This window comes from Ranitomeya variabilis, chromosome 3 (genome assembly GCF_051348905.1).
Source record: "Ranitomeya variabilis isolate aRanVar5 chromosome 3, aRanVar5.hap1, whole genome shotgun sequence".
Classification (NCBI taxonomy): domain Eukaryota; kingdom Metazoa; phylum Chordata; class Amphibia; order Anura; family Dendrobatidae; genus Ranitomeya; species Ranitomeya variabilis.
Window position 1 is genome coordinate 537,581,739 of NC_135234.1, and position 217,542 is coordinate 537,799,280.

The following is a 217,542-nucleotide window of genomic DNA, read 5'->3' on the forward strand; positions in this document are numbered from 1 at the left end:
CATGAACTAAGCCTGCCGCGCAACTAGAAATAGCCAGGTAGCATTTCCTATTTATCGCTAGATGCCCAGCTCTGGCCTAAGACCTAAATAGCTAGCAGAGGGAAATATAAGACCTGGCTCACCTCTAGAGAAATATTCCAAAGAAGACAGTAGCCCCCCACATATAATGACGGTGAGTTCAGATGAAACAACAAACGCAGCAGGAAAATAGTCTTAGCAAATTTGAGGTCCGCTTACTAGATAGCAGAAGACAGATAGTATACTTTCATGGTCAGCAGAAAAACACTAACAAAACACCATCCAGAGATTACCTTAAACTCTGGCATTAACTCATAACGCCAGAGTAGCAATCCCTGATCAACGAGAGCTTTCCAGACACAGTAACAAAACTTCAGCTGTGAACTGGAACAAATAGGCAAAACAAAACATGGACAAAAGTCCAACTTATCTAGTAGTTGTCAGAAGCAGGAACAAGCACTGAGAGGCATCAGATAACATTGTTGACCGGCAAGAAACCACCAGAGAAATGAGCTTAAATAGCGACACCCACTACTGATGGAATCAGGTGAAACAGGAAAGAGGATGACAAGTCCAATTCCACAAGCGGCCACCGGGGGAGCCCAGAATCCAAATTCACAACAATGCTCCATAGAGATATTTGCCCCATATAATGCTGCACAAATGCTGATTATGGCCCCATAAGATGCTCCATAGAGATATTTGCCCCATATGCTGTTGCTATGATTAAAAAAAAATGACCTACTCACCTCTCGTTGGTCAGGCCCCCAGCACTTGCAATATTCACCTCTCCTCGTTTCACCGCTGGGCTCCTTCTTCAGCGTCCTCTGCACTGACGTTCAGGCAGAGGGCGCGCACTTAACCACGTCATCGCGCCCTCTGACCTGAGCATCACAGCAGAGGACGCGGAAGACGGAGCCCGGCGGTGGAATGAGGAGAAGTGAATATCGCGCAATGCTGCTCACCCTCCCCATTATACTCACCTGCTCCCGGTGCGGTCCCTGGCAGCTTCCCTGATGGTCTTCTCCAGGCGCTGACAGCTTCTTCCAGCATTGAGCAGTCTCCGGTACCACTCATTACAGTAATGAATATGCGGCTCCACTCAACGCTGGAAGAAGCTGTCAGAGCCCGGAGACCATTGGAGATGCAGGTACCACGCCAGGAACAGGTATGTCACAGCTGCCTCTCTTCCTCCCCCGCCGACCCCCTGGGACAATGACGCGAGTATAAGCCGAGAGGGGCACTTTCAGCCTAAAAAAATGGGCTGAAAATCGCGGCTTATACTCGAATATATACAGTATATTTTTATTTATTTTTCAATTTTTAAAATGACCAATAATATCACCACAGTGACCAGATAATATAACATACAAGGGACAAATACCACGTCACCATGTCCAGACCACATATTACCATCACATGGTGACCAATAATACCACATAAAAGGAACAAATACCACCACACCATGATCAGACCACATATTACCATGACATTGTGACCAATAACAGCACATGCAAGGAACAAATACCACCACACCATGACCGGACAATATATTACCACCACATAGTGACTGAATACTACAATAATGATCATTACTAAAAACAAAAAAACAATACTAATATCAACAAAAGTGCCATTATACACAGGAGATCTGTACTTAGTATGCAATGTCCTGGTACAGATAATACAGTGATTACCGGTGACTTTATACACAGAAGCTCTGTATGTAGTGTATAATGTACAGGTTATACAGTGATCACAGATGACATTGTACACAGGACCTCTGTAAATAGTATACAGTGTATAGTGTCAGTGTAGAGGTAACACAGACTCACCAGTGATGTCTCTAGGTGAAGTCCTTCATCTTCACTTTTCATCTTCATCCAGCACAGACAGCCATCACTTTTTCCAGCAAGGGCTCGCCTCTGCAGGAAATAACAGTTATCTAGAGCAACACTTGCAGAACACATTACTTAATTTTTGCCCAACTTCTACACTACACCAGATGAAGGAAAAAAAGGCGACATAGTGTCACTCTGCACAGTAACAGGACCGCCCCCCATTTAAAACAGAATCCTCAAAAAATAAAATAAATACATCACTGCAGTAATAATATCCCTTAATTAGCCCCTATGATAATATCCCCCATCCTGGCCCCCATGTGTCTCATTCCTGTCTCCAGCCATATGTTCTCCCATCCTGCCCTCATGAGTAACCATTTTGCCCCATGTGATGTCTCATCCTACCCCATCTGTCCCATGATCCTGCCCTATCTGCCCCATTATCTTGCCCCATCTCATGATCCTGCCCCATCTCATGATCCTGCCCCATCTGTCTCCATCGTATACATCCTGCCCCATAATTCTGCACCATGTATCTCCATCCTGCCCCATATTCATGCCCCCGTGTCTCCATCCTGCCCCCTGTGTCTCCATCCTGCCCCCCCTGTGTCTCCATCCTGCTCCCTGTGTCTCCATCCTGCCCCCCGTGTCTCCATCCTGCCCCGTGTCTTCATCATGCCCCTGTGTCTCAATCCTGCCCCCTGTGTTTCTATTCCTGCCCCCTGTGTTTCCATTCCTGCCCACTGTGTTTCCATTCCTGCCTCTGTAACTCCATTCTTCCCCCATGTCTCCATTCTGCCCCTTACATCCCCATCTTGCCCCCTGTTTCCATCCTGCCCCCTTGTGTCTCCATTCTGCCCCCTGTGTCTCCATTCTGCCCCATGTTTCCATTACTGCCCCCTGTGTTTCCATTCCTGCCCACATGTCTCCATTCTGCCCTGGGCCGCTTTCAATAAAAATAAAAAACTTTCTCCTCATTTGGCTGCGCTCCTGCGATGATGCTCCCTCCATGCAGTCCAAGCGTGCACTCGCCGGCAAATGACAATGATGTCATATGCCGGTGACGTGCATGCTGACGTCAGCTGGCAGCTTTTAACTATTGCTATGCAGGCCCGCACAGCAATAGAGTTTAACTGAACCTGCGTCTCGGAGGCAGGTTCAGTTACTGCACCGGCAGAAGCCTGCCGCTTGGGGGGCGATGAGCAGAAGAGACGGTGCCTGATTCAGGCCCCCTCTGTTCATTGGACCCCATATGCCAGTTAGGGCAGTAATGAACTGATGGCGGCCCTGAATACACGCATGTCAGCTCAATCCCGCTTAACAGTGTAATCCACAGACTTTCCTTAAAGAGAACCTGTCATCAGGATTTTGTATCCCAAACTAAATACAAGTATGTTAATGGCCTGTAATGCTGATTAAATTCATAATTTTCTTGTAGAAATTTTACTGTTTTAGAGAAATCCATAGTTGAAATTGTATGGCAGAAACATAGTTTACGCAAAACAGCTGTCGCTCAATTACTCCCTCATGTTTCCTTTTCGTCTCATGCGAAGACCTTAATAAAGTGACATTTCATATACCAGTGGTGAGTGCCGCTCTATTTCATGTTTTCTATCTCCTGTATTACATCACCTCAAACAGTATGATGTCCCCACACTGCCCCCCAAACTCTACGATGTCTTCATATAGCCTCACACACAGCATGATGTCCCAGCTCAGCACTTCAAACAGTGTATGGTCCTACAGTATGTTGTAACCATGTAACGTGGCTCGGGGCGGTAGCCGTGGGCAAGGCAATTGTCTGTGGTGCTCTAGCATGTTATATGAAAGCGGAGGTCCTGGCTGAGTGTGTGGAACTGTGCTATGAGGACAGTGCGCCCTCGCAGGCTGCATGTAACCGTTGTTGCTGATTTGCCAGGACCAGATGTTTCACAGTTCAATAAGGGAGACCACCATTTTAAAATTAACTCTTTACTGAAAGGTAACTTGGTGAGGAGAAAGGTCCACACTTGGGACCGAAATGTTGCACATGTGCCAATAAACTGCACAGTGTTTTTCATTTATTGGTGTGCTGCCTTCATTTTTTTCTTGTTCTAATTTGGTGAGTAGTGATGGGCAAGCACTAAAATGCTCAAGTGCACATTGCTGTAAGTCTATGGGAAACTCGAGCATTTTTATCATGCCCCCTTCCCCCTGGGGGTCTTTAAAAGGACTAGAATTTGCTGAAATCGATGGGAACAGTGCTAAAATGACATGGGGACAGCATGGGGAAGACCCCTGGAAGCATTTCTGACTCCCAGGTCACTGCTGTGAACAATGTTGTCAGAGTCTTATGCCACTTTTACAAACTCACAATACAGCATACAAAAACAAAACCAAAATGGATTTTCCATAGGAAATATGTCAAGGAACATCCTTTCCAGGACTTGTATATAAGGCAAAATAAATAACCAAAAACAAAAATGCTCCTCCACACCTTGGGCTATGTTCACACGTAGCGTTTTTGATGTGTTTTTGAACTTTAGCATTGCTTTCAACCAAGACAAATGCATTCACTGGGAAATGTCATTTTATCATTTTAAAATCTTATCTGGCCATGTTGTGTGTGACACATCATCAGACATATCCTGTTTCATTTATGAAGGAGAGACTCTGAAAGTCACAAAACCTTTTTTATAGGGCCATCAGGTGGCCTTTACTATTCTTAAAGGGCCACTGTCACCCCCTCCAGCCGTTATAAACTAAAAGAGCCACCTTGTGCAGCAGTAATGCTGCATTCTAACAAGGTGGCTCTTTTAGTTTTTGATTCAGTTAATCCCTCAATAAAGCGTTTTAAAGTTTGCCACAAATACCTGACTTTGTACCTGGAGGTGGTCCGAAGCCTCCTCTATGAATCTCACAACTGCCGTCACTCTTCTCTTCAGGGGCGATGGTCGCCGCCCCCTTCGCACTGTTCTTAAAGCCGGCGCCTGCGCTGTGCGTGCCTGCCTGGGGCAGGCACAGTCTTCATTGTCAGTCACAGCTCAGATGCAGGTTGCCGCAATATACACTAATCCTCACCAGCGTTTGTAATGAGGCAGCCGCAAATAACAATGCTGGAAGGCAGGGGAGCGTCCGAGATGGGGGAGCGCCTGAACAGTGCATAATGAATAACACAGTGCGGGGCGGGGATTCAGCAACAGGGTGGCCGCACTGCCCGCACAGGCGCAGTCAGGCACCCTGCATCTGAGCTGTGACTGACAATGAAGACTGCGCCTGCCCCAGGCAGGCACGCACAGCGCAGGCGCCGGATTTAAGAAGAAACAGTGCGCAGGGAGCGGCGACCATCGCCCCTGAAGAGAAGAGTGACGGCAGTTGGGAGATTCATAGAGGAGGCTTCGGACCGCCTCCAGGTACAAAGTCAAGTATTTGTGGCAAACTTTAAAATGCTTTATTGAGGGATTAACTGAATCAAAAACTAAAAGAGCCACCTTGTTAGAATGCAGCATTACTGCTGCACAAGGTGGCTCTTTTAGTTTAGAATGGCTGGAGGGGGTGACAGTGGCCCTTTAAAGAGCCAGCAGTCGGCCCTCACTATTTTTAGAGACCCATCAGCCTGCTATGCAGTTACTGTTATTGGGTATGCAGTGAATGGCAGGGCTGCCCAAAATTTGGACGCACCCCAATACTCCTTTGAAGAGACGTACAGGATGGCTCCTTGAAAGCAATGTTCCCAATATTAGGAAGATGGTACTCCGATACTGTTTGCCTATGCAGTGAATGCAACACCTGTCCCAAATGTGGACGCACCCCAATAACCTTTTGAACAGACATACAGGATGACCCCCTGAAAGCAATCTTCCCATTATTAGGAAGTTGGTACTACCATACTGTTTTGCAGTGTTGAGGCTGAAGACCCGGCATTGGCAAATTGCAGTTTTGAGGCTGAAGAACCGGCATTGGCGAGTTGCAGTGTTGAGGCTGAAGAATCTGCACTGGAGAACTGCAATATTGAAGCTGAAGAACCTGCAGCGAATTGCAGTGTTGAAGCTGAAGAACGTGCACTGGAGAATAGCAATACTGAAGCTGGAGAACCTGCAGTGGAGAATTGCATTGTTGAAGATGAACAACGTACAGTGGAGAACTGCATTGTTGAGGCTAAAGATTCTACAATGGAGAATTGCAATGTTGAGACTTTCCAGACGGTGTTTGAAAGGGTCGCCAAGAGGGAAAAAAAACCTCCAGAGCAGTGGGCACAGGTACTGGTGCCATACTTGACGAGAGAACCCCAGAAAGCATACTATGATTTAGCTTTGCAGGATGCTAAAGAGTATGCAAGCTAAAAACAGAGATTCTTGCACGCTTGGGGGTAACAATCACTATCAGGGCACAGCTGGTTCACCATTGTGCATATCACCGGGACAAACCACCGAGCACCCAAATGTTTGACCTGTTGCACTTGGTCCAGAAGTGGATGCAGCCAGAGTCCTCTATGCCTGCGCAGATGGTAGAATGGGTGGTGATGGACCGGTTTGTGCTCTCCCTGCAGAGGCCCGTACACACTTGGTTTGCCCAGGGTGACCCCTGGAATGCCAATGAACTGGTCAGACTGCTGGAGAGATACCAGGTGATGGTAGGTTCAGTGGAAAAGCAGCCCACTCCATACTGGGTGTCCCAACAGGGGGCGGATGCCCAAAAGGAGGTGGAGCGCCCATACTGTTTGCTCATGCAGTGAATTCAAGAGCTGCCACAAATTTAGACACACCTTAGTACCCCTTGGAAGATACATGGAGGAGGGCCTCATAAAACAATTTTCCCATTATTAGGAAGTGGGTCTCCTATACTGTTTGCCTATGCAGTGAATGCAAAGGCTGACACAAATTTTGAGCCACTCCAATGCCCCTTTGAAGAGACGTAGAGGAGGGCCTCGTGAAAAAAGGTTCCCATTATAAAGGAGCGGGTCTCCTATGCTTGTAATGCCCATGCAGTAAGAGTATGGGCTGACAAACATTTCACCCTTGGGGTATACATCAACATACTGTATAAAAATTTTTGTTGTGGGCATCATAAACACCCTTTCAAACAATTATGTGGGTGTTGCATCACGGACCACGGTCACCCTGGTGATCTAGTGGTGGTGGATGATGATGATGAGGAGAAGGAGGAGTACAACAGCAAATAGCCAAATTCAGGAAGTGGATACGCAGGCGTGGATGTGAAGAGGTGCCTGGGAATAGACCTCCCAAAAAAAGATACTGGATTTCAGTTTGTTACGCTGCTATCATTCAGTGGTGTAGAGAAGTGGAGCCCTTGTTCATTTTTATAAGAGTCAGCCTGTCAGCATTTTCAGTTGACAGGCGAACGCACTTATCAATTATAATTCTACCAGCGGCACTAAAAACGCGCTCTGATAAAACGCTAGCGGCAGAGCAGGCCAGGACTTCCAAGGCTTGATACATGACACATATCCAGCTTGGATCCCCAATAATTCTAAGGCACAGAGGAATCACAGAGGATGTTGGTATGGTCAGCAAGGTACTCCTTCAGCATCTTCCCAAACTTTGCACTCCTTGTGAGAGTACCCAGTGCCTCAGGGTCTGAGAACAGTCTCCCAGAACTTTGACAGTGTTCCCATGCCTCTGCTGGATTGGAGTTCTCTCTCGCCTGTACTCCTTGGTTGTCCATTGATCTGTGACCTCTGCCGCCAGCATTTTCAGATGTGAATTTTTTTAATAATTCCACAACAAGAACCTTCTGGTACTGCCCCATTTTTGTAGACCTGTCTGCCTTGGGAATAAGCGATAGAAAGTTCTCCTTGTACCGTACGTCTAGAAGTGTCACCAACCAGTAATGATTGTCACCCAAAATTTTAAGAACGCGAGGGTCACAGTCAAGGCAGCGTAACATAAACTTGGCCATGAGTGCCAAACTGCTAACAGGCAAGACTTCCATGTCCTCACCAACATGACGATTGACAATGCTCTCCTCCTCGTCCCTGTCCTCAGGCCATCCACGCTGGACAGACGGTATGACAGATGTGCAGGTAGTACCGTCTATATTGCATGAAACTAGCTCTTGTTCTTCCTCCTCCCCTTCCTCATTGTCACCCAATCCACATTGAGATGAGATGAGGCTGGGCTGTGTGTAATTACCCTGTATGGTTCCTTGCTCCATCTCGTCATGCTCTGCCTGCAATGCATCCTCTTTGATTGTGAGCAGAGAGCATTTCAGAACACAGAGAAGCGGATGGTAATGCTAATTATGGCATCATCGCCGCTCACCATCTTGGTGGATGGTACATATATCTGACATCCATGTCCACCCCTGAGGTCTTGTGTGGAGTCTGAACTGATTACTGATGTCCTTGTTGATGCTGGTAGTCAACAACTGCCCTCTTCTGCTCACAAATCCATCCCAGCATCTGCAGTGTAGAGTTCCAACGTGTAAGGATATCACACACCAGTCGGTGAGCTGGAAGCAGCAAACGCTGCTGAAGCATGGCAAGGGCTGTAGCTGACTTTATAAAGTGGGCACACAGGCCTGTGTACTTTGACAAGCAGATCCGGTACGTTTTCAGAAACCACTGAACCACGAGGCCAGGCATGGTACCTGTGTGAGCTTGCCTTGTCTCAGAGCCACCACCAGGTTCCAGCCATTGTCACACATGACCATGCCTGGCTGTAGGTTTAGCGGTGTCAGCCACAGATCTGCCTGCTCTTTCAGAGCTGTCTACAACTCTTCAGCATTGTGCAGTTTGTCACCACAGCATATTAGCTTCACCACAGCCTGTTGCCGCTTGGCTGAGGCAGTGCTGCAGTGCTTCCAGCTTGTGACTGATGTGGTCATTTCAGAGATGGAGGCTGAAGAGGAGGCGCAGGAGCTGTTGACTGTGGTGGCAACCCTGATTGACCTAGGGCCCGCAATCCTTGGTGTTGGGAGGATGTGTTCCATCCCAAGGTCCAACTGGGTCCTGGATTCCACTATGTTAACCCAGTGTGCCATCAGCAAAATGTACCATCCCTGCCCACCAGCACCTGTCCACGTGTGGCAGTTTCCCAGTAACTGCATTGTTGAGGGCACGGCTAATGTTGTGGGACACGTGTTTGGACTTTTTCTGGTGGAGGAGGTGGCTGAGTTCTTCCTGGAAACAGGTTCTCATTGAATGGTTTGAGCAATGATACATTTAACATAGGGTGAATTTTCAGGCTGTTAGGAAGTTTTAAACTGAAAGCAACTGGGTTAACTTGTGCAGAAATTTGAAAAAGTCCTATGAATTTTTGACCCAATTTAGAAGACAGTACATTCGTTTTCAATTTTTTTTTTTTTTTTAAAAAGCTAAACCTTGCCTCCAACCTGAAGGGTAGAAAGGGTTTTGCGATGTTTATCTGCTCTTTCTTTGTATTCTTCTTGAGCCTTTTGTAACATCTTAAGTAGTTCTTTCTGAGCTTTTTGCAACTCTGTAAATATATCAGTAACCGAAGGAACCTAAGTATTAAATTGGAGATTAGGAATAAATACTGGATGCAAGCCATAGTTAGTAAAAAATGGACTTTGGGATGTAGATCTGTGTTTGGAGTTATTATAGGAAAATTATACTGTTGGTAAAAAGTCCACCCAGTCATCCTGTAGGTAAGAAATAAAACCGTGCAGGTATTGTTTGACAGTTTGGTTAGTTATTTCAGTCTGGTCGTTGAATTGTGGGTTGAAGTCAGTAGACAAATTGTCAGTAATTCCTAAAGCCGTACAGAAGCTTTTCCAAAATCTTGATGTAAACTGACCACCTCTAGCAGAAGTTACATTGTCAGGAATTCCATGCAGCCTAAATATCTCTTTGACAATTAATTCTGCAGTATGTTCAGCGATAGGAATCCCTTTAGTTGGCATAAAATGGCCCATCTTTGTGAGCCGATCCACGACAACAAGGATAGGTAATGGTGTCTTGTTCCGTACCCATGTTAAACAGGAGGAAACATATTTTCTCACATCCTACCTGCAATTAGACCACCAAAAAGAACAAAGCAGTAGCTCTTGCGTTTTTATGACTTCATGGTGTCCTACAAGTTTAGAATCATGGACATGTTTGAGGACTTCAAGTCAACCAGATTTGGGAACATATATTTGGTGGTTCTGCATCTAAAACCCCTCCTTAAAAGAAAGATTAATGTCTTTAGAAGGATGGTTAAGAAAAAAGTCAGTTTGGTATCCGTATTTAATCTTTATTAAAAATTATTTGGTGTCCAGTATTCCTTAAAAAATAATTTGGATGTAGAATGGTACAGTCAGTGTTAGATCTCTCCCAAGGTCCAGGCTCCCACCACAGAAATGCTCCTCCAAGGAATCTGAAAATATAAGAATGTCATAGAGATAAACAACAACAAATCAATCCAAGAAATCTCAAAACACAACCTTAATTAAGTGCTGAAACATGGCAGGGATGTTGCTAAGGCTGCAAGGCATAACCGGATACTCAAAATGTCCATATCTTGTCCTAAGGGCGGTTTTCCACTCATCTCCATGGTGAATTCATATGAGATTATAAGCTCCTCTTAGATCAAGATTGGTAAAAAATCTTGGCAGAACACAGTCTCTCCAGCAACTCAGGAATCAAGGGGCGTGGGTAGCGATTTTTAATGGTAATCTTATTTATTTCTCTGCAATCAATACATGGCTGCAGGGTTGAGTCCTTCTTTTCTACAAAAAAAGTGTCCTCCAGCTGGTGAAGAAGGTTACTATACTACGTGGCTGTGCTATATACTACGTGGCTGTGCTATATACTACATGGCTGTGCTATATACTACGTGGCTGTGCTATATGCTACGTGGCTGTGCTATATACTATCAAGCTGTGCTATATACTACTTGGGCTGTGTTATATACTAGTGGCTGTGCTATATACTATGTGGCTGTGTTATATACTACGTGGCTGTGTTATATACTACGTGGCTGTGTTATATACTAAGTGGCTGTGCTATTTGCTACCCATTTTGCACTTTTACAAATGTTCTACGTTACTACTTTCTAATGTTTACTTTAAAAAGTTTTCCATTAGAAAATTGTCATATTCAATGTATGCAGTTTTTTCTTTGCGGCAAGTTTAGCTAACAATAAAATGCCTGCTGGTAACTGAGGAAGAGGGAGTAGGTCACAAAAATTGGTATATAAGGGGTTGACTTATATAAAGCCCCTCCCCTATATTTCTCTGCTGTATCTGTGCATCATGAATCGTGGTATGTGTTAAAGGGGGAACCCACTGAGACTCTTTCGCCCAGCATAGAGCTCCATACAGAATATTGAGTCCCATACATTGCTAAAAATACTCCAAATACTCGCAGTCTTTCCTTTCTTCATTCAGTGAGTCTCTGATCATCTGATCAATTAGGAAGCACAATTTAATAAAGTCCTCTAAATTATCAGAGGTCTCGAGCCTTGCAAGTTCATCCTTTATTAACTCTGATAATCCTTGTTGAAATTGACTCCTCTGGGCAGCTAAATTCCATGTGGTGTCTGCAACCCAGCAGCGAAATTCTAAGGTATATCTAGGTACAGAGCGCCGGCATTGATGTAGGTTATGCAACTTGGTTTCAGCTGTAGCACAGCGATTTGGGTCATCAAGCACTTGACCCATAGCTGTGATGAAGTCATTAAGGAGGTCAGAATTCTTTTCCACATAAAGTGAGGCCCATGAAAGAGCCTCATCAGTCAGCAGATTAATGATGAAAAGAACCTTTTCCTGTCACTGGTAAACGGAGAAGGTTGCATCTGACAATAGATATGGCATTGATTAAGGAATCCATGATAATGCTAATGATCCTCACTGAATTTTTCAGGCATGCGTGCGTTTGATTCCGGGCCTGAGTGGCAAAAATACAGAAGTTTCCTTTGTAACTCAATAATATCTTTTTGCTGACCCAACACCTGCGTTTGCCACTTAGAATTTTTTTCTTGGTATGTGGCATCAAAATTCAGAGGTTAAGCAACTTGTTGCCTCAGGGTGGCTGCAACAGACTCTATTTTGTGCACGAGATTATGGGTTGGAGTAGTGGTATTGCAACCACTAGGGGCAGGACCAGCAGGTATCATAGTCAGGAATTGCTAGAGTTTGATACACAGGAGCAGCAATGTAGTTAAAGGATCAGCAGGTTGTGTAGTTAGAAATAGCCAGGGGTCAGTACACAGTAACAGTAGTATAATTTTGGATGAAGTAGAAGGTGAAAGGAAAGCTTGACTAAGGCTGTGTGCACACGTAGCAGATTTTTCACATTTTTTTCACGGTTTTGCGCTATAAAAACACTATAAAACTGCGAAAAAACGCTCACATTAAGCATCCTATTTAATAGAATGCAATTCGCATTTTTTGTGCACATGCGTTGTTTTCCTGAGCGGAATCGCATTCCAGAAAAAAACGCAACATGTTCATTAAATTTGCGGAATCACGGAGATTCCGCACACCTAGGAATGCATTGATCTGCAGATCATGTGCGGTTGGTACCAAGGGAGGAGGAGAGGAGACTCTCCTCCACGGACTGGGCACCATATAATTGTTAAAAAAAAATAATTACAATAAAAAATAGTGATATACTCACCTTCTGATGGCCCCAGAGTCTCAGCGGTGCACGTGGCCGCTTCCGTTCCTATAGATGCTTTGTGTGAAGGACCTGCGATGACGTCGCGGTCACGTGACCGTGACGTCATCGAAGGTCCTGCACACAAAGCATCTATAGGAACGGAAGCCGCTGAGGAGATCGGGGGCCATCAAAAGGTGAGTATAACCATTTATTTATTTATTTTTTTATTATTTTTAACATTATATCTTTTACTATTGATGCTGCATAGCCAGCATCAATAGTAAAAAAGTTGGTCACACTTGTCAAACACTATGTTTGACAAGTGTGACCAACCTGTCAATCAGTTTTCCAAGCGATGCTACAGATCGCTTGGAAAACGCTAGCATTCTGCAAGCTAATTATGCTTGCAAAACGCTAGTGTTTAGCAGGAATATGCATGCCAATTCTGCATGCAATATACCCACGGCAGGAGTTGCAGAATTGCCGCAGAAATGTCCACGGCAATTCTGCGACGTGTGCACTTAGCCTAAAGGTTGGGAGCTCAATAATCTCACAAAGAAGGGAATGCAATGCCAGGTTTAAATAGGGTGTTCAATCAGGAGTTTACAGGGTGGAGCCAATCAGGAACTTAGTGGAGACAATTGGGAACAACACAGGTACTAGTATTTGGGTTAGCAATGAACTGTCCAATGAGCTGAATAGCTCAGGGGGAAAAGCTGCTGCCTGGTGCCCAAGAGCTGCAGGGTTCGAGTCCTGATGTGAGGAATATTATTGACTGTTTTATATAATTGGTTATTCATACACTATGATCTAGTACCAAATCCGTGCCTTTGTTGTAAGTGTACCTAGAGGGCATACGGATGTTTCACAGTCACAACAATCTGCACAGCTGATCAGCCGGCGCACTCCATGTATCCAAGTTCCCTCTGCAGCTTATTCGGTAAGCGCTATAGCTTGCTGAATAAGGAGGGCCAAACATATTAGCTCATCTCTAGTCTCTGTAGCAATACTTTACAGCCTCTAGCTCTGTATATATTTCAAATTATTCTGTGCATGTTTTAATTGTTCAAATAATATGTAATATTTTATAGGCATATATACTCTCAGGGTTTTTACCCCCTTTTGTGGTACAATACTAATCGTTTTGAGTTTTGCCCAGTGCATATTTTCTCGTGTAATTTGTGGACATTTTGTAAACTAAACATTTAATTTTTGTAAAGGAACATGGCAGGAAGTTGTCAATTCTTCTGGAACGCTACCACTACTATGGATACTGAATGTAATTTTATAGAGTTTTACACATATATGTGCTGACATTTTCTCAGTAACAAGGTGTATTTTGAAATATATTCATCTTGTTGATCTTTCATACTGGCGAAGAAGCTTGCCAAAATGAAGTCATTGCTGGCCAGTTAGCACTGTATGATACTATATCCTGCTTTGCCAGTCATATTTTTAGGGATATGACACAATAAATATTCTGTGAAACACTGATACTAAGCGTCAGTAAGAAAGATAGACTTGCCAGCAGTAAATTCTACAAATTAATAAAATACTGTAGCTAACAAGCTAACACACGTGAGAGTTTTTACTATATGCCAGGGTAATTCTGATAAACATTGCCCACTCCTTTGCCCCCAATACTCAAACTATTTTTTTTTTAATTCATATTACTTCTATGTTCCAAAAACTTACAGCTGAATGAGATCTGCTGGCTTAGTTTTAATATTCTTATTATGTCTGTGTAAAGTACCCAATGAAGGTAGTCATGGGCGAGTTGCTGATCCCGCTCGCCTTGTCACTATACAGACGATATGTGTCTCCATCCCGGTGTGTTTCTATGTGTGGGGTGCATCACACTTACTTCTGGCCTGCAGGCCTCCATTGGTTCCAGGTTTTCCTCTTCTGGAACCTTGGCAGCAATCAATCCAGGGGACACAGGTTTTGTAAAAATAATCAAACTTTTACTGGACAGGTGCCGGTCTATACAAACAGGCATATAGGATAAGGCCCAATGTGTTATCATCTTTCACACAGGTACCGGACACAACTTCAGCCCTGATTCTTGGTGTAGGTAGAGTGTCCCTCTTGTTTTCTTCACTAGCACTAGGAAGTTATCTCCACTGCTAGTGCAGCGCTCCAGAGTCCTGGTCGTTGCAGTACTGACGCTCCACCATTAAGGGGAGTGATGGTACGTCTGATGGCACTAAAGGAGTTCACCTGACCAGGTATCACAGTCACACATTACACTTCACACTCTGGCCACCAGGGGGAGCAAAGGGTTCTATGTATTAGGCCACTCCTCACAATCTGGTAAAACTGGGGGTTGGATAGGAAGTTAGAGAGAAGCTGACTGGGTTTTGCCCAGGCAACATCCTGTGGCAGAGGGTGTTGCAGGGGAAGATTCAGGGGGGTGTCTGTCAGGGGTGGGATCCTGACAGCGGCCTAGCGAAAAGGACAGAACGTTACGGAGCCGCGCCTGCACCCGTTGCGGTGGCATCCTAAGAAAGGACACGAAGCGAGGTTTATTGTGGAGAAGTGAGAAATGAGATCACAGCACAAAGGAGAGTAGAACCAGTGGGAGTCATGCCTTAAGATCGTGGCAACATCCTACTGAGGCGCGTGGCCGGAACGCCGAGGAAGTATTGGGCTCCAAGCATTACTTCAAACAGCGGCAGGACAGTTAACTATAGGTTGGCTGTCTCACCTAAATCACCTAAGCAGACATAGGAGGCAATTGTGGGAGAGGGGCGTCTCTAGGGTCCCAGAATAACTCCAGGCCTACCCGTCATAACGGGTGCCTCCTAGCCAAATCATCTGGGGGACGGAGAGAAAGAACATCAGAAACAACAGTTGTGAGGACTATCCCGTGGTGCTCAGCAGAGAGGTACTACAACACACAGGCGCTAGAAGGTAGGCACTGATTTCCACCTGCAAAGGGAACTCTGGATGTGCCTTCGGACCGGCCGGTCTCAGCCAGCCCTGTTAGCAGTGCTCTGGATTGCGGATCCTGAAGCCTTCAGTAAAGAGACTGCAACCCCGTGTCCTCGTTATTCATTGCACCTTGCACCACGCACCATCATCACATCTTTCATTGGACGCCCCTTAGCAGGGTCACGGACCGGGTCTAGCCACCGTGACAACCCCAGGACCGAGACAGAGAGGCCCGGTACCGAGTACCCCGCGGCCCTGCGTCTGGGGGCGCTCCACTAGCAGGGCACCCAGATTGCAACACTTCCTTTCTCATAGAGTCTGAGTCCATATTTCCCTGTATCTTTACAGGCTGGCGCGTCCAAGGGCCCCAACGTCCATCTCAAGGCTCCCTAGGCTGGCAGACGGAATCATATGCAAGGGGATTTCTGGCAATCCACTTCCCCCAGTATTAGGCCCACGTTGTGCCTAGCAGCCTATTGCTTGACACTGCTGATGACACTTCACACTACTGTCCTGCACTGACCTGTCACTTTCTGAACTTGACACTAACGCTCAATTCCCCCTCCCCAAACTGGATCGGCCATTACCGTTAACCTGGCCTAGGCTAGGCTGCAGCCCCAGTGGTTGCTACCCTTGACAACATGCATGGATATAAAATTATTTTAACCCCTTAGACTGTCAGGGAGCAAACCATCAGCTCCACCACTCCTACATTTGCAAGACCCAGACTCTTCCCTAGTCCTACTCCACTAATCTTAGATTTCCACAGGAATTCTCCATGATCTAAGTTTAGTTTAGTAGAACCATGAAGGAGGGCGATGGGTTTAGCAGCCCAAATATAGAAATTAAAATCTATCCATATTACACCTGATTGAGACTTATTTGTTTTCCTTGAAATTAACAAAATCCTGATAAACACCCCCCTCCTATTCATCATCAAACTACCAAACATCTGTATGCAGACAGACTAGCACTACATTTTGTAAGCCTAAACCCAAGCCAGAGAGAGATGTCTCCTGCTAGACAAGCATAATGTTTAGTATAATGAGGTCACTTTGTTGAGTCAAGTGGGATCACACAATTTGCTCAGTATGTGCCTATTTTCATATTGACCATCATATTTGGGATATCCACTAGCCAGCATGCATTTTTTTAACAAAATGAGGATTAATAGCAGCATAAGGGCGAAGAGAACCATTGCCAAGCATTTCACTCTTGTGTCGAGATCTGATCTTTCATTTGATAAAAGAAAATCTAAAAAATGAATTTCATGTACAAGGGACCTTGTATATCAGTTAAATGTCTTGAACAAATTGTGGACTTGATACTGTCCAAATAGCAGTAGAGAAAACCCTGTTGTACCTATCTAGGTTTGTACAAGATCAATCTTCTTAATTTAATTCTAAGACGATTATAAAGTTGCTTTAGTTACATAGATGCATTGGAAAGATAAAAAAAAATAGTTGTAAACATGTATATACTTTCTAATCTAATGTTCTAATTTTTCCCATACACATCAAAACATTTTATTTAATTATTTTTTTTACATTTTTTTCCCCTGATTTTTTAAATTCAACTCCAAGGGTATATTCATAGGAGGCGAATACGCAGATTTCTTTTGGAGCTGCAGATGGAAATCCTGCGGTATATCACAGTAGAAGCAACATTTGTGGTAGTTCTTCATGTGCAGGTTTAGCAGCAGAATTGGAGAATCTGAATCAAAATTTTATATTGAAAATTTATAACCAAAAATGACTGAATTGTTCGTAATTATTACTGGTTACTAGTTGGTTACACGGTTGCTGTATATAATGCACAATATAAATTACGGCAAAAATGTTCCCCTTTTGTGTGACTATCCCAAAATAGTATAAATAGAATGGAATTGAGAGCTCCCTTGTAAAGTACAACTATACAAACTGTTTGCCAATTGTTCAGACTGTAATGTGGGCTAAATACCAGTGTGAAATTCTACCATGAGGATTGAAGGCTCTAACCCTCTGGAAGTGTGTCGCTTTAACAGTTTATGTACAGCAGCTCCAGTTACAGATGCTCAGCAGACTCTTCAGACACATAAACAGGATGATTTTCTGTCTACGGACCCCAAGGTCAATGACCTTTACAGCACATTCATATTGTGTCAAAATTCCCTCTAATACCAGATCAGCCTGGGATTTTACAGAGCGCTGAAAGGGATAATTGTCCGGAGTGGATTGCGTCTAATTCTGGATGTCTCAGCGTTCTTTATTATTCATCACCTATAGTTAACTATTTCACCACTTATATTTATAGGATACAACAAATTACTCTAAGAATTACTGATTTTTTCACAGTTTATGCTTTATTTTTACGTGACCCTGAAGTTCTAGATGAAAATCATCCAGAGTAAGTTATTGTACTTCAGATTGTATTATTAGATGTTACTAACTAATATCAGACTGTATTCTTTGTCATTGTTGGGTAAATTATCGTCTTGTGCCACATAAAGTTTACATCCAGTTTGATTTAAAGCACCACTGTGGGGTTGTTTCTTTATTTCACCACCGGATAGGTATCAGTAAGGTATGTTCCCTGTGTGTAGTGAAATACTTACCGGTCGACATCTTCTGCTGTTCTTGTCGCCGCCCCAGTCCTCTTTGGCATCACGTTACCGGAGTTGTGCCTAGCTGAATCGCTCCTGTGTTTGCTGCAAGTCTATAAGACTCAGAATGAGGCTCTCATATATTTACTTTAAGAGAAATAGTGACCATTAAAGGGGTGGTCAGAAACTAACATTAAATCCTAAATGTTTGTCTAGTAAATGTAATAAGATATTATACTTTAATTAACCCCTTCATGACCTTAGGCTACTTTCACATTAGCATCGTGTGATGCACGTCGCAATGCGTCGTTTTGGAGAAAAAAGCCCATCCTGCAAAGTTGCCCGCAGGATGCATTTTTTCTCCATACACTTGCATTAGGGATGCATTGCGACGGATTGCCACACATCGCATCCGTCGTGCGACAGATGCGTCGTATTTTGGCGGACCGTCGGCACAAAAAAACATTCCATGTAACTTTTTGTGTGCGTCGTGTCCGCCATTTTCGACCACGCATGTGCGGCCGAAACTCCGCCCCCTCCTCCCCGGGACTCACAAACTGCATCCGCTGCCTACGTTGTGCTACATTAACACACTGTCCTTCGGTACGTCGGGCCGACGGTTTGCGACGGCCCGTATCGACGGACTAGTGTAAAAGTAGCCTTAGACGTATCCATACGTAAAGGTTGGGAAGGACTTCCCAACCTTGGATGTATGAATATGTCCTGGCGATTTTGCGCGCACAGTCTCTGCTCAAGCGTGATCGCCACCGGGAGCTCTCTCTGCCCAGAGCGATGTCAGCACTCTTCCATCGCGAGGGGTCGATCATTGCCATGGTGACCTCTCTGATTCACCAATTTATTATTTTAAAAAATCCTCGTAGCTCTGAAGTAATCCATGGCGCTCCCATGACATCCATCGATTCCCATACTCCAACCTAGGTCACTCCTGGTCATGACTCACGAGCGATAACATCAGTAACTCAGTAGCATCATTGCTCATGAGACATGACCAGGAGTGACCTACGGATGCTGTACAGAATCAGAGCAGCCGGCTCCTGCGAGTCCCGGCGGATCTGAACAGCAGTGACATCTTTAACTACACCACTCATCAGAGTTGCCGAGTCTCATAGAGTCCAGCATGGTGTTTTTTAAAATAATATTTTATAGTGTTTTTTTCTTTTAATTTAGGTTAGTTTTCTTTTACTAGGTTAGTAATGAGAGTGTCTGATAGATGCCTCTCCATTACTAACCTCTGGGCTTTATGCCAGTTAACATTACAAAGCTGACATCAACCCCATAAACCATTATCCTGATTGCCATCGCTCCATGGACAATCGGGAAGAGCCAGGCCAAGCACCAGAATTGGCGCATCTCATGTGATGCACCAATTCTGGGGTGGCTGCGGACTATTTTTATGCTGGGAAGGGCCCAATGACCAGGTACCTTCCCAGCCCGATAATATAAGCCCCCAGCTGTCTGCTTTACCTTGGTTGGTTCTGAAAAATAGGGGGGGGGAACCACAGGTAATTTATTTATTTAATAGCTTTAACAAGGCTAACAACCCATTAGCCCCACAAAAAAGGCACTAAAGGGTGCTAGTTTATTATATGTAGGGGGATTGTGACATTAAATCTATTCTATATACTGTATCTATTCTGTTCTGATGGTTCGGGCCTGCCTTTGAGATGTGTGTAAAAATTGGGTGGCCTACGGATGGTCTGTGTGCCACGTGATTTCTTTCTCACACCCATGGACATGCATTAGCAAGTGCGATACAATTCTTGCATCCAATTGCAGCATGGTGCAATTTTTTTTCTCAGTCCGATTTAAGCTGAGGAAAAACATGCAGATGAGCACTGACTCATTTTATAACATTGCCAGTGTGAGCGAGCCCTTACACAGAATCTATTTAATTTATGGTGTTTCTTTCCTTACCATCTACTGTAAAGTTGTGTTGCCCTGGTTGGTGAAACACAATCCTACCATCAGTTTGGAGACTCGTGAGGTTAAGTCCTGGAGGCATTTTTGTTTTTCCAGTTGTTTATCTAAATTCCTGACATCTATAAGATCTCTTCTTTCAGATTTTATTCAGGATTTTGAGGTTGTTTTTTTTCTGAGACTAAATGTAAAGTTTTTCCCCTGCATAGGTCATATGATTGTGCTATCGAATTTATCACAGGGGGCAAATTTCCTAAATCTCATCTATTTAACCTCTCTCTTTCTTAAACAGATGCCTTTAAAGAGTACATTCAAAATAGTCTCTCAAAGGGTCAAAAAATGCCTTCCACCTCACCAGTCACTGGAATTTTTCTTTGTTAAGAAAAAAGATGGAGGTTTGTATCCTTGTTTGGATTTTAGAGACATTAGTACGAATACTGTACGTAATCCATACATATTACCTTTTATTCCTGATCTGCGGGGGCCAAATGGGTTTCTAAACTGGATCTGAGGGGACATATAACCTTATACGTGTTCATCAAGGTGACAAAAGACTGCCTTCAATACACTCTAGGGTCACTTTGAAAATGTAGTGATGCAATTCAGTTTGACCATTGTTCCAGCAGTGTTTCAGAACTTCATAAATAATATTTTTTTCTTCTTTGGTGGGTAGATTTGTGGTGACATACTTGGATGATATCTTTATTTACTCAGGTTCTCGTGAGGAGCATTGAGAACATGTTTGTCATGAAGAACCTGAAGCCAAGCTAAAGAAGTGTCAATCTGAGGTGCAGCAGATTCAGCTTTTGGGTCATTTAGTTTCTGCTAAAGGTTTTCAGATGGATTCCATTAAGGTACAGGCTGTCCTTGATTGGGTATATCCTGCAGAGGTTTTGCTAATTATTATCGTAAGTTCATTAAGAACTTCTCAGCCATAGTCAAAACTACTGATATGATCAAGAAGGGTACTGAGTTTTCCTCTTGATTTACTGAGGCTGTAGACCGGCAGGGTCAGTTGCAGTTTTTAGTGTGTTACCTATTTTGCCAAGTGAGTTGCTACACTATCATAACACACTCGCACTGTACAGTGATTGTGCATGGCCAACAAACATGTACAGCAGTTATTTCTAAGGGATTAAACCTTGAGCTAAAGGTACCTTCACACTAAACGATATCGCTAGCGATCCGTGACGTTGCAGCGTCCTGGCTAGCGATATCGTTTAGTTTGACACGCAGCAACGATCAGGATCCTGCTGTGATATCGCTGGTCGTTGAACAAAGTTCAGAACTTTATTTGGTCGTCAGACCGGCGTGTATCGTCGTGTTTGACACCAAAAGCAACGATACCAGCGATGTTTTACACTGGTAACCAGGGTAAACATCGGGTTACTAAGCGCAGGGCCGCGCTTAGTAACCCGATGTTTACCCTGGTTACCAGTGTAAAATGTAAAAAAAACAAACTACATACTCACCTTCGCGTCCCCCGGCGTCCGCTTCCCACACTGACTGAGCGCCGTAAAGTGAAAGTGAAAGTACAGCACAGCGGTGACGTCACCGCTCTGCTGTTAGGGCCGGCGCTCAGTCAGTGCAGGAAGCGGACGCCGGGGGACGCGAATGTAAGTATGTACTGTTTGTTTTTTTTACATTTTACGCTGGTAACCAGGGTAAACATCGGGTTACTAAGGCTACGTTCACATTTGCGTTGTGCGCCGCAGCGTCGGCGCCGCAGCGCACAACGCAAACAAAAACGCAGCAAAACGCATGCACAACGCTGCGTTTTGCGCCGCATGCGTCGTTTTTTTCATTGAATTTGGACGCAGCAAAAATGCAACTTGCTGCGTCCTCTGCGCCCCGACGCGGGCGCCGCAGCGACGCATGCGGCGCAAAACGCAAGTGCGCCGCATGTCCATGCGCCCCCATGTTAAATATAGGGGCGCATGACGCATGCGGCGCCGCTGCGGCGCCCGACGCTGCGGCGCTGGCCGCAAATGTGAACGTAGCCTAAGCGCGGCATCGTTGGTCGCTGGAGAGCGGGCTGTGTGACAGCTCTCCAGCGATCAAACAGCGACGCTGCAGCGATCGGCATCGTTGTCGCTATCGCTGCAGCGTCGCTTAATGTGAAGGTACCTTAAGTTTACTCAGACTGCTGACTGTTCATAAATTACACTTTATAAAATGATGATTCCTTTTTTAATTATATTTTGTCCTATAAGTAATTGTAAAAATTTATAACAAAATTGCAACATATTCTCACAACCTATTTCAGTTTTTTTTTATAGGAATTTGTTGTCCTGCAGAACATTTTTTGTTTCTCTTAAACAACAGACTATATGTTGCTATTAGAATCAACATTTCCTTTTACAACATTTAAAGTGTATCTATCATTTACAAAAACTAAATATTTAGAAGCATTGAACATGTCTCCAATTTTCTAATAAATACATTTCTAAAGGTGCGATTGACATGAAACTCTCCTCAGATGTCGGTAACAACCCATTCAATCCACACAGGTATAGAAATCAAACATAGATGTCCATTAGGATCCAATTAAGTTATGTGTATATAATATAGGGGTTGTATAATGATGCAAATAGCTAAGCGTCAGGGTCCTTAGACTCCACACAATCACCCAAAACTCTGCTCTGATGTATTCAGCTCCCATTTGAGCTGCGAGCACACAGCGTTGTATGAGCTGAATAGTAACGCTATGGGCCCGATTCATCAAAGCTTTCATGCCAGAATTCTGTCAATGTCTTGTGCCATTGTAAATTACCTTAATCAACTCAAGTGAGATAACCTTCTGTGACACGTTATCAAGATGGTGCATTAGTTGGCAAGTTAAACTGTTTAGCAACATATTACAGAAAATGAAAAAACCACCAGCACAACCTTCAAATTGAAAATGGCAGAGCATAGAGACAGATGTTCCTTGAGTAGATTAATAATAATAATAATAATTTTATTTATATAGCGCCAACATATTCCGCAGCGCTTTACAAATTATAGAGGGGACTGGTACAGACAATAGACATTACAGCATAACAGAAATCACAGTTCAATATAGATACCAGGAGGAATGAGGGCCCTGCTCGCAAGCTTACAAACTATGAGGAAAATGGGAGACACAGGAGGTGGATGGTAACTTGCTTTAATTATTCGGACCAGCCATAGTGTAAGGATCGGGTGTTCATTTAAAGCTGCATGAACCAGTTAACAGCCTAAGTATGTAGCAGTACAGACACAGAGGGCTATTAACTGCATAAAGTGTATGAGAACATGATGTGAGGAACCTGATTATGTTTGGGGTTTTTTGAATGGCCCACACAGGGATAGTTAGGTTAATGCGTTGAGGCGGTAGGCCAATCTGAACAAATGAGTTTTTAGGGCACGCTTAAAACTGTGGGGATTGGGGATTAATCGTATTAACCTAGGTAGTGCATTCCAAAGAATCGGCGCAGCACGTGTAAAGTCTTGGAGACGGGAGTGGGAGGTTCTGATTATTGAGGATGCTAACCTGAGGTCATTAGCGGAGCGGAGGGCACGGGTAGGGTGGTAGACTGAGACCAGAGAGGAGATGTAGGGTGGTGCTGAGCCATGGAGTGCTTTGTGGATGAGGGTAGTAGCTTTGTACTGGATTTGGTTTGGATGTGACACTTTCCTCACAAAACTATACATGTTAATCTGCTCAATTCCTTCAGCTCTATTGGACTGCATTTTTTATGTGACAGATCCCCTTTAAACTTCAGTGACTAAGTGATTACTATGAATCCATTGCCTTATGTTTCATATTTTATTATTTTAGGGTGATTAATTAGAATTCATTGAAAAGTTCCACAAATGGTATTTTCTAAATGGTAGGTAATATTCTGCATATACAGTGGCATGTAAAAGTTTGGGCACCCCTGGTCAAGATTACTGTTATTGTGAAGAGTTAGGCAAGTTGAAGATGAAATGATTTCTAAAAGGCTTAAAGTTAAAGATAATAATAATAATAATAATGACACATTTCCTTTGTATTTGTGTTGTACATATATATTCGTCTCTTAAATTGTAAAAATTACAAAAATGAAAATGGGCCAATGTAAAAGTTTGCATGGTTAGTACTCAGTAGCAGAAATGAGCGAAACTTTCAAAGTTCGGTTCGGAGAGCGCCCCGATGTTTGAATTCAATGGGAGGCAAAGCCAAACGCATACACAACACCTTCAGGGGAGCAAAAAAAGCTGCAAAAACAGCTCAAATTAGGGGCAGACACCAGGAGAAGTGGCATCAATTGACCCAGAGTACAAATAGTATAAATACGCAGCATGGATGTGTAACACCCCAGGTTACCAGGTGTTACAGTGATGTTGCCTTCCTTTCGGGGAGGGTGATATCATGCTTGGAGGCAGGAAGGATTCTCTTTACCAGGTAAGCACACACATGCAACACATTCTGAATCCAGGCCAGGAGGGGGAGCTCAGGACCCAGATTCAGGGGAGCTTCCCCAGCTTTAAGTTTTCTGGCCTGGAGGAGGAGTTAGCCAGTCTGAGAGAGACACTGAGACTGAAGGAAGTCTGGAACAGAGGACAGACAGCGGAGCTGTGCAGCCAGGACTGAGCTGCAGCACCTGGGAAGGATGAGAACCCAAGGGGTTGTTGTATGCAGTGAAGCAATTGAGGGAAGGAGCACAGGAGTGGAAAAGGGCTCAGAGGGGAACTGTGAGCAGGCACCCTCAGAGCCGAAGCACAAAAACCGGGTACCGGGAGCCTGAGGCTTCTGTGGGACTCTGACACATAGCAGAACTGGAGGGCAGCTTAGAACTGTACGTAATTTGCTCGCACCACACCTGGAGGTGAAGCAGCACCGTAGGAGCCCGGGTCATGATAGAGACCCTGCAAAATGGCTCAAGCTGCTCATCATACAGGTACCTGTCCTAGGTCAGGAGTGAGAGGACTTTGGCAGCAACCTTAAGGCAGCAGGGACCTTGTATACTAGCGCAGTAGGAAGGCTTACGGACCTCACCTGGGAGAGAGATCACCTTTGCCTCCAAGCCGCCCAGACCATATCACCACCTGTGCCTGGTACCCTGGACTGTGGACTACTACCACCAGTAAACCAGGTAAAGACTTTACAACTTGTATCCTCCACTTATTCGTTGGCATACCCCATTCCTGCCACACACCTTGGGAGCCCTGGGCACCCGCTTCACCTGTAGGAAGCATCACCATCTAGCCACCATACCATCACCCCAGAGGACCCCTTTAAGCGGCGTCGGTCCCTACTGACCGAGAACCACAGCTGGCGTCATGAAAATAGACTTTCACAATACCATTTAAAAGACCTTTCCCTTTTAGTTGAGTCCCAGGTGTTATGGACTGGTGATTTAGGAGCGACATGCGACTAGCTCTGAGCAGGTGGTAACTATACTGACCGCAGTTCCTGATCTTAACACAACCCTAGAAGTAGCCGTGGGATGTTCCTGTCTCTCCCTAGACACCTCGTCACAGCCTAAGAGCTAACTACCCCTAAAGGTAGAAACCGGAAAGCTATCTTGCCTCAGAGAAAATCCCCAAAGGATAGGACAGCCCCCCAAAAAAAAATAACTGTGAGTGGAGAGGGAAATGACATACGTAGAATGAAACAAGATGTAGCAAAGGAGGCCACTTCTAGCTAGATAGATAGTACAGGACAGAACACTGTGCGGTCAGTAATAAAAACTAGAAAAAGTCCACCGCAGAGAATTCAAAAATCTCCACACCTGACTAAAGGTGTGGAGGGCAAAATCTGCTGCCCAGAGCTTCCAGCTAGCTGAATAGATCCATACTGATAAGCTGGACAAATGAGAAAAACATAGAATATGCTGAACAATAAAGTCCACAACAAGTGGACTGCAAAAGGACAAGCAAGGACTTATCTTTGCTGAACAGGTCAGAGTGTCAGGGAAATCCAAAAGAGCCGTGACTCCAAGCAGGAACAATTGACAACTGGCATTGATTGAGGGATAAGGCCAGACTAAAATAGCCGAGCCAGAAAGACGATCAGTGGAAGCAGCTGCTGATGCTAAATCCAAGAAGCAGCCATACCACTCAAAACCACCGGAGGGAGCCCAAGAGCAGAACTCACAAAAGTGCCACTTACAGCCACCGGAGGGAGCCCAAGAGCGGAATTCACAACACCCAGGGCCATGGACCGGGTCGCAGCCACTGTGACATCCCCTTTAAGAGTGACCGGATCCGGTGCTGAGTACCCCACTGCCCTGCTAGGGTGACTCAACTAATTTTGGCGTCATGAACAGGATGTACCGACCCATTGGAATGGGTTCGGTGCGCTATGGATTGTAATGGACTGTGTAAAATTGTTAATGGCCGCCATTGCTGCACCACAAGGCGGATAAAGGAGGAAGAAGATGTGGTGCCATGGGTGGAGTTTGAGAACCGTCGTGAAAGCTTGATCCACCCCCTACAGAGACTCTAATGCTAACCAAAGATGTCCGTCACCAGGACGGATCCACCCCCAGAGATGGCCGGCGGGAAAGTGGAAGAGGCACCGCCCATTATAAGAGAGAAACAAGATGGAGAAGGAGAAAGACGCGGGAAAGCGTGGCAGCAGTATGGCTGCACGCTATCTGGAAAATGCATTGGCGGACAGCAGTGAAGAGCCGCTGAAACCTACTGACTCCAACAGAGAGACCCCTGGTCAGCAGCGGCAAGAAACCTCGGACCTGAAGCCTACCCTAGATCCGGAGCTCCTCACCGCGGAGATGGAGGAGCTAACCCGACAACTCCTGCAGACCCAGATGACAGCGGTGGCAGCCTGGAAAGGGTCCCTGATCCGCAGAATGGAAACTGAAACTCACCGGAGCTTATCACCAGCGCTCACAGCCCCATCGGAGCCGGAGGGAGCGACCCTGCTGCAGGAGATGGTGCCGACAGGAGACCCAGAGCCTGCACCTGTAACCCCGAAGGAGCCAGAAAGTAAGGCGCTGCTGGAAAGTAAGAGGAAACTGACGGAGAACTCGGAGCTTGCACCTGTGACGCCAGAAAGCGAGACACCGTGTTAGGGCTAGCGGAACGCACCGAGTAAATATAGATGTTTATTATTATTGGTGTGTTCACAGCCCGGGGTCCACCGTGCAGGAGGAACCTGCTGCTAGTGAATGGTGGCATTATTTGGCGGTATAGACTGGCTGTTACTTTACAGAGTAGCCGTGAAAGGAAAGCACTGTGCCCTGTTAGACTCACAGGAGCACAAGCTAACTGCCAAACTCATAGCAGTCTGTGGTCATGCAAGCACACAATCTCCTCACCGGAGGTGCTGGTATTCTAGGGGCTTATTTCAGCCGGGTCCCTGAATACAATCACACATAATACACTGGCGCAAAGCACATAACTTGGATTGATACTAGCGCATGGCCGTGCGGTCATGCTAACCTTTTATAGCTGCAGCAAGTACAGAACCTTCCCAGAAGGACCAATGGGAGGCTGCCACAGAAGTTGTGCACCTTCAGGACCTTCCTAGAGGACCAATGGGATTAGCTGCAGTATCTAAGCATGTGACCCTTGATCTCCAACGAGAGATCGTACCCTGGGCATGCTCAGAAGGGGAAAAGCAGGACTTAGTCCAAAAAAGTCTGCTCGCCGCTGCCCAGTACTGGCTACAATGGCAGAAGCTGGAAAGGCAGCAGTAACCCTTTGCATAGAGTCAGACTGAGCGAGATGCTGGGACCGACATCTCTGCTGAGCAGACTCCACTGAGGCAGGAGAAGAATGGGAGACCGCAGCGGAGATGGCCCGAGATTCCTCCTGTGTAGAGATGGGAACTCGACCCCTAACATCACCCCCTCTCCCAGGGCCCCCCCCCCTGGACCTCTCTATGCTCAAAGGCAGCAATGAGCTGTGGAGCCTGAATGTGCTCAGAAGGTTCCCAGGACTCATAACCCTTCCAGTCCACCAAATAAATTTTTTTGTCGTGTACCACCTTGCACCCCAAAATAGCATTCACCTCGTAATCGTCCGTAGACGAATCCGATGTCCCGGCAGATGACTCGGAAAACCGGGACATGTATACGGGCTTCAATAGGGACACATGAAAGGTGTCGGTGATACCCAGGCGTGGCGGAAGGGCTAAACGGTAGACCACAGGGTTAACCTGCTCGAGGACCTTGAAAGGGCCCAAGTAGCGACGTGCAAACTTAGTGGACTCAACTCGCAGCCTGATGTTACGGGCAGAGAGCCACACTAAGTCGCCAGGAGCAAAGGTCGGAGCGTGGCGCCGATGTGCATCGGCGGAGGACCTCATTCTCTCCTTGGAGGCCAAAATGGCATCCTGAGTGCGGTCCTGTTAGCCGGAGTATTACCACAGCAGCGCGTGTTACTTCATATAAGCAGCAGAATCCAACGTAAGGCAAACTGTGTTTAATATATGCAGCTTGAACTGGAACAAAATAAGAAAGCTTTGACAGTAACTACCGATATAATCTAGTCCATGTAACACATGTCTCTCTGTGAAGGAAACAGCAGCAGAAAGATGCAATCAGTGAGTGTCCTGTGACCCTTTTTTTTTTTTTTTTATACAAACTTTAACAATCACAGCATAGCTGACAAATGAACACTCATAGACATTCAATGCAGACTACAACAGGAATGGAGTTGTTGCATTTAAACTTATTCCAACACCCCCACTCAACAACTGCTTATCCTGTTAGTCCCATTGCAGTTCTGAATTCTTCAAACTTGGCTCTTGACAATGGCTTTGTCAAAACATCTGCTAACATCTTGTCAGATTCACAGTAAACAAACTTTAGAACTTCACGCTCTACTAAGTCACGCAAGTGATGATGTTTAACATCAATGTGCTTTGTTCTTGCACTTATCCTTTCACTGCTGGCGAGCTTGATACATCCTTGGTTGTCCTCATAGATAACAGTTGGTTCAGCTAGTGGTTTGCCGAATTCTTCCAAAAGTTGCTTCAACCAAATTAACTCTTGACTTGCATGAGCAGCTGATGTATATTCTGCTTCTGTAGAAGACAATGCAACTGACACTTGTTTTCTACTCGACCATGAGATTGAAGTGTGTCCTAACTTGAACAAGTAACCACTTGTTGATCTTCGATCACTTGAGTCTCCAGCCCAATCTGCATCTACATATCCTCTGAGAATTAGATCTCCTGATGCAGAAATCTTTAGACTTAACTCTTGGGTTGCCTTAAGATACTGAAGAAGTCTCTTAATTGCATTCCAATCTCTTTGGCGTGGCTTGCTTACACGTCGGCAGAGAATTCCCACTGTGGCTGAGATATCTGGACGGGTTGTGGTTGCTATGTATAGAAGTGCCCCCACTGCTTGTCTGTAACTGTCATTTGTGGGTAGCAGATCTTCTTCTCCTTCCAATTTTAGGTAAGATGGATCCATTGGAGTTGATATGCCTTTGGCTTCTGACATTCCAAACTGGTTTAGAACTGTGGAGATTTTAGAATTTTGATTAAGAAGAAAACTTCCATCTTCCTCTCTCTGGATTTGGATTCCCAAATAGTATGTCACATCTCCAAGGTCCTTGGTCTCGAAATGCTTGTTCAGAATTTGACCTAGTTTTGAAATTTCTCTCTCTTCTTGATGCGCTATTATTACATCATCCACATATAGAATAACATACATCCAATCTTGTGATACACCTTTTGTATACAAACATGGATCCGCTTGAGACCTTTTAAATCCTTCGTCGATTAACACTTTGTTCATCTTAGTGTTCCATGCTCTTGCTGATTGCTTAAGGCCGTAGAGAGATTTTTGCATTCTGCAAACAAGGTTCTCTTTACCCCTTTTAACATAGCCTTCTGGTTGAGTCATGTACAGCTCTTCTTCAATGTCTCCATGTAGAAAGGCTGTTTTGATGTCAAAATGTCTTACTTTCATCTGCTGAACAGCAGCTATGGATAATAAAGTTCTGAATGTAGTTTGCTTGGCAACTGGAGCAAAAGTAGCATCATAATCTTCACCATATTTTTGTGAATATCCTTTTGCGACCAATCTTGCTTTAAAACGGTGAATATTACCTTCGGAGTCATATTTGTTCTTAAAGACCCACTTACATCCAATTGCTTTCTTGCCTTGAGGTAGCTCTGTGAGCTCCCATGTTTTGAGCTTATGAAGGGATTCCATTTCTTCATCAGCAGCTTTTATCCATTTTTGCTTCTTATGAATAGGCAGTTTTTGCATTTCCTGCCATGACTGTGGCTCTTCTTCTGGAATTGATCTGACCATATAAGAAAGGCGTTTAGCTGGAATTCCTTTATTTGATCTTTCTGATCTTCTGATCTCCTGAGGTTGGCTTGGTTCTTCTGTTTCTTTTTCAGTACTTTCAGAGCATATCCAGACTTCAGTATTTTCTTTGAGATTCTCTTCAATGTCTGGAATCACTGACTGAAATTCTTGTTCCTTAGGTTGAATTATTTGCGTAACCTCATGAAATTTGAGCGATACTGAGTTTTCATCAATCACTACATCTCTGCTGATTGTTACTGTGTTGGTCTGTGGATGCAGGATTCTGTATCCTTTCTGAGTTTCACTGTACCCCACAAGAACTCCTTCCTTTGCATGAGATTCCCACTTAGAACGTTTTTCTTTGGGAACATGCACAAAAGTTTTGCTTCCGAATATCCTGAGATGCTTCAGGTTGGGCTTCTCACAGTTCCATAGCTCATATGGAGTTTTACTTGTAGCTTTACTTGGCAGTCGATTTTGAAGATAGGTAGCAGTCATGATGGCTTCTCCCCAATATGTTGTAGGTAGGTTTCCATCAAATAGCATACTTCTTCCACTTTCACAAAGAGTTCGGTTCTTTCTCTCTGCTGTGCCATTCTGCTCTGGGTTGTATGGAACGGTTGTCTGGAACACGATTCCATTCTTTTTCAGGATGGTTTGCACTTTACCACTTGTATATTCAGTTCCATTATCTGCTCGCAGTACCTTTGGTATTCTTCCAAATTTGTTAAGAACTGCAGCAAGATATTCTTCAAGTTTCTGTGGAACTTCATCTTTACTTTGAAGTAGGTAAGTAACAGTATATCTGGAATAATCATCAATGAATGTGAGAAAATATCTCTTCTTGCTGGGAGTAAGAACACTCATTGGACCACACACATCTGTATGTATCAAATCCAGTATCTGTGCAGATTTAGTAGTGCTTACTTTAGGAAACGATTTTCTGGACATTTTCCCTTTTAGGCAACTTGTGCACTTCATTGTTTGATTACACTGGTTGATTGCAATACCATTTGCAAGTTGAGCTAGTTTCTTTACTGCTTCTGGATCTCTGTGGCCTAGGCGTCTGTGCCACACATGAATACAGTCCTTATGAAAATCTTGTCTAGCACTGTAAACAGTTTCATTGCATTTCAGCTGATAAAGTTCATCTTTGATTTTTCCTTCGGCAAGGGTATGACCCTTCTTTGAAATGATGCATCTGTCATCCTTAAATGTAACTATATTTCCTTGTTGTGCAAGCTTCTTTACAGATAAAAGGTTACTTTCAAGTTTGGGAACATACAGCACGTCTTTAACTGGGATTTTTCTGACTTGTGCTGAGGATTGAACTTGACAATGGAAATAACCATCTCCTATTCCTTCTGATGTCATATAGTGACCATTAGCTAAAATTACCTTTTCAGACTTGCTTTCATCTAGATTAATGAAGAAATCCTTATCACGTGTCATGTGAGCAGTCGCTCCAGAGTCAATACACCAAACATGGTTTGCATATGGGCTTGTGCTGACCCCAAATGCAGTCGCAATACATGCATCTTCCTTCTTTACAGCTGTTTTAACCTTTTGATGACTGTCCTGCTTTTTAAACTGATTCATTCTTGCTTTCCACACTCTGCAGTCTGCTTTAAGGTGACCAGGCTTTTTACAGACAAAACATTCACGAGTTTCCTTTAAATGACTCTGAGCTTTAGAAAAGTACTGTGTCTTTAATGCTGTTTCTGCTTTGCATATATTATTGCTAATAGTCTCTGACTTTCTCTTGTATTCATCTGCAAGTTTCCCTTTCACATATTCTAGTGTGAGTTCATCATCTGGTCTGGCATCTAATGCAGTCACAAGCGTGTCATAACTTTCTGGAAGACCACTTAATAGTAATGCAGCAACATGAAAATCTTTAATTTCTTCACCAATACCCCTTAGGCGCTCCACAATCTCTAGGGTGTTTCTGATATAGTCCTGCATATGCTGGCCATCACTTAATTTAGACTGATACAGCTTTCTCATAAGATATAGCTTATTGCTGAGATTTGACCTTTCATGCACTTTCTGTAATTCTTCCCACATTTTCTTTGCAGTATCACATTTGCATACATGTACAATCTGGTTATCATCTATGCTGAGGGAAATAGTGCTTTGTGCTTTCTGATCAGTCTCTAGCCAATCACCCGGTACTGGGTCAGGCACAGGCTGTTCAATACATTTCCATGTACCCTCTCTTATAAGTAACATCTTTACCTTGAATTTCCAGGAGCTGTAATTGTGATTTGTGAGACTTGGCACTGTGTACTTCACTGCATTCCTTTCTGTAGACATTCTTGTCTCTTGTACCTCTTTTTTTTGTTTGTTACTGGCCCTTTAAGCTGCGCTGTCCGGTGCTCTGTACACTGCGGTACCTTTGCGTTCCGGTGTCCTTGTATTCCGGGGGTTCCTCTGTGCTGTCTGCGCTTGGCTCGCTGCTTATTCCGGTGACTGGGCTTTTTACCATTTACTTTCCGGTGGCTGGGCCCATAACCTGTTAGCCGGAGTATTACCACAGCAGCGCGTGTTACTTCATATAAGCAGCAGAATCCAACGTAAGGCAAACTGTGTTTAATATATGCAGCTTGAACTGGAACAAAATAAGAAAGCTTTGACAGTAACTACCGATATAATCTAGTCCATGTAACACATGTCTCTCTGTGAAGGAAACAGCAGCAGAAAGATGCAATCAGTGAGTGTCCTGTGACCCTTTTTTTTTTTTTTTTATACAAACTTTAACAATCACAGCATAGCTGACAAATGAACACTCATAGACATTCAATGCAGACTACAACAGGAATGGAGTTGTTGCATTTAAACTTATTCCAACAGGTCCCAAATGTCCCATGCCTCCACAGCCCAGTCTGCCACCCTGGAGTCGGCGGAAGACACGGGCATAGGCACAGGTACCCGCGGATGCTGACCATAGTTAAGGAGGAATGGGGTCTGTGTTGTGAATTCTGCTTTTGGGCTCCCTCCGGTGGTTGTAGGTGGTAATGCAGTTGCCCCTGAGTTGCAGTCCTGGTCAGGTGTATCTGCTGATTGCAGTTCTGACTGGGGTATTTAGGCGTGCAGGATTCATTAGTCCTTGCCAGTTGTCCATGGTTGTTGGGAGGTTTTGGTCCTGGTTTGGTTCCTTCTGCCTTCTGCCAAATCAGCAAAGATAAGTGTCTGGTTTTGTTTCTTTGGCACACATGCTGTGTGCTTAATAATTCTGTGCTATTCAGTGTTTTTTTGTCCAGCTTAGATTGTGTCAGTATTTTCTCAGTCTTGTTGGATTCTCTGGAGTGGCAGATATACATTCCATGTCTTTAGTTAGATTGTGGAACTTTTTGTATTATCTGCTGTGGATATTTTTGGAAGGGTTTTAATACTGACCGCTTAGTATTCTGTCCTATCTTTCCCTATTTAGCTAGAGTGGCCTCTTTTGCTGAATCCTGTTTTCTGCCTGTGTGTGTCTTTCCTCTCCTACTCACAGTCAATATTCGTGGGGGGCTGCCTATCCTTTGGGGTTCTGCTCTGAGGCAAGGTAGTATTCCTATTTCTATCTATAGGGGTATTTAGTCCTCCGGCTGTGTCGAGGTGTCTAGGGTTTGTTAGGCACACCCCACGGCTACTTCTAGTTGCGGTGTTAGTTCAGGTTTTGCGGTCAGTACAGTTTCCACCTTCTCCAGAGAAAGTTCATGCGGCTCCAAAGTCACCGGATCATAACAGGTCTGACCAGTGGAGTCGGCTACGGCGTTGTTCAGCGCAAACTCCGCCTACGATAGCAAGGATGCCCAGTCATCCTGCCTGGCTGAGACAAAATGTCGCAGATATGTGACCAAGGTCTGGTTGGCCCTCTCTACCAACCCATTCATCTCAGGATGATATGCAGAAGAGAGATTCAACTCAATGCTGAGAAGACGACAAAGCTCTCTCCAGAACCGAGACGCAAACTGGGGACCCCGGTCACTGACTATTTTGTCCGGCATACCGTGTAGGCGGAAGATGTGTTTTATAAACAACGCTGCCAAGGCCCGTGCAGAAGGTACCCGTGGAAGCGGCACCATGTGCACCATTTTAGAAAAATGATCGGTGATAATCCAAATGATGGTACAGCCACGACACTTGGGCAAGTCCACCACAAAGTCCATCCCAACCATCTCCCAGAGCCTGTCTGCCACCTGCAAGGGATAAAGTAACCCAGCTGGCCGTTGTCGAGGAGACTTATTTTTGGTGCAGGAGACACACGCCCGAATATAATCTCCATCAAGCAAAAAAGGCAGCACACTGCAGCGCTAACACATGCAAACATGAAACACAGAAATTTAACTGCATTACTGCACTAAAAATATGAAAAATGAGAGCGTTTAGCGCATAAAAAAGACCAATTTTATGTGTACCTGGTAGCCACTTTATGGCATCTCTCTTATACCAGGTCCTACGCTTTCCTTCCTCGCTGAGAATAAACGTCTCCATGTAAATGGGTACCTATGAAAACCTCTCATGAGACTACATTCTCTTTCTCTGTGGAGGGGTACTAGACCTGCTGCAATCAAGACACCTGTGACTAAGAGGCGGAGTGCTCGGTCAGAAGGTTAGACAATACATTTGAAAAAACTGACTGTCACATCCAAACATAGATCAAATTTCTGTGTTTCATGTTTGCATGTGTTAGCGCTGCAGTGTGCTGCCTTTTTTGCTTGACTGTATAGGAATTGGTGACTCTAAGGTTCAGCACCTGTTCACACTTGATCTATGTTTGGATGTGACGGTCAGTTTTTTCAAATGTATTGTCTAACCTTCTGACCGAGCACTCCGCCTCCTAGTCACAGGTGTCTTGATTGCAGCAGGTCTAGGACCCCTCCACAGAGAAAGAGAATGTAGTCTCATGAGAGGTTTTCATAGGTACCCATTTACATGGAGACGTTTATTCTCAGCGAGGAAGGAAAGCATAGGACCTGGTATAAGAGAGATGCCGTAAAGTGGCTACCAGGTACACATAAAATTGGCCTTTTTATGCGCTAAACGCTCTCATTTTTAATATTTTTAGTGCAGTAATGCAGTTAAATTTCTGTGTTTCATGTTTGCATGTGTTAGCGCTGCAGTGTGCTGCCTTTTTTGCTTGACTGTATAGGAGTTGGTGACTCTAAGGTTCAGCACCTGTTCACACTTGATCTATGTTTGGATGTGACGGTCAGTTTTTTCAAACAAATATAATCTCCGACATCATGGACCATATGCAGCCACAGTACGTCCTCGCCAGCAGCTCAAATGTCCTCTTTATCCCAAAATGTCCACCCACCCTGGACGAATGAGTCCAAGAGAGAACCTCCGGTCGCAAGTTAATAGGTACAAAAGTCTTTCCCGGAGGCACTGACTCTAGCAAAACCGGAGCTATGGTTCTCAGGCTCTCAGAAGGGACAATAAGCCGAGGCTCCTCTTCCTCCTCCTCAGAAGACACAACGGAGCGAGAGAGTGCGTCAGCACGAATGTTCTTCTCCCCAGCGAGATAATGGAGGGTGAAGTGGAACCGGGAGAAGAACAAGGACCATCTGGCCAGATGAGAATTTAGCCGCTGGGCTGTTTGTAAATAAACCAAATTTTTGTGGTCCGTGAAGACTTGGAAGGGAAAGCGAGCCCCCTCCAAAAGATGTCTCCACTCCGAGAAGGCTAACTTCATTGCTAGCAACTCCCTGTCCCCGATGGAATAATTCCTCTCCGCTGGTGTGAAGGTCTTGCAGAAGAAGAAGCAAGGATGCTTCCGACCTTGACCATTCTTTTGGAAGAGGACTGCTCCAGCACCAACGGATGAGGCATCCACCTCCATTATAAACGGCTTATCAACATCGGGATGATGTAGGATGGGAGCGCTAGCAAAATGAGACTGATGCGTTCCGATATAGGTAGCTACAATAGGTAATGTAATATATGTGTTATGCTTTGGGGAGACAGCAATCATTTGATTAGTAGTGACCTGTATTTATTGTCTTTGACAGCTTTACTATTAAGTGTATCTGGTTCTTGATACAGTCCACTTAAGTAGCATATTCTTAGTATTGTCCTGTAACATTATTATTGTACGCATCCTCTGGCATCTCTGCGTCTGCGCGTTTCCGGGGATGCGCTTGGACGCCTTGGATCATGTGGGGCCCCCGTGGTCTTCTCCGTCCTCCCGCCTCTCCTGGATTGTGCCGACGCTGTGGTTGCTATGATGCTACATGATTGCTTCCGGTTCCCGTTACTTTCCACTTCCGGGGTCGCCTCTTTTTAAACCACCTGCTCACATACTCTGTATGCCCCCTGACGAAGGTTTTATCTCCGAAACGCGAGTTGGGGCGGAGGTGCGTCCCCATGACCTACAGTCCACTCTGCGGTGGGTATTATTTGCTGCGGTTTTACTCAGTGTTATGGCCTAATTATTATGTTGTAGACCATTAGGCTTATGTCGAATCTGTATTCTAACATTGTGTATGGCTATGCCTAAAAGGTCTGTATGACTATGGTCTATAGGGACTTTCCCTGGCCACCGCTTGCAGATTATTTTCTCCACCTGTATGGATCATTTCATATACATATAGTCCTTTCATTTTTTTCATTTTTTCTTGTTATTTTTGCATTTCACTTATTTTTTTTTGTGGACTTTACTAGTATACCATATGGGCATCTGATTAAACTATAGATATTAGGATTGGTTGATATTTGACCCATTGTGGACTCACATTCCTGTGTATGTGCCTCCTGCTAATTTTACAATGTCTTCCTATTTGTCGTCATCTTTTGTATCGCCTCTGTCACACTTGTTTTAAAAATCACTAATAAAGTATCTTTGTTACGATATTTGTTTGACCCTATATCATCTGTTTTCGTGTTGGTACTATGTATCTGATGATGGGTCTCTAAGTCCCTCTTTGACTATTGGTACAGATTTCTGAGTTATTAAGTGTTACCATGTTAGTTGGCCGTATAAGCTGCTATTTAATAGAAGAGAAAACCTTGGAGACCTCCTCAGACCACAATTTGGGATTTGCTCTCTTCTTGGTGAGGGCTACTAAGGGAGCTACCAAAGTTGAGAAGTGGGGAATGAACTGGCGATAGTAATTAATGAACCACATAAAGCGCTGCACCGCTTTAAGAGAATGGGGTTCTTGCCAGTCCATCACAGCCTGTAGTTTGGCAGGATCCATAGCCAATCCCTGGGCGGAGATGATATAGCCCAGGAAAGGTAAAGACTCCTGCTCAAACATACACTTCTCCAACTTTGCATAGAGGGAATTTGCCAGTAAGAGGTCGAAGACTCTGCCAACATCTTTCCGGTGGGAGTCAATATCTGGAGAGAAGATGAGAATATCATCCGGATAGACTACGACCAAGGTGGAGAGCATATCCCCGAAGATATCGTTAAAAAGTCTTGGAAAACGGCTGGGGCATTACAGAGCCCGAAGGGCATCACCAGATACTCATAGTGCCCATCCCTGGTATTAAAAGCCATTTTCCATTCGTCCCCCTTACAGATGCGAATCAGGTTATAAGCACCCCGTAGATCTAATTTGGTAAATACCCTTGCTCCCAGAAGCCTATCAAAGAGCTCAGAAATCAGGGACAACGGTTACTTATTCTTAATGGTGATGGCGTTAAGACCCCTGTAATCTATGCATGGACATAATTCTCCGTTCTTCTTCTGCACGAAGAAGAACCCCGCCCCTGCAGGTGACACTGACTTCCTAATGAACCCTCTTGCCAAATTCTCCTGGATGTATTGGGACATAGCCTCCGTTTCTGGGAGAGAGAGGGGATAGACCCGTCCCCAAGGAGGTTCTGCTCCAGGCATGAGATCATTAGGACAGTCATAGGTGCGGTGAGGTGGAAGGGTCTCCGCAGCCTTTTTGGAGAACACGTCTCCATAGGACCAATAGCACTTGGGAAGGGAAGAAAGATCTGCGGGTATCTCGGTAGTGGAAACCTGAACGCACTCCCTCACAAATCTGCCCTTATATAATTCACTCCAACCCAATATCCTCCCAGAGGTCCCCTCAATATGTGGGGAGTGGAAATGGAGCCAGGGTATTCCCAGCAGAATCTCATCCATTCCCTTGGGAAGGACAAGAAGGGAAATAATCTAGTGGGAAGGGGGCATGGATAACGTGAAAGGGAAAGTCTGGTGTGTGATTTGTGAGGGAAGTGTCGACCCATTCACTACTCTAACAGTCACTGGTTTGGCGAGCATCACCAGAGGTATTGCATGGCGCAGAGCAAAAGCAGAGGACATGAAATTCCCCTCTGCTCCAGAGTCCACACAAAGCTCGACTGTTAGAGTGGATGAGCCTAACATGATTGTCCCTTTAAAGGACAGCTTGGAGGAAAATGCCGCTGTGTCTAGTGAACCTCCGCCAATGGTTACTAGACGCGATCGTTTTCCCGACCGCCATGGACATTTATTGGCATAATGTCCTAGCTGTTGGCAATTTTTACAAACCACGGCTACTCGAGCAGTCCGAGACTTTGGTCCCGCTCGAGAAACCTCCATGGCCTCATGGGAGTCGGACACCTGAACGGAAGATTCTAGAGGTCTGGCGAAGGTGGGAGCCAGCCGAAACCTCTGCCTACACTGGGTCCGCTCTAACCTCCACTCGTTAAAACGGAGGTCGATGCAGGTAGATATTGAAATGAGCTCCTCCAGTGTGGCGGGAATCTACCTGGTGGCCAAGGCGTCCTTCACATGGTCTGCCAATCCTTTCCAGAACACCGGAATAAGGACTTTATCCGGCCTCTCCAGCTCAGAGACCAGAGTCCGGAATTGGACGGTGAACTGGCTGACCATGGACGAACCCTGTGTAATTGCCAACAATTGGAGCGTGGTATCGTGGGTGACATGAGGTCCTAAAAAGACCTGTTTCAGAGCGTCCAGGAAGAGAGGAGCACTCTGCACCACATGATCATCACGCTCCCACAGCGGCGTTGCCCACTCCAGCGCCCTGCCCGACAAAAGGGATAAAATAAATCCCACTTTCGCCCGTTCCGTAGGAAAGCGTGCAGCCAGGAGCTCTAGATGTATGGAGCACTGACTCACGAATCCCTGACATAGCTTACTGTCACCAGCAAACTTGTCTGGAAGCCAGAGACGGGATAAAGTCGGAGCAGGGGTGGCAGAGGACAAACTGGCTGCAGCTACACTCACAGCCTGAACAGCGACTGCGGTAACATCCACAGCTGTGGTTATGCGTTCTAGAGCCGCCAACCTACCCTCCAGCTGCTGGATGTACCACTGTAGACGCTGATCGTCCTCCATTTACTAGCCAGACCCTGGCATTAGTATTCCATTAGGGCTAGCGGAACGCACCAAGTAAATATAGATGTTTATTATTATTGGTGCGTTCACAGCCCGGGGTCCACCATGCAGGAGGAACCTGCTGCTAATGAATGGTGGCACTATTTGGCGGTATAGGCTAGCTCTGTTACTTTAAAGAGTAGCCGTGAAAGGAAAGCACTGTGCCCTGTTAGACTCACAGGAGCACAAGCTAACTGCCAAACTGATAGCAGTCTGTGGTCATGCAAGCACACAATCTCCTCACCGGAGGTGCCGGTATTCTAGGGGCTTATTTCAGTAGGGTCCCTGAATACAATCACTCAATCTCCTCACCGGAGGTGCCGGTATTCTAGGGGCTTATTTCAGCCGGGTTCCTGAATATAATCACACATAACACACTGGCGCAAAGCACATAACTTGGATTGATACTAGCACATGGCCGTGCGGTCATGCGAACCTTTTATAGCTGCAGCAAGTACAGGACCTTCCCAGAAGGACCAATGGGAGGCTGCCACAGAAGTTGAGCACCTTCAGGACCTTCCTAGAGGACCAATGGGATTAGCTGCAGTATCTAAGCTTGTGACACTTGATCTCCACCTAGAGATCTTACCATGGGCATGCTCAGACGGGGAAAAGCAGGACTTAGTTTCAAAAACGTCTGCTCGCCGCTGCCCAGTACTGGCTACAATGGCAGAAGCTGGAATGGCAGCAGTAACCCTTTGCACAGAGTTAGACTGAGCGAGACGCTGGGACCGACGTCTCCGCTGAGCAGACTCCACTGCGGCAGGAGAAGAATGGGAGACCGCAGCGGAGATGGCCCGAAATTCCCCCTGTGTAGAGGCGGGAACTCGACCCCTAACACACCGCAAATGGAGATGACCACACCGCAGCACCAGGCCCTACAACCAGCACATCAGGCCCCAGCGGAGGCGAAACAAGACCCCGGCACTGCTGAGACAGGTATGCAAACTGCCCCGGTAGCTGAAGACACCCTAGTGGGACCCCTAGCAACTTCACAGACTGTATCACCTGGCCAGTCATTAACAGTCACAGTAACCTGGGACCATATGCTTGATATGGGAGATGCACTTACTGAGCCAATGGTACCTGAACCATCACCCTTGAAAGTACGCAGGCCCAAAGAGACTGTTCATTGGAGGCATCCTAAAACAGACTTAATGGGATTCCCAATAGAGGCCCAATCTGCAGTTAATAGTGTTAAAATTACTGAAACTGAAAACTACTGCAGACAGCAGATCCTAAAATTGGCCGCAGAGGAAAAGCAGCGTAGGGCTAGATGGGAAGCTATGGAGGAAAGGAACCTGCTAGCCAAAGCTCAGTCCCATGCAGCTAGACCTACCAATAGTGGACCTATACAGTCAGGAACTGTTGTAACCTTCAACCTGAACAGAGGATGGGGTTTTATTAGAGAACAAAGAGGACATAAGGAACTATTTGTCAACCGCAGAGACGTGGAATCGCATCTCTTAAGGGGACACCCTGACCGTGATTTGTACCCCGGTGACAAATTGACTTTTACCCGGCACCTTGGAGAAAGGGGATACTATGCCCTTCATGTTAAAAGGTGCCCAACACAGCATACTTATACCCATGTAGCCACTGAAAGTTGAACCCAGACCCAGGCTGCACAGACTTCTGATGATGAACAATTTTTAACAGCATCACCAGTTGTGACACACAATAAAAGACTTCCCCAGTCAGGAAGCTGTGCACACCAGGACCTGAACTGGAAGAAAAAGTAAAAGAGACATTCACCTGCGTGAAAGTGAAGTTGTGAATATGTTATGTTAATGTTTTATTTTACAGTTTAAATGGACAACTGTTACCTGAGAACTGTCTTATAAATAGTTTGGCACCTGTTCCGGTGCCCCTCTTTGATATTGCCACACGCTGGTAGCATGAGCAGGACTGTATGTATACCTGTTTTGCTTTTCAGACTTGAAGCAAAACTGCATGGCACAGCGGAGATCAGGACTGGTCAATGCGCCTTGCAATTCAAATGTTTGCACTTTACCTGTGTGCACTTATAATAAATAGTTTTGGTTATGCAACGTTCAAGAACCGTACCTCCCATAAAGGGATGCTTAAGTTTTCACCTGTTAACCTGTTGACATGCATGTTTAAAAAATTGTCTTTAACCTGTATTGCCTGTTTTTCTTTTCCCAGTCCGGGAGTACTGGAGTTAACGGGGAGACTGTAACACCCCAGGTAACTGGTTGTTAGTGATGTTGCCTTCCTTTCGGGGAGGAGATATCATGCTTGGAGGCAGGAAGGATTCTCTTTACCAGGAAAGCACACACATGCAACACATTCTGAATCCAGGCCAGGAGGGGGAGCTCAGGACCCGGATTCAGGGGAGCTTCCCCAGTTTTAAGTGTTCTGGCCTGGAGGAGGAGTTAGCCAGTCTGAGAGATACACTGAGACTGAAGGAAGTCTGGAACAGAGGGCAGACAGTGGAGCCAGGACTGAGCTGCAGCTCCTGGGAAGGAAGAGAACCTGAGGGGTTGTTGTATGCAGTGAAACAATTGAGGGAAGGAGCACAGGAGTTGAAAAGGGCTCAGAGGGGAACTGTAATCGGGCACCCTCAGAGCCGAAGCGCAGAAACCGGGTACCAGGAGCCAGAGGCTTTTGTCGGACTCTTAGACACAGCACAGAACTGGAGTGCTTAGACCTGTATGTAATTTGCCCGCACCACACCTGGAGGTGAAGCAGCACCGTAGGAGCCTGGGTCGTGATAGAGACCCTGTAAAATGGCTCAAGCTGCCCATCATACAGGTACCTGTATTAGGACAGGAGTGAGAGGACTTTGCCAGCAAGCTTCAGGCAGCAGGGACCTTGCATACTAGCGCAATAGGAAGGCTAATGGACCTCACCTGGGAGAGAGATTACCTTTGCCTCCAAGCTGGCTGGACCACATCACCACCTGTGCCTGGTACCCTGGACTGTGGACTACTGCCACAGGTAAACCAGGTAAAGACTTTACAACTTGTGTCCTCCACTTATTCGTCGGCATACTCCACTCCTGCCACACACCTTGGGAGCCCTGGGGACCCCGCTTCACCTGTGGGAAGCATCACCATCTAGCCGCCATACCATCACCCCAGAGGACCCCTTTAAACGGCATCGGTCCCTACTGACCGAGAACCACAGGTGGCATCACGAAAATAGACTTTCACAATACCCTTTAAAAGACCTTTCCCCTTTTAGTTGAGTCCCAGGGCCACGGACCGGGTTGCAGCCACCGTGACATCCCTTTAAGAGTAACCGGACCCGGTGCCGAGTACCCCACTGCCCTGCTAGGGTGACTCAGATGCATGGGACAGGGCTTGGAGCAGCATTTCTAACTGAAACATTGATCAGTAACAGGTGGATGAGTGACTGGTGTAGGTCTGGTGCTCTGAGAGGCCTGCCAAATTCAGACAACACATATGGAGGAGACCCAAATTGGAGTACAAGCATTTAGAAAAATTAGGGGCAGACACCAGGAAAAGTGGCTTCAATTGACCCACAGTAGAAATTTGATAATGGTTTTGTAGACTACTATTAGTAGAAAAAAAATAAGAATAATAACACAGGTAGTCGACTAATCAATTCACCCACAGTATAAATTTGATAATGTCACAGCAGCAGTCAGACATGTTCCATGCATGAGGTATCAGGGTCTGGGCCAGCATTTAGAGCTTTGAATATAAGCTTAAATTAAGACGAGGTGGGTGAGGGACCGGTGTAAGACTGCTGTGCTGGGAGCCCTGATACCTTATGCAGCAGCTCAAATTTCTTTTCTGCTCAGCCACACTCAGGTGGCACAAATATCAGCTTTGTAGACTACTATTGTTATGAACATTTAAGGATAGTAACACTGGTATTTGACTGAAAGGAAGTCCAGGCCTGCCGGTCTGGGAGCCCTACTGCTACAGGCAACACACATGAAGGAGACCTAACTTGGAGTCTCCACATTTAAAAAAATTATTGTCACACACCACTAAAGTGGCATCATTTTCACCAGAGAAAAAATACTATAATAGGCCTCTGACGCCCCATCCACTACAGGCAACCCACCAGATGGAGACCCAACTTGGAATCTCCACATTTAAAAGAAATGTTAGTAACATCATCAGCAGTAGCAGCAGCAGGTACAGAAGCCATGACAAAGGTGTCACAGACTACAATAACGCAACATCAATGCAGCACACTAAAAACTACACCATCTCCTAGTCTGCACAGTCTGCGACTGGGGCGCAAAAGTCATTGGAGATCTATGATTTGTTCATCTTGATGAAAGTTAGGTGATCTACACTTTTAGAGGACAACCAGATGCTCTTATCCATCAGGACTCCACCAGCAGCGCTGAAGACACGTTCTGAGGGAACGCTGGCTACCGGGTATGACAAAACCTCAAAGGTGTGACAAGCGAGCTCAGGCCACTCTTCCATTTATGAAGACTAAAAGGGTCCAAATTCCCCCTGATGGCATTGACATTGAGCTCGAGATACTCCTGCACCATCCTCTCCAGTCGTTCACAACGTGTCAGACTTGTACTCTGTTATACTGGTGCACAGGCTGGTCTAAAAAAATGTGTGAAATAACACACAGAAATTGCTTTTGCCACTTGCAGTGCTGCTGCTGCTAATCTTTTTCCATTGACGACTCGACATTCCTGGGGTTGGAATTCTATAACTGCGATGCACAGTGTGTGCCTCACTGCTGTCTTGGGGAAAATCACTCTTAAGATTGTCTACAAGTGTTTCAATACTCAAGTAAGCATGTGTCCCTTTCCAGGGGGGAAGCATTTGGCAAAATTTACTCTTGTACCGTGGATCTAACAGAGCGGCAACCCAGTAGTCAGCATTATTTCTTTCTTTTATATATATAATTCTTTATTTAAAGACTCACATCGAAATCCAGGTTAACATAATAATTGGAATGAGACAAGTAGACGAATATAAACATTACAACCTAACTCCCAACCAAGGAAATCGTCCATAACAGTCCTTAACATCTGGGGACCCGGAAGTAAAGGTCAATGACCCGACCCAAAGGGTCTTCCATTTTTTAACTTTTAACATACAATATAACAAAAAAAAAAGACAAAGAACTGAAAAAATAATAAAAAAATAAACAAATGGGAAAATGGAAGAAAGGGAGGGAAAATACGAGAGGGTAAGGGGAAGGAGCGCCCACTCGGCCAAGCCCACCACTCTGCCTGTAGTTTTCAGTTAACTTCAGAGGGGTGTTTGCCTCCAGCAATGGATCACAATACTCACTAGAACTTCAAAAATCCATCCATCGAAGCCAAGTAGCCCAAAACTTTGGATGTGAGTCATATATGGATGAGGTGAAGTCCTCCATATACATAATTTCATTGACTTTTGCAATCCACTATGAGATATGGTGGGAGGAGTGGGACTCTTCCATCTCTCCAGGGTGCAAGCCCTTGCCGCCAGGATCAAAAATTTCAACAAGGACAATATATAGATCCGGAGGGGGATTTCATTATGCTGGAGTAGTATTAGAGCCAGAGTCAACGTTTCGGAACAGCTCGTAACAGGACAAATAATTTCCCACACCCTTGTCCAAAAAGGTTGCAATACATCACATTGCCAGAAAATATAAAAAATTGTGCCCTCTGCTCTTCCACACCTCCAGCAGCTGGGGTCAGTCTCTGGAAATATGGTGTGCAGTCTCGAGGGCACTCTGTACCTCCTGGACAGAATCTTATAGCCAACCTCCTGGAACCTAGAGCTAAGGTGCCTAGATACCTAGAGGCACAGTGTACAAGGGAAAAAATTTAAGTTCTCTGATCTTCCGTAAGAGAGATATTTAAATCTCTCTCCCACTGCACAAGGAAAGAAGGGGGCGACCGGCTTCGGGGGTCCATCAACAAAGAGTAGGTTTTAGCTAAGGTGTGTCTGATTGGGCCTGGGCTATTACATAAAAGCTCAAATTGGGTTTTGGGTCGTCTAAATGAACTTTTAGGGGGAAGGCTGCTGAAAAAGTGGGTGAGTTGCAAACACCCTCAACTGCCTAGGGGTATTGGATCTTTTTTAGCGGTAAGGTCACTCAGAGAAGGTCAAGAGGCTCCCTCACCCCAGTCAGCATTATTTCTAATATGGACATCATGTAGCAGAGAGTGCGGCAAGAAGTCACTCGTGTTGGGCACTTCATGAGGTTCAAGTCCATGGTGTGTTGCTGGCGGGGTAACACTCAAGCTTGCTTCCTCTGTCCCCTCCAGCCAACCATGGACAACAAAGAGGGGATTATCCTCTTCATCTCCTGACTGTTGTGCGCCCATCACCTCTTACTCCTCGTCCTCCTCTATTTGTCCCTCTTTCCTGCACCTTCAGTATCAGTTTGTTTGGTACTTTGAGCCCCCCTCGATCCACCCTACCCATAGCACCCACTTGTGTGATGACAGTCCGGAACTTAAAGATGTTGTTATCCCTTTCGCATCATCCTCTGCTTCCACCTCTTCCTCTGGGACAAACACCTCCAGACTATTCAAAATGTTCTCCAGAATATAGATGACCAGAATAGTGATGCTGATGACCGCATCATCAGCACTAACCATCTTAGTAGCCATTTTTAAACTGTGCAGAAAGGTGCAGAGATCCTTCAACTGTGCCCACTATGCAAGCATAATTTGCACCACGTCCATACTACATTGGCCAAGGCTATGTAAAAGGACTTATTGCACCATGGCTCATAGCTGCTGCCACAATCACTGCAACATTTGGAGAGTGGAATTCCCCCATATCGGCACATCACATATCAAACAGGCAACCGGTAGACCAAAAGACCTCTGTAGCGATGCAAGTCGATGACCTCCGAGGTGTGAAAGGCGGAAGTGACAAAACAGCAACCATGCTTTCTGCAGCACTGCCTCCAGGCCGGGATAGTGATGGAGAAAATTGCTGTACCACCAAGTTGAGGACGTGAGCCATGCAAGGCACGTGTGCTAAGTTGCTTCGGTGTAGGGCCGCTATAAGGTTTGCACTGTTATCGCACATGGCCTTCCCTGTCTCCAGGTTCAGTGGAGACAGGTTTGCTCAAACTCGGTGTGGATAGCTGTCCACAACTCTTGAGCTGTGTGACTGTGATCTCCAAGAAATATTAATTTAGACACTGTTTGATTGTGGTGAGCCATGGCTGTGCACTATGGAGGTAGGGGGGATTTTCTCTAACCTGTTGGAATGTGTGTCTCATTAAGGAAGAGGTTGAGGGCTCAGTTGGAGGAGGTAGAAGCAGTGGTTGAAGTGTTAAGCTTTATTAAGAGAAGTAATGGCAACTGGGAAACTGGTTCTGGGGGAAAGCAGCATTTCCGTGGCCAACAGATTGTAGATAGTGGAGTTCAAGCTCTTCGCTTTGGCATGTGTAGGAGGAAACATTCTTTTACGTGACCACAACTGTGGGACCGACTGGACTGTGAGTGCGGTGCAGGTGGAGATGTTATGGTGAATTGAGAAAGAAGTGGTTGAGGATGCAGTTCTTGTTGTGGTTGCATCACTCTGTGTCTATGCGGGAAGATGCAACGTAACCTCCTCGTTGTCCTCCTCCTCCACGTCCTCTGCTGAGATACTCAGCTGCGTGCCTCTGGGTTCACACCAAGTGGGATCTACAACCTCATCATCATCCTCTCTGTTCTCCAACTCCTCGCCTTGAGAGTGACCCTCCTCCTCTTCCCGCTCTGACAGCACAGTGCAGTCTCATCAGGATCACCTCCACTCCCGAGTGTTAACATCACGGAGCGACAACATGCCGGGGACGCGCCACTACAGCTGCAGACACTCGGGTAATTATAGTCATTATATAAAAGATGCCAGATACAATACTGTCTACCCCTTGACGAAGCTGCGAGGACAGCAAAACGCGCGTCGAGGTGCAGCCTTGTGATCATTATCCTGATACTGAGATGGCCGCAGGTAATTGATACATCTATACAACTTAGCATGTCTTATAGACTGAGCCAACTGGCTTAATATATTAACTTCATATTTCGGGCAAGATTTATGGTAGATCAAGTTTTCATGCATATTTATGATAGGTGTTTTTCAGCGGCTTTGTAGATTGACATCTTATGGGACATTTGTTATCTTATTTAACATCTAAATACATTTATGCCGAATAGTATTTCTGTAGATTAGCAGTGTCAGGATATATTAGTCATACTCTCTATTTCCTCTGTTACCAGTCATTATTGTCCATGAGCAACAGCGTTGTTGTTTTCACCCCTGCTGCATACTATATATGTGGCTATTTACATGAGATATATTTATGCTCTATTTACGTTATTTATGGAATTGTCCTGATTACTATCATAATAAAGCTATTTATATGTTTTATACATTTTGATCGTGTCTCTGTTGGTACGATCTGGTGACGAAGGTCTGTATTCTGCTCAGACCCTACTTCGTCCAGCCCCGGATCCAACAGGAAAAATTTTTAGCCATGGGTGCAGATGCTTTATTTCTCTGGATTCTGTGAATATTTGGAACAGTCCTTTGATGCTCATGGAATAGAATGTATGAACAGCGCAGCGGATTCACCCATCTGTGGTTCACTACAGTCAGTTGGCAGGTTAGAGAGTTGTGATGTGGGGGAAGGGGGGAAACAAGGGTAATTGGAGTGCCAACTCTGAGGATTGTATTGTGTGTGATGTTAAGGTAGTGAAAGAGGAGGAAAGGCCACTTGATGCAGTGCTTGTCATCCACTGAAGCACATGCTCTTTCTGGCCCTCATCTACAAGGCATACCGCTGTGTGGCTGCCAAAGAAAGGGAGTCGAGTAGCCCGTCCAGTAACACGTTGTTAGTTGTCTTTGGATAGGAAGAGATTTTGTTTGTTCAGTAGAGCATTCAGTAACATTACCACCTAACCCAAGTACACATCGAACACCAAGCCTATTCCCCTTTCCATCATGACCTCGCTTTTTCACACTCATGCTGGAAGGATCCTTCCCCTCTTTTAACCAACTGCTTCAAAACCCTGGGCCCAGACCTGTCAGTCACCTGTAACGCAATTAAAAATCAGGATTTATTTGTTGAGATAGTGTGCCTGCACCCCAATATTAGTCCAAATGATTTTGATTAGGAAATGTGACCTCTTGACGGAAGCACAGTATTAGCACAAATGATTTTGATTAGGAAATGTAGACTCCTGCCTGCACTACGATATTATCTCAAATTATTATTATTATTATCATCTCATAATTTGATTAGGAAATAGGGCCTGGTGGTTGAACCCCAATATTAGCCCTATGGTTTTGATTAGAAAATAGGGCCTGGTCCCTGCATAATAACATTAGCCCAAACTATTTTGATTAGGAAATGGGGCCCTGCACCTGCACCCCAATATTAGCCCAAGCGATTTTGATTAGGAAATTGGGTCTGGTATCTGCATAGTATCAGCCCAAGTGATTTTGATTATGAAATCGTCCTTGTGCCTGCACCCCATCATTAGCCCAAATGATTTTGATTAGGAAATGGGGCCTGGTGCCTGCACAACAATATTAGCTCAAACAATTTTGAATAGGAAATGGGGCCTGATGCTTGCACCTCAATATTATCCCAAATGATTTTGATTAGGAAATGGGGCCTGGCAACTGCACAACATTATAAACCCAAACAATTTTGATTAGGAAATGTGGCCTAGTGCCTGCACCCCAATATTAGCGCAAGCTATTTTGATTAGGAAATGTGAAATTCTCCTGATTGCAACACAGTATTAGCCCAAACGATATTGATTAGGAAATGGGGCCTAGTGCCTGCTCAGCAGTTTTAGCCCAAGCAAATTTGATTAGGAAATTGGGCCTAGTGTGTTAGGTGTCGAGTTGCCGTCTCTGCACAGGGGGAATCTCGAACCATCTCCGCTGTGGTCTCTCATTCTCCTCCAGCCGCAGTGGAGCCTGCTAAGCAGAGACGTCGGTCCCAGTGTCTGGTTCAAGCTGATACTGCGCGGCTGGTTACTGCTGTCCTTCCAGGCTCAGCCATTGTAATCAGTACTGATCAGCAGCGAGCAGGAGTCCCTAGGACTAAGTCCTGCTTTTCTTCTCCTGAGCATGCCCATTGGAGGTCGGGGGTCACATGCTCAGGTCCTGTAGCAGCACCTATTGGACCACTAGGAAGGTCCCGGAGAGCTTCCACTATAAAAGGTTCACATGGCCGCACGGCCATGCGCTAGTATAAACTTACTAATGTGTGTGTGGATGTATGCCTGTCGATGGATGAAAGCTCCAAATTATTCCCATCCCTAGAGTTGTTGACTGTTCGCGAATGATGGAGTAATCTAGCACCAGACAGTGCTATCCAAGCACAAGAGCATGATCCTTACAATGTCTATCCAGCAGCGACCGCCAGTGCGGCGCCATGCGCAATCAGTGCGCTTTCCTGGCCCTAGACAGGGTGGTTAGTGGCGTCCGCCAGTGCGGCGCTGTACACACTCTCGTGCAGTAAATATTAGTTAGTTTTTCCCTGGCATCGCAGTTGTGGCGCCGAGCACTAGTGGTCTAGTGGGACTCTTCCTCCTGTCCTTGGGGCAGAGTTCTGTGACCTCGCTCTAGTGCTCACTCTGCGGTTCAGCGGCCCTGTGAAGCAACAGGGTTCGTCTTCCTTTTCATACCTGTGTGTGAACATGTTATACCGCCATATTGTGTTCGCCATTACTTAGCAGCAGGTTCTATCTCTGCACGGTGGACCCCGGGCTGCGAACGCACCTCTTATCACTCATTATATTATTTGGTGCTTTCTGCCTGCCCTAACATTGTGCCTGCACCCAATATTAGCTCAATCAATTTTGATTAAGAAATGTGAACTTCTCCTTCCTGCAACAAAGTATTAGCCCAAGCAAATTTGATTAGGAAATGAGGCCCAGTGCCTGCACCCCAATATTAGCCCAAACAATTTTGAATAAGAAATGTGAACTTTTCCTGTCTGCAACACAGTATTAGCCTAAGCGATTTTGATTAGGAAATGGGGCTTGGTACTTGCACAACAATATTAGCCCAAATTATTTTGATTAGGAAACGGGGCCTTGTGACTGCGCCACAATATTAACCCAAATGATTTTAATTAGGAAATGGGGCCTGGTCACTGCACAACAATATTATTCCAAACAATTTTGATTAGGAAATGGGGCCTGGTGCCTACACAACAATATTTACAACCATTTTGATAATGAAATGGGGCCTGGTACCAGCACAACAATATTAGTCCAAACGATTTTAATTAGGAATCCAAACGAGCTACATTCTGCTGAATTTGAGACTGACTTTTTCCAAACAAGTTGTCAGGACTCTGAACATTTTTTACCTTTTGTGCATTACTGCCCTTTTCCAAGATGGCGTCTTTGGTCTCATGTGCACTGTGTCTTCCTGCTATAAAACTCCACCCCAGCCTTCAGTGTGCTAGAGTATTCTGCCTTGCATCCAGCTCCTGACCTCTGATTACTCCCTGGCTATACACCTGCTCCTGTGTACCTGTGTGGTGATCCTGCTACTCTGCTCTGAGTTCCTGCTGCATACACCAGTTTCCAGTAATCCTCCTTCATCTGCTGTTCGTGTTTACTTCCATCTGCATTTGCTGGACATGTAAGCTGTTGCTGCTTTGCAATAACCTGAGACTATTTACCAGGCCTCCCTGGTTGAGCTAAGATATGATTTGAACTGCCTAATAAGCATATCTATCTGTGCCTGGACTAAGACAAGGATTTATTCGTGTCAAGTATCCTCAAGAATAACTGTGCTTCATAGACTTTCTGCTTGATTGCATTTTCCTCTGAAGTTCCCTATAGGCTGCTAAGCTGCGTTTATTATTTGCACCAAGTGTTGTGGACTTGAGTTTCTCTCTGCATCTGTTTGAATCACCGTGCGATAATATAGACTTTACCACTTATAAAACTGTGTCCTGTAGTTGTCTTGTTCCACACAGAGAGTATCCTGAGTTATCCCCTATAATTATTACACAAGTTCATTCATCTCTACTTAGTAGACCCCCTTTTGAAAGTATCATAGCTTGTAAACGCTTTTTGTATGCAGACAAGAGTCTTTAAATTTTTGTTTGAGGGACTTTTAATCTTAATTCTTCCAGTTCTGGGAAATCCCTGGGTCGTTTTGCATGCACTGCTATTTTTAGGTCTAGCCACAGATTTTCAGATCAGGGGACTGTAATGGCTATTGTAAAATGAGCTTGTGCCTTTTGAGGTAGTCTATTGTGGATTTTGACGTTTTTGGAAGTGCGTTGAACAGCAAGGTGGATTGCTGCTGAGGGGAAAGAGAAAGAAAAAAAAAAATCTCTTTGACTCTTCAGCTTAGTGAGTGTGAACGAGCTGAGTGTAACCTGAGCGTAAGTGCGAACGGCGGTAAGTGTGACTTGATAATTCAGTGAATTTGGATTCAGGGAGTTTCCAAGGGAGGAATTACTGAATTGCTGTCTGTATTTTATTGATACTCTGCATTTATTTTTTATTTAACTTTTCTGCCTGGTGCAATCCCCATTAGGAAATGTGCTCCACTATTGCTAATGCCATCCAGTGCACATCTTGCCACATGTATGCAGTCCTTGATCAGCCGGTCGAGGGTGCGTACTGCTGTGCGAGATGTGAGCATGTTGTGCATCTGAAAGCCCAGATTCTGAATCTAAATGTGCAGCTGGCAACACTGAGATCCATAGACAATATGGAGAGGAGTCTTCTGCTCACTGAGCAGACGCTCAATGGGATAGATGAGGGGGGGGATGGTAGGATGGAGCTACAGGACAGTGAAGCAGCAAGCTGGGTGACAGTTAGAAGGCCTGGTAGAGGGAAGAGTGCCAGGGAGGCTAGTCCTGATCTGCCACACCCCAATAAGTTTGCTAAGTTGGCAGATGAGGGGGGTGCCAGTACAGGGGTAGCACTGCTGCAGCCAGGCATGTCCTCTGAAAGCCAGAGGATTATCTGCTCCAGTAAGGAGGGAAATAGGAGAGCAGGGCAGGCCAGACAGGTGCTGGTAGTGGGGGACTCAATTATTAGGGGAACAGATAGGGCAATCTGTCACAAAGACAGGGATCGTCGAACGGTGTGCTGCCTACCTGGCGCTCGAGTCCGACACATCGCTGATCGGGTGGACAGATTACTCGGAGGTGCTATTACCTTTCACAACTGGTTCAGGACCCAACAAGAAGGGGGGGCACTGCTAGACCTAATATTAACCAATAGGCCAGACCACATAGCAAATATAAGGATTGGTCACTTGGGGAATAGTGATCACAAAATAATAAGTTTTCATGTATCCTTTAATAAGATGGGTAGTAGGGGGGTTATAAGGACACTAAACTTCAGGAGGGCAAATTTCCAACGGATGAGAGATGATCTTGGTGCAATTAACTGGGACGATATCCTGAGACATAAAAATATACAAAGAAAATAGGAGACATTTATTAGCATCCTGAATAGGACCTGTGCACAGTATATACCGTATGGGAATAAACATACTAGAAATAGGAAGAAACCCCTATGGCTAAATAGAGCTGTAAGGGGCACAATAAGTGACAAAAAGAAAGCATTTAGAGAATTAAAGGAAGTAGGTAGTGATGAGGCATTAAATAAATACAGAAAATTAAATAAATTCTGTAAAAAGCAAATTAAGGCAGCAAAGATTAAGACAGAGTGACTCATTGCCAGGGAGAGTAAAAATAATCCCAAAATATTCTATAGCTAAATAAATAGTAAGAAACTAAAAAATGATAGTGTTGGCCCACTTAAAAATAGTCTGGGTAAAATGGTGGATGAGGATGAGGAAAAAGCCAATATGCTAAATGACTTTTTTCATCAGTATTTACACAAGAAAATTCCATGACAGACAATATGATCAGTGATAACAAAAATTCTCCATTAAGGGTCACCTGCTTAACCCAGCAAGAAGTACGGCAGTGTCTAAAAATCACTAAAATTGACAAATCTCCGGGCCCGGATGGGATACACCCCCTAGTACTGCAGGAATTAAGTACAGTCATTGATAGACCATTATTTTTTAATCTTTAAGACTCCATAATAACAGGGTCTGTACCACAGGACTGGCGTATGGCAAATGTGGTGCCAATATTCAAAAAGGGGACAAAAACTGAACTTGGAAATTATAGGCCAGTAAGCTTAACCTCTGCTGTGGGTAAAATCCTGGAGGGCATTCTAAGAGGTGCTATGCTGGAGTATCTGAAGAAAAATAACCTCATGACCCAATATCAACATGGGTTTACCAGGGACCGTTCCTAGTAGATCAGATCAGACTAATCTGATCAATTTCTATGAAGAGGTAAGTTCCGGACTGGACCAAGGAAACCCAGTGGACATAGTGTATATGGACTTTTCAAAAGCTTTTGATACGGTGCCACACAAAAGGTTGATACATAAAATAAGAATAATGGGGATAGGAGAAAATATGTGTAAGTGGGTTAAGAGCTGGCTTAGGGATAGGAAGCAAAGGGTGGTTATTAATGGGGCACACTCGGACTGGGTCGCGGTTAGCAGTGGGGTACCACAGGGGTCAGTATTGGGCCCTCTTCTTTTTAACATATTTATTTATGACCTTGTAGGGGGCATACAGAGTAGAATTTCAATATTTGCAGATGACACTAAACTCTGCAGAGTAATCAATACAGAGGAGGACAATTTTATATTACAGCATAATTTATGTAAACTAGAAGCTTGGGTTGATAAATGGCAAATGAGCTTTAATGGGGATAAATGTAAGGTCATGCAAGTGCATGGTAGAAGTAATAAGATGTATAACTATGTGCTTAATTCTAAAACTCTGGGCAAAACTGTCAATGAAAAAGACCTGGGTGTATGGGTGGATGGCAAACTCACATTTAGTGGCCAGTGTCAGGCAGCTGCTACAAAGGCAAATAAAATAATGGGATGCATTAAAAGAGGCACAGATGCTCATGAGAACATAATTTTACCTCTATACAAGTCACTTGTGCGACCACACTTAGAATACTGTGCACAGTTCTGGTCTCCGGTGTATAAGAAAGACATAGCTGAACTAGAGCGGGTGCAGAGAAGAGCGACCAAGGTTATTAGAGGACTGGGGGTTCTGCAATACCAAGATAGATTATTACACTTGGGGCTATTTAGTTTGGAAAAACGAAGGCTAAGGGGTGATCTTATTTTAATGTATAAATGTATGAGGGGACAGTACAAATACCTTTCTGATGATCTTTTTAATCATAGACCTGAGACAGGGACAAGGGGGCATCCTCTAAGTCTGGAGGAAAGAAGGTTTAAGCATAATCACAGATGTGGATTCTTTACTGTAAGAGCAGTGAGACTATGGAATTCTACACTGTATGATGTTGTAATGAGTGATTCATTGCTTAAATTTAAGAGGGGACTGGATGCCTTTCTTGAAAAGTATAATGTTACAGGTTATATATACTAGATTCCTTGATAGGGCGTTGATCCAGGGAACTAGTCTGATTGCCGTATGTGGAGTCAGGAAGGAATTTTTTTCCCCATGGTGGAGTTACTCTTTGCCACATGTTTTTTTTTTGCCTTCCTCTGGATCAACAGGTTAGGGTATGTTAGGTTAGGCTATGGGTTGAACTAGATGGACTTAAAGTCTTCCTTCCTTTTGATTTCCTTCCTTAAGTTATCTGAGCATACAAAACCTCCATGGGTGCCCAAACTTTACCATCGGCCCATTTTACTTTTTGTGATTTTTAAAATGGAAAACAAATGGCAATATATATTTTTTGTGCCTAAAATACAAAGGAAATGTTTCATTTTTAACTTTAGACCTTTTAGACATGATTTAATTTGACACTCGCTTAACTGTTCACAATAGCAGTAATTTTGACCATTGGTAGCCAACCGTTTACTGCCACTGTATGTGTGTAACATGCTCTACACTACAGATACATTCATACATTTCAGCCCTCGGAATATTAGTTTGCCTATGTCTTCTGTTTGCTGAGGTATCATTCTGCCATACTAAGAAATACTAAGCTCTTAATTCTGTTCAGAATTATGCTATTGTTTAGGTAGGAACACAATATGAAAACCTGATAAATATATACATATTTGAGGTCCAAATGTACATGTGGAGCCGCTAGGCTAAATTAAGAAGCAAGGACATAGAAGCTAGCTAATCTGTACCTCCAGTTATAACACCAATGGTTTTTTTAGAGGATCACTCCACACAGCTGAAGGTTTAAGAACAGTGTGTAATACATATCATAGCGCATTGTTATCCTTATACATATGTATCTGGTATCCAGTATGGTGGAATGACAATTGCCAGTTTTAGACTAAAGCTCGAATCTAAGGTAACTGAATGCAAAATGTAGAATTCCACTCTAGATTTGTTTAGTTTATCCTTGGTTTACCGCTGAAGCAGTTTTACATTCTGATCATACAGTAATGATGATCTAGTTTTACATTTCACATTGGACATAAAGACCAACCTGGTGGCCACATTGTTTGTGAATTGAATCAGAGCCAAATTAGCTAAAGGGTTTTAGCCAAAATAGAAAGTCCAGTTGATAGGAGACAACTTGTTAGTTGCTGGTGGTCTGATATCTGTATTCTGCTTTCTCCCGCAGTCCCACAGACAATGAATGAAGTGGAGGTTAAGTATCATGGTTTTCAGGATTACTGTGGGTCCAAGCAGTCAGACCCCCAGCGATCATTAGGTTGTCCCTTTTCCTATGGACAGAAGATCACCTAGTATTTTGGAAATAACTCTTTAATGGAATACTGATCAGTAAGCTGAGACAAGAAACAATTATGGCCTGGATAAATGTTTTTATGGTGTCAAAATTGAAGTGTTTTTAGATGTGTGAGATATTGTTTAAGTAAAGGTGGCACAGTTTGGCAGTGGTATTCATTTTAAATGTAACTACACTTTTAGAAAACCTTTGGCAGGTGATATTTATCTGTCCCCCAAAAATCGTACATGAGATAAGGCTACCGGCATCAGGGGCTTATCTACAGCAATCTGTAATGCTGTATCAAGGACTAGGAAGTGGATCCTCTGGGTCACAACTTCAGAGCCCCCGAGGGCAAGTGAACCAGATGGTGCCACCCCCTGTACAGGGAGTGTTAGGGACAGGCCCAAGGAGGGTGAAGCCGCAACTGCCGGAGCCAAAGGGACGACTGAAGATAGAACAGAGAGAGAACGGAGGACGGAGGGAAGATGGAGCTACTGAAGAGGCTAGAATGGCGGAGGCACTGGACAGATAGAGGTAGTAAGAGACAAAGTACTGAGCAGAAAGATGAGGGCAAACGTAGACGAAAACAACGGAGGCTCAGAACTAGCAGGCACAGCAGGAATACGGAACTGGAAGGCACAGCAGGAATACGGAACTGGAAGGCATGTCAGAAACACGGGACTGGAAGGCACAGCAGGAATACGGAACTGGAAGGCATGGCGGGAACACGGGACTGGAAAGCACGGCAAGAACACGGGACTGGAAGGCACAGCAGGAACACGATACTGGAAGGCACGGCGGGAACACTGAACTGGAAGGCACAGCAGGAACACGATACTGGCAGGAACACGGAGTTGAAAGGCAAAGACAATCTGGAAACAAAGCAAGAGACGCACGGAGCCTAGGAACCTAAGGTGATGCTGGTACTAACCAGCAAACGCAATAGACGCAAAGGCGCCTTACCCGGTCAGATGCAGGAGAGAAATACCCAACAGGCGCCACTATATTAGGGGCGGGGCCAGCGGGTCACGACCTCCCAGAAACCCCGGCGGTGAGAGAAGCACGTCTGCGCATGCACGGACCGCCGAAGGGACGAACACCAGGGAATCCAGACGGAGAGGAGCGAGGAGGAGCGTCCGGAGCACGCCGGCCGGATAGGGAAGTATAGAGTGGTGTAACAGTACCCCCTCTCTTACTCTCCCTCCCTTTAGAACTAGAAAGGAACCTCTTCAAGACTAGAGGAGCATTGATATTCTCAAGAGGCTCCCAAGACCTTTCCTCGGGTCCAAACCCCTTTCCAATCAATCAAATAAAACGTTTTGCCCTTGACAGATTTCTGAGCAAGAATATTCTTAACTTCAAAAGAGGCATCGGAAGAAATAGATTGGTGAGAACGTGACGAAACAGAATGAAAATGATTAAAAATTGCAGGTTTGAGAAGTGATAAATGAAAAGCGTTAGGAATGCGTAGGGAAGCGGGTAATTTCAATTTGTATGCTACGTCATTAATTCGGCTAGAAACCTCAAAGGGACCAATGTAACGCGGACCTAACTTCTGAGAGAGTATAAGTCGGATGTAATGAGAGGAAAGCCAGGACGATAAGGAGGGACATCCAAACGCTTTTTCTCAGCATACCTTTTCATTCCGCTGCTAGCTTTTTCAAGGGCCTCCTTAGTCTCCTACCAAATTTTGGAAAATTCCTGGGACAAGGAATCCGCGGCCGGTACGCCTGAGGTGGGGAGAACAGGGAGAGGAATGCCGGGATGTTGCCCAAAAACAATAAAAAAAGGAGACTTAGATGAAGATTCGCTAGTGTGGTTATTGTAGGCGAATTCTGCCCAGGGAAGAAGAGACACCCAGTCATCATGGTGAGCATTGGTAAAATGACGAAGATAAGATATGAGGACTTAATTTACACGCTCCACTTGACCGTTGGACTGGGGATGATAAGCAGAAGAAAAATCTAGTGATACCTGCATAAGACCACAAAGCGCTCTCCAAAAGCGGGAGGTAAACTGGACTCCTCGGTCGGAGACGATATGTGTTGTGAATTCCGTTCTCGGGCTCCCTCCTGTGGTCATGAGTGGTATTGTGTGAGTTCTGTTCTTGGGCTCCCTCTGGTGGCCTTTAGTGCTTACTGCGGGTCTGTAGCTGGAATCCAGCTGCCTCTTTTTCTGCTAGTCTGGCCTCTATTTAACTCCACCTGGACCTTCACTTTTTGCCTGCTGTCGTATTCAGTACTGGTTCTGATCTCTCTGGACTTTCCTTGTGACCTGTCTCCTCCTGAGAAGCTAAGTCTTGCTAGTTCATGTTTGCTCATTATTTCCTTGAAAATGTTTCTCTGTATATGATGAGTTCTGTCCAGCTTGCTTATATGTAATATGCTCGCTTGCTGGAAGTTCTGGGGTGCAGAGTTGCGCCCCTCACATCGTGAGACGGTGTGGGGGTTCTTGTAATCTCTGCGTGGATTATTTTTGATAGCATTTTATACTGACCGCACAGATCCCTTGCTGTCTTCAGACTATTTAGTGTTAGCGGGCCTCATTTGCTAAAAACCTGTTTTCATTTCTACGTTTGTGTTTTCCCCTTAACTCACCGTTATTATTTGTGGGGGGCTGTCTAAAACTTTGGGGTGATTTCTCTGAGGCAAGTGAGGCTTGCTTTCTCTCTAGGGGTAGCTAGTTTCTCAGGCTGTGACGAGGCGTCTAGGATTTTAGGTAACGCTCCACGGCTGCCTATAGTGTGTATTGATAGAATCAGGGTTGCGGTCAGTATAGCTCCCACATCCCCAGAGCTTGTCCTAAGGATTTCTGTTACTTAGCAGGTCAGTTTGCGATCCTTGCCACCAGGATCATAACAGATATGCTGAGGGAATCTGTGGAGTCGAAAAACTTGAAGTAAAAAGATCTTCGCTAGGTCAGGAGCAGATGGAAGTCCAGGTAGAGAGATGAAGTGGGCCATCTTGGAAAATCTGTCTACCACCACCAAAATTGCAGTGCAATTAGAGGGCTTCGGTAAGTTGGTGACAAAGTCCATAGCAATATGAGTCCAGGGAACAGATGGCACAGGAAGTGGAAGCAGAGCTACTGAAGAGGCTAGAATGGCGGAGGCACTGGACAGATAGAGGTAGTAAGAGACAAAGTACTGAGCGGAAAGATGAGGGCAAACGTAGACGAAAACAACGGAGGCTCAGAACTAGCAGGCACAGCAGGAATACAGGACTGGCCGGAATGGCAGGAACACAGAACTGGAAGGCACAGCAGGAATACGGAACGGGAAGGCACGGCAGGAACACGGGACTGGAAGGCACGTCAGGAACACGGAACTGGAAGGCACAGCAGGAACATGATACTGGCAGGCACGGCAGGAACATGGAACTGGAAGGCAACGACAATCTGGAACAAAGCAAGAGATGCATGGAGCCTAGGAACCTAAGGTGATGCTGGTAATAACCAGCAAACGCAATAGACGCAAAGGCGTCTTACCCGGTCAGATGCAGGAGAGAAATACCTGATGGGCGCCGCCATATTGGGGGCGGGGCCAGCGGGTCACGACCTTCCAGAAACCCCGGCGGTGAGAGAAGCACGTCTGCGCATGCGCGGACCGCCGAAGGGACGAACACCAGGGAATCCAGATGGAGAGGAGCGAGGAGGAGCGTCGGGAGAGCGCCGGCCAGATAGGTAAGTATAGAGTGGTGTAACATGCTGTAGATAAGCCCCCGATGTATTCTGAAAGATGAGAAAAAGAGGTTACATTATACACACCCAGGGGCGGTCCCGCTGCAGTCCGGTCCGATGGGTGTCGCGGTCCAGCGCCTCCCATCTTCATACGATGATGTCCTCTTCTTGTCTTCCTGCTGTGGCTCCGGCGCAGGCATACTTTGTCTGCAGTGCGCAGGCGCCGGACCTCTCTAACCTTTCCCGGCACCTGCGCACTGCAGTACTTTGCTCTGCCCTCAACAGGACAGGCAAAGTACGCCTGCGCCAGAGCCGCGGCAGGAAGACAAAAACAGGACGTCATCATATGAAGATGGGAGGCGTCGGACCGCGACGCCCATCGGACCCGGACAGCAGCGGGACTGCCCCTGGGTGAGTATAATATAACCTGTTTTTCTTACTTTTCAGGTTACATCGGGCGCTTATCTACAGCATTACAGAATGCTGTAGATAAGCCCCTGATGCCGGTGGCCTTATCTCATATACGATTTTTGGGGTGACAGATTCCCTTTAAGTAGTGCCATTTATTCCATAGCGCTTTACAGACATTATCATCAGTCTACCCAGTGGGGCTCACAATCTAAATTCCTTATCGGTATGTCTTTGGAGAGTGGAAGGAGACCAACACAAACACAGCAAGAACAAAAACTTCTTGCAGATGTTGTTATGGTTGGGATTTGAACCCATGACCCCAGTGCTGCAAGGCTACAGTGCTAGCTCTCCTTCCATAGAGAGGAGTCCAGGTTTCAAGACCACTGCTAGTCACTAAGGTGATGGGCAATAGAGTTGAGCGACTTTTACTTTTTTCGGACCGAGTCGGGTTTCGCGAAACCTGACTTTGTCAAAAGTCGGGTCGGGTGAAATCGGCCGATTATTGTGAAAAGTCGGGGGCCGACTGAAACACAAAACCCAATGTAAGTCAATGGGGAATCAAAGTCGGCAGTGAGAGGAGGACAGGAAAACACCTACAGTGCCCATTTTAATGCCAAAAACATCAATTCTTTTTACTTAAGCTTGTCAATCTTAATTTACTTTATAATAATAGTTAGGCATTGAAAACTGGGGGTCATTTGGCTAAAGTTGTGGGGGGGTAGGGTTGGCTCAAGATTTTCGTGGGCCCAGAAAATGCTGAATACGTCACGGTGGTGGAGCAGGGAGAGGTAAGTATTTCAACTTCCAAAGTGCTGTGATCCTGAGCAAGCAGTGGGGGCCCACTCATTGGCATTGGCACTGGCACAGGGCTCCTCCTAGTACGGCGGTGTGTTTGACGGCGGGTGGCGCCTCCCACTGGCAGAGACACTTTTGCGTACTATGAGGGGCCCTGTGCCAGTGACGTCGCCAACAAGTATGTCCCCCCCACCTGATGAAGGAACCTGCACTTTCATCTGCACCTTCCTCTTTGTCCCCGTGTAAGGTGGTATAGTGTGCGGGAAGGGGAACCTGACTTTCAGCAGGGTCAGATTCTGGCTGTGTAGAGTGCAAGGGGAATGTAGTGGTCTGGGTCAATGTACCAGCAGACTCATCTAGCAGTGGCTGGGCAATGGGCAGGATGAGGAGGAAACACAGATATAGGCCCAAATAATAAAGTGGGCTAAATGCAGTTCAAATGTGGTAACAGGACTAAACAGGCGGCATTGCTTTGTTCAGTGGAGGACACTGTAATGAGCGGCAGACAGTTAGTAGGCCCAAATAATAAAGTAGCCTAAATGCAGTTCAAAATTGGTAACAGGACTAAACAGGCGGCATTGCTTTGTTCAGTGGAGGACAACTGTAATGAGTAGCAGACACAGTTAGTAGGCCCAAATAATAAAGTAGGCTAAATGCAGTTCAAAATTGGTAACAGGACTAAACAGGCGGCATTGCTTTGTTCAGTGGAGGACAACTGTAATGAGTGGCAGACACAGTTAGTAGGCCCAAATAATAAAGTGGGCTAAATGCAGTTAAAATGTGGTAACAGGACTAAACAGGCGGCATTGCTTTGTTCAGTGGAGGGCAACTGTAATGAGCGGCAGACACAGTTAGTAGGCCCAAATAATAAAGTAGGCTAAATGCAGTTCAAAATTGGTAACAGGACTAAACAGGCGGCATTGCTTTGTTCAGTGGAGGACAACTGTAATGAGTGGCAGACACAGTAGTAGGCCCAAATAATAAAGTAGGCTAAATACAGTTCAAAATTGGTAACAGGACTAAACAGGTGGCATTGCTTTGTTCAGTGGAGGACAACTGTAATGAGTGGCAGACACAGTTAGTAGGCCCATATAATAAAGTGGGCTAAATACAGTTCAAAATTGGTAACAGGACTAAACAGGTGGCATTGCTTTGTTCAGTGGAGGACAACTGTAATGAGTGGCAGACAGTTAGTAGGCCCAAATAATAAAGTGGGCTAAATGTCGGCAAAAAATTGTTCATAAATAAACAGGTGGCATAGTTAGGTACAGGGGTGGGCTCCTCTGCTGAGTAGCAGACAGTGGTAGTAGGTGCAAAGTATTAACTGGTCTAAATGGAGGCCAGGGCCCCTGTATATTTTAACTATCATCTATCATTTCAACAAATTTGTATTGGCAGTGCCATTGAAGGATTTAACAGCCCAGACTACACAGTGGTGGAGCAGGGAGAGGTAAGTATTGCAAGTGGTAGAGCACTGTTCGAGCTGGGGGGAACACTCTCTCGTGGGCGGCAGTACTGGCACAGGGCCCCTCATATTACGACAGTGTGTCTGACATTGGTTGTGCACCACCACCGTCAGAGACACTTCATTGTACTATGAGGGACCCTGTGCCAGTGCCGTTGCCCAAGAGTGGGCACACCCACCTGTCCAGGCAAACGGCACTCGCACGGGTGCTTGCGCCAGGTGGTGACCACGGCCCTGTGGGGGGAGTCAGCCCATTTAGGGAGGTATAAAAATGGCCTATGGTGGACATTCAGCAGCTGCAAATGGATGAATTGGAGCAGTCAGTAAGAGGAGGCCAAAAGCAAGACATTTTTTCAGGCAAGCTACATGTCAGCAGGGGAAGGTGTGGCCAAATAATTTGAAATCCATGATTGGTTCATTTTAATGAAGATTAGATCATCAACATTTCGGGTACCCAGACGTGTCCTTTTTTCGGTCAGTATTGAACCAGCAGCACTGAAGACTCTATCTGATAGCACACTAGCAGCAGGGCAAGCGAGCTCCTGTAATGCATATTCTGCCAATTCAGGCCAGGTGTCTATTTTAGATGCCCAGTAATCAAAGGGGAATGACCTGTGAGGGAGAACATCGATAAGGGAGGAAAAGTAGTACGTAACCATACTGGAGAAATGCTGTCTCCTGTCACTTTGAATCGATGCAGCAGTACCTGTCGTGTCAGCGGTCATTGCGAAATCACTCCACAACCTGGTCATAAAACCCCTCTGTCCAACGCCACTTCGGATTTGTGCACCTCTAACACCTCTGCCATGTTGCCCCCTACGGCTCGTGTGGGAACCATCACCGCCGCTGTGTGCTGGGAATGCCTGAACCAAACGGTCTACAAGAGTTGCTTGTTTGGTAGCCAATATTTGATGTGGCATGATATTTTGTAATTTTCCTTTATATCGTGGATCCAGGAGGCAGGCCAACCAGTAATCGTCATCGGTCATCATTTTGATAATGCGGGGGTCCCTTTTTAGGATACGCAAGGCATACTCAGCCATGTGGGCCAATGTTCCAGGTGTCAATTCACTGCTTGTGCTGGGTTGAGGAGCACTTTCTTGCAAATCAACATCACTTGTGTCCCGCAAAAACCCTGTACCTGACATTGCAACGCCACCAGTTTCTATTGTCCCCTGAGAAGCATCCTCCTCCCATAAATATTCATCCCCATCATCCTCCTCCTCCTCTTCTTCGTCCGCCACCTCGTCCAGGACAGTTCCCTGAGCAGACAATGGCTGACTGTCATCAAGGCTTCCCTCCTCCCCAGCTGCAGACTCCTGCTCCTTAATGTGCGTCAAACTTTGCATCAGCAGACACATTAGTGGGATGCTCATGCTTTTGATGGCGTCGCCTGCACTTACCAGCTGTGTGCATTCCTCAAAACACTGAAGGACTTGACAGAGGTCTTGTAGCTTCGACCACTGCACACCAGACAACTCCATGTCTGCCATCCAAGTGCCTGCCCGTGTATGTGTATCCTCCCACAAATAAATTACAACATGCCTCTGTTCGCACGGCCTCTGAACCATGTGCAGTGTGGAGTTCCACCTTGTTGCAACGTCGATTATTAGGCGGTGCTGGGGAAGATTCAGCTATCGCCGATGGTTCAGCATATGTAGCGCCCCCACTGCCGCAGGGTCGAGGGGTACCCGGTACCGGGCCTCTGGGTCTCTGCTCTGGGGTTGTCACGGTGGCTAGACCCGGTCCGTGACCCTGCTGAGGGGCGCCCAATGAAAGGTGTGGATGGTGGTGGTAGTGCGGTGCAGTGCTGGTCACAGTAAATAACGAGGACACCAGGTTGCAGTCTCTTTACCTCTTTACTGAAGGCTTCAAGATCCTCAGTCCGGAATACGGTTAACCGGGCTGCGCAAGTCCGGCCGGTCCGATGGCACCTCCAGAGTTCCCTTTGCAGGTGGAAATCTGTGCCTACCTTCTAGCGCTTGTGTGTTGTGGTCCTCCCCTGCTGTGCTTACGGGATAGTCCCCACAACTGTTGTGTCTGTTTCTTGTGTTCCCTCACAACTCGATTCTGATGTTCTTCTTCGTCCCCCCAGATGATATGGCTAGGACGCACCCATATGACGGGTAGGCTCGGAGCTCTTCCTGGACCCTAGTGTCGCCCTTCTCCTGTTGTTGCCCCTGTGTCTTCGTAGGTGATTTGTGTGAGACAGCCCGCCTATAGCTGACTGTCCTGCCGTAGGTTTGAAGTACTGCTTGGAGCCTAGTACTTCCTCGGCGTTCCGGCCACCGGCTACGCGCCTCAGTAGGATGTTGCCTCGTCTTACAGCACGACTCCTACTGGTATTTCTCCTTGTTGCGTTGATCTCGTTTCTCACTCAGCACAATAGACCTCGCTTCTTGTCCTTTCTTAGGGCACCGCCGCTATCTCGTGCAGGCGCGGTCCCGTAACGTTCTCTCTGTTTGCTAGGCCTCTGTCAGGATCCCACCCCTGACAGGGACCCACCTGAGTCTCTCCCCGCAACATCCTCTGCCACAGGGTGTTGCCTGTTCGATTCCCAGTCAGCTTCTCTCTAACTTCCTATCCAACCCCCAGTTTTACCAGATTGTGAGGAGTGGCCTAATACATAGTACCCTTAGCTCCCCCTGGAGGCCAGACTGTGAAGTGTATTGGTGTCTGTGATACCTGGTCAGGTGAACCCCTTCAGTGCCATCAGACGTACCATAGCCCCCCTTAGCGGCGGAGCATCAGTACTGCAACGACCAGGACTCTGGGGCGCTGCACTGCCCCCCGGTTAAATCCAGTACTCCTGGACTGGGAAGAAAACAACAATACATGTCAGCAAAAGACATACAATTTTGAAATGCAATAACAATAAGTAAGTTTGAACAGAGCTTCCCTTTATGGGAGGTGAGGACACTTGAACGTTACAAACATGGTTAAATATTTTAAATAACATACTATAAATAACTTTTTCTTACCCAACCTACTAAGTGCAAATTTTTGAACAATAATTTAACGTTGCCTTTAAGGACGTACACGCTGAATCCACTAAAGACCTTCTTATAGAACATTATAAGGCCAATCAACTTTTTCTTCATTTTCCACCTTTACATCTGCAGGACCGCCTGTCTATCTGCCCCAGGCCTACTGCCTCTCGTTCTGTTACAGGACCGCCCCTTTCCGCCCGGGCCTTCTGCCTTTCTGCTACTATACACAGTATAGAACTTATCTTCCATCTCTCAGTTCAGGATCACCGAGCCATCTCTGTATGGCTCCTGGGAGGACTCACCGATTAACCCATCTGGGTTCACTTCCTGTCCTCATTCTTCTAGCAACATCATTAAACATTTCTTACTATCAACTGTCTGACTACATATAACTTTACATGTAAGCATTATCACTATTTCTCTTAAGGCATCATTATACTTTAAGTGCTATGGATGAACGTTCCCTTTAAGAGGGGACCAAGTCTCTATGAGGTAGTGCAACTTCTCAAGCTGCAAGTCCGTGTGCAGCAAGGACTCCGGTACTGCTTCCAGGAACAGCTTCTTCGCAAAGAGTCCTTTCTTTTATAAAACCAGTAGAGGGCACCTTTAAGAAGGTGCAAACTATTTACAAGGAGTTTGTAATCATGCAGTGTTCATGATCCAGCAGTTCTTTCAACAATGATACAACAGGAAACAAAAACAAAAAGCAGAAGAAGGGATCCCGGGTAAACAAAGGGATCCCTTTAAGAGTTACCCTGATCGGGTTGTAGCAGCAAGAGGACAAACAGTTAACTATTTACATGTTCAGAAGATTAGAACGTTTACTTGAACCACTCAGGGGGCGGCACCGGCGGAGGCAACCCCTTTGGATATTGCCCGCCGCCTGGTACTGCGTAAGGGGGAGCGCCGTCCCATCTGGGGGTCTGCGTGCCCACCGTCTTCCGTTCTGGGGCAGCTGGTGCACTGACCACCGGAGAAGACGCCCCCTTGGCCACGACAGTGGTTGAGGTGACAATGTTGCAGGTCGTGGTTTTAATAATGGTGTACGTCGGAGTGACCTCAGTGGTTTTGGTGATGATCATGGGCTGGTCACAAGGGGGCACCTTTGCCACGGGGGTCAGCTTCACTGGCACCTTAGTCGGGGGTGTCACGAGGTTTTGCTTCTTATGGACATTCAGGGCGAACCACCCCTTTTCCCCAAAGTGCCTGGTATAAGTAACTTCGTCCCCCGGGCAGAGATCCCGGTCTGGGTGGCCCTCTTTGAGATGACTCCACATCCCGCCGGTTGACAAAGACTTCAGCGTACAGGCCCGGCTCTTTTATAAAGCCCCAGCCTCTGCGGAGCTTGAAGGCGACAACGGTGCCCTGCCTGCGCGGGGCCTGGTGAGTGATGGGGTCCTTGCGGGCCCGGTCCTTGACCGCCAAGTCCTTTTGGTGGTAGGCCTCTAGCCCGGCTTGGTACGCCCTTTCCTTCTCCCCCCACTGCTGTTCCAGCTGGACCTGGTATTCCTCACAGCTCAGGGCCTGCACCATCTCCCCTTCCCGTGTCTTCACTCCGGGGAACCCCATGAGGTCGGGTCCTGGGTTCACCCAGCAGCACACTGTACGCTCCGCATGGACCTCACTCAGCAGGGTAATTGGTGGAATCGGGGCTTTCAAGAAGTGTTCCATGCCCGTTGTCTCCTCCCACGGTAACAAGCGCTGGAGTCTATGGGTCCCAGGGAGAGGGGGTGCCGCGACGGGGCCTACCAACAGACCCTCAGCCAGCGGGACAGGGTCGGCGGACTCACCAGTCGGTGCGTGCCCCTCCTCCTCGGTCGGCTCCGCTGGCGGTATGGTCAATGGGAGCGTCGGCTGGGGTTCCGGCAGCAACGCAGGGTCCGATGTTAGAAGGTCCTCCGCTGGCGCCTCCGTCCGCAGCTGGAGGAGTTGTTCGATCAGGCCCTCCATCTCCATTTGCAGGAGGCCGGCCCCAATCGCGGAGAGCTGGCCGCTGGGCTCATCCGGGTGGCTGGGGGAGTCTTCGGCTTCAACCCCGCATTCCTGGTCTGAGCGACTCGTCATGGCGTCCTCCGCATGGGTCGCTTCCTGGTCTTTTCCCGCTCTCTCCTTCGTGGGCGGTTTCGTTTTCTCTGTCTCCGCCCACCATTGAGAATCAGGAGGCGGATCTCGGCTGCTGACGGACACGTCCTCACGGTGCAGAAATATTTAGACTGGGCGGCCATTGTCTTTCGCGCTCTTCAGCCGGTCCACGCCTACTCCACGCCCCTCTTCTTCTCCTGCGCTCTCCTCAGCGCTGTAATGGCGGCGGTTTTTGACGGCAAGTGGCACTGCACAGTCTTTGCAATAAGTCACAGTCCAAGCACAATAAAGCACAGTTCCAAGGCACACATGACCTGATTCTTCAGGCTTAAGTAGATCCTGTTCGTGACACCAAGTTGTAGCGCCCCCACTGCCGCAGGGTCGAGGGGTACCCGGTACCGGGCCTCTGGGTCTCTGCTCTGGGGTTGTCACGGTGGCTAGACCCGGTCCGTGACCCTGCTGAGGGGTGCCCAATGAAAGGTGTGGATGGTGGTGGTAGTGCGGTGCAGTGCTGGTCACAGTAAATAATGAGGACACCAGGTTGCAGTCTCTTTACCTCTTTACTGAAGGCTTCAGGATCCTCAGTCCGGAATACGGTTAACCGGGCTGCGCAAGTCCGGCCGGTCCGATGGCACCTCCAGAGTTCCCTTTGCAGGTGGAAATCTGTGCCTACCTTCTAGCGCTTGTGTGTTGTGGTCCTCCCCTGCTGTGCTTACGGGATAGTCCCCACAACTGTTGTGTCTGTTTCTCGTGTTCCCTCACAACTCGATTCTGATGTTCTTCTTCGTCCCCCCAGATGATATGGCTAGGACGCACCCGTATGACGGGTAGGCTCGGAGCTCTTCCTGGACCCTAGTGTCGCCCTTCTCCTGTTGTTGCCCCCTGTGTCTTCGTAGGTGATTTGTGTGAGACAGCCCGCCTATAGCTGACTGTCCTGCCGTAGGTTTGAAGTACTGCTTGGAGCCTAGTACTTCCTCGGCGTTCCGGCCACCGGCTACGCGCCTCAGTAGAATGTTGCATCGTCTTACAGCACGACTCCTACTGGTATTTCTCCTTGTTGCGTTGATCTCATTTCTCACTCAGCACAATAGACCTCGCTTCTTGTCCTTTCTTAGGGCACCGCCGCTATTTCGTGCAGGCACGGTCCCGTAACGTTCTCTCTGTTCGCTAGGCCTCTGTCAGGATCCCACCCCTGACAGGGACCCCCCTGAGTCTCTCCCCGCAACACCCTCTGCCACAGGGTGTTGCCTGTTCGATTCCCAGTCAGCTTCTCTCTAACTTCCTATCCAACCCCCAGTTTTACCAGATTGTGAGGAGTGGCCTAATACATAGTACCCTTAGCTCCGCCTGGAGGCCAGACTGTGAAGTGTATTGGTGTCTGTGATACCTGGTCAGGTGAACCCCTTCAGTGCCATCAGACGTACCATAGCCCCCCTTAGCGGCGGAGCATCAGTACTGCAACGACCAGGACTCTGGGGCGCTGCACATACGGCTGGAGTGTATGGGCGACCGGCGGATGTGCAAGCAAAGTCTTCGCACCTTCAGGACCAGGGCTGGTAACCCCAGATAACTTTTGAGGAAGCACTGCACCACTAGGTTCAAGGTGTGAGCCAGGCAAGGTTTGTGTTTCAGTTCTGAAAGGGCTATGGCAGCCATAAAATTCCTTCCGTTATCACTGACTACCTTGCCTGCCTCAAGATGTACACTGCCTAGCCATGACTGAGTTTCTTGCTGCAAGTACTCGGCCAGTACTTCCGCGGTGTGTCTGTTGTCGCCCAAACACTTCATTTGTAACACAGCCTGCCGACGCTTACCACTAGCTGTTCGATAATGGGACACCTCGTGTGCAACACTGGCAGCTGGAGTGGTCATGCAACTGCGCTCTGTGGACGAGCTTTCGCTTCTGGAGGAGGAGGAAGGGTGGCGAACGCCTACAGCCAACTGTTTCCTAGACCGTGGGCTAGGCAGAACTGTCCCACTAAGGCTGTCCCCTGTGGACCCAGCATCCACCACATTAACCGAGTGCGCCATGATGGACACGTAACGTCCCTGGCCATGCCTACTGGTCCATGCATCTGTTGTGAGGTGCACCTTTCCACTGACTGATTGCCTCAGTGCATGGACAATGCGGTCTTTGACATGCTGGTGGAGGGCTGGGATGGCTTTTCTCACAAAGAAGTGCCGACTGGGTAGGTCAAAGCGTGGTACTGCGTAGGCCATCAGGTCTTTGAAAGCTTCGCTTTCAACCAACCAGTAGGGCATCATCTCTAACGAGATTAGTATAGCAATGTGGGCATTCAAACCCTGTGTACGCGAATGAGAGGATGAGTATTTTCTTTTCCTAATGAGAGTCTCTTCTAGGGTGAGCTGGACTGGAGAGCTGCATATGGTGGAACTAGCGGTGGTGGTGGTGGTGGACATGGTGGATTGAGAGAGGGTTGGTGATGGTATTCTTGATGTTGGCCTACATACAGTGTTTCCTACAAAAAACCTTGTGATTCCCTGACTGCTTTGGCCTTGCGACGATACCTCCACATTTGCTGCTGGTGGTGTCCTAACCGGTGGGCTTACAGTGAGGGAAGCAATGTAGCGTTGCTGACTACCTTCATTCTGAGCAGGTGCACCAACAGTACAGGACGTTTGGTAGTTAGTCCAGGCTTGCAAGTGCATGCTGGTTAAATGTCTAAGCATGCACGTTGTATTTAAATTTTGAAGATTCTTCCCTCTGCTAAAGGTATTTGAGCATTTCTTAAAGATAACTTTTGACTGATCATTCAGATCTTGGTTAAAAAATTGCCACACTGCACTCTTCCTACTATGGAATACCTTTTCAGGCATTGCACGCTGTGCTACCTTCACCGGATGGCCACGCTGTCCTAAAACTGTTTTTGTTTTTGACAAACGTTTTTGGACTGATACGGGCCTGCCAGATGACAGCTGTTGCGATGTAGCTGGCTGCTGCGGATCATCCTCCTCCGCTTCTGAGCTACTGGCAGCGGCACCCTCTTACCCCAATGGCTGCCAATCTGGGTCAACAACTGGGTCATCTATCACCTCCTCTTCAATGTCATGTGCACCTTCCTCTGTGTCACCGTGTAAGGTGCTATAGCGTTCGGGACTGGGCACCATAGTCTCATCAGGGTCAGATTCAGGCTCAGTACACTGCAAGGGCAATGTGGTGATCTGAGTCAATGGAACAGCATAATAATCTAGCTGTGGCTGTGCATCAGTGCACTCCATGTCCGATTCATCTTGTAATGGGCAGTTAACAATTTCCCTTTCTAACCCAGGCACGGTATGTGTAAAGAGCTCCATGGAGTAACCTGTAGTGTCGCCTGACGCATCCTTCACTTTTGGTTTGGGTGAAGGACACAAGGAAACGTCTTGTTCCTGACTGGGAGCATCCACTGACGACTCGCTGCTTTTATATTTGGAACTTTCTGAAGAGGAGGCGAATGAGCTAGAGGCTGAGTTAGCAAGGAAAGCCAAAACTTTTTCCTGCTGCTCTGGCTTTAAAAGCTGTTTTCCTACTCCCAGATACGGGAGCCTTTGAGGGCTTGTGTAGCCAGACGATGACGCTGGCTCAACACCTCCAGCCTTAGGTGCTATTGTGCTTTTGCCACTACCACCAGATGCACCACCACCACCATCAGTACCAGCTGGCAACGACCGCCCATGGGCTCTTCCACCAGACTTCCTCATTTTTTGGAAAATCTAACCAAAATAACAACCGTTATATGGTACTGTAAAACCAAGGTAGAAGGTGTATATAAACTTGTTGAGAATTTAATTCTCCCTTTTTTTGGGGGGAGACTGAACCAAAACTCAGGCCCAGTGTATAAAACAACACAATGTAAGTGGCAGAAAGTGGCTGGCTGATATACGACAAACTAACAGGTCTGTAGTATATCCACTTTGTGAGAATTTGTATCTCCCTTTTCTTTGGGGAGACTGAACCAAAACTCATACTATACAAAAACTCCGGCACACTACTTGACAATAGAGAAACTTCTCATTCTTCAATTATTTTTTTATTATTGCAAAAAGAATATGGTGAACTAGATGGCAGCCCGATTCTAAAGAATCGGGAGTCTAGAATCCATATATACTTTATTTATTCAAATGTAAGAATAATACAATTAATAAATAATAGTAAGAAAGAACAAAAAATGGCTGCACTCACCAGCTCTTGACAATTCTTGTTATTTAAGGTACAGTTACACAGGATCCATGAACATGCTTATGAGGGGAGGAATGAAAGACATCAGACAACAACTTTGCGTGTTGTGGCAAATGCCACAACAACGGTTCTTTGCTTAAGAACAATAATGTAAATAATAAATAATATGTATCAATAACTATGTATATTGGTATGTTCTATGACATTTTAAAATATTTCATTATTATGTGGAAAAGCTCTTAGTACCCATACTGGCGCATACTTGTGTGCCCATCAGGTATTTTCACAGTAATTTTACATCTGATGGGTTGGTATGAAACGTTTTTAATCATCTCTTGGGCTTAGCTAAGCCTTCATTTTAAATAATTCTAATAAGTACAACAGAAATAAAAGCCTTTTTGTGTATCCAAATTTTTTGTGTTTATTTTTACAGAAGTGTAAAATTTAAGAAATCAACGTTCATAGTACACCGATGGGCTAATATAAGCATGCCCATCAACTACGTCACGGTAGCCTTTGAACTGATGGGTCCTAACTAACTGATTCCTATTTCTTAATACTCAAACCTCTTTCACATCTGCATGTTTCTGATATTTGCAGAAGTAATGTTAAAAACAATACAACTTCCACACTTGGCACCAAAGAACTGACCTACAACACACTTTCAGCAAGTGCCATGCAATGTAGATGAAGCTTGGAGTTAACTTGCAGTAAATGCGGCAAACGCGGCTTCGACAATTGCATTAAATGCAGCCACAACAAAAACACTGGTAAGTGGAGATTTTGTGGCGAAAACTGCAGAAACCACATGTGCCGCACCTGCCGCAAGTGAAGTACAAATTCCGTATACATTGCATGCAACTTACAGCAAGAGTGGCGTGGGTCAGCCCTTAGGCAGGAAGTGCAGAAATAGCCTTTTTTCCACCATAAATTCTCCAAATAGCAGAAAAATGTTGATGTGAAAGCAAAATCTCTATTCTTTCCCTATCTATCTAAATATGTACCTATCTATATATCTATTTCTATGTACAGAACACACCTGGAGATAGAGATGTGTGTGAACAGCCATCCCACCCGTCTCTTACCTGTTCACAAAAACCTCACCCTTTTTAAAAACAAAATGAAATCTCTCAGCAGCTATACTGCTGGAGCTTCAAATACAGGTTCCTATCACCAAATACAGGCATTTGGATGATACACATCTTACATCTTGTACTTAATGTGTGTTCTACTTACCTATAAAAATATGTATTGATATATCATATTTCTAAATTTATGTAGATATGATATAGAGTTATTAACCCTATATGCTAATGAGTACGTATGTTATATACGTATTTCCGATGACATTTTTGATTTTGTTCACAGTTTAAACGTTGTTCATTCGCGGTAGCGGTATCCAAAATATACAGTTGGGCATAAGCTGGAACTTGATCATCACTGGGATGTAGGGTTCCAGTACGATGATATATTTGTCCATGTATATGGAAACAGTAAGGGCCATATCCAGGTGGAGGGGATATATTGGCACCCATGGAGGCGAAAGCAAATGAGCTGTTAATACTACGAATATTTTCCATGAGATTCTTACTGAACTCACTCTCCCCTGTCAGCAATCGTTTAAAGACCTCGGGATATTGGGGTATAGGTATATGCACTTTACTCTTGTGACAACACAGAGTAAAATTTTTATCTGCTGGTATCTCAGCATTAAAATCTAATGCTTGACAATGTTCACATAAATAGTTCATAGGACCACAGGAGTGTTCTACTATGGTACTGTCATCATTAGTAAAACCTGTAGGATGTTGAGGTACAGGTTGTGGTAACGGAGCATTGGAATGTTTCTTTAAGCCAACATATATAAAGCGTGGACCTGGTAGAGGATCTTCACTGTCCACAGATTCAATCACTGAGGAGTTGGAAGGTGTATCGTGGTCAGGGTTTATTAATATGGAGGTGCAAGCGTTTTTTTTGCGCCGTTCATGGCGTGCACCAGCTGCATTTGGTAATGGTTTGTTTGTTGCCTTAGAAGAGTCAGGTGTGAAGCATGTCTTATAAGCAGACTTAACGGTGTACAGGCGACGGCGTTTATCATTTGGAGTGTAAGTAGGACAGTGTTTGCGCTTACGTGCAGATTTACCAACGGTTAAAGGAGCTTGAGGCTGCACACATTCTATGAATGGAGACAAAGAAGCTGTATTGTGGGCAGAATCTATGACTGAGGACGTGGAAATATTATGTTTGCAACGTTGAGAGCGTGCAGCAGCAGCTTTATTACTTAATCGATTAGTTTTGTCCTCAAAAGACTCATTAGTAATGCGTTTATTGCAAGCAGCATTAACAGTGTCCAGGCGCTTCTGTCTGTCCTCTGTAGTCTCGTTAGCACGCTGTTTGTGCTTACGTGCGGCATCGGCGGCTTTTCGCTCTGCGTCATTGGTATACTTATTATCAGACCTGATGTTACGTGCGCCATCAGCAGCTTTGGGCTCTGTGTCATTAGTATACTTAACAGTGTCCAGGCGCTTGCATCTCTCCTCTGTACTCTTGTTAACACGCTGTTTACGCTTACGTGCGGCATCGGCGGCTTTTCGCTCTGCATCATTACCATACTTTATATCAGACCTGATCTTACGTGCGCCATCAGCAGCTTTGGACTCTGTGTCATTACTATACTTAACAGTGTCCAGGCGCTTGCATCTATCCTCTGTACTCTTGTTAGCACGCTGTTTACGCTTACGTGCGGCATCGGCGTCTTTTTGCTCTGCATTATTAGTATACTTTATATCAGACCTAATCTTACGTGCGCCATCAGCAGCTTTGGGCTCTGTGTCATTAGTATCCTTACTATTAGAGCTCATGTTGGCTAAGCTAAACAGCTTTAAGCGTGGTGGTGGCAAACAACAGGTTAATAAGAGGCAGTGTCAGGTAGTAGGAAAATAGCCAGTTAATAATAGGCAATAGTTCTTTGCAGGAATACAGATATTAATAAATAGGCAGTTTATATTGCAGAGAAATTGCTGGGCAATAATGGACAATGTCCTTATGTGGCAAATAATAGAGCAATATACCCAGTGTGGCAAAGAAGAGGTTAATAAACGGCAGTCTCTCAGTATAACAGTCAGTGAATAATAGGCAGTATATGGAGAAAACACCAAACAAAAGTTCAAAATTGGTGTGAAAATGTCACTGAACCACTTCACAACTAAATATATATAGTTTTGGTAAATGGTATTATCATTTTTTTGACGAAATTCAGCAGGAGCTTGAAGAGCGACGTCACTGGGACCGCCTCCACGCAGTAGAAACTTGCTGTGAGGTAAAAATTCAAAAATCACACCAAAATGGCGGGCGGAGTGTGTCACAGTACGGCACATTTCTGATTGGTCGCTCGCGGCAGGCGGCAACCAATCAGAAAAGTGCCGCGCACCCCGAAGGCATATATCTTTGTCCACCCTGAGCGGGTGTAGGACGCTGGTGACGTCACTTATCTCCGGACATTATCTCCGGACAAAGCCACGGAAGTTGGCACAAATTGCCGGAAGTAGTATTCTAGGCAATTATATATTAGATTGTCCTGTCACCAGCCATGTGTACGATTATCGGCCGAAAGCCTCTCTGGAACCAATAATCACCCCATGTAAAGGTATCTTTATAAGTTAAAGATTCAGAATACTATGACTTTTATCATATCCTGAACAGTCAAGTTTTTAATGAACCGTTAAGGTTTTCTGGTTGAAGTAAAAAAAACTCTGAGTGTTTACAGTTTGAAACCATAAAATGTTGAAAAATTATGTCATTCTTGAGTATATCACTCAATGGTGCTCATAAACGTGTCAAATTTGATCTATAATATACTTTAATATACGTTACTTTAATCTTTAATATACTTAAGAACAGGGCCCCAGACATCACACAGGGGGTCTGAAACACCGCACAGTGGTCCAAAATATTGCTGTGCTCTGCCTGGGGCCCCATATGCTGCCTGGGGCCCCTGTGCTCTGCCTGGGGCCCCTGTGCTCTGCCTGGGGCCCCATGTTCTGCCTGGGGCCCCTGTGCTCTGCCTGGGGCCACTGTGCTCTGCCTGGGGGACTGTGCTCTGCCTGGGGCCCCATATGCTGCCTGGGGCCCCTGTGCTCTGCCTGGGGCCCCATATGCTGCCTGGGGCCCCTGTGCTCTGCCTGGGGCCCCATAGGCTGCCTGGGGCCCCTGTGCTCTACCTGGGACCACTGTGCTCTGCCAGGGGCCCCATATGCTGCCTGGGGCCCCTGTGCTCTGCCTGGGGCCCCTGTGCTCTGCCTGGGGACCCATGTTCTGCCTGGGGCCACTGTGCTCTGCCTGGGGCCCCATAGGCTGCCTGGGGCCCCTGTGCGCTGCCTGGGACCACTGTGCTCTGCCTGGGGCCCCATATGCTGCCTGGGGCCCCTGTGCTCTGCCTGTGGCCACTGTGCTCTGCCTGGGGCCCCATATGCTGCCTGGGGCCCCTGTGCTCTGCCTGGGGCCCCATATGCTGCCTGGGGCCCCTGTGCTCTGCCTGGGGCCCCATATGCTGCCTGGGGCCCCTGTGCTCTGCCTGGGGCCACTGTGCTCTGCCTGGGGCCCCATATGCTGCTTGGGGCCCCTGTGCTCTGCCTGGGGCCCCATATGCTGCCTGGGGCCCCTGTGCTCTGCCTGGGGCTCCTGTGCTCTGCCTGGGGCCCCATGTTCTGCCTGGGGCCCCTGTGCTCTGCCTGGGGCCACTGTGCTCTGCCTGGGGCCCCATATGCTGCCTGGGGCCCCTGTGCTCTGCCTGGGGCCCCATATGCTGCCTGGGGCCCCTGTGCTCTGCCTGGGGCCCCATAGGCTGCCTGGGGCCCCTGTTCTCTACCTGGGACCACTGTGCTCTGCCTGGGGCCCCATATGCTGCCTGGGGCCCCTGTGCTCTGCCTGGGGCCCCTGTGCTCTGCCTGGGGCCCCATGTTCTGCCTGGGGCCACTGTGCTCTGCCTGGGGCCCCATAGGCCGCCTGGGGCCCCTGTGCTCTGCCTGGGACCACTGTGCTCTGCCTGGGGCCCCTGTGCTCTGCCTGGGGCCCCTGTGCTCTGCCTGGGGCCACTGTGCTCTGCCTGGGGCCCCATATGCTGCCTTGGGCCCCTGTGCTCTGCCTGGGGCCCCATATGCTACCTGGGGCCCCATATGCTACCTGGGGCCCCTGTGCTCTGCCTGGGGCCCCTGTGCTCTGCCTGGGGCCCCATGTTCTGCCTGGCGCCCCTGTGCTCTGCCTGGGGCCACTGTGCTCTGCCTGGGGCCCCATATGCTGCCTGGGGCCCCATACGCTGCGTGTGGCCCCTGTGCTCTGCCTGGGGCCCCTGTGCTCTGCCTGGGGCCCCATGTTCTGCCTGGGGCCACTGTGCTCTGCCTGGGGCCCCATAAGCTGCCTGGGGCCCCTGTGCTCTGCCTGGGGCCACTGTGCTCTGCCTGGGGCCCCATATGCTGCCTGGGGCCCCTGTGCTCTGCCTGGGGCCCCTGTGCTCTGCCTGGGGCCCCTGTGCTCTGCCTGGGGCCCCTGTGCTCTGCCTGGGGCCCCATGTTCTGCCTGGGGCCCCTGTGCTCTGCCTGGGGCCACTGTGCTCTGCCTGGGGCCCCATATGCTGCCTGGGGCCCCTGTGCTCTGCCTGAGGCCCCATATGCTGCCTGGGGCCCCTGTGCTCTGCCTGGGGCCCCTGTGCTCTGCCTGGGGCCCCATGTTCTGCCTGGGGCCACTGTGCTCTGCCTGGGGCCCCATAGGCTGCCTGGGGCCCCTGTGCTCTGCCTGGGACCACTGTGCTCTGCCTGGGGCCCCATATGCTGCCTGGGGCCCCTGTGCTCTGCCTGGGGCCACTGTGCTCTGCCTGGGGCCCCATATGCTGCCTGGGGCCCCTGTGCTCTGCCTGGGGCCCCATATGCTGCCTGGGGCCCCTGTGCTCTGCCTGGGTGTAGGACACTGGTGGCGTCACTTATCTCCGGACATTAGCTCCGGACATTAGCTCCGGACATTAGCTCCGGACAAAGCCACGGAAGTTGGCACAAATTGCAGGAAGTAGTATTCTAGGCAATTATATATTAGATTTCCAAAAAATTAAGAAAATTAATTCATTTTTAACACAGCAAAAGGGATCTCCCAAATTGTTATTTTCACAATCCGTATGAGGTAATAAATGCTTAGCGTCTAAATTCCTTGTATCTCAACGTTTCGGCTATAAAGCCTTTTTCAAGAGAAATAAGGTCCCTCTGCAATACATGTAAAACATATACGTCAAAATACTAATAAAAGTGAACATAACATAGGACATACAGAATAATACAACATGTTCCCCTTGTTTTCTCTTGTTAGTTTCACAAAATTCACCTTTTAAATGTCATAAGACGGCAATCTCATACTGTATGTACATGTGGGAGAAGCATCGCACAATAAGTTGTTATTAAAAGTCAATTTATCTGTGAACTAGTCGAACTAGTCATCTTTAGGAGAAAAAACTAGGTAGAAATCGCTATCCATGTGACTATATATCAAAGTGTGACTGCATATGATAATGTTGTAACATCTATTTATGTCCAATCTCATGGCAAGCAGACCAATTAAGTACCCCTTTGTGTGGAGACATAAAGTGAAATAATATCCAAAATCTGAAAAAATAAATAATAATAAATAATAAAGATAAATAATAAAGAGGACACAGTCCGCATACTTGCAACTCATAAGAAGCCGGATAGGGAAACCCACTGTGGGAACAGATTACATATTAAGTCCGAATACAATAAATGCAATACAATGTGCCGCGTTTGCAATCATCAGGTCCATTAATTACCTTAATCTTGTGGAGACGCCGTGTACATGCTAAAGCCCGAAGGGGGGAACCGCTAAACTGCAGGCATTGCGTGTCTAATGTGCGGCCGGCATTTTATCCTGTGCCTGTGCCTGTGCGCGTGCTCGTAAGAGTACTTCCGGGTGAGAGTGCAAGTGACGGCCGTGCGACGGAAATACCCGAACAGCCGAAGAAAGCCGAAGGAGTGCGTCTGCGCAGAAGAGCCCGGATCCGGACTCTAATTTCCACCCGAAGGCTGTAACAAGACAGGGAAAGGGGGATAATTAGTTACAAAGTCAATGCAGTAATAATACCATAAAGGTACATCAGCCAACACTTACATACGATGTATTTTGATTATATCATGGAAAGTTTTTTATTATTAAACCGTAGTGGACTATAATAAGATAGACTATATATAAATTATTTATAAAAAAATTAAAGGAACGGGAATCCTATTGGATTCACACGTTGCAGACTCTATCTCCATATGGTCTAAACAGAGAATACGAGGTCTCATATTAATTGGTGTCTTATAGGGTATTTTCTTTTTTTCCTCTTTTTTTCCTCTTTTTTTTCCTCTTTTTCCTCTTCTTGTTATTTATGGCACTTTTCCACTTATTGGATAAATTGCGTGGCATATGAAATGTCCATTGATAGGCTAATGGACGGACTAACCATCCTTACTCACTTTTATATATACTTCACCGCTCTCTATGGACATTCGACCTCCACCATAGTTTATATTATATTATATATAGTCTATCTTATTATAGTCCACTACGGTTTAATAATAAAAAACTTTCCATGATATAATCAAAATACATCGTATGTAAGTGTTGGCTGATGTACCTTTATGGTATTATTACTGCATTGACTTTGTAACTAATTATCCCCCTTTCCCTGTCTTGTTACAGCCTTCGGGTGGAAATTAGAGTCCGGATCCGGGCTCTTCTGCGCAGACGCACTCCTTCGGCTTTCTTCGGCTGTTCGGGTATTTCCGTCGCACGGCCGTCACTTGCACTCTCACCCGGAAGTACTCTTACGAGCACGCGCACAGGCACAGGATAAAATGCCGGCCGCACATTAGACACGCAATGCCTGCAGTTTAGCGGTTCCCCCCTTCGGGCTTTAGCATGTACACGGCGTCTCCACAAGATTAAGGTAATTAATGGACCTGATGATTGCAAACGTGGCACATTGTATTGCATTTATTGTATTCGGACTTAATATGTAATCTGTTCCCACAGTGGGTTTCCCTATCCGGCTTCTTATGAGTTGCAAGTATGCGGACTGTGTCCTCTTTATTATTTATCTTTATTATTTATTATTATTTATTTTTTCAGATTTTGGATATTATTTCACTTTATGTCTCCACACAAAGGGGTACTTAATTGGTCTGCTTGCCATGAGATTGGACATAAATAGATGTTACAACATTATCATATGCAGTCACACTTTGATATATAGTCACATGGATAGCGATTTCTACCTAGTTTTTTCTCCTAAAGATGACTAGTTCGACTAGTTCACAGATAAATTGACTTTTAATAACAACTTATTGTGCGATGCTTCTCCCAAATGTACATACAGTATGAGATTGCCGTCTTATGACATTTAAAAGGTGAATTTTGTGAAACTAACAAGAGAAAACAAGGGGAACATGTTGTATTATTCTGTATGTCCTATGTTATGTTCACTTTTATTAGTATTTTGACGTATATGTTTTACATGTATTGCAGAGGGACCTTATTTCTCTTGAAAAAGGCTTTATAGCCGAAACGTTGAGATACAAGGAATTTAGACGCTAAGCATTTATTACCTCATACGGATTGTGAAAATAACAATTTGGGAGATCCCTTTTGCTGTGTTAAAAATGAATTAATTTTCTTAATTTTTTGGAAATTCACCATATTCTTTTTGCAATAATAAAAAAATAATTGAAGAATGAGAAGTTTCTCTATTGTCAAGTAGTGTGCCGGAGTTTTTGTATAGTATCAATATTTTTTCCTGAGCACCTATATTGAATAAGCATCTATATTCAGTGAGCACCTTCCCTACCAGTATAATCAGTTGAACCAAAACTCAGGCCCAGAGTATAAAACAACACAATGTAAGTGGCAGAAAGTGGCTGGCTGATATGCGACAAACTAACAGGACAGAAGTATATCCACTTTGTGAGGATTTGAATCTCCCCTTTTTTGTTGGGGAGACTGAACCAAAACTCAGGCCCAGTGTATAAAACAGCACAATGTAAGTGGCAGAAAGTGGCTGGAAGATATATGAAAAAATACAAGGACTGTAGTACAATTTCAATCTCCCTACAATGATCTCAGGACAAGTATGGCAGCAATAAAAAGGACTGCTGCACACAAAAGTGCACTGTGGACAAATAAACAAGATAACTGTGCTGAAAGGAGCAACAGGATTTTTGCTTTTAAAAAAGCAGTTGGTTTGCACAGCAGCGTGCAAACAGCAATGCAGCTGTCAGGGAGCCTTATAAGGCATCCTAATAAGCTACAGAGCTGATGCACAAAAATATAGCCTCCACTGTCCCTGCAAAAAAAAGGTGGTGTTGGACAGTGGAAATCGCTACAGCACAAGCGGTTTGGGGGTTAATCTTCCCTTCCTAACTATATCCCTTCTTCTGATGAAGCTGCAGCAACCTCTCCCTATGCTAAGATCGGCAGAAGTAAGATGGCGGTCGGCGTGCACGCCCCTTTATAGCCCCTGTGACGCCACAGAAAGCAAGCCAATCACTGTCATGCCCTTCTCTAAGATGGTGGGGACCGAGACCTATGTCATCACGCTGCCCACGCTCTGCGTCCTCCTTCATTGGCTGAAAAATGGTGGTGAAAGCATCATATGAAACGCGACTTTGGCCCGGAGATCGCCAACCTCATGGCCGATCCCACACTAGGATCGGGTTGGGTTTCATGATTTTTGAATTTGTCCGATCCGTTTCGCTCAACCCTAATGGGCAACTGAGTTAAATGCTGCTGTTCAGTGAGTCTAAATACAGGCTCAATTGCAAATTGCAAATCACTTTATTAGGAGATTTGTCTTCAATTCTTCAAGACAAGTGCATTTAAGATGCTTCCAATCACCTTATTTTCATCACTCTATTTGTCTGCCTTCATCTGCATGAAGACACACGCACTATTGAATTGTATAGAGGCAAAATTATGTTCTTGTCATGATCATCTATTCTTCTTTTAATGTATCCCATGATTTTTGTTTTGTTTTGGCAGAAACTGCCTGACACTTGTCTCTAAATGTGAGGTTGCCATCAATCCATACACAAGTTTTTTCAGTGACAGTTTTACTCAGTGTTCTACAATTTAGTACATAATTATACATTTCATTTCCTATGTCCAAGTGCATGACTTTACATTTATCTACATTAAATTTTAATTGCCAATTCTCAGCTAAAGTCTCCAGCTTACATAAATCTCTCTAATATTAATTTATCCTCCTCTGTGTTGATTACCTTCCAGAGTACAGTAACAACTGAAAATATTAATATTCTACTCTGTACGCACTGTGAAATGCCATTAATTAATATGTTAAAAAGAAGAGGCCCCAATACTAACATCTGTGGTACTCCACAGTTAACTGTAACCCAATCTGAGTGTGTTATATTAATAACCACCCCCTATTTCCTATTCCTGACCCAATTGCTAACCCAGTTCCACATATTTTCCCATAGTCCTTTTTCTCTCATTTTATATACCAATCTTTTATGTGGCACCATATCAAACACATTTGAAATATCCAGATAGACAACATCCACAGGATTTCTCATTCTGGAACTTACCACTTCGTAGATACTGATCAGATTAGTTTGACGGGGCCCATCCCTCAGAAACCCATGTCAATTTTTGGGTCATGTAGTTATTTTTATTGACATACTTTAGGAAAGCCTCAAGGATTTTGCCCACGGTAGAGGTTAAACTTACCGGCCTATAATTTCTAGGCTCAGATTTTGTCCCCTTTTTCAATATTGTCACCTCAATTAATAAACGCCAGTCTTTTGCTACAGACCCTAATATTATAGAATCCTTAAAGGTAATCTGTCAGCAGTTTTTTTTTACTTTGCCATCCAGTCTAAGTAATGATAATGATGTCCTAGTGATAAAACCTTCTGTGGAGAAACGGGGTCAGTGGGTGCTCTCGTCTGCTGGCCCGGCTGTCTTTAGCAAGACTGCATGGACCACGACTCATATCATTGAACAACCGCTCTATTTCCCAGTGGGCAATACACTACACAAACAACACAGGGTTAAGGTAAAACAGTGTAGCAATACTTTATTGAACCACAGCACACAATAGCAAACAGAACAATCCCCCCATGGCTGGAATTGCTTGGTTACATGGGAGCATATAAAAGATCACTGCGTCTCCACGTATTTCAAGTATGACATGATGTCAGAGCTCCCAGGGTCACATGGGCGCATATAAAAGATCACTGCGTCTCCATGTATTTCCAGTATGACATGATGTCAGAGCTCCCAGGGCCGCTATTCCATCTGTGGATGCACGCACAGAGAAGAGGTAACGACAAGCATAGGGAGATGACCAGGAACTGTCCATAGAATCCATACAAGGTCCAAAGCCAGTTGACACGATGTCAGAGCTCCCAGGGTCGCTACTCCATCTGTAGATGCACGCACAGAGAAGGGGTAACGACAAGCATAGGGAGATGACCAAGAACTGTCCATAGAGTCCATACAAGGTCCAAAGCCAGTTGACATGATGTCAGAGCTCCCAGGGTCGCTACTCCATCTGTGGATGCACGCACAGAGAAGGGGTAAAACAAGCTTAGGGAGATGACCAAGAACTGTCCATAGAGTCCATACAAGGTCCAAAGCCAGTTGACACGAGAGTCACCACCTGGCTTATCTGACCATCTCCATGGAACCAGGCGACCAGTGGGTCCCAACCCTGGCTTTCTCCAAACATATACATGGTTCAGAGATGGTCACTGGATCAGATCTGTGTCCTTCCAACCGGAGCCGAAAACCCCTAGGTTGTTTCCTATAGAATCATAGATCAGTGTCCCTCGTGATGGTGCCATGATGAATTGGCTGCAGTCCTTTCTCTTGTCTGTTGGGTGGTTTGCAGAATATCTGGCTGGTAGCTCTGTGTTACTTCAGTCTCCCAGGATGTGATCTCTGAGTCTTTTTATACCCAAGGCATGTAAGCTATTTTTAGAATTACCCAGGGTCTTTCAGTCCAACATCAAGATAAGGTAAACAATGGTGATGGGATTAAGTAGCACTATAAGGGTACTGTCACACAGTACCATTTTGATCGCTACGACGGTACGATTCGTGACGTTCTAGCGATATCGTTACGATATCGCAGTGTCTGACACGCAGCAGCGATCAGGGATCCTGCTGAGAATCGTACGTCGTAGCAGATCATATGGAACTTTCTTTCGTCGCTTGATCACCCGCTGACATCGCTGGATCGTTGTGTGTGACAGCGATCCAGCGATGTGTTCGCTTGTAACCAGGGTAAACATCGGGTAACTAAGCGCAGGGCCGCGCTTAGTAACCCGATGTTTACCCTGGTTACCAGCGTAAACGTAAAAAAAACAAACAGTACATACTTACATTCCGGTGTCTGTCCTCCGGCGTCTCAGCTTCTCTACACTGTGTGAGCGCCGGCCAGCCAGAAAGCGAGCACAGCGGTGACGTCTGACGTCACCGCTCTGCTTTCCGGCTATGGCGCTTACACAGTGGAGAGAAGCAGAACGCCGGGGACAGACACCGGAATGTAAGTATGTACTGTTTGGTTTTTTTACGTTTACGCTGGTAACCACGGTAAACATCGGGTTACTAAGCGCGGCCCTGCGCTTAGTTACCCGATGTTTACCCTGGTTACCGGGGACTTCGGCATCGCTCCAGCGCCGTGATTGCAACGTGTGACCGCAGTCTACGACGCTGGAGCGATACTCATACGATCGCTGCGACGTCACGGATCGTGCCGTCGTAGCGATTAAAATGGTACTGTGTGACAGTACCCTTAGGCCATGTTCACACTTTGCGGGTGACCTCTGCGGGTTCTCCCGCAGCGGATTTGATAAATCTGAAGGGCAAAACCGCTGCGGTTATCCCTGCAGATTTATCGCGGTTTGTTCCGCGGTTTCCGCTGTGGGTTTCCGCCTATACTATTGATGCTGCATATGCAGCAATATGCAGCATCAATAGTAATGTTAAAAATAATAAAAATCGGTTATACTCACCCCCTCTGATGTCCGGATCTCCTCGGCGCTGCACCCGGCGGTCCGGTTCCAAAGATGATGTGCGAGAAGGACCCTTCGTGACGTCACGGTCATGTGACCGCGACGTCACGGTCATGTGACCGCGACGTCACCGCAGGTCCTGTTCGCACAGCAACTCTGACCGGCCGGCCGCGTGCAGCGCTGAGAGGTGAGTATAACCTGTTTTTTTATTTCTATTCTTTTTTTTACCCCAAATATGGTTCCAAGGGCTTGGAGGAGAGTCTCCTCTCCTCCACCCCGGGTACCACCCGCACATTATCCGCTTACTCCCGGCAATGTGGGCACAGCCCCATGCGGGAAGTAAGCGGATCAATGCATTTCTATGGGTGCAGAATCACAGCGATTCTGCACAAAGAAGAGACATGCTGCGGGTTTTAAACCGCTGCGTTTCTGCGCGGTTTTTCTCGCAGCATGTGCACAGCGGTTTGCGGTTTCCATAGGGTTTACATGTAAATGGAAACGCTATGGAAACTGCTGCGGACCCGCAGCATCAAAATCGCCGCGGTTCCGCGGTAAAAACCGCAAAGTGTGAACATGGCCTTAGCATATAAGCACACATCAATAAACAAAGCTTAACACACTCAATGTACAGTCACTATTACAGACTAAAGGTACCTTCACACATAATGATTTCGTTAACGATATCGTTGCAACGTCACGCTTTTGGTGACGTAGCAACGATCCCGCTTAACGATCTCGTTATGTGTGACAGCGACCAACGATCAGGCCCCTGCTGGGAGATCGTTGGTCATAGGGAATGATCAGGACCTTTTTTTGGTCGCTGATCACCCGCTGTCATCGCTGGATCGGCGTGTGTGACGCCGATCCAGCGATGTGTTCACTTGTAACCAGGGTAAATATCGGGTTACTAAGCGCAGGGCCGCGCTTAGTAACCCGATATTTACCCTGGTTACTATTGTAAAAGTTAAAAAAAAAACAATACATACTCACTGACGGCGGGGGACGTGACAGACATCGGAATGTGAGTATGTACTGTTTTTTTTCTTTTACTTTTACAATGGTAACCAGGGTAAATATCGGGTTACTAAGCGCGGCCCTGCACTTAGTAACCCGATGTTTACCCTGGTTACCCGGGGACTTCGGCATCATTGAAGACAGTTTCAACGATGCCGAAGTCGTTCCCCTGATCGTTGGTCGCTGGAGAGAGCTGTCTGTGTGACAGCTCCCCAGCGACCACACAACGACTTACCAAAAATCACGGCCAGGTCGTATCGCTGGTCGTGATCGTTGGTAAGTCGTTTAGTGTAACGGTACCTTTACACAGTATGTTAGATAGTATATCAGTTGGCAAGTCTGTCTTCTTGACCCACCAGACATAAACACTTGAATTCACAAGCCAATATACAGATAAAAAGCCAGTTCTTTTGGTTTTTGCAAAAACATGGTTGTCTGGGAAATTAAGATACAATCTGGTTTCTTCACACCTTCATTGTAAGTTAACAACAGCAAACAACTTGATAAGTGACACATCATTGAATTTATGCTGTGCTCAGATTACACAGCAAAAACCTGCTGACAGATTCTATTTAAATGTTAGAAATAATGGTCGGATTATCAAAGTACTTAATTCCTGCAGCACTCGGGGGTGTATGCATTCTGGCACTGGTGATTGTTAGGGGTCGAGTTCCCGCCTCTGCACAGGGGGAATCTCGGGCCATCTCCGCTGTGGTCTCCCATTCTTCTCCTGCCGCAGTGGAGCCTGCTCAGCGGAGACGTCGGTCCCAGCATCTTGCTCAGTCTGACTATGTGCAAAGGGTTACTGCTGCTTTTCCAGCTTCTGCCATTGAAGCGATTGCTGGGCAGCGGCGAGCAGACGCTTTTGGGACTAAGTCCTGCTTTTCTCCTTCTGAGCATGCCCAGGGTAAGACCTCTCATTGGAGATCGAGGGTCACATGCTTGGATACTGCAGCAAAGCCTGTTGGTTCTCCAGGAAGGTCCTGAAGGTGCTCAGGCTCTGTGGCAGCCTCTCATTGGTCCTTCTAGGAAGGTCTTGTACTTGCTGCAGCTATATAAGGTTCGCATGGCCGCACGGCCATGTGCTAGTATCAATGCATGTTATGAGTTTTGCGCCAATGTGGTCACGCTTGCATGGTTTCAGGGCCCCGGCTGAAATAAGCCACCTAGAATACCGGCTCCTCCGGTGAGGAGATTGTATGTTTGCCTCCTTGACTGCGTGACCACAAGCTTCTATCTGCTCAGCAGTAACTGTGTATTCCTGTGGAGTTTAACAGGACACAGTCCTTTCTTTATAGCGACTCTGTGAAGCAACAGAGATCGCTTCTACCGCCATATAGTGCCGCCGTTTGCCAGCAGTAGGTTATTTTCCTGAACGGTGGACCCCAGGCTGCGAACACACCAAATAACATCTCTATATTTACTCGGTGCATTCAGCCAGCCCTAATAGTGATTTGTCTCCTTTAGTGTTTTTAATGCTACACCGTACTTCCTGCTAGGTTAAGGAGACGTTTAATGGAGATTTAATGTTATCCCTGACCTTTTCAACTGCCATGGCTTGATTTGTTTTTAAACAATTTTTTTTCTATAATTACCGTATTTAATGCCTCGCCACTACCCTCTTACATAGTTACATAGTTACATAGGTTGAAAAAAGACTTTGGTCCATAAAGTTCAACCTTTCTCCCCCAATTATACATTTTATATCACTAAAATATTTATAGCCTACAATTGCTTTAATTTTCTAAATGCATTCTTGGTGTCATTTATTGCCCCTTATTATGGCTCTATTTAGCCATAGTGGTTTTCTGCCTTCCAAAGATCACAATAAGGCTCGGCTCACATTTATACTGTGCTCTGAGCTGAGTACTTACACCCGAGTTTCCATGTAAATCTCTGAAATATTTGATTCAGATAGAACCTCTGGAGAAAGATACCCTATAATGAGGCAGAAGGAGACACTGGACTCTGTCTGGCCTGTGGTCCGGTGGTGTCCATCTTTTTAAGCGTGCATAAAAGCACCGTCGGCCACAATTTTGTGCCCCTCTGAAAAGAACAATGCCGCTGAACAGAGGCCAGAGGAGTCCAGAGCAACTACGCTGCCTCATTGTAGTGAAAGGAATCCTTGGGGATTTCATCTAAATCACATCAATCGGAGATTTAGATGGGAAATCCGGTGTAAGTGCTCAACGTAGAGCACAGGATAAATGTGATCAAAAATGTTAAGTAAAATGTCCCCAACAAAAGCTTTAATCTACAAAAAAAGCAAGTCCCCACTCAGGTTGGACATCTGTTATTGGAAATATAGGGGGCTTGCACATTAATAGAAGCATAAAGGCCCTGAAAAATCTGTATGGCAAAAGAAATCCCCTCTCCCTTCTAAGCTTCACAGTGTTCTTAAACCACATTTAGCGTCCACACTGCGTCATTGTAGTAAAAGGATTCCTTGGGGATTTCATCTGAATCACATCATTCGGAGATTTAGATGGGAAATCTGGTGTAAGTGCTCAGCGTAGAGCACAGGATAAATGTGATCCAAAATGTTATGTAAAATGTCCCCAACAAAAGTTATGTGCACACGTCCGGATTTCTTGCAGAAATTTCCTGAAGAAAACCGGAAATTTTCTGCAAGAAATCCGCATTTTTTTTTTTGCGTTTTTTTTTCGTTTTTTTCGCGTTTTTTTAGCATTCTGCAAGCGTAATTAGCTTGCAGAATGCTAAAGTTTTCCAAGCGATCTGTAGCATCGCTTGGAAAACTAACTGACAGGTTGGTCACACTTGTCAAACATAGCGTTTGACAAGTGTGACCAACTTTTTACTATAGATGCTGCTTTTGCAGCATCTATAGTAAAAGATAGAATGTTTAAAAATAATAAAAAAAAAAAAAAAATATGCTTATACTCACCCACAGACAGCTGATCTCCTCACCGGCGTCCGTTCCGTATAGATGGTGTGTGCGCGCAGGACCTTCCATGATGTCGCGGTCACGTGAGCGGTCACATGACCGCTCACGACCAATCACAAGACAGTGACGTCATCACAGGTCCTTCACCGCACACCAGCTACAGGAACCGAAGCGGCAGCATGCAGCTGAGAGGCGGGAAGACATCGAAGGTGAGTATAGGACTATTTTTTATTTTAATTCTTATTTTTTGACCACTTATATGGTGCCCAGTCCGTGGAGGAGAGTCTCCTCTCCTCCACCCTGGGTACCAACCGCACATAATCTGCTTACTTCCCGCATGGTGGGCACAGCCCCGTGCGGGAAGTAAGCAGATCAATGGACTCCTAGGTGTGCGGAATCCCCTGCAATTCCGCATTTTAATGAACATGTTGCTTTTTTTTCCGCGATGCGATTTTTTCGCGGAAAAAAAGGCTACATTTGCACAAAAAATGCGGAATACACTGAAAATAATGGGAGGCATATGTTAGCGCTTTTTTTTGCGTTTTTTTCGCGTTTTTAGGGTATGTGCACACGTTGCGGATTTCTTGCAGAAATTTCCTGAAGAAAACCGGAAATTTTCTGCAAGAAATCCGCATTTTTTTTTTTTGCGTTTTTTTTCCGTTTTTTTCGCGTTTTTTTAGCATTCTGCAAGCGTAATTAGCTTGCAGAATGCTAAAGTTTTCCAAGCGATCTGTAGCATCGCTTGGAAAACTGACTGACAAGTTGGTCACACTTGTCAAACATACTGTTTGACAAGTGTGACCAACTTTTTACTATAGATGCAGTTTATGCAGCATCTATAGTAAAAGATAGTATGTTTAAAAATAATAAAAAAAATAAAAAAATGCTTATACTCACCGAGACATCTCATAAGCGGCGTCCGTTCGTCTTCCTATAGCTGGTCTGTGCGCACAGGGCCTTCCGTGACGTCACGGTCACGTGAGCGGTCACATGACCGCTCACGACCAATCACAGGACAGTGACGTCATCGGCAAGGTCCTTCGCCGCACACCAGCTACAGGAACCGAACGGCAGCGTGCAGCGGTGAGGCGGGAACACTGCGCGGGACATCGAGGGTGAGTATAGGACTATTTTTTATTTTATTTCTTATTTTTTGACCAGTTATATGGTGCCCAGTGCGTGGAGGAGAGTCTCCTCTCCTCCACCCTGGGTACCAACCGCACATAATCTGCTTACTTCCCGCATGGTGTGCACAGCCCCGTGCGGGAAGTAAGCAGATCAATGGACCCCTAGGTGTGCGGAATCCCTGCAATTCCGCATTTTTAATGAACATGTTTCTTTTTTTTCCGCTATGCGATTTTTTTCGCGGAAAAAATCGCAACATTTGCACAAAAAATGCGGAATACCTTGTAAATAATAGGAGGCATATGTTAGCGTTTTTTTTGCGTTTTTATCACGTTTTTATAGCGAAAAAACGCGAAAAAAACGCTAAAAATCCTGAACGAGTGCACATAGCCTTATAGCGAAAAAACGCGAAAAATACTGAACGTGTGCACATGGCCTTAGGCTATGTGCACACGTCAGGATTTCTGGCAGAAATTTTCCTGACAAAAACCGGACATTTCTACCAGAAATCCGCATGCGTTTTTACCGCGTTTTTACCGCGATTTTAGGCTACGTTCACATTTGCGGCTAGCGCCGCAGCGTCGGGCGCTGCAGCGGCGCCGCATGCATCATGCGCCCCTATATTTAACATGGGGGCGCATGGACATGCGGTGCACTTGCTTTTTGCGCCGCATGCGTCCCTGCGGCGCCCGCGTCGGGGCGCGGAGGACGCAGCAAGTTGCATTTTTGCTGCGTCCAAATTCAATGGAAAAAAGGACGCATGCGGCGCAAAAAGCAGCGTTGTGCATGTGTTCACATTTGCGCTGTGCGTTGCGGCGGCGACGCTGCGGCGCACACCGCAAATGTGAACGTAGCCTTACCGCGTTTTTGATGCGTTTTTTCCCCAATGCATAGAATAGCAGGAAAAACGCGAAAAAAACGCAAAATTAATGAACATGTTGCTTTTTTTTACCGCGATGCGTTTTTTTCGTGGAAAAAAATGCACCATGTGCACAAAACATGCAGAATGCATTCTAAATGATAGGATGCATAATGTATGCGTTTTTAATGAGTTTTTATAGCGTTTTTATCGCGAAAAAACCTGAACGTGTGCACATACCCTGAATCTACAAAAAAAGAAAGTCCCCACTCAGGTCTGTCATCTGGAAATATGGGGGGCTTCCACATTACTAGAAGCATAAAGGCTCTGGAAAAGCACTATGACAAAAGAAATCACCTCTCCCTTCTAAGCTTCACAGCGTGCAGGGCGGCCCGAACGTATAGGCGAACTAGGCGGCCGCTTAGGGTGCCGACCCTAAGGGGGCGCCAGAGAAAAAATAGAAAAAATTATTAAAAATCTTTTCAAAAGGCAAAAGGTGTATGGAGCGGAGCTGAATGTGTACGAGGTGTATGGAGCGGAGCTGAATGTGTACGAGGTGTATGGAGCGGAGCCATGTGTGTATGAGGTGTACGGAGCAGAGCCGTGTGTATGAGGTGTACGGAGCGGAGTCGTGTGTGTATGAGGTGTATGGAGCGGAGCTAAATGTGTACGAGGTGTACAGAGCGGAGCCGCGTGTGTACGAGGTGTATGGAGCGGAGCACGTGTGTACGGAGCGCAGCTACATGTGTACGGAGCGCAGCTACATGTGTAGGAGTAGCTATGTGTGGCCATTATACAGTACGAAGTATCATGTGCGGCCAGTATACAGTATGGAGCATCATGTGTGGTCATTATACAGTATGGAGCATCATGTGTGGCCATTATACAGTATGGAGCATCATGTGTGGCCATTATACAGTATGGAGCACTGTGTGGCCATATTTTTTTGTTTATAATTATTCTTTATGAAAGTGTGATCAGCAGTGCTAAATGGGTGTGATTGGGATGTGGATATGGGTGTGGCTAGTTATGAATGGGTGTGGTCAGAGGCGTGGCCTAAAATTTTCCGCGGCGCCCAAACTTTGTCCCTCTTCCCCATCTTCAAAAGTTGTGAGGTATGTTAAAAGTAGTAGGGGCGCAACAAAATAGTTTTGCCTAGGGCGCCGTAATCTCTCGGGCCGGCCCTGGCAGCGTGCTTAAACCACTTTTAGCATCCACACGTTTGGCATTTCTGTACCAATGAGAGCCTGCCTAATTCACTGGGTCAATTTCTCCAGAAGCCAGGGCCGGCTTTAGCGGCAAGCAGACCAGGCCCCCAGGGGCCCACAGCCAGTGGCTATGGGGCCCGTGAGTCAGGGAGGCCCCCATTTGCCGCCAGCGCTGACTCCCCCCATCGCCTCAGCCGCTGCTGCATTCAACTATGCCAGCATCTATGACGCCAGTACAGTTCAACGCAATGATGGAGGAGAGAGCGTCAGATGATGCTCCCTCTTCCATCATTCTCCTCTGCCTCTGACACTGTGGGTGCGAGATGAAGACACTTCATCGTGCACCCACTGTGTGCCGCCGCTGAGACAGGAGCCGAGCCTGGAGGGGCACGAGGAGAGGTGAGTATTGTGCGTGTTTTTTTAATATATCCATGAAGCTCCTGATGAAGACTTAACAAAACGTGCGTTGGGGCAGCGGGGACGCCAAGGTCACACAAGCTTCACAGCAGTAAGTATTATTCTTTCTAGCTATGTGCATTTTTACGGTTAGGTAATACAGATATCACCGCTAATTTATATTATGGTATTTTTACCAGCAATTAAAATAACATGCACATTACACTGTGTATAACCCTTGGTCTGTGTATCACAGTAGGTCATGTTGTTGGTTAAATAATCCCTCTAATTGCCTGTTTGGCAGTTTGATTACATTTCCAGGCTTCATATATATTACAATTTCTCATGATATTTTGAATCAATCTGCACTGGCACTTTTTTGTCTTGATATTAAACCCTCCTTTTTTGCATTGTCACCTGGAGCAAAATTATCAGTATTATATTCATAGGATGTTATTGTATCCATATTATAATGGTCTTATGGTGAATTCATAGTGTTACCAAGGTGTTGCTTTCTTGTCTGTTGATAATTTCGAAAGAAGGTTGTTTTGCAACCTTCTGTGTAACCTTGGCCCCTGCATTTCTGGTATCTAGCGGACCTTTTTACTCTTTTAATATTGTATACTTTAATAAAGATAGCACTTTTTGGATTATACTCTTGGTGGTGGTTTTCTTCTCCCCAGAGGTTTAGTGTTATTGTAATGTTTTTGAGTTCTCTTGTCCATAACTAATTTATGCGTGGGCATTTTTGTGTTAAATTCGTTTATCTGCAGGTTTTTTTTAAACAATTCTTTAGTTATCAAGTACATATACAAAAAGAAAGAAAATGGAACATACTGATTAGAGGCAATAACATAGTGTGGTTCACTGCATATATTCCATTTAGTATAGTCCTAAAGAAAATAAGAACAATTCAGAGAAACAATACAACACACATATAACAAGTGGCAAAATTATACCAATGAGACTTGCTTACTAAATAGACTCATTAAGTCTTGACAAGATTGAGAATTAAGATTATGGAACCAGTCATGGAACATATAACAGGAACTATGGAGTGGTCATGGCAGCATCGGATCAACAGGAGCGACAGATCCAGAACAGAAGAGCAAAGAAAGCAACTAAGTTAAGGTAAGATAGAAGGTGGACACCACTAATTAACCAAAATTCTCTCAAATTTGTGTATCCAGGGGCCCATATCTTTAAGAAAAGCAGATGACAGTGCAGTTCCCAGGTAGAAAGTTCTTCTAATCTATAAATCAAGCGTACTTTTTCAATCCATTCCTTTAATGAAGGAGGGGTGGTTTGTCTCCAATGCAAAGATATCAGGTGCTTGGCGGCAATGATTAATAAGGGAAGTAAACCATGCCTTCTTGTTCTATAGCTAGTCGAGGAGCAGGGCAAATGTACCCCCAAGGCTGTCAAGTCCGAAGTCAGGATGCGCAATGATTTCAACGTCTTATTAATATCATCCTATAATTGTTTCAAAACAGGACAAAACCAGAATATATGAGCCAAATTTCCTATATTGGATCTGCATCTCCAACAGAGAGTCTCTGACAACCCAAGATGGTATAAGTTCTCCAGGGTTCTATACCAACGGGAAATCTTAGGCTGGAGTCACACTTACCATATATAAAAAAAAAAAATTGGTCCGATTTTGACGGCCGAGAATCGCACAAATGTTTCCGAACAGTGATCTGTATGTAATCTGTTTGCAATGCCAGAATGCGATTTCCTCGCATCTAGTAACAGTGTGACATCCATATGCGATTTTAACATGATCTTTTACATACAGCAGTTTTTTCTATTTAAAAGCTCATGTTAAAATTGCATTGCATACGGATGCCATACGGCTGTCACACTGATGGTCCGTGTGGTGTGCGAGTTTTTCTCGCACCCATAGACTTGCATTGGCATGCTACGATTTCACTCGCACGTATAATACGGCCGAGAAAAAAAATGGATGATGGGAGCTGCCCCATAGATTAACATTGGTCCAAGTGCTATGCAATTTTTCTCGCATAGCACTCATCCATATTCCTCTATAGTGTGACTCCGGCCTTATAGGCGTTCTCCTGCAATACAGTGCATCTGGAGAATCCATGTAAATTATTGAGGATACTTCGGATGTCTTCATCAGGCAACTTGATATTAAGTTCCTTTTCCCAAGATATCAGGTATAAAGGGTTAAATTGAGCTGTTGGAGAGGAATATTATTATATATCTTCGAGATAATTTTAGGGATAGGAAACTTACCATATTTTTCGGACCATAAGATGCACTTTTTTCCCCAAAACCTTTTGGGGAAAATGGGGGTGTGTCTTATAGTCGCAATATACTTACAAATCCTGTGGCTGTGGTGGTGCGGCGGGGCTCTGTGGTGTGGTGGTGGTGGGCTGTGCTCTGGGGCAGTGGCAGCAGCTCTCTGTGCTCTGTGGGGGGCTCCGCCGGCATTTTGTCAAAGCCCAGAGGCCCCCACACATTCGTTGCTGCCATGTTGCGGTGGTGGCCTCCGGGAAAATGGCCGCCGGGCCGGGGGTGGCAAATGCTCAGATTCAGATCTCATCCCAAGATCTCGGGACGAGATCTCGTTGCCGAGATTTGAATCTGAGCATGCGCCGCCCCAGCCCAGCGGCCATCTTCCCGGAGGCTTTGACGAAATGTGTTATGATCTGGTGGCCTAGGAGCAGCATGAGAAGTACTCTGGAGAAGGTGGTACCTGTACTGACCGCAGACCCTGAACTTAACACCGCAAGTAGAAGTAGTCGTGGAATGTACCTAACACTCCCTGGACATCTCGACACAGCCGGAGGACTAATTACCCCTAGAGATAGAAAAGGGAAAACTATCTTGCCTCAGAGAAAAGCCCCAAAGGATAGACAGCCCCCCACAAATATTGACTGTGAGAGGAGAGGAAAATAACATACGCAGACTGAAATCCGAATTTAGCAAAGGGGGCCACTTTTAGCTAAATAGAAAGGCTAGGACAGAGTACTATGCGGTCAGTATTAAAACACTAGAAAATATCCACCACAGAAAATACAAAATCTCCACATTTAACTAAAGATATGGAGGGTATATCTGCATCTCCAGAGATACCAGCTTGGCTGAACAAATCCTTATACAGACCAAGCTGGACAAGACAAAACATGGAGAATAACTTGAACAATCAGGCCCACAGCATGTGGACTGCAAAAAACAAAGCATGAACTTATCTTTGTTGAAATGAACAGCAAGCAAGAGAGACCAGGCAGGGAAGTGAATCCTCCAAGAAACAATGGACAACTGGCACTAACTAAAGGGTCAAGCAAGACTAAATAGCCCAGTCAGAATTGCAATAAGTGGACACACCTGAAGAATGCTGCGATCCAAAGACAGCAGTGCTACCACTTATAACCACCGGAGGGAGCCCAAGAGCAGAATTCACAACAGTACCCCCCCTTGAGGAGGGGTCACCGAACCCTCACCAGAGCCCCCAGGCCGATCAGGATGAGCCAAATGAAAGGCACGAACCAAATCCTCAGCATGAACATCGGAGGCAACAACCCAAGAATTATCCTCCTGGCCATAACCCTTCCATTTGACAAGATACTGAAGCTTCCGCCTCGAAAAACGAGAATCCAAAATCTTCTCAACCACATACTCCAACTCCCCATCAACCAACACTGGGGCAGGAGGATCAACAGAGGGAACAACAGGCACCACATATTTCCGCAACAAAGATCTATGAAAAACATTATGGATGGAAAAAGAGGCTGGAAGGGCCAAACAAAAAGACACCGGATTGACAATCTCAGAAATACTATAAGGACCAAAAAGCCGAGGCTTGAACTTAGGGGAAGAAACCTTCATAGGAACATGACGGGAAGACAACCAGACCAAATCCCCAACCCGAAGCCGGGAACCAACACACCGACGACGGTTAGCAAAACGCTGAGCCTCCTCCTGAGACGACACCAAATTGTCCACAACATGAGCCCAAATCTGCTGCAACCTGTCAACCACAGAGTCCACCCCAGGACAATCAGAAGGCTCAACCTGCCCTGAAGAAAAACGAGGATGAAAACCAGAATTACAAAAGAAGGGTGAAACCAAGGTAGCAGAACTAGCCCGATTATTAAGGGCAAACTCGGCCAATGGCAAGAAAGCCACCCAATCGTCCTGATCAGCAGACACAAAGCATCTCAAATAAGTTTCCAAAGTCTGATTAGTTCGCTTGGTTTGGCCATTTGTCTGAGGATGAAACGCGGAAGAAAAAGACAAATCAATGCCCAGCCTAGCACAAAAGGCTCGCCAAAACCTAGAAACAAACTGAGAACCTCTGTCGGACACAATATTCTCCGGAATGCCATGCAAACGAACCACATGCTGAAAAAACAACGGAACCAAATCAGAAGAGGAAGGCAATTTAGGCAAAGGCACCAAATGAACCATCTTAGAGAACCGGTCACAAACAACCCAGATAACCGACATCCTCTGGGAAACCGGAAGATGTGAAATAAAATCCATAGAAATATGTGTCCAGGGCCTCTCAGGGACCGGCAAAGGCAAAAGCAACCCACTAGCGCGGGAACAGCAAGGCTTGGCCCGCGCACAAGTCCCACAGGACTGCACAAAAGAACGCACATCCCGTGACAAAGAAGGCCACCAAAAGGACCTACCAACCAATTCTCTGGTACCAAAAATCCCAGGATGGCCAGCCAACACAGAACAATGAACCTCAGAAATCACTTTACTAGTCCATCTGTCAGGAACAAACAGTTTCCCCACTGGACAGCGATCAGGTTTATCAGCCTGAAATTCCTGAAGAGCCCGTCGTAAATCAGGGGAGATGGCAGAAAGAATCACCCCTTCCTTCAGAATGCCGACCGACTTAAGGACCCCAGGAGAATCAGGCAAAAAGCTCCTAGAGAGGGCATCCGCCTTAACATTCTTAGAACCCGGAAGGTACGAGACCACAAAATCAAAACGGGAGAAAAACAGGGACCATCGGGCCTGTCTAGGATTCAGCCGTTTGGCAGACTCGAGGTATATCAGATTCTTATGATCAGTCAAGACCACAATACGGTGCTTGGCCCCCTCAAGCCAATGACGCCACTCCTCAAATGCCCACTTCATAGCCAACAACTCACGATTGCCGACATCATAATTGCATTCCGCAGGCGAAAAATTTCGAGAAAAGAAGGCACACGGTTTCAACAAGGAACCATCAGAATTCCTCTGAGACAAAACGGCCCCTGCCCCAATCTCAGAAGCGTCAACCTTAACCTGAAATGGAAGGGAGACATCCGGCTGACGCAACACAGGGGCAGAAGTAAATCGGCGTTTAAGCTCCTGAAAGGTAGAAACAGCCGCAGAGGACCAATTCGCCACATCAGCGCCCTTCTTCGTCAAATCGGTCAGGGGTTTAACCACACTGGAGAAGTTGGCAATGAAACGGCGATAAAAATTAGCAAAGCCCAAAAATTTCTGAAGGCTCTTCACAGAAGTGGGCTGGATCCAATCATGAATGGCCTGAACCTTAACCGGATCCATTTCTATAGATGAGGGAGAAAAAATGATGCCCAAAAAAGAAACCTTCTGTGTTATGACCCCAATGGCGAGGGTCTCAGAGGAACGTGGAAGTCTGCAGAATACAAAAATCCAGCTCATAGGGCAGTGGTAACTGGGTTGACCATATATCTACTCCTAACGCCAACACTAGAAGTAGCCGGGGATCATTCCTACGTTGATTCTAGATGACACGCGCCAGCCGGAGAATCTAGCTACCCCTAGTAGAGGAAAACAAAGACCTTTCTTGCCTCCAGAGAAGGGGACCCCAAAGCTGGATAGAAGCCCCCCACAAATAATGACGGTTAGGTAAGAGGAAATGACAAACACAGAAATGAACCAGGTTTAGCACAGAGAGGCCCACTTACTGATAGCAGAATAAAGAAAGGTAACTTATATGGTCAACAAAAACCCTATCAAAATCCACACTGGAAATTCAAGAACCCCCGAACCGTCTAACGGTCCGGGGGGAGAACACCAGCCCCCTAGAGCTTCCTAGCAAAGGTCAGGATATAGATTTGGAACAAGCTGGACAAAAATACAAAAACAAAACAAATAGCAAAAGCAAAAGGCAGACTTAGCTGATATAACTGGAACCAGGATCAGTAGACAAGAGCACAGCAGACTAGCTCTGATAACTACGTTGCCAGGCATTGAACTGAAGGTCCAGGGAGCTTATATAGCAACACCCCTAACTAACGACCCAGGTGCGGATAAAAGGAATGACAGAAAAACCAGAGTCAAAAAACTAGTAACCACTAGAGGGAGCAAAAAGCAAATTCACAACAGTACCCCCCCCTTAGTGAGGGGTCACCGAACCCTCACCACGACCACCAGGGCGATCAGGATGAGCGGCATGAAAGGCACGAACTAAATCGGCCGCATGAACATCAGAGGCGACCACCCAGGAATTATCCTCCTGACCATAGCCCTTCCACTTGACCAGGTACTGAAGCCTCCGCCTGGAGAGGCGAGAATCCAAGATCTTCTCCACCACGTACTCCAACTCGCCCTCAACCAACACCGGAGCAGGAGGCTCAGCAGAAGGAACTACAGGCACAATGTACCGCCGCAACAAGGACCTATGAAATACATTGTGAATAGCAAACGACACAGGAAGATCCAGACGAAAAGATACAGGATTAAGGATTTCCAATATCTTGTAAGGCCCAATAAAACGAGGTTTAAATTTGGGAGAGGAGACCTTCATAGGAACAAAGCGGGAAGAAAGCCATACCAAATCCCCAACGCGTAGTCGGGGACCCACACCGCGGCGGCGGTTGGCAAAGCGCTGAGCCTTCTCCTGTGACAACTTCAAGTTGTCCACCACATGATTCCAGATCTGCTGCAACCTATCCACCACAGAATCCACCCCAGGACAGTCAGAAGGCTCCACATGACCCGAAGAAAAGCGAGGATGGAAACCAGAGTTGCAGAAAAAAGGCGAAACCAAGGTGGCGGAACTAGCCCGATTATTAAGGGCAAACTCAGCCAACGGCAAGAATGTCACCCAATCGTCCTGATCAGCAGAGACAAAACACCTCAAATAAGCCTCCAAAGTCTGATTGGTTCGCTCCGTCTGTCCATTAGTCTGAGGATGGAAAGCAGACGAAAACGACAAATCAATGCCCATCCTACTACAAAAGGATCGCCAGAACCTGGAAACGAACTGGGATCCTCTGTCTGACACAATATTCTCAGGGATGCCGTGCAAACGAACCACGTTCTGGAAAAACACAGGAACCAGATCGGAAGAGGAAGGCAGCTTAGGCAAAGGAACCAAATGGACCATCTTGGAGAAGCGATCACATATCACCCAGATAACGGACATGCCCTGAGATAGCGGAAGATCAGAAATGAAATCCATGGAGATATGTGTCCAAGGTCTCTTCGGGACAGGCAAGGGCAAGAGCAAACCGCTGGCACGAGAACAGCAAGGCTTAGCTCGAGCACAAGTCCCACAGGACTGCACAAATGACCGCACATCCCTTGACAAGGAAGGCCACCAAAAGGACCTGGCCACCAGATCTCTGGTGCCAAAAATTCCCGGGTGACCTGCCAACACCGAGGAATGAACCTCGGAAATGACTCTGCTGGTCCACTTATCCGGGACAAACAGTCTGTCAGGTGGACAAGACTCAGGCCTATCAGCCTGAAATCTCTGCAACACACGTCGCAGATCCGGAGAAATAGCTGACAAGATAACTCCATCTTTAAGAATACCAACAGGATCAGCGACTCCAGGAGCATCAGGCACAAAGCTCCTAGAAAGAGCATCGGCCTTCACATTCTTTGAACCTGGTAAATACGAGACAACAAAATCAAAGCGGGAGAAAAACAATGACCAGCGGGCCTGTCTCGGATTAAGGCATTTAGCAGACTCGAGATACATCAGATTTTTGTGATCAGTCAAGACCACCACACGATGCTTAGCACCCTCGAGCCAATGACGCCACTCCTCAAATGCCCATTTCATGGCCAACAACTCCCGATTGCCCACATCATAATTTCGCTCGGCAGGCGAAAACTTCCTAGAGAAAAAGGCACAAGGTTTCATAACAGAGCAACCAGGGCCTCTCTACGACAAAACGGCCCCTGCCCCAATCTCCGAAGCATCCACCTCAACCTGAAAGGGAAGTGAGACGTCAGGCTGGCACAAAACCGGCGCCGAAGTAAACCGGCGTTTCAACTCCTGGAAAGCCTCCACGGCAGCAGGAGCCCAGTTAGCTACATCGGATCCCTTCTTGGTCATATCCGTCAAAGGTTTCACAATGCTAGAAAAATTAGCGATAAAACGACGGTAGAAGTTAGCGAAGCCCAAGAACTTCTGAAGACTCTTAACTGACGAGGGCTGAGTCCAATCAAGAATAGCTCGGACCTTGACTGGGTCCATCTCCACAGCAGAAGGGGAAAAAATGAACCCCAAAAAGGGAACCTTCTGTACACCAAAGAGACACTTTGAGCCCTTGACAAACAAAGAATTTTCACGCAAAATTTTAAAGACCAACCTGACCTGCTCCACATGCGAATCCCAATTATCAGAAAAAACCAAAATATCATCCAGATAAACAATCAAAAATTTATCCAGATACTTCCGGAAAATGTCATGCATAAAGGACTGAAAAACTGAAGGCGCATTGGAGAGCCCAAAAGGCATCACCAAGTACTCAAAATGACCTTCGGGCGTATTGAATGCGGTTTTCCATTCATCACCTTGCTTAATGCGCACAAGGTTGTACGCACCACGAAGGTCTATCTTGGTGAACCACTTGGCACCCTTAATCCGGGCAAACAAGTCAGACAACAGCGGTAAAGGATACTGAAATTTGACAGTGATCTTATTTAAAAGCCGATAATCAATACAAGGTCTCAAAGATCCGTCCTTTTTTGCCACAAAAAAGAATCCCGCACCAAGAGGGGAAGAAGACGGACGAATATGTCCTTTCTCCAGAGACTCCTTGATATATGAACGCATAGCGGTATGTTCAGGTACCGACAGATTAAACAGTCTTCCCTTAGGAAATTTACTGCCTGGGATCAAATCTATAGCACAGTCACAGTCCCTATGAGGAGGCAGTGCACTGGACTCAGACTCACTGAAGACATCCTGATAATCAGACAAATACTCCGGAACTTCCGAAGGCGTAGAAGAAGCAATAGACACAGGCAGGGAATCCCCATGAATACCACGACAGCCCCAACTTGAGACTGACATAGCCTTCCAGTCCAGGACTGGATTATGGGTCTGTAACCATGGCAGCCCTAAAACAACCAAATCATGCATTTTATGTAAAACCAGGAAACGTATCACCTCGCGGTGTTCAGGAGTCATGCACATGGTAACCTGTGTCCAATACTGCGGTTTATTTGCTGCCAATGGTGTAGCATCAATACCCCTAAGAGGAATAGGATTTTCTAATGGTTCAAGAGTAAAACCACAGCGCTTAGCAAATGAGAGATCCATGAGACTCAGGGCAGCACCTGAATCTACAAACGCCATGACAGGATAAGATGACAGTGAGCAAATCAAAGTTACAGACAGAATAAATTTAGGTTGCAAATTACCAACGGTGACAGGACTAACAACCTTAGCTATACGTTTAGAGCATGCTGAGATAACATGTGTAGAATCACCACAGTAGTAGCACAAGCCATTCCGGCGTCTATGAATTTTCCGCTCATTTCTAGTCAGGATTCTATCACATTGCATTAAATCAGGTGTCTGTTCAGACAACACCATGAGGGAATTTGCGGTTTTTCTATCACATTGCACCGAATTAGGTGTCTGTTCAGACAACACCATGAGGGAATTTGCGGTTTTGCGCTCCCGCAACCGCCGGTCAATTTGAATAGCCAGTGCCATAGTATCATTCAGACCTGTGGGAATGGGAAAACCCACCATAACATTCTTAATGGCTTCAGAAAGGCCATTTCTAAAATTAGCGGCCAGTGCACACTCGTTCCAATGTGTCAGCACGGACCATTTCCGAAATTTTTGGCAATACACTTCAGCCTCGTCCTGCCCCTGAGACATAGCCAGCAAGGCCTTTTCTGCCTGAATCTCAAGATTGGGTTCCTCATAAAGTAAACCGAGCGCCAGAAAAAACGCATCAAGATCAGCCAATGCCGGATCTCCTGGCGCCAGCGAAAAAGCCCAATCCTGAGGGTCGCCCCGTAAGAACGAAATAACAATCTTTACTTGCTGAGCAGAATCTCCAGATGAACAGGGTCTCAGGGACAAAAACAATTTACAATTATTCACGAAATTCCTAAACTTAAACCTGTCTCCGGAAAACAGTTCAGGAATCGGTATTTTAGGTTCTGACCTAGGATTTCTGATAACATAGTCTTGTATGCCCTGCACACGAGTAGCCAGCTGGTCCACACTTGTAATCAAGGTCTGGACATTCATGTCTGCAGCAAGCATAGCCACTCTGAGGTAAAGGGGAAGAAGAAAAAAAAAAAAAAAAAAACTCAGAATCTTCTTTCTTATAATCCCTCTTCTGCAATGCATTAAACATTTAATACTGGCCTGGCAAACTGTTATGACCCCAATGGCGAGGGTCTCAGAGGAACGTGGAAGTCTGCAGAATACAAAAATCCAGCTCATAGGGCAGTGGTAACTGGGTTGACCATATATCTACTCCTAACGCCAACACTAGAAGTAGCCGGGGATCATTCCTACGTTGATTCTAGATGACACGCGCCAGCCGGAGAATCTAGCTACCCCTAGTAGAGGAAAACAAAGACCTTTCTTGCCTCCAGAGAAGGGGACCCCAAAGCTGGATAGAAGCCCCCCACAAATAATGACGGTTAGGTAAGAGGAAATGACAAACACAGAAATGAACCAGGTTTAGCACAGAGAGGCCCGCTTACTGATAGCAGAATAAAGAAAGGTAACTTATATGGTCAACAAAAACCCTATCAAAATCCACACTGGAAATTCAAGAACCCCCGAACCGTCTAACGGTCCGGGGGGAGAACACCAGCCCCCTAGAGCTTCCTAGCAAAGGTCAGGATATAGATTTGGAACAAGCTGGACAAAAATACAAAAACAAAACAAATAGCAAAAGCAAAAGGCAGACTTAGCTGATATAACTGGAACCAGGATCAGTAGACAAGAGCACAGCAGACTAGCTCTGATAACTACGTTGCCAGGCATTGAACTGAAGGTCCAGGGAGCTTATATAGCAACACCCCTAACTAACGACCCAGGTGCGGATAAAAGGAATGACAGAAAAACCAGAGTCAAAAAACTAGTAACCACTAGAAGGAGCAAAAAGCAAATTCACAACACTTCTGTACTCCAAAGAGGCACTTAGACCCCTTCATGAACAAAGCATTATCACGAAGGATCTGAAACACCATCCTGACTTGTTTCACATGAGACTCCCAATCATCTGAAAAAATCAAAATATCATCCAAATATACAATCATGAATTTATCAAGATAATTCCGAAATATATCATGCATGAAGGACTGAAACACAGATGGGGCATTAGAGAGCCCGAATGGCATCACAAGGTATTCAAAATGGCCTTCGGGCGTATTAAACGCAGTTTTCCATTCGTCACCCTGCTTAATATGAACAAGATTATATGCCCCTCGAAGGTCAATCTTAGTAAACCAACTAGCCCCCTTAATCCTAGCAAACAAATCAGAAAGCAAAGGCAAAGGGTATTGGAATTTGACCGTGATCTTATTCAAGAGGCGATAATCAATACAGGGTCTCAAGGAGCCATCCTTCTTGGCAACAAAAAAAACACCTGCTCCTAATGGTGAAGAAGATGGCCGAATATGCCCCTTCTCCAAAGATTCCTTAACATAACTCCACATGGCGTCATGTTCTGGCACAGACAGGTTAAAAAGTCGGCCCTTATGGAACTTACAACCTGGAATCAAATCGATAGCACAATCACAGTCCCTATGCGGTGGAAGGGAACTGGACTTGGGCTCATCAAATACATCCTGGAAATCTGACAAAAACTCAGGAATTTCAGAAGAGGGGGAGGAGGTAATTGACATCAAAGGAACGTCACCATGAACCCCCTGACAACCCCAACTAGTCACAGACATAGATTTTCAATCTAATACCGGATTATGCACCTGTAACCATGGGAAACCCAGCACAATAGCATCATGCAAATTATGCAACACCAGAAAACGACAATCTTCCTGATGAGCTGGCGCCATACACATGGTCAGCTGTGTCCAAAACTGAGGTTTATTTTTAGCCAGCGGTGTAGCATCAATGCCCCTCAAAGGAATAGGACTCTGCAAAGGGAACCCACAACGTCTGGCAAATTCTAAGTCCATTAAGTTTAAAGCGGCGCCTGAATCCACAAATGCCATGACAGAAAATGACGATAATGAGCAGATCAGGGTCACAGATAACAGAAATTTAGGTTGTACAGTACTGATGGTAACAGAACTAGCGATTCTCTTAGTACGCTTAGGGCAATCAGAAATAACATGAGCAGAATCGCCACAGTAAAAACACAACCTATTCTGACGTCTGAATCCTTGTCATTCAGCTCTAGACACAATCCTATCACACTGCATAGGCTCAGGACTCCGCTGGGAAGACAACGCCACAGCGCACACAACTCTGAGCGCCGATCAATCTGAATGGCCAGAGACATAGAATCACTCAGACCAGCAGGCGTGGGAAACCCCACCATAACATCTTTAACAGATTCCGAAAGACCCTTTCTGAAAATTGCAGCCAAGGCATCCTCATTCCATCTAGTCAGCACAGACCATTTTCTAAATTTCTGGCAATATAATTCTGCCGCTTCTTGACCCTGAGACAGGGCCAACAAGGTCTTCTCAGCATGATCCACTGAATTAGGTTCATCATACAATAACCCTAGCGCTTGAAAAAAGGTGTCTATATTAAGCAAAGCAGGATTTCCAGCTTCCAGGGAGAACGCCCAATCCTGAGGGTCACCGCGCAGCAGAGAAATGACTATTTTAACCTGCTGGATGGGATCACCAGAGGAACGGGGTTTCAGAGCTAAAAACAGTTTACAGTTATTTTTAAAGCTCAAAAATTTGGACCTGTCCCCGAAAAACAAATCAGGAGTTGGAATTCTAGGCTCTAAAACCGGAGTCTGAACGATATAATCGGAAATACCCTGTACTCTAGCAGCAAGCTGGTCCACATGAGAAGCCAATCCCTGAACATCCATACCAGCGCCAAACTCCTGAACCACCCAGAGGTAAAGAGGAAAGAAAAGGCACAACAGACTACAGAAAAAAAAATGGCTCAGCACTTTCCTTTCCTTCTTCTGAGATGCAATTAACTCATTGTTGGCCAGTTGTACTGTTATGATCTGGTGGCCTAGGAGCAGCATGAGAAGTACTCTGGAGAAGGTGGTACCTGTACTGACCGCAGACCCTGAACTTAACACCGCAACTAGAAGTAGCCGTGGAATGTACCTAACACTCCCTGGACATCTCGACACAGCCGGAGGACTAATTACCCCTAGAGATAGAAAAGGGAAAACTATCTTGCCTCAGAGAAAATCCCCAAAGGATAGACAGCCCCCCACAAATATTGACTGTGAGAGGAGAGGAAAATAACATACGCAGACTGAAATCAGAATTTAGCAAAGGAGGCCACTTCTAGCTAAATAGAAAGGATAGGACAGAGTACTATGCGGTCAGTATTAAAACACTAGAAAATATCCACCACAGAAAATACAAAATCTCCACATTTAACTAAAGATATGGAGGGTATATCTGCATCTCCAGAGATACCAGCTTGGCTGAACAAATCCTTATACAGACCAAGCTGGACAAGACAAAACATGGAGAATAACTTGAACAATCAGGCCCACAGCATGTGGACTGCAAAAAACAAAGCATGAACTTATCTTTGTTGAAATGAACAGCAAGCAAGAGAGACCAGGCAGGGAAGTGAATCCTCCAAGAAACAATGGAAAACTGACACTAACTAAAGGGTCAAGCAAGACTAAATAGCCCAGTCAGAATTGCAATAAGTGGACACACCTGATGAATGCTGCGATCCAAAGACAGCAGCGCTACCACTTATAACCACCGGAGGGAGCCCAAGAGCAGAATTCACAACAGAGATGCCAGCGGAGCCCCCCACGGAGCACAGAGAGCCACTACACCGGAGCACAGCCCCTGCCCTGGAGCACAGCCCCAGCACAGCCCCGGTGCTACCCCAACAAGGCCCCAGCACAGAACCCGTGCCCCAGCACAGAACCACCACCCCTGCCCCAGCACAGAGCCACCATCCCTGCCCCAGCACAGAGCCCAAGCCACACCAGCTTAGAATGAGATTTCCCGGAGGCCACCGCACCAGCCTGGACCACCGAACGACCCCTGTGACAAATCCTCCACCTGTGCCGATCCCTTCCCTGGTAATCTGAATTCGGTCTGTAAGACAGACCCCATTTAACACTTTTTTCCCCCTATTTTCCTTCTGCAAAATTGGGGTGCATCTTATGGTCCGGGGCGTCTTATAGTCCGAAAAATGTGGTAAGTTTTGTTAGAAAATCTAGCCATGTCAATTCTTTAGGAGACTCCATCTTTAAATGGAATTGATCTATAATATATTTTATATGCTGGAATTGCAAGGAGTTTGTGGGATGTTTTTTAGCTTCTATTGGCCAGAGGTTGATACACGGTATTTTGTTAGATTTCAATTGAGAAATAGGCAGATTTGGTAAAGAAGATCATAGGTCATATATATCTGTATAATTAGAATCTAATAGATAAGGAATTGAGCTTATGGGGGCCATCTCAGGGAGATAAAGTTTTGGTGATAATCTCTGAACCATTTCTCTTCTAATTTTTAATGTAGTGAGTATTATTTAATCTAGGCTAGGTAGGCTTGAAGGAATACTATAAGACTATAGTTACTTACTGGTGTCTTTAATAAAACTAGGTCTAGCGCTTTTTTGGCGCCAGTTCAATAAAGATAGATTAATTTTAGCCATCTGGCCATATGAATCGCTTTGTGATAAAATGCAAGGTCTGGGATGCCCAAGCCTCCTAATTTCTTGGGGAGGGAAAGTATTTTATGAGTGAGCCTAGCTTATTTATATTTCCATATATAGTTGGAAATAACTTGTTAACAAGAAAGAAAGAAGGAAATAGGTAAACTTATTGGGAGCATATTCATAACATAAATACGGTACATTTCGGAAGGATGTATGACTTGACAATATTCACTCTACCTAGCCATGAAATATATAGTATATCATAGCATTGTAATAGGTTTTTAATATTTTCAATCAAACGGGGGAAATTTTTGTGATGTAAGGTATTAGGGTTATTGGAAATGTATATCCCTAGGTATTTAATTTGTCCATCTACCTGCAGGTTTTGTGCTGGTGTCTTGACCACAAGATGAAATAAGGCCATGTTCACACGTTCAGTATTTGGTCAATATTTTACGTCCGTATTTGAAAGCCAAAACCAGGAGTGGGTGAGAAATGCAGAAGAGGTGACGTGTTTCTATTATATTGTTCCTACGATTGTTCCACTCTTGAATCTGGCTTACAAATACTGATGTGAAATACTGACCAAATACTGAACGTGCGAATGTGGCTTTACAGTGTTCTCTGATTTTTGTGTGTTTGCTGTGCTTCTTTTGTTTTTTTCCCACTTATTTGATACAGTTTTGGTGCAGATGTGATGAAGTTGTGTTTTTAAAGCTTTTTTTGTTCTGCAGAAAAGATTTTCTATTTTATTTTTTTCAGGCTCTACATAGAAGCCTAAATAGGAAAAAAAGCACCAAAACCGCAAAGTTCAGCAACATCTTTAGATGCACTGAGGGGGGAGTTATCAGGAAATAACATCCGCTTTGCTTGGAAATTTTGGATATGTCCACACGTTGTGTAAATGCTGAGTATTTTTTTGCTCTTTTTTTTTTGCACAGAAATTCTGCTGTGTTTATCTATCCAAGCAAAGTGAAGTTATTTCATGAAAACTGCACTCCCTGTGTGTTTAAAGATGCCATTCAAATGTGGGGTTTTAGTACTTTTGTTCTCTAGAGGCTTCTACGTGGAGCCTAAAAAAAAAACATGTAAAAAACTGCAGTTACTTTTCTAAGAGCAGAATCTAAATTTTTCTGGATAAAAATCACATTAAAAACACATCTGCACCAAAATGCATCAAATAAGGGAAAAGGCATACAAATGCAGCAAAAGAGAGACAAGGGTTGGGTGGCACTGTAGAGGCCATAATGCTTAGCCTGGGTATTTAGATACAGGACTGGAGGGGCAAATTGAATTTTTGCCCTTGATGTATGTCTGATAATTCTGCAGAAGGTACTGCAATGAGACCATTCCAATGCCATGCTTCTACTTTTCATGACCAATCTGTAAAAAATGAAAATATAACCTCTATTAATAGTTTCTATTTTGAGAGCTGTTGGTATATGATGACCTGCTGAGGCATCTGCTGTGCTTTGCTTTACATGCAATGCAGCATCTGTATTCCAGTCATCATGGGGGTGAAATATTCAGATCCACTCTAATATTCATATGTACATACAGAGAAATTTAAAGAAGATTGGTAATTTGCAATAATGTGTTTACCTGGTGTAAATGTTGATGTTCTCCTGATTCTGGTTTTGCTTTTCTTGTGTTTCTGCGCCTCTCAATTGCTGAGATATTCTCCCTCTTCCTACTATGTAATGCTAGTCTTTTTATACAAATGGGCATGATACTCAAATGTTCTTGATGGAAGTCTTCCTGAGGACCACACCCATTAGGATAAAAAAAAACTAGAGGTACTGTATATACTGGAAAGACGAGGCCATATGTCTGTCATAGAGAGGCACAGAAACAAAAGAAAAACAACATCAGATTAAGTAGTAAGGCGGCATTTACACCAGGTAAAGCAAATACAAGCCTACGGCAAAAGAGAGGTCTCCATTAAGCAAGTCAAGCATACACAACATTCAGCCATAGCATTAAAATCGCTGAAAGGTTAAATTATTAGCATCATCTTGTGACAATGACACCTGTCAAGGAGTGGGATGGATAAAGCACCAAGAAAACAGTCAGTATATGAAGGTAATGTGTTGAAAGCAAGAAAAATGAGCAAACGGAGGAGTCTACGGTAAGTAATTTTGACAAGGGACAAATTCTATATATCACATACACACTTCTTACTACGCAACGTAATTTATGTTTTCACACCCAATCTCTGCTATAGGCTGCAAAGCAAGCATACATCACACCCCGACACAGTCCGCACACATTGGATACACAACATTCTGCCGCCACTCATCAAACATGTGGGGCGATGAGTCCCCAAAATATATACTACAGTCTGACAATCAAAAAACCACACACTCTCTGGAAGGCTATGGATTCTTTACAGCATAAAAGGACAAAACATATTACAGTTTTAAGCTTTAATATAAAAAAAATACAAAAAGAATTGCAAAAAATGCATAAAAAGAGAAAACTAAAGAGACATAAATTAGTAAAACAGTTATCTAATAAAAAAAAAAGTTGACACAACAGAAATACCTAAACGTTTCCGTCTAAAGTTATTCTTCTGTTTCCTTAAGGGCAGTAGAAAGGGTTTATGGATCACATTCAGTTCCGACAAACCCTCACATGCGAACACTTTTCCATTGTGTAGCCCATCTTTTATATGCCTCGTTGTGGGCTCAAATTTTTAGGACAACTTGGATTGTATTATTGAACTTGCAGGTCTGTAACTGGACCATGGGCTAATTAGGGGTGAGCACATTATATGTCATGTTCTCAATGGCAAGAGAACATAGCATCAGCATATATAGGAACTAGCTCTTGGAAGATGGGAACTGAGCTGACCATGAACTAAACCTAACGCACAACTAGCAGTGGCCGGGTAGCATGCCTATGTTGATTCTAGATGCCCAGCACCAGCCGGAGGACTAAATAATGCTAGCAGAGGAAAATATTAGTCCTAGCTCACCTCTAGAGAAATACCCCGAAAGGAGACAGAGGCCCCCCACATGTATTGGCGATGAATTAAGATGAAATAACAAACGTAGTATGAAAATAGGTTTAGCAAATTTGAGGTCCACTTACTACATAGCAGAAGACAGAAAGGACACTTTCATGGTCAGCTGAAAACCCTATCAAAACACCATCCAGAAATTACTTTAAAACTCTGGCATTAACTCATAACACCAGAGTGGCAATTCCTGTTCACAAGAGCTTTCCAGACACAGTAACGAAACTACAGCTGTGAACTGGAACAAAAATGCAAAAACAAACATGGACAAGAGTCCAACTTATCTAGTAGTTGTCTAGGAGCAGGAACAAGCACAGAGAGGCTTCTGATAACATTGTTGACCGGCAAGCAACTAACAGAGCAGCAAGGTTATATAGCGACTCCCACATCTTGATGGGAACAGGTGAACAGAGAAGATGAAAACACCAGTTCAATTCCACCAGTAGCCACCGGGGAAGCCCAGAATCCAAATTCACAACAGTACCCCCCCCTCAAGGAGGGGGCACCGAACCCTCACCAGAACCACCAGGGCGATCAGGATGGGCCCTATGAAAGGCACGAACCAGATCAGAGGCATGAACATCAGATGCATTCACCCAAGAATTATCCTCCTGGCCGTATCCCTTCCACTTGACCAGATACTGGAGTCTCCGTCTGGAAACACGAGAGTCTAAGATTTTCTCCACAACGTACTCCAACTCACCCTCAACCAACACCGGAGCAGGAGGCTCAACGGAAGGCACAACCGGTACCTCATACCTGCGCAATAATGACCGATGAAAAACGTTATGAATAGAAAAGGATGCAGGGAGGTCCAAACGGAAGGAAACAGGGTTAAGAATCTCCAATATCTTATACGGGCCGATGAACCGAGGCTTAAACTTAGGAGAAGAGACCCTCATAGGGACAAAACGAGAAGACAACCACACCAAATCCCCAACACAAAGCCGAGGACCAACACGACGGTGGCGGTTGGCAAAAAGCTGAGTCTTCTCCTGGGACAACCTCAAATTGTCCACCACCTGCCCCCAGATCTGATGCAATCTCTCCACCACAGCATCCACTCAAGGACAATCCGAAGATTCCACCTGACCAGAGGAAAATCGAGGATGAAACCCCGAATTACAGAAAAACGGGGACACCAAAGTGGCAGAGCTGGCCCGATTATTGAGAGCGAACTCTGCCAATGGCAAAAAAGCAACCCAATCATCCTGGTCAGCAGACACAAAACACCTCAGATATGTCTCCAGGGTCTGATTAGTCCGCTCGGTCTGGCCATTCGTCTGAGGATGGAAAGCGGACGAAAAAGATAAATCTATGCCCATCCTAGCACAGAATGCCCGCCAAAATCTAGACACGAATTGGGTCCCTCTGTCAGAAATGATATTCTCAGGAATACCATGCAAACGAACAACATTTTGAAAAAACAGAGGAACCAACTCGGAAGAAGAAGGCAACTTGGGCAGAGGAACCAAATGGACCATCTTAGAGAAACGGTCACACACCACCCAGATGACAGACATCTTCTGAGAAACAGGCAGATCTGAAATAAAATCCATCGAGATGTGCGTCCAAGGCCTCTTAGGAATAGGCAAGGGCAACAATAATCCACTAGCCCGAGAGCAACAAGGCTTGGCCCGAGCACAAACGTCACAAGACTGCACAAAGCCTCGCACATCTCGTGACAGGGAAGGCCACCAGAAGGACCTTGCCACCAAATCCCTGGTACCAAAAATGCCAGGATGACCTGCCAACGCAGAAGAATGAACCTCAGAGATGACTCTACTGGTCCAATCATCAGGAACAAACAGTTTATCAGGTGGGCAACGATCCGGTCTATCCGCCTGAAACTCCTGCAAGGCCCGCCGCAGGTCTGGAGAAACGGCTGACAATACCACTCCATCCTTAAGGATACCTGTGGGCTCAGAGTTACCAGGCGAGTCAGGCTCAAAACTCCTAGAAAGGGCATCCGCCTTAACATTCTTAGAACCCGGTAGGTATGACACCACAAAATTAAACCGAGAGAAAAATAATGACCAGCGCGCCTGTCTAGGATTCAGGCGCCTGGCGGTCTCAAGATAAATCAAGTTTTTGTGGTCAGTCAATACCACCACCTGATGTCTGGCCCCCTCAAGCCAATGGCGCCACTCCTCAAAAGCCCACTTCATGGCCAAAAGCTCCCGATTCCCAACATCATAATTCCGCTCAGCGGGCGAAAATTTACGGGAAAAGAAGGCACAAGGCCTCATCACGGAGCAGTCAGAACTTTTCTGCGACAACACTGCCCCAGCTCCGATCTCAGAAGCGTCGACCTCAACCTGAAAAGGTAGAGCAACATCAGGCTGACGCAACACAGGGGCAGAGGAAAAACGGCGCTTAAGCTCCCGAAAGGCCTCCACAGCGTCAGGGGACCAATCAGCAACATCAGCACCCTTCTTAGTCAAATCGGTCAATGGCTTAGCAATATCCGAAAAACCAGCAATAAATCGACGATAAAAGTTAGCAAAGCCCAAAAATTTCTGAAGACTCTTAAGAGAAGAGGGCTGCGTCCAATCACAAATAGCTTGAACCTTGACAGGATCCATTTCAATGGAAGAGGGAGAAAAAATATATCCCAAAATGGAAATCCTCTGTACCCCAAAAACACACTTAGAACCCTTCACACACAAAGAATTAGACCGCAAAACCTGGAAAACCCTCCTGACTTGCTGGACATGAGAGTCCCAGTCATCCGAAAAAATCAGAATATCATCCAGATACACAATCATAAATTTATCCAAATAATCGCGAAAAATATCATGCATAAAGGACTGGAAAACTGACGGAGCATTTGAAAGACCAAAAGGCATCACTAAATACTCAAAGTGGCCCTCGGGCGTATTAAATGCGGTTTTCCACTCATCCCCCTGCCTGATTCGCACCAAATTATACGCCCCACGAAGGTCAATCTTAGAGAACCACTTGGCCCCCTTTATGCGAGCAAACAAATCAGTCAGCAACGGCAATGGGTATTGATATTTTACAGTGATTTTATTCAAAAGCCGATAATCGATACATGGTCTCAAAGAGCCGTCTTTTTTTTAACACAAAGAAAAAACCGGCTCCTAAGGGAGATGACGATGGACGAATATGTCCCTTTTCCAAGGACTCCTTTATATATTCTCGCATAGCAGCATGTTCCGGCACAGACAGATTAAATAAACGACCCTTTGGGTATTTACTACCCGGGATTAAATCTATGGCACAATCGCACTCTCGGTGCGGAGGTAATGAACCAAGCTTGGATTCTTCAAAGACGTCACGATAGTCAGACAGGAACTCAGGAATTTCAGAGGGAATAGATGATGAAATGGAAACCACAGGTACATCCCCATGAGCCCCCTTACATCCCCAGCTCAACACAGACATAGCTCTCCAGTCGAGGACTGGGTTGTGAGATTGCAACCAAGGCAATCCTAGCACCAAATCATCATGTAGATTATACAGCACCAGAAAGCGAATAATCTCCTGGTGATCCGGATTAATACGCATAGTTACTTGTGTCCAGTATTGTGGTTTATTATTAGCCAATGGGGTGGAGTCAATCCCCTTCAGAGGAATAAGAGTCTCCAAAGGCTCTAAATCATACCCACAGCGTTTGGCAAAGGACCAATCCATAAGACTCAAAGCGGCGCCAGAGTCGACATAGGCGTCCGTGGTAATAGATGACAAAGAGCAAATCAGGGTCACAGATAGAATAAACTTAGACGGTAAGGTGCAAATGGAAACAGATTTATCAAGCTTTTTAGTGCGCTTAGAGCATGCTGATATAACATGAGTAGAATCACCACAATAGAAACACAACCCATTTTTCCGTCTAAAATTCTGCCGCTCGCTTCGGGACAGAATTCTATCACACTGCATACTCTCTGGCGACTTCTCAGTGGACACCGCCAGATGGTGCACTGGTTTGCGCTCCCGCAAACGCCTATCGATCTGAATAGCCATTGTCATGGACTCATTCAGACCCGCAGGCACAGGGAACCCCACCATAACATCCTTAATGGCATCAGAGAGACCCTCTCTGAAAGTCGCCGCCAGGGCGCACTCATTCCACTGAGTAAGCACAGACCATTTACGGAATCTTTGACAGTAAATTTCCGCTTCATCTTGCCCCTGAGATAGGGACATCAAAGTTTTTTCTGCCTGAAGCTCCAAATGAGGTTCGTCATAAAGCAACCCCAAGGCCAGAAAAAACGCATCCACATTGAGCAACGCAGGATCCCCTGGTGTCAATGAAAAAGCCCAGTCTTGAGGGTCGCCCCGGAGCAAGGAAATCACAATCCTGACCTGCTGTGCAGGGTCTCCGGCAGAGCGAAATTTCAGGGACAAAAATAATTTGCAATTATTTCGAAAATTCTGAAACCCAGATCTATTCCCCGAGAAAAATTCCGGCAAAGGAATTCTCGGCTCAGATACAGGTGCATGACAAACAAAGTCTTGCAAATTTTGTACCTTCGTGGCGAGATTATTCAAACCTGCAGTTACACTCTGAAGATCCATTACAAACAGGTGGACACAGAGCCATTCAAAGATTAGAAGGAGAAAAAAAAAAAAAAAAATTCTCAGCAGACTTCTTATTTCTCTCCTTTCTCAGCCAAGGATTTTAACCCTTTAGTGGCCGGTCAAACTGTCATGTTCTCAATGGCAAGAGAACATAGCATCAGCATATATAGGAACTAGCTCTTGGAAGATGGGAACTGAGCTGACCATGAACTAAACCTAACGCACAACTAGCAGTGGCCGGGTAGCATGCCTACGTTGATTCTAGATGCCCAGCACCAGCCGGAGGACTAAATAATGCTAGCAGAGGAAAATATTAGTCCTAGCTCACCTCTAGAGAAATACCCCGAAAGGAGACAGAGGCCCCCCACATGTATTGGCGATGAATTAAGATGAAATAACAAACGTAGTATGAAAATAGGTTTAGCAAATTTGAGGTCCACTTACTACATAGCAGAAGACAGAAAGGACACTTTCATGGTCAGCTGAAAACCCTATCAAAACACCATCCAGAAATTACTTTAAAACTCTGGCATTAACTCATAACACCAGAGTGGCAATTCCTGTTCACAAGAGCTTTCCAGACACAGTAACGAAACTACAGCTGTGAACTGGAACAAAAATGCAAAAACAAACATGGACAAGAGTCCAACTTATCTAGTAGTTGTCTAGGAGCAGGAACAAGCACAGAGAGGCTTCTGATAACATTGTTGACCGGCAAGCAACTAACAGAGCAGCAAGGTTATATAGCGACTCCCACATCTTGATGGGAACAGGTGAACAGAGAAGATGAAAACACCAGTTCAATTCCACCAGTAGCCACCGGGGAAGCCCAGAATCCAAATTCACAACAATTATATATTAAATACCTTGTTTCTTCCACCTCCACTGCTTATAGTTGTAGGAAATGTCCAGCCTGACCGAGAGTCCTAGCTAGGGTTTTGGTTTCAGGGGTGCAAAACTTCTCAGTGGGCCCCTAACCAGGTAGCCTTGATTACAACTCGGTGATGCACCCTAATAGTGGAGGAGAACTTCAGCAGATGACAGCGATGTTGCAGAAAGTAATCTCTATACAAAGATCAACATGGATATTACCACCATATGGTCAGTGGTAGATTTCAGTCCTACAGAACATATAAGAGATCACAGCACAGCTACAGATAATGACTTACCGCTGATGTTCTTTCTGATGGAGTCTTTCACTTTTCCCGTCTTTTCCATATGGCCCAGACAAACATGACAACTTCTTCCAGAAACGACTCAGCTGCAGAGAATACAACAAAGACATATTTCACTTCTCATATTTCAGCCCAAGACCATCTATTCCCAACCTGCACAAACTCCTCATCCTGCTGATACCCCAATGCTGAGCCACTGCTGCCGTATGTGGCCCTATTACTGCACCTGCTGTGTGGTTCTGTGTGGCTTCTAAATTCTAAAGCAACCCTCTATAATATAGTAATGCCGGGTGCAAGTGCAGCGCCCCAGAGTCCTGGTCGTTGCAGTACTGTGGCTCCGCCACTAAGGGGAGCTATGGTACGTCTGATGGCACTGAAGGAGTTCATCTGATCAGGTATCACAGACACCAATACATTTCACAGTCGGGCCTCCGGGGGGAGCTAAGGGTTCTATTCACTAGGCCACTCCCCACCATAGTGGGTAAACTGGGGGTCAGGCAGGAAGTTAGATCAGAAAGCTGACTGGGTTGGAACCAGGCAACACCTTGTGGCAGAGGGTGTTGCAGGGGAAGATACAGTAGGGTCTCTGTCAGGGGTGGGATCCTGACAGAGGCTTGGCAACTTGAACGAACGTATCGGGACCGTGCCTGCTCAGGATAGCGGCGGTGCCCAAGGAAGGATTAGAAGCGAGATAGATTGTGCTGAGTGAGAAATAGATCAAAGCAAGAGGAGAATATACCAGTAGGAGTCGTGCTGTAAGACCGAGGCAACATCCTACTGAGGCGCACTACCGGTGGCCGGAACGCCGAGGGAGTATTATAACATTCAGCTTCAAGCAATACTCTAAACAGCAGCAGGACAGTCAGTCTAAGGCGGGCTGTCTAACTTAAATCACCTATGCAGTCTTGGGGGTCAACTTGTGGAGAGGGGCGACTCTAGGGTCCCGGAAGAGCTCCGAGCCTACCCGTCATACGGGTGCCGTCCCAACCAGAACATCAGGGAGGGACGGGGGATTAGCAGAACATCATCTAATCGAGTTGTGAGGGAACTTAAGAAACAGACACAACAGTTGTGGGGACTTTCTGTAAGCACAGCAGGGAAGGACCACAACACATAGCGCTAGAAGGAAGGCACAGATTTCCACCTGTAAAGAGAACTCCGGAGGTGCCATTGGACCGGCCGGACTTGCGCAGCCTGGTGAACCATATTCTGGACTGAGGACCCAGAGATCTTCAGTAAAGAGGTAAAGAGACTGCAACCTGGTGTCCTCGTTATTTACTGCACCGCACCACTACAGCATCACTACCATCATCCATATCTATTATTCACTGTACGCCCCTCGGCAGGGTCACGGACCGGGCCTAGCCACCGTGACAACCCCAGAGCAGAGACTCAGAGGCCCGGTACCGGGTACCCCTCGGCCCTGCGGCGGTGGGGGCGCTACACAAGTGCCCTAGAAAACAGTGCCAGTATTTTGCCCCCTAGAAAGTAATAATGCCCTCTGTGTGCCCCTTTGATAGTCACAGTAACCTGAGTTCCCCTATAACAATAAGTGCCCACTTTACATTTAATAATGTCCCGAGTCTCCCCCTGTACAGCTCCCCTATACACAGTATGATGCTCTCTTATACACAGTATAATGCCCTCTCATTGTATAGTACCACCCACACAGTATACTGACCCCTTAGTAATCCCCAAACTGTTTGATGGCTCCAACACTGTATGCTGGCCCCCTCACTGTAATCTCCACACTGTATGATGGCCCCCTAGATAGCCTCCATATAGTATAATGCACCAGATAGTCCTCAATATAGTATAATGCACTCCCCATAGGCCTTCATATAGTATAATGCACTCCCCATAGGCCTACTCTATATTGTGTAATGCACCCCCATAGGCAGACCCTCTAGTATAAGGCAGCATCCCATAGGGAGACCCTGTAGTATAAGGCAGCCCCCCATAGGCAGATCCTGTAGTATAAGACAGCACCCCATAGGCAGACCCTCTGGTATACGGCAGCACCCCATAGGCAGACCCTGTAGTATAAGGCAGCCCCCCATAGGCAGACTCTGTAGTATAAGGCAGCCCTTATAGGCAGACTCTGTAGTATAAGGCAGCCCCATAGGCAGACTTTGTGGTATAATGAAGGCCCCCATAGGCAGACTCTGTAGTATACGGCAGCCCCCATAGGCAGACTCTGTAGTATAAGAAAGCCCCCATAGGCAGACTCTGTAGTATAAGGAGCCCCCATAGGTAGACCCTCTCACCCCCAGTAGCTATGCTACAGGCCTGGCCACAAAGGACCATCTGCCCAACCTTTAAAGCTCGGGCTCAATTTTTAATTATTATGTGAACGGGAGACTTAATCTAATGTTATTTTACTGATGTTATAATTTCTCTTTCATACAATTACGGAATATCTATAGGCAAATTCTGGGTGCCAGTGGTGACCACATAATGCCATGCTGCCTTGGCCTGGTTATTTAGGTAGTGTTAAAAACTGAATTTCTGCCCTGGAATGATGAAAGCTTAGCTATATCTAACCCTGGAGAAGGTTCTGTTATGAGACAGTTCCAATTACACCCATCTACTTTTCATGACCAGTCTGTAAAAAATGAGAATCTATATAACACTATTAGTGGTGTCTATTTTGGGAGTCGCTAGTATATAATGACCTGCGGAATCCAGTCCCAGCATTACACAGTTCTTTGGGCGAGCAGATCCACAACAGGAGAGAAGCCACAACAGTAAGTGGAATATTAATACATTCAGTTGAATTGATTGAGCTTTATTTTTGTATCTCTTTGCAGAAATAATAAGGTAAAATACAAATGTGGTTCTGTTAAAGTGTTACTAATAAGTAATGATTACTTGTGAGCATCTGTTTCCATATACAAGGTAAAATATATATAAAAATGGTATGATTGAATCCTGAACAGATCAATTTGCTTTAGAGAATATCCTTGGATCTGGGGAAAAACAGCCTCATTGCATCTTTTTTAGTAACAAAGAGAATGAGTGTAGACTACACATTAGTCAAGAAAAAGCAATAACAACACATCACATTATTCAGCTTATATGAATTTATATTAAAAAAAATGTAATATCTATTCTAGAACTCATCGGCTTTTCTTTAAATAATTTAGGATTTTCATAGTTTAAACATCCAATTGCTACCGCTTGTCAATTCAGAGGTGAAGCTTACTAAATGTTATCTGATATATGTAGTTAATTGGCAAGACAATAAAACAGTCTACTAGTATAAGATCTCAGGTCTCATTCACACATAAGTATTTTTGATCAGTATTTCATCAGTATTTGTATGCCAAAACCAGAAGTGAAACTCAAAGAGAAAAACAATAATTGAATTTTTCAATATTCTGTTCAGAATATGTTCGCCGGCGAATATTGTATTTGCAAAATTCAACAAATGCCATTGGAGTCAATGGGAGTAGAAATGATAGAATATGTTTGGAACCGATCATCAAATATAAATGTGGGACGACTAGGGTACCAATATGGCACAAATACGACAAATTCAGATTCAGCGACCGATTCCGAACATATTCTCTCAACTCTAATACAGAGCTCTAAATACTCTGCAAAAATGTATTGCACTTATCCTCTGAAGGATAACAGAGTTTAGCAAAGAGAAAGTTGTGAGAGAAGCTCTGTAGCCCATATTTCTGCTACTACAAGAGAAAAACTGGGCCAACTTGTAAAAGAGGCTATTTAAATGTACGAGTACAAATAGTATTTATTACGAAGGTGGATATTTATGGTAAAGTCTTTACCAGGAAAATATTGATGGGCTATCTATAGGATATCAATATCAGATTGGTGAAGGTTCAACAGCAAACACCTTCACTGGTCAGCTGTTAACAGGACTCACAACTGGCGAAAGTCTACAGTGTATGGTGTCAGAATGACAGACTAATACACTGTGTAGTGGGCAGTCTTGTGTACTGCAGCTTAGCTCCTACTAAAGTGAATGGAAACTGAGTTGTGGTACCTAAGAACTGCTATTATACAGTGTATATACAGGTGCTTCTCACTAAATTAGAAGATCAACAAAAAGTTAATTCATGTCAGTTCTTCAATACAAAAAGTGAAACTCATATATTATATAGAGACACTCAGATCTACTTCTCTGGCCCAGATGTCACCTCTCTGCTCTCCAGAATCCCAGAGTGTCTATCAGCCATATCCTCCTTCTACTCCTCTCGCTTCCTCAAGCTCAATGTGGACAAATCTAAACTATTTATCTTTCCTCCATCTCGCATATCTTCCCTACCTGATCTATCTATCAAAATAAATGAAATCACACTTTCCTCTGTCCCCAAAATCCGCTGCCTCGGAGTAACCCTTGACTCTTCCCTGTCCCTCAAACTGCACATCCAAGCTCTCGCCACCTCCTGTCGCCTCCAGCTCAAAAATATTTCCAGAATCCATCCTTTCCACAACCCTCACTCTACCAAAATGCTTGTGCATGCCTTAATCATCTCCCACCTCGACTACTGCAACATCCTCCTCTGTGGCCTACCTTCTAACACTCTCGCACCCCTCCAGTCCATCCTTAACTCTGCTGCCCGACTAATTAATCTCTCTCCTCGCTACACTCCTGCTTCCCCTCTTTGCAAATCCCTTCACTGGCTCCCAATTTCCCAGTGTATCCAGTTTAAACTACTATCACTGACCTACAAAGCCATCCATAACCTTTCTCCTCCATATATTTCCAAACTAATCTCTCAATATCTTACCTCACATAATCTCCGTCCTCCAAAGACCTCCTTCTCTCCTCCACGCTTATTTGCTCCTCACCCAATCGCCTCCAAGACTTCTCCTGAATATCCCCCATCCTCTGAAATTCTGTGCCCCAACACCTCCGGTTATCTACCACATTTGGATCCTTCAAAAGAAACCTGAAAACCCACCTCTTCAAGGAAGCTTACAACCTGTAATGACCACATGGCCACCTCAACACCATCGGAGCTACTGCAACCCTCAACCTACTGTGTCATGATTCTCAATGGCGAGAGAACATAGCCCAGCATATATGAGAACTAGCTCTTGGAAGATGGAAACTATACTGACCATGAACTAAACCTGCCGCACAACTAGAAGTGGCCGGGTAGCATGCCTACGTTTTTTTATCCCTAGATGCCCAGCGCCAGCCGGAGAACTACCTAATCCTAGCAGAGGAAAAGACAGTCCTGGCTCACCTCTAGAGAAATTTTCCCAAAAGGCAGACAGAGGCCCCCACATATATTGGCGGTGATTTTAGATGAAATGACAAACGTAGTATGAAAATAGGTTTAGCAAAATCGAGGTCCGCTTACTAGATAGCATGAATACAGAAAGGGCACTTTCATGGTCAGCAGAAAACCCTATCAAAACACCATCCAGAAATTACTTTAAGACTCTAGCATTAACTCATAACACCAGAGTGGCAATTTCCGCTCACAAGAGCTTTCCAGACACAGTAACGAAACAGCAGCTGTGAACAGGAACAAAATGCAAAAACACACAAGGACAAAAGTCCAACTTAGCTGGGAGTTGTCTAGTAGCAGGAACATGCACAGAAAGGCTACTGATTACATTGTTGACCGGCATGAAACTGACAGAGGAGCAAGGTTATATAGCGACTCCCACATCCTGATAGGAGCAGGTGAACAGAGGGGATGATGCACACAAGTTAAATTCCACAAGTGGCCACCGGGGGAGCCCAGAATCCAATTTCACAACAGTACCCCCCCCTCAAGGAGGGGGCACCGAACCCTCACCAGAACCACCAGGGCGATCAGGACGAGCCCTATGAAAGGCACGGACAAGATCGGAGGCATGAACATCAGAGGCAGTGACCCAAGAATTATCCTCCTGACCGTATCCCTTCCATTTGACCAGATACTGGAGTCTCCGTCTGGAAACACGAGAGTCCAAGATCTTTTCCACAACGTACTCCAACTCACCCTCAACCAACACCGGAGCAGGAGGCTCAACGGAAGGCACAGCTGGTACCTCATACCTGCGCAACAATGACCGATGAAAAACATTATGAATCGAAAAGGATGCAGGGAGGTCCAAACGGAAGGACACAGGGTTAAGAATCTCCAATATCTTGTACGGGCCGATGAACCAAGGCTTAAACTTAGGAGAAGAAACCCTCATAGGGACAAAACGAGAAGACAACCACACCAAGTCCCCAACACAAAGCCGAGGACCAACACGACGACGGCGGTTGGCAAAAAGCTGAGTCTTCTCCTGGGACAACTTCAAATTGTCCACCACCTGCCCCCAAATCTGATGCAACCTCTCCACCACAGCATCCACTCCAGGACAATCCGAAGATTCCACTTGACCGGAGGAAAATCGAGGATGAAACCCCGAATTACAGAAAAACGGGGACACCAAGGTGGCAGAGCTGGCCCGATTATTGAGGGCGAACTCCGCCAAAGGCAAAAAAGCAACCCAATCATCCTGATCCGCAGACACAAAACACCTCAAATATGTCTCCAAGGTCTGATTAGTCCGCTCGGTCTGGCCATTAGTCTGAGGATGGAAAGCAGACGAAAAAGACAAATCTATGCCCATCCTAGCACAGAATGCCCGCCAAAATCTAGACACGAATTGGGTCCCTCTGTCAGAAACGATATTCTCCGGAACACCATGCAAACGAACAACATTTTGAAAAAACAGAGGAACCAACTCGGAAGAAGAAGGCAACTTAGGCAAGGGAACCAGATGGACCATCTTAGAGAAACGGTCACACACCACCCAGATGACAGACATCTTCTGAGAAACAGGCAGATCCGAAATAAAATCCATCGAGATGTGCGTCCAAGGCCTCTTCGGGATAGGCAAGGGTAACAACAATCCACTAGCCCGAGAACAACAAGGCTTGGCCCGAGCACAAACGTCACAAGACTGCACAAAGCCTCGCACATCTCGTGACAGGGAAGGCCACCAGAAGGACCTTGCCACCAAATCCCTGGTACCAAAGATTCCAGGATGACCTGCCAACGCAGAAGAATGAACCTCAGAGATGACTCTACTGGTCCAATCATCAGGAACAAACAGTCTACCAGGTGGGCAACGATCAGGTCTATCCGCCTGAAACTCCTGCAAGGCCCGCCGCAGGTCTGGAGAAACGGCAGACAATATCACTCCATCTTTAAGGATACCTGTGGGCTCAGAATTACCAGGGGAGTCAGGCTCAAAACTCCTAGAAAGGGCATCCGCCTTAACATTCTTAGAACCCGGTAGGTAAGACACCACAAAATTAAACCGAGAGAAAAACAACGACCAGCGCGCTTGTCTAGGATTCAGGCGCCTGGCAGACTCAAGGTAAATTAAATTTTTGTGGTCAGTCAATACCACCACCTGATGTCTGGCCCCCTCAAGCCAGTGACGCCACTCCTCAAAAGCCCACTTCATGGCCAAAAGCTCCCGATTCCCAATATCATAATTCCGCTCGGCGGGCGAAAATTTACGGGAAAAAAAAGCACAAGGTCTCATCACGGAGCAGTCGGAACTTCTCTGCGACAACACCGCCCCAGCTCCGATTTCAGAAGCGTCGACCTCAACCTGAAAAGGAAGAGCAACATCAGGCTGACGCAACACTGGGGCGGAAGAAAAGCGGCGCTTGAGCTCCCGAAAGGCCTCCACAGCATCAGGGGACCAATCAGCAACATCAGCACCCTTCTTAGTCAAATCAGTCAATGGTTTTACAACATCAGAAAAACCAGCAATAAATCGACGATAAAAGTTAGCAAAGCCCAAAAATTTCTGAAGACTCTTAAGAGAAGAGGGTTGCGTCCAATCACCAATAGCCTGAACCTTGACAGGATCCATCTCGATGGAAGAGGGGGAAAAAATGTATCCCAAGAAGGAAATCTTCTGAACCCCAAAAACACACTTAGAACCCTTCACACACAAGGAATTAGACCGCAAAACCTGAAAAACCCTCCTGACCTGCTGGACATGAGAGTCCCAGTCATCCGAAAAAATCAGAATATCATCCAGATACACAATCATAAATTTATCCAAATAATCGCGGAAAATGTCATGCATAAAGGACTGGAAGACTGAAGGGGCATTTGAAAGACCAAAAGGCATCACCAAATACTCAAAATGGCCCTCGGGCGTATTAAATGCGGTTTTCCACTCATCCCCCTGCTTGATTCGCACCAAATTATACGCCCCACGGAGATCAATCTTAGAGAACCACTTGGCCCCCTTTATACGAGCAAACAAATCAGTAAGCAGTGGTAACGGATATTGATATTTAACCGTGATTTTATTCAAAAGTCGATAATCAATACACGGCCTCAAAGAGATGTCTTTCTTAGAGACAAAGAAAAAACCGGCTCCTAAGGGAGATGACGAAGGACGAATATGTCCCTTTTCCAAGGACTCCTTTATATATTCTCGCATAGCAGCGTGTTCAGGCACAGACAGATTAAATAAACGACCCTTAGGGTATTTACTACCCGGAATCAAGTCTATGGCACAATCGCACTCCCGGTGCGGAGGTAGTGAACCAACCTTGAGTTCTTCAAAAACATCACGAAAGTCAGACAAGAATTCAGGAATCTCAGAGGGAATAGATGATGAAATGGAAACCAAAGGTACGTCCCCATGAGTTCCTTTACATCCCCAGCTTAACACAGACATAGCTCTCCAGTCGAGGACTGGGTTATGAGATTGCAGCCATGGCAATCCCAGCACCAAAACATCATGTAGATTATACAGCACCAGAAAGCGAATAACCTCCTGGTGATCCGGATTAACACGCATAGTCACTTGTGTCCAGTATTGTGGTTTATTACTAGCCAATGGGGTGGAGTCAATCCCTTTCAAAGGTATCGGAGCCTCCAATGGCTCCAAATCATACCCACAGCGTTTGGCAAAGGACCAATCCATAAGACTCAAAGCAGCGCCAGAGTCGACATAGGCGTCCGCGGTAATAGATGACAAAGAACAAATCAGGGTCACAGATAGAATAAACTTAGACTGTAAAGTGCTAATTGAAACAGACTTGTCAGGCTTCTTAGTACGCTTAAAGCATGCTGATATAACATGAGTTGAATCACCACAATAGAAGCACAACCCATTTTTTCGTCTAAAATTCTGCCGCTCGCTTCTGGACAGAATTCTATCACATTGCATATTTTCTGGCGTTTTCTCAGTAGATACCGCCAAATGGTGCACAGGTTTGCGCTCCCGCAGACGCCTATCGATCTGAATAGCCATCGTCATGGACTCATTCAGACTCGCAGGCACAGGGAACCCCACCATAACATCCTTAATGGCATCAGAGAGACCTTCTCTGAAAATCGCCGCCAGGGCGCACTCATTCCACTGAGTAAGCACAGACCATTTGCTGAATTTTTGGCAGTATATTTCAGCTTCATCTTGCCCCTGAGACAAGGACATCAAGGCCTTTTCCGCCTGAAGCTCTAAATGAGGTTCCTCATAAAGCAACCCCAAGGCCAGAAAAAACGCATCCACATTGAGCAACGCAGGATCCCCTGGTGCCAATGCAAAAGCCCAGTCTTGAGGGTCGCCCCGGAGCAAGGAAATTACAATCCTGACCTGCTGTGCAGGGTCTCCGGCAGAGCGAGACTTCAGGGACAAAAACAATTTGCAATTATTTTTAAAATTTTGAAAGTGAGATCTATTCCCCGAGAAGAATTCAGGCAAAGGAATTCTAGGCTCAGACATAGGTGCATGAACAACAAAATCTTGCAAATTTTGTACCTTTGTGGCGAGATTATTCAAACCTGTAGCTACACTCTGAAGATCCATTAGAAACAGGTGAACACAGAGCCATTCAAGGATTAGAAGGAGAGGAAGAGAGGAAGGCTGCAGTATAGGCAGACTAGCAAGTGATTCAATTAAGAGCACACTCAGAACTAGAGGGGAAAAAAAAAAAAAAAAAAAAAATTGTAGCAGACTTCTTTTTTCTCTCCTTTCTCAGCCAGTAATTAACCCTTTTTTGGGCCGGTCAAACTGTCATGATTCTCAATGGCGAGAGAACATAGCCCAGCATATATGAGAACTAGCTCTTGGAAGATGGAAACTATACTGACCATGAACTAAACCTGCCGCACAACTAGAAGTGGCCGGGTAGCATGCCTACGTTTTTTTATCCCTAGATGCCCAGCGCCAGCCGGAGAACTACCTAATCCTAGCAGAGGAAAAGACAGTCCTGGCTCACCTCTAGAGAAATTTTCCCAAAAGGCAGACAGAGGCCCCCACATATATTGGCGGTGATTTTAGATGAAATGACAAACGTAGTATGAAAATAGGTTTAGCAAAATCGAGGTCCGCTTACTAGATAGCATGAAGACAGAAAGGGCACTTTCATGGTCAGCAGAAAACCCTATCAAAACACCATCCAGAAATTACTTTAAGACTCTAGCATTAACTCATAACACCAGAGTGGCAATTTCCGCTCACAAGAGCTTTCCAGACACAGTAACGAAACAGCAGCTGTGAACAGGAACAAAATGCAAAAACACACAAGGACAAAAGTCCAACTTAGCTGGGAGTTGTCTAGTAGCAGGAACATGCACAGAAAGGCTACTGATTACATTGTTGACCGGCATGAAACTGACAGAGGAGCAAGGTTATATAGCGACTCCCACATCCTGATAGGAGCAGGTGAACAGAGGGGATGATGCACACAAGTTAAATTCCACAAGTGGCCACCGGGGGAGCCCAGAATCCAATTTCACAACACTACTGTCTCCTTCCCCATAATCCTGTAGAATGTAAGCCCGCAAAGGCAGGGTCCTCTTCCCTCTGTATCAGTCTGTTATTGTTAGTTTTGTTTACTGTAAGTGATATTTGTATTTTGATGTAACCCCTTCTCATGTACAGCACCATGGAATTGATGGTGCTATATAAAAAAATAATAATATAGAGTCATTACAAACAGAGTGATCTATTTCAAGTGTTTATTTCTGTTAATGATTATGGCTTACAGCCAATGAAAACCTAAAAGTCATTATCTCAGTAAATTAGAATAATTAGCAAAAACCACCTGCAAAGGCTTCCTAAGTGTCTAAAAAGGTCCCTTAGTCTGTTTCAGTAGGCTCCACAATCATGAGAAAGACTGCTGACTTAACAGATGTCCAGAAGGCAGTCATTGACAATTTGGGGGAGATTCACAAGGAGTGAAGTCAATGCTTCAAGAGCCATCACACACAGATATATCCAGGACATGGGCTACAAGTCTACAAGTTTCGCATTCCTTGTGTCAAGCCACTCATGATCAATAGACAACGCCAGAAGCGTCTTACCTGGGCTAAAGAGAAAAATAACTGGACTGTTGCTCAGTGGTCCAAGGTGTTGTTTTCAGATGAAAGAAAATTTTGCGTTTCATTTGGAAATCAAGATCTCAGAGTCTGGAGGAAGAGTTCAGAGGCACACAATCCAAGCTGCTTGAGGTCTAGTGTGAAGTTTCCACAATCAGTGATGGTTTGGGGAGCCATGTCATCTGCTGGTGTAGGTCCACTGTGTTTTATCAAGACCAAAGTCAGTGCAGCCGTCTACCAGGAAATTTTAGAGCACTTCATGCTTCCCTCTGCTGACAAGCTTTTTTAAGAATGCAATTTCATTCTCCAGCAGGACTTGGTACCTGACCACGCTGCCAAAAGTACCAATACCTTGTTTAAAAACAACAGTATCACTGTGCTTGATTGGCCAGCAAACTCACCTCACCTTAACCACACAGAGAATCTATGTGGTATTGTCAAGAGGAAGATGAAAGACACCAGACAAAACAATGCAGATAAGCTGAAGACTGCTATCAAACCAAACCTGGCTTCCATAACACCTCAGCAGTGCACAGGCTGATCGCCTCTATGCCACGCTGCATTGATGCAGTAATTGATGCAAAAGGAGCCCCAACCAAGAATTGAGTGCATTTTTACTGAAAATACAATTTCAGTAGGCCAACATTTCAAAATTTTAAATAATTTTTCAAGCTGGTGTTATAAAGCATTCTAATTTACTGAGATAACAACTTTTGGATTTTCATTGGCTGTCAGCCATAAAATCATCAACATTAACAGAAATGAACACTTGAAATAGATCACTCTGTTCGTAATGACTCTATATAATATACGGGTTTCACTTTTTGTATTGAAGAATTGAAATAAAATAACTTTTTGATGATATTCTAATTTAGTGAGAAGCACTTATAGGTGTGGGATCCACACATTGTCTTCCTCAGCTGGTTTGGGACCTGCTAACAGCTAATCAGTGGGGGTGCTTGCAGTCATATAGCTCATCAGTATCATAGTAATGGACAATCCTTTTAAGTGGTAATGTTGATGAGAAACTAAAATTGAAAAGTTAGATAAGCAAAATACTTTTCAGGGAGGTCGTTTCAGGTAACTTTTAAGAATAAACTTTCTAGTATTAAGTGATTTGTATCCTGTATTTTTCATCAGTTTTCCCCTATGTACACTCTAATTTTCACTGATCTATAGTAGCACGTAAATGTTTGTGCACCCCTGGTCAAAATTACTGTTATTGTGAACTGTTAAGAAAGTTGAAGATGAAATGATCTCTAAAAGGGCTAAAGTTATAAATGACACATTTCCTTTGTAATTTAGGCAAAAAATATATATATTGCCATTTTTTACATTTTTTAAAATTACAAAAATAAAAATGGGCCGATACAAAAGTTTGAGCACCCTGCATTGTTAGTACTTAGTAGCATCACCTTTTGGAAGTATCACAGCTTGTAAATACTTTTTGTAGCCAGACAAGAGACTTTCAATTCTTGTTTGAGGGATTTTCATCCATTCTGCCTTGGCATATTCTTCCAGTTTCTGAGATTCCAGTGTCGTCTTGCATGCACTGCTATTTTGAGGTCTAGCCACAGATTTTCAATGATGTTCAGATCAGGGGACTGGGAATGCCATTGTAAAACCTTCAGCTTGCGCCTTTTGAGGTAGTCTTTTGTGGATTTTGACAAGCCGTTCTCTTTTCAACTTCAGCCTTTCTACAGATGGTGTTCTATTTTCAACAAGAATTTGTTGAAATTTCATCAACTCCATTCTTCACTGTACACGTGAAATATTCCCCATGCCATTGGCTGCAGCACAATCCCAAAGCATGACTGATCCACCCCCATGCTAAATGGTTGGCGAGATGTTCTTTTCCTGAAATTCTGTGCCCATTTTTCTCCACACATACCTTTGATCATTGTGGCCAAAGAGTTCTGTTTTAACCTTGCACTTGTTTCTAAAATGCAATTGGTTTGTTTAAATGTTCTTTTGCAGACTCCTGATGCTGAATTGTATGGTAAGAATTTTCTGATGACTCTAGAATGAAGGCAATATCTGTGCTGCTTTCTCTGAACAGTAGAACAATGTACCACAAATTCAAAGTCTGCTAAATCTCTCTGCAGGTCTTTTGCAGTCAAGCAGTGGTTCTGATTTGCCTCTAGCAATCCTAGGAGCAGCTCTCACTGAAATTTTGCTTGGTCTTCCAGAACTTATCTTGACCTTCACTGTTTCTGTTAACTGCCCTTACTTAATTACATTTTCGAACTAAAGAAAGGACAGCTTGAAAATGCTTTGCTATCTAAGAGCATTCTCCTGCTTTGTGGGCCTTCACCATTTTCATTTTCAGAGTACTAGGCAGCGGCTTAGAGTACCCCATGGCTGCTGATTTTTGGCACAACGTTAGGAAGCTGGGTTTTTACAAAGCTGGGAAATTTGCATAACTTGGACTTTCCTAACAATGACACTGAACAAGCCATAACCGTAACAGGCTAATTTATGTCTGAAACCTTGGTCAAAGTTATCTGAGCACACAAATCTCCAGGTGGGCCAAAACTTTTGCATTGGTCCATTTTCCTTTTTGTAATTTTTTAAATGTTAACAAATTACAATATACTGTATATATGTTTTGCCTAAAATACAAAGGAAATGTATCAACTTTATCTTTAGCCCTCTTAGAGATCATTTAATCTTCAACTTGCTTAACTGTTCACAATAACAGTATTTTGACCAGGGGTGCCTAAACTTTTAAATTTCACTGTATAATTTAGTGGGCTAGCTGCTATGATGTCTCCCACACCCAGTTCACAGACACATTAGGGATTTTGCCTTTATTTATGCAGCACATGTTCAGAAGCAGCAGTATGGAGGATTTTATACAGCATAAAATAGCTGTGAAATCAGCTCTGGGGTCAGATAAACACTTACTAGAAAGCAGCATTTCAGGTCCATTTATGCCTGTTCCTCTCTTTGCTTCTTACTCTGATCCTTCCTCTTTCTCCTGTCTCTTTAGACTTCATTAGGCAGCTGTAATCTGATCCCTCAGTGAACTGGGTGTCTGTCTTGCTTTGACCAAGATGAATTTTAGCAATTTTTCAGAATGAATGATGAGTTGAGAAAAAGTGTCTCATAAGTGAAAACTAAGCATATTTCTCTATTACAACGTTACCTATATTTATTTTCATTATGCAAAATCTCTTGACCATTTAAACCATTTAGATATTTTTTTAAAATATCTTATGTATATATTATTTTTGGAAAAAATAATATTTCTGTTTATTTTTGTCACCGGAGCAGATGTAGAATAACTTTTAGTTTTAGTAAGTGTCATATATCATATTCTAAACCTAAGAATGAGATAGTGTAATCATTGTGTAATCATGGCATATACAGTATTTTTAGGTTATTACACATTTTAAAGTTAATGAGACTATATGATGATATCTATCACTATGCTCAAGTAATTGGATAGAGAGAAGGATCTAACCACAAGAGGCTATTCACATTAGCAGTCTAGACATCCACATTCTTAAATATCATCAGGTTACATTACCTTGTTGATCGGCTGGGGTACTGTTATTCTCAGAAGGAAAAGACTGGCAAACACAAATGGAAAAAAAAGTTTGTAGAAGTGTAAAGGCCCCCGTTCACATTTCACTAATGTCGGCTGAACCCGATAATATTGGCGGGTTCAAACAACAGTTTAATGTGTATGGGGTCCGATTCTCCCCCAGATAATGAGGGTAAGATAAAGATCTGGGAAGGTTAAAATTTCAGACTCCCAAAATCATTTGTTCTCTAAGCCAAAGTCACTTTCACACATCACTTTTTTGCTATCAGTCGCAATCCGTCAAATTTTGAAAAAAATTGATTGATCGACTGATTCCGCTGGATCCGTTTTTTTCTCATAGACTAGTATTAGCGACGGATTGTGACGGATGGCCTCATGTTTCATCCGTTGTTCGCTGGATTCGTCGAAAATTGTTTGTCCGGTGGCCGGAGACGGCGGACAAAGTAATTTTTTTGCGTACGTCGAATAAAATCAGACAGGGACAGATCCGATACCATCTGTCGTTTGCTCGAATGGAAGCCTATGGGCGCTGGATCCATCAAATGACAGAATCCAGCACCGGATTCCGTTTTTTTTTCAACTGTGCATGCACCGATTTAATTAGGATACAATTGGCCAGCCAATTAGGAAAGGTATATAAAGCCTGCCAGGTAGGACTTCACTCATTCATGTATCAGCAAGCAAGCAAGCCACAGAGCCAGGCCAGCCAGCCACAGAGCCTACCAGCCACACAGCAAGGCCAGCCAGTCTCAATAATGTCTTCTTCTGGGAGCCTTCCCTCATATCGTCATCGACCTGAGGTAAATATATATATATCTCACTTTTTGGTGATGTTAACATTTTTTGCACACATAACAATATGCATTAATTCTTGTTTAACAGGAAGCTGCAGCATCACAGGTGCTTCCAGAAGGAGACGGACGGGGTGGAGAAAGACCCAGAGTGGGCTCGCATTTTGTAAGTTTCTTACATGCATCGCAGAAACAGATCATCACAGACACATCACAGTACACACAACACATAAAAAACAGATCATCACAGACATCACAGTACACACAACACATAAGCGACAGCATACATCCAAGCACATAATGTTTGTTTGTTTGTTTTTTTAGTCTTCCGATTCTGGGGCTCGACGTAGCGGTCCTCAAAGCACCCCTCAGGGTCGTCTGTGTAAGCATAGGGGAGGTCCCCATCATTTATTATTATTATTTTTATTTTTTGTTTTTTGTATTTTTCCACTTCATGTTGATGATTTGAGTGTAATGGTTTTTTTTTTGTCTCTTTTAGGCTTCACAGCATGCTCCGGACTCTGACGGTGAGGAAGCCAGTCTAGATTTCGATCTCCTCATCGATCTAGTCTGAGAGCGGGAGCCGCTGTGGAATATGGGGGACCGCTGCCACGCTGATCTTGGTGTGGTCCATCGGCTCTGGGAGGAAGTGTGCCAGGAACTTGTGGAACATTAGGAGGACTTTGATGTTCGGACCCAAAATCAATTGCGTAAGTATTCACAGTTCACTAAGTTATGTTGCAGGATGTAATGTGTTGTATACTAACCAATTTGTGCTTTCACTTTACAGGCGACAGAGTTATCAAACGGTGGCGGTCACTCAGGGATCGCTTCAAGAAGGAGTTCAACAAGGAGATGCATGCCCCGAGTGGATCGGGAGGATGCAAGAGCTCGAAGTACAAGTATGTTAGAGTCCTGTCTTTCCTCCGGTCGACTATGGTGAGCAGAAGGTAAGTATTCCCCACCTCATTTACTAAATAAAAATGTTTACATGTGTAACCTTTTTTTGGTCTCAGCCAGTGCCAAGCAGTAGCAATATATTAATAATTTTTTTTCTTTTTACCACAGCACCGTCTGCAGCGCTCGGGAGCCTGCAGAGTTGAACCCTTCTGGAGCGATCCCACAGGAGTCCGCTACCAGGGACCACTTTGACAGACCTGACCCATCTGCACCTGTCCTGCTTTCCCTCACATCTGGTCCCTCAGTCCCATCCACCAGCGCTGGAGCATCTTGGCAGGCTTCGTTACATGAAGCTGCTGGTGAGGAGGTAGCTTTTCCTTTACCCCACCCCTCTGACACTGCTGCCACCTATAGAACACCTTTGGGTTCTGGGCGGCAGCGCCAGAGGGGTCAGGAAAAGAGCTACGCACCTGAGTTCTTGAATCTAAATGTGTCCTTCCAGAACTCGCTGGAACTGTTGTCTGCGCAAATCTCTGCTGGATTCAACCTCATGAACAACAGTATACTTGAATTGAGCACGCGTCTGGATAGGATGCAATTAGATGCAAGTAAATCCCCCAATCATTCCTTTTTCCAGGCAGTAGTGGAGTGCATAGACAAGCTATCTCCTGACCAGCTGATGCATGTAATGCAAGCCTGTCAGTTTGCTCTAGCGCAGGTTAGCTCCCAAACCCCTCCACCGACCCCGGTAGTTCCTCCCGCACCTGCCCCCTCCAGCCACTGTCCCTCCTGTACAATACTACCTTCCTGCCCTGTACCACCTTCCTGCCCCATACCAGTTCCCAACCACAGCATCTGTGCCTCCACTCCCTGCCCGACATGTACTCCCTGCCCACTACCACCAGTCTCCTTCCACACCTATCATGCCCCAAACACAACCCTCTTCTCCACCCACCACCTCTTCTGTCTCCCAATCCCTCCACTCCACCCCTCAAACCTTACCAAATCCCATCCCTACTCCTGTTTTTTTGTCCACCCATCCTCTTGGTTTCTCCACCCCTTCACCTTGTTTCCGATCCGTCAACACCACAATCCACTCTCCATACTCCCACTGTCGAAGTGGTCCCATCTGTCAGCCCCTCCAGTACTATCTCCAGACCACACTACCTTAATTTATAATTTTGTAAGAAATAAAAATATATATTTTTTAATAAAACGCTTTACTGTCTTTCATTTATTTAATGATAAGGTAAAATACTTTGGGTAACAAGGTACAATACTTTGGGTAACAAGGTCTAATACTTTGGCTAATAGAAAAAAGTCATGGTGTTATCACAAATATGAAAACTGCAATAATTTTTGTACTCCAACATATATTATATCAAAAGACAAAGCTATCAAACAATCTCATCCTGCCAGTCTACTGTTCCTTGAGGTGAAATAAAGTACTCTGCAAATTTGTCCCTCATTCTTGAAACTGCCACAGGACTTCAAAAAGTAATATTATGATAATCATACAAGGAGGTTTCAACGAAGTTGTCATCCATGGCAATCTGTTCATTGCATATTATAAATTGTGCAGGACCACATAAGCTTTCACCAACTCATCCACAGTGTCAGTCTTCAGGTTAATAGTGGTCAACAGAACTCGCCATTTGAATGTGAGAATGCCAAAAGCACACTCAACCATTTTTCGCGCTCAAGTTAAGCGGTAATTAAAAACTCTTTTTGTTGGCGTCAAGCCACTACTTGCGTATGGCTTCAGCAGGTGTTCCGAGAGTTGGAACTCTTCATCTCCAACACATACAAACGGCATTGGTGGCCCAGAGGTTTCAGGAAGCGGTCTTGGTGGTGGAAATTGGAAGCTGTTTCCATATAAATGAGGCCCCATTGCAGACAATTTAAAAACTTGAGAGTCATTGGAGCTGCCATAGGCACCAATATCAACCGCTATAAACTTGAATTGTGCGTCTGCAATGGCCATGAGCACGATGGAGAAATATTTATTGCAATTGAAATATTCAGAGCCAGATGCAGTAGGTTTACCAATACGAATATGTTTCCCGTCCACTGCACCCAAGCAATTGGGAAACTGACAAATTTATTGAAAGTTTTCTGCAATGTCCAGCCAACTCTCCGTTGTTTGATGTGGGATATATTCCTCATGCAAACAGTCCCACAATGTGCGGCAGGTGTGTTTAACAATCCCCGATATGGTGGAAATCCTATGTCGGAACTGTAAATAGAGTGAGGAAAGGGATTCGCCAGTTGCAAGGAATCTGTGAAAAAAGGCAAGGCAATAATTACTACAAAATACCAGCAACAACTTTACAGTTATAAGTCTGCTTTAACAGTAGGAGATACAATAAAAATGGCTTACCGAAGAGTTAACATCAAGCGCCCTGCCGGTGAAACTGAGAAGCGGCAATTCGTGTAATTTCTACTGATGACGTGTCCAATACGTGCAACCAAAAAATCTAAGTTCTCGGCTTTCATCCCAACGTAGTTAAAAAAACTTCTCAGGGTTTCCTCTTAACTCCATGTATAATTTAGGATACACCCAACGTGTTATTCTCAGTGCAGTGATTGGGTGGATCCAAAAACGACACCAGCACAGACGCATGATGCGCTGTCTTTCTCGCTTCTTTCTCAAGAACAATAGCTTCCAAGCGATTCGCCTAAAAAGTAAAATCCACATAGATCTTCACAGTGTTCGCCATCACACCTTCCATTTTTGCTACTTGCGCTACAACCTGTTAAAGATGGGCTGTAGAAACACTGTTTATACAGTTATATGAAAAAGTTTGGGCACCCCTATTAATCTTAAGCTTAATGTTTTCTAAAAATCGTTTTTTTTGCAACAGCTATTTCAGTTTCATATATCTAATAACTGTTGGACACAGTAATGTTTCTGACTTGAAATGAGGTTTATTGTACTAACAGAAAATGTGCAATCTGCATTCAAACAAAATTTGACAGGTGCATAAGTATAGGCACCTCACCAGAAAAGTGACATTAATATTTAGTAGATCCTCCTTTTGCAAAAATAACAGCCTCTAGTTGCTTCCTGTAGCTTTTAATGAGTTCCTAGATCCTGGATGAAGGTATTTTTGACCATTCCTCTTTACAAAACAATTCCAGTTCAGTTAAGTTTGATGGTCGCCGAGCATGGACAGCCCTCTTCAAATGATCCCACAGATGTTCAACGATATTCAGGTCTGGGGACTGGGATGGCCATTCCAGAACAGTGTAATTGTTCCTCTGTATGAATGCCTGAGTAGATTTGGAGTGATGTTTTGGATCATTGTCTTGCTGAAAGATCCATCCCCTGCGTAACTTCAACTTTGTCACTGATTCATGAACAATAAATAAATAAATAAATAAATAAACAATAAATTCAAGAATTTGCTGATACTGAGAGGAATCCATGCGTCCCTCAACTTTAACAAGATTCCCGGTGCCAGCATTTGCCACACAGCCCCAAAGCATGATGGAACCTCCACCAAATTTTACTGTGGGTAGAAAGTGTTTTTCTTGGAATGCTGTGTTTTTTGGCCGCCATGCATAACGCCTTTTTGTATGACCAAACAACTCAATCTTGGTTTCATCAGTCCACAGGACTTTCTTCCAAAAAGAAATTGGCTTCTCCAAATGTGCTTTTGCATACCTCAGCCGAGTCTGTTTGTGGTGTGCTTGCAGAAACTGCTTCTTTCGCATCACTCTCCCATACAGCTTCTCCTTGTGCAAAGTGCATTGTATAGTTGACCGATGCACAGTGACACCATCTGCAGCAAGTTGATGCTGCAGCTCTCTGGAGGTGGTCTGAGGATTGTCCTTGACTGATCTCACTATTCTTCTTCTCTGCCTTTCTGATGTTTTTCTTGGCCTGCCACTTCTGGCCTTAACAAGAACTGTACCTGTGTTCTTCCATTTCCTTACTATGTTCCTCACAGTGGAAATTGACAGGTTAAGGCCACGTTCACACGCTGCGGGTTCCTCTGCAGGTTAATCCCGCAGCGGAATTGAAAATCTGCAGGGCAAAACCGCTGCGGTTATCCCTGCAGATTTATCGCGGTTTGTTCCGCGGTTTCCGCTGCGGGATTACTGCTGTACTATTGATGCTGCATATGCAGCAATAAGCAGCATCAATAGTAATGTAAAAAATAATAAAAATTGGCTATACTCACCCTCTGACGTCGCGATCTCCCCGGCGCTGCAAGCGGCTGTGCCGACAAGGACCTTCGTGACGTCACGGTCATGTGACCGCGGCGTCATCACGGTCATGTGACCGCGACGTCACCACAGGTCCTGTTCGGCACAGCAACTGAGACCGGACGCCGCGGGCAGCGCAGAGAGGTGAGTATAGCTTGATTTTTTATTTTAATTCTTTTTTTTTACACCCAAATATGGTTCCCAGGGCCTGGAGGAGAGTCTCCTCTCCTCCACCCCGGGTACCATCGGCACATTATCCGCTTAACTTCCCGCAACGTGGGCACAGCCCCATGCGGGAAGTTAGCGGTTCAATGCATTTCTATGGGTGCAGAATCGCTGCGATTCTGCACCAAGAAGTGACATGGTCCTTCTTTTTTTCTGCAGAAAATCCGCGCGGATTTTCCACAGAAAAAAAGGATCGTTGGCACAGCGGGTTTTGTTTTCCATTAGGTTACATTGTACTGTAACCTACATGGAAAAAGGATGCGGACCCGCAGCTGCAAAACAGCTGCGGGTCCGCAGCAAAACCCGCAGCGTGTGAACATAGCCTAAATCTCTGAGACAGCTTTTTGTATCCTTCCCCTGAACAACCATGTTGAATAATCTTTGTTTTCAGATCATTTGACAGTTGTTTTGAGGAGCCCATGATGCCACTCTTCAGAGGAGATTCAAACAGGAGAACAACTTGCAAGTGGCCACTTTAAGTAGCTTTTCTCATGATTGCATACACCTGGCTATGAAGTTCAAAGCTCAATGAGGTTACAAAACCAAAAAAAGTGCTTTAGTAAGTCAGTAAAAAGTAGGTAGAAGTATTTAAAACAAGAAAATTATAACGGTGCCCATACTTATGCACCTGTCAAATTTTGTTTGAATGCAGATTGCGCATTTTCTGTTAGTACAATAAACCTCATTTCAAGGCAGAAACATTACTGTGTCCAACAGTTATTAGATATATGAAACTGAAATAGCTGTTGCAAAAATAAACAATTTTTAGAAAACATTAAGCTTGAGATTAATAGGGGTGCCCAAACTTTTTCATATAACTGTATAGGTTTTCATTAGCCAATAACATTTGGTAGCCTCCTATTGGGCATTTTTAAAAAACGGATCCATCGTAAAAAGGATAAAAAAATGGAAGAAACGGATGAAAACCTATTGCGACAGATTCATTTTATCAGTTTTTCACAATCTACGACGAATCCGTCAATCCGTCGAGCCACCGGTTTGTGACTGACGGCAAAAAAACTGATGTGTGAAAGGGGCCTTAGGGTACTGTCACACTCTGCAACTTTCCAACGATCACGACCAGCGATACGACCTGGCCGTGATCGTTGGAAAGTCGTTGTGTGGTCGCTGGAGAGCTGTCACACAGACCGCTCTCCAGCGACCAACGATGCCGAAGGATCCGGGTAACCAGGGTAAACATCGGGTTACTAAGCGCAGGGCCGCGCTTAGTAACCCGATGTTTACCCTGGTTACCATCGTAAAAGTTAAAAAAACCAAACAGTACATACTCACATTCCGGTGTCCGTCAGGTCCCTTGCAGTCTGCTTCCCGCTCTGACTGAGTGCCGCCGTAAAGTGAAAGCAGATCACAGCGGTGACGTCACCGCTGTGCTCTGCTCTTACTTTACGGCCGGCAGTCAGTCAGAGCGGGAAGCAGACTGCAAGGGACCTGACGGACACCGGAATGTGAGTATGTACTGTTTGTTTTTTTTTTACTTTTACGATGGTAACCAGGGTAAACATCGGGTTACTAAGCGCGGCCCTGCGCTTAGTAACCCGATGTTTACCCTGGTTACAAGCGAACGCATCGTTGGATCGGTGTCACACACACCGATCCAACGATGACAGCGGGAGATCCAGCGACGAAAGAAAGTTCCAAACGATCTGCTACGACGTACGATTCTCAGCAGGGTCCCTGATCGCTGCTGCGTGTCAGACACAGCGATATCGTATGGATATCGCTGGAACGTCACGGATCGTACCGTCGTAGCGACAAAAGTGCCACTGTGAGACAGTACCCTAAGACATAAGCCATAGTGTGAGGAGTCTGACTGAATCGGGGAAGATAGTTGTCAGCATAACAATCAGCCAAATCATTGTTCGGCCGAATATCCATTGTGTATGGAGGGCTTAATATTATACAGAGAGTGTCAGAAGAAAGTCTATAAAAGGGAAACATCAATTTGTTTCCAGGGTGCTCTGTTATGACTTCAAGGCAAAGGTATCACCGCTGATTACAGCGTGTCCTGTTTGTACTACAACTTGCCTAAAAAGTACTTGAAATGTTGTGAATGCATTCCATTTCCAAAGGATTAGAGGGCCGAAGGTCAAGTGGCCACTAGAGACGTCGCAGGCAAGTTTGTTAGTTGCAACATTTTCTATATTTACCATTGAAGTCTGTCACTCAATGTGAGTGGAATTTGTCAGTCATGTAATCAGAGTTATATTTGTATGTTGTATTGTTTAACGTATGCAGCAAATCAAAGACGACACCAATGTTTATTTAGTCCGGACAGATTTCCATCCCAGCTTCTGCTGTCGGACAATGGATTTCTTTGGCAAGAGCACAAAATATTTAGTGCACATTGGAACGTATGTCTGTAATGTTCTACAAATAGTGCTCTATCAACAGTCTCAGCATAAATTAAATGATTGCTCTGATTGTATAAGCTGAGGATTTTGCATGCAGAATACAGAACTATGCGGGTGCTGATTCCTATGTAGTGATGTAAATATTGGCGAGTATAAAATATACAAATAACACACATGGAGGCTTTAAAAAATGGATCCAATAATGGGAATGCATAAAGTTCTTACAAAAATGCACTTTCATCTCAAAGCGAAATACAGGGGATAATGTTTCCTATCATGGAATGTCAGAAAAGCTTAATCAGTGATAACAGAAGATTAATCCATGAGACCACTAATACCTTCTGAGCTCCAACAACCATCCTAAATGTCATATGTGCTTATTTCATGCACACAGCTTTTTAATAATTAAAATGAGTAATATAAAGCATGAGTCTCACACATATCAGTGACAATTGTACATTCTTCACTCGCTTTTCCTAAGTTTCTGACAATGGAATGCCTGGGGGGAGGGAATATTTAGCACAGCATTTGAAGGGGTTGTATGGACTATATTCCCCTATGCAGATGTGCACCAATGGGCAAGTAGTGGCTAACTACCTGCCTCTCCTCAAGTCACCTGATCTCATCCTGCTATTAGTGCTCACATGACTACTCCTGGATATAATAGTCCTTGCTGTTGGAGCAGTTCTTCTCTTGAGCACTGCTCTTTTGATGAGTCGTCACTAGAGTTGAGCGACTTTTACTTTTTTCGGATCGAGTCGGGTTTTGCAAAACCCGACTTTGTCAAAAGTCGGGTCGGGTGAAATCGGCCGATTATTGCGAAAAGTCGGGGGCCGACTGAAACACAAAACCCAATGCAAGTCAATGGGGAATCAAAGTCGGCAGTGAGTGGAGGACAGGAAATCACCTACAGTGCCCATTTTAATGCCAAAAACATCAATTCTTATTACTGAAGCTTGTCAATCTTAATTTACTTTATAATAATAGTTAGGCATTGAAAACTGGGGGTCATTTGGCTAAAGTTGTGGGGGGGTAAGGCTGGCTCAAGATTTTCGTGGGCCCAGGAAATGCGGAATACGTCACGGGGGTGGAGCAGGGAGAGGTAAGTATTTTAACTTTGCAAGTGCTGTGATCCTGAGCAAGCAGGGGGGGCCACTCGTTGGCATTGGCACTGGCACAGGGCCCCTCATAGTACGGCGGTGTGTTTGACGGCGGGTGGCGCCTCCCACCGGCAGAGACACTTTTGCGTACTATGAGGGGCCCTGTGCCAGTGACATCGCCAATGAGTATGCCCCCCCACCTGAAGGAACCTGCACTTTCATCTGCACCTTCCTCTTTGTCCCCGTGTAAGGTGGTATACTATGCGGGAAGGGGAACCTGACTTTCAGCAGGGTCATATTCTGGCTGTGTAGAGTGCAAGGGGAATGTAGTGGTCTGGGTCAATGTACCAGCAGACTCATCTAGCAGTGGCTGGGCAATGGGCAGGATGAGGAGGAAACACAGATATAGGCCCAAATAATAAAGTAGGCTAAATGCAGTTCAAAATTGGTAACAGGACTAAACAGGCGGCATTGCTTTGTTCAGTGGAGGACAACTGTAATGAGTGGCAGACACAGTTAGTAGGCCCAAATAATAAAGTAGCCTAAATGCAGTCCAAAATTGGTAACAGGACTAAACAGGCGGCATTGCTTTGTTCAGTGAAGGACAACTGTAATGAGTGGCAGACACAGTTAGTAGGCCCAAATAATTAAGTAGCCTAAATGCAGTTCAAAATTGGTAGCAGGACTAAACAGGCGGCATTGCTTTGTTCAGTGGAGGACAACTGTAATGAGTAGCAGACACAGTTAGTAGGCCCAAATAATAAAGTGGCCCAAATAATAAAGTAGCCTAAATGCAGTTCAAAATTGGTAACAGGACTAAACAGGCGGCATTGTTTTGTTCAGTGGAGGACAACTGTAATGAGTAGCAGACACAGTTAGTAGGCCCAAATAATAAAGTAGCCTAAATGCAGTTCAAAATTGGTAACAGGACTAAATAGGCGGCATTGCTTTGTTCAGTGGAGGACAACTGTAATGAGTGACAGACACAGTTAGTAGGCCCAAATAATAAAGTAGGCTAAATGCAGTTCAAAATTAGTAACAGGACTAAACAGGCGGCATTGCTTTGTTCAGTGGAGGACAACTGTAATGAGTGGCAGACACAGTTAGTAGGCCCAAATAATAAAGTGGGTTAAATGTCTGCCAAAAAAATGTTCATAAATAAACAGGTGGCATAGCTAGGTACAGGGGTGGGCTCCTCTGCTGAGTAGCAGACAGTGGTAGTAGGCTCAAAGTATTAACTGATCTAAATGGAGGCCAGGGCCCCTGTATATTTTAACTATGATCTATCATTTCAACAAATTTGTATTGGCAGTACCATTGAAGGATTTAACAGCACAGACTACACAGTGGTGGATCAGGGAGAGGTAAGTATTGCAAGTGGTAGAGCACTGTTCGAGCTGGGGGGAACACTCTCTCGTAAGCGGCGGTACTGGCACAGGGCCCCTCATATTACGACGGTGTGTCTGACGTTGGTTGTGCACCACCACTGTCAGAGACACTTCATTGTACTATGAGGGACCCTGTGCCAGGTGGTGACTACGGCCCTGTGGGGGGAGTCAGCCCATTTAGGGAGGTATAAAAATGGCCTGTGGTGGACATTCAGCAGCTGCAAATGGAGGAATTGGAGAAATCAGTAAGAGGAGGCCAAAAGCAAGACATTTTTCAGGCAAGCTACGTGTCAGCAGGGGAAGGTGGGGCCAAATAATTTGAAATCCATGATTGGTTCATTTTAATGAAGGTTAGATCATCAACATTTCGGGTAGCCAGATGTGTCCTTTTTTCGGTCAGTATTGAACCAGCAGCACTGAAGACTCTTTCTGATACCACACTAGCAGCAGGGCAAGCGAGCTCCTGTAATGCATATTCTGCCAATTCAGGCCAGGTGTCTATTTTAGATGTCCAGTAATCAAAGGGGAATGACCTGTGAGGGAGAACATCGATAAGGGAGGAAAGTAGTTTGTAACCATACTGGACAAATGCTGTCTCCTGTCACTTTGAATCGATGCAGCAGTACCTGTCGTGTCAGCGGTCATTGCGAAATCACTCCACAACCTGGTCATAAAACCCCTCTGTCCAACGCCACTTCGGATTTGTGCACCTCTAACACCTCTGCCATGTTGCCCCCCACGGCTCGTGTGAGAACCATCACCGCCGCTGTGTGCTGGGAATGCCTGAACCAAACTGTCTACAAGAGTTGCTTGTTTGGTAGCCAATATTTGGTCAAGGTTCTCATGTGGCATGATATTTTGTAATTTTCCTTTATATCGTGGATCCAGGAGGCAGGCCAACCAGTAATCGTCATTAGTGTTGAGCATTCCGATACTGCAAGTATCGGGTATCGGCCGATATTTGCTGTATCGGAATTTCCGATACCGAGATCCGATACTTTTGTGGTATCGGGTATCGGGTATCGCAACAACATTAATGTAATAATGTGTAAAAGAGAGAATTAAAATAAAAAATATTGCTATACTCACCTCTCCGACGCAGCCTGGACCTCAGCGAGGGAACCGGCAGCGTTGTTTGTTTAAATTTTGCGCTTTTACTTGGTTACGTGAAGTCCCGGCTTGTGATTGGTCAGGGCGGCCATGTTGCCGGGACGCGGACCAATCACAGCAAGCCGTGACGAAATTACGTCACGGCTTGCTGTGATTGGTCCGCGTCCCGGCAAGATGGCCGCCATTAACCAATCACAAGCCGTGACGTCACGGGAGGCTGGACATGCGCATATTTTAAAAAGCGCGCGTGTCCAGCCTCCAGTGACGTCCCGGCTTATGATTGGTCACGGCGCCATGTTGCCGGGACGCGGACCAATCACAGCAAGCCGTGACGAAATTACGTCACGGCTTGCTGTGATTGGTCCGCGTCCCGGCAACATGGCCGCCATTAACCAATCACAAGCCGTGACGTCACGGGAGGCTGGACATGCGCGTATTTTAAAAAGTGCGCGTGTCCAGCCTCCAGTGACGTCCCGGCTTATGATTGGTCCGCGTCCTGGCAACATGGCCGCCATTAACCAATCACAAGCCGTGACGTCACGGGAGGCTGGACATGCGCGTATTTTAAAAAGCGCGCGTGTCCAGCCTCCCGTGACGTCACGGCTTGTGATTGGTTAATGGCGGCCATGTTGCCGGGACGCGGACCAATCACAGCAAGCCGTGACGTAATTTCGTCACGGCTTGCTGTGATTGGTCCGCGTCCCGGCAACATGGCCGCCCTGACCAATCACAAGCCGGGACTTCACGTAACCAAGTAAAAGCGCGAATTTTAAACAAACAACGCTGCCGGTTCCCTCGCTGAGGTCCAGGCTGCGTCGGACAGGTGAGTATAGCAATATTTTTTATTTTAATTCTTTATTTTACACATTTATATGGATCCCAGGGTCTGAAGGAGAGTTTCCTCTCCTTCAGACCCTGGGAACCATCAGGAATACCGTCCGATACTTGAGTCCCATTGACTTGTATTGGTATCGGGTATCGGTATCGGATTGGATCCGATACTTTGCCGGTATCGGCCGATACTTTCCGATACCGATACTTTCAAGTATCGGACGGTATCGCTCAACACTAATCGTCATCGGTCATCATTTTGATAATGCAGGGGTCCCTTTTTAGGATACGCAAGGCATATGGCCATGTGGGCCAATGTTCCAGGTGTCAGTTCACTTCCAATTCCACCAGACTTCCTCATTTTTTGGATAATCTATCCAAAATAACAACCGTTATATGGTACTGTAAAACAAGGTAGAAGGTGTATATAAACTTGTTGAGAATTTAAATTTCTTTTTTTGGGGGAGACTGAACCAAAACTCAGGCCCTGTGCATAAAACAACACAATGTAAGTGGCAGAAAGTGGCTGGCTGATATACGACAAACTAACAGGACAGAAGTATATCCACTTTGTGAGAATTTGAATCTCACTTTGTTGGGGGGAGACTGAACCAAAACTCAGGCCCAGTGTATAAAACAACACAATGTAAGTGGCAGAAAGTGGCTGGCTGATATTCGACAAACTAACAGGACAGAAGTATATCTGCAGCGCCCCAGAGTCCTGGTCGTTGCAGTACTGTGGCTCCGCCACTATGGGGAGCTATGGTGCGTCTGATGGCACTGAAGGAGTTCATCTGATCAGGTATCACAGACACCAATACATTTCACAGCCGGGCCTCCGGGGGGAGCTAAGGGTTCTATTCACTAGGCCACTCCCCACCATAGTGGGTAAACTGGGGGTCAGGCAGGAAGTTAGTCAGAAAGCTGACTGGGTTGGAACCAGGCAACACCTTGTGGCAGAGGGAGTTGTGGGGGAAGATACAGTAGGGTCTCTGTCAGGGGTGGGATCCTGACAGAGGCTTGGCAACTTGAACGAACGTAACGGGACCGTGCCTGCTCAGGATAGCGGCGGTGCCCAAGGAAGGACCAGAAGCGAGATAGATTGTGCTGAGTGAGAAACGAGATCAAGCAATAAGGAGAATACCAGTAGGGGTCGTGCTGTAAGACCGAGGCAACACCCTACTGAGGCGCACTACCGGTGGCCGGAACGCCGAGGGAGTATTACAACATCCAGCTTCAAGCGATACTCTAAACAGCGGCAGGACAGTCAGTCTAACCTATGTAGTCTTGGGGGGCAACTTGTGGAGAGGGGCGACTCTAGGGTCCCGGAAGAGCTCCGAGCCTACCCGTCAAACGGGTGCCGTCCTAACCGTAACATCAGGGAGGGACGGAGGATTAGCAGAACATCATCTAATCGAGTTGTGAGGGAACTTAAGAAACAGACACAACAGTTGTGGGGACTTTCTGTAAGCACAGCAGGGAAGGACCGCAACACATAGCGCTAGAGGGAAGGCACAGATTTCCACCTGTGAAGAGAACTCTGGAGGTGCCATTGGACTGGCCGGACTTGCGCAGCCTGGTGAACCGTATTCCGGACTGAGGACCCAGAGATCTTCAGTAAAGAGGTAAAGAGACTGCAACCTGGTGTCCTCGTTATTTACTGCACCGCACCACTACAGCCTCACCACCACCATCATCCGTCATACCTATCACTGTACGCCCCTCGGCAGGGTCACGGACCGGGCCTAGCCACCGTGACAACCCCAGAGCAGAGACTCAGAGGCCCGGTACCGGGTACCCCTCGGCCCTGCAGCAGTGGGGGCGCTACAACTTGGCATCACGAACAGGATCTACTTAAGCCTGAAGAATCAGGTCATGTGTGCCTTGGGACTGTGATTTATTGTGCTTAGAACTGTACTTTATTGCAAAGACTGTGCTGTGCCACTTGCCGCCAAAATCTGCCGCCATTACAGCACTGAGGAGAGCGCAGGAGAAGAAGAGGGGCGTGGAGTGGGCGTAGGCAAGCTGGAGAGCGCGAAAGACAATGGCCGCCCAGTCTAAATATTTCTGCACTGTGAGGACGTGTCCATCAGCAGCGGAGATCCGCCTCCTGATCCTCAATGGAGGGCGGAGATCGAGAAAACGACACCGCCCACGAAGGAGAGAGCGGGAAAAAGACCAGGAAGTGACCCACGTGGAGGACGCCATGGCCAGCAGCTCCGAACCTGACAGTGGGGTTGAAGTGGAAGTTTCCCCCAACTACCCGGATGAGCACAGCAGCCCGTTCTCCGTGGACCGCACCGAACTCCTGCGAGTCGAGATGGAGAGCTTGCTCGACCAGCTCCTTCAGCTGAACATGAAGGCCCAGGCTCCGCACCAGGCAGCGCCGGAAGAAGGTCCTCAGGCGTCGGATCCTGCACCGTTACTGGAGCAACTGCTGAGATCCTCGCTGACACCGCCGGAGGAACCCGCCGCAGAGGAGGAACCTGCATCGGCTGGTGAGTCCGCCGACCCCGTCCCGCTGGCCGAGGGTTTGCTGGTGGGTCCAGTAGCCGCACCACCTCTCCCGGGAACCCATAAACTCCAACGCCTGCTACCATGGGAGGAAGCCACGGGCATGGAACACCGTATGCGAGCCCCAATCGCCCCCACTCCCCTGCTGTGTGAGGTCCACGCGGAGCGCACAGTGTGCCGCTGGGTAAACCCCGGATCCAATCTTATGGGGTTCCCCGGGGTGGAGACCCAGGAGGGAGAGATGGTGCAGGCCCTAAGCTGGGAAGAATATCAGGTCCAGCTAGAGCAGCAGTGGAAGGAAAAAGAAAAAAAGTACCAGGCCGGGCTGGAGGCCTACCATCGGAAAGACTTGGCGGTCAAGGACCGGGCCCACAAAGACCCCACTGCTCATCAGGCCCTGCGCAGGCAGGGCATCATCACCACCTTCAAGCTCCGTGGGGGCTGGGGCTTTATCAAAGAACCGGGTCTGTATGCGGAGGTGTTTGTGAACCGGAGGGATGTTGAGTCGCACCTCAGGGAGGGCCACCCAGGCCGGGATCTCTATCCGGGGGATGAAGTCTCATACACCAGGCACTTTGGGGAAAAAGGGTGGTTTGCCCTGAATGTCCACAAGGAGCCAACCCCTGCAATGCCTCCGATTAGGGTGCCAGTGAAGCTGACCCCTGTAGCGAAGGTGTCCCCTTGCGGTCAGCCCGTGGTCGTTGCCAGGACCACCGAAGACACCCCCACGTGCACTATGGTCAAGACCACGACATGCAGCATTGTCACCTCCACCACCCTTGTGGCCAAGGAGGCACCTCTCTCGGTGGGTGGTGCCCGTGCTGCTGCGGAGCTGAAGACTGTGGGTACACAGACCCCCAGATGGGACGACAGACCCCCTTATGCAGTACCAGGCGGCTCGCAATACTCAAAGGGGTTGCCTCCGCTGGTGCTGCCTCCTGGGTGGTTTGAGTAAATGTCTCAGTATTCTGCACATGTAAATAGTTCCTTAACTGTTTGTTTGATTCCTGATTTTGCTAGACCCGTCTAGGGTTAACTTTTAAAGGAATCCCTTTGTTGACCCGGGATCCCTATTGTTTTGTTTGTGTTTTTCTAAGTTTTGCACAAGTTTCCAGAACTGCCGCAATCATGAACAGTGCATGATACAAACTTTTTGTAAATAGTTTGCACCTTATTAAAGGTGCTCCCTACTGGTTTTACTTCAACAAGGACTATTTGTGAAGATACCACACTGGAACCTTTGATGAGCATGGACTGGTAGCTTGAGAAGATATGCTACCTCATAGAGACTTGGTCCCCTCTTAAAGGGGATGTTCATTTGTTGCACTAAAATGGTGATATTGCTTTAAGACAGGTGGCAATGATGTTTTGATGAAAGAAAGTGATGATAATGTTTACATGAGAAAGTTATATGTATCCAACTAGTTAATTGTAAAGAAATGCTGATAATGTTGATAGACAACGAGGATAGAAGGTGAACCCTGAGTCCTCCTAGGAGCCATATAGAGATGGCTCAGTGCTCTTAAACTGAAAGTAATGTTATGTTCTATACTATGTATAGTAGTTGAAAGGCTCGGGCTGAAAGGAGCGGTCCTGTAAGAAAGGAGAGGCAGTAGGTCTGGTGCCGTTAGGACAGGCGGTCCTGCAGAATTAAAGAAGGAGAATGTAAAAGTTAAATTGCCTTATAATGTGATTATAAGAAGGTCTTTAGCGCATTCAGAGTGTACGTCCTTAAAGGCAATGTTAGACTATTGTTCAACAATTTTGCACTTAGTAGAATACCCGGTTGGGTAAAAGAAAGTTATTTATAGCATGTTGCTATGATATTTAACCACGTTTGTAACGTTCAAGTGTCCTCACCTCCCATAAAGGGAAGCTCTGTTTAAATATACTTATTGTTATTGCACTCAACAAAACTGTATGTCTTTTTGCTAACTTGTATTGTTGTTTTCTTCTCAGTCCCGGAGTACTGTGTTTAACCAGGGGGGAGTGCAGCGCCCCAGAGTCCTGGTCGTTGCAGTACTGTGGCTCCGCCACTATGGGGAGCTATGGTGCGTCTGATGGCACTGAAGGAGTTCATCTGATCAGGTATCACAGACACCAATACATTTCACAGCCGGGCCTCCGGGGGGAGCTAAGGGTTCTATTCACTAGGCCACTCCCCACCATAGTGGGTAAACTGGGGGTCAGGCAGGAAGTTAGTCAGAAAGCTGACTGGGTTGGAACCAGGCAACACCTTGTGGCAGAGGGAGTTGTGGGGGAAGATACAGTAGGGTCTCTGTCAGGCGTGGGATCCTGACAGAGGCTTGGCAACTTGAACGAACGTAATGGGACCGTGCCTGCTCAGGATAGCGGCGGTGCCCAAGGAAGGACCAGAAGCGAGATAGATTGTGCTGAGTGAGAAACGAGATCAAGCAATAAGGAGAATACCAGTAGGGGTCGTGCTGTAAGACCGAGGCAACACCCTACTGAGGCGCACTACCGGTGGCCGGAACGCCGAGGGAGTATTACAACATCCAGCTTCAAGCGATACTCTAAACAGCGGCAGGACAGTCAGTCTAAGGCGGGCTGTCTCACTTATATCACCTATGCAGTCTTGGGGGGCAACTTGTGGAGAGGGGCGACTCTAGGGTCCTGGAAGAGCTCCGAGCCTACCCGTCAAACGGGTGCCGTCCTAACCGTAACATCAGGGAGGGACGGAGGATTAGCAGAACATCATCTAATCGAGTTGTGAGGGAACTTAAGAAACAGACACAACAGTTGTGGGGACTTTCTGTAAGCACAGCAGGGAAGGACCGCAACACATAGCGCTAGAGGGAAGGCACAGATTTCCACCTGTGAAGAGAACTCTGGAGGTGCCATTGGACCGGCCGGACTTGCGCAGCCTGGTGAACCGTATTCCGGACTGAGGACCCAGAGATCTTCAGTAAAGAGGTAAAGAGACTGCAACCTGGTGTCCTCGTTATTTACTGCACCGCACCACTACAGCCTCACCACCACCATCATCCGTCATACCTATCACTGTACGCCCCTCGGCAGGGTCACGGACCGGGCCTAGCCACCGTGACAACCCCAGAGCAGAGACTCAGAGGCCCGGTACCGGGTACCCCTCGGCCCTGCGGCAGTGGGGGCGCTTCAAATACACTTTGTGAGAATTTGAATCTCACTTTTTTGGGGGGGCTTGACAAAGGTCTTCGGACCGAAACGTAGCCGCAGGAGGCAGAATAAATATGTGAGCTGCTTTTCACTATCTGGTGTGGCGCTGTCCTTTTCTTCAGTTTGGATTTGGATGAACCAAAACTCAGGCCCAGTGTATAAAACAACACAATGTAAGTGGCAGAAAGTGGTTGGCTGATATACGACAAACTAACAGGACAGAAGTATATCCACTTTGTGGGAATTTGAATCTCACTTTTTTTGGGGGGGGAGACTGAACCAAAACTCATGCCCAGTGTATAAAACAACACAATGTAAGTGGCAGAAAGTGGCTGGCTGATATACGACAAACTAACGGGACAGAAGTATATCCACTTTGTGAGAATTTGAATCTCACTTTTTTGGGGGGGAGACTGAACCAAAACTTAGGCCCAGTGTATAAAACAACACAATGTAAGTGGCAGAAAGTGGCTGGAAGATATATGAAAAAATACAAGGACTGTAGTACAATTTCAAACTCCCTACAATGATCTCAGGACAAGTATGGCAGCAATAAAAAGGACTGCTGTACACAAAAGTGTGGACAAATAAACAAGATAACTGTGCAGAAAGGAGCAACAGGATTTTTGCTTTTAAAAAAGCAGTTGGTTTGCACAGCAGCGTGCAAACAGCAATGCAGCTATCAGGGAGCCTTATAAGGCAGCCTAATAAGCTACAGAGCTGATGCACAAAAATATAGCCTCCACTGTCCCTGCAAAAAAAAGTTGGTGTTGGACAGTGGAAATAGCTACAGCACAAGCGGTTTGGGGGTTAATTTTCCCTCCCTAACTATATCCCTTCTTATGATGAAGCTGCAGCAACCTCTCCCTATGCTAAGATCGGCAGAAGTAAGATGGCGGTCAGCGTGCACGCCCCTTTATAGCCCCTGTGACGCCGCAGAAAGCAAGCCAATCACTGTCATGCCCTTCTCTAAGATGGTGGGGACCGAGACCTATGTCATCACGCTGCCCACACTCTGCGTCCTCCTTCATTAGCTGAAAAATGGCGCTGAAAGCGTCATACGAAATGCGACTTTGGCGCGCAGATCGCTCAACCCTAGTCGTCACGAATGATGTCATACTGATTGACAGTCAGGTCCTGGTTGACTTAGGCCCCTTTCACACATCAGTTTTTTGCCCTCAGTCACAATCTGTTGGCTCAACGGATCGACGGATCGATCGCACATTGTGGAAAACTGGTGCGACGGATAAGTTTTTTAGATGGATACGACTAGTGGATCTGGCTAATTGGATCGGAGCATGCTCAGTTAAAAAAAACGGAATCCTTTGCCGGATTCCGTCATTTGAAGGATCCGCTGCCGTAGGGTTCTGTGGCGCCGCAGGGTCCTGGTCCTCACAGTGGTATTGCTTTCCTCCCGGGGAGACTGATGCTACGTTTGGAGGCAAGGAAGGATAACTGCATCCAGGTATCACAAATATGCAACACATTCATACTCCAGGCCACCAGGGGGAGCTTTTGATCCTATTTACTAGGTGACTCCCCATATATATATAACTGGTAGTCTGTAGGGAAAGTTAGAACGTTCCAGACATCCGTCTGAGGAAGACAGAGGGTCCACGGAGCTGTGCATGCCCTAAGAGCTGCAGCTCCCAGAAAGAGACATTTTGAAGGCAGAATTGTATTGCAGCAAGCGTGAAGGAAGGCAAAGCAAAGGAGAGGATACCAGAAGGGGACCAGCCCCGAACAGGCTGCCTCCTTCTGAGGCGCAGAACACCGGTAGCTGGAACACCGAGGTGGTAAGGACCTCTATGCCTTACTTCAGAGACCGGCAGGACAGCTAATTGCATGTTACCTGTCCGCACCTACACCCAGGAGGTACGGTGTCACCCCTCATAGTCCCTATAAACAGCCTCAGCTACCAGTCATACTGGTTTTGTCCTATCCGACTATAGGGGACAGAGCGAGAAACACCACATCTGTGAGGACCTTATTTTAAGCTTATGCAGTAAGGAACTACACCACTACAGCACAAGGGAAGGCTAAGGCTAAGTGCACACGTTGCAGAATTGCCGCGGAAATTTCCGCGGCAATTCTGCAGCTCCTGCCGCGGGTATATCGCATGCAGAATTGGCATGCATATTCCCGCAGAAAACTAACCGTTTTGCAAGCATAATTAACTTGCAGAATGCTAGCGTTTTCCAAGCGATCTGTAGCATCGCTTGGAAAACAGATTGACAGGTTGGTCACACTTGTCAAACATAGTGTTTGACAAGTGTGACCAACTTTTTACTATAGATGCAGCCTATGCAGCATCTATAGTAAAAGATAGAATGTTAAAAATAATAAAAAATAAATAAATAAAATGGTTATACTCACCTTCTGGTGGCCCGATCTCATCAGCGGCTTGCGTTCCTATAGATGCTGTGTGTGCAGGACCTTCCATTGACGTCGCGGTCACGTGAGCGCGACGTCATCGCCGTCATGTGACCACGACGTCATCGCAGGTCCTTCACACACACCAGCTATAGGAACGGAAGCCACTGATGAGATCGGGCCACCAGAAGGTGAGTATATCACTATTTTTTATTTTAATTATTTTATTTTTTACCAATTATATGGTGCCCAGTCCGTGGAGGAGAGTCTCCTCTCCTCCACCCTGGGTACCAACCGCACATGATCTGCCTACTTCCCGCATGGTGTGCACAGCCCCGTGCGGGAAGTAAGCAGATCAATGCACTCCTATGTGTGCAGAATGGCCGCGATTCCGCAAATTTAATGAACATGCTGCTTTTTTTTTCTGGAATGCGATTCCGCTCAGGAAAAAAATGCAGCATGTGCACAAAAAATGCGGATTGCATTCTATTAAATAGGATGCCTAATGTTAGCGTTTTTTTCGCAGTTTTATAGCGTTTTTATAGCGAAAAACCGCGAAAAAAAAACTCAAAAAATCTGCTACGTGTGCACACAGCCTAATGATTTCCACCTGGACAAAGGGGACTCTGGACTTGCCTCCAAACCGGCCGGACTCTACCTGCCCTGTGATCTGGTGCCCTGGACTGTGGCTGCTGAAATCAACAGTAAACAAGGTAAAGAGACTGCAGTCCTGTGTCTTCGTTCTTCACTGCACCTCTCACCATTCTACTATCTACATACTGGGAAGCCCTGGGGATATACTTCACCTGTGGGAAGGTATACCATCTAGCATCCATAACATCACCCCAGTGGACCCCTTAAAGCAGTGTCGGTTACCCTGACCGAATACCACAGGTGGCGTCACGAAAATATAAACATTATCCCTTTAAAGACCTTTCCCTTTTATACGGATGTCCCAGGGCCACGGACTGGGTCAGCCACCGTGACATCCCCCTGTGAACCGCAGGACCCGGTACTGAGTAACTCCCTTGCCCTGACGGGGCGCTCCACTTCCATTCTAGTAAACGACGGGCAGCGATGGATCCGTCGCTGTCTGTTTTTTTGGCGTACACAAAAAACGTTACTTTGTCCGTTGTCTCCGGCTGCCGGACAAACAATTTTTGATGGATCCGACAAAAAACGAATGAAACGTGAGGCTATCTGTCGCAATCCGTCGCTAATACAAGTCTATGAGAAAAAAAGGGATCCGGCAGCATAAGTCTCCGGATCTGTTCTTTTTTCAAAATTCAACGGATTGCAACTGATGGCAAAAAACTGGTGTGTGAAAGGGGCCTAACCCAGCTTAAGCACGGTGAGAGGTCTCAGGGAAGCGAACACATGTGCAGTACAGAGGAAGAGATACCCAACATAGGCACTGGGAATCAGTACTTGCAAATTTCAATGTCTGCACTGCACATGTACCTGCTTACCTAATGAAAACCCCTGTGTGTTGGCATCATATTCTGTGTGGGGAATTAGATAGGGGGCATTGTAGTGTATAATCGTTTTGGAGTCATCATAGTGTATGATGGGAATGTGGTGGCATTATACTATGTGTAAAAGCTGTGGGGACATTATACTGTGTGCAACAGCGGTTCAGTCATCATACTGTATGGGGTAAAGTGGTGGCATCATGCTGTATGGGGGTGACATGGTAGCATCATTCTGTATGGGGGTTTGTGATGACATCATACTAAGTGTGATGGATGTAGGGCATCATACTGTATGACAGATGATTGTGGGGCCATTATACTGTTTGAAGGGATGTGTGGGCATCATGTATGGGTGATGTGGTATTATTCTGTGTGTATAAGTTGTGGTGACATAATACTGTATGGGTGGTGGATGTAGGGGCATCATACTGTATGATGGATGGTTGTGGGGACAACATACTGTTTGAAGGGATGTGTGATCATAATGCATGGGTGTTATGGTGGTATTATACTATGTGTATAACTGGGGCATCATATTGTGTGCAAGAGCTGTGAGGCCATCATATTGTATTGAGGATGTGGTGGTGGTATCAAACTGCATGGGGGAATGTGGGGGAATCATACTATATAGGGGATGTGGTGGCATTATACTGTGTGTGAAAAGCTGTGGGAGTATCATACTGTATGGGGTAATGTGGGGACATCATACTATAAGGAGCAGATGTGGTGATGTCATACTGTATGGGGGATTTGGTGCATTAGACTGAATGTAAATGTAGCTGTGGGGATATCATACTGTTTGTAAAAGCTGTGGGGGCATCATATTGCGTGTAAAACCTGTGGAGATCAGTTGAATGTGGTGGCATTATACTGTATGGGGGAATGTGAGGGCATCATGCTGTGTGAGGGATGTGGTAACATCATTTTTTATGGGGAGGATGTGATGATATCATATTGTATGGATGATGTGGTGGAATTATACTGCTTGTAGAAGCTGTGGGGCCATCATACTGTAGTGTACAGTTTGATGTGGGGGCAAATTAGATTGGGGGCATCATGCTTTATACGGGCTGAGGTGGCTTTATACTGTATGGGGAATGGAGGTATCATACAGTATGGAGGCATGTGGTGACATCATACTGTGTGTAGACAGGCAGAGAAGGAGCAGATCAGGTATTCTAATGCAAGATAATATACAGAAACATGTAATAAGTGTAATAGCATTAATGATACAATTGCCACTGGTAGGTGATTTGTGCTGTATTGCCAAAGAAGAGGAGAACAAAAAATCCAGCATGGCTTCGCTGACACTCTTCCAGCATTGGAATAGTGGCTACATAAATTGGTGCAGGAGCAGAGTCGTGGCCAACGACGGTGGTGCAGGCAGGCAGAGAGGAGTACAGGAGCACAGGCAACGGCAGTGCTAGTGGAGCGGCCCCCAGACGCAGGACAGCGGGGTACTCGGATCCGGGTCTCTCGGTTCTGAGGATGTCACGGTGGCCCGACCCGGTCCGTGGTCCTGCTAAGGGGCGCCCAATAAAAGGTGAAGGTGGTGGTGTAGGTCGCAGTAAATAACGAGGACACAGGGTTGCAGTCTCTTTACCTCTTTACTGAAGGCTTCGGCATCCGCAATCCAGAGCACTGCTAACCGGGCTGGCTGAGACCGGCCGGTCCGAAGGCACATCCAGAGTTCCCTTTGCAGGTGGAAATCAGTTGCCTACCTACTAGCGCCTGGGTGTTGTAGTACTTCCCTGCTGAGCACCACGGGATAGTCCTCACAACTGTCGTGTATGTTTCTGTTCTTTCTCTCCGTCCCCCAGATGATATGGATAGGACGCACCCGTATGACAGGGTAGGCCTGGAGTTATTTTATAGGGACCCTAGAGACACCCCTCTCCCACAATTGCCTCCGTTGTCTTCATTAGGTGATTAAGGTGAGACAGCCAACCTAAAATTAACTGCCCTGCCGTTGGTTTGAAGTAATGCGTAGAGCCCAATACTTCCTCGGCGTTCCGGCCACCGGCTACGCGCCTCAGTAGGATGTTGCCGATCTCGGGGCACGACTCCTACTGGTTCTATCGCCTTTGTGCTGTGATCTTGTTTCTAACTTCTCCACAATATACTTCGCTTCGTGTCCTTTCTTAAGATGCCGCCGCAATGAAGTGCAGGCGCGGCTCCGTAACGATCTGTCCTTTCGCTAGGCCGCTGTCAGGATCCCACCCCTGACAGGGACCCCCCTGGATCTTCCCAAACAACGCTCTTCTCTCACTAGATGTTACCTGGGCAAAACCCAGTCAGCTTCTCCCTAACTTCCTATCCAACCCCCAGTTTTACCAGAGTGTGAGGAGTGGCCTAATACATAGAACCCTTTGCTCCTCCTGGTGGCCGGAGTGTGAAGTGTAATGTGTGACTGTGATACCTGGTCAGGTGAACTCCTTTAGTGCCATCAGATGTACCATCACTCCCCTTAGTGGCAGAGTGACAGTACTGCAACGACCAGGACTCTGGGGTGCTGCACTAGCACTGGCTGTACAGGAGCACAGGCAGGGGCAGTGCTAGCACTGGCTGTACATGAGCACAGGCAGGGGCAGTGCTAGCACTGGCTGTACAGGAGCACAGGCAGGGGCAGTGCTAGCACTGGCTGTACATGAGCACAGGCAGGGGTAGTGCTAGCACTGGTTGTACAGGAGCACAGGCAGGGGCAGTGCTAGCACTGGCTGTGAGTATGATGAGCTTGGTTTATATGCTTAACCAGCAAGAGAAGCATGTAAACAGCCAACATAAAGACACTGAACAAAAAAAAACCTGGAGGAGAAGATGGAAAGAAATAATAAAATATTGTGGGAGCCTTTTTTCATTCCAATTCAGCACAGATTAGTTTAGAAAAAAAATGAAAAAATAAATTGAGTTTAGGGTTGGAAAACCCCTTTAATCTGTGTAAATTACAATGTAGCATAGTAGCTAAAGGTGAGGTCAAGGATGATGAAAAAACCTTTTCAGGCCTGCAAAATAAAAAGTGACTGACAGACAATATTAATATCCTGAATAGTGTTGAGCGATACCGTCCGATACTTGAAAGTATCGGTATCGGAAAGTATCGGCCGATACCGGCAAAGTATCGGATCTAATCCGATACCGATACCCGATACCAATACAAGTCAATGGGACTCAAGTATCGGAAGATATCCCTGATGGTTCCCAGGGTCTGAAGGAGAGGAAACTCTCCTTCAGGCCCTGGGATCCATATTAATGTGTAAAATAAAGAATTAAAATAAAAAATATTGCTATACTCACCTCTCCGACGCAGCCTGGACCTCACCGAGGGAACCGGCAGCGTTGTTTGCTTAAAATGCGCGCTTTTACTTCCTTCCGTGACGTCACGGCTTGTGATTGGTCACGTGCCGCCCATGTGGCCGCGACGCAACCAATCACAGCAAGCCGTGACGTAATTTTCAGGTCCTCAATGCCTAATTCTAGGCATTCATAATTTTAAAATTACGTTCCGGCTTGTGATTGGTCGCGTCGCGGTCACATGGGCGACGCGACCAATCACAAGCCGTGACGTCACGGGAGGCAGGAGACGCGCGCATTTTTAAAATTACGTCACGGCTTGTGATTGGTTGCGTGCCGCCCATGTGACCGCGACGCGACCAATCACAGCAAGCCGTGACGTAATTTCAGGTCCTGAATGCAGAAATAGGCATCAGGACCTGAAATTACGTCACGGCTTGCTGTGATTGGTCGCGTCGCGGTCACATGGGCGGCATGCAACCAATCACAAGCCGTGACGTAATTTTAAAAATGCGCGAGTCTCCTGCCTCCCGTGACGTCACGGCTTGTGATTGGTCGCGTCGCCCATGTGACCGCGACGCGACCAATCACAAGCCGGAACGTAATTTTAAAATCATGAATGCCTAGAATTAGGCATTGAGGACCTGAAAATTACGTCACGGCTTGCTGTGATTGGTCGCGTCGCGGCCACATGGGCGGCACGCGACCAATCACAAGCCGTGACGTCACGGAAGGAAGTAAAAGCGCGCATTTTAAGCAAACAACGCTGCCGGTTCCCTCGGTGAGGTCCAGGCTGCGTCGGAGAGGTGAGTATAGCAATATTTTTTATTTTAATTCTTTATTTTACACATTAATGTTGTTTCGATACCGATACCCGATACCACAAAAGTATCGGATCTCGGTATCGGAATTCCGATACCCGCAAGTATCGGCCGATACCCGATACTTGCGGTATCGGAATGCTCAACACTAATCCTGAACGCAGATCTCAAGTACCTTGATTGTTGTGGTATTTTTTTTTTTATGGTTTGTCATTGAATGATTTATCTACATTATTTAATGTTCGAATCAGTATATAATCAGAGAAATTAGGTTTTCTGTTACGGTACAGAAACAAAATAGCAAGTGTGATGCTAGTCACTTCTCAAGGCCAAGCTGTGAGTCAGAGTGGTCAAGGAGTCCAAGGTCAGAAGCCAGGAGAGTACATCATATACAGAAGGAAGAGACAAAAGCATAGTCAGGTAACGTTCCGAGGTCAGAGTTCCGGGAGGTTTATGGATCAGAGCTGAAGGGGTTAAACAGGCAGGTAGTCAGAACAAAGTCCAAGGTCAGGCAACAGATCAAACATAGAATTCAAAGCACAGAGAGCACTAAGCACAAACCTCAGAAGATGAATGTACGTCTGGCAGTGTTCTAGGAAACTCTGCTCAGTTAAGACGCATGGCCAATAAGTGGAAAAATGAACACACGAGGCAGTCGACGCCTCAAAGTCTCAGATTGGATAGTCGAGCTGTCAGTCAACACACTGACAGCTCAACACACCCCTGAACCAGATTGGATGGCCAAGCTGTGAATCACAGTAGTGACAGCTTCAGCACACCCCTAACCCAGATTGGACGGCCTAGCTGTCAGTAACTGCATCCCAGACACCCTGAGGGTGGAACCATGACAGTAAGGTTATGCTGGTTCATTCATTTTCAGACATGCTTTGATATTACATCTTTAGTAAGTAGAAAGCCAGTAAAGAAATGGCAGTGACTCTGTTAGCCCAAGTGTTTGTTCTTCTGTTGATCTAAAGTGTTTTGCTAGTGTCTCATATTTTATTATTTCCATTAGTTGCTATCAAATTTTCAACCAGTAAACACTAGGTAGACAGCTGCGGGCTGAAATTAATAGTCTAGGAAGAGGCCATGGATATTGGCCCCCTCCCAGACTAAAAACATTAGCTCTCAGCCACCCCAGAAAAGGTGCATCTATAAGATGCGCCAAATCTACTGATTGTAATCTGACTACTCTCAAATACAACCGGTGACACACTGACAGGAGGTAATTACTCCAGTAATGTATCACTGAGCTGCCATGAAAAGGTTCGCACGCAGCGGTGCTGCAAGTGAGAGCACCATGGCTGATCATCTGATGAACTCCAGTGAACTCTCTCTCGGCAGCTCAGTGATACACTGTGGGAGCGATTACTTCCTGTCAGTGTATCACCGGCGGCCAGGTAGAGCAGTCACATCTCCCGATGTGACTGTTCTACATGTGAAATCGCCATAGGACACTCATGATTATGTGGACTATGGCAGACAGGTGAATATATGGTGGTTTATTATTTTACATTTTTTTCTAGTAGACAAGGGCATCAAGGATTTGGTGTTAGGTGAGTAATAAGTTTTTTTTATTTTTATTTGATTAAGTATGTAATTATTTAACTTTTTTTTAAACTGTGAGCACAGGTGCCGGCAGATAATACTATGTCTCCCATCAGCGGCACCTGCTGTCACTGTTATCACTGACAACAGACGTAGCCCGATGGGAGCAGTAGTCTCATCAGCCCACGCCTGCTGACCTGCGGTGAGCTTTTTAACGCAGATCACCGCTGCAGGTCACAGTCACAGCTGCGGGGTTACATTGACATCTGACAGCATCACCCCACAACGCTCTGACCGACAGTAACATCTACCAGCAGTAGCGTTACCGCAGGTCACAGTCACAATGGCGGGGTCACGCTGACATTTGACAGCGTTACCCCGCAGCGCTCTGACCGACAGTCTTACCGGTGGTAGCGTTACCACCAATAAGAACTTGATTTTTATCAAGTGCATTGTTAGAAACCTTGTATGAATTCAAATCACCATTTAAATCATCAAAACGTATGTTGGTGGTGGTGAGTCACTCAGTGCAAGCCAGTTTGTCCTTCCCATAAGCATAAGGGTCAGCTTAGAACAGTATAGAATATAGCATAAGGATAATAGGTTAGCATATAAGATAGAAATGGTTAGAATTAGCCCAGTGGGAGGGCAATAGTGCTGTTAAGAAGGGGGCAATGCCTGGAGAGAGCGTTCAGTGTCAGCTAGTGAAGTGTGGAGAAGAGTTCAAGTTCTGGTGGGGTGGTGGGTTGCTAAGGGCAGCATGGGCCAAACATTAGAGGCAGTAGGAGGCCAAATGGAGATCCCTGATGGACATTTCAACAGTGTGTGGAGCCTAGGGCTCCGGCCAGGTACCACTGAGTCAGCCTTGTTTTCTGAGAGCACAAGTTCAGTGGACATGGAACTACATGGGGAGGGTCAAATGGTTGGTTCCAGGTGCACTGCCTGAGTGGACAACGAATCCCTGAGGCTGGTGGAGTCAGCGGGCTTGGGGGTAGTCCAGAATGAACGGGTGGCAAGATAGAAGAGAAGTTGTACTAAGGAGGAAGGAAGTATGAATTGCTGTGCCCTATCCCACTTGTATCCACCTGATGAACATGGACTGATTAGTAAAAGTTTGACTGGTGCAAAGAACCTGGTGTCCCATGAATTATGGGCACTGGGTTCTTCGGACGGAAGCCTGGAGGCAGCGGAGGTCTGCGGCCTACAATTGAGTGTGATGCACCTCATATTCTTCAGCACACTGGGACTGGGATACCCCTTGTCTGTAAAAGTGCCAGAGAGCAACCAGACAGCAGCTTGGTGGCATCTACCACTCTCAAACACATTACACATAGGGCGAGACTTGTCAGTCAATGGGATTGGGGCGGGGAAAAGTCACCAGAAACTGACCTCAGACTAGTCATTCAAGTTGCATAGTCCATGGTCAGCCTTTCAAATTATGTCTTCTATTTCAGAGTAAAACATGAAATAACGCAATCACTGTTTGATTTATGCTGCCTATGGTTCGGAAAGAATGGATCTAATGTCAGGTTCTCCTTAACATCTCTATTTATTAAACTTAAAGAACTAGTACTTTTGTAACTAAGGCTCACAAACTCACAAATAAATCTATTTCATCTTATGTCCTACGGAGATTGTGAATTCTTTCCTTTTCCAGGAATGGAAACTTTAAAGTAATTTTGAGGCAGTGTGGCGATTTCCTAGCATACGGCTTTGTCTTCTGTTTGTTCAGGAGAGTGGTTTAGGAACATATTGTTGTCACCACATTTTGCAACCTGCACAGTTTTGTTTGTGTTGACCTCTGAAAATAAATGCTGTGCGCTATTCATGAGACCTCAGAAAAACGAAGACCTCTGCTAAGTAGCTGAAAATGCATCTGTGAGTTGATTAAGTGTTTGCTTCCATTAGGATTGGAACATATTGTTTATTTTACACTTGTTTTTATTCCAGCAAAAAAAAAAAACAATACTAATAATTACAAATTAGACAACATAAAAACTATCAGTTCTTATATTTTTTTTTAATATCAGCCGAGTAGTGTCTCCCCTGGAGCTGAGTGACCCTTGTGATTCAGTGAAGTGAAGCTCAAACATATTTTGTTACTTACCTGACCATAGTAACAGAAATCTGAAATAAAGTGAAGAATAAAGTATTCAAGACAATCTCATAGAGAGGATGAAAAGGATGTGTCAGAGTAGACAGGAGAGACGATCACTGTGTGCAACACTAAAAGACAAGAGGAAAATTGACTCAAATGAAAATTTTAATGCATTTTCTAATTCCAAACCTTATTCCCGTCAATTAAAAGTACCATTCCTATGGGTCCATCGCTAAACATTTAAGAGATTATCCAGGAATAAACTAACAGAGGCAACTACCTGCCTGCTTTACCTGGCGCCCGCTTGGAGCGGTCACTAACTTCTCCTGCTGCCAGCGATTCAGCTGCTCCATCACCAACAGAACAAGCTCTTCTCTTCTTCTTCTGGTCTGCTCTGTCGACGGGCATGACTGCCGATGTCATGCTGACTGCCAGCCGCCTTTCCGCAGTTAGGTAGGTGCAGCCAGCTGTCAATTAGCATGACGTCGGCACTGATGCCCTGTCAAGACAGCAGAGTGGAAGAGAAGCAGCTGTTCTGTCGACATGATGTCAGCGGAAGTCGCTGAATCACCGGCAGGAGCGATTCAATGAATTACTGCTCTGTGGCTGCAGAGCTAGACACCAGGCACAACAAGCAGGTAGATAGAAACTAACTACCTGAACTACCTGCCTGTTAGTTCTTAGTACCATAGTAAAAAAAAATGAAATAGTCATAACCCTCTTAAGGCCCTGATTCATTAAGTCATGTGTTTTGTATGAAGGGAGCAGTGAGCATTATACATTCTGATCAAAATGTTTACTAAGAACCTCGTAAATTTTGCTTAGCCGCAATAGATCAATTTATAATATTGGATATTCAGTCCATGTCTTTTTTTTCTGCAGTTATGTCCTATTACATAGTTTGTTCCCTATTTTTGTTTTTTGTTTGTTGGTACAACCACTTGGTACCACACATTTGGTAAGGCATTTAATAGAAAGAAACTGCAAGAGGGGTACCTGATATTTTATATTCAGATTTTTTGTCTGAGACCATGTTGGAAGGTGAGTTTGTTAGATATATTCACAAGGTGTTGGTGCCATTGTTGTGGTTCTGTGCCTTTGGAGTGGTGTGAATTGTATCCATGGGGCCTTTGCCTTACAGCCTGGGTGCTGTGGGGCACCTGGATCCCTCACCTAGCTGATGTGGGTCGCTACGGTAGTAGTCACTGCACAGCGCCACACTTTATTCGGATGTGTAGTCTAAAATATTCAAGCTACGACAAGCAAGTTGCAAGAACACAGAACCAGGTGGATGCTTAGTTTGTTTGCCATGGTCACAATATAACATGGGTCACAATGGGTTCCCATTCACTCACACTAAGCAATGTAGAAGCATCATATACTGATCTTTGACCAGGGAACCTGTGTTGCGCCCAAAGTCGCTGTGTAACCCCAACCTAAATCACAGCATTCTTAAAGAAGCAATCTCAGCTGGTACCTAATAAAACTCCTTAAGTGCCCCAAATTCTAAACTATCCTAAAGGATGTGGTGGAACCTTCTTTTCTCTTCCCACTCCAGTGAGCTGTGTTTTTTCAGGCACTAAATAGAAAGGAAACTTTAAAAATACGCCCTGATTATTAGACTCCACAACATGATCTGCCTTTTAGCCTGTGCGTCCATGATGAGTTTTTGGTGAGTTTTTGCATATTTTCGGTGCGACTTACAGTTCTAACAAAGTGGATGGGATTTATAGAAATTTCCTGCCCATTGTGCTTATTTTTTACTCCGCATACACTGACCTGCGTTGCTTTTCAAATTCACAAGTCAATTTCTCTTGCGGGTACCCTGAGTATTATATGCAGATTTTCCACATAGACTTGCATTAGATGCAGAAAATCTGCAAGTAAAAAAACGCACATGCATTTTTAGTACGTTTTTGTGGTAGAAACACATCAAAAACGCTTGTAATTTTCACATAACTGTATCAATAAAGTTTTGTCAAAGCCAAATACCAGGAAGTATCAAACACAAAGTAGCTTTGTTTAAAATATGACATACCAACAAGAGACAGAAAATCGCAACCTAACTTACTTAACAGATGCCAAAATGGTGCAGAAAATCTGAAACATGCAAAACTCGCCAACATTTCATTGTGGGAATGTAGCCACTGCTATAACTAAAAACGTATTTATATGAAGCACTTTCTTTTAAAATGGGTACTAATTGCATAACATGGGATTTTATTTGTATGATTTGATCATGCTGTGTTAACCACAAAGAAAATCTATATTATAAGTCTCATTTTGGGAGCAGGAAGAATAGGTTAGTCATTCTCACTTGTAGCTGTTTCCATCACCGGTGATTCAATTCTGTATGAAATGTAAAATTAAGTATTGAAATGTTATAAAGAGGCAATAAACAATATTAAATCAAAGTAATACAATAGATTGGAAACCCCTCTTAAGGATCTGCAGAAAACACGCTGGTTACCCCAGAGCGACCAGTTCTATAAACAGAATTCATATTACTGGTGCAGAAAAACAAGAGAAATGGGGTGTTATTATTATTTCCTATTTAAAATCTATGGGCGTGCTGGAGTCAGACGCTGCTGATTCATGAAGTGGTGCACGCTCCATCAATCTGGAGCGTCTGACGAATGGTGTGTGCCTCTGTGTGCTACACCAAAAATCTCACTCCAGTCAGTTATTGGAGTGACACTTCTGGAGTAGGGTACACCATAGCTCATCATGAATTAGATAGGCTGTGGTGTCACCCCCAATGCAGCCCCAACCCCGCCTATTTCTGGAGAAACTGGCATGATGACGTCAAAAGTTGCTTTTTGGTGCAATTTCAATTTGCACCCAACTTTTACGACTTTTCAAAAAGTTTACACCGAAATTCTGGTGTGAATGCTTTGATGAATCAGGCCCTATAAGCTATATTTTTTAAATTTGAATACTCCTTTTTTATATCACAGTTCTTCCAAGGTTCCGAGAAGAAAGGTGCAACTGGTCCTGAAGGCCACGTGCACACGTTGAGAATTTGTTGAGTTCTTTACCTCAGTATTTGTAGACCAACGCTAGGAGTGGAACAGTCAGAGGACAAAGTATAATAGAAACACGTCACCACTTCTGTATTTATCACCCACTCTTGGTTTTGGATTACAATTACTGATGTAAAAAACTCCCCAAATACTCGACGTGTGCATGTGGCCTTAAACCTGCTTGGAGTAGCAATATTGAGGTATAAATTATTTAACCCCTCTCTGCCTTCGGATGGAATAGTACATCCGATGCAGGGCCGGCGTTAGGGGCAGGAAGACCAGGAAGCTGCCTGGGGCCCCCCGCTCCCCCAGGGGCCCCCAGCTAGCGGCAAGTCACGCAGCTGCTATGGGGCCCCTGTGAGGCAGGGGAGCCCGCCTGCCGCCAGCGCCGACTCCCCCGCTGCATTGCACTATACTGGCATCTGCCGGTACAGTTCAAAGCAATGATGGAGGAGAGAACGTTACCTGACACTCCCTCTTACATCATTCCCCGCTCTGCCCCTGACACTGCGGGTGCGCGTCATCGCACACTCACTGTGTGCCAGGCAGTGCGGCGGCAGCCGCAGACACAGGAGCAGCACGAGGAGAGGTGAGGAGCTTGTTTTTTTTTTTTTTACTGGACTGTGAGGCCATTCTCGGGAGGGAAGAGGAGGGAAGGGAAGGGGGGATGTGGGCTGTGCTGTATACTACTGTGTGGGCTGTGCTGTATACTACTGTGTGGGCAGTGCTGTATACTACTGTGTGGGCAGTGCTGTACACTACTGTGTGGTCAGTGCTGTACACTACTGTGTTGGCAGTGCTGTATACTACTGTGTGGGCAGTGCTGTATACTACTGTGTAGGCTGTGCTGTATACTACTGTGTGGGCTGTGCTATATACTACTGTGTGGGCTGTGCTATATACTACGTGGCTGTGCTATATACAACTATGTGGTCTGTGCTATATACTATGGGGTTATATTATATTCTATGGGGGAGGCTGTGTTATATACTATGTGGCTGTGTTATATATTTGGGGGGGTACATTATACATTATATTCTATGGAGGAGGCTGTGTTATATACTATGGGAGGCTGCATTATATTCTGTGGGGGGTTTTATTAGATTTTATGAGGGATGATTGCATCATACTCTTTGATGGGGCTACATTATATTCTATGGGGAGGTGGGCTGTATTATATCCTGTTCGGGGCCACATTATATTCTATGGGGGGGATGTATTATATTTATATTCTATGAGGGGTGATTGCATCATACTCTATGATGGGGCTACATTATACTATATGGGGGGGCTGCATTATATTCTATGGGGAGGTTACATTATATTCTGTGGGGGGTTACATTATACTCTTTGGGGGGTTGCATTATACTCTGTGTGGTGGTGGCTGTGCAGCGCCCCAGAGTCCTGGTCGTTGCAGTACTGATGCTCCGCCGCTAAGGGGGGCTATGGTACGTCTGATGGCACTGAAGGGGTTCACCTGACCAGGTATCACAGACACCAATACACTTCACAGTCTGGCCTCCAGGGGGAGCTACTAGGCAACATCCTACTGAGGCGCGCAGCCGGTGGCCGGAACGCCGAGGAAGTATAGAGCTCCAGGCCTAACTTCAAACCTACGGCAGGACAGTCAGTTATAGGCGGGCTGTCTCACCCAAATCACCTAAGAAGACATAGGGGGCAACAACAGGAGAGGGGCGACACTAGGGTCCAGGAAGAGCTCCGAGCCTATCCGTCATACGGGTGCGTCCTAGCCATATCATCTGGGGGACGAAGAAGAACATCATAATCGAGTTGTGAGGGAACTTCAGAAACAGACACAACAGTTGTGGGGACTATCCCGTAAGCACAGCAGGGGAGGACCACAACACACAAGCGCTAGAAGGTAGGCACAGATTTCCACCTGCAAAGGGAACTCTGGAGGTGCCATCGGACCAGCCGGACTTGCGCAGCCCGGTTAACCATATTCCGGACTGAGGATCCCGAAGCCTTCAGTAAAGAGGTAAAGAGACTGCAACCTGGTGTCCTCGTTATTTCCTGCGACCTGCACCGCACCATAACATCATCACTAGGGTTGAGCGACTTTCATTTTTTTAAGATCGAGTAGGGTTTTGGGAAACCCGATTTTGTCCAGAGTCGAGTCGAGTGCAGTCGGCCGATTATCGCTAAAAGTCGGGGATCGACCGAAACACGAAACCCAATGCAAGTCAATGGGGAAGCATAGTCGGCAGTGAGTGGAGGCCAGGAAAACACCTACAGTGCCCATTTTAATGCCAAAAACATCCATTCTTGTTTCTGAAGCTTGCCAATCTTAATTAACTGTATAATAATAGTTGGGCATAGGGAATTGGGGGAAAGTTGTGGGGGGAGTAGGGCTGGCTCAAGTTTTTCGTGGGCCCAGGAAATGCGGACTACGTCACGGCGGTGTTGCAGGGAAAGGTAAGTATTTAAAAGTTGCAAGTGCTGTGATCCTGAGCAAGCAGGGGGGGCCCACTCGTTCGCATTGCCACTGGCACAGGGCCCCTCAAAGTACGGCGGTGTGTTTGCATGGCGGGGGCGCCTCCCACCAGCTGCGACACTTTTGCGTACTCTGAGGGGCCCTGTGCCAGTGACGTCGCCAACGAGTATGCCCCCCCACCTGATGAAGGAACCTGCACTTTCATCTGCACCTTCCTCTTTGTCCCTGTGTAAGGTGGTATAACATGCGGGAAGGGGAACCTTACTTTCAGCAGGGACAGATTCTGGCTGTGTAGAGTACAAGGGGAATGTAGTGGTCTAGGTCAATGTACCAGCAGACTCATTTAGCAGTGGCTGGGCAATGGGCAGGATGAGGAGGAAACAGATATAGGGCCAAAGAATAAAGTAGGCTACATGCAGTTCAAAATTGGTAACAGGACTAAACAGGCGGCATTGCTTTGTTCAGTGGAGTAGCAAACCCAAGAGCAGCAGACACTGTTTCAAGGGCCTAACCACACTAGTAGGCCAAATGCAGTTTAATATCTGATAGTATAGGGCGAAAGCCAGAATGTGGAAGCTCAGCTTTGTTCAGTTGAGGACAACACCAGGGAGGGGCAGACACCTTTAGTAGGCCGGAAAAGCCTATTGCATTTTTTAAAATGGTAATTTGGAGCAGAAGGTTGAAGCTCAGCTTTATTTAGTTGAGGGCAACACCAGGGAGGGGCAGAAGCCGTTAGTAGGCCCTAACCACCATTTTTTTTTTTTTTAAAACCACTTAATGAGAGCCGGAAGGTTGAAGCTCAGCTTTATTTAGTTGAGGACAACACCAGGGAGGGGCAGAAGCCGTTAGTAGGCCCTAACCACCATTTTTTTTTTAAAACCACTTAATGAGAGCCGGAAGGTTGAAGCTCAGCTTTATTTAGTTGAGGACAACACCAGGGAGGGGCAGAAGCCGTTAGTAGGCCCTAACCACCATTTTTTTTTTAAAACCACTTAATGAGAGCCGGAAGGTTGAAGCTCAGCTTTATTTAGTTGAGGACAACACCAGGGAGGGGCAGAAGCCGTTAGTAGGCCCTAACCACCATTTTTTTTTTTTTTAAAACCACTTAATGAGAGCCGGAAGGTTGAAGCTCAGCTTTATTTAGTTGAGGACAACACCAGGGAGGGGCAGAAGCCGTTAGTAGGCCCTAACCACCATTTTTTTTTTTAAAACCACATAATGAGAGCCGGAAGGTTGAAGCTCAGCTTTATTTAGTTGAGGGCAACACCAGGGAGGGGCAGAAGCCGTTAGTAGGCCCTAACCAAAGTTGAAGGCCAAATGCAGTTTAATTTCTGATACTATAGGCCGAAAGCCAGAAGGTGGAAGTTCCGATTTAGACAGTGGAGGACAATTTGAATTAGGGACTGCAGACAGACTTAGTAGGCTGTCCCCTGTGGACCATGCATCCACCACATTAACCCATTGCGCCGTAATGGACACGTAATCTTCCGTGGCCATGCCTACAGGTCCATGCGTCTGTTGTCAGGTGCACCTTTGTACTCACAGATTGCCAGAGTGCATGGACAATGCGGTCTTCTACATGCTGGTGGAGGGTTGGGATGGCTTTTCTCGCAAAAGAAGTGTCGACTGGTTAGCTTGTAGCGTGGTACAGCGTAGTCCATCATGGCCTTATTAATAGTAAATAAAATATATAACTAGGCTCTATGAACTTTTAAATAGGTTCCAGGGGTACACGGGCAGCATTGGTGTGGTCAGTGGAGGAGTATTGCAAGTAGGGGCTGCAGACAGGCTATCAAAGGCCTAAAATAACAAACAGTAGGCAGTCATGGCAGTTTTACATCGGTTACATGGATACACAGGCAGGCACTCCAGGCAGCATTGTGCTCAGTGGAGGAGTATTGCAAGTAGGGGCCGCAGACAGGCTATCAAAGGCCTAAAATAACAAACAGTAGGCAGTCATGGCAGTTTTACATCGGTTACATGGATACACAGGCAGGCACTCCAGGCAGCATTGTGGTCAGTGGAGGAGTATTGCAAGTAGGGGCCGCAGACAGGCTATCAAAGGCCTAAAATAACAAACAGTAGGCAGTCATGGCAGTTTTACATCGGTTACATGGATACACAGGCAGCTAGGTGGTGAGTGGAGGAGTATTTAAAGTAAGGACCGCAGACAGGCTATCAAAGGCCTAACATAACAAACAATAGGCTCATGGCAGTTTTACAGCGGTTACATGGATACACGGGCAGGCAGCTTGGTGGTGAGTGGAGGAGTATTTAAAGTATGGACCGCAGACAGGCTTCGAAGGCCTAACACAATAAAATGGGCTGGCTGTAGGCACTTTAAAATTGGTTCCAGGGGTACACGGGCAGCAGTGGTCTGGTCAGTGGAGGCCTAGTGGAAGTATGGACCGCAGACAGGCTTCGAAGGCCTAACACAATAAAATGGGCTGGCTGTAGGCACTTTAAAATTGGTTCCAGGGGTACACGGGCAGCAGTGGTCTGGTCAGTGGAGGACTAGTGGAAGTATGGACCGCAGACAGGCTTCGAAGGCCTAACACAATAAAATGGGCTGGCTGTAGGCACTTTAAAATTGGTTCCAGGGGTACACGGGCAGCAGTGGTCTGGTCAGTGGAGGACTAGTGGAAGTATGGACCGCAGACAGGCTTCGAAGGCCTAACACAATAAAATGGGCTGGCTGTAGGCACTTTAAAATTGGTTCCAGGGGTACACGGGCAGCAGTGGTCTGGTCAGTGGAGGCCTAGTGGAAGTATGGACCGCAGACAGGCTTCGAAGGCCTAACACAATAAAATGGGCTGACTGTAGGCACTTTAAAATTGGTTCCAGGGGTACACGGGCAGCAGTGGTCTGGTCAGTGGAGGACTAGTGGAAGTATGGACCGCAGACAGGCTTCGAAGGCCTAACACAATAAAATGGGCTGGCTGTAGGCACTTTAAAATTGGTTCCAGGGGTACACGGGCAGCAGTGGTCTGGTCAGTGGAGGACTAGTGGAAGGAGGGAGCGCAGAAAGGCTTCAAAGGCCTAACATAACAAACAATAGGCTCATGGCAGTTTTACAGCGGTTACATGGATACACGGGCAGGCAGCTTGGTGGTGGTGAGTGGAGGAGTATTTAAAGTAGGGACCGCAGACAGGCTATCAAAGGCCTAACATAAAAAAACAATAGGCTCATGGCAGTTTCACAGCGGTTACATGGATACACGGGCAGGCAGCTTGGTGGTGGTGAGTGGAGGAGTATTTAAAGTAGGGACCGCAGACAGGCTATCAAAGGCCTAACATAACAAACAATAGGCTCATGGCAGTTTTACAGCGGTTACATGGATACACGGGCAGGCAGCTTGGTGCTGAGTGGAGGAGTATTTAAAGTATGGACCGCAGACAGGCTTCGAAGGCCTAACACAATAAAATGGGCTGGCTGTAGGCACTTTAAAATTGGTTCCAGGGGTACACGGGCAGCAGTGGTCTGGTCAGTGGAGGCCTAGTGGAAGGAGGGACCGCAGACAGGCTTCGAAGGCCTAACACAATAAAATGGGCTGGCTGTAGGCACTTTAAAATTGGTTCCAGGGGTACACGGGCAGCAGTGGTCTGGTCAGTGGAGGCCTAGTGGAAGTATGGACCGCAGACAGGCTTCGAAGGCCTAACACAATAAAATGGGCTGGCTGTAGGCACTTTAAAATTGGTTCCAGGGGTACACGGGCAGCAGTGGTCTGGTCAGTGGAGGCCTAGTGGAAGGAGGGACCGCAGACAGGCTTCGAAGGCCTAACACAATAAAATGGGCTGGCTGTAGGCACTTTAAAATTGGTTCCAGGGGTACACGGGCAGCAGTGGTCTGGTCAGTGGAGGACTAGTGGAAGGAGGGAGCGCAGAAAGGCTTCAAAGGCCTAAAATAACAAACAATAGGCTCATGGCAGTTTTACAGCGGTTACATGGATACACGGGCAGGCAGCTTGGTGGTCAGTGGAGGAGTAGGGACCGCAGACAGGCTATCAAAGGCCTAAAATAACAAACAATAGGCTCATGGCAGTTTTACAGCGGTTACATGGATACACGGGCAGGCAGCTTGGTGCTGAGTGGAGGAGTAGTGCAAGGAGTGTCTGTCCCAGTACTCCCAAAATATAAATAGATGTTAATGTCTCGCAAAACAACCAAAACAAAAAAAAAGATGGCATACTTAGGTACAGGGGTGGGCTCATCTGCTGTGTTTCTGACATAGTAATTTGGCAGTAACTATTTAATGGTGCCAATATAGGACACAGACACAGACTACTTTAAGTTGCATCATAGATGTCTACAAATTTGTATTGTCAGTGCCAGACATTGAATGATGTCAGCGAATAGACTAAAGATTGGTGGAGCTGTGCGACATAATTTTGCACGTAGTAGAGCCCAGTTTGAGCTGGGGTAGGGGGGAACTCTCTTGAGGCCGGCGGGACCGCCCCAGGGCCACTCATGTTACAACGGTGTGTCTGACGTTGGGTGCGCACCACCACCGCCAGAGACACTACATTGTACTATGAGGGACCCAGTAGCAATGCCGTCAACCAAAAGCGAGCACACCCACCTCTTCAGACAAACAGCAGTCTCACGGGTGCTTGCGCCAAGTCGCGATACCACGGCCCCGTGTGGGGAGTTTGGCCATTTAGGGAGGTGTAAACATGTCGTATGCTGTACAATCTGCAGCAGCAAATTAGACATTAGAAAAGTAATTCACAGGCAAGAGCTTTTCATAGGAAAGCTAGGTGTCGGCCGGGCAAGGTGGGGCAAAAGATTTTGAAATCCAGTTGTGGTTCATTTTAATGAATGTTAGATCGTCAACATTTTGGGTAGCCAGACGAGTCCTTTTTTCGGTTAATATTGACCCTGCAGCACTGAATACTCTTTCTGATAGGACACTTGCTGCCGGGCAAGCAAGCTCCTGCAATGCATATTCTGCCAATTCTGGCCAGGTGTCTAATTTGGAGGCCCAGTAATCAAATGGGAATGACGGTTGAGGGAGAACATCGATAAGGGATGAAAAATAGTTAGTAACCATACTGGACAAATGTTGTCTCCTGTCACTTTCAATTGATGCAGCAGTACCTGTCCTGTCTGCGGTCATAGCAAAATCACTCCACAACCTGGTCAGAAAACCCCTCTGTCCAACGCCACTTCTGATGTGTGCACCCCTAACACTCCTAGTCTGCTGCCCCCTGGAGCTCGTGTGAGAACGATCACGTGCGCTGTGTGCTGGGAATGCCTGAAGCAAACGGTCAACAAGAGTTGATTGTTTGGTTGCTAATATTAGTTCCAAGTTCTCATGTGGCATAATATTTTGCAATTTGCCTTTATAGCGTGGATCAAGGAGGCAGGCCAACCAGTAATCGTCATCGTTCATCATTTTCGTAATGCGTGTGTCCCTTTGTAGGATACGTAAGGCATAATCCGCCATGTGGGCCAAAGTTCCACTTGTCAAATCTCCGGTTGTGATTGGTTGAGGGGCAGTTGCAGGCAAATCTACGTCACTTGTGTCCCTCAAAAAACCAGAACCCGGCCGTGACACGCAACCAATTTCCTGTGCCCCCGTGAAAGTTTCCGCATTAAAAATATACTCATCCCCATCATCCTCCTCGTCCTCCACCTCCTCTTCGCCCGCTACCTCGTCCTGTACACTGCCCTGACCAGACAATGGCTGACTGTCATCAAGGCTTCCCTCTTCCTCTGGTGCAGACGCCTGCTCCTTTATGTGCGTCAAACTTTGCATCAGCAGACGCATTAGGGGGATGCTCATGCTTATTACGGCGTTGTCTGCACTAACCAGCCGTGTGCATTCCTCAAAACACTGAAGGACTTGACACATGTCTTGTATCTTCGACCACTGCACACCTGACAACTCCATGTCTGCCATCCTACTGCCTGCCCGTGTATCCTCCCACAAATAAATAACAGCACGCCTCTGTTCGCACAGTCTCTGAAGCATGTGCAGTGTTGAGTTCCACCTTGTTGCAACGTCTATGATTAGGCGATGCTGGGGAAGGTTCAAAGACCGCTGATAGGTCTGCATACGGCTGGCGTGTACAGGCGAACGTCGGATATGTGAGCAAAGTGCACGCACTTTGAGGAGCAGGTCGGAGAACCCAGGATAAGTTTTCAATAAGCACTGCACCACCAGGTTTAAGGTGTGAGCCAGGCAAGGAATGTGTTTCAGTTGGGAAAGGGAGATGGCAGCCATGAAATTCCTTCCGTTATCACTCACTACCTTGCCTGCCTCAAGATCTACTGTGCCCAGCCACGACTGCGTTTCTTGTTGCAAGAACTCGGACAGAACTTCCGCGGTGTGTCTGTTGTCGCCCAAACACTTCATAGCCAATACAGCCTGCTGACGCTTGGCAGTAGCTGGCCCATAATGGGACAACTGGTGTGCAACAGTGTCATCTGCCGATGGAGTGGTTGGCCGACTGCGTTCTGTGGAAGAGCTGTAGCTTCTGCAGGAGGACGAGGAGGAGGAGGAGGGGGTGCGAACGCCTACAGCCAACTGTTTCCTAGACCGTGGGCTAGGCACAACTGTCCCTAAATTGATGTCGCCTGTGGACCCTGCATCCACCACATTCACCCAGTGTGCCGTGATGGACACATAACGTCCCTGGCCATGCCTACTGGTCCATGCATCTGTAGTCAGGTGCACCTTTGTACTCACAGATTGCCTGAGTGCATGGACGATGCGCTGTTTAACATGCTGGTGCAGGGCTGGGATGGCTTTTCTGGAAAAAAAGTGTCGACTGGGTAGCTCGTATCGTGGTTCAGCGTACTCCATCAGGGCTTTGAAAGCTTCGCTTTCAACTAACCGGTAGGGCATCATCTCTAACGAGATTAGTCTAGCTATGTGGGCGTTAAAACCCTGTGTACGCGGATGCGAGGATAAGTACTTCCTTTTTCTAACCAGAGTCTCATGTAGGGTGAGCTGGACTGGAGAGCTGTAGATCGTGGAACTTTCGGGTGTGCCGGTGGACATGGCAGACTGAGAGACGGTTGGAGACGGTATTGTTTCCGCCGGTGCCCTACATGCAATATTTCCTCCTACAAAACTGGTGATTCCCTGACCCTGACTGCTTTTGGCTGGCAAAGAAACCTGCACAGATACTGCCGGTGGTGCGGAAAATGGTGGCCTTACAGTGACGGAAGGGATGTTGCGTTGCTGACTAGCTTCATTGGCCGAGGGTGCTACAACCTTGAGGGACGTTTGGTAGTTAGTCCAGGCTTGAGAATGCATGGTGGTTAAGTGTCTATGCATGCAACTAGTATTTAGACTTTTCAGATTCTGACCTCTGCTTAAGCTAGTTGAACATTTTTGACAGATGACTTTGCGCTGATCAGTTGGATGTTGTTTAAAAAAATGCCAGACTGCACTCTTCCTAGACTCTGATCCCTTTTCAGGGATTGCAGACTGAGCTTTAACCGGATGGCAACGCTGTGCTCCAACAGGTTTTGGCTTTGACACGCGTTTTGGTCCAGATACGGGCCCGGCAGATGGAACCTGTTGCGATGTTGATGCCTGCTGCGGCCCCTCCTCCACCTCCGCTTCTGAACTACTGCCGCCTGCACCCTGTTCCCCCAATGGCTGCCAATCGGGGTCAATAACTGGGTCATCTATTACCTCCTCTTCGAGCTCGTGTGCAACTTCGTCTGTGTCACTGTGTCGGTCGGTGGTATAGCGTTCGTGGCGGGGCAACATAGTCTCATCAGGGTCTGATTGTGGATCTGTACCCTGAGAGGGCAATGTGGTGGTCTGAGTCAAAGGAGCAGCATAGTACTCTGGCTGTGGCTGTGCATCAGTGCACTCCATGTCAGAATATACTTGTAATGGGCATGGCCTGTTAAATGTTTCACTTTCTAAGCCAGGGACGGTATGTGTAAAGAGCTCCATGGAGTGACCCGTTGTGTCGCCTGCTGCATCCTTCTCTCTTGTTGTAGTTTTTGCTGAGGAGGACAAGGAAGCGACTTGTCCCTGACCGTGAACATCCACAAGCGACGCGCTGCTTTTACATTTACCAGTTTCGGAAGAGGAGGCAAAAGAGCTAGAGGCTGAGTCTGCAATGTAAGCCAAAACTTGCTGTTGCTGCTCCGCCTTTAAAAGCGGTTTTCCTACTCCCAGAAAAGAGAGCGTTCGAGGCCTTGTGTAGCCTGACGACGAAACTGGCTCCACAGCTCCAGACTTAGGTGGAATATTTTTATCCCCACGACCACCTGATGCTCCACTACCACTACCATCATTACCAGCTGACAATGAACGCCCACGACGACCTCTTGCACCAGACTTCCTCATTGTTTTAAAATCTTAACCAAAGTAACTTTATTTGTTGCTATCAAACAACTTACACGGTGAGCTATAACTTCAGTATGATTTCAATATCCCTTAACAGGTTGGTGAGACCACAAGGAAAATCAGGCACAATGTTACACACTCTGTTTTCTGTGGCACAAAATCACAGAGATGACACACACGCAGGACTGTCACTCAAGCACTAATGTCAATATTAATCTCCCACCTAATTTATTTTTTTTTTTTTCTCAGGGAGACTTTAGAAACCAAATAATATTAAAAAAAAAAAAAAAAAAGGCTTTCTATGGCCCACAATTAGAGAGAGAGAGGTGGCACAACCAGGAGTCAAGACTGGCGCACAAGCTGAAAGGGCAATATTACTCTCCCACTGTTTTTTATGTTTTTTTTGTTTTTTTCAGGGAGACTTTAGAAACCAAATAATATTAAAAAAACCAAAAAAAAAAAAGGCTTTCTATGGCCCACTGAATGAGAGGGAGAGAGGTGGCACACCCAGGAGTCAAGACTGGCACACAAGCTGAAAGGGCAATATTACTCTCCCACTGTTTTTTTATGTATTTTTTGTTTTTTCAGGGAGACTTTAGAAACCCAATAATATTTAAAAAAAAAAATAAATAGGCTTTCTATGGCCCACTGAATGAGAGGGAGAGAGGTGACACACCCAGGAGTCAAGACTGGCACACAAGCTGAAAGGGCAATATTACTCTCCCACTGTTTTTTTAGGTTTTTTTTTTTTTTTCAGGGAGAATTAGAAACCAAATAATATTAAAAAAAAAAAAAAAATAGGCTTTCTATGGCCCACTGAATGAAAGGGAGAGAGGTGGCACACCCAGGAGTCAAGACTGGCACACAAGCTGAAAGGGCAATATTACTCTCCCACTGTTTTTTTATGTATTTTTTGTTTTTTCAGGGAGACTTTAGAAACCCAATAATATTTAAAAAAAAAAATAAATAGGCTTTCTATGGCCCACTGAATGAGAGGGAGAGAGGTGACACACCCAGGAGTCAAGACTGGCACACAAGCTGAAAGGGCAATATTACTCTCCCACTGTTTTTTTAGGTTTTTTTTTTTTTTTCAGGGAGAATTAGAAACCAAATAATATTAAAAAAAAAAAAAAAATAGGCTTTCTATGGCCCACTGAATGAAAGGGAGAGAGGTGGCACACCCAGGAGTCAAGACTGGCACACAAGCTGAAAGGGCAATATTACTCTCCCACTGTTTTTTTATGTATTTTTTGTTTTTTCAGGGAGACTTTAGAAACCCAATAATATTTAAAAAAAAAAATAAATAGGCTTTCTATGGCCCACTGAATGAGAGGGAGAGAGGTGACACACCCAGGAGTCAAGACTGGCACACAAGCTGAAAGGGCAATATTACTCTCCCACTGTTTTTTTAGGTTTTTTTTTTTTTTTCAGGGAGAATTAGAAACCAAATAATATTAAAAAAAAAAAAAAAATAGGCTTTCTATGGCCCACTGAATGAAAGGGAGAGAGGTGGCACACCCAGGAGTCAAGACTGGCACACAAGCTGAAAGGGCAATATTACTCTCCCACTGTTTTTTTAGGTTTTTTTTTTTTTTTCAGGGAGAATTAGAAACCAAATAATATTAAAAAAAAAAAAAATAGGCTTTCTATGGCCCACTGAATGAAAGGGAGAGAGGTGGCACACCCAGGAGTCAAGACTGGCACACAAGCTGAAAGGGCAATATTACTCTCCCACTGTTTTTTTATGTATTTTTTGTTTTTTCAGGGAGACTTTAGAAACCCAATAATATTTAAAAAAAAAAATAAATAGGCTTTCTATGGCCCACTGAATGAGAGGGAGAGAGGTGGCACACCCAGGAGTCAAGACTGGCACACAAGCTGAAAGGGCAATATTACTCTCCCACTGTTTTTTTATGTATTTTTTGTTTTTTTCAGGGAGACTTTAGAAACCCAATAATATTTTAAAAAAAAAATAAATAGGCTTTCTATGGCCCACTGAATGAGAGGGAGAGAGGTGGCACACCCAGGAGTCAAGACTGGCACACAAGCTGAAAGGGCAATATTACTCTCCCACTGTTTTTTTAGGTTTTTTTTTTTTTTTCAGGGAGAATTAGAAACCAAATAATATTAAAAAAAAAAAAAATAGGCTTTCTATGGCCCACTGAATGAAAGGGAGAGAGGTGGCACACCCAGGAGTCAAGACTGGCACACAAGCTGAAAGGGCAATATTACTCTCCCACTGTTTTTTTATGTATTTTTTGTTTTTTCAGGGAGACTTTAGAAACCCAATAATATTTAAAAAAAAAAATAAATAGGCTTTCTATGGCCCACTGAATGAGAGGGAGAGAGGTGGCACACCCAGGAGTCAAGACTGGCACACAAGCTGAAAGGGCAATATTACTCTCCCACTGTTTTTTTAGGTTTTTTTTTTTTTTCAGGGAGAATTAGAAACCAAATAATATTAAAAAAAAAAAAAATAGGCTTTCTATGGCCCACTGAATGAAAGGGAGAGAGGTGGCACACCCAGGAGTCAAGACTGGCACACAAGCTGAAAGGGCAATATTACTCTCCCACTGTTTTTTTATGTATTTTTTGTTTTTTCAGGGAGACTTTAGAAACCCAATAATATTTAAAAAAAAAAATAAATAGGCTTTCTATGGCCCACTGAATGAGAGGGAGAGAGGTGGCACACCCAGGAGTCAAGACTGGCACACAAGCTGAAAGGGCAATATTACTCTCCCACTGTTTTTTTAGGTTTTTTTTTTTTTTCAGGGAGACTTTAGAAACCAAATAATATTAAAAAAAAAAAAAAAAAAAAAAAAATAGGCTTGCTATAGCCCACTGAATGAGAGATAGCACACACAGCAGTGGCACACAAGCCCTGACTGAGGCCAATATTTTTCTCCCACTGATTGATGTAGTGTTTTTGTGTTGAGGTAGAATTTAGAACACAAATCACGGAAAAAATAAATAGGCTTTCTATGGCCCACTGAATGAAAGGGAGAGAGGTGGCACACCCAGGAGTCAAGACTGGCACACAAGCTGAAAGGGCAATATTACTCTCCCACTGTTTTTTTATGTATTTTTTGTTTTTTCAGGGAGACTTTAGAAACCCAATAATATTTTAAAAAAAAAAAAGGCTTTCTATGGCCCACAATTAGAGAGAGAGAGGTGGCACAACCAGGAGTCAAGACTGGCGCACAAGCTGAAAGGGCAATATTACTCTCCCACTGTTTTTTATGTTTTTTTTGTTTTTTTCAGGGAGACTTTAGAAACCAAATAATATTAAAAAAAGCAAAAAAAAAAAAGGCTTTCTATGGCCCACTGAATGAGAGGGAGAGAGGTGGCACACCCAGGAGTCAAGACTGGCACACAAGCTGAAAGGGCAATATTACTCTCCCACTGTTTTTTTATGTATTTTTTGTTTTTTTCAGGGAGACTTTAGAAACCCAATAATATTTAAAAAAAAAAATAAATAGGCTTTCTATGGCCCACTGAATGAGAGGGAGAGAGGTGGCACACCCAGGAGTCAAGACTGGCACACAAGCTGAAAGGGCAATATTACTCTCCCACTGTTTTTTTAGGTTTTTTTTTTTTTTCAGGGAGACTTTTGAAACCAAATAATATTAAAAAAAAAAAAAAAAAAAAAATATAGGCTTGCTATAGCCCACTGAATGAGAGATAGCGCACACACAGCAGTGGCACACAAGCCCTGACTGAGGCCAATATTTTTCTCCCACTGATTGATGTAGTGTTTCTGTGTTGAGGTAGATTTTAGAACACAAATCACGGAAAAAATAAATAGGCTTTCTATGGCCCACTCAGTGAGAGATGGCACACACAGGGATGGCACTGTAGCAGAAATGCCAATCTTAATCTCCCACAAAAAAAAAACAAAAAAAAAAAAAAAACTGTCCTACAATTACTATCTCCCTGCAGTAATGTAAGCCAGGTATGGCAGGCAGCAATAGGAGTGGACTGATGCACAAATTAAATAAAAAGTGTGGACAAACAAAAAAGATAGCTGTGCAGAAAGGAAGGAACAAGAGGATATGTGCTTTGAAAAAAGCAGTTGGTTTCCACAGTGGCGTACACACAGCAATACAGCTATCACGGAGCCTTCTAGGGCAGCCCAATGAGCTACAGCGCTGAGGGGAAAAAAAAAAAAAAATAGCTTCCACTGTTCCTGCACACCGAAGGTGGTGTTGGACAGTGGAAATCGCTGCAGCACAAGCGGTTTGGTGGTTAGTGGACCCTGCCTAACGCTCTCCCTGCTTCTGATGAAGCGGCAGCAACCTGTCCCTAAGCTCAGATCAGCAGCAGTAAGATGGCGGTCGGCGGGAACGCCCCTTTATAGCCCCTGTGACGCCGCAGACAGCAAGCCAATCACTGCAATGCCCTTCTCTAAGATGGTGGGGACCAGGATCTATGTCATCACGCTGCCCACACTCTGCGTTCACCTTCATTGGCTGAGAAATGGCGCTTTTCGCGTCATTGAAACGCGACTTTGGCGCGAAAGTCGCGTACCGCATGGCCGACAAGCACAGGGGTCGGATCGGGTTTCATGAGACGCCGACTTAGCCAAAAGTCGGCGACTTTTGAAAATGATCGACCCGTTTCGCTCAACCCTAATCATCACCATCCACACCTTTCATTGGGCGCCCCTCAGCAGGGTCATGGACCGGGTCTAGCCACCGTGACGACCCCAGGACTGAGACTCAGAGGCCCGGTACCGGGTACCCCTCGGCCCTGCGGCAGTGGGAGCGCTACAACTTGGCGTCACGAACAGGATCTACTTAAGCCTGAAGAATCAGGTCATGTGTGCCTTGGAACGGTGATTTGTTGTGCTTGGACTGTGACTTAGTGCAAAGACTGTGCATTGCCGCTGCCGCCAAAAATTCCCGCCAAAACCGCCGCCATTATAGCACTCCGAGAAGCGCAGAAGAAGGAGAAGGGCGTGGAGTGGGCGTATCTGAGCTGGAGAGTGCGAAAGGCAATGGCCGCCCCGTCTGAATATTTGTGTCCTGGGGACGTGCCCGTCAGCATGGGAGATCCGCCTCCTGATCCTCTATGGCAGGCAGAGACCGAAGAAACGAAACTATGACTCAGAGGAGGTGGGACTAGAGACCAGAGAAGGCCTGCGAAAGAGGATGGCCCTGCATCGATCCCCGTCACCGGAGGATTATTCCGATATGCCCCTGCTGGAGGATTTGGACCCGTGGGAGCTGTCGATGGGGCATCCTTTGCCTGCGCAGTCCCCAACCTGTGTGCCTCCCTCAGGAGAGTGGAGTGGCGCCAGAGGAGTTACCCCAAGTGGGGGTACTGAGTGCCACGACCCCCAGGGAGGCCGCCTCACCTCTGCACCGGACCCGGCCGCCGCTGCGACCACTGGTGCTCCAGGGTTCCCGCAGCCTGGCCCCAAAGTACCAGGGGGGCCGGACCTGGGGCCCTTCCCTTGGGGAGAATACAGGAACCACCTGGTTGCGGAGTTCCAGCGGGAAGTGGAGCGGGAGGCGCGTGGTGAGTTGCTGGAGGGCTCCCTGCTGAAATGGGGCGTCGTAATCGTCTACCAGCCCCAGAAAGGGAAGGGCTTCGTGCAGGAGATTGGAACAGCCCTGAGGGTCCGTATCACCCGGGACGAAGTGGAGCCCTGCCTGTGTGGAGACAGCGCCAAGTCCCTACTGAAGCCGGGGGATGTGGTGACGTACCGCCGGCGTCTAAAGGGAAGCAGCTGGTGGGCCCGGGATATGCAGCGCTGTACGGCCGTTCTGGCGGTACCCCAAACTGAGGGGGAGGAGCTTGCCGCTGAAGCCGCTGCTGCAGCCTCTGCCGCCGCCAGCATCATCCATCGACCCACGCAGACACTTATCGCAGCGCATGACCTGGTCGTGCAGAAGACCCGAACCCACGGGGTACACCTGGCATCGGGAGTAGACTTGGAGTCCGGCCTGCCTGGGCCGCAGAGGGCCACCTGCCAGGTAAAACCTCGGTGGGGGGCAGCCAGGAGCTGAGTAAGCAAGAATGCTTCGTCACATGTAAATAGTTGACTGTTTGTCTTTTGCTGCTGTGACCCGATTAGGGTAACTCTTAAAGGGATCCCTTTGTTTACCCGGGATCCCTTCCTCTGCTTTTGCTTTTGTTTCCTGTTTTATCATTGTTGAAAGAACTGCTGGATCATGAACACTGCATGATTACAAACTTATTGTAAATAGTTTGCACCTTCTTAAAGGTGCCCTCTACTGGTTTTACAAAAGAAAGGACTCTTTGCGAAGAAACTGTTCCTGGAAACAGCACCGGAGTCCTTACTGCATACGGACTTGCAGCTTGAGAAGTTGCACTACCTCATAGAGACTTGGTCCCTTCTTAAAGGGGACGTTCATCGATAGCACTTAGAGAATGATGATACTTTAACAGAAGAAGTAATAATGCTGACATGTGGTAGTTATATGTAGTTAGCTAGTTAATTGTAAGGAATGTTTAAAAATGTGTTAGAGAATGAGGACAGGAAGTGAGCCCATACGGGGTTAGTCGGTGAGTCCTCCTAGGAGCCATACAGAGATGGCTCGGTGATCCTGAACTGAGAGATGGATGATACGTTCTATACTGTGTATAGTAGCAGAAAGGCAGTAGGCCCGGGCGGAAAGGGGCGGTCCTGCAACAGAACGAGAGGTAGTAGGCCTGGGGCAGATAGACAGGCGGTCCTGCAGATGTAAGGATGGAAAATGAAGGAAAAGTTGATTAGCCTTATAGTGTTTTATAAGAAGGTCTTTAGTGGATTCAGCGTGTACGTCCTTAAAGGCAACGTTAAATTATTGTTCAAAATTTTGCACTTAGTAGAATACCCGGTTGGGTAAGAAAAGTTATTTATAGTATGTTATTTAAAGTATTTAACTATGTTTGTAACGTTCAAGTGTCCTCACCTCCCATAAAGGGAAGCTCTGTTCAACTTTACTTATTGTTATTGCATTTCAAAATTGTATTTCTTTTTGCTGACATATATTGTTGTTTTCTTCCCAGTCCAGGAGTACTGGATTTAACCGGGGGGGGGGTGCAGCGCCCCAGAGTCCTGGTCGTTGCAGTACTGATGCTCCGCCGCTAAGGGGGGCTATGGTACGTCTGATGGCACTGAAGGGGTTCACCTGACTAGGTATCACAGACACCAATACACTTCACAGTCTGGCCTCCAGGGGGAGCTAAGGGTGCTATGTATTAGGCCACTCCTCACAATCTGGTAAAACTGGGGGTTAGATAGGAAGTTAGACAGAAGCTGACTGGGAATCGAACAGGCAACATCCTGTGGCAGAGGGTGTTGCGGGGAAAGACTCAGGGGGGTCACTGTCAGGGGTGGGATCCTGACAGAGGCCTAGCGAACAGAGAGAACGTTACGGGACCGCGCCTGCACGAGATAGCGGCGGTGCCCTAAGAAAGGACAAGAAGCGAGGTTTATTGTGCTGAGTGAGAAACGAGATCAACGCAACAAGGAGAAACACCAGTAGGAGTCGTGCTGTAAGACGAGGCAACATCCTACTAAGGCCCGCAGCCGGTGGCCGGAACGCCGAGGAAGTATAGAGCTCCAGGCCTAACTTCAAACCTACGGCAGGACAGTCAGTTATAGGCGGGCTGTCTCACCCAAATCACCTAAGAAGACATAGGGGGCAACAACAGGAGAGGGGCGACACTAGGGTCCAGGAAGAGCTCCGAGCCTATCCGTCATACGGGTGCGTCCTAGCCATATCATCTGGGGGACGAAGAAGAACATCATAATCGAGTTGTGAGGGAACTTCAGAAACAGACACAACAGTTGTGGGGACTATCCCGTAAGCACAGCAGGGGAGGACCACAACACACAAGCGCTAGAAGGTAGGCACAGATTTTCACCTGCAAAGTGAACTCTGGAGGTGCCATCGGACCGGCCGGACTTTCGCAGCCCGGTTAACCGTATTCCGGACTGAGGATCCCGAAGCCTTCAGTAAAGAGGTAAAGAGACTGCAACCTGGTGTCCTCGTTATTTCCTGCGACCTGCACCGCACCATAACATCATCACCACCCACACCTTTCATTGGGAGCCCCTCAGCAGGGTCACGGACCGGGTCTAGCCACCGTGACGACCCCAGGACTGAGACTCAGAGGCCCGGTACCGGGTACCCCTCGGCCCTGCGGCAGTGGGGGCGCTACAGCTGCATTATACTATATGTGGGCTGAATTATACTGTATCGAGGACTATGGGGAATACATTATACTATATGATGAACTATGGGGTGCATTATACTATGGGAAGTGAATTGTACTACATGGATGACTATGGCGGTGCATTATACTATATGGAGCACTGTGAGGAGTGTATTATGCTACATGGAGGACTGAGGAGTATATTTTAATATATGGAGGACTATGAGGAGTGTATTATACTATATGGAGGACTATGGGGCACATTATATTATATGGAGGACTATGGGGTGTGCATTTTACAATATGGAGGGCTCTGGTACACATTATAATATATGGAGGAGTATATGTGCTGCTGATAGCATGATACTGTATGGTGATCTGTTAGTGCTCTATTAGTGATCGTTCTGTCCCCATCATTCTTTCTCAGACGGTATAAAGAGGCCGGGAAACAAGCGTCCAACGACTTCAGTATTGTCGATCACACTCGTTTAGCGGCCTGAGATCAGCGCATGTAAATACAACCGAAATGCTTCTGTGTGATGTGCGATATGTTAGCATTTGGGGCACCATTTTAAACTTTGCCTAGGGCCCCACTTTGCCTAAAACCGGCCCTGATCCGATGGCAGTACTCCTGCTTTGATGTGGGCTCCGGCGGTGAGCCTGCATCAAAGGGGACATGTCAGTTGTTTTGAACAGCTGACATGTGCCCGCAATCTGATAATAGCATTTAACAAGCTCTTCTGGCCATCTGGCCGGAAATGCGCGCAACGGTGACCACGTCACATGATCGGGGGTCATTTGCGCATCGGCATGACAACCAGAGGTCTCCTTAAGACTTCTATGGTTGTTGATGCTGGATTGCTGTGAGCGCCACCCTGTGGTCGACACTCATAGCAACTCAGCAATTTAGCTACATAGAGGCAATCTGAACATCGTCTCTATGTAGCAGAGCCGATCAAGTTATGCCAGCTTCTAGCCTCCCATGGAGGCTATTGAAACATGGCAAAGGTAAAAAAAATGTTTAAAAAATAAAAAAATATAAAAGTTCAAATCACCCCCTTTTGCCCCACTCAAAATAGAACAATAAAAAAAACCAAACGTACACATAGTTGGTATCGCCACGCTCAGAATCGCCCAATCTATCAATAAAAAAGGATTAACCTGATCTCTAAATGGCGAAGCGATAAAAAAAATAAAAACCTTAGCCCTAACTTTAGCCCCAACCCTAACCCTAACTTTAGCCCCAACCCTAACCCTATTTCAGGACTCTGAACATTTTTTATTACCTTTTGTGCATTACTGCCCTTTTCCAAGATGGCATCTTTGGTCTCATGTGCACTTTGTCTTCCTGCTATAAAACTCCACCCCAGCCTTCAGTCTGTGCTAGAGTATTCTGCCTTGCATCCAGCTCCTAACCTCTGGTGACTCCCTGGCTATATACCTGCTCCTGTGACCCTGTGGGGTTATCCTGCTACACTGCTCTGAGTTCCTGCTGCATACACCAGTTCCAGTAATCCTCCTTCATCTGCTGCTCGTTTACTTCCATCTGCATTTGCTGGACATGTAAGCTGTTGCTGCTCTGCAAGAACCTGAGACTATTACCCAGGCCTCCCTGGTTGAGCTAAGATATTATTTGAACTGCCTTATAAGCATATCTATCTGTGTTTTGGACTAAGCAAGGACTTATTTGTGTCAAGTATCCTCAAGAATAATTGTGCTTCATAGACTTTCTGCGTGATTGCATTTTCCTCTGAAGTTTCCTATAGACTGCTAAGCTGCATTTAATATTTACTCCAAGTGTTGTGGACTTGAGTTTCTCTCTGCACCTGTTTGAATCACCGTGTGATAATATAGACTTTACCAATTATAAAACTGTGTCCTGTAGTTGTCTTGTTCCATGCATAGAGTCTCCTGAGTTATCCCCTAAAATTATTACAGGATACTCTGGCCTAAAAAAAAAAGGAGACTGCTGGAACAATGACTGCAGAAAGCAGACTAGAGCAGATGTTTTCCATAATTAGATCACTGCAGAAAGATGTGGAAGGTCTGCAAAAGAATTTGGAAGCTTTCAACACAATCAACAAGTGTTTGGACAGACTTTGCAGGACTTAAGCACCCGCATGGCAGCCCAGGAAAACAAACTTGCTGGCATAGAGTCCCAGTATGGACGGGCTTTTCAGGACATAAGCACTCAAATAGCTGCACAAGCGACTTTTCCCTCTGAGCAACCGCCACCAGCTAGCCCACCTAAGTTGCCCCCATTCAGATTTAATGGTGATCGCGACAAATTTCGTGGCTTTGTGAATCAATGTATGCTATATTTTGATGTGCATGCTGACCGTTTTCCTAATGATAGATCCAAAGTATTGTGTGTAATAATGCTGCTGACCGCACGAGCGCTCGCCTGGGCGAATCCGATGATTGAGTCTCGTGACCCACGGTTAAATAACTTAGATGATTTCTTGGCCGCTATGGCATTAATGTTTGATCCTAATCACCGTGCAACCGCTGAATCTGCTTTATTGTCTTGACGCCAGGCAAAACGTTCTGTTATTGAGTATGCTACTGAGTTCAGGAGATTAGCGGTAGATACCAATTGGGACAGTTATGCACAATTGCCTATTTTTAAAAGGGGTCTGTCTAGTATTGTAAAAGATGAACTAGCTCGCTCTGAGTCACCACAAGAGCTAGAGACATTTATACAGCATTGTGTGCGCATTGACATTCGCCTTACTGAGCGTAGGCAGGAGAAGTTTGCTGCATATAACCGTATTTCTAACTTTTCCCTTCCTTCCAAAGAGCCTGCAGGTAAAACATCTCGGGAGGTGGAGGAGGTGCCCATGCAAATTGATTCCGTTCAGAGGCGCGAGATCAATGAGCGCCGGGAGCATCGCCTTCGTGAAAGTCTATGTTTCTACTGCGGCCAGTCTGACCACTTCTTGATCAATTGTCCTACGTGTCCTAGACGGCCTAACAAGGTGCTAGCAGCAGTAGGGGAGTATGACAACTGTGATGATGAATCTGACATCTCTGAATGTAGCCTGCCTTTAAACGTTGTATTCCATTCACTTTCTATGACTTCACCCCCCAAGGAGCTTAAGGAAAAGAACTCACTGTTCTCTCCCTATTAAGATCCTGTGTTCAGGACAGTGGATTTCCAGTGCAACTATGATTGACTCTGGTGCATGCGCAATTTCATGGATATCGCATTTGCCAAGGAACATGGTATTGAAATTCAGCAAAGAGCCTCTCCAATTACCATGGAAACAGTGGATGGGTCACCTTTAATCTCTGGGCCTGTGGATCAGGAGACCGTACCCCTTGAAATTTTGTTGGAGCCTAATCATCAGGAGCAACTTTCTTTCTTGCTAATTTCTTCTAATTTTCCTGTGATTTTAGGCATTCCTTGGTTGCGTTCTCAGAACCCAATTATCAACTGGGAGACCAAGGAGATTATCTTTCCAACAAGGAGCAACCCAGCGTCAACAGAAGCTGTCCCTGAGTCCACGGCTACGGAACCACATGTACAGGTATTTTCTCTAACTCCAGCATATAAAGAGTTCTCTGACATCTGTGACAAGAAGAATGCAGATCAGCTTCCTCCACACAGGCATTATGACTGTCCCATTGAGTTGCTTCCTGGGGCAGCTATTCCTTTTGGTAAGTTATACCCTTTGGCGGCACCTGAGCTTCAAGCCTTAAAGGAGTATATTGATGAAAATCTGGCCAAAGGCTTCATATGTCCTTCTTCCTCACCAGCAGGGGCACCTATCTTTTTTGTAAAGAAGAAGGATGGGACCCTGAGACCCTGTGTTGACTATCGGGAATGCAATAAGGTAACCGTACGAAACCGTTACCCTTTGCCTCTGATTCCTGAATTACTGGAAAGAGTCTGCCATGCTAAGGTGTTCTCTAAACTGGATCTTCATGGGGCTTATAATTTGGTGCGTATTCGTCCAGGGGATGAGTGGAAGACAGCATTCAGATGCCGGTATGGACACTTTGAATCTCTTGTGATGCCTTTTCGGGCTTTGTAATGCCCCTGCAACGTTTCAACACCTTGCAAATGACATTTTCAGAGATTTGTTGGACCAGTTTGTGGTGATCTATTTGGACGATATACTAATCTTTTCTGACTCTCTACAGGAACATGAAGAACATGTCAAAACTGTTTTAAGACGTCTGAAAGAGAACCATCTGTATATTAAGTGGGAGAAATGCGAGTTCCATCGTTCTGAGATACAGTTCTTAGGTTATATCATCTGTCCCCAGGGGCTGAACATGGAATCTGGTAAGATTCAGGCTATCCTTGACTGGCCGGTACCCAAGAACGTTAAGGAGGTCCAACGTTTTATTGGTTTTGCAAATTTCTACAGACACTTCATTCAGAATTTTTCTGATATTGTCCATCCCATTACTTCCTTGACAAAGAAGGAAAAGCCCTTTAAGTGGTCACCACAGGCTCAAGAAGCTTTTGATCGGCTTAAGATCTGTTTCACATCAGCACCGCTGTGGATACACCCAGATCCAACACTTTCTTTCATTATGGAGGTGGACGCTTCTGATAATGCTTTGGGGGCTATTCTGTCCCAAAGAACTGGAGAGAAGGGTCTGCTACATCCTTGTGCTTTCTTTTCCCGTAGACTAACCTCAGCAGAGAAGAATTACGATGTGGGAGACAAGGAATTCCTGGCTATTATTGCGGCTTTCAAAGAATGGAGGCATCATCTGCAAGGAGCTGCACAACAGATCATAGTGCTAACTGACCATTGCAATTTAGAGTTCCTTAGATCCGCTAGATGTCTTTCTCCTCGTCAGGCTCTTTGGAACTTATTTTTAAATCAATTTAACTTTGTTATCTCGTATCGTCCAGGTTCTCGTAATGGGAAGGCTGATGCTTTATCCCGAATCCATGCTGCGGATTCCGTACCTGGAGCCCCGTCCAAGACCATTCTATCTGATGCCAATTTCATCGGAGTTATCCACAATCAGGACTTGTGGAAGGAGTACAGGGAGGCCTATGACGGTGATGTATTTCTGGCCAACCCACCTGTGGATATTAATCTTGTCTTTAAGGGTGGCATGTGGTTCAGAGATCGACGTATCTACGTCCCTGAGGTCGTCCGTCTGCAGATCCTCAAATTGGTACATGACTCCAAGTTGGCTGGTCACAGGGGGGTACAGAAGACACAAGAGTTCCTGAGCCGATTCTTCTGGTGGCCAACTTGCCTGAAGGATACCAAGGACTATGTTCTCTCTTGCGAGGTATGTGGTCGTTACAAGACTCCTCATGTGGCACCTACGGGTCTTCTACAACCATTACCTGTTCCGTCCCACCCTAGGGGGTCTATATCAATGGACTTTATTGTGGAGCTGCCTACATCGGGGGGCATGAATACAATCATGGTGGTAGTTGATCGCCTGACTAAAGCTGCTCATTTTGTTCTGTGCACCGGCCTCCCCTCAGCTAAAGATACAATGAACTTGGTTATACAGAATGTCTTTCGGTTGCATGGGGTTCCGGATGAGATCATCTCTGACCGTGGAGTGCAGTTCACTTCAAGATTCTGGGAGGGTTTTGCTCTGCACTCAATATTAATGTCCGTCTCTCTTCCGCTTACCATCCCCAGACAAATGGTCAGACTGAGCGTACCAACCAGACGCTGGAACAATATCTAAGATGCTATGTCAGCCATCTCCAGGATGATTGGTTGGAGTTGCTGCCGTTAGCCGTATTTTCATATAACAATTCTCAGAGCGCCTCCACTAAATTTACACCTTTCTTTGCCAATCTGGGTTATCATCGGTGTATCTTACCTAGGTCTCCAATTAATTCTCCGGTTCCGGCAGCGGAGGAAAGGCTGACTGCGATGAGGCAAAATCTGGAGGTTCTGAAGGAATCCCTGACCACAGCTCAAGAACGTTATAAGAGATCGGCTGATAGATTCCGTAAACCTGCACCCATGTTCAAAGTAGGAGATTCTGTGTGATTAGCAACTGAGAATCTGAAGTTAAACGTTCCTTCACAAATACTTGGACAGAAATTCATTGGCCCTTTCAAGATCAACGGTATTGTGAGCTCTGTGGCCTGGCGGCTGAAGCTGCCTAGGACTATGAAGGTACACCCAGTTTTTCATGTATCTTTACTAAAGCCTGTATCTCCTAATACCTTCCAGGGACATGTTGTGCCACCTCCGCAGCCTGTGGTGATTGATGGGCAAGAACAATTTGTGGTGGAGGAAATTGTTGATTCCAGGATTCGCAGGAATCGGCTCCAATATCTGATAAGATGGCAGGGATATCCCCCTGAGGAAGACTCTTGGGAACCTGTGGAAAACATCAATGCCCAACAGATTTCTCGTTTTCATCAGAGATTCCCTGAGAAACCAGGTCCAGGATCGTCCTGAGGCTGCTTCTAAGGAGGGAGTAATGTCAGGACTCTGAACATTTTTTATTACCTTTTTTTGCATTACTGCCCTTTTCCAAGATGGCGTCTTTGGTCTCATGTGCACTGTGTCTTCCTGGTATAAAATTCCACCCCAGCCTTCAGTCTGTGCTAGAGTATTCTGCCTTGCATCCAGCTGCTGACCTCTGGTGACTCCCTGGCTATATACCTGCTCCTGTGAACCTGTGGAGTTATCCTGCTACTCTGCTCTGAGTTCCTGCTGCATACACAGGTTTCCAGTAATCCTCCATCATCTACTGCTTGTGTTTACTTCCATCTGCATTTGCTGGACATGTAAGCTGTTGCTGCTCTGCAAGAACCTGAGACTATTACCCAGGCCTCCCTGGTTGAGCTAAGATATTATTTGAACTGCCTTATAAGCATATCTATCTGTGTTTTGGACTAAGCAAGGACTTATTTGTGTCAAGTATCCTCAAGAATAATTGTGCTTCATTGACTTTCTGCGTGATTGCATTTTCCTCTGAAGTTTCCTATAGACTGCTAAGCTGCATTTAATATTTACTCCAAGTGTTGTGGACTTGAGTTTCTCTCTGCACCTGTTTGAATCACCGTGTGATAATATAGACTTTACCACTTATAAAACTGTGTCCTGTAGTTGTCTTGTTCCATGCAAAGAGTCTCCTGAGTTATCCCCTATAATTATTACACCCTAGCCCCAACCCTAACCCTAACTTTAGCCCCAACCCTAACCCTAACCCTAGCCCTAACCTTAACCCTAACCCTAACCCTAGCACTAACCATAACCCTAGCCCTAATCCTAATTGGAAAATAGAAATACATACATTTTATTTATTTTATTTTTTCCTAACTAAGGGGGTGATAAAGGGGGGGGGTTCTTTACAATTTTTTTTATTTTGATCACTGTGATAGGATCTAACAGTGAGTGACCAAAATAAAACAAGAGGAAGAGATCTTCCTCTGCCAGCCAGCAGATCACGGCAGGCGCACTACGCAAGCGCCTGCCATTTTCTTACTGAAGCAATAAGACGGCGGCCATGAGAGGAAGCAAGAGGACCCAGGGACACCGGTAAGTATAACAGGGTCCCCGATCCCCCTATTTCTCTGTCTTCTGATGTGGGATAACATCAGAGTACAGAGAATAAAACACGAGGGGTTTTTTTTTGCGGTCGCCGGTAAACGGTTATTTACCGGCGATCACAAAACAGGGGTCGACACCGATCATGTTCTTTGGGGTCTCGGCTACCCCCAGCAGTTGAGATCCCAAAGATCCTCTGGGTGCCGGCCGGCGGGCACACTGTGCATGCGCCCGCCATTTTTTTGCCGGAAAAACATGGCGGCGTCCATGGGGAGCCACGAGGAGCACCAGGGGAGACAGGTGAGTATCGGGGGGCGATCGAGGACCCAATTTCTCTGTCCTCTGATGTGCGATTACATCGGAATACAGAGAAATTACATGGCAAATCGCTTTTTTTTGTGACCTCCGGTAAACGGTTAATTACCAGTGATTGCAACTCGCGGGTCGGTAAAAACCGACCTGAATCATGTTCTCTGGGGTCTCGGCTACCCTCGGCAACCAAGATCCCAGAGAAAATCTGACTCTGGGGGGCGCTTTACACTTTTTCCACAGCGCCGTTAATTAATGGCGCTGTGGTTTAAGTACCCTTAACTGCCGCCGTTAAAAGGCGTATTGGCGGTCGTTAAGGGGTTAAAAAGCCACACAGTAGGTCATGTTCCTTTATTACAATGGTGGACAAAGTTGCTGTCTGAGGACATCAGAAATGCAATTATTAGAAAACACAAGACATCCAAAGGGTATAAGGCCATCTCCAAAGACCTTATTATCCCAGTTTCAACAGTGCGCAATGTTATTAAGACGTTTGCCAGGCATCAAACCATCAAGAACCTCCTTGGACGTGGGGAAGGTTGATGAGAATGGTGGAAAAAAGACCACGTCAAATATCCAAAGAGCTGAAGGCCAAGCTGGGAGAGTCTGGGTGTTACGATCCGTTTTTGGAGTCGTGGCAGCTCTGGTTCCACTATGTTTTAAATGTAGGTTTTTTTTTCCTTTCAGGCCAGCGGGAGTTAATGTCAGTTTCCCCTGCAGGCAGTCTGCTGCAACTGCATAGTTGCTAGGTCAGTTGTTGTGGGTGGTGACCACTCCCACCATCCTTTAAATGGTCACCTGTTGCATCAGCTGACTGTTGGTGATAGAGTTATTCTATTGAGACCAGCCTTGCAGTTGCAGCTCTCTGGTGTCAGCACTGTATCAGCTATTCTATCTATCTATTTCTGGAGTTTGGAGTCCTGTTTCTGTGTCCTCTGCGTTGTGGAGTTTGGCAGCGGAGTATGGTAGCCAAGTGTGGTATTTTACCTTGTCTGTTTCGTGCTTGTCACCACCCCCTGTGTTGTTCCATCTGCAGTGGTGAGGCTAGCACCCTTGCCGGGCAGTGTACTAGCCAGGGCAGTGCGAGGTGACGGCGAGGGTCGAGGTTTGTTATGACGGTGGGGGGAAGTACCCACTTAGGGCAATAGGGGAGTGCAGGGACAGGCTCAGGTTGGAGCTCAGGAGGTGTCTCATCCTTCATTCACTATCGGTAGGGCCTCCCTCTCACCATTTCCATCCCGTTGAGTGTGTTGTGCTGTCCGCTGACCGACCCCCTGTGGGAACATGACATTATCACCAACCAGTACTTTTTTCCGGTGAACCTATGGCTCAAGATCAGGCTTTTGCTCACCTGATCCAGTCCCTCACAGATGAGGTTAAGGAGCTGCAGTATCAGGTGGTGAAGCAGCTTCAGCAGGTGTCAGGTTTCTTGGTCTCAGCTCATGTCCAACCCAAGATATCTCTCACTCACAGGTTCTCTGGAGGGAGAGATACGTTTATTGTATTTAAAGAAGTCTGTAAATTATATTTCAGGATTCGCCCTCGTTCCTCAAGGAGTCAGAGAGAGCGTGAGGGGATTATTGTCTCCCTTCTCAAGGGTGATCCCCAATCCTGGGCCTTCACCCTGCCGACAGATTCACCATCTTTGCGGTCGGTGGACAAGTTTTTTGCGTCATTGACGCTGGTGTATATGAATCCCGATAGTGTCTCCCTGGCTGAGTCTAGACTCAAAAAAATCAAGCAGGGGGGCCGGCTGGCTGAGGAGTACTGCTCAGAGTTTAGGAGATGGGCCACTGACACACAGCGGTATGACCCTGCCCTTAGGAGCCATTTTTGTCAGGGTCTGTCAGCTAGACTTCAGGATACTCTGGTTCAGTATGCTGCTCCTGGGTCATTGGAAGCCGCCACGGCCCTTGCTATCTCGGTGGATAGATGCCTCAGGGAGAGACATACACCAAATCTGCCCCCTGTTGTTCATTCTGGGGAGGAGGACACACTGGTGCAGATGGACAAACCTATGCAGGTGGGAGGAATTTCTTCTCAAACTGGGTTGCCTGCGGTTCACCGTGGGATGGGGGCATTTTTCTACTGGGGTCTTACAGGTCATTACATTAATGTCTGCCCATCTCGCGCCAAAGTTGGTACTTCATCTCCAAAGCCGTGTTCCCCTGGTCGTGTGGAGGGAGGCGACGAGGGTGTTTATATGTTTATATAAATATGTTTATATTTCCTCCATCTTTTCATCTGTGTACCATTCCTGCTAAAGTGGTGGTTGGCGGGGTTACTGAGACTATACCGGTGCTTGTGGATAGTGGAGCTGCAGTCAATTTGGTGGATTCTCACTTTTTTCAATCCCATGGTCTGATGGGTAGGACACTGGCGACTCCCATTAGTGTTCAGGCAATTGACTCTGTCACTCACAGCCAGGGGAGGATGACCCAAGTCATAGATAATATTAACCTGCGTATAGTGATTCTTCATGAGGAGTCCCTGTCGTGCTACGTCTTGGAGGGAATGTCTACTCCCATTGTCTTAGGCCTTCCTTGGTTTAAGAGACAGAACCCGGTCATAAATTGGCGGTCCAGGGAAGTAGTCAGCTGGGACCAGTCATGTAAGGACTGCTGCCTGGGAGCTACAATCTCAACCATCCTTCTCCAACCTACCCCTTCTTCGGTGGGGGCAGCTGAGGTGCTGCCAGGGAGTAGGGGCAAGACTCGACCCTCACAAGTAAAGCCTGAGTCTCGGAGTCCTCTTAGGAGGAGGAGTCAGGGAAGGGTGGTTTCCTCTGTATGTAGTGAGGGTAAGAGTTTGGTGACACAGGGAGACGCCTCTGCAGTTGGTTCCTCTAAGAGTTCACCATCCTTTGATAAACGCTTGTGTGGAAATAAACGTGCAGGTCCGGACCTGTGTATGAATGAGTACATGTGGTTGTGCACCAAAAACATCAGGTGGAAGTATGCTTCTGGGATCTGGAGTTCTAGGGTGATCGGGCCGTATCGGGTGTCCGCCATTCTCAGCCAGGGAACTTTCCAGCTGGTGTTACTCCCAGTAATGCACATTCACAGGTCAGCGCTCTGGAGATTTGTTGCCCCTCCAGAACCTACATTATTGCCATCTCCATTGGGCTGCATTTGCCGTAAACCTGAGGATCAGGTAACTGTGGAGGTGAATCTTTGTGGATCGAGGTGTCCTCACCATATGTAGTTTCAATGAGGTCCAATGTTAAGGGTCTAGAGGCCCCTCAATGAAAGGGGGTACTGTCACAATCCATTTTTGGATTTGTGGCAGCTCTGGCTCCACTATGTTTTAAATGTAGCTTTCAGGACAGCAGGGGTTAGTTGCTGGGTCAGTTGATGTGGATGGTGACCACTCCCACCATCCTTTAAATGGTCACCAGATGCATCAGCTTAGGGCCCCTTCACACTGGTCGATTCTGCTACGATTACGACGCATTTGCGTCATATTCGACATCGCAGTACGAGCTCGTAGCCAGCGGTCACACTCTACGATGTTAACGCTTTTTCTGACGTAGTTGCGATGTGAACGTCACGCGTCGCAATCGTACGCTACCCTTCACACCGCCATAGTCCTACGACTCCGAGCGTGACGTATTACCAGCATGGGCGTGCTAAAACGTCACGCCCAATCAGGAGACAGGTATGCGGAAGCCCAACCCACGTAGTCGCATTACGAGCTCGTATGACCGCCGTCACATACTACGATTTCGACCGCCACAGCGAGACATTTACGACGAAAGAAAGTTCTGCTCTTTCTTTCACATCGTACGATGCTGGGCTGCGTCGCAGATCGTAACGCCATGTCACACTTTGCAACCTCGGAACGAGGACGGATAAACGTCACAAATCGAACGCTCGTTCAGACTTTGATTGCACAGTGTGAAGGGGCCCTTACTGTTGGTGATAGAGTTTTTATACTGAGACTAGCCTTACAGTTGCAGTTCTCTGGTTTCAGTGCTGTGCTCTGCTATTTATGGAGTTTGGAGTCCTGTTTCTGTGTCCTCTGCAGTGTGGAGCTTGGCAGCGGAGTATGGTAGCTAAGTGTGGTGTTTTTACCTTGTCTGTCTCATGCTTGTCACCACCCCATGTGTTTTTCACCTGCAGCGATGAGGCTAGCGCCCTTGCTGGCCATTGCATGCACTAGCTAGGGCATTGCGAGGTGACAGCAAGGGTCGAGGTTCGTGATGGCAGCGGGATGAAGGACCGGCTTAGGAAATTAGGGGAGTGCAGGGACAGGCTCAGGTTGAAGCTCGGGGGATGTCTCATCCTTCATTCCCTAGCGGTAGGGCCTTCCTCTCCCCATTTCTATCCCGTTGAGTGTGTGTTGTGTTGTCCGCTGACCGACCCCTTGTGGGATCATGACACTGGGGTCATGTTTTCAACAAGTACCATATGCCAAACACTAAGCAGAGCTTTATGGGTGAAGGCCAATGAAGAAACCATTGCTGAAGAAAAGACATAACAAGGAACGACTGATCTTTGTCAAAGAGTACTTTGACAAACCACAATACTTCTGGGAAAATGTTCTGTGGACAGATGAAACAAAAATAGAGCTTTTTGGCAATGCAAATCAACAATTTGTTTACAGACAGTGTAATGAAGCTTATAAGGAAAAGAACACCCTGCCAACGGATAGTGGAGGATCCATAATACTGTGGGGTTGCTTTGCTGCATCTGGTACTGGAGGCCTTGACCGTATCACAAGAGTCGTGAAATCAGAGAATGATCAATAGATTTTAGAGCGAAATGTCCTACCTAGTACAAAAAAATCTTGGTTTGAGTTGAAGATCATGAGTCCTCCAGCAAGACATTGACCCAAAGTAAACATCCAAAAGTACACAGGAATGGCTGAAAAAGAAAAAATGGACTGTTTTAAAATGGCCAGCAATGAGTCCTGACTAGTGATGAGCGAATATACTCGGTACTCGAGATTTACTGAGCATGCTCGGGTGTCCGCCGAGTATTTGTAAGTACTCGTAGATTTAGTTTTCATTGCCACAGCAGAATGATTTACATCTGTTAGCCAGCATAAGTACATGTGGGGGTTGCCTGGTTGCTAGGGAATCCCCATATGTACTTATGCTGGCTAACAGATGTAAATCATTCAGCTGAGGCACTGAAAACTAAATCTCCGAGTACTTACAAATATTCGGAGGACACCCAAGCATGCTCGGGAAATCTCGAGTACCGAATATATTCGCTCATCACTAGTCCTGACCTCAATCCCATTGAAAATCTTTGGGATAAGCTGAAATCTGCCATTGGGACAAAAAATCCTGCAAACATTCAAAAGCGTGAACAAACTGCAAAGGAAGAATGGGAGAAAATACCAGCTGAGATGTGCAAGAAGCTTATAGATGGCTACAAGAAACATTTGGAGGTTGTCATCAATGCTAAAGGGTGTGCAACCAAGTATTAATTAGGGGTGCCTTTATTGCTGCACATGCTGTTCATTCTGTTTCTACTTCTATCCGGCCACTAAACCAGGTCCTGTAAATCAGTTTGCATCATTTTTGGTGGCGGTAGAAAAGACAGAAAAATATCAACTTGCCAACGGTTGTTAACCTTTGTTTGGTAACCTTGATTTATAGCTTTGGTGAGTAAGCTGTGTTTTAAAATACAGCGCTCCAAATCCCATGTAACAAGAGAAATTTGATTTTAGCCTCCATCTGAGAGCTGCCCCTTGTTCTACCGCCTAGAATTTTATCCACTTAAAGGGTTATTCTCTACTTCAGGAGTACCCACTCCTCTGGTTGCTGGTGACGGTGCACTCCTGAAGATTGACAGTTCAGAGCAGTGGCATTGCTGCGCCAATAGTCTGAACTGTGATTGATCAGCTGCTGCTAGCAGTGGCAGCTTTTCCTGTGCAGCATTGGAGGAGCGCAGGGGTACTGAAGCTGTCCAGGTCCAATTATCCTGTCAGCTTCAAAGCAGGGTTTGAAGGCTGTATAGCACGGGAAAATAAATCAAAGTATCCAGAGCAATCCCATGATCAAATTCTTTATTAGTCAAAATATATCATCAGACAAAAAAGGAACGTTTCGGCCAAAAAATGGCCTATGTCAAGCCAAAATACAAGAAGACAACAGTGTATACAGTATATTTATATTTTGGGTTCACAAAGCCCATTTATGGCTGATATATAGCTTTTTTGCCTGATTATGTATTTTGACCAATAAAAAGTTTAATTGCAGGATTGCTCTGATACCTCGGATACATTTTCCTGTAGATATATTCTGTTTTAGGTGGGGAGTTGGTCCAAGAAAGCACACAGCTAATGGAGTAGTGCATGGGAAGTCTACAAGAACACTGCAAGCTGTATCACATTAGAACGCACGCTCTTTGCACAGGACACCAGCCACCTCTGATTCACTGCAGAGGTGGCCAGTAACCTAGGCAACGAGCAGTAAACAATAGAATTATAAATAACTCCATTCTTGAGAATGGAGATAACTTTTAATATAGGGTAAAGTGCAACATTGCTTGTTTTTACAATCATTTTGCATTTTTACCCATTTGTAATTGAGACACTTTCCTTTACAAGATCAACAAAATACTCTTAAATGCAGTATATGGCATAACATAGCAAAACAGCCACTACTTACCCGAAAAATCCTTTGTTGCTCCAGAAACATATTTTCAGTGCTCCCTGCCAGTCTCTCCCATCCACTTCTGCATCATCGCTGAGGCCAGTGATTGGCGGCCCTGGTCAAATGTGTAGCTGGTACATGGTTGTTGCAGAAACATAACAGGGAATACAGAAGGGAAGCTGCTTTGGTATTCTATGGCAATATGCCATTAGACATATTTTGTTGATTCTGAAAAAGCCCTTTAACTTTGTTATAGCCAGATTAAAAGTGGGGATGAGCGGACCTGTGGATGTTGGGGTTTGTCCAGTTCGAGCAAAATTGAGTCCAAGGTCTGGTTCAGGTACCAGTCCTCACCCTGATCTCTTTATCTCGCGTTATCCTATTTACATGTTTAGTTATCACCATGTTGGGAAAAAGGAGATGTCAGGCACTACACATCCATTTAGGAACCATAACATTCCTATGTGTGTCACAAAGTTGCCATGTGATCTATAATGCTACCCTGTTAGGAAGGAATGGGAGTTACATGTAAACAGCGAGTTCCATTGTTTCCATAACTCTGGAGTTATCCCAATAGCGTAACTCACTTTCCTACTATGTTTTCAGAACTTTATTTCTATGAGAGTTACGCAAAGAATGCAGCTGAACTCTGCCGTGTCCATAACTCTAGAAGCAGCGATTCCTGTCTCGTCCATGAAAGGCAAACATGGGAATAACCTTTTTAAGGTCTTATTCACATGTCAGTTTTTTGCATACGCGTTCTAAACGTATTTTTTTTCACGGAGAGAACTCAATACCACTTGTAGTCTATGGTCGGTACAAAATCACGTAAATGATCTCTGAATAGTCTCGCCAATGCAAATCTACGGGTCCATGAAAACATTGGGTGCAATCCGCGTACTGTCCAAGTTCCATGGATTGTTTGATTGGAAAAGCTTGGGAAACCTCCATCAGTTTCTTTTTTTACATTCGACAGGGACTGATGAAACTCTGATGGTAAAAAGTGACCAAACTGATGAAACTATGATAAAAACCACTGATGAATCTCAGACTTTTTTTTTTGAGTATGAGAAAAATCAGTGACGTGTGAACGCGCCCTTACTACTATGGTTTGCTAAGAAAACAACATCTGCATTTGTTCCCCTTCTCTTCATAGCAGCTGCTGCTCTCATCTCTGTACTTTCTCACATCTTCAGCTCCTACATGTGTGAAAGCTTTTGCCTTTCCCCTCTCCATGTGTGATGACTGTGCCATCCTCTCTGTGGACCTCCAGGCATGAGCCATGTGAGGAGGATGCCAGCCTGCTGCCTCATGTCTTCTATTGTGTCTCGTGCAGGACGTGGTCCAGATTAGTAATCAGTGGTCCCCCCTCCTGCAGATGACAGCCTGCCCCCCGCCCACACCAGGAGATGAGGAGCTGGCTCTGATCCCCGCAGCCTGCTTGTCTTCCACCCTGGGAGCAGGGACTTGCTATGGATGCTGAGTGTGTGGAGTGTGTGCCCTGTGTGCAGCCTCAGCTCCCCGCTGCACAGGAGGAGGACAGCTGGGAGAGAGCTGGTGAAACTGGGGGTGATGAAGAAGGAGGAGAGCAGCCGGCTGTGCCCGAGCCTGCAGAGACCCCTCTACAGAAAGGTAGGTGCCCCATTCAACAAGCTAATGCACCTTCTTCCACCATCCTCAGCATAGCTAGAAGCAGCCACCACCAACCTGTGAGCAGCCAGCATGGCATCCACACATCAGACCAGGGTTTACTGTATCCCAATACTACAACCCAAATATCAATTCATCTAGGGTTTCTATGTCACAAATAGGTATAAAGCTGGTCTACTTCTAGAGGCTGGGGACTATGATGGCCATAGCACAGGCTGATGCAGAAGAAGAGATGCAGACTACCTGTAGATGCCACCAGAACTTAGTCTGCCAGCCTCAGAGACATGATGAAGAGTCCGGGCTACACATAACATGGAGGCTGTTCCTGAGCCATAGTGATGATCTGGGATCTACTGCATATAGACATGACCCAGAAATCGTTTATCCCCCACAATGAATGATGATGAGCCCCAATGTGCTTTTATGATGGATAGTAAGGAAAACTTTGTAATCCCAGAATATGGTATTTTATATTAGGCAAGGCCAGAAGTCAGCATCCAACCCAAAATGCAAAACACCTGGAAATATAGGGGTACATTTTACTCTGTCTTTTAGCACTGCGCTAAAGAGTTCAAAATTTCCCTTAATTCCAACCCCCATAGTTCATGTACAGTAAATTGTCACTATTTCCAAAGACCCTTACTGACAGTATTCATGCGAGTTGTCATCCTATTTCCAAAGACCCTCAATGACATTTACATTTTAATCATGTGAGTTGTCCCCCTAATTCCCCCATGAGAAGTTATTTTTTTAAAGACACAGTAAATATTAATAGAATTCACATGTGTGATTGCCAGTTATGAGATTAATGGGCTGATCAGATGTTATCCTAATTAGGTTCATCCCTCTTTTACATCTTGCAGGGTGTGCATGCAGAAGGTACAATACTAAAAGGGATTGTCCAGTCATATCTATGAGTAACATCTACAGGTGCATCTCACAAAATTAGAATATCATCAGAAAGTTAATTTATTCCAGTTCTTCAAAACAAAAAGGGAAACTCATATATTATATAGAGTCATTACAAACAGAGTGATCTATTTCAAGTGTTTATTTCTGTTAATGTTGATGATTATGGCTTACAGCCAATGAAAACCCAAAAGTCATTATCTCAGTAAATTAGAATACTTTATAACACCAGCTTGAAAAAATGATTTTAAAATCCAAAATGTTGGCCTACTGATATGTATGTTCAGTAAATGCACTCAATACTTGGTCGGGGCTCCTTTTTCCAGCATTTACTGCATCAATGCAGTGTGGCATGGAGGCGATCAGCCTGTGGCACTGCTGAGGTGTTATGGAAGCCCAGGTTGCTTTGACAGCAGCCTTCAGCTCCTCTGCATTGTTGGGTCTGGTGTCTCATCTTACTCTTGACAATACCCCAAAGATTCTCTGTGGGGTTAAGGTCAGGTGAGTTTGCTGGCCAATCAAGCACAGTGATACTATTGTTTTTAAACCAGGTATTGGTACTTTTGGCAGTGTGGACAGGTGACAAGTCCTGCTGGAGAATTAAATCTCCATCTCCAAAAAGCTTGTCGGCAGAGGGAAGTATGAAGTGCTCTAAAATTTCCTGGTAGACGGCTGCACTGACTTTGGTCTTGATAAAACACAGTGGACCTACACCAGCAGATGGCATGGCTCCCCAAACCATCACTCATTGTGAAAACTTCACACTAGACCTCCAGCAGCTTGGATTGTGGTCTCTCCACTCTTTCTCCAGACTCTGGGACCTTGATTTCCGAGGTCTAGTGTGAAGTTTCCACAATCAGTGATGGTTTGGGGAGCCATGTCAGCTGCTGGTGTAGGTCCACTGTGTTTTATCAAGACCAAAGTCAGTGCAGCCGTCTACCAGGAAATTTTGCCAACAAGCTTTTCCCTTTGCTGGGGTTTCATTGGCTGTAAGCTATAATCATTGATATTAACAGAAATAAACACTTGAAATAGATCACTCTGTAATGACTCTATATATGTTTCACTTTTTGTATTGAAGAACTAAAATAAATTAACTTTTTGATGATATTCTAATTTTGTGAGATGCATCTGTATGTAACTTTCTATTAGACTTTCTTTGTATCATTTTCGAGACCCCGCTGCTTCTGTTACTGAATTAAAAGTTTAATGGACCCCAGATACATCACCACAGAATGCAATGTTACAACAACCATATTTTTAAGAATTCATGCGTGTCGTGATTTCTATTTTTACAGGAGCCGTGACAACTAAAAAATTCCATTATGATCCTACTTTTTTTTCTCCATTTACTTATAGAGTTTTCCACGCTTCATTTTTTAGTGCATAGGCTTTCTCTATCTAACAATCACAAAAACAACAAAATGATTGTCTGCAGTGGTCACATGGTGAAAATAGGACATCAATGCTGCAGCAAGGTCAACAAGACAGCAGCACAGAGGTAGTGATGTAGCTGTAGGGAAACCTGAGCACTAAATATACAACATTTCAGAATCTGTCCTATTCTGATTGTCAAAAATCAACTGAAGCCTTATGGAACATTCCTACGGCAGGGTCACATCTTCTTTAGAGGTTGTGCAGATTTCATCAGAAGAGTAGTAAAAAATAGCGCAGCATGTGGCAGTATTATTTCCAGTAAAATGAGGAAGACGCCATGTAATCTTCAGGTGGTGGAGTCTGCAATGTATTTTTTTGTTTCTTGTTTCTCTGAAGGAACTGAAAGCTGGAAATCTGAGCACAGAGTCTTTTCTCAAATGTTTTTCGTGTTGAACTGTATAAACAATGTAATAGTGGCTGCAGAGAGGAATTACACATTTTTTTTGTTTTATTTTGCATCTTAGCATCATTTATTATTATGCATTGCTTATATAGCGCTATGTTATTCCGCAGCGCTTTACAGACATTATCATCACTGTCCCCAATGGAGCTCACAATCTAGATTGCCTATCAGTATGTCTTTAGAGTGTGGGAGGAAACCGGAGAACCCGGAGGAAACCCACGCAAACACAGGGAGAACATACAAACTCCTTGCAGATGTTGTCTTTGGTGGTATTTGAACCCAGGAGCATCATATGGGAGAACAAAGTACACATCCCCAAGGAAAACTGTCTGATAACACCAACTTAGAGTTAAAAAAGGAGGATAATTCATTATGTGCCAAACAATTTGATTGCTAAATCTTCGCAACGGAGAGCATACATTATAGAAAAAAAAATCAATCATTTTATTCTACCCTAAAGCCACTATTACATTGTTTGTTCAGTTCAACATGAAACATTTGGTGAAAGGTTCTCTTTAACAGATTTGTACCAAGATTTGAACTTTTCCCATATCTATAGGATAGGGGATAACTTCATGATCGCTGGGGGTCTGATCCTTAGTAAGGGAATATCAAACCCTTCTTGATACAAAGTCTTTCAGGAAGTGAAGTGTGAACATGGCCTAATAAGTGAACTTATATTTTTCTGTATTATGTGCTAAATATAACCTAAACCAAAGATTTAGATCCACCTATGTTAATTGTTGTATGCATGCAACTCTGAATCTCTCTTGATGCTCTAAATCAGTGTTCCCCAACTCTGGTCCTCAAGAACCTCTTGGGTCATGTTTTCAGGATTTTCTTAGTATTACATAGGTGATACTTGCATCAGATAGACAACCAAGAATCTCTTCACCTGTGTAATACTAAGGAAATCCTAAAAACATGATCTGTTGGTGGCTCTTGAGGGCCGGAGTTGTGGAACACTGCTCTCGAATAACAGCTCCTATCACACTGTGTTCAAGCCTCTGCTATAGAACATGGTGGTGGTTTCATGGTTTAGCTTCCCTACGATTCCCCTCACTGGGTGTCCTAAAGTACCAGACTGGGACCATCGCTAATCATGAGAATTAGGGCTCGCTCACACTGGCAAATAGACAGTGTATAACTCGGACAAGTGCTATGTGATGTTTCATCGGATTGCACTCGCTCCAATGTTATACTATGGAGCAGTGCCGACTTTTTTTTTCTCATGCGGAGAAAAAAAAAAATCGCTGCATGCTGCGATTGGCAGCGTATGTTAGACGACGCACACCCATACAAGTTTGTTGGCGCGTGCAGAATATCGGACTGCACACAGATGTTATACGAGTGCAGTCCGATATATGCTGACTCACACAATTTAGATCTCCATCTTCTCCGAACCTGTGATCCGATTCTCGCATGCGCAATTGACAAATTGACAGTTTTAAGGTGTTAATAAAAAGAGCAGAGTATATAGTTGAAATGTTTTTTTTTGTTGTTGTTTAGTATCCTTGCATTAAGATTTTTTTAAATTATATTTTTTTTATAGATGTCATATGTAACGCCCAACAATCTGTCCAACCCCGCAAGGCATGGACTCCCAGTGTCTACTCCTGTTTTGGTAAAGAATATCTCTGGTTTGCAGGGTATGAAATTATTATTCAGGAGTCCATTGAAGGCTACGGAGGAGTAATCTGGCCAGGAGTGAGTAATACGTTTATGTGTCATTTATGTGTACTTTGTATATTCTTATAATATTCTATATTAAGGTAATGTGCAGTTTAGTGACATAGTAACGTGGAGCAGCAGGCTTAAAATGGTTATTCTCAAGTTGTCTCTTGAGCAGCATACAGTTTTCCAGGCTCCTCACTTCATTTCTGGTAGGGTTGGCTCTCCTCCTTGAGTGACAGTTCCGGTGAGTAACAGAGCTGCAGTTCTAGTAGAGCCATGACGCTCAGCACAAGTTCCGCTGTAACACATTCAGCCATCAGTGATTTGTTCTGGGCTGTACATTGCTATATTTACACAGAGATATCTGGGCATTTTGAGCTAGCACACAGCTTGAGAGCGCTTTAGAGAGCCAGAGGAGAGCAGAGAGTCTTGATTAGCAGACCTGCTGTGAAAGCTGACTGCTGGTGATTTATAACTGCATCTCTTCAGAAGCGGAGAGAGAAAGGAGGGCAGGAGAGGACCAGATAATTGCTATATAGAAATCAGTAAGCTGAAGAGAGGTGACTGGAATGTTAAGAGTTAACGTCTCCCATTGTAGCTACTGTGCACTCTGGGTCAGGGTCTGGAGCGAAGTTCCATGAAAACTAGCTGTACACTGTAATAGATAAAAGCTCTGTTTACAGGAGAATGACAGCAGGCAGAAAAAGCAAGTCAATTGCAAACTTTTTTATTTTCATGCTGCCTAATTAAAGTAATTTAAGAATTTGAACATTAAATAAAGCAAGAGCACAACTGAATTCAGAAAAATTTTGATACAGTGAAGTCCAAACTAAACTTTTAAAACCATGAGCCATGCAATAAATAATAGAAGACCAGAGGATTAGAACTTGGGGAGATTTTAGGGAGCTTACTGGACTTTTCATGGGCGGTTGAATGATTTGCTATTTCTGTAACTAGTTAGTAAGGCTCTTTTTCATCATTTACCTCTTCATGTCTTTCCATAATCAAACTCTGTTGTATTAAAAATACCGACACTCCTGCGGTGCAGTCAGCCACATTCTCCTCCCTCCTTCGCAGGCAAGACTCGTGAGTGCTCTATTGACACCCACAAATCATGAGTCAAAGCCTGGACTGTGGGAGTTGTATGGAACTGCTAGGAAGAAAAATCAGGAACAAATGTTCATTAGAAAGGTTTAAGTGATTTATTTCAGAAAATATAATAGAACATTTCAATAGCTTTTCCAGCTGTGTAAAACGCTTATGAACTATTCTGCTCCTGCACTACTGGATAGCAACAGGCAGGTATAATACAAAGCTTATGATTCATTTTATTTAGGAGCTTGAAATGCCAGGTTCCATCAACACTGCTAATCCAGCAGTGGAAGTCGAGACTAAATAGAATTAGACACAAAGCTGACATTTGAGCAACAAAGTCATGTTGACATGTTCTAAAATATAGGAAGGCAAAATGAAGCCAAATAGAAAATAAAGTGTAAAGAATGATTAAGGGTATGTGTCCACGTGCAGGAAACGCTGCGTGTTTGACGCTGCGCAGAGCCGCAGCGTCAAACACGCAGCGTCCAGATGTTACAGCATAGTGCAGGGGATTTTATCAAATCCCGTCTCCACTATGCGTGGTAACACGAACCCGGCGGCCCTGCGATTCCGGACATGCTGCGCATCTTTTAAGATCGCAGCATGTCAGTGTACCTTGTGGCGACGCTGCGCCGCCGCAAGGTATATCACAGGGCGCTATGTGAGGGTGCGATGATGCCGGATGTGTACAATGAACACATCCGGCATCATCACGTCACAGAAGGGGGCAGGGCTTAGGGCGGAGTGGGTTTGCCGCTCCGTCCAAACCGCCGGCCATCCTGAAGGTGGAAACATACCCTAAGGGTATGTGTCCACGTTCAGGTTTGCTTCAGGCTTTGGTCAGGACTTTATGCAGGTAAAATCCTGACCAATAATGCACCTGAGGTCACTGGCAGGTCACCTGCGGTGTTCCTGCGTGTTTTGCTCATTGTAGCAACATGCTGCGTTCTGAAAAAACGCAACGCATGTGCGTTTTCGCGGGGAAAAATGCATGCGTTTTTTAATGCACAGTGGAGACGGGATTTCTTTAAATCCCCTCCACTATGCTGTAACATCTGGACGCTGCGTTTTGGACGCTGCGGCTCAACGCTGCCTCAAAAACGCAGCGTTTCCTGAACGTGGACACATACCCTAAGGCCGGAGACACACTGCTGCGAGATACGGCCGAGTCTCGCTGGTTAAAAGCAAGCTGTGGCACCGTCACTCCGGAGCGGAGCGTACAGCTCCATGTATTGCTATGCAGCTGCACGCTCCGCTCCGGAATGCAGGTGCCACAGCTTGCTTTTAACCAGCGAGACTCGGCCGTATCTCACACCAGTGTGTCTCCGGCCTTATACTAACACCGGTGGCGGACATACCAGATGTGCAACCTGTGCAGCACTAAATGGTCTCAGTAGATTTGGGAGTCTCATTCAATGTATGTGGATTGCTCCTTTTGATCAGATTGCATGTAGGGGAATGATCTGATGAATTCTAGCCATATAATGGACCAGTCTAATGATCTTTCATGGGGGGGGGGGGGGCTAAGTCTGTGTGTACCCTTGACTAATACATATGGACCGAGACAGGGTCTATAGCAGCGGAAGATTTCTGAATGCGCTGATAAAGTCCTGTATGAACCGGCTGTACTTTGCACATTATTTTTTCCATGGGTCCCTAGCGGGTGCAGTAGTTGGCTCATGCATATTGAATTTTATGTGGGAGGAATACTGGTTGTCAAGAGATCCGAGTATGAAGTGAATATGCATGATTACTGGCAATGCTCAATGGGGAAAGTATGAAAGAACTGGTCAGCATTTATTTTCATATGTTCATCTGTTTACATACTTAGTTCTGTTCAAACCACAGTTGAGATTTCTGCAGGAAGTATACAGCAGTTATCTCTACATATACCCCAGATGGCAGCTGCATAAAGGTAGTTACATCACCCATGGGCTCCTCTAGGTAGCCGGTCACTCTCAAAACGCTAACTAAAACACATACAAGTATTTAGGGAACTTAGCCGCTCTAAAAATCATGTGGTATAGGTTTTACTTGTGTAGTTGGCATAAAAAAAAAATCTTTTTTTATGCAAGTAAGGGTAATATGGTGCATTCTTTACATAGTCAAAAGGTTCAGTGCACCCTTATGCCACTGCAATTTGCATACTTAGCAAAGTCATGTCTTGATTGACAGTGCACTCTGCTGTCATGCTCGCATGGTTTTATTAGCAATTCTCATTGCCGGATCTTCTCTGCAGCACAACGAGAGCTGGCAATGACAATATGGGAGTGTGGCTAGGCCCCTGCAGTGCCCGTAGTGAGGCACAGACTGGCTGATTGACAGTGCTGAACTCAACCAATAGCTCTGCACAGACACTCGATCCACGCTCACATAGTGTAACTGGAAACTCATCGCTGGGTCCGGTCTGCATTTGTCACTCAATACTGTACTGCAGACAGGACTGGCTACCAGAGATAGCAGAGCCAAAGGATAGTTGAAATTAAGGTAGAATGTTATGAACAGATAACCTAATGTAACCCCAGTACTCCCTGAATCTTGAGTTCTGCGTAACCGTTACAGTTAGCATGCTAAGTTAGTTACAATGGTGCAAACTACAAAAGGGTTAAGAATATTGTCTTCATACTAATCTCGCATTTAGGGAGTATGATTTATACCACTTCCTTACTCAGGCTCCAAATAGTAGAAAATTCCTCTATTGGGAAGAATTAGCACATGCTATGAATACGTTTATCTAGCCACTTCAAAGTGTTTCACTACACACAGTACTGGGATACTCAGGAGACACAATGGTAGATAGAAGTTTACCCCCATGGCTGAGGTAGGTTGCAAGGCAATGAGCTTTAGTTTATAGCTATATACCGTATTTTTCAGACACTGTTATAGGGGTAATGTCCTCCAATTCTGCAGTAATATCTCCCATCCTGGTATATGTCTGTATACATATGCTGAGTTCAGGCTGCTAAACAAGTGTGATCGACAGTTTTGAAGTTGTTTGATGCTTGTTGCCCGGCCTCTTTACACCAGCTGATGAACAATGATGGGGACAGAATAATAACTAGTAGTGATGAGCGAGTGTACTCGTTACTCCAGATTTCCGGAGCACGCTCGGGGGGTCTCTGAGTATTTTTTAGTGCTCGGAGATTAAGTTTTTGTTGACGCAGCTGCATGATTTACATCTGTTAGCCAGCATAAGTACATGTGGGGGTTGCCTGGTTGCTAGGGAATCCCCACATGTAATCAAGCTGGCTAACAAATGTAAATCATCCAGCTGCGGCGATGAAAACTAAATCTCCGAGCACTAAAAAATACTTGGAAGACACCCGAGCGTGCTCGGGAAATCTCGCGTAAAGAGTATATTCGCTCATCACTAATAACTAGTAGATCACTCTGTCTCCATACAGTATCATGGTATCAGCAGCATATCTACAGTTTACACCAAGTGCTGCTGAGAACAATGATTTTTGTTTCAGCATAAACAATCCAATCACTCAATGAATATTTTGCTTGTTTAGTATAATACGCTCCCCATAGTCCTCCATATAGTATAATACATCCCCCATAGTCATCCATGTAGTACAATGCACTTCCCATGGTATAATGCACCCCATAGTTCTTCATATAGTATAATGTATTCCCCATAGTCCTTGACACAGTATAATGCAGGTCCCATATAATACACATAGTATAATGCACTTCCCATAGTCCAATACAGTAGAATGCAGCCCCCATATAGTATAATGCACCTCACATAGGTGCCAAAACATTATTAAAGGTATTTTTCCAGGACTTAAGATATTGATGATCTATTCTTATGATTATTCAATTTTAGATTGGTGGGAGTCCAACACCCCCTTCAGTCAGCTGTTTGCAGCTTTCAAGGCCATCGATGTACACTATATAGCGCCATACGCTGTGCAGTGGCCATTCTTGGGTACTGCACCTCAGTTCCTATTGAAGAGAATTTCAGACCATGATGGAATAAGGATTATGAAATCTATTCACATGAAGGGCGAGCTGCTGTTGATAGAGTTCTGTTCCGTTAGGACATAAGGGGTGATAGAAAACATTTTCATTAGCATACAATATATGCATACAGCAAAGAAAGTGACATCCATTTTGGCAATTTGTCTAATTACAGAGTTTTTTTCTTCTCCCTTCTTTCATTTAACGCAAGTCTAATTGACTACTGTCCTAGTAACATATCCTAATTGCAGCTTAATTGCCTCCTTTTCATTTCAATCTTACATATAGGACAGTGAAAAAAAATCTCTATGACAGGTTTGAGATTCATTTTTTTTTTCGTTGAACTATTTTAAAGAAGATCATGAAGTAAAATGATCCCAAATGAATTTCAAGACTGACCCACTTTACATACAGCAAAACTTTTTTTTTTTTGTCCAATTCAATGATCACTCTAAATCTGAGTGCAGAATAGTCCCTGTAAGACCTAATGCACACAGCCATATCACACTGAGCAGCAGCCGGAGGAGAACCGGAGAGTACGGAAAAGCAAAATTATAGGGTATTATTGGAATGCCACCGCAGGTTTGAGATCTTGCAAATTACGCAATTCTTCTGACATTATTAATGACACTGTAATGGTATAATTGTCTTTATTTAAGGAAGACTGTCCGACTGTTCATACGTTGCACAGGTACTTGATGAACCCTTTTGCATGTTTGACCACTTCACCTACTTGTTTTCCATCTAGAGCTGTCAATCAAAGAAGGGGCAGAACGATGCACCAAACTGTTTGCACCGAGCGTCTGTGCTTGGATTGAACAGTCATTTCGTGCTGACAGCTTCCCTTTAAAATAAATAACAAAAATCAAGCTAAAATATCAAAATTATTTTACTCATTTCAGGCGAAGGCGTTATCTTACTTCCTGGAAGAAAACCAAGATGAATATAATTTGAGAAACAAGAACATTGTGGAAATCGGCTCAGGAACTGGCCTGGTATCGATTGTCGCATGTATCTTAGGTCTGTGATTCATTTCTTATCGAGTGTGCATACACTAACCGCAGACTAAAGGCCGACTAATTGCTTGTCAATGGAGTGTTGCTGCTAGTAAAGCGCACCCGACCCTTGTGCATACAGTGTAGTATGACACCGATTTCCTTCTCTAGGAGCTCACGTCACTGCAACTGACCTGCCCGACATACTGGGAAATCTAAGATTTAATTTGTCAAGAAACACTAAAGGGCGCTGCTTGCATATTCCTGAAGTGAGAGAGCTGACATGGGGGCACGATCTTCAAGGAAACTTTCAGAATACTTCTCACGTGTTTGATTATGTACTTGCTGCTGATGTTGTGTACCATCACACCTGTCTTGATAAACTTCTGAAAACTATGAAATATTTGTGCCAGCCCGGTACTCAGCTATTATGGGCAAACAAATTCAGATTCAATACCGATTATGATTTCTTAGCAGATTTTAACAGTTCATTTGAAACAGAGGTCCTGGCAGAATACCCAGAGTTAGAGGTTAAAATCTTCAAAGCAATACACAAAGTAAATTAAAGGCTCCTATGACTGGGTTCATGTAGAAAAAACACATGCAAACAATATTAGGGTGATGCAATCATTTAGAACATAAGGAATTTTTCAGGGGTCTAGATCTGTGTCTTGAACTACTGAGTCACAAGCAGTAAGTCTCCACCAGTGCAATAGAAAGGCTAAAATACTATACTATATTACAGAAATATTGTCCTGCCCAAAATACTCAAAATAAATTCCAAAATCTTGAAAGGGAATCTGTCAGCAGGCTTTTGCTATCTCATATGAGATGTGTATAATGAGGAGAAAGAGACCCTTATTCCAACGATGCAGCAGTTCTGACAGTTTTTTTGATTTAGCAATGCAGCAGAGCTGAGGAAGCTAACCCCGCCCACACCAGGCTCTGTATGTACATTGTCTCTAGACAGTGAGCTGCTTATCACAGGAGGGGGTGAAGTCATACGAGTGCCCACACGCCAGCTAGTCACAGCAATGATAATGCTCTTGTTATAAAACCTTTAGTGTAAGTAAACAATAGCACACAACCTGACATGTGACACATCATTGAATTCTGTATTTTGACTCTTACCTCATGTTGTCCTAGAATTACATAGCAAAAATCTGCTGACAAATTCCCTTTACGCATACTTTATTAAAATAATGCTCACCAAGAAGGCTTCTTAGTCTCTAGAACAGTTGTACTTAACTTGCTTTTTGCAAGCTGGGAAACTACAACTCTCAGCATGCCATTCCTTCCTGATCCTAAATCACTTATCATACATGCAATCGAGGAGAATTTGGATTGGTAAATTCTACGTTGTACCACTCACTTTACCAATGATAAAGAAGAATATAGGTTGAGTAATACACTCCACTGAAATTGCAACACCATGAAGGAAAAATCACGGAATTATGGAAATCACAGGCTCGATAGACATGTTAAAGATCTGTAAATGATGAAAAACAGGAAAGAAAATTGAAAACATCTTAATTTCATCAGTATCAAGTATGAGCACCACGTGTAGAAGTGCACGCTCTTATCTGCCTTGGCATGAAATCAATGAGGTTATTAATAGTTGTCTGATGAATGTTCTGTAATGTTGAATGCACTCAGTCACATAAATCATCAAGATCCACTGCTGGCAGCTCCCTTTACAATTGCAGATCAATGATGTACCAAATGTGTGCAAAGGGAGACAAGTCTGGACATACCACACGCCATGGTAGCAAGTTTAGTCCATGCAGACTGCTCACAATTAAACACCACCGGATCAATTATAGTACAACTCTATACTAATCATTCATAACACCACAACCCCTTTTGTATATTAATCACATGAGGTAGAGAGTTTTTTCTTCCAAATATTTATTTATACAAAACAATTGTTTACATAAAAATTAGAGTACCACAAACCAAGCAGGTTTCAAGGAGACATATAACCAGGTATATTTATAAATAACATTTCCAAAAATATATAGATCTAAGGACTACCATAGTAGATGTCATATATACCCTTATATTATATTGTATTTTTATCACTGAGTACTATATATAATAAACAAAAGGGTATCAGACTCTCCAGGTAAAAAGAAAGCAACACTGACTAGGGCCAACTCAGATATAGAATACCAGTTTGTCCTGTATGGTCATTAGGACCGGTATAAAGATTCAAAATAGAACGGCAAGTGCCATAAGCAACAGTCCTACCAGAAACAAAAATAGTATATTTAGACCAAAATTAGAGGACCTAAGTCAGCGAAAACTTACTTAGTGAATGAATAAAGCCTGGTATCTCCACCTGCCGCCCCGACGCGCGTTTCGCTTTCTTCTCTTCTTCAGGAGACAGTAGCACGAGTAACATGCTGCCACACATTGTCACATTGCAAAAAACGCTCCTGGGACATTTCACAGTACATCATGAAAGCCTTCATGGAATTTGCCCACAAGGTCTCTACACCAATCTCAGGCTATCATCCAAGACAATAATGGAGATTATCGTTGAAGAGGATAGACATCCATCTTACTCTGCACCATAGCCTTTGAGAGTGGTGGCGAGGTCAATGAAACACCTGTATCTGGACATCTGGCTTGTAGCCTAATGTCCCCCAAATGCATTCCAATGGTTTCTATAGACATTGTTCGATACTTTAGGCTTGGTATGCGATGTCACTATGAATGGACGCGTGGAAGCTCAGGTTCATTGGGTCCAAAATTCAGTTCGGGTACCAGAACTGTACTTGAACCACATAGAAATGAGGACCCGAAAATATATCTCGCTCAGCACCGGACATTAGGTTCGCTCATCTCTAAATCACTATGCACCATTCTCCAACTGACAACACATATGGAATGCCATGAAAAAGCCTTCACAATTGAACAGCATAGTGGTCCTATGCACAGGATTATGGTGTGTGGTGACTGTGTATAGTAGTCAGACCCCTGTAATATTTCCATTCCAGGTATACAAAAGAATGGCGTGACACCGATTTGGACGTAGAACCAGTGGTATGGTGATTTCTCAAGTGTCTCGTTTTTCCACAATGCCAGGCTGCGAGTTGCTGGAGCTACTGTTGGCAGCTTGCAAAGCTTAGATGTGTACCATGGCCTGCATCAATCTCTAGATTTGTCCCTCATTGTACAAATCTAACTGGTAATTGCAAAGGAAGTTGCCAAAATATGGATCTTCAAGATTTGCATGCTCAACTGCATTCAGCGTGGCAGAACCTTCCTCAGACACCCATTAATTACTTTATTAACAGCATAACAAATCTTCTAAGTACATGTATTTATGCATGTGGTACTCTATATACTATAATATAGATATACTCTATAATTAATAAATCAAAGTGTTCCGAAAAAAATGTTTCCATTTTTAATCATTTGCATATCATTTACATTAGTGAGGAGTGGATCAATCTGCCGCTGTCCAGGTCAGTGTTACCTAGCAGCTAGATGGGAGGCCTGTACATCGCTTACCTTCTGGCAGAACACTATCTGTTAGGGTGCAAAGTGACGCACAGATGATCAAGAAGAAAAAGGTGAATCTCCAGCTTCAGTTATAATTGTAAACTATTGAATAAAACCAAAGTTTCATGTGGATTCCATAGATATGACAGAATATAGAAGCTACAAGTTTCAGATGCTATCCTGCAGCCTTTATCTGAGCTTTTTTTTCTTCTTGGATGTATACATTTTGGTCAGAACAGACTTCCATGCTCCCCTACTACAGAAGACGTTCAGGTGAGCTGGTTGCATTTTTTTCGAACACAGATGTCGTGCCAGCCTTAGCTAATCAAAAGCTGCGCCAAGACTGCTGAAAGGTACAAAATTTGGGGGGGGGGGGCTGTCCTCTAGCTGCCAGGTACCACTGACCTGCATACTGGATCGCAGTTCCGCAAATCCATCCCCTCACCTCTCATGTTGTCAACAAGTCCATCATTATTGTCATTTCCATAACTCTACAACGTTAACTTCTTGTTGTTGCAATTTCAATGTTGAAGAATGTATAAATACAGAAAATGATTATAGGAAATACTTTTATGCATGCCAGCTGTCCAGAAATTGTATTATGGTAATGTCTGGAAAGATGTGGCTGATGAACAGTGTACCTAGCGCTCCACACACGTATAACCTAACCATTTCTTAGCCAGTTTGTGGTAGATATAAAGTAGATCAAAACTGTGTTAACCTTCATTTTCAGGTCTTTTTTTACTACTTTGCATGAGTTTTGTAAAAGAACATCCCTCTTCAGCTCCCATAAGAAAAAACAGGGAAGATGATCTACAGCAGTGTTTCTCAACTCCAGTCCTCAAGACCCACCAACAGGTCATGTTTTCAGGATTTCCTTAGTATTGCATAGGTGATGGAATTAATGCTTGAGCAGGTGATGAAATTATCACCTGTGCAATACTAAGGAAATCCTGAAAACATGACCTGTTGTGGGGTCTGGAGGACCGGAGTTGAGAAACACTGATCTACAGGCTACTGGAAGTAAGGTTTAAAGTGGCAGTCTACTACTCGGATAGCCTCTTCTTAAATACTATAGTGTATTCCCCCAAATAACAGATATTGACCTCCAGCCATTGTTAGACCACAGGAACACTACAGCCGATTAGCAGTCATGAATGGGCTGCAGTTGCGGTGGGAAGCAGCCACTGATTGTTATAGCACATGAACACTAAAGCCAATGTCACATGAGCCCTAACAAAATCCAGAGTCAAGAACGATGGAATGGTGCTGGGGCATGAGCATTTGTTAGTTCTATTTTACACTGGGAAATGTAGGATTTAAGAAGGGGTTGTACAAGTTGCAGACAACCTCTTTACCTCCTGTCTCCATTCTGCACGGGTTGGAGAAACCCTGGATGAAGTTATTTGTGATAAAATTGCTGGGTCAGAAGCCAAGTAAGACAGTGCTAGCATTGCAGGGCTGTCCCACTAAAGCAATACAGAAAAGTGGTTAATAAACTTTAAAAAGAAATTATAAACACACTAAAAAAAAAATAAATACATTTCCATAGATTTCCTTCTTCTAGCAACAACCCACAGACAATTAAGCACTTGGTTTCAAGCTAAAAATCTGGTTATTCCGTGATGGTATATCAGATATAATTGTCAGCCAGTAGAGAACTATAGTTAATTTAATCTACCGCTTCGCTTACGATGTACTATTAGGTAGGTGAATTGTAAAAAAAAAAAAAAAAAAAAAAGATTGTGGATTGTATCGGGGCCTCTGTAATTTTCAAGTAGAACTCAAAAGATAAGTCTGCTCTGAATTGTCAAGAAAACAAGACATTTGTATAGCAGAGCGATCCATAGGCTGGCTGGCACAAAACATGGCATTTGGTGTGTCTTACAACGTAAGGGAGCCACTATGGACTCGGAATATGTAACGGGACTAGAAACAAAGCACAGTGTATGCAGGAAGTATTGATGGAACTCCACTTTGTTAGACCTCTTTTACACTGGTGGATTTTGCATCAACATTTATAATCCAAAACCAGGAATGGAAGATGAGGGGGGAAAACCATCATGGAAATGTTTGCGCTTCACTCTTCTTTTGAATTCAGTATTCACATGTATATATGACGGCCTCCATTTGCTGTCTCTGCTTGACCCACACACATACAGACATGTGAACTAGGCCTTATAATTGCTGACAGAGACTGATTCCCATTTGTGTTTGTTTTAACTTTGATCCGATGTCTTATTCCAGAGACATCCATGTTTTCCTTAATATGTAAATGAGCTATTACGATCTGAAGGCGGACACTGATCTCCCTGAGAATCTGCCTCCAGACTTATAATAAATGAAGGCATTACCAGAGTGAGACATGTAATGACCGAGTCTGCTCTCCTGATCTTACTGCAGTGCAGCAAAGACTGTTCCATGACAGTGGTTTCCAGCATTAATAAAGTTTGAAATCACTAGCACCCTTCTTAGGGCTTTGTCATCTGGCCAAGCAGATCAAACATAGAAAGACCTGACGATCACTCCGAGCAGAGCTCCAAAGTTCTGTTGAGGTGATTTGAGACTCTTAGGAATAACATCTCTGCAGCGCCTAACCAAACAGGCCTTCGTAGTACAGTAAACCTACCTAAGCAACCCTTCCATATAATAACTCATTCTGACAGAGATTTTTGTCATATGCAGAAAAAAAAACAACTGACTGATAATCAGTAGTGATGAGCGAGTGTACTCGTTGCTCGGGTGGTCTCCGAGTATTTGTAACTGCTCGGAGATTTAGTTTTTGTTGACAGCTGCATGATTTACGGCTGCTAGCCAGCCTGAGTACATGTGGGGGTTGCCTGGTTGCTAGGGAATCCCCACATGTAATCAAGCTGTCTATCAGCAGTAAATCATACAGCTGCTGTGACAAACTAAATCTCCGAGCAGTTACAAATACTCGGAGACCACCCGAGCAACGAGTACACTCGCTCATCACTAATCATCAGTGTTTCAGTTTTTACCATCAGAGTTTCATCAGTCTCTTTTTTTCAGTCTCTTTTTTAATACAAAAGAAAGATTAAAATAAAATTGAGGTCTCAAGCGGCTTAGCAGTCAGTGAGAAACAGACAGGACACAGACGGCTTCCAAATGCTGTCCAATTTTTTCACAGACCCATAGACTTACATTGACGAGTTTGATCCATAGCATGGAACAAAGTAGAACACGTCTCCATGTTTTGGTGCGGACTCATCGGTCCACAAAAATACAGTCTATGGGGTAGTTCACATGTCTAAGGAGTTCTATCTGAGCAAAACATGGGTAGAACATGAAAAACGGATGTCTGAATCAGCCCTATGGAGTTTGCAAAAATACATTTATAGTGCAAATGTTAATTTTTGTTTCATAAATCAATAAGTCACATGAAAATAAAAGAGCTTGGTCATATCTCGTCAAGGAAATTTGCTTCGTTCACCTCCTGGATTGATTTTTCACTCAATTGCTTGTCAAAATCTGGATTAATTGAAGACAGATTTTCCCATTACTAATATGGGCGATGACAATTAGTGCTTTTAAAATTCTATGGAAGAGATTCTGCAGCAAGTTCTGAAACCACACTGCGAGCAGTACTTCATCACAATAATGGGAAAACCTGCTTTCACAAGGCAGTTTTTTTCCCACAAAAAAAAAGTAAATTTCTCAGATAGACTTTTTAGTAAATCCAATTTTCACATGTACTATTGATTTAAAGATAAAACAATGTCTACTCATTAAAGGGTGCCAGACCAAAGAGAAATGAGATTGTCTTTTCAGATGAAACGATTGCAGTCCTTGGCCATGCTGCCAAGTGTCAGTACTGGGGAGGTGCGGTGGGAGTGAAGGGGAAGGAAGAATGTTCAGCACCCGGCCAATAATAATATCCTCCAATAAATTATTGTGGTAACATCATTATGTGGTGGGGAAGTAGTGAGAAATTAGGCGCACAGGAAAGAAAAATGGATCAAATGTTAGACATAAAAACCTGCCTCACAATCCTCTGGCTTTCAGAGTACAGCAACGATCCACCTACATACAAGACATTCAGAGACCTGAAAATAGTGGTGCTTTATCTGTCCTCATCCAGCCCGACAGAGCTGCGTAGAAGAATGGAGATGATTGTGCCAAGGTGATAGTCACACAATGCTTAAGTGAATATCACCATTACTTATATACATATTACTGTGCCAAAAAAAAAAAAAATGCTATAAAAAAATTATGCTAGTATGAATTTCTCATAGCAGTTTTTCACACAAATTTAAAGGGTTTTTCTGGTGAAAACAAGTTAGCACTTATCCACAAGTCATTGATCTGTGGGGGTCTGACAGATCACAAACACAGTGACAGTATTTCTTAATATATCACATTTTATGCAGTCTCTTCTGT

At 45.5% G+C, this 217,542-nt stretch overlaps 1 protein-coding gene and 1 long non-coding RNA gene across 2 annotated transcripts; one reads left to right on the plus strand and one right to left on the minus strand.

The window, feature by feature from the left end:
* Window positions 1-10,074: 10,074 nt before the first annotated feature.
* On the minus strand, window positions 10,075-197,550 carry LOC143816548 (uncharacterized). Its single transcript, XR_013223957.1, has 3 exons — window positions 197,518-197,550; window positions 93,120-93,175; window positions 10,075-10,177 (listed from the first exon to the last, which is right to left on the minus strand). It is a non-coding gene; the product is annotated as an uncharacterized LOC143816548 (long non-coding RNA).
* Window positions 197,551-198,844: 1,294 nt separating this feature from the next.
* Window positions 198,845-211,132, plus strand: LOC143816547 (protein-lysine methyltransferase METTL21C-like). Its single transcript, XM_077297066.1, has 4 exons — window positions 198,845-199,134; window positions 203,454-203,608; window positions 209,539-209,656; window positions 209,803-211,132. Exons 1-4 carry the CDS (start codon window positions 198,975-198,977, stop codon window positions 210,195-210,197), a joined length of 828 nt encoding a protein of 275 aa, XP_077153181.1. The 5' UTR covers window positions 198,845-198,974; the 3' UTR covers window positions 210,198-211,132.
* Window positions 211,133-217,542: the final 6,410 nt, after the last annotated feature.

Coding starts and splice junctions, on each gene's coding strand:
- LOC143816547 (XM_077297066.1), top strand. CDS start 198,975: ATGGATGCTGAGTGTGTGGAGTGTGTGCCCTGTGTGCAGCCTCAGCTC. Junction 203,609..209,538: donor GAGGAGTAATCTGGCCAGGA/GTGAGTAATACG, acceptor TACTCATTTCAG/GCGAAGGCGTTATCTTACTT. Junction 209,657..209,802: donor GATTGTCGCATGTATCTTAG/GTCTGTGATTCA, acceptor TTCCTTCTCTAG/GAGCTCACGTCACTGCAACT.